We start from the raw sequence: 272,401 nt of genomic DNA on the forward strand, positions 1-272,401 counted from the left end.
AGTCAGATAGTTTTACACTGAAATACTACATATCAATGGAAATGAATGAATTGGAGCTACACAGGACACAATGAACTGCACAAAATAAAGTTTGGATTTGCTACAAAATACCTTTGTTTGAAAGTGTATAATAACTCTAGACATAGATAAAACCATGTGTGCGTGTGTGCGTGTATGTGTGTGTGTGTGTGTGTGTGTGTGTGTGTGTGTGTGTGTGTGTGTTGCCAGCATGCATGTCTATGCAGGACATGTGTGCCTGATGCCCACAAAGGCCAGAAAGGGTGTCAGATATTCTGCTATCAGAATTAGAGACAGTTGTGAGCCATTATATAGTTACTGGGAATCAAACACGGATCCTCTGGAAGAGCAGTCGTGATCTTAACTGCTGAGCCATCTCTTCAGCTCCCATGTACAAAACAAGTACTTACAATTAAAATAATTACAGCTGGGGCTGGAGAGATGGCTCAGCAATCAAAGGTGATTATTGCTCTTACAGAGGACCCAGGTTTGATTTCCAGTGTCTACATGAGGCAGCTTACAACTGTCTGTCACTCTAGCTCCAAGGGATCCAATGCCCTCTTCTGCACAAATGTGATGCACAAAGATTCATGCAGGCATACACATATACACATCAATAAAATAAACAAATCTTTTTAAAATGAAAACCTGGTTCCTTTTAGGGGAAAAGAAAGAGATTAACAAGGGAACGTGTATGTTGTGTTGTAGCTGAGGTCTTCCTGTGTCCCAGCCTGCCGGCACTCAGGACAAATCTCTCCCACTCATGTCCCCCAAGTAAACACACAAAGACTTATATTACTTATAAACTGTATGGCCATGGCAGGCTGCTTGCTATCTGTTCTTATATATTACATTAACCCATTTCTATCAATTTATACCTTGCCACGTGGCTTGTGGCTTATCAGTATCTTACATCATGCTTCTCCTCATGGTGGCTGGCAGTGTCTCCCTGCCTCAGCCTTCCACCTTCCAGAATTCTCCTCCTCCTTGTCCCACCTACATTATTATTCCTGCCTGGCTACTGGCCAATCAGCATTTTATTTCTCAATCAATCATAGCAATATATATTTAGCATACAGGACATCCCACAGCACTGTGTTTTCCTTCTAAACTTGATGTCTCAGTAGGTGTTCACATAGTTCACATAATACTTCCTGATTATATTTTCTGTAGGTTTTATATAAGTCATCCCACAGTTTCGAGGAGGAGGAAAAGCACTACTGCAATAGTAAGATGCGCTCAGCACATAAGAGAGACTGAAGGGAAAGGAAAAGGAAATGGCTCTTTAATGTACAGCAACATGGGCTGTCAAGATAGCTCAGTGGGTAAACACTCTTGTTGTACCAGTCAGATGACCTGAGTTTGAGCCTCAGATCCCATGTAAGAGAGCTGGATATGGTGGCCTGTAATCCCAGAATTCCTCTGGCAAGATAAGAGACAGAGAGAACAGGAGAATTGCCCACAAGCTTGTGGGCCAGCTAGCCTGAAGTACATAGCATGGCAGAAACAAGAAAGACCCTGCCTCAAAACAAGAAAATTGAAAACCAACTCCTAAAAATTGTTCTCTGTTCTCTATAGGAGTACCTTGTTGTAAGTGCACCTGCACCCACCCACATGCACATATGCACACTGTAGCAAAAGAGCATGGCAGAGAGATGACATGGGTAATGTGTCTAGCATAAGAAATAACCATTCCTCAGTCCCTAATCCAGAGGAATGGTAGATTGATCCTACCCATGTTCACAGGCTTCAGGATCAGGTAATATAATAGTAAGTTAAAGGAAAGGGATGTTGGCTAGCTGGTAACTATGACTCTATGAGTTTCAGGACTGTTTATAACTGAGAAATATCAAAAGAATGTACCAAGGAAATATAACTGATAGCATGCTCAGGACTTGGGGACCTCCTTCTCAATGAAAATTGAGTCAAAACATATAGTGGTCTCTGTGACCACCATGGCCAGCAGAGTAGTGGTCTGTGGGAGGCAAGAAGGTAGTTTAATTCACCATGACTCAGTAGCCAATGTTGGTTCAAACTTCAAGAGTCTGACCTCCAACTAATTTATTTTGGGCATATGTAAGCATAGCACAATTTGATGAAAAGTTTCCTGGTGATAAATAACTTAATTCCACGTGTGCAACATGACTATATCAAAACTCTTTGTAAAGTACATGTACCATCTTCCATAAACTTAGATTCTATAGATTTACTGAGAAAAACATGCTCATCGTAAGGGTCTGTTGGAGATCCAGTGTGACCTCAGCCTCATGGATAGTACAAAGGTCACCAGGCTGCTCCCATCCTTCTGGGTGGAAAACAGGTTATATATCTCCTCCCTTGAAAAGACATTCCTGTGTGTTTAACATTCTTGCTTCCTCTAGTGTTTATCTGTGAGCACATGAACCTCCATGCCTCCTACACAGACAAAAGTTAAGAAAGCAATAAAGTACTTTATAATTGGATGAACATGAAAACACCACATACTATAACCTATGAGACACATGAAGGCAGTTCTAAGAGGGAAATTAACAGTACTAAGTAAGTGCCTTTATAAAAAAAAATTATTAACTTAGCAATACACCTGAAAAGTCTAGAAAAATGAGAAGAAATAATACCCAAAAAGAGTAGACAGAAATAAATAATCAAACTTTGGGCTGAAATCAATGAAATAGAAACAAATAAAAATAAAAAATACAATAAAATAATCAATGAAAGGAGTTGGTTCTTTAAGAAAAATCAAAATTAACTAAAAGACACAGAGAAAATGCAAATTAATAAAATTAGACATGAAAAGGGAGACATTAAAACCGACACTGAAGAAATACAGAGAATCATAAGGACATACTTTAAAACTCTGTACTCTGCCAAACTGGGAAACCTAAAAGAAATGTGTAGCTGGAGTTTTTCTGGTCCTGCCTGGCTCACAGTCAGGACAAATCTCTCTCACCCACCAGTCCCACAGCTGCTCAGACCCAACCAAGTAAACACACAGAGACTTATGTTGCTTACAAACTGTATGGCCTAATGGCTCAGGCTTCTAGCTATCTAGTTCTTACATCTTAAATTAATCCATTTCTATAAATCTATACCTTGCCACGTGGCTCGTGGCTTACTGGCATCTTCACATGCTGCTTGTCATGACGGCGGCTGGCAGTGTCTCCCCTACTCAGCCTTCCACTTCCCAGAATTCTCCTCTCTCCTTGTCCTGCCTACTTCCTGCCTGGCCACTGGCCAATCAGTGTTTTATTTATACAGAACGATATCCACAGCAGAAATGCATAGATTTCTTCATAGATATGACCTATCAAAGTTAACCCAAGATCCAATAAGCAACCCAAATAGACCAATATAACGCCTAGTGAAATAAAGGAGTCAATAAAAGTCTTCCAAATAAAAAAAAAGTCCAGGATCAGATGGATTCAGTACAGAATTCTACCAGGCCTTCAAAGAAGAATTAACATTGATACTCCTCAAATTATTCTGCTAAATAGAAACTGAAGATATATGTCCTAATTCTTTTTATGAATGAACCTTAGCACCAAAACTATACAAAGACCCAACAACAACATAAAAAGAAAATTATAGATTATCCCTAATAAACATAGATGCAAGAATTCTCAATAAAAATACTTGCAAACCAAATTCAAGAACACATTAAAAAGATGATCTACCAAGATCAAGTTAGCTTCCTTCCAGAGAAGCAGAGATGGTTCAATATACATAAATCAATAAATGTAAACTACCACATAAACAAACTGAAAGACAAAAACCACATGTTCATTTCATTAGTTGCAGAAAAGAATTTAGACAAAATCTAACATCTTGTCATGATAAAAGTCCTGGAGAAACTGAAGACTCAAGAGACAAACCTCAATATAATAAAGGTGATTTACAGCAAGCTGACAGCCAACACCAACCGAAATGGAGAGAAACTCAAAGCATTTCCACTAAACTCAAGAACAAGACAAGACTGTCCACTCTCACCATACCTATTCAATATAGTACTTGAAGTTCTAGCTAGAGCAGTAAGACAACTGAAGGGGATCAAGGGGATACAAATTGGAAAGGAAGAAGTCAAAGTATCTTTATTTGCAGATGATATGATTGTATATATATATAAAAGACCCTAAAAACTCTACCAGAGAACTTCTACAGATGATTAAACACTGTCAGCAAAGTATCAGAATGCAAAATTAACAAGCAGAAATGAGTAGCTTTCCTATATAAAAAATGATAGACTGAGAAAGAAATCAGAGAAACAACACCTTTCACAATAGCCTAAAAAATTAAATATCTTGGGGTAACTATAACCAATCAAATCAAAGACATGTATAATAAAAACTTTTTTCTTTTTTTATTAATTTTTTTCATTTATTTTATATCCTGACTGCAGTTTCCCCTCCCTCCTCTATTCCCATTCCCTCCTCTGCCTCCCCTCTGCCCCCCATCCACTCCTCCTCTGTTTCTGTTCAGAAAAAAGAAAGAAATTAAAGAAGACATGAAAATATAGAAAGATCTCCCATGCTCATGAATCAATAGGATTAATACAGTGAAAATGGTCATCCTACCCAAAGCAAGCTACAGATTAAATGCAATCCCCATTGTGGGGGTCCATATTACTCAGGGTCAGAGAATATGAACTTGCTTTACCCAGTAGGGCTGCATAAGGAGATGATTTGGCCATAGGTGTGTTTACTAGTTATTTGGAAGGGTCTACACTTGGCTGTATGGTGTGCTTTGATCTTCCAAGGGTGAGGTCGTTTGCCTCTCTCCTTGGTATATTATAAAAAGCTCTTTTGAATAAACTTCAAGGCAGCTGGGTATGGACACAGGCCCTCCTGAAGCTACTGTGTTTCTGTCTTTCTCCTTGCTGTCTAGGTCTATCTTTCTATCTAATATTTCCTAATCCCTCTCTCCTCCAACCAAGAACCCTTCAAAAGGTGGAAGCAGGTCTCCCACAAACTCCCACAACCCAGCAAACATAAAAACAAAAAAAACTGTATTATCTAAAATAATACTACATAATAAAAAAAACTGCAGGAGGTTTCACTATTCCATATTTCAAGTTGTACTACAGTGCTGCAGAGCTATAGTAATAAAAGCAGCATGGTGTTGACATAAAAATAAACACATTGATTAATGGAATTGAACTGAAGATACAGATATAAGTCCATATGACTACAGAAAGTTGATCTTTGTTTTTACAAAGAAACCAAAGGACTCTACATCCTACTACAGAGAAGCTTGCTCATCCATGTTCATTTATGCTCTGTTTAAAATAGACAGAAAGTGGGAACAGCATAGATGTCCATCAATCAATGAATGAATAATGAAAATGTAGTAATTTACACAGAGAAATATTATTCAGCAGTTAAAAAATAAAATTTGCAGGTAAATGGATGGAGCTAGAAAACATCATCCTGAGTGAGGAAACACAGACCCCAAAACAAATATTGTATATTTTCTCTTATGTATGTGTTAGTTTTAAGCTTTTGTATGTGGTCTACAATCTCAATAACCACAGGTGTTTGTTACCTAGTAAGGGCCCAGTGGGGAGGAGTGGCTCTCCCAAAGAAGGAGAAATAGAAAACAGTAATATGAAGAGACAAACAGGAAACTAGAATAGGAGGATTAAATAGGGAAGGGGATAAGGAGAAAGGTAGAGGGGGAGTGTGTGGAGAAATTACTAACACAAAAGGCTATTTGAAAATCATTTGGAAACCTAGTACTCTAGAAGCTTCATAAATTTTATATATAGATTAAAGTAAACTAAATGGAGTCCCTAAATAATAGGGAAGACAATGTCCCAACTAGAAATGCCACCAAGTAAAACCTCCAGTACTGGAAATGGGTTACATCTTTTTAAACATTGGCTAAAAGAGCCCCATGGAAACCCCTAAACATCAAAATGTATCCCCAAGGCTATTGGCTGTTCCCCACAACCTGATGGTAAAGCCCTATTGCTGAAGACAACACATACTTATGCCATCGAACACAGAAAAGTCAAGCTAGTACCTAACTAGAAGCTTCACACCTGCTGACTAGCATGCGTGAAACTGGAAGACACCCTGCATGCTGTGGGAGAAGAAAATTAATCATTAATACCACCCAGCTACAAACCCCATGACCTACAACAGTGACCTGCCTGCAAGATATACTGGTACAATAATGGCATAAAAGTTATGGGAGTAACCAGCAGCTTTTTAAAACTGGATTTATGGCACACTCCATGAGATGGATCCCGTATCTGACACTGCTAAAGTGGCCAAGAACCTGAGACTAGATAGATCATGACCTTATGGGAAAATCTACTACTATTATTCTGTTAAAAAGAACATATCAATAAAAAGAATCCTAATGACATACTGTTATGCCCATAGATTGGTGCCTCTCCCAGTTCTTATCAGAGAAGCTTCTTCTTACAGTAGATGTGAATTAACACAGAGACTCACAATTGGACAATGTGCAAAGAGTGAGATACTTTAGAGCACTCAGACCTAAATGGGAAGACTTTATCAAATCTCTCCCCTCAAGACTCAGTGATCTATATGGAAGAGGAAGCAGAATAGTTGTAAGAGCCAGAGGTGATGGATGACTCCAAGAAAACAGTTTCATCCAGACACAACAGGAGTGGTGTACATATAAACTCACAGTGACTGTGGCTGAAAACATAAGACCTGTACAGGTTCAAACCAGACAGGGTCCTATCACTAAGAAAGGAAAGTGGACACACACCTCCATCCCTAACCCAGAAGCTATCTCCAGTTGATACTCACTGACAAAATGAAAATCCGCTTTCTCCAATGGAGTCTCACTGGGTATATGAACCACACATCAAATATCCCATGCTCAGGTGTAGTTGGCTGACACAAACAAACTCAATGATGTTTTTGTGGACTTTTTTATTTTACTTTATTTTGGCTTTTTTGACTTATTGGTCTTTTATTTAGTTGTTTTGATTTTCATTTTTGTGGTTTTGGAGGGAGTTGTGTTTCTTTTTTTCCTGGGGGTGTTAAGAGAGAGAAAGAAAATAATGTTGGGTGGGAAGGGGGGTGGGGAGGATCTGGAAGAAATTGGGGGCAGGGAAAAACAGGATCAAAATATATTATATTAATTTTTTTCAAAAAATGTGTACACTGTGGTAGTCTGAATGAAAATGGCCCACATAGACTCATAGGGGTGGCATTATTGAATTGGTGTAGCCTTGTTGGAGGAAATGTGCCACTGGGAGTGGGCTTTGAGGTTTCAGAAGCTCAAGCCAGACCCAGTGTCATTCTCTCTTCCTGCTGTCTGCTAATCCAGATGTGGAACTCTCAACAACTTCTCTAGCACTGTCTGCCTGAATACTACCATGCTTCCCACCATGACTAAACTTCTGAAACTGTAAGCAAGCCCCAATAAAATATTTTCCTTATTAAGGGTTGCCATTGTCATGGTGTCTCTTCACAGTAAAAGAAACCCTAAATAAGACATATACCTTCATATAACCTGACTATAGTAATTTCACCAATAAAGATTTCTATTTCTCACATTAGCGGAATGGAGAAGTTGGCAGCCAGCCCAACCTGCAAGCAGCATCTCATGCTCCTTTTCCTTTCATCTCCAGCATTCTTTGAGCATGTTTTCACAGCCTGTGTTTGGTACCCAATGGACACACAATAGTTTCTCCACCAGCAGTCCATGTCAGAAAGTCAAGCACATTCCCAGAACTCCCTTGCTGACATCTGTTCATATCTTCTGATCTTAGTTGTAGGGGAATCTGTTCTGGTATTTTTTAGCTAGGCATGTTACCTTCTAGAACAAAAATTTATGTTGCCAGGCATGGTGGTGCACACCTTTAATCCCAGCACTTCAGAGGCAGAGGCAGTTGGATCTCTGTGAGTTCAAGGCCAGCCTCTGGTCTACAAAGCAAGTTCCAAGATAACTAGGGCTGTAACACAGAGAAACTCTGTCTTGAAAAAAACCAAAAAAAATCTATTTCAATTTCATATCTGACAGAACAATCTTTAGGTAGTCGTCTAAGAGTGTTTGGCCTATCACTCAGAGGTTAAGATAAGCCAGGATCTATTTCCTACCATGAGCTGAATGAATCAAGACTTTCCAGGTATGGGAAGCTAAAGAGGAAAATGAAGACAAGTAGAATATATTTGTGTAATAATGTATTTTATCCAAAGTGCTAGCTGGTTTTATACATAAAATTAGCTTCTGTGTTCTTAGCATGCAGAATACTTCCATGATCCTGGACCACATGTGGTTATTCAGGATCCCAGGGAACTATATCACTCTACCTGGGTACTATTACTATTAATCACATTATCTTTCATACCAACCACTAAAGTGGATGGCAAGACAGACGGATCTGGCGGTTCACTACCCTGCAAGAACATTCCCATAATGGTATCAAGTAGAGCTAATTGTCTCTGAAAAAACACAATTATCTCTGGAAAAAGAATCTTAGCAAGTGATAACCTTCATGGAGTCTACCTTGTCAGAGTGTCAAGGACCACAGGATGGATCTTTTGGTCCTACATATAAAGGTCACAGACTTTACCATGGTGGGATTAGATCAACTCAGTTCAGTGTTCTGGTTTTCTGAATGTCACCATACAAGAAAATGATTTTATATCTGACTTACAAACATTAGACCAAGATGGCAGACTGACTCTAAGTGCCAGTGTTCCCCTTTCAGACTCAAAGCTTTTGAAATAACAAAATAACTGTGTATATATATGTATGTGTGTGTGTATATATATATATATATATATATATATATATATATATACAGTTTCAAAACTAGCATGTTAGTGCTAGAAAGTAGTTCCTGTTAGGGGAAAGTAGAGGCTGGAAAAAATTTGTAAAGAACAGAGATTTTTAAAATGAACTTTTAAAGTTTTAATGTGTATATATAGTGTATACATGGGTGTGCATATGTGTGTGAAGGTAAACCCAAGTATGGAGGCCAGAAGTCAATGTCAAGTGTCTTTTTCTATTGACCTCCACCTTATTTTTGAAGACAGGGTCTCTTGCTGAACCTGGAGCTAACCAGTTCAAATAAGCAAGCTGACCAATGAGCCCTAAGCGTCCACCTGTTTCCACCACCCAGGGCTGGGATTACAAATGTGCACTGCCACATCTTGCCATTGTGTAGGTGCATGGGGATCTGAACTCAAGTATGCACACTTGTATAGCAAGTGCTTTACCCACTGAGCCATCTTCCCAACCCTAGAAATGAATATTTTGATTGTTTACCTTTTTTGCCTAATGACTCCTAGCTACTCGCAAGAAATTTTGGTAGAAGAAAAAAATCTATCTTAATAATCCCTATGTTCTAAGCACAAAGCACTTTCCAACTTCATAGGTTTTTTTTTTTTAATCACAGAAAACACTAGAAAGGGCTCAGTGGTTAAGAGCGCTTGATACTCTTTCAAAGGACCCACGTTCAATTCCTGGCATCCACATGAGGTGCTTCATAACCATCTGTAACTTCAGTTCCAGGGGATCCAACACCCCCTTCTGGCCTCCATGGGTACCTACACACATATGACATACACAGACATATACATAAATAAAAATGAAATAAAATTCAATAAACATATACATAAATAAATCACAGAAAACGGTGCTTTAAAGAAGAAGATACATCATTTTGCATTTAGAAAAGGGCCTTGAGTGATTTTGAAAGGCCAAGGCAAATCTGACCAACTTACAAGCCCAGAGGAAAGACAATGCTGCCTATGGAGTGCCAGCAAGTCACTCTCCCTCCTAGCAGCGAAGAAATGCGTAAGACTCCATGGGTCCAAACAAGGCTGAAGTTGTGACAAATGCCAAGACTGTACTGGAAGCTTTGACAGAACCACCTGACTCTCTTCATATGGTTTCCAACCCTTAGGCTTTCCAAGTCTCAGCTGGTAATACTAGAAACAATTTCTCTCATAGTTTTGAAGTTTATCTGCTAAAATCACCTTGTGACTTTTGTGCTAAATGAAAGGTTTGAATTGACCCTATGAAGTAAATTAGTGTGTAATAAAATTATTTTAAATAATCTAGTATATTCATTACCTGCCCATAATATTTGGCACAATTACAATAAAACTCCATTAACATGTGGGATTCTTTAGAGAAATCTGAAATGGTCAGGATTTAGAATTATCTGATTTCTTAATGAAGAACAAGAGAGCATTTAGTGGTTGAGAAACAATAGTTCCTTTGAATTACATATTCACTTAGTATTACTATAAGGTAATTTTAGTGTATCTAATATTTTTATTTCCTTTCTGTTTTGTTTTTGAGATAGTCTTATATATCCCAGGCCAACCTTGAACTTGCTGTGTAGTCAAGGATGATCACCCTGCCTCCACCTCCCAAGTGCCAAGATTACAGGTGCACACTATCATGCCCAGTGTATGTGGTCCTGGAATGGAACCCAGAGCTTCATACATGCTAGACAAGCCCTCTACCACCTGAGATAGATCCCTGTCACTCATACCTAATATTTTATCACAATGGGAAACTTGTTAACCTTAAAACAGGACATTTTAATTTTAATTCCAGTTCCACTTACAAACATAGTGACTTTCAATGAGCCATTAACTCCTTTGAACTTCAGTGTTGGGGAATATTGTTTTAAGGTGTGTTACTTTTGTTTATGTTGTATTTGTTTAACTATGTCAACCTGTGTTACTGTGCCTGTCTAAAGCACCTGATGGGCTAATAAAGAACTGAGCAGCCAATAGCAAGGCAGGAAAAAGGATAGGTGGGGCTGGCAGGCAGAGAGGATAATAGAATGAGAAATCTGGGAGGAGGAAGAAGTAGCCAGAGAAAGAGGAGGACTCCGGGGCCAGCCACCTAGCTATACAGCAAGCCAAGGAGTAAGAGTAAGATTTACAGAAGAGAACAGAAGAAAGCCCAGAGGCAAAAGGTAGATGGGATAATTTAAAGTTAAGGAAAGCTGGAAAGAAACAAGCCAAGCTAAGGCCAGGCATTCATAATTAAGAAAAGCCTCTGTGCATTTATTTGGAAGCTGAGTGGTGGGTCCCCCAAAAGAGAAAAAACAAGAACAACACCAGTTTCTTTGTGAATATTACAAAAAGATTAGACTGAAATATTCACGATGGTTTTCTTTTTTGCTACCTCCAAAATATTGTGGCTTCATTTTTGACCAGGGCTCTTATTTTTTTCTTTAATTCAAGTGTGTGTGTGTGTGTGTGTGTGTGTGTGTGTGTGGCCTGCACTCTTGTCTGTACATCATTTGTACACCTGGTACCATAGAGGCCAGAAGAGGGCATCAGATACTCAACTGAAGTTACAAACTGTAGTGAGTCACTATATGGGTGCTAGGGATTGAACCTGGGTCCTCTGGAAGAACAGCCAGTGCTCTTAACCTGTGAGCTAGCTCTCTAGCTCCACCCCAGTTTTTTTTTTAATCCCCATACCTCTTCCATCAATTCTAAATTCTCAGATACTCCTGCATTTACTTCTCCTACTATCCAGTGTTACCCCCTGAGACATCTGCCCATGGAAGCAGGCACCAGTGTCTGTCCCAGGAACATAGATGGAAACCTACTGTCATGTTTCCTCAGAACCAGTCTGCTTATGGAAAGCACTCGTCTAAAGTGAAAAAATGATGCTAAGTTTGAGCTACTGTGGCCAGACTAGGTAGGACGGGAGACAGATCAAATTCTGCTCTTTTTCCTTTAATTTTTTTATTTAAAATTTTTCCATGCAGTAGATGATATTTGTTCTCTTTTCCCAACTCCTCCCAGATATACCACCCCAAAAATCATAACTGAAAAAAATCTGTTTCTTATATGCTACCAGAGCCTTCTCTGCATGGTACCATACAAATCTATCCTACACACACTTAGGCACAATGCCACAAAGCCCACGTATAATACTCACAAGCTATTTTTAAGCCAAAATCTCTCCACAAAGTTACTTTGAGCATTTCTCCTGGCTAGACCAGCTCAGCTGTAGCTATTTAAACCCCCAAACCCAGTATGCATTCATGCAAGTGTGTGTTTATGCTACAGGTGAAATGCTCTGGTTTCTTTGAGCATGTTTAACATGTTTTAACATGTTTCTTTTAACATATTTAAGTGAGAAATGTCTCCAGCATATAGTCTAAACCTGTGTGTTTCATCTCCATTAAAACATTATCTCCTACCTGTCAATATCTTGGCGCATGTATTGTCAATACCATAGTAGAAATCCTAAGTCTGAGAAAAATCAGGCAAGGAAATTCTGTATCATCTCCCTTGGTGTTCCACCTCCCCAACCCCCTCCCTTGTGTCTAGACATTGCGGCAGGCTTCACAGTTACCACCCTTTTTTCCACATTTCATTAATAATCGTACAAGTCAAACAATAGCTAATCTGGCAATTATGTGCAAGTTAAAACACTGGAACATGTTACCCTGCATTGCCTGCCAAATCACACTGAAATTTGGATCAATGGAGGCAATGCAAGATTTAAAAAAAAAATTCACTTGTCCTCCCTTTCTTCCTGCATTTTGGGAGCAAAATTTTAAAAGTGACCAGATTTGTTTCAAAAGTAAATTAACAACAGCATGAATCCTGCCTCCTTGTGTCACTGTTTTTCACAGTTAACTGAAATCCAGAGTTTCGGGGTGGGAGAGAAAAGTGGGGAGTGAGGCAGAGTGCACCCACACCCTGAGTTCATTGCATCAGGCTGGAAAAATGAGCACCACACCCCAGGCAGTTAGATTTCTGGGGTCACTTAATCATGTGCTCTACACCTGTGCTCTGAGTGCAGCACAGCTGCAAGGAAACCCAAGTTCTTGCTCACCCCCTCCCCAGGTGGAGCCACTTCCAAATGTCCTAGATTAACCAAAAAACCTGTTTGAAAAGAGAAGTAAAGCCAGAGCAAGAACAGATCCACAGTATGCCACTCCAGACTCAGCTCCACAAACACAGCTCTTCTGTGCTTCTTCAACCTAGGCTCCAGCTGCCCATGGCCCACAGAACCTCAGTTTCCCATGACCACAGGGTTTTACCCATGCCCTGAGCTGTATCTATGAGGGTCCCTTGCTGTCACCAAGAATGCCTTCGGAATTCAGGGAGTACCTAAAAATAGTACTGGTTACCCAGACTATCTCATCCTGGGTTTCTTTGCTTCTTGTATTCCCAGGAGATGTTACTAAGAGGTGAGAACATGAATACTCACAGGAAGCAGAACATCAGTCATCCCCAAATCACAGGTTCCCATGGAAATCCAGAGAAGCAGCAGGTAGGAATTTGATGGAAGGACTGATTTAGGCTCATATCCAATCTTGGAAAGTTCTGTAAGGGATCTGTGCTAGGTGAACATAAAGGCCAATTTAGTCCTGAAATACTTCAATTCCTTGTCAACATACTTGATTGAGATTTGGATCTGGATTTGGACCAAGAATCTAACATCAAGCTGGTCTCCAATTATAGTAGATTACCTTCCTTGCATCAAAGAATATTATGGTTCATTGTAGGTTCCTTGAGAGTTGGTCTACCTCACATCTAGAAACAAGGACTCAGTGTCTGGAAAGAAATCCTGGGATGGTTTAGCATTGCCATTTTATAAGCCTAAATCTACCTTGAAAGTTTCCAAAAAGATCTGCCTATCCATTCTCTATAGAACACGTGCATAGAGAATGATGTGGGGTCGGCCTTGAGTCTCTGAAGCAATTACCAACAGAGGAATCTACCATAGTGTCTATTTATACTCACTGAGAGCTAGCATAGACAATAAAGTAGGTTTGTCTTGATTATCCACTACCCACATCTTGTTCTCTCTCTTTCTTCCAGCTGATGTGTACACTCATAGATCACCTGGGTGGCCTGGCTAGGTAAACTCTGGTGCTTCGCCACCACTATCACCTCTCACTTGGATGCCGCAGTCACCTCTGGTCTTAAACCTTCTATAATCCATTTTCTACTTTAAAGTACAAATCAGGTCATAGTCTTGCTTACAACCCTCCACTGGCTTTCCATTAACATTGGGTTAGAGCTGGCTGTGGTGGCACACTCCTTTAATCCCAGCACATGCAAGGCTGAGGCAGGTGGATCTCTCTGAGTTCCAGGACAGCCTGGTCTCCAAAGCGGGTTCCAGGAGAGTCAGGGCTGTTACACAGAGGAATTCTGTCTCAAAATCAACACAGAAACATTGGGTTAGACTTTGTTTCTTTCTGTACTGTGCATGTCACTTTAGATCCAGCCTATGCTTAATCTCTCTAGCTCCATTTCTTACTACTTCTCCATTTACCTGCTGACACCATCTACAGAACTGTCTTCAGTGCTTGGACTGAATCATGCTAGCCTTCATACCTGCTACGCCTGTTCCTGGACTGTTCTTTCCCTCCTTTGCCCAGGCTACCTTTGCCATAGGACCACCCCCTCCCTAATCCCCGGTGGGCAGGTTATATTCTTTTATATTCTTTTACAGCATCCCCAGTCCCACTTCTTGTCACTGCTTGGTTGTCTACCATCCCCACTGGACAGAAAGCCCCACGAATGTAGGAAATGTATCTGTTTCATCACTCCAGACACCCAAACACACTCTCCCTGGCATGTTTAGAGATTTTAGCTTAAAACCTCTCATCTCTGTAGCCTGAAGTATCTTAAAAGATAACAATACTACCTAATAATTCCACTTTAGGGCCTACAAAAATTTCCAACGTTGAGACATTTCCTGGAGAGGTAATAATAAATCTTAGCAGAGCCCTCCGTTTGTTCTCTCGGTGGCCCTTACTACAGTAGAGAAGGCCTCATGACAGCAGCTAAGGATACATGATAAACCTTTGAGCTTGAAGGTCTCGGAGTCTAGACAGAAGCAACATCTCCAAAGTCTGTAGTAGAAACTTAAGCGGAAACAGAGAAGAAAGGTTATTGCAACAGTTCTTGGCCTATGGGTTGCATATCAGATTTTTACATTATGATTCATAACAGTAGCAAAATTGTAGATTTGAAGTAGCAAGGAAAATAAGTTTATGTTGGAGGTCACCACAACATGAGGAACTGTATTAAAGAGTCGCAGCCTTAGGAAGGTTGAGAAGCACTGGGCTTTTGATGGTGCAGTGGGATGGCTCAGCAGGTAACTGCCTTTGCAGAGCAAGTCAGACAACCTGAGTTCAATGGCCAGAACTAGCAATAGAAGGAGAGAACTAACTCCCAAAAGTTGTCCTGGACCTACACACACACACACACACACACACACACACACACACACACACACACACACTGTGACATGTGTGCACTTAGACACATGCACAATACTAAAATTTAAAAGTTAAATGTCAGTGTGTATATTTGTTATATGTGGTAATATGTTATATAAAGACATAAGAATACTTTCATACAAACAAATAATATATGTTGAACATATTCTTCCCCATGCCCCACTACCCTTCCTTTTCTCACCCCTCTCCTGTTAGTACCCCTTGTTCCCCATGCTTTTACTTCATTTTCATGTCATATGCATGCACTATTTTGTGCATCTATATAAAATCCAAGAGCAACAAATGAGAGAAAAACGTGTAATTGTTTTTCTGAGACTGGCTTGCTTCAGCTAATATAACTATGTCCAGTTACATTCATTTTCTTGCAAATGATACAATTGCATTCTTTATAACTGAAAAATATATTCCTTTGTGTATACATTTGGTATAATAGTGGCTACCTTATTTTCAAATTCATAAGGAATCCCAGGAATAACCAAGAAGGATTTACAAGGGATGCATTATCCATTATGGTAGCTATTAGTGTGTATGTGTATCTTTAAATTAATGAAAATTAACTAACTGTAACCAGAAGGTTTCTCCAGTACTGCACAGCCATGTGGTCCCTCAGCCACTTATAAAATAATCATTCAGAGGCTTAATATTAATTACCAATTGCATGGCCTATGGCAGGCTTCTTGCTAGCTAGCTTTTATATCTTAAGTTAACCCATTTCTATTAATCTCTATTTTGCCACGTGTTCCATGGCTTACTGGTCTGCTGGTATGTTGCTCCTTGGGCGGCAAGCTGGCATCTCTCCAGACTCTACCTTTTTCTTTCTTTTCTCTCTCCTTGAATTTCCCACCTGACTCTAAGCTGCCTTGCCATAGGCCAAAACAGCTTATTTATTAACCAATGGAAACAACATATATTCACAGCATACAGAAAGACATCCTCCAGCAACTAACAGTAAAAATTCCATTCTTGACAGTTACCAGCCACATTTTACAAATGCTCAGACAAGGCATGTGGCTGGCGTTTTCTGCATTAAATAGTGTAGACACCCATTTTCAACATCTTGGAAAGATCTGTCCAACAACACTAGGTTAGAAGTTCCACCTCAGCAAGAGGGACACAAGGTAGTGTAATACATATGCTTACTGTTTTTTCTTGACCTTTACCTATACCCACATAGAAATGATACCTGGGAAACCTTAAGAAATGATATATTATTTCCCAATACCTATTCCCAGCCTATACAACTAGATTCTTGAAGATGGACGCTGCTTCTGACTCTTTGACTACAAGAAGAAGAGAAAGTTCAAGGACACATGAAGCAGAGAAAAGAGTTCAACTTTGGTATAAGTTAAAAGATTGCAAAAGAAACCCCAAGACAGATGCCTTTAAGCTATTTGTCTTTAACTCCAGTTGTATGTTAAGAATCACATATGGAGTTTTAACAATATACAGATATCTGGATCTTCCCAAGGATGGTTGGTGCCTTAGCACTTACTGCATATTTAAAAATTCTATATGTGATTATGAAATTTGATCAAAGTTGATTTTATTGCCGGGTAGTAGTGGTACACACCTTTAGTCCCAGCATTCAGGAGGCAGAGGCATTCAGATCTCTGAGTTTGAGGCCAGCCTGGACATGCAGGGATACACAGAGAAACCCTGTCTAGAAAACAAAAAGGTCAGTTTTGTTAGCTCTAAATGTGTGTGTGTGTGTGTGTGTGTGTGTGTGTGTGTGTGTGTGTGTCTGTGTGTGTGTCTGTGTGTGTGTGTGTGTGCGAGAGAGAGAGAGAGAGAGAGAGAGAGACAGATAGACAGACAGACAGACAGAGAGAGAGAGACACAGAATATATGCTTGAGAAAAAGGCAAAGATGGAATCTAGATCTACAAGTCCACTCAACATGTAAACTTTAATTGAAGCAAGAATGAATAAGTTCATTCACAGTGACTGAAGCCTAAGAAAAGATAACCAAGGACAAAACCTAAAATTGGAAAAAAGCAAATCAATAAAGGGCCCTGAGAAGCAAGGCTCAGAGAACTACAGTGAAGTGTGCTTTTAAATTGAAGCAATAGTAACTTAGCCCACACAAGCTTAAGCAATCAGGAAACTATGTCACACAGTGGGGAGTTTGGTAGCATAGGTTTCAGGCATGGTGCATCAGGAGTCCAACTTCACTTTGCTGAAGCTTGTCTAGAATATCACTGGCTTTTTCCTTAGTCTAGAGCAGTGTTTCTCAACCTAATGTTGTGACCCTTTAATGCGGTTCCTCATGTTGTGGTGACCCCCAACCATAAAATTATTTCATTGCTACTTCATAACTATAATTTTCCTACTGTTGTGAGTTGTAATTTAAATATCTGATATGCAGGATATCTGATATATGACCCCCTGTTGGGGATGTGACTCACAGATTGAGAACCACTGATCTAGAGGAAAACTGGCCTTGGAGAATATTAAAGCAATCATTCATTGTCAAGAGGAATAGCATCATCACTACTGATTTAGACTAATTATTCTTGCCTTTGACTGAGGGTTCAAGTGTTAATCATAATAACAATGACAAAAAAAAAAGGAGACAGAAGCCAGGGATGTTAGAGAAGCTGAAAAAGAAGTGAACATGTATCCTTTGCACGTAGTATAACTGAACTATTTTTAATTAAACATGTTTGATGATTGCTCAATGATTGATTAGCCTTATCCAGTGAGCCATGGTATATATAGCTCAAAATTCTATCTGGCCATTCAATGGAAATAAAGAAACAGGCTCATAGTAAAAAGGGAAGAGGAAAAGAATATGGAAAGACGAACAGTGAGGAGAAACAAAACATTTTTAGGATGGTATTAACAGCACACCAGACATGTCACTACCCTACCGGGCAAAGAAAACAGTAGAACATTAAAACAGATTATCCAGAGAACACAAATGCCAAAGATCCAGAGTTAGGAGCAACTGTAACCCGTGACTTAATGGTAAATCTAAAGAACTCTGGTGTCTTGTGTTACTTGGTGTTGCCAAGGTAGCCCCATAGCTTTGAAAATTTTGGCAAAGCAATCCTTGGCCAACAGAGAAGCCATCTCTCCGAGGCCTCACTTGGCCATCACCCACGATGTTGATCAGTTCCTTGATGCTATTCTCAGAACAAATTTTCCAACAGATGCTAAGTTAATGAAAACACACTGAGGACTGTAAGAGAATTTCTTTTCCATCTGCTTACACCTGTACTTAATTGAGAATACCAGATCATAGCCTAGGCAATATATGACAGAGGCCAAGGGCTACTCCACCCATATTTTATAAAGTGCTCATGGTGCCAGTTTTAACATTACAGCTGTAAATAACAAGACTCCAGAGTCCTAAGGAGTGATCTCACTCACCAACATACATCTGAAGCTTAAAGAAGACCAATGTCTTGTAATGAATGTGGCTGAGCTCACCAGCACTCAGATGGTCCAGCTGCATTTCCTTAGGGTTCCTCTGTACATTCTCCCCTCCCTTCTCCATCTGGGAATTTCATAAACTGTTTCCCAGGGATTCAAATGTAAGTGCTGGATATTAGGAAGTTTGGTAAGAAGTATGACAGTCACATCATCACTATAAACATAGTGAGTTACTTCCCTTTTTGTGCTAGTGAGTGAAAAGTTTCCTAATGAAGTGCTATAGTTTAGATCGTAAGTATTCCCCAAAGGCCCCTGTGTTGAAGACTGTCCACAAGCCTGTGGCACTATGAGAGGTGGTAGAACTTTTAGGAGATGTGGCCTAGTGGAAGAATGTGAGGTTGCTGAGGATATACCACTGAAAGACACACTGGGACACTGACTCCTTCTTGGCTTTTTTGTTGTTGTTTTGCTTCTTGGCTGCCATGAGGGGACCAGTTTTGCCCTATGGTATAGTCCTTTCCTTCAAAGACAAAAGGTCCAAGCGACAATGGACTGAAATCTTCAAAAATGTGAACCCAGATAAATAATTTCTCCTATGTTTATGTCAGGTATTTGTGATAGGGAAGGATGGCTAGCTGAAACACAAAACATACCTGGAGATGACAACTGAGAACTTCTTGTTAGAAGAGGTCAGCAGCTTCCCCTGGCCTTTAAAACACTGACCAAAGTCCTACCATGGCTAATGAGGACTTCAGAGTCCTCTCGCCCCTCCAGCATCACCCCCACCCTTCCCCACTGCTCACATAGCACACTTCTCACTGTCCCCTGACTCCTTGGCCAAGGAGGTCCAGGTCTCTCTGTCTAGAATCCACTCAACTTCACACCTCCTCTTCACCTGGGTTGTTTTTTCTTACATCTACTTATTTGGAGGGGGGTCAAGTGTGTGCCATAAGGCAAATTTGGAGGTCAGAGAGCAGCCGGTGGGGTTGGATCTCTCTTCTACCATGTGGGTCCCAGGGAGCAAGAGCAGTCATTAGGCTTATAGCAAGCTCCTTTACCCTTTGAACCATCTCACTGGCCTTCACCTAGTTTATTAAACCTCAAGCACTCAATTCAAGTATCACTTCGCTGCTGAAGCCTTCCCTTCCTTTCTAGATTAGATTAGGACCCCTCATTACAGATTTTCCTACTGTCTGCATTTTTCTTCTACAGAAACCCCCAGTTATGTAATTCTTTATGTTATTCTGGAACACTCTAAGACTTAGAATCTGAGTATTCTGAGGACAGCGAAATGCTTGTTTGGTCCACTATCCTCAACGCTCATCTCAGTGCCTGGCATGTGGTAACTCAGTGAGTCTTCTAGTAAGATTACTGCCTGATGAATTGCTGTTCCTTATCCCCACTTGAGCTGAAGTGGGGTAATTGTAAATCCTAACCTAACTCAATATGTTTTGCTTTTGCTAGTTAAATTCTGTGCTCTTTCTTCCCCTTTCAGTCAAGCAACTTTCAAAACTTGTTTGTTTGTTTGTTTGTTTGTTTTGTTTTTGTTTTTTGAGACAGGATTTCTCTGTGCAACCCTGGCTGTCCTGGAACTCCCTCTGTAGACCAGGCTGGCCTCAACTCAGAGATCTACCTTCCTCTGCCTCCCATGTTCTGGGATCAAAGGCATTCGCTCAGTTTAAAACTTTTTAATTAAGATGTAATACACATACCACACAACTGGCCATTTTAAGCATGCAATTCAATGTTTTTTTAGTGTATTCACAGTTATTCATTCACCACCACAATTGATTTTAGAATATGTCCATCACCCCCAAAAGAACTTCCATGTCCATTAACAGTCATTCCTCAATATGCCCATCTTAAGCAGCCATCTGTACTGTCCAGTATTATGTCAACTTGACACCAAGCTAGATCATCAGAGAGGAGGAAACCTCAATTGAGAAAATATCTCCATAACCAGGCTGTAGGAAAGCCTGTAGGACATTTTCTTAATTAGTGATTGATGAGACGGGGCCAAGCCCATTGTGGGTGGTGCTATCCCTAGGCTGTGGTCCTGGGTTCTATGAGAAAACAGGCTGAGCAAGCCATGGGGAGCAAGCCAGTAAGCAGCAGCACCCCTCCATGGCCTCTGCATCCAGGTTCCTGCCCTGTTTGAGTTCCTGTCCTGACTTCCTTTGGTAATGAACAGCAATGTGGAAATTTAAGCTGAATAAACCCTTCCCTCTCCAACTTGCTTCTGGTCATGGTGTTTCATTGCAGCAATAGAAACCCAGATTGTTTCAGTTATTCGGAGTCCCTTGAATTTCCATGTAAACTTAAGGGTCAGGTTATCTATTTCTACAAACAAGCTGGCTGTTCTTTTGGTAGAGATTACTGAATCTGCAGCAATTTGGGAATCATTCCCATCTTAAAAATATTAATTCTTCTTGCCCATGAACATGGCATGGCTTTCTCTTTATTTAGGCCTTTTGAAGTTTCTTTCAATACTATTTGGTAATTTTCAGACCATATATGTTTTATACTTCTTACATTAAATTCATTTCTTGTAAATATGTTATTATTTTCAATGTTATTATAAATGAAATTCTTTACTTAACTTCATTATTTTATTGTTCATTCCAGTGTAAAGGAATAAAACTGGCTTTTGTGCATTGATCTTGTGCCATATAATCATGCTGTTCAAACATCTTAAAGTTATCACAACTTGGAACCTGAAGTGTTGGTTCTATTTCATCCAATTAATCATTCAATGTTCCTCTTCGTATAAGGCCTTACTTTATTTGTTTGTCTACTTACTTATTTTGACAGTGTTATCAATGGAACATGTGACCTCAGCCCAGCTAGGTAAGTGCTGTACTACTAAACTACGTGACTAGCCACATGAACTGATGTATTTAAAGAGTGATTAGACTGCATATAAAATACAAGACCATCCTTTAGTAAAAATGCGGAAACATTGCTCTCTTCTCTTTGGGCTAGATATGGGTGTAGAGATGATTTAAAGCAGTCATTTGACTGTTTCCCCCTTTTATGGTTGCTTTGTATTTTCCTGTCAAGATTCTTGATGGAAGCTCAATTTCTTACTAGTTTTGTAGCTTTTTCCAAGATTGGAGGAGTGTTCCTTAGATCCACAGCACTTATAAATCTCAGAAAATGTAAGGTTAACTATACTTTAAATCTTGTGTGCACATTGCAATTTTGCCAGTTGACCCAATAACGTTCTTTAAAGCATTTCCCTGTAACACATGGTCTTCTAGATGCTCATGTTTGGCATTAAGTTGTCATGTTCTTTAATCCCTTTTAATATAGATCATTTCCTCCATATTTGTCCCTTATGACAATGAAATTTTAAAAGAATGCTTCCTGTTGCTTTTGAATTGAATGTTCCTTAGCTTCCACTTATATATTCCCAACCAGAATATTGTATGTTGTGTCCTTCTCCGGGTTCCATAAACATCACACTCTCATTTAAGGTGATTCTGATCCCCTAGTTGAGATGTTACCCAATTGCATTTAGTTATTAATATTCTAAAATGTTTTGTATTTATCTTTTTCTTGTGTTTTAACAATAGAACCTCAATTTTTTGCGCTGTCATTAATTTGATATGCACTTTGGTCCATTCCATTTCAGGTGACTTTATCCAACCTCTAACAGTGTTATGCTGGCTCTCAGTTTGTTTTCTTGACTCTGATATGTCACCTTTTAGGCACATGTATTATTTCAGCAATCTTTTTTCTTGTCTTTTATTTCGTTTTTATTTTTTTAAATTTTCATATATATATTTTGATCATCTTCCTTTCCCCCAAAGCTCCTCCCAGAATCCCCCCTCCCTACCCATCAAACTGCATATTCTTTCTCTCCTGAAAAAGAAAAGCACACATTAAAAACTAAAAAAAAAAGGAAAGAAAAGAAGCAGGGAGTCCATTTCATGTTGGACACCATCCCTGTGCATAAGGCCTGCTCTGGGGTGTGGTTGATATACCCAGTGACACTCCATTGAAGAAAACTGATATCCCTCTCCCAGCAGTTAGCTTCCTCTGCTGTTTTAACTATATAATGTCAATCTTTTTCTGCCATTAATTTGATATCACTCTTTTTATTTTGTTGTTTGTTTGTTTGTTTGTTTTGTACATTTTGTGGATAGATTCTTGATCCTCTTCTAAGTTACCAGCTTTCTCTTAGAGCTGAGATTTGTGGTTTGAATCAGGTGTTCTATATACTTTCCTTTACCCTGATGGTGTATAGTCATAGGAGTAGAATTAGACTTTGAATTATGTGCCCCCCTTTCTAGGGGCATGGACTCTCTTTACAAATCTACTATGGTTTACAGTAGGAGTCCAGTTCCTGTACTTAGGGACATATTCTGGTGCAAAGGTATTGGAATCTAGACTACCAATTTTGTATGAATCCATAAGTGACACATACTCAGAATTTTATTTATTTTATATCTGTAGTGAAGTACTTGGAGGCATTTCACTGGTGCTTCCTAAGGGTGTTTTAATTTCTCATCAGGTCACTTCTCTCTCAATTTGGAGTTACTGACAAGCATTTTCCCTTTGTTGTCTACCGTTTTCTCACCCACTTGAGAAATGACTTCAGGTGATCACGGATGAAGGAGAGGGGGGAAGAGTAAGATGTGAGCAGTAATGTGGTGGAAAATGGATACAACTGCCTCCCAAAATTGTAAGTCCCTGCGGCTCGAGTAATGGTTCAGATGGTGGTTAAGAATGTGTGTAGTTCTTGCAGGCAACACAGGTTCAATTCCCAGCACCCACATGGTGGCTCACAACTGTCCATAACTCCAGTTCTAGGGGATCCAGTGCCCTATTCTGACCTCCACAGACACTAAGGACCCATGTAGTGCACAGACACATGCAAATGAAGCAGAATTATACACATAAAATAAAACAAATAAATCATATACATATTTGACATGTATATGTCACTAATGTATAAAGTATGCTACAAGTACTCCCACTACATCCAAGTTCCAGCTGCCAATGTGATGCACTACTAAATGTGGAATTGGCACATCTCTCATCATGTAGTGTCATTATGTGCCATTTCCAAATGCTTACAGTGGGTGTAAAGAACTTCAAGAGTACAGATAACATCAAAATGAGGTTAAAAAAATCGAAAGTAGTGTTTCTGAGAATTCACTACCTTTGTTTTAGATGTAACTTAGTTCTAATAATTGCTGTGTCCATGTGTACATGTAGAGTTCAGAGCATGACTTAAAATAGTTCTATCCTTCTACTTGTTGGGTTCCAAGGGTCAAACTCTGGTCATCAGACTTAGGAACAAATGCATTTATCCACTGAGCCATCTCATCAACCCTCATTTTGTATTTTTTAGCAAAAGGTCATACTTCTTCACTTCTATGATTTTTCTATTGATAATATTTAGCCATTCTTTTAAAATTCCCTTTTGTTTATATTAATGGAAAAGAAACTCTATATTTAACTTCACTCTTCCATTTCTTTTTTTTTAACTAAATTATTTTGAGAATTTCACATATGACTATTCATTTTCATCCCTCCTTCCCTTACCTCCTCCCATGTCTCCCCAATTTCCTCCCAAATTATTGGCCTCTTTTTTTAAATGTTATTGTTACACACACACACACACACACACACATACACACACACACACACACACACACACACACACATCTGCTGAGCCCATTCAGCACTGTTGGTATGTACATGTGTTTAGGGCTGGCCCCTTGGGAGCGGATAACACATCTGGGGCCTCGTCTCCTCAACAGCCACACAGCCCTTCTTCTAGAGCTGGAGCCTTGTGACATTTCCCCCTTCTGCACTGGCATGTCAACTGTTGTCATTATGCAAGCTTTGTTTATACTGCTACCGTATTTTTGAGATTTTTGTGGGTACACCTCCCATGTCAGACAGAGAAGCCAGTGTCACAGCAAATTCTTGATCCTCTGGATCTCACAATCTTTCGGCCCGTCTTCCTCAAAGTCCCCTGAGCCTTAGGTATAGGGGTCGTGCTGTAGATGTATCACTTGAGGCTGGGCACAACATGGTCGGTTGTTGACTGCTGTTTGACCAGTTGTGGCTCTTGAGAATGATCTCTGTCTGCTTCTTTGGATAGGAGTGAGAGCTATGCTTATTTGTAGCTCTAGGGATAAGTATTAAGAATATGGTGAGAAATTCTACTGATTTGGGAAAGTAGTAGTGTAATAGTAAGTTCTCTTCTCGTTTCCCTGATCTAGCCAGCCATGGGTAATTAACTAGGCTTGCAGTACTAGGCATAAGTTTCCTCCTAAATGAGTGGGCTTAAGTCCAATTAGACATGGGTCTAATTTGTTGTCCCCAAGATAGAAAGCATAAAAATGAAAAGGGACCATATGGGGTGAAGGATCTCTAGGGAAGACAGTGGGATAGACACCCGTGCTATGAAGGGAGAATTGGAAAAACAGGGTGGGAGATTTTAACTGCAGAGGGGAGAGGGTAATACAGAGGGAGAGGAAGGGAAAGAGATTAAAATACAAAAGATAATTGGAAAAGTCATAGGAAAACTCATCATTTTATATTTACTTGAAATACAGATATAGGGCATAGAGAGAGAGCTCAGTGCTTAAGAGCACTTACTGTTCTTCCAGAGGATCTGGGTTTGGTTCCCAGCCCCAACACGGCAGCTCACAACCATGTGTAACTCCATCCAGTTCCAGGGGATCTGACATGTTATTCTGGCCTCCACTATCATGAGACACACATGTAGTGCACAGATATACATGAAAGCAAAATACCCATACACTTAAAATAAAATAATAAAGTTTTAAAGAAATGGTGAAATTAAAAGCCATTTAATATATATAAATCTCTCTGTGTGTCTGTGTGTCTGCGTGTGTAGTTTAAAAGAAACGGCACTAATCAGGGAGTGGTGGCACACACACCTTGAATCCCAGCACTAGGAAAGCAGAGGTGAGGCAGGTGGATCTTTGAGTTTGAGGCCAGCCTGATCTACATGAGTTCTGGGACATCCAGTGCTATGTATAGAGACCCTGTCTCAAAAAAAAAAGAGAGAAATAACATCACTTGGGATCATAATGCTTCCTTTAAGATCCATAGCCGATCTAATAAAAGCCCATGATTAGCCTCCCTTTGAGTTGTTGGGCAGGGGAGTCCAAAAGACTCCCAAAACAATATAGGCTATTGCTGTTGCCCTAGTTCCCTCCCGGAACCTGAAGGCTAAGTCTCTGTTGCTGAAGATATCACACACTTACAATACATTCTTTCATTTCTATCTCAAGATCTTACTCTTTTTTTTTCTCATAAAAGTTGCTTTGGGTCTTAGATTGTATGTGCATCTATCCAGGACAATAACACTGCGTTCCTCTAAGGACAACACTAACCCAAGTTGGAAAAAGCAGAGGCTAAGCACTCTAGCTGAGGAAGGTGAGCACAGAACCAGCTGCAGAATTACATAAAGACTTCTGATGGGGGTAGTCAAGAGTAGTGATGGAGCTAAATCACCGTGAAGATAAAAAGGGATGTTCCAACACATGCCACAGAGTCAGCCTCTTGCGGATTATTTTGAAAGAAGTTTGGGGAGGGCTTAGGAGTAGAGTGCTTGCCTAAGATCAGGCCCTCAGTTCGATCTCCAGCACCAGTAAATAAATGCTTGGGGGCTGGGAAGAAGGCTGAGTTGGTAAAGTACTTGTCACATAAGCATAAGTAACTAAGTTCAGATCCCCTACATAAAAGCCAGGCAGGTCAGCATGTGTCTGGAATTCCAGTGCTGGAGAGATAGAGGACAGATAGATCCATAGAGCTCCTTAGCCAGCCAGGCTGGCTGAATTAGGAAGTTCCAATTTCAGTGCAAGACTCTATTTCAAGAAATGTAATGAAGAGCAATTGAGAAAAATACCTAACGACCTCTCACCTCCATATGCGTGTGCACACATAAACAAACAGGCCTATATGTACATATACACACACACACACACACACACACACACACACACATGCATACACGCAAATAGCACACAGACACACACATGCATGTGCACACACACATATGCATGCACGAATGAATGAATGAATGAATGAATGAATGAATGAAAACTTGGAAAGGTGAAGTTTGGTGAAATTTACCTCAGTGTGCCCAAGAGCTTGTGAGCTGCTCAGATTGCAGCATTTATTTCATACATACCTATATGTATGGTTTTATGGGAAACATTCTATTTGGGGAAGTTGTTTTTAAAAGATTACTTACTTACTAAATGATTCATGGCTGAAGCAAATCATACATTCTAGTCAATATTTCCAATAATGTAATTGTTCAAAGCCCTGTCTGGACTTTAAAAGTTACCTGGGGAGCTTTTAAAACCTCCAATGCCAGGACCCCACTCCAAAAACGTCTGATGGAATCGCCCGGGGTGGGATTGGACCATTAGGAACTTTGAAAGACTCCCAGGTGATTCTAATTGGCAGGCAAGGTTGCGAATCCCTGTCATAATGTAACAGTTGGACATTTGATTGATACGCTGGAGAACTGGCTAAAGTAATATATTAGCCCCCAAGATAGAGGAAATAGGAAAGTCTGCAAAGTTCCTGAGGATGTTTGAAGAAAAACAAGATCATAATCATCACGTCACTAAGAACGTCTTTTTGCTTGCTGAGCCTCTGAATGTTTTTCAATTAACAACAACAAGAAAAACCTGTGTAATGACTTATGGCGCAGCAGAAGGTTATTAAATGTAATCATAGCTTGAAGCTGAGTACCGAAGCAGGGTATGTGGATGTCAGCACGTCCAGATACTCATCAAGAAGAGTAAGTCTTCTGTGATAGGATCCCTCGGGTGTGCTTCAGTTAACACTGCAGTTCAGATAGATTCTTTCTGAGCTATTTCTCAGGAACACAAATGAAAATCACAAGTAAGATTGTGAGGGGGAGGTCTCAAAATATTTAAACAAATAAACTTTCCTCAAGGGCTCCATCACAGAAGAGCTCACAGACTCCTTAGAGGCTCTGATCAGCTACTCAAGCAGGATCCCTGAAGATCTCTTCTACTTTTTAAATTAGATTTAATTATTAACCATTTAAAATAAGATAATCATATTAATCTAGACTCCTTGATTTGTAAACAAATCCAATTAAAGTTAAGGGGGAAAGGAATTTATTTGGTCAAATTAATTGAAAAGTTCAGGGACACACACAGGGCAAGGCTGAATCTAGAAGGAGACTTGGTTGGAGATGTAGGTTAGTAGAAGTGCTCCCATCTAGCAAGCGCAAGGCCCTGGGTTCAGTACCCAGTATTATACACAAAAAAGACCTTGTATTTTCCACCTGACTGTTTTCCCTGTAAGTAAACTCTATTTTTAGACCAATTATCTCCCCTGTGCTAGCAAGATGGCTGAAAGGAGTATTGGGTTTTCACACAACTGTTCAGTTACCTTAGTCAAATATTATGCCATCTCCAGATCTCCAATAAAACTCATAGACTTGAGTTTTATTGGCCGAGATTGGCAGGGCCTTGGACAAGTGTTTATCCCAAAGCAACCCCAAGCCACTGAAATGCAATACTCTTTATGGTCACACTTACGTCACGTGCCCAACCCTGGAACAAGATTGATGTGAACTGTACCTCCATGACTGAGGCCAGTCAAGATGACAGGTACCCCCCAAAAGAGGCAACCATCACAATATTTGTGAGCAGATGGCAAGCAAAGAAAAACAGAGTTTCACTACAATTTAGAAAGAAATATTTCAAACTTCCCTGTGGTTCTTCTAACTGTAAGAGATGGCAATTCATAATATTTTAGGAAGTATTCTTCCAAACATCCTATTTCCCATTAGTATTGTGAATAAACATCTTCTGATGTTCAAATAGTAAATGCTGAATGATATGTCCATTAGTAAAATTGGCACTTTATGTTTTTTATATGTTATTTTATATGTTTATTATATGTTTTTTGCCTAAACTAGAGCTATAATGTAGTTTGTATGAGAAGTGGAAGCTTTTAAGAATAGAATAAGGATATAGCTTGGTGACAGAGCCCCCACTTAGCATGCATGAGGCCCTGGGTTCAAATTCCAGTGCTATGGAAGAAGAAAGGAAAGGAAGACAAAAGAGCTAATCAAAGAATAGAATAGGATCTAGAGAGATGGCTCAGTGGTTAAGAACACTGACTGCTCTTCCAGAGGGTGGAATTCCCAGCACCCACATGGTGGCTCTAAGGCCATCTGTAACTCCAGTGCCAGGGGATCTTGTACCCTCTCCTGGTCTATATGGGCACCAGGCAGGCACGCAGGCAAAATACCCACACCCATAAAATAATAATTTTTAAAAATTGAATAGAAAAATATGACCAAAGACACTGCTTTCTAAATACTCTTTAGCAGAAGTCAAGTTTTTCTTGAACACAACGCTGATGTCTTGAGAAGATTTTCAAACTGTCAGCAGTGGATAAAGATAAAAATATATACAATCTCAGAAACACCATCAGCTTCCATGGTTCTGAGGTGAGCAGTTAGAAGCAAATTAGTGACCGATGTTGAAAGAGTTCATGGTTTGTATTTTGTTAGTCTCAGTTGTCATGACAACCCACAGGCTCTGCATAAAACGCCTGAAGCCAGCAGACATGTAATGGAATACATTCCTCTGAGTGAGTCAAAGCCTTGTTGAAAAGGAAGCAATCACACTGTTGTGGAAATAAATTATGAACTCCTATGAACGGCTCCGGATTGAAATAAGCAACTTTTTTGGAATCCACTTTCTCCCTCCTCCCACATATTTTTGGTGATAAGTAACTTGGCAATGCTTTATTTCTGATGGGACTACCCACCACATCTTTAAGAAGGGCCGTGGTCATGCATGCCCTGCCTGCCCACCTCACAAGGTTTGAGTGTCGATCCAATGAGAACGTGTGGGAAGGAACCGTGAAAAAGACAATGGGTTGCACTAACATTACTAATGCTGTTCATTAAGTTTCCTTAATAAGCAGAAACGGAAGTTCCTGATCAAAGTTTTAACTTATTCCTGAGCCGTTGGAGATGACTTCCTATGACACACACACTAATATTTTGCTTCATCTAAAACCCCCCACTGATGAAAGTGCAGCTGCTCCCCAGGAATATCCTGGGTCCAAACCAGAAAGTTTATGCTAACAGAATATTGTGTGAGACAGACACCTGTTCAAATCTCAGCTCTACTGCTTCGGAGGTATGGGAACCTGATCATGTTACTTGAGTCTGCATTTCAGACCCTCATATATAAGGCTGGTAAAGGAGGTAATGTGTAGCTGAAGGTTTTCCTGTATCCTGCTCTGTCCACAGCCACTCAGACCCAAGTAAACACACACAGGCTTATATTAATTAAAACACTCAGCCATTAGCTCAAGCTTACTACTGACTAGCTTTTACACTTAAACTCAGCCCATTTCTGTCAATATGTTGCCATGTGTTCCGTGGCTTTACCTGTGTACCATTACATGCTGCTCCCTGGATAGTGGGCTGGTATCTCCTCCTCAGCCTTTCTCTTCCAGAATTCTCTTTTATTTATGTCTGTTTGTCCCACCTATACTTCCTCCCTGGCTACTGGTCAATCGGCTTTTTATTTATCAACCAATCAGAGCAACACATTCACAGCATACAGATCATCCCACAACAGTAATGGTACCTACCTACCCCACAGAGCTGTAAGGAGAATCTATGCAGAGAAGTACCTTGCAGCTTCTTGCTCATAGTTAAGAGTTAAGTAACTGTTAATTACCGTATTCTTTGGGGAGAACTAATGTTGGAATTATTTCTACCACAATTCATTCTTTTTCTCCTTTTGATTTCCTCCCTGGCTTTCAAATACCAATTTAATACTTTTGCTGTCTTGATCCCCACCTTTTGTCACCATCACACTGGTTAGGATAAATCATTTATTGCATGATCCTCAGATAACATGATCCACAATGAAGGCTAATGAATTTTTAGTTCCATATTATCTAACATTGTTATTAGCATAGCTGGAATATGATGAGGCCAGCTCACCTCATATTCTTATGGAGCCCGACTAGCTTGGCAATGAGGAAGGTCTTTAAGTGTCCATGGGAGAGCCCCTTTTGGAAAGCCAGATGGCTGCAGTCAGCCATGATGACCATCCACTGCCCAGTACCTTCACCTGGCAGACAGCTGAACTTGGATGGTCCACAAAAGCCAAATTGCACAACTTTGGCAGCAAATTTTGTTCACTATTTATCCATCACTTGGACAACCTGGGTAGATTCCTGCAACTTGAGCCTATCTGGACTCTTCATTTTAGCACTGTCAGCCCAAGCAGACCAATTCCGGCTTCTGGGAACGTTCCTTTGGAGAGCAGCAGAAATGTCATCAGATTCTCTATTGCTCTTTCCAACTCCTAGATTGGTGTGGCCCATGAACCAGTTCTCCTAATAGACTCAGAAAGCCAGTATTTGAAGCTGCAAATTTGCATAGGATCAGTTTTTCCAAGCAATGCAGTCTCCCCTTGGGATACTTAATTTGGAAATGTTGGCATTTCTTTCTACCTGGCCACATGTGTTTTCTCCATCTTCTCAGACATTGACCTTAAGTAGTTTTTCTATATCTGTCTTTCCAGAGATTCCATGTACTCTTTTCCAGCATTTTCATTAGTTTTAATACCAGGCTGATTTTCCTTTTCCAGAAAGGGATTTCAGAGTCTTTCATTGTTCTGTGATTCCTCCTGAACCTACCTCTCCCACACAGAGTAAACTTAACAAAGGGGAGTTTTACAATCACATCTCATGCCTTATGACAGACATGATAAGTAATACAATCTCTTGGCCTCCTCCTTCACCAGTAAACCTTAATGGTTGGGGGTGGGGTATGGTAGTCAATTCCCAGAACAGATTTTTTCCTTCTTACTCAAAGACACCTTGGGAACCTCATGTTCAAGCCAGAACTATTTTGGGTAGAAAAGAGACAGGACATTTGATACCTTTGTGTCTGGTAAAATTCTTCCCAAATAGCACCAGATCTCAAGGCTTCTTTGCAGTTGCTAATGGTTCAGATACTAATTCCAACTACTCTTGTCTCACTCAAACTTTGAACTGAAGACCACTTCCTTTTAGGCTGGGCATCCCTTTAGTTGAAGCCCTAGTCTGAAGAGAAAATGCTTTTGATTAGAGAGGCATTAAAAAACAGAAGCCATGTGTCCAAAATTTTATTCCATCAGACCAAGTGGCCTGGTTTCTATTTTGGAAAACATCAATTATGCACTGCAATAAACTTGCCATTTTCAAAATGCAACAACCTCCAAGACAGTGATGTGTACTGAGTGATTTCCAGTGGTATCAAGGAACCAGAGATACCTAACTTAATTGGAGTGTGGTTTTCAAATTGCAAAGTTACGGACGGTATTTCACACCAATTTCCTCACTAATGGAGCCATAATTGCATGCAGAGAAGGGTTCCTCAATTTCAGCACTACTAGCATTTGAGCCAGATAATTCTTTGTTTAGGGCTGAAAGAAGAGCTCTCCTATATATTATTTTAGCAGCACCCCTGATACCTACACACTAAATGCCAATAGAAATTTCATTCCACTAGTGACAGCCAAGAACGTCTCTAGACATTGCCAAATGTCCCCAGAGGGACACAACCACCCCTAGTTGAGACTCACTGGTGTCTTTCCCTTGCTTGCTTTTCTAAACTATAAAAATCTTCAAGGCCAATGAAAACTAAGCACATTGGACCATGGACTGTACTATTTGGACACTAGTATCATAAAACCCTTCATTTTTCTTACTTGAGATTTTTAGAAAGACAATTAGGTTTCCAAATATAGTTGCAGTATATAAACACTGATACATAGCAGCTCCTAGCTCTCTGTTCTCTGCCAAATTTTACAGGAGGTTTCCCAAGAGTTTATAGGGCCCCTCTTTGGCCTAATTCATTGAGGGCCAGAATAAAACTACTCATTAGCAATATGACTAATCCACCAGCCTATTAGCTGAAATAGTCTGGGAGGGGAAAGGGAGTGTCGTGTTTCCTGTTCACTGCCTTTCCTCCTAAAGCATAATATGCAGTAGTCTGGCCACATTCAGTTTGGTTTCACACATTGGCAACTTGGTCTTTGCTAGCCAGTACCTCAATGAGATCAACCAACCATTCTGACTGAACAATCAGCATCAGTGTGCCAGGCAGAGACAAATGTTACACTCAATGAGCATGATTTGAGGAAAGTTGAATAAAGGAGTGATTTGTACAGTCTTATAATTTAGAGTAAAAAGAATATGATCCCAGAAAATTATTTAGACCAGGAACCTAGTATAACCCTAAACCAAACCAAAACAAAAAAAATCCAGAAGGGAAGCTGTGGTGGTGACCATCTCCAAGGGGCTGTTTCTTGCACCATGATCCAGCAAGCCACACTGACCAATAAGCAGGGGGGTTGCTGAAGAATAAATACTACAAATTCACTCTCTTATGCCTTCAAACCTCCTCCTTATATGGTATACTCACCAAACCCAACCAGAAGAGACAGGACAAGGGAATCTACTGATACGATGTATACAGGACAGCTTCCCCACACATAGAGCTGAGTGCAAGGGGATGGAGAATGGATACGTAGAGAAAATGGAAGCTATCCAGCCCATACTACAAGCCCAAGGAATACCAGCTGCCCTTTGGGGTAAGGAGGAAAATTCTCTCCTGATAATTTCCCTATGTCCCTTGGAGTTGTGAGACTGGTTGGTTGCCTTCAAGCACAGTGAAATTGCTCAAAGTCCCATGGGATTTTATTGAGAACCACTCAGTAGACATGGCTTCTGTGATCACCGTTTGATTTTCTTCCATGTCCACTACCCACAAATTCTGATTTGCGCATGTGTCTACAGGAAAGTCATTTGCCAAGCTGCTTCCACCTCACTTTGCTTTCTGTGGCCACTGCACTCTCTGTGATAATTTTGTATGAGCAAACATAATTTTCAGGTTTGTTGAGGATATATTGACAAAGAGCAAGCACTTCATTCTGCAGGGACGGTCACATCTATTACCAGGTTGCTACCAGGACAAGCTGTGTGGAGTTAGCCATTGAGAGTGAGAACGCGGAGGGACAGACACTCAAAAGAGGCTTGAGTGGAAGCCAAAGCTTTGTGTTGGCTTCTGGGGGCTTTGCTGGTTGATTTGTTGGAGTGGGAGTGGATTCGTTATTTTTATCCTTGCTATAACAAAATACCTGATGAAAGTAACTTAAGGAAGAGAGGATTTCTTTCATCTCACAGTTTGAAGATACTATAGGGCAAGTGTGTCAGCATGAGGGGGAGGCAGCTGGTCACATTGCATCTGCAGTCAGAAAGCAGAGTGATGAATGCTGCTGCTCAGGTCACTTTTTTTGTATTTTGTATTCAGTTCAGTACCCCAGTCCATGGAATGGTGACCCACATTTAGAGTGGGTCATCTTTTCTCAGTTGGTCCAGTCTGGAAACTCCCTCATAAACATAACCAAAGGTTTCTCTCCTAGTTTAGTCTTGATCCTCTCGAATTCACAGTATTATCAATTGCATGAGGCATTAGTTGGCTTTGTTCTCATAATAGAAGAGTCATTGCTTCACATTAGTAGCATTGCAAACATGGGAAAGCCATAGAACAGGACTCCAACTCTGTACACACACCTAAACTTGGAAGGCATCTACCAAAGCATCCCACCGTTTGGAAATATCAGTTACAGAATGGGAGCTGATTGGTGGGAGAAAAGCCTCACCAAAGAAGTAACGGTTGTACAAATATCATCGGGTTGAGAAACAAATGTGAGAATGTGCAAAGAATGTTCTTGGTGGAGAAGATAACATGTGCAACAGACCTGAGGTGAGAATAACCTCGATGTACTCCAAAAATAGAAAAGAAAAAAAAAAAACCCACCAGCATGGTCATGTAGTCTCAGAATTTGGGAGGTAGAGGCCAGAGCACACGAGTCCCAAGTCCAGCCTAGGCTACATAGTGAGTTTGTAGCCAGCCTAGACTACATGAGAGACTGTCTTAAGACAAAAAACCAGCAAGAAGGCCAATCTGGCCAGCCTGGAAGGAGAAAACCGTGCAATCAGAGGTAGAGTCTAGTTCATGCTGGGCTTTACATGCCTGAGAAGACATTGGGATTTCACCCCAAGTCGGAGGAAAAACTGGGAGAGGAGTTTAAGTAGAAGAATGATATGATTTCATTTAATGGGCTCATTCTGGTGGCTGATAGCTTTGTACAAGAGAAATAGGGAGCATATTGAGAAAGCTTTCTTCTCGTAAAGTATCTTCCCTTTTGACTATGGTCACCAAGCTGCTGGTTAGAATGCCATTACTGCAAAACTGGCCTAAGCACTTTCCAGTTCCCTTCCCCTCCAGTACCTGGCGCCACCATTTTCTTTGTTTTATTTTCAGACTCCACGTATCAATGAGATCATGAAGCGTTTGTCTTTTTCTGCCTGGCTTATTTCACTTACCATAATTCCTTCTCTTTCTTTGTCTTTCTTCTTTTATTATAGAAAATAGGTTTTTTTTCATACAATACAGTCTGATCACAGTTTCCCTTCCCCCATCTCTCCCCAGATGCTCCCTCCCCACCTCTCCACCCGTCCAACTCCCGACTCTCACTCTCTTGCTCTCTTGCTTTAGAAAACTAACAGGAAAAAAAGAAAAAAGTGAAAAAGCACTAGAAACAGACACACACACCAAACCCATGAAAACACAAAATCAGAAGCCATAACATACAAGCAAAGGACCAGTAAGGTAATATATGCCCAAACAAAGCACTATGAGACAAAAAAAATCTACAAAAGCACCATTGAGTTTGTTTTATGTTGGCCATCTACTGCTAGGCACAGGGCCTACCCTTATGTGTGGTTAATATACCCAGTGAGACTCTATTGGAGACAATAATTTTTCTTTGCAAGCAATTGTCAATTACGTCCCTCACTTTCATCCACATTTTTTTTTTTTTTTGGTTTTTCGAGACAGGGTTTCTCTGTGTAGCTTTGCGCCTTTCCTGGGACTCACTTGGTAGCCCAGGCTGGCCTCGAACTCACAGAGATCCGCCTGGCTCTGCCTCCCGAGTGCTGGGATTAAAGGCGTGCGCCACCACCGCCCGGCTCATCCACATTTTTACAAATAGCAGGAGTTTCTTCTTTTTAAGTCTGAATAATACTCTGTTTTGTGCGTGTGCTTGTGTGTGTGTGTGTGTGTGTGTGTGTGTGTGTGTGTGTGTGTGTGTTCACCCACTGATAAACATTCAAATAGTTCCATATCTTCTAGGCTATTGTGACTAAAGCTGCTGTGAGCATCGCAGTACAGATGTCTCTTTGGGATTCTGATTTCATTTCCTTCAGCTAGGACCCAGAAATGGGATTGCAGTATAATGGTGCTGTTTTTAGTTATTTTAGAATTTTTTGTACTGTTTTCCAGAATGGCTGGACCAGTTTGCCTGCAGTGTATGGAGTTCCTTTTCACCACTTCCCCCAAAAAACTTACCTTTTTCTTTTCTTTTTGAGATTATTATATAATTAAACATTCCCTCTTTCCCTTTCTTCCCTCTAAACCCTCCCATATACCCCTCCTTGATCTCCTTCAAATCCATGGCCTCTTTTACACTGAGAGAAGACCAGTGAAGACACACCTTGATCAAGACAAAGCTTATAAAGGAAAGCATTTCATTGTGGGCTTGATTACAGTTTCAGGGGATTTAGTCCATTATCATCGTGTTTTGAAATCAGGTGATGTGATGTTGCCACATTTCTTATTAAAGATTACTTTGCTTATTTGTAGCCTTTTTTAGTTCCACTGAATTTTCAATTTCTATGACAAATGCCATTGGACTCTTGGTAGGGATTACACTGAACGTGTTGATTACTTTAAATAAAATGGACATCTTAATAACATTTTTTTCCAATCCATGAACACAAGGTTTATTTCAAATTATTTATTTTTCAATTTATTTAATTACTATCTTACAATTTGAGTATACTGGTCTTTCACCTCCTTGTTTATATCTATTCCTACATATTTTATTCATTTTGATATGGCTATACATAAGACTGTTCCCTTAATTTCTTTTTCAAATAGTTTTCAGTTAGTGTATAAGAGTACAACTGATTTGTCCATATTATTTTTTGTGTCCTATAACTTTATGGAGTTTATTTACAACTACAGTTTTGGTAGACATTTTAGGGTGTGGATGGGCGGTATTCATGTGTATGCAGATTCATGTACACAAGTGTGTGGAGGCCAGAGGAAAGACAACCTTGGGTGGCATTTCTCATGTGCTGTCACCCTTTTATTTTAAGACATGGTCACTCACTGACCTGGATCTCACCAAGTAGTCTAGATTGGCTGTCCATTGAGTCCCAGAGAGCCATTGTCTCTAATCTCCCCAGCACTGGCAAGAGTTGGCCTTCTTATCTGCTTCATTCCTGTTCTTACAAGAAATTATTTCAAATTTTTACCTTTTTCTCCTTTTTTGTTTTGTTTTGTTTTGTTTTTGTTTTGTTTTGTTATGATTTTGTTTTTCAAGACAGGGTTTTTTTGAATAACAGTCTTGACTGTCCTGAAACTCAATCTGTAGACCAGGCTGACCCCAAACTTACAGAGATCTGCCTGCCTCTGCCTCCAGAGTGCTGGGATTAAAGGCATGCACCACCACCACCTGGCAGTTTTATTTATTTATTTTTGTGGTTTTTTGAGATAGGGTTTCTCTGTGTAGCCCTAGCTGTCCTAGGCCTCCCTCTATAGAACAGTCTGGCCTTGAACTCACAGAGATCCACCTGCCTCTGCCTCCTGAGTGTTGGGATTAAAAACATGTGCCACCACCACCTGGCATCAGATTTTTACCTTTGAGTATGATATTAGCTGTAAATTTGTCATATATGGCTTATAATAGGAATATATATATATATATATATATATATATATATTCCTTTTCTATCTAATTTGTTGAATGTTTTTGATCATAAAAGAAAATGCACAACTTTGTCAAATGCTTTTTCCTATATCAATGGACATGACTGTGTGATTTTTATCCCTGTCATGGTGCTACATTTATTTATTACATATATTGAAATACTATTGCCTCACAGGAATAAATCTCAATTTATCATGATGCACAATCTTTTCACTGTGTTGTTTAATCTGGCTTCTAATATTTTATTGAGGACTTTTATATTTGTGTCTATCAGGAATATTGGCCTTTAATTTTCTATTCTCACAGCAGAGTCCTTGTCTAGCTTTGGTATTGATGTAACATTGGCCTCATAAAATAAGTTTAGAAGAGTTCCTTCTTCATCACTTTTTGAGAAGTCTGAACAGATTTGTGTTAATTCTCCTTTAAATATTTGGTAGAATTTGCTAGTGAGGCCATCTGTTCTTGGGCTTTTCTTCGTTGGGGAGTTCTTGACCATTATTAATTCAATCCCCAATACTTGTTATTAGGCTATTCAGATTTTCCATTCCTTCATGATTCAGTCTAGATATGTTACATGTTTCTAGGAATTTATCCATTCCTTTCAGGCTATCTCATGTGTTGGTACATAATCATATCAGTTGTGTTGTCTCTCTTTTACTTGGAATTTTAGCATCTTTTTTTCCTTTTTTCTCTTAGTGAAGTTTAAAGTTTGTCATTTTATCTTTTCAAAAAAACATTCCCGGGGCTGGAGGGATGACTCAGTGGTTAAGAATATTAGCTGCTCTTGCAGAACCGTAGACCAGTTCCAAGAACCCACACTAGGCAGCTCACAACCATCTGTAACTTCAATTCCAGGGAATCTGATGGCTTCTTCTGGCCTCTGTGGTTACTGCACCAATGTGTATAAACACACACACACACACACACACACACACACACACACACACACACTTCAAAAAAATTAAATCTTTTAAAAACACTCTTTAGTTTTGTTGATCATTTCTATTTCCTCCCTTAATTTACTTTGGGCTTAGTTTGTTATTCTTTTTCTAGTTGTTTGAGGTACAAAATGAAGCTGTTTAATGGATATTTCCCTTTTTTCTTAATACAGCCATTTATTGCCAGAAAGTTTCCTCTTAAAACTACTTTTACTAAACCCCATGATATTTCTTATATTTTTATTTACTCTTTGAGAATTTCAAACACGTGTGCAATGTTTTTGGATCATATCCACCACCACCCGTTTTACCCCTCCAATTCCTCTAGACTCTCCCTACGTGTCCTCCTCCAAATTTTATCTCCTCATGAACACACCGCAGCTGCGGTTGCCTGAAGATTTACACAAGATATAACCCAGCAGTTCCCAACCTGTGGGTTGACACTCCTTTGGGGGCACTGAACAACCCTTTCACAAGGATCACCTATTAGACCTGCATATCAGATATTTAAATTACAATTCATAACAGCAACAAAATTACAGTTATGAAGTAGCAATGTATATAGTTTATGGTTGGGGGTCCCCACAACATGAGGAACTATATTAAAGGGTCTCAGCATTGGGAAGGGTGAGAACACTGATCTAAACAGTCATAATTCCAATAATGATGGCGGAGGAGTTAATAAGGCCCCACCCCTGAGAAGCTACTAGTAGATAATGGTGCTAGGGAAGGGGGAGTCCGTTTTCTTCTGGGGTGTGATCCCCTGGTAGGTTGTCCATGCTCCAGTGCATAACCCCAATGCTCATATGGGCAGCACTAATTGAACTCATTGGGTTATTAAAAAAATTAAGTTGCTGGGTAATGGTGGCATATACCTTTAATCCCAGCACTTGGGAGGCAGAGGCAGGTGGATTTCTGTGAGTTCAAGGCCAGCCTGGCCTAAAGAGCGAGTTCCAGGACATCCAGGGCTAAAGAGAGAGACTCTATCTCAAAAACAAAGACTTGTTTTGTGGTTCATGGCTCAGTATACCTTATCCATTCTAGAGAAGTTCCATGTGCCCATGAGAAAAATATGCATTCTGCTTCTATTGGGTGGTGTATTCTGTATGTCTATTAAGTCCTTGGTCTGTAGTGTTAATGAAGTCTACTGTTTCCTCCTTGTTTTCTAGTCTGAGTGATTTATCCATTATTGAAAGTGAAGTACTGAAGTCACATACTATTATTGTATGACTATCAATTTTAATCTTTGTTTCTGTTATATATATATATATATGTTTTTTTTGAGACAGGGTTTCTCTGTGTAGCTTTGCACCTTTCCTGGAACTCACTCTGTAGCCCAGGCTGGCCTCGAACTCACAGAGATCCGCCTGACTCTGCCTCCCAATGCTTTATATATTTTGATGATCCAAGGTTGGCTACATGTATATTTGTGTTATATCCTTTTTTTTGCACATTTACCCTTTTATCATTGTATAATAATCTTGATCTCTTGTGATGTTTTAACTTGATATTTATTTTGTCCACTGGAACTGTCGCCACTCCTAATCTCCTTTGGCTACATTTGCATTGGAGATTTTTTCTGTCCCTTCTCTTTTAGGTTATGTGTGTCCTTAAAGTTAAAAAGAGTCTTTTCATGGGCTTCCACTAGTGTGAAAAGACTCTTTTTATGTGGAGCCCCCATGGGACTGGACTAGTCCCTCTGGATACGGAAGGTGGTTGTTTGGCTTGAACTGTTTGGGGGGCACCCAGGCAGGGGGATCCGGATCTGTCCCTGGTGCATGGGCAGGCTTCTGGAATCCGGTGCCTGTGGTGTGACACCTTGCACAGCCTTAGTGCAGTGGGAAGGGGCTTGAGCCTGCCTAGGCTCAGTGTGCTAGGCTCTGCTGACTCCCCATGGGAGACCTTGATTTGGGTGATGTGGGGATGCGGGGTGGCTTGGGAAAGAGGGCTGGGGGGTGGGAGGAGGGAGGAGGGTGGGTCTGTGGATAGCATGTGGAGTGAGTAGAAAATTTCTTAGTAAAGAAAAGAATAGCTGGGCGGTGGTGGCGCACGCCTTTAATCCCAGCACTCGGGAGGCAGAGGCAGGCGGATCTCTGTGAGTTCAAGGCCAGCCTGGTCTCCAAAGCGAGTTCCAGGAAAGGCGCAAAGCTACACAGAGAAACCCTGTCTTGAAAAAAAAAAAAGAAAAAAAGAAAAGAATAAAAAGAGTCTTTTATAGCCAGGACATTATTGGGGGGGGGGGGTTTCCAGGTTTTTTTGGATTTGTTTTTATTTGTTTATTTGAGGTGGAATTTTTGTTTGTTTTTATTATACCTGGAAGTATTGTGATGCTGTCTTAATATTTGAAGAGGCAATCATGCAGGGATGCTGGATTCTGTCAGAGCTCTCCCATAGATGTGCCTGATTTACTCTTTGGAGGTAAAAGGGCTATATGCCTCTGCTTTATTTCCTCTGAGACAGTACCCTGAAGTATTCAAGTTTAAGACTCCCACAGAGTCAAGATCACTCTGTGTGTGTGTGTGTGTGTGTGTGTGTGTGTGCACATGTAAAAATCACTCTGTGTGTGTGTGCACATACATGCCAAATGTATTGTCCTTGGGGGCTTGAAGAGAATGTTGGGCTCCCTAGAGCTAGAGGCACGGGCTGTTGTGAACTACCCAATGCAACTTTGTATGCATACTTGTGTGTAATATGCGAGCTAGGGCCAGGGAGCTATATAGTGCTAGAAGAGCATGTGGTTGTTCCCTCATGGCATTGAATTGTGTACAATGAAGCTTTCTCCTTCTCCCTTTCAGTGTGCTTATTTTTGTGGCTTGTTCCTGTGGGGCACTGGACTTCTCTACTAAACTCCTAATCTCCCACAACAGCACTTGTGTCTATAGGTGGTTGACAAAGTCAGTGTATATGGTGGAGGAGGGGGAGGCTGGGATGAGGGCTGATAAATGCACCATCTTGCTGATTTTATGCTTGCAAAATCTGAATTAATTTTAGTTTCTACCCTTAATGTGTAGTAGTATCCTTTTTGTATTTTAATGGTTTCTTAGTTTAATTTTTTTAGGTTAACATAAAAAACTACTGGATTTTATTAGTGTGTGTGTGTGTGTGTGTGCGTGTGTGCGTGTGTGTGTGTGTGTGTGTGTGTGTGTGTGTGTGTGTGTGTGTAGACAACCTTTGAGTGTCATTCCTCATCTTCCCACCTTATTTGAGAAAGTCTCTTCAATGATACATAAGCCAGACTAGTTAGCCCAAGACCTTCTAGAGAGTCTCCATCTCTGCCTCCCATCTCCCAGTAGGGGCATGCTGGGATAACTGCCTTTTACATGGGTTCTGGAGCTCTGATATCAGGTCATCAGGCTTGAGCAGCAAGTGCTTTTACCTAGTGAGCCATTTCCCCAGGCTTCATTGTGGTGTTTTCATACACATGTACCATTACACTTTGTTCTCATCCATTCTTCTCCTCTACTGCCTTCCCCCACACCTATTGACACCTTCTGGCTCTTCCCCTTCTTTCCCCTAGATAGACACACCACTTTCATGTCATATTCCAAAACCCTCTTTTCTTCCTCCCTTAAAACCTCTTCATTCCCTCCCTTTCTAGTTTAATTACCTACCTACCTACTGACACACATGCATGCACACACATACACAGACACATGTGTGTATCATGTTAAAAGCTAGATTCTGCACATTTAAAAAACCGTGGGTCCCTTAATAGCATTTTGGAATCTTGGTTGTAAAAATCTGTAACTAGCCGGGCGGTAGTAGCACACACCTTTAATCCCAGCACTTGGGAGGCAGAGGCAGGCAGATCTCTGTGAGTTTGAGGCCAGCCTGGGCTACAGAGTGAGTTCCAGGACAGCCAGGACTGTTTCACAGAGAAACCCTGTCTTGAAAAAAATCTGTAACTATATACTCTTGTAATTTGCATCTTAATAAAACCAGCACCATATGAATAATCAAAAAAAAAACTGTGATTCCCAGGATAAAGTTCATGTCATCAAGCTTGGCAACAAGTGCCTTTACCCACTGAGCCAGCTTGCTAGCCCATCATTAGCATCTTCTTTAAATTAAATGAAAGTTCTCCTGTTTCATGTTCCCTCATGACTAGATCAGGATCATGCATTCTCAGTGAATGCAGTACATGAGAGATGCATCCTTAGGGCATTATGTTTGGAGGTCCATAAATCATTTACTTCTCACTGTAAACATTGGGTTTGATCACCCAGGCAAGGTGCTGTGCTGCTAGTTTTATGTCCACTTGATATAAGATAGAGACATTTTGGAAAAGGGCCCCTCAATTGAAAAAATTCTCCCACTTGATTGGCCTGTGGACAAGCCTGTGGTGCATATTCTGGACTGATGGTTGATGTCTGGGGGCCCAGCTCACTGTGGGCAATGCCACTCCTGGGCTAGTGGTCCTGGGTGCTCTAGGAAAGAAGGCTGACAAATAACCTTGAAAACACACATGCAAGTAATATCATATGTACTGAACAGATTATATTTAGGAATATATATGTATGTGTGTGCATGCAATAACAATGGAAGGAAAGGAGGCTATGAATTTGCAGGAGAATGGGGAGGGGAGTATATGGTAGGGTTTGGAGAGAGGAAAGGGAGGGATAAATAGGGCGGTCATATTATAATCCCCAAAACAAAATTAAAAAAAAGATAGAGGAAACTTAATTGTGAAGTGAAATAAATGAATCTGAAAAGGAGAAAGAGAGAGAGAGAGAGAGAGAGAGAGAGAGAGAGAGAGAGAGAGAGAGAGAGAGAGGAAGGAAGGAAGGAAGGAAGGAAGGAAGAAAGAAAGAAAGAAAGAAAGAAAGAAAGAAAGAAAGAAAGAAAGAAAGAAAGAAAGGAAAAGAAAAAGCTGAACAAGCCACGAGGAGCAAGCCAGTAAGCAGCACCCCTCCATGTCCTCTACATTAGCTCCTGCCTCCAGGTTCCTGTCCTGTCCTGTCTTGATTTCCCTCGATATACTGTGAACCATGATATATAAGCCAAATAATCCCACACACACAAGCTGTTTTTGCTCATGGTGTTTTGTCACAGCAATAGGAACCCAAACTAAGACAGGTGTTATCATGTTTCTCCACTTTTAACAAATTAACAGATTTTATGAATACCATATACATATCTTGCTCCTAAAATGATTCCAGATGAAAAGAGACTAAGAATCATGACAACTGAATGCAGTTCCTGACCTTACATGGAATATTGTACTAGAAGCAAAATATATTGCAAAGGACATGATTAGATCACCTGATAAAAAACGGAACACAAGTGGTAGTTAGATAAAAATATATCAACATTAAATTTCCCGACATTGAAAACATAACTATTAAGTTGAAGTCTATCTTTTTTCTTAGGAAGTGAACTTACCTGTTAGTATAAAATATGTTCGATAAAGAATTCATTTTTACAAAAACAAAAAAAGCTCTCAAAACCTACTCCAGGACAGACCCAACAGATCTCACAGAAGACAATGGGGCCCAGGTGCTTGGAACTCAGCCATTATTTCCTGTGAAGAAGGAAGTGCTTCTTCCATCCTCATAGTACCTGCTCCCATTATTCCTGACCATCCACATGCTTAGTGGGAAGCAGCTGCTGCAGTTACTGTGGAAAAAAAAAACCATAGGATTCCAATGTATTAAAAAGTCAATATCTATACAGCAAATTCTCCAAACATAAGAAGGCTATCCAAAAGATACCAGATGGCCACAGGTGAAAAAAGCAGCCACAGTCACACACACACACACACACACAGAGAGAGAGAGAGAGAGAGAGAGAGAGAGAGAGAGAGAGAGAGAGAGAGAGAGAGAGAGCCTGATACGATGCTTTTTATGGTATCACTCTAGCCTGTCTCTCAGGAGTCTCTTGTTCTCTTCCACTTCTTCATAGAAGCAGCTACCAGAGGCTGGCAGTGGACCAGCAGGCATGACCTGTTCATTGATCACTACAACCTTCTGCAAAAATGTCAATAGAACCCAGTGTGGTGTCGTTACACACCGAGTACTGGTAATCTGAGGAAAGCTAGGGCTCACTTGTGCGTGGAAGTCCAAATGGGGTGAGCACTGTGGAAAGGCTGTGTTTAGACGTATTCTATGATGAGGCAATTCCATTCCTGATGTATAACTAATGACAATGACTTTTTATGTCTATCAGAATATATACATATAGAAGTATTGATGGTATTATTATTCATAATAACCCAAAGCTAGAAATGACACCATGTTTATCTATAGTAAAAATGATAAACACTATGATATGTGCAAATAAAATACTATATAGCAATTAAAAAATCATTGAACTAACCGTATATACAAACAAGGATGAATCTAACCAATAATACTGAAAAAAGGAAGTCAGATACAAAAAAAAATACATACTGTATGATACAATTGATGAGAAGTTCAGGAACAGAAAACAATACTATAATACCATACACCATTATAACAACACTAGAACAGTTGTCTTACAGTGAGTATGGGGTGATGGGAACAGTCATTTGTGGTGATATATTTGTACCCTAATAAAATTGACCTGAAGATCAGACAGACAAAGGAACAAGCCACTGAAACGTCTCACCTCACGAACTCCACAAATTCTCTGACTGAATTCCTGAGTCCTCACCCGAAAGGCTCCAGCTGAAAAAGCCTCAGCCAAATGAGCTTCCTCAGCCGAGAAGGCTTCCAGTTCCTCATGGCTTATATACCTTTCTCCACCCAGCCATTAAAGGTGTGTGTGCTTCCCAAGTATCTGGCTTTGTTTCTCTCCTAGACTGAGTCAATCTCATGTAAAAAGGGGAAATGTGGTGATATATTGTGTGTCCTAATAAAATTTACCTGAGGATCAGAGGACAGAACAAGCTACTAAATTAAACATGGAGGCTAGGCAGTGATGGCACACACCTTTAATCCTAGCACTTGGGACACAGAGATCTGTCTGGATCTCTGTGAGTTCAAGGCCACCCTGGACTACATGAGATTGATTCAGTCTAGGAGAGAAACAGAGCCAGGCAGTGGTGGCACACATCTTTAATCCCAACATTTGAGATCTCATGCCTTTGCTTAGGAAGCACACACACCTCTAATCCCAGGAAGTGATGGCTGGGCAGAGAAAGGTATATAAGGTGTGAAGAGACAGGAACTAGAGGTTTTTTCAGGCTGAGGAGTCCTAGAGGTAAGAGTTGGCTTGTTCCATTGTCTCTATGATCTTTCAGCATTTACCTTACCAATAGCAGGTACTGAGTTTTTTATATTAAAAGACCTTTTAACATTCGTGTTAGTCATTAAGATCTGTGCATTTTGCTCTAAGAAAATTATGCCTCAACCAGGGGTCAGGCAAAGTCTAGAAGTAGAATCATAGCTCCTCAACAGTTAAGTGATCTTTTCTGCCAGGAGGTGGTGGTGCATGTCTTTAATCCCAGCACTCAGGAGGTAGAGGCTGTCGGATCTTTGTGAGTTCAAGGCCAGTCTGGTTTACAGAACAAGTTCCAGCACAGCCAGGAATACATAGAGAAACCTTGTCTCAAAAAACAAAATGGCGGTTTCTCAGAAAATTGGGAATCGATCTACCTCAAGACCCAGCCATACCACTCTTGGGCATATACCCAAGGAATGCTGATTCATACCACAAAGATACATGCTCAGCTATGTTCATAGCAGCACTATTTGTAATAGCCAGAACCTGGAAACAACCTAGATGCCCGTCAACTGAAGAATGGATTAAGAAAATGTGGTATATATACACAATGGAGTACTACTCAGCAGAGAAAAACAATGAAAGCATGAAATTTGCAAGCAAATGGATGGAACTGAAAAAAATCATCCTGAGTGAGGTAACCCAAACCCAGAAGGACAAACATGGCATGTACTCACTCATTAGTGGATTCTAGATATAAAATAAAGAACAATCAGACTACAACCCACAGAACCATGGAGACTATATATATGTATGTATATGTATATGTATATGTATATGTATATGTATATGTATATGTATATGTATATATATCATGGGGGACCCTAGGACGACTGTGGCTTATAATAAGTTTTGGTTTTACTCAATTACTGAGCAAGCCTCAATGAAACATTTCACAATTAAAATGGGAATACATACTGTATTAAGCTGATAATAGAAAGGTGGATAAATTGATTAATTTGAAAAAGTGAAAAATAGAAAAAAAGAAAAACTTGAACTGTTTAAAAAGGAGCCAAACAAACATATTTTGCTGGAGTAAAAAAAAGGGGGGGGGGGGACTGAGGACGCATCATTCCTCTCCACATTCTATTCTTTCCCTTGTTTTATATATTTTACATTTTTTATCGGTGGATTCTGCTGGAGTATCCACTGCAGATAAGTACTGGAGGTCTCCTGTTGCAAATCACCCTCTGGAACGATGGAAGGATCTTTCTTTTTTTTTTTTTTTTTTTTTTTTTTTTTTTTTTTTTTAAAGATTTATTTATTTATTTATTTATTTATTTATTATGTATACAATGTTCTGCCTGCACACATCCCTGCAGGCCAGAAGAGGGCACCAGATCTCATTACAGATGGTTGTGAGCCACCATGTGGTTGCTGGGAATTGAACTCAGAACCTTTGGAAGAGCAGCCAGTGCTCTTAACCTCTGAGCCATCTTTCCAGCCCCGGAAGGATCTTTCTACTAGCACTTGAAGGAGACCCGATCTGATGTTGGTGTAGGCCCCGGGGTTCTGTTTATGTCTTTCCTCAGGACGATGAGGTTCCTCTTTGGATTCCTGAGCACTGTGTTCACCCTGTGACTGCTGCTGAAACCCAACATGACAGAGACCTATTGGGCCTTAATGAAAAACTCTCCACTTCTGATGCCAATGGGGATTGAGAGCCCAATATGGCCAGCTTTGGCAAGCATTAACATAAGCCTAGGAACTATAGCCATGCTTTTGGATTCTCCAGAAGAGCTGTCAGCCTAAGGTGTGCTGGGATCAAGAAAAATGGGCCTTGGCAGTTCGTGTTCCTAGAGTTGTATCCATGCCAGTGGATGTCCACACGCTCCAGAAGAGAATTTGACATTGCTGCTGCTGTTGTTGCTGTTATAGCAGTGGCGGCCACCGCTGCTACTGTTTCTGGGATTACCATTTCATAATTGCTTACTACAGCTAGCACAGTGGAGACCCTGGCAGCAAAAGTAGCTACAACAGTTAATTAATCTTTCATTCTATTGGGCATGATAAATTTAATTCTTCAATAGTTATATACATTTCGATTGGCTTTGAAAATTATAAATTTATAAACTCAAGTTCCATTTGCTTTGGGGATACCATCTTACAAAGACTCCAATTTGCAGTAAGGCTCGTTAAGGAAGGGAATGGCTCAGTTGCCTTTAGCCTACTGGCTATGGGTGGGATAGGACCTCTGTTGGTCTTTTGTGTGTTGAACACACAGATTGCAAGCCCAGTGCCACTTTGAGATCTTTGGCAGCAGTTAACTCTGCAACTCACACACGATTGAGCCTGTATGATGAATATTCAGAGACGGGTAATGTCTGGGGAGCGCTCACCAACCTAAGACAGAGCGCCTGTGTGGCCTGGGCAGGCATCTCCATGACAGGTAAGGTGACCTGCTGACTTCACACGCAACCTAAGTCAGAAGCTCATTTTTTAGTAAAAGGGGGACCTGTAGGGCCCTGGCCCCCGTTTTGGGTAACTGTTGCCTTGGTTGCTGACCTTGACCTTGATATCCTCCCTATGCTAATTCCCTGCTGGGTTCCACCCTCCTGAATGCTTAAGGGAAGTTCCTTGTCTGTGTATCCTGCATAATGGGCATTAACAGCTTAAATGAAAGATTGTAAAACATCGGTAGCGAACTTCTGCCCTCCAGGGTTCTCCCATTGTGCTGTAAGCCTGTATTTAAGACCTCTTCCTTCCTTCAATAAATGGCATTCGACATTAAAAAAATTTTAAAAAATAAAATAAAAATAAAAAATAAAAAATAAATAAAATAAGTAAACGGAAAAAAAACCAGGGAGGGGGGGAGCGCTTTTCAATTAAACAAAAGCGTAACATGAATTGCTAAACAGTCTTATTAATAAAAAAAACCTGAAGCCAGATATTGGGGTAAAAACCTTAGAGATCAGAGGAATAGGAAAAGCCACAGACAACCTCGCCTCACTGACACCTCAGTCTCCAAAGAGACCTACTTCCGGTATACCCATGCCTATATGCCTTTCTGTTCTGCCATCTCATTTCCTCTCTCTGACCAGCTACATCACTTCCTGTCTGTCTGTCTGTACAGACCTCTACGGTTATTGCTGGGATTAAAGGCATGTACCACTATGCCTGGCTCTGTTCCCCAGTGTGGCCTTGAACTCACAGAGATCCAGAGAGATCTCTGCCTCCCAAATGCTAGGATTAAAGGCATGTGCTACCATTGCCTGACTTCTATGTTTAATATAGTGGCTGACTTTTTCCTCTGATCCTCAGATAAACTTTATTAGGGTGCACAATATTGGGGGACACAATGCATCACCACACAAAAGAAAAGGTGCTATCTGAGGAAAATGGAGCCTCCTAACTTTCTAAAGGAGTTTGAGCTATTGACACCACTTTTAGCTGTTGTCTCCTGCCTTCCTATCCCGTCAGGATTTTGCAGTTAAGTCCCAGGAATCTAACTAGAAATGCATGTGTGTAAAGTTCTGTCCTGTCTGCTTACATAGTGTTTTGCTGTTCAAAAAGAAGAAAGACCTCTTTTGATCCTTGCAACAGCCTCATGGGCAAGCGTGTGCAGTTTATATTTGTTACCAAAAAGAGTCTGGAGCTCTTTGAGGATAAAATGTCATTTAAACTCAATACCTCAGGGCAGGAAAGATTATAGGAACCAGAAGGGCCAAGGACACCATGAGTACATGGCCCATATAATCAACTAAGCAGGGCCCATAGGGACTCACAAAGACTAAGCAGATGAACAAGGAGCCTGTATGGGTCTGAGCTAGGCTCTCTGCATATATGTTATGGTTGTGTGGCTTGGTGTTCTTGTGTGCCTCCCAACAATGAGAATGGGGGCTGTCTCTGACACTTCTGCCTGCTTGTGGGACTCTTTCCCCCCTACTGGGCTGCCACATCCAGCTGTAATATGAGGGTTTGTGCATAGTCTTATTGTATCTTGTTAGGCCATGTTTGGTGGATATCCCTGGGAGGCCTGCTCTTTTTTTTTTTTTTCAAAGGGAAACAAGAGGAGAAGTAGATCTGGAGGAGAGGGGAAGTGAGTGAAGGGACTGGGAAGAGTGGAAGGAGAGGAAACTGCAGTCAAGATGTAATGTATGAGAGAAGAATAAAAGTTATAAAAAAAAAATAAACTTAACATATCTGACTTATAACCAGGGTATTCATAAGCACTGACTTCAAAACAAGTAAATACAGCAAGTGATCTTGGATTACATACTGGAAAGGGCAAATGCTATGAAGGATATGATTGGGACAGTGGATAAGATTTGATTACAGATTATATGTAGAGAATAAGATCATATTTACCACTGTTGACTTTTTTATGGTGCTGGGAATAGAGCCTGGGACATGGTGCATAGTAGGCAAGCACTCTACCACTGTGCTATGTCTCAGGCCAACAACCGTTCATTTCTTGACCTTGATAATTATACTGCTGTTGCACAAGAGAGTGTCCTTTTTTGTAAGAAGCACTGAAGTATTCAATGTAAGGTCATCATGTCTACAATTTAGCCTAGAGTAGCTCATTGAAAACTCTATGTATACAGATAGAGCGGGAGAAAGCAAATGTGCAAACGTTAACAAAATGTGAATCCAAAATGAATGGTGCGCAAATAGTTGTTGGATTGGTCTTGTAACTTTCCCCATAAATATTTTTTTTCTTTTAAGAAAATATTGGGGAGAGGGCTAGAGAAATGGCTTGCCAGCTAAGAGCACATATTGATTTTGCAGAGCACTGGAGTTTGGCCAGGCAGCTCACAACTGCCTGTAACTCCATCTTCAGGGGATCTGATGCCATCTTCTGGCCTCTGTGGGCACTGCACTCACATGCACAAACCACACAGTCACTCACATATACATAAAATTAAAACAAAAGGTTTTCGAAGTGTTTTACTAGCACATATTATATTAGTTATACACAATAACTGGTTTCATTATGAGATTTGCATAGCATATACAATGCATTTTGATCATATTACCCCCATTATCCTCTCTTGTCACCCTCCTAGCCCACTCCTACTGGTCTCTTTCCTCTTCCCAACCAGTTCTCCTCTGTTTTCATGTCTTTATTTTTGGTGACACGTTGAATTAATGAAGATATCTTACAGGAACATTCATGCAGGGTCAGGGGTTATTTACAGTAGCATACGCAAGTTACCAGTGGCCACACGGCTGAAGAAAATGTCTCTCCATCCCCCAGCAACCATTAACTGCCTGTAGATCCCCAGAGAGGAGTAGAACCTCATTGGCCTTTCCTCCTTAGCAACATAAGCATTACATTTTTCTAAATAAGAAGTTTTAAAAACTAACGAAAACACAACTTTTCAGACAAAATCATGCTGTGCTTATGTTGGGCTCAAAACCATAATTATCTCAGGCAGTATGTAAGAAATGACAGAATTCTAATTCCTAGCAGATTTATTAGTCGTCTCATTTCATCAAAATACTGGCAAAATATCTCTTATATTTTTCGGTTAGCATGGTCTAGTGAATTTAATAGGAAGCTTGCTCTTCCGGGGCCAGTTGGAGTTTTCACTAATTTCAAATACCAGTGTTTGATTTTGAGGCCTTTAGGGAGGGAAAAAGTCAGCACCCTTGTGATCCCTGATGCTTTACCAATGTCCTAGGGAGGTGGCAAGACCTTGGAGGACTTAGCCACATGGTACACAAGGAACCTTGGATCCCAGAGACAAGGGCTCCATCTTTACCAGAACTCTGTGATCCAAATAGGTCTTAGAAGCAATAGAACTGCTGACCTTGAGAGGAAGGTAGGACCCTATCCTATCCAGTGTGGAAACATGGTCAACAACCATTAAACAGCTCTAGGATGGAGAAGACTAGACAACTGAGTTTGAACTTCCCCCACTGTATCAACATTGAATTTAAGCTAAAGTAAATAAAACTTGTTTGAATGTTTGGATTGAGTCATTCCTATCACACAGAGCAACACACACTGAAATACATACTAAGTACCTTCTGTTGATTATCTCATCTTGTACTCACAATACCCCATGACATAGCAATAACAATCCCCACACCATTATAGGGCCTTATAACTACCTATGTGATGTCACCATGTAAGTCACTGGTGGAGCCAGCATCTGAACCAGGCAACATGACTACAGGATCAAAGCTCCTAGCCCATCTGCCATGTTTGTGGGTGGATACCCACTTCACTTCAGGGCCATTTCTCCCATGGGAATTCTTACCTCTAGCTTCCAGTCTGTAGAAGATGGGTCTGTTAAAGTTGCTGCCCTGTGGCATAATAGCAATGGAAAGAGCCTATCCAAGTTCAGCAGAGCCCAAAAAAAATCACTCCTTCCATCCCTTTCAATAAGCAGCCAGACTTTCCATAGTGCAGATGACTAAAAGATGAGCTGATTGTGCCCAGGAGGGAGTGACTCTTCTGCCAAATGTCCTGGCTGGTGGTGTGCTCATCTCCTGCAAAGAATGAGGTCCTTCCAAACGACTGGTATTCTCCATTCCCCCCATGGATGCATAACTGAGTCAGGTTAGTCTGCCAAATCCAAACACTGTTCCATATCCAGCGCCTGAAAAGAGCTGGTCCTGCATTAACAGCAGTCTGTGAGGCATAATTAGTTGCAGATTCCTCCTGGAGCTGCTTAAGCTCCTTGATGTCTCAGAGATGTGGCTAGCGTGTAGCTCTTTGGCAGTGAGGGGCTGGAGAGGAGGTCCAGATGTCAGAAACCAAGTGCATCATTCTGATCCAGCCTGGCTTTCCCAAGGCATGATGGGGCAGGCTCACATGCATGAATGGGGCTTTGGGGAGCACGTACCCTTTCAGCAGATCCAAACCACACAGATCACAGAAATCTAAGGGAAGTAATGTCTTCCTCATGAGCTGGCCAAATGTTAGCAATAGTCTCCATTTGGCTCAGTGGTACCTGGAGTGGGAAAAGGGTGTAAGAAGCCTTTTCTCTTAGAAAAGGGAGCAATATAGTCAACAAAAGACAAGCCCAGTAACTAGAAAGGATTTACAGTCACACAGAAGACAAGCCTTTGGGCATGTCTGTGGTGGGGTTTCTAGATTAGGTTAATTGAGGTGGTAAGGCTCATCATAAATATGAGCAGCATCATTCCATGGAGTGGGGCCTTGGACTGCTGTGGGATGGTCTGTATGTCAAGTGTGTTGCTGATTGGTCAGTAAATAAATCACTGATTGGCCATTGGCTAGGCAGGAAGTATAGGCGGGACAAGGAGGAGAATAAAGCTGGGAAGTGGAAGGCTGAGTCAGAGAGACACTGCCAGCCACCACGATGACAAACAGCATGTGAAGATGCTGGTAAGCCACGAGCCACGTGGAAAGGTATAGATTAATAGAAATGGATTAATTTAAGCTGTAAGAACAGTTAGCAAGAAGCCTGCCACGGCCATACAGTTTGTAACCAATATAAGTCTCTGTGTTTACTTGGTCGGGTCTGAGGGGCTGTGGGACTGGCAGGTGAGAGAGATTTGTCCTGACTGTGAGCCAGGCAGGAAAACTTTAGCTACATTGGACTAAATAAAGGGAATGCAGGCTGATCACCAGTGTTCATCTCTCTCTGCTTTCTCACTATGGACTTGATATGATCAGCTGTTTATGCTCATTCTGCCATGACTTCCCTACCATGAGGGACTGTATTCCCCCAACTGTAAGCCAAAACCCCTTCCTCTTAAGTTGGCTCTTGTCAAATATTTGGTCACAGCAATAAGTAACTAATACGTCTAAATAGCATTTCATTTGTGTCCAGACAAGTATCATAGACTTTGGTTCTGATACTGTACTGTTTCCAACCATATTTGCTATTGTTATCAAATCACAAAATTCATATGAATATAGCTACCTTTGGTTTGGACTTTTCCTCTGGCTTTAAGAAGGAACTATCTGATATTTCCTTTTCAAATAAATAACCAAGTCAATATTCACCTAAATCATCATCTTTTAAAAAACAATTCATACAATTTAAATTATAAACCATTCCAAGTACCATTGTGAAATTTCTCATTGTTTGCTCCACGCTGTCCAAAATGTGAACCATCTCTCTGGGCAATGTATCCACATTGTGTATATTACCCACCCGTTAGTCACTTGGTACCATCTCTGTTGTCAGACCAACTTTTTCAGTCAGTATCTCTGTGCTTGTGTTTTAGTAACCTTTTCTAACATAACAGACCCAAGTGCAAAAATAGTGATGCTGACAATCCAAATATGCAAACAAGTTGCTAAGTGTTTCTTCGAGTGTGAAAGCACAGGAAGATATATGATGAAATGGAGACCACTATAACTGCTGTTGCAGAATAATATTATGACTGCTCTATTTTACTGCATCTCACTGATTTTTTTAGAAAAATAGCTTACAAAGTAACAGGATTCTATATGAAGTTTTTATACATACTTCATTATAAGCAATCTTCCTCTCCCTCATCTCCCTGCCCCTCTTTGCCCATTGTATCCTTTCATTTCCAGTATCCCCCCCTTTGTTCTGTTGTCTTCCCTGCCCCTCCCTTAAAGCCTCCTTTTTTTCCAGTCATATGGCCTCCTGTCTAGTTTCCTAGTCTTTATCCATATTTACTCCTTCCTGGACTTCCTACTTGACAGAGTCTAGGATCCACATATGAAAGCGAATATACAGTATTTGTTTTTCGGAGCCTGGGTTACCTCTCTTAATACAATGTTTTCCACTTCCATTCGTTTTCCCACAAATTTTATGGTTCCATTATTCTTCCTGGCTAAATAAAATTCTCTTGTTTGTATGTATCACATTTTCACCATTCATTTGTCCACTGATGGACATCTAGACTGATTGCATTTCCTTGCTGGCAAGATGTCTCAGCAGGTGGATGCGCTTGCTATGTGAGCCGTATGTCCTGAGTTCGATTCCCCAGAACCTGCAGAAATGTGGAAGAAGAGAACCAACTCCGTAGAGTTGTCCTCTGAATTCCACAAATGTGCTGGAGCTCATGCACCCACACACATATGGTCACGTATAGAACATTGTATTAAATTCTCCATTATTATTGTGTCTGAACCTATGTGGCCTTTTATACCTTTTAGTCTTGATTTTATTAAGTTGGGGGTTGCAAAATTTGTTGCATAATATTTTACAATAGGTCTTCTTGATAACTTCCTTTATCAATATGCAGTAGCATATTTCTCGCCTGATTAGCTTTAGTCTGAAATCTACTTTATCAGCTACAAGAAGTGCTATGCCAGCTTGCTTACAGCTTCCATTTGCTTGGTAGTTTGATTTCCAACATTTGACTCTTGGTTTTAGATGTCTTCCTAGCTATGTGTGTTTCTTAGAGACAGAAGAGGTGTAGGTCATTTTTTGTTAAATCCAGTCCATGTCTTTTAACTCATGAATTAAGGCTGTTTGCCTTCAAGGTTATAGTTAGAAGTGTTTGATATTGTTCACTATTTTTCAATTGGTTAATTGTTATTTCTTTTCCTCCTTACCTAATAGTGCTGGATTTGTGCTTGTCTGCCGTGTTGAACATGATTGATTCCTTCTCAGTTCTATTCTTCATCCATTGCCCTCATAGACTGTATTCTGCCCTGCATTCTTATGTGAGAAGCTACTTTCTTATTCTTCTGTAGCTTGAGTTTTCCTGCCTGGCCCATGGTCAGGGCAAATCTCTCTCACCTGCCAGTCCCACAGCCGCTCAGACCCAACCAAGTAAACACAGAGACTTATATTGCTTACAAACTGTATGGCCGTGGCAGGCTTCTTGCTAACTGTTCTTACAGCTTAAATTAATCCATTTCTACTAATCTATACCTTGCCACATGGCTCGTGGCTTACCGGGATCTTCACATGCTGTTTGTCATGGTGGCGGCTGGCAGTGTCTCTCTCTCAGCCTTCCACTTCCCAGAATTCTTCTCCTTGTCCCGCCTATACTTCCTGCCTAGCCAATGGCCAATCAGTGATTTATTTACTGACCAATCAGCAACACACCTGACATACAGACCATCCCACAGCATTCTTCCATGTATAGGATGCTTTTAAGAATTTTCTGTAGTACTGGCTTAGTTATCATGAATTACCTTAGCATTTTTTGTCTTGAAAATTTCATAGTTTTCCATCGATTTTAATAATTTTGTTGTGTATAACAATTTTGATTGACAATTATGTACTCTCAAGGTTTGAAGTATATCATTCCATGCTTTCTTAACTTTTAGGGTTGCTGATGACAGATTTGCTATTATTCTGATGTTTCTGCCTCTGCATGTGATTCAACATTTTTCTATTTACAACTTTTAGTATTTTTTCTTTGCTTCAGATTTTTGAGATCTTGACTATGATATATGTCTTTGCTAGGGTTTCTCTTGCTGTGAAGAGACACCATGACCATGGCAACTCTTATAAAGGAAAACATTTCATTGGGTTGGCTCTCTTACAGTTCAGAGGTTTAATCCACTATCATCATGGCAGGAAGCAAAGCAGCATGCAGGCAGACATGGTGATGGAGAAGCAGCTGAGAGTTCACATCCTGATATGGAAGTGACAGGAAGTGAACTGTGTCACTGAGCCTGGCTTGAGCATATATGAGACCTCAAAGTGACATACTCCCTCCAACAAAGCCACAACTCCTAATAGTGCCACCCGCTTTGAGGGCTATTTTCTTTCAAACCACCACAATACAACAATACACACACACACACACACACACACACACACACACACACAAATGGTTCAGTATATCTACAAAGAATTCTCAGATCTTCAAATGAGAGAAAACATGCAATATTTGTCTTCCTCATTAGACATTTCATTTAGCGTGATAATCTTCAATTATATGTTTTCCAAAAAACATAATTTTATTTTTTATAGCTGAATAAAACTCATTGCGTAGAAATACCATGTTTCCTTTCTGTTGATAGACACCTGGACTCATGCTAAAACTTGCCTATTGTGAAGAGCAGTGCAACCAATACGTATGTGCACTTCCTTGTGCATGTTGCCACTAAGTCCTTTGAGTATATACCTAGAAGTAGTATGGCTGGGTTATATGGTAAACTTTCTTTTCTTTATAAGGAAACCCCTTAGTGGCTAGACCGATTTATAGTCTGACCAGCAGTGTAGAAATATTTCCCTACATCCTTGCCAACGTTTGTTCCTATCTTCTTAATGATAGCCATTCTGACTAGCATGAGATAGACCCTTAAACTACACTCTGTGTATGTGAGTGTGTGTGTGAGAGTGTCTGTGTGTGTTTATACATGTTCATATTATGTGTAGTCAAGCTTGGCACACTCGTGTGTGTACACTGAAGTCAGAGGTCCATGTCAGGTGTCATCCTCCCTTGCTCTCCATTTATTTTTTAGATAAAGTCTCCCTCTCTCTCTCTCTCTCTCTCTCTCTCTCTCTCTCTCTCTCTCTCTCTCTCTCTCTCTCCCACCCTCCCTCCCTCTCTTTCTCTCTTCTTTCATTCATTCTTTTTTTTTTTTTTTGAGACAAGGTCATGTTATGTAGTCCTAACTGGCCTGGAACTTGGAACTTGGTATGTAGACCAAGCTGGTCTCACAAAATACTCACGTTTTTTTCAGGCAGGGTTTCTCTGTGTAACAGTCCTGGCTGTCCTGGAATTCACTCTGTAGACCAGGCTGGCCTCGAACTCAGAGATCCATCTGCCTCTGCCTCCCAAGTGCTGGGATTAAAGGCAGGCGCCACCACATCCAGCTGAGATAAGGTCTCTCACTGAATTTGGAGATCATCAGTTCAGTAAGACTTGCTGGTCATCATGCTCCAGGGATCCTCCTGTCTCCCCCTCTCCATCACAAGGATTAGAGGCCTGTGCTTCTACATCTGGCTTTTTACATGGGATGCAAATTCCTCATGGTTGTGCAAAAAGCACCTTACCAACTGAGCCATCTCGTCAAACCCTGAAGCTCCATTCTCAAGACTGCATGGACTCCACTATATTTAAATTATCTCTCCCACAAAGATGTCATCACTTTAACAGAATTGGAGGGCGGGTTCTAGGAATAGAACCCAGGGCCTCATGCATATTAAAGACTTGTTCTACCATGGAGCTACATCGCTACCATGGAAATCTTAGAGAAAATCTCAGAGGCTTGGAAAATAGCTCAGCTGACAGAGTGTTTGCCTGACATAAACAAAGCCCTGGGGCCAATCCCCAGCACCACATAAATTTGGCATGGTGATGCACACCTATAGTCCCACCACTCAGGAAGTAGGGGCAGGAGGATCAGAAATTCAAGATTATCCTCAGATACATAAATTTGCAGTCAGTCTGGCATGGATGGGACCCTGTCTGTAAATACAAAACAAAAGCCATTTCAGAAGATTTTTTTAAATATACAAAGCCTAAAATCATATTTTTTTTTTTACTTAGCTAGATGTGAGCAAATCTTGTGGCTTCTCTGATTTTTCCAAATCCCATTTTGTACTTAAAATGGATCTATTCATATATATAAAAAAAAACTCTGCTTCTGAGTAATAAAGTTAAAGAAGAAAAACAGAAAGAGGCCCCAACTTCTCACCTGGAAGCTTAAAAATACTTTTCTGAATAAGCAAAATGGTGCACGCTTTTCTTCTAGCATTCAAGTGACAGAGGCAGGTGGATCCCTGTGAGTTTGAGGCTAGCCTGATCTACATAGTGAGACTCTATCTCAGGGAAAAAGACAAGAAAGGGGCTGAAGAAATGGCTCAATGATTAAGAGGATGGGCTGCTCTCCTGGAAGACCCAGGTTTGATTGCCGGCACCCACATAGTGGCTCACATCTGTCTATAGCTCCCGTCCCAGGAGACTTGACACACCCTTCTGGCTTCCAAGGGCATCAAGCATGCACATGGTGCCCAGACATATATGCAGACAAAATATGCATACACATAAATTAATTCAAATTTTTTAATTAAAACTTTCTCTTGTGAATTCTTGACTTGTTCCTAAGTATGTGGCCAGGAGCTTTGCAGAATGAAACCAGTAGAATAGGGCCAAATCAATAATCAGACCATGGTACATTATAACTGAGATAAACAGAGCCATGTGGTAGGCAGAGCAGCAGAGTGCTTGTTTGGAATGCATGAGGCCTGGTCCTATTCCCAGCATCAAATATAAACACATTTGAAATGTATGCCTCATTTTGACTCCAGAAGCAAGGAAATGAAAATCAGGCTAAAGAAAGAAAGGGGCATGTTGGCTATAATTTTAAAAAAGAAATGAACTAAAAATCAGGGGGAAAAAACAAATACAAGGTCCTTGGAAGTCCAGATACATATCTGACAAACATGTCCTAGACCCACAGCAGCCTCATACTGCAGTAGTGGGATGGTACAGGAATTCCAGTCTTTCAGGCTAGCATGCTTTTGATTGCAAATAAGAAAATCCATCTGCCTGGGTTTTTTTTTTTTTAATATAAAAAGTAGGGCTGGAGGTGTGGCTAACTGGTAGAGTACTAGCCTGATATTTATGCAACCCCAGAGTTCCTTACAAGATACAAAGACATGGGAACATATTTTTGCTTTATGAATTAATGCTGTGTGTGTGTGTGTGTGTGTGTGTGTGTGTGTGTGTGTGTGTGTGTGGCTGAGAATGAAACCTAGGGCATTACGCAAACTAGGCAAGCACTTACCAGGGAAATGCACTTGTAACCCTGAATTAGGGTACTTCGGAGAAATGGAATGTGCAGTTTACTTGAAGATTTCTTGGCAGCCATCCTATGGACAATTGCAATCTCACCGGTCCTTTGCCCAAAAGAACCGCTAGATGATTCTTATGATCCTGTAACACAGAAAGTATGATGTTGACTTGGTAGTGATTATTCATTGTGATATAAAATCAAGGTATCTTATATAATATGAGGAGGGGAATAAAATAAAGACAATGTATGCACAAACTCTTTTGAATAAACTTCTTTGAGACTTTTGTCCCTTCTGTATTTACATGCTAGCTACTGTCTCACACACAGAGCACTGTCAAGAATCCACCTCCATGGGTCCCTTCAGGGCGACCACACCATTAGGAATAAAATTTGGAGTGCAGCTTCCATGATAACTTAAGAGGTTTTAGTGTTTATGGTTCCCAGAGCTAGATCAGGCAGCCAGAGAAAGGGCCAACAATGCCCATTCCGGTGACTACAGTCTTCTGGGTGGGAGCTCATCAAGTTTTCTTGGAACATAGCCATGTCAACTACTGACATAGAGCCTACCACAGAGGTTCCACAGTGGTTGTGTTGCAGAATTGTGACACTGTATGTCCCCAAAGCCCAGGCTATAGACTACCCTAAACTTTACAAGAAAATTTCCTGACCACTACTCTAAAATTTTTTAGTCTAAATTTTTAAGTAGAAAATTCATTCACACTTTTGTAATTTATTTATTTGTTTGGGTTTTGAGATTTATATTTATTTTTAGTTTATGTGTATAGATGTTTCGCCTGCCTCTTTTATCGTTGCACAAGTTGCATGCAGTACTCACCAAGGCCAGAAGAGGGCAGCAGATCCTCTGGAACTGGAGTTAAAGCTGTAAGCTGCCATGTGGGTGATGGGAACTGAACCTAGGTCTTCTACAGGAGCAACAATTGCCCTTAACCTCTGAGCCATCTGTCCTGCCCCTGTTTGCTTGTTTTTGAGGCAGGATCCCTAGCCCAAATAACTTCAAAATCCCTGTGTAACCAAGACCTTGAACAGACAGCTCCCGCTGCTTCCACCTCCCAATTCTGGCACATTTGTATAATTTATATAGTTTATACTTATTTATTTATGGAGAGCATGTGTACCAATGGCTAGCATGTGGAGGTTGAGGACAACTTCCAGGAGTCGGTTCTCTCCTTATACTATGTGGGTCCCAGGGATCAAACTCAGGGCCCTATGTTTGGTAGCAAGTGCCCTTACCCGATGAGCCATCTTACTGGACCTCATATTTGAGTCAGTTTTAAATACTTAAATATGTATAATAAAACAGTAGATATTCAAAATGAGGAAAGGAAAAGAGAAAGGCATGAAAGGATGTACTGTATTACATCTGAACAATGCTTATGTTTGCAATAGTTTTGTCATTTTGTGCATTTTTGTTTGTTTATTTTTTGAGACAGGATTTCTCTGTGTAGCTTTGCGCCTTTCCTGGAACTCACTTGGTAGCCCAGGCTGGCCTCGAACTCACAGAGATCCGCCTGCCTCTGCCTCCCAAGTGCTGGGATTAAAGGCGTGTGCCACCACCGCCTGGCCATTTTGTGCATTTTATCTATCAGTCTAATACATACACATATTTTTAATGAAAAAAAATTTTCTTAAGATGTATTTGGATCATGTTTTCCCATCTCTCAACTTCTTCCAGATCCTTCCCACCTCCCCATCCACCCAACTCTGTGCTTTTTTTGTTCTCTCTCTCTCTCTTTAGGAAAACAATCAGGCAAATAAAATAAACAAACCATTATGGTTTTTAAAAAAACACACAATGTCAGGTATGGTGACCTACACCTGTAATCTCGGCAGTCTGGAGGCAGAGGCAGGTGGATCTCTGAGTTGGAGGCCAACCTGGTCTACAGAGTGAGTTCTAGGACAGTCAGGACTATACAGAGAAAACCTACCTGAAAATAACCAAAAGGAAAAAACAAACAAAGAAAAAAACACGAGAAACACACACACACAAACAAAACCATAAAAATACAAAATCAGAGACCATAATATACAAACAAAAGACGAGTAAGACAAAAGTGCCTAAACAAAGCAATGTGAGACAAAATGTCTACAAAAATACCAGTGAGGTTGTTTTGTTAGCCATCTACAGCTGGGCAAGGGCCTGCCCTTAAGTGTGGTTAATATATTCAGTGAGACTCCACTGGAGAAAAACTAAATTTCCTTTGCAAATAGATGTCAATTGCAGATAGCTTCTTGGTTCTTAGTGGGCTCCTGTGTCCACTTCCCCCTCTCAGAGCTGGGATCCCATCTGTCTTGAACCTGTGCAGGCCCCATGTACGCTGCCACGACTCACAGAGGTGAGTTCTTATGTACATCAGTTCTGAGTGTCTGGATGACACCTCTGACGTGTGTGTGTGTGTGTGTGTGTGTATGTGTGTAATTCTTTATTGATTCTTTGGGAATTTCACATCATGCACCCCAATCCCACTTACCTCCCAGTCCCTTCATATTCACCCCTCACCTCTGCAGCATCCCCCCAAACCCCCCCAAATTAATTAAAAACAAAACAACCCCCCACCTCTCTCCTCCATCTTTCCAGCACCTCTTCATTCATCCTGTGCCACTGGGAGCAGAGATGTGTCACATAGCGTAACCTTCTGTCCAGTCAGCCCCACCTGAAATGTTCTCTGCAATGAGTCATTGGTCTGTTCAAGACCTCTGACACATTATCATGACTGGACCTTCCGGACTCATGGAGATCCTGCGGCTGTCATTCTCTGCCTCTTACACTCCCCTCCGGCTTACAGTCTTTCTGCCCCCTCTTCCTCATTGAGCCTGAGCCCCGAGGGGAGGGGTTTAGTGAAGACATCCTATTTAGGGCTGAGTGCTCAAAATCTCTCACTCTCCACACATTGTCCAGGGTGGGTCTCTTATTTCCCATCTACCACAAGAGGAAGCTTCTCTGATGATGGCTGAGCATGATCTGTGAGTACAGCAGAATGTCCTTAGGAGTCAGTTTATTGCTACATTCCTTTAGCAGAGCAGTAGTGTTGGTTTTCCCCAGGACACACACACACACACACACACACACACACACACACACACTAACCAAGTCATCTGGGTCTGTTTTGGTGAGGAGGTTGTCCTACAGGAACTTGAGCTACAATTTATCTTTTTTTAAAGATTTATTTTTTATGTGCATTGGTGTTTTTGCCTGCACGTATGTCTCTGTGAGGGTGTGTGTCGGATCCCTTGGAAATGGAGTTACAGACAGTTGTATGCTGTCACGTGTATGCTGGGAATTGAACCCGGGTCCTCTTGATGAGACCAAGTGTGTTCAGAGTGGTATGGCCATAGACTAATCAGGGTCCTCTGGAAGAGCAGTCAGTGATCTTAACCACTGAACCATCTCTCCGGCCCCCAACTACAATTTATCTTAAGCCACACTCTCCTAGCCCTCCTTTCCCCAGCCTCTACTTCCTAGGTCCTCTCCCCTCTGCTTTCTTGGACAGTCTCCTTCCACCCAGTGGAGTGAGACTCACAAGGAACTGCCTCCAAGCCCTGTTCCCTTGCAGCACACCCTCCCTCCGTGATGTCACCAGAAGAGTCCTGCTAAGAGGGAAGTCCCAACAATGTTATCTCTAGCTTTAAAAAACCACCACCAACTGGTTCTGCAGTGTTAAGTCCAAATTCCACAGTGCCGGAAAAGGCGCAGCACTCACCTTAAAGGGAATAAGAGAGAGTTTATTCTGATTGTGGTCCAAGAATAAAGGGGTAAGGTTACCCTAATCCCATGTTCCAACGTGGAAGCAGTTTGGTGAAGTTTTTGTAGTTTTACAGAACAAAGAAAGCCAGAAATTGAGGCAAGTTTAAATACGTTGATGGGTACATGGAGACGAGGAAGCTTCCTTTGTAGGCCTAGTATGTTACCTGATGACATTCTAGCTCTTGCGTTGCTGGGAAGCTTATGCTCTATGTTAACGGCTTCTAAGAGGTTTTATTTATTATCACGAGGTGTCACTTCAGTGGGGCAGGGTACAGCTGTTCCAGAAGGCCAAAACTAGCCCAAGATAAAGTAATTAGCCTCTGAACCATCAAAATTCCAATCTGTCTGCAGTACTGAAATTCCAATGGGTCAATTAGTCTCTCCAGACACAGACTCCTTCCCGGAGTTTAGTGTTCACAGCCAGACACAGCTTCTCTTCAGGAATTTTAGTTCACAGTAGACTCAGGATCTGCCCCCCCACCCCACCCTGCCGCGGCGCCTGTTTTCCTAGGCGCTTCTCTTGGGTTATTCCTATGCCACCCTGCTCCTTCTCAAATCCCCCCAATCTGCAGCTACAGAGTGCTGTTATTCTTTGAACTCTTCTGCTTGGTCAGTTTTCAGTGTGCCTTTGTACATGCTGGCCCTTTACCCCCCCCCCTTCCCCTTCCCAGTGAATGTCTGTGGCTTTTTAGGAAATTGTCACTTCCTCAATGAACCTTCCCCAGCTCCTCGGGCAGAACAGGCTCCCGCTGCTGGGTTCCTCATACCTTTGGTAAATTATTTATTGATGCTTAACTCTTCTGAACTGTGAGCGGCTGTCAGAGACTATGCCTATATCATGGCCACTGTTCTCTCTCCAGGGTACAGCTTATTATAAGTGATCAGTAAATGTTGTTGGGTAAATAGAATAATTTCTTGAGCCTCAATCAGATCAAGAGCACATAATCGGGAGCTGGAGAGATGACTCAGCAGTTACAAGTGCATACTACTCTTGCAAAGGAATTGCGTTCCCAGAGCCCATGACAGACAGCTCATAACTGCCTGCAACTCTGGTCCTAGGGGATCTGACGCCCTCTCCTGGCATCCCCAGGCACTGCATACACATGCAATTACCCATGCACAGACACACACACATGCGCACAATTTAAAATAATAATAAAAATAAAATCTGTAAGGGCACATAACCTTAAATATGTCCACAGAGAAGAGGCAATGAGGGACCAGCAGAGGGCCCACTCCTAACCAACTAACTCTAACCTTAACCCTGTGAGGATAGGTACGATAGTTATCTTGATTGCCAACTTGACACAACCTCAAATCACTTGGGAAAAGAGTCTCATTGAGAGACTGTCTACATTGGGCTGGCCTGTAGACATGTCTATAGATGACTGTCTTAAGTCAATTGATGTAGGAAGACCCAGCCCACCTGGGTAGCACCATTCCAAGGCAGGAGGTCTGAACTGTGAAAGAGTGGAGAAACTGAGTTCAGTCCAAACAAGCCAGTGGGCATGTCTGAATTCATGTCTCTCTTCTCTTGGCTGTGGATGTGATGTGACTAGCTATCTGAAGTTCCTGCCGTGACTTATCTACAACGATGGGCTAAAACCTCGTATTGCAAATGAAAATAATGTCATTACCCTCCCAGTTACCTTTTTTCAGGGTATTTTCTCACAGTAACAGAAACGAAATTAGGACAACAGGTCATGGGAGGAAAGTATTAGTATTTCTTAGAGTAGCATTGTGGTTTGAGTGAGAATGGCCCTCGTAGGCTCAGATATTTGAATGCTTGGCCCCCAGTTAGTGGAACTGTTTGGAAAGGATTAGGAGGTGTGGCCTTATTAGAGTAGGTGTGGTCTTGTTGGAGGAAGTGTGTCATTGGATGTGGGCTTTAAAGTATCAAAAACCCAAGCCAGGCCCAGTGTCTCTCTCTGCCTGCAACTTGAGGGTCAGATGTGAGCTGCCAGCTACTTCTCCAGCACCATGCCTGCCTGCCTATCTGTCACCGAGCTCCCCGCCATGATGATAATGGACTAACCATCTGAAACTAACTCTAAGCAAGTTCCTGATTAAATGCTTTATGTTATAGGAGTTCCCTTTTTACAGCAACAGAACCCTGACTAAAACAAGCATCCCCTGTTATTTTTGTAATGCTTTATCCCCTAGCTCACTTTGTTTGAATTGTGTGACATCATGACTCATCAAATACTGCTGTTCTTGGGAATGGAAGAAATAAATGAATAAGACAGAAGGGCTGAGGGAAAAAACACCTCATCGTCCCTAGAGAAGTCATTCCTCATTCCTCCTACCTAATATCCTTGAAAAGTAATAAGCTCTAACCTAAAGATCATCATCAAGGTCTCACAAGAAAGGGCCATTGACATTTTATAAGAGACATTTCTTGAAAGATGAACAGTGTCCTCTGGTCGCCCTCCTGGCATTTGGAAAGCTGGAGTGAGTGATTCTCATTCTCGGCGGCTCTGACACAGAGGGCACAAATGGGTTCTAGTAGAACGAGAGATGGGAGCTGCATCCTGCTAATGCACCTCGATAGCGTTTTGTTTAAAGTTCACAAGGATGTAAAGGGGGTGGAGAAAACATGGCCTTGATGACAGGAAAAGGCGAACCACACACGAGTCCTTACACGGCATCATTTCAAAGAGCTGTGCTGAAGGCCTCTGAAGTAAAGCATTGCTGAGCAGTAAACACTCACAGAACTGCATCAGTCAAGGTTCCCTCGGGAAACAGGTGGGACACACAAGCTGGGCAGGTAGATGCATGTGGACTCAGGAATTGGTAAAGGACTGTGCAAACGTTTCCATATTTCCCACGATAATGGACCCACCCTCTGAAACTGTAGTCAAGCTCCCAATTAAATGCTTTCTTTTCTAAACTGCCTTGGTCATGCATGGTATCTCCTCACAGCAATAGAACAGTGACTAAGACAAGGACCCGCTATTATTTTTGTAATACTCTCTCCTCTGGCAAACTTCGCTTGAATTGTGATATCATGAGTCATCAAATACTGCCGTTTGGGGGAATGGAAGACAGCTGGAATGGACTGGCAGTAACACTGACCTGCTCAAAGCCTGCCCCTTGCTGTTGTGGAGCGCCAGTTAAACCCACAGGTACAGCGTACAGCTCGGCAGACGGTGGCCTATGTCACTGGCTGTCCTGCGTCCTGTACGCTGCCTAGCAACACCCTGGACCTCAGTCCACTTTCCTCCCTCAAGTAGTGATGATGACAACCAAAAACGTCTCCAGACATTTCAACATGTTTAATGGGAACAGAATCTCTCGAAGTTGAGAACCATAGATCTAAGAGAAACTAAATATTTAAAACACATTCAATAATGAAAGTGTAACACGTGACGCTCCACAACTCCTGTTCCAAATGGTTGCTCCAATTGTATAGAGGTTCACCTAGATGTATAGATTTAGGGTATAGTTAATTTGGGTGTGCAATTTTCTTTTTTTTTTTTTTTGTATTTTCAAGGGCATTTTTATAATAAATTTTTATTTTATTTTAATTTTTTAATTATAAAACATACCATTGAAGAGCCAGGAAGGGAATTAACATCATTCTACTATTTGGATAATCTTGTTCTTCAATTCAAAGAGGCCAATGTTATGTGAACCTCTAACCTAAAGTAATTTTTATTCATTTTTTATATTTATTTATAAAAAAAATATTTTTGCCAAGTCCACAGAACAGCAAAAAAAAAAAAAGCTGGGCAGTGGTGGCTTATGCCTTTAGTCCCAGCACTCAGGAGGCAGAGGCAGGCAGATCTCTGTGAGTTCTAGGCCCGCCTGGTCTACAGAGTGAGTTCCAGGAAAGGTGCAAAGCCACACAGAGAAACCCTGTCTCGAAGAAAGAGAGAGAGAGAGAGAGACAGAGACAGAGACAGAGACAGAGACAGAGAGACAGAGAGAGAGACTCTGATGAGCGGATTTCCTCTGTGCAGTGGCTCCTAAGGAGGCTAGATTTTCAAAGCTGGAGTAAGTCACCACAGCTTGGTGGACATCCATCTCTCCTGTGTTCTCAAAGAATATTAGATGAGTGGAATGCCCAAAATGCTCTGTGTCTGAATCTTCCTAAGTGCCACAATTTGCAATGATTAATTTTGCTTTTGTGTCCAGAGAGTATACAGATGCTTAAGGTCCCCCAAGTATTTTGTGATGAGTGATTAGTACTTGTTAAGTATCTCCTTTGTGACTTGCATCGTTTTAGCATCTGAGGTGGCCACCATGGTCAAGATGTTAACACTCACAGGGTTCCACACACTCTAGTGAGGGGAGCCCATGATAAACACTGAAACACACATGAAATCCAGATGATTCAGCAGGGAAAGGAGTCTGCCACCAAGCTGGACAACCTGAGTTCCATCCTCTGGATCTACATGGTGGAAGGAGAGAACCAGATCCCACAAGTAGTACCATGATCTCCATAGTACACCTAGCAGGTGCACACCCACCCACAAATCCATGCACGAACATGCATAGACACAATAAATAAATAAATAGAGTGTTTTCAAAAGAAGCTCAAAATCACCTGATTTTCATTTGTGTTTTCTAGTTCATATCTTGTTCTCATATTAATTCTATCTTCAGTAGCCCCTTGTAGTTTGATATTACACATACATCCTTATTTAGTAAATATTTACTGAATACATGCTATGTATCAGCTTCCATAGTAGAGGCTGGAAAGACAGAAAAATATTTTTTTTTTCTTCCCAAGAGGATTTGCTGGCAGTGGCCAAACTGTAGAAGCAAGTCACTAAAATGTGAATAAAAAACATTATAATCAAGATGCACTCCAAACACTGAGCGCTAAATTTTAGTTTACTTTTTATTAAGAAACCATGTATCCATCACTTACATGTGAGTTGAGATCGGTAATATTGTCTTTACAGATTTCAAGAAAGTTCCACGCACATTGGCAAGTGTGTTCATGTTTTAGGGTGTTAATGCCAAACTCTTCCTATTGCTTATGTTGGGTTGCCACCTGGTGGGAAGATTGTGTAAGCTCCTCACCGCCTTTATTGTTTCTCTTGTTGGAATTCCATTCGGGGGATTATTAATACTATTGTAGATGAGGGTTCACCCATATGTCTTATGTTAGATTACAGCCTTACGGAATTTGCGTGGTGTTATAAGACAGTCATCCCTTTTTACATGTCAAGACGCCTCCTGAGGAATTTGTCATAACAAAGCAGGTCTTTTCAGTATTAAACAGGCCCAACACAGATTGCATGTAATTGCACATACATGTTTCCTTCGTACTACTGTTGCAATGCCCCCAGAGTGGAGTCTGTCTTCAATTGCACACTGGAGAAGATTTGGCCCGATTTTTCTGGGTGGAGTGCCAGCTAGCCATCTGCTCACAAATCAGTGAGGGCTTCGCTGTGATTCAGGTTAGAGTGCTAGCCCAGTGGAATTCATCTGGGTGGCATTACCATGTCATCACAGAACAGATATTTTTTTTTCCTTCTACCAGTATACACATTGTAAGTTGAACATGTGATAGATAGAAAATGCATTTAAGAGCACTGGGGACATGATTCAGTAGGAAAGAATGCTTACTGTGTAAACATGGGGACCTAAGTTCAAATCCCAGCACCCATGTGAAAATCTGGGTGTGGTCACGCACATTCCTGCACCTCCGGCTATGTGGGGGAGCAGAGACAGGAGGATCTCTGGGGCTTGCTGGCTGCCCCCCTAGCCCCAGTTTCAGTGAGAGACCCTGTCTGGAGGGAATAAAATGGAGAGGAATCAAACAGGACGTACAACACCCTCTTCTGGTCTCTGAGTGAACACAAGGCATACCCCCAACACCACACACACACACACACACACACACACACACACACACACACACACACGAAAATACACTTAGTAACCTAACTACTGACCAACCTAGCTAAGCCACACACTAAAAAGTACTGGCTGCTTTCTTTTATGATCTCATGGCTGGGCTGGAAACTATGGCTGCTAATCCCGACTGGAAACACAGAGGAGGTGTTTCCGGTTGGGGATTTCTTTCTCCCTGGTGTAACCTGGTGGGATTATCCAGATGTTGCAGAACAAATCCTTCTTCTCTACTACAATACTGATGAGAGAGCCACTTAGTTGGATTGCTGAAGATTCTAAAGTACATGACTGGTCCTCAGGCTTGTACCCAAGCTCCCTGGAGAACTTTGGAAAACAAAGACGCAGGCCTCTGCTTGCTGTCCTCTATGGAGGGAAGCTGGGAATTTTCATTTTAACTTGTATCCCCATGTGTGATGATGCTGTCTATTGGGGGGCGGGGTCTGTACTTTGAGAACAACTGAGAATCCACTTCCTAAATTTTAGCTTCCCACATAGCCCAGGTTTCCCCTGTATAATTCAATCGTTGTTCCAGGTGGGAAGAGCTGTGGAGATTTGAAACAGTTGCTTTCTGGGGTCGTCCCAAAGCTCTCGAGGTGCCTGTTGATCAACTGTTAGCAGTGGGTTTTTGGTTTGTTTGTTTCATGGGTTCTTGTTGACGTTGTCTCATGGTATGGGATCTTATCTGTTTGTGGATCTCCAAATCCTAGAGTAGGTACTCCCCTAAAATCAGTTGTCCTTCAACAGTGACAGATTTGTTTGTTGAATAAATGGAGTAGATGGGAGCTTTTTGTCTCCTTCCTTCTCTCAAACTTCTCTACACCTTACAGTAAAAGAAATCATAGGCAAGATTCTGTCAAAATCTTTCACTTAGGCAGACACAAACTCTGCCATACATCCTGTTCCCATGAGCTTGGTAATACCTTCTTCTGTCCTTGTGGGTGCCTGCCTAGCCGGAAGTGTTGACCCAAGGCCCACTCAGTCATGTGACAGTCCTCCATAAGGGCAGACTTAAGGTCATAGCTCTAAAGGTACTTGGCCTTGGGCTCCTGGATTGCCCCATTCTGTTCATGCAGGGGCAAAGATCCCTCAGAATCCCTCTTGCCCACCTCATCTCCAGAACACCACTTACCCACTAAAACTTATTCCTAGCACTTCTTAGATGCATCACTAAGTTCCTCTGGTACAAGATTATTTTTATTTTAATTTTTGAGACAGTGTGTCATCAGGCATGGTGACGCACACCTTTAATTCCAACTCAGGAGGCAGAAGCAGGTGGATCTCTGTGAGTTTGAGGCCAGCCTGGTCTACAGAGCAAGTTCCAAGACAGCCAGGGTTACACAGATAAACCCTGTCTCCAAAAAAAGAGGGGGTTGGGGGATATAAGGTGTCTTATATATGGCAGGCTGGCCTCAGATTTGCTATGCAGCTGAGGATGACCAGAAACTTCTACCTCCTGACTAGTGGGATTATAGGCATGCACCACCACACCTGTTTTTTGCATATGGCATTGGGACTTGAGTTAAGGGCTCTGTGCATGATCAGTAAGCACTCTACCAACTGAACTACACTTCCAGACCTCTGGTAAAAATTTAAATAGGGTACTCACAGGCTTTCTAATATACAGACTACTTACTAGGATTCTTCAACCATCATTGGCACAGCCCTTCAGTGCAGCTCCCTGATTAGGGTACATCCCACGGTAAATGGGTGGGGAAGAGTCCAGTTAATTAGTAGGCATGTTGACGACACTCTGCTGGCTGAATTCTGTTCAGTGCAGATGTTATAAACCCAAGGAGCATGAAATTATTGTTCATGCATTTATTCACTCACTATTAAAAGTCTTACATATGGAGTTTTAGGCTAAGTCTCAAGAATTGTAAGTCCTACTCTTACCAACTTCCTTTAGGCAACTTATGTGATAGCCTTGGACTCTTGGAGTTTAGTCTATTCGTGAACAAAAAGCCTAAACCGGCCATTGCTGAAACTAACCCCAGTTCCTAATGTGTCACAGAGATACTATGTTCCGGGCAGGTAAGCCCTATCTCAACAAAAAAAATAAGAAAAAAGTAAATGCAAAGGTCCTGCAGGTGGCGCTAACATACCAAGGTAGAATACCAACTTGCTCCAAGGGAAGCATGGGCACAAAGTCCACCTCGGAGTCTGTTAGGACTGGCTGGCTGGCAGTAAGCAGTAATAAGATAGAGAACGGAGTGAGACACAATCTACCCCTCTTTGCATTTTCCAAGCATGAATAGACGTATAGGTCTGGCATTTTTACTGTAGCCCCAGCCAAAGCCAGCCTATCCCAGGAATAACCATGATACACTTTAGGGAATCATAGCTGCGGGGGCAGGGAGTGGTAGGGGACTTGAGTGGAATCTGAAGGGATCTGACAACAGATGGGACAGATGACCGAAGGCAACTCAAGCAGTGTCTTAGTCACTGTTCTACTGCTGTGATGAAACACCGTGACCAAGGCAACTTATAAAATAAAGCATTTAATTGGGGGCTGGCTTACACTTTCAGAGGGTTAGTCCATGACCATCACGGCAGGAAGCTTGGCGGCATACAGGCAGGTAGGCAAGTGGGCAGGGAGGGAGGCATGATGCTGAGAAGTAGCTGAGAGCTCATATCTAATCTACACGTTGCAGGAAAAGAGAGAGCAAGACTGGGCCTGGTGTTGGCTTTTGAAACCTCAAAGCCCAGTACCAGTGGCATACCTCCTCCAACAAGGCCACACCCACTCTAACAAGGCCACACCTATGAATCCTTCCTGAACAGTTCTGCTAACTGGGGACCAAACCTTCAAATATGAGCCTATGGGAGCCATTCTCAGCCAAACCTCCACAAGCAGTTTCATACTATGGAGCTAGGAAAACTTGTGGGTGGGAGGAATAACAGAGATTAGTTGAGGCTGGGGGTATGGCTCGGGGTGAAAACACCGGTCTAGCATGCACAAGGCTTTGGATTCCATCCCCAGAGCTGCCAAAAAAAATGTCAAATTTGGGGGCCAACCAAGCAAACCAAGAACCCCTAACTTGGTAAGGTGTGCCAGCTACAGGCCGCAGCACCCTGGAAGAAAACTCACAATCCTACCATATCCCGTGTTACCCCTGACACTACTGCCCTTTGTTTTTAAAGACAGGTAGTCCATAGTACAGGCTAGCCTGGAAAACATGGTATAAAACAGGCTGGCTGGAAATTCACAGTCATCTTCAGGCCTTTGATTATCAAGTAGTGAGATCACAAAGTTAGGCACCAGGCCTGTTTCCCATGGCCGCTTGGAAGCATAACTAGAAGACATCTGCTTACATTCATTTTATGGGAGGGTGGTGAGACAGGGTTTCTCTGTGTAGCTCTGGATGGCCTGGAGCTCACTCTGTAGACCAGGCTAGCCTCGAACTCACAGGGATCCACCTGCCTCTCTTCCCAAGTGTTGAGATTAAAGGCATGGGCCACCACCACCTGGCTAACCTCCTTATAAATTTCTAAAATGAAAGCCATAGATAATATAACCTATGTGTACACATCAGGCATAAACTTTTCAATGACTGTAATATTAAGAAGTGAAAGAAAAAAAAAAGCCAGGCTATGGTAGCACACACCTTTAATCCCAGCACTCTGGAGGCAGAGGCAGGGGGATCTCTGAGTTTGAGGCCAGTCTGGACTACAGAGTGAGGTACTGGACAGCCAAGGCTACATAGAGAAACCCTGTCTTGAAAGCAAACAAACAAACAAAAAAGAAGTGAAAGCCATTTGTTATAGACAAATGTGTGGGCTTGGACAGTGACTATAAACAGAATCAATGTGGCTATAACAGCTGTGAGTGTAGACTGACCTGGGATGTTAGCTTGGTGACTCAAATATCACTGGAAGCCTTGCTGTTGGTTATAGGATTTTTCTGCAGTGGTAGATAATGCCAGGAAAATCCCAGAACAAAGCACATTATTGACACAATTGTCTCTCCATTCGCTTAGCAAGCATTTTTGTATTCCTAGCAAATCCCCAGACTCCTCACACAGGTTTTTCACCCCTATGAATGTCCAAAGGAAAATATTGTTGAGTTGTATGAGAAGTATGAATGGCGATGGGGTGAAGACTCCGTAGGTAATGTGCTTCTTGCCATGCAAACATGAGGACCATCGCTCTGATCCACAGCTCCCATGTGAAAGTCTAACGTGGCTGCATATGCTTATGATACCAGTGCTGGGGGTGGGGAGTGGGGGGCGGGGACAGGAAGACTTTTAGAGCTATCTGGCCAGACAGTCTGGCCAATCAGTGTGCTCCAGGTGGAGAGCAATTGAGGAAGATACTCCCACATCAACCTTTGGCCTACATGTACATAACGCACAGATACACACACACACACACACACACACACACACACACACACACACACACACACACAAGGGGCAGGGGTGGGGATGGCTTTCACTGTCCAGGCTGGCTGGTCCTAGCCAATGAAGCCAAATGTTCACCACTATGCCAGCCAGCCTCCCCTCAGCGCTGCTTTCACAGGAACAGAGTTAATTCTTAAATCTGTCAAACATCCAACTAACTCATTCCCAAGGCACATCTGAAAGGCAGAGGTTCTCACCAAAAGCACCCAGGACACCAAAGATCTGCATATTTATATACGGTAACAAAATTCTAGTATAGGGCACGTTAAGGGCCAAGCATGAGACTTGACGAACATTAACCCATGCAAGCTTCATGAAAGTTCTAGGAGATGAACATTGTCATTTAATTGTTTAAAGATGAGGCTATGGAAGCCCAGAAAGGTTAAGTAACTTGCCCAAGGTCATGGCGCTACTAAGTGGTTGGGCCAGGATTGGAGACCAGGTGGACTAGCTCCAGAGTCCAGCTACTATGCTGCCTCTCCACGGGCCTGTTGCTAGGTTTCCAAAGATTAGTTCTGCTTGGGAGTAAGTCCAGGAAATTGTTGAGAAAGTAACTTCAGGCCAGACTAATCAGCCATGGTTTGCATGATAGGAAAACAAGACCAGATTGAGAAGGGCATGCAAAATTATGTAATCCATGTGTGATGGGAGTAGCCCTTAGTTTCTTGACCTTAGATGTCCTAAACTCCAGAGCTGTGAGAAATAGATGCCTCTTGTTTCCAAGTTCCCCAGCATGGACTAGGTCCACTAGCCCATTACCCTCCATAACACAACTTAAATGGCTTATGTATATAATTGTATATATAACGCATATACTTAATAAGTGCCACCCACTCCCCTTCCCTGCCAGATCACAAGTTCCCCAGGAGCACAGAGACACTGTCCACTAGCCACTGTCTCAGGTTCCTTCAGAGACTAGATTATAAGGAGGGGTTCAACATGCATTGTTTAGTGAATGAAGATGTCTTAGTTGGTGTTTCTGTTGCTGTGATACGCATCATGACCAAAAGCAACTTGAGGAGGAAATGGTTGATTTCATATCACAGTTTATAGTCCATTGTATGTGGTTAATAAGTCCCTTTATTTATTGATTTTTTTTGAGACAGGCTTTTTCTGTGTGGCCTTGGCTGTCTTAGAACTAGCTCTGTAGACCAGGCTGGCCTTGAACTCACAGAGATCTGACTGTCTCTGCCTCTTGATTGCTGGGATTAAAGGTGTGTGCCACCACCGCCTAGCAGCAAATCCCCTTTTAACATGTGACACTTCACTGTTTGTTTTAATATTGTCCATTGTTTAGTCAAACACTAGGTCATCTGTCCTTAGCATTTCTTGCATCATTTTTATTCAAAAGCTGTTCTTTATTCTTTTTATTTTTTTATTTTCAATTAAAATGTAATTATATCAGTTTCCCCTTTCATCCCCTCCCCACAACCCCTCTCATGGCCCCCACTCCTCAAATTCATGGCTTCTTTTTCTTTATTATATTTATATATACATATATGAATAAATACACAAATACAACTTGCTGAGTCCTTTTTGTGGTGTGCAAATATATATGTTTTTGAGGCTGACCACTTGGGATTGGATAATGAATTAGGGTGCCCATTAGTCCCTGGGGAAGATTAATTCTCCCTCTGTCAGCAGTTACCAATTGCCTGTAGCTCTTCATCTAGGGGTGGGGTCCCAAACCTAGGTGGGTTGTTAACTGGGGTTAGCATCATGTAGGTCTTGTTTAGGTGGCCACATTGTTGAGACTTCATAGGTGGAGCTTCCCTGTCCTATCTAGAAGACACACACAACCGACTTCCTGGCTTCTGGCTTTTAGAATCTTTCCACCCCCTCTTCCACAATGTTCCCAGAACCTTGAGTGTAGGGATGGTGTTACAGATGTATTGATTGGGACTGGGCTCTGGATAGTCAGTTCTCTGCATTTTGATCAGTGATGCCTTTCTGTTATGGACTCTGTCTGCTGCAAAAAAGAATCTTCTTTGATGAGGGTTAAGAGCCACATGCATTTCCTGTACTTTTTTTTTAATCAGGAAGATTGCTGCATCCTTCAGCTGGTAGAAGTTTGAGTGGGTTCCCTTCTTGGTTTGGAGGCTAGAACAATTCACAAGCATCGAGGCCACTTCATCTCCTGTTAGGACATGCCATGGGTTGAGTTCCCAGTTCTCAATATGACCCCGTGTTCCAAAGTCTTTCTTTTCTTTTTTTCTTTTTGGTTTTTCGAGACAGGGTTTCTTTGTGTAGCATTGCGCCTTTCCTGGAACTCACTTGGTAGCCCAGGCTGGCCTCGAACTCACAGAGATCCACCTGGCTCTGCCTCCCGAGTGCTGGGACTAAAGGCGTGCGCCACCACCGCCCGGCCTTCCAAAGTCTTTCTACAATGGGATCTATAGTCTCTTTAGGGGTTATGAGACGCGGGGGGGGGGGGGGCATTAAAACCCTATAATTTTTTTATGGTAACAGAAACAAACTATTTCTTATCAACCATTTCTTTGCCTTTTGTCCAGTATGTATACAAAGGCAGAGAAAAGGCATGATTCTTTTTCTTTACCAGTTGCCAGAAGAATTATTATTGATCAGATCTTTGCTTCTAGGACTCTGAGGATATAGTTAAGACCACTCAACTTTGACTTCTTGGTGTTTGTGTTTGTGACTCTTCCTTTATGCCGAAAATCATGGTTCCTAATGACATTTTTTTGAGATAGGATCTCATTGTCATTAGCTGAAGTCTTTAGCTGAAGATGACCTTGAACTTCTCACCTTCCTGTCTCCAACATCCAAGGGCTGGGATTACAGGCTTGACCATCGTGACAGTTTTATGCATTCTTGGGAATTGAACCCAGGGCTTCTTGTATGCTAGGCAATAACTCTATTACCAATTAGCTATATTCCGAGCCCCAATGACAATAACATAATTATATCCACTTTGTGTATGCACACGCACACACATGCAAGAATACATTTGAGTGTCTGCCTGTATTTAGCTTCAGATAATAACTGATGGGGTAGGGGTGGTCTTGGATTTAATCACCAGCACCAATAATAAAATCTAATGGGATCCCACCCCTAGACAAAGAACCAATGACACCTACTGACTTCTGAGAGAGAGAAAATTAACCTTTCCCAGGGATGAGTTCTCTAATACAAAGTGGTCATCTCTGAAATCATACACAAGCCACACTAAATGGACTTATCAGATTGTATTTAAATTTTTTGCATATGTGTAACAATAATAACAATAATAAAGAGACCATCAATTAGAGGGAGGAGACATGAGAAGAATTGGAGGGAGAACAGGGAAGGTGGAGAGAAGGGATCTAATTATAGTTTAACTTACAATTTTTCAATAAAAAATGTAATTATTGAAGCCAGCCTGTTCTACATAAGAGTTCCAGGCTAGCCAGGGCTACATAGTTAGACCCTGTCTCAATAACAACAACGACAACAATAATTAATGGTAAATGATAATAGTTTATATTTATATTTATTATGTATTTACTATTATATATTATATAAATACAAAATAGTGTATATAATATTTTCCCACTGAGGAGGAGGTATAGCCACTTTCCCTGGTATTAAGTAACTCGTGGTCTCTCTTGTAGGTTATGCCAGCAACTTGATATATGATTACATTGGTTTGTTGCATTTTATTGCCCTTTTATTTTATTGCATGCTATGGTTATGTAAAGCCTTCATATAGCAGTTCTGCTATCATAAAGGCCTCTAGACGTAATCCCTCTAGCAGCATGGTGCCAGCACATTAAAGACAGTTCTGAATGCTGACTTTTCTAGTTCGGATTGTTCTGTTTTCTGGTGGGGCTAGGCGGGGAGACAACCAAGAGCACATGAAGGACTGTGGAGCACAGGATAAGTCCTGAGTGAGTGTTGATTGTTGACACAAACGCAGCCATGTTCAGGATCCCATGCCTTGGACCCATGGGTGTGGCAAAGCCTTCCCCAGATGAGGCTCAGAGGGACGACAAAGCTTTTCTCTGGCAGAAGTGCAAGCGTTGCCAGATGTATACAGAAGCTGTCAACCACAGCTTCCTCCTCCTGGATGACTGTAGCCTAAGACAGCTCCCCTAAGAGACCTCCTATTCATCTCTGTACCATAAGCTCTATTCCTTATTCATCTGTGTACCATATCCCCACTGCTTTGATTCAGATGTATAAAGTAAACACACTGAGGTTCCAGGTTGCTGTTACAGCTGCTGACCTCCATCAAAATGAGAAACCCTACCAGATCCCAGCTTTTCTGTATGTGTATCTGTCTTTCCCCCATTCCCTCATCACCCCAGTTAGGTCAATTCCCAGAGCTGTACAAGGCGCGGCAAAGGATCATGTGTTGCCTAAAATTCAGCTTGATTAAGAACTTCAAGAAAATTTGCAAAGAAGAAGTCAACAACAGAAACATACAGGATCTCTAAATGGCCATAGAAACCCACCATAAACTGGAGCGGGCTGGGAGATGGATTAGAAAGCAAAGTCCCTTGTTTCCAATTTCATCCAAGACGAAGGAGCCCTCCTTCCTCAAGACTTTCTCTTCCTTGGGTCCTGCCTTGGGCAATTCTTTCTTCCTCTCCCTGACCTCCCTTACATAGGCCAGTTCTCTTTGTGAATGTTTTAGCACATATAGTATTACTGTAGCCCACAGTTAACCACAATTACAATCTGTTTCCACTTGCTACAGTGTCACAAAGCACCTCTCCCTTTCAGTTTCTGCGCATGTGTGCGCGTGCCTGTGTATGGGTGTGTGTACATCAAAGGACAAATAACCGGAATCAGTGCTCTCCTTCCACATGTACCTAGGGATTGAATTTATGTCCTCAGACTTGGTGGCAAGTGTCTTTACCTGTTGAGCCATCTCCATGGCCTTGGCTTTGTAATTTTTGCAAAGAAAAGAGTAACAAACATACTACAGTTATTAAAACACTAGTTCCCTTGTTTCTCCAGGGTAGTTTCTCTAAGGCATTAACCTTGGTAATGATACATTTCTTATTGGAAGATATTTTGTGATAATACAAAGGTCTTGTTTCTCATTTTTTCAGCCATTAGTTTTAGCATCTATTGATAATTCTTACCTGCAATGGCGACTACATCTTTACCATGTGATGATTCCCACCATCTCAGTCTGTGTATATTTGTGTGTGTACACACGTGGAGGTTAGAGGTTGATGTCGTGTCTTCCTCAATTACTCTTCATTGTTTTTGAGGCAGGGTCTCTTACTTATCCCAGAGATTACCAATCAGATAGACTGACTGACCAGCGAATGCCAGGGAGCCTCCGATCTCTGCTTCTCCAGCTGGAGGATTCCCAGCCCCAGAGGCTCTGCCCCACTATTCCCAGCATTTCTTTTACAATGATGAATTGGAATTCCATTGCAAGGAAATGTTGCTCCCTTATCTTACTCAGTTATGTATTTGTGAAAGATTCATGGCTCTTTCTTTCCCATGGGTTATAATGTACCACTATCAGCACACATCTCATCCTTTATCCTCTGCGGATGACAGAACAGGACAGAGCAGATGACCAAGATGTCAGTTCAAGGAAGAGGGGAGAAATCAGTCAAAGCACGAGGGACCTTGTAAGAACTTTAGGCACTTTCTCCTTCCATGCTTCATTGACCAGGGGGATCATAAATTCAAATATTACAGTACCTTTTATCCTGGGTTCCCGAGGGACCTCATGGAAATGGTACCTGGTATTTGAGTGGAAAAGTCAACCTCTGTTTCTCTGATCCAATGATAATTTGAAGTTAACTTGTCAGTCAGCATAAAGTCCTACACTGTGGCTAATACAGTCCAAACTTTGAGAAATCATCTGCACATTTCCCGTGTTCTCTTAAAGTCGTGTGTCCTAATCTTTCTAGTGTTTGGGTAACAATGACAAACGGGAGATACGGGAATCTGCCTTTTCCCAAGCATAACAGACAGAACAACTGCTTGTCTAAAACTGAGTCCCCCATGAAAAGAAGCAAGCTAACAGAAAGTCAAAGAACAAACAAGTGCTAAGGCTGCACTCTTATACTTCTATGGTCAATTATTAATATTTGCTTTCATTTACTTATTTTTATTTTTGAGACAGTCTCGTTAAGTAGCTCAAACTTGCCTTGAACTAAGTAGCCAGCCTGACCTCTAACTGTAGGTATCATCTTACCCCAGCCTCGCTAGAGAAGGAATGACAGGCATGTGCCACCACACCCAGCAACATCCAACATTTAACTGTTAAATCTGTTTTTGTTATTCTCACCCAAGTCAACAAGGGCAACATTTTGCAAGGCTGTGCGATCTTTTAAAAGACAAATTAGTGGCAGAACCGTTTCTAGAAACCAGATGGTCAGTCTTTCAGGCTCTGACACCGCGGCTTTTCTGTGTACTGGGACAAGGCTGCAAAGGGGCTGGGCAAACAACAGGACCCGCCTTCGCCCCCTTTTCGCTGGCTTGTGATGCAGAGTGCAAGAGAAAGGCCAGGCCTCCCTGAACCCCCACTTTCCCACGCAGGCGCCCTGGGGTTCCCTCCTCCTCCTCACCCGCTAGCCGCATGGTGACGGAAGGCGCCCACACCCCACCCCTTTTTTGGTTAATTCTTTAATGGGCGGTCACAGGTTCCTTAGATGGGCGGAGTCTTCGCCGGCAGCCATTCTAATTGGCCCGCAGACTGGCGCGGCGTGTGATGTCGTTGCGACTCCGTCACTGCGTTTAGGGCGTGGTCTCGGCTCCGGGCGCCTCAAGGAGACTTGGGGACGCCCGAACCACTCCTTTTGAGTGCCCGGGTGCCGCGGCCACCGCGTGGGTCTGCTGCGCTCCATGAGGAAGATGCTCGCCGCTGTGTCCCGCGTGTTGGCAGGCGCTGCGCAGAAGCCGGTGAGGCCGCCTGATCCCGTGAGGCTGGGGTGGGGCTGGAGCCGGCCCGAGGCGGGGCGGGAGGAGGGCGGGCCGGACCCTCGGAGCGCGCGGCCGGGTGCCGGGGACGAGCTTCGGAGCTCGCGTGGGCCCCCTGAGCGGTGCATGTCGCCACGGCCCGGGGAGGAGCGGCTTGAGAACGGGCCCGCTCCGCCGCGCCTCCCCCAATCCCCGCTGGCAGAGCTTCTCGCCGGTTCCCCAGCAGCGCCCCAGAACCGCCGGTTGCTTAAGGGACACCGGGAGGCGGAGCTTGGGTTTTCTCCAGCCTCCGTCGACTCCGCTGACTTGTACTCTCCTTGTAATAGCTCTTGGCTAAGCAGCCACGTAAGATGAAATAAAGAGCTCGTAGTCCCGGGAGTCGGAGGTTCCGTGCACACCCCGACTAAATCATTTACTAGTCTTGAGTCCTTACCAAGTACCAACAAGAAGCAAAGAGTTTCTGTTTTTTGTTTTTTTTTTTTTAATCGTCCCAGGGCCGTTTCCTCATCTCTATAATGGAGATACTAAGAACGCTACCTCATGGGATTATCTTGAGTCGGGGAGTTGGCACGTGTGCCAACCTTTTCTGCGTGGCACCTGGCATGTACGGGTGCCCAGCTGGGTGAGCGTTTGTGGATCACCAGTGCTTGGTTCTAAGTAGGGTTCAGACGGGGTCAGGCTCACGGAAAACGAATTTCCTCCACTCCCTGCTCATCTGAGCTTGTTTTTGGCAGTCAATTTTAGAGCAATCGGGCATAACCCAGAGGAAGCCGCCTTTACCCTTAAACACACAGAGGCTTAGAGTTCAAAGTAGCGAAGGAAAATAGCAATGGTTTTCGGAGGGTAGGGATTAGAGGTTAAGACTTAACTTATGGCCCCGGCTTTAAAAGGTGTCTAACACCTAAGTTTTTAGCATTTTGACCTCTAGCCACACAGAGGTTGCGTTTTCTTGGTGTAACTGCCACCAGGCTTTGACTTGTAATTCTGGTTCTATTGATTTCTTCAGGTTTTGATGCAATTTTACCTAGTTTAGGGAGGTTGTGGAAAGGTTGAAAGTGTACTTCTCTAGGAATTCCATTAAGTAATGGAAAAACACCGTTTGATTGAGTAAAGGCTGTATTCATGTTTGAATCGGTAGTAAAGCATATTTCTTAATGTGTCTTTGCATATGTGTATGGCATTTATTGAGTTCTTAGTATATATCCTGAATTCGGCCAGAATCTTCACAGGTGTTAAAACTTCATTATTAATTTTTAATTGGTTTGAGAACGAGTTTCCTGTGTGTGTGTAGAAATCGTTAGTTGAAATTTGTTTGTAGCATGGACCCTGGACATGAAAAAAAGTTGAAAACTAAAAGAAGCTTTGTTCCCCATAGCTCTTACTAAATCAAAGTTTCAAGAAATTGAATTAGAATCTGAAATCAGTACAAAAATCCTACCTTCCATTTTTAAGACACGTGCTCCTATTTTGGAGTATAGAGGGCAATAAGAGGCTGAGAACACCCTTAAATCATTGTTAGAAGCTATACACTAACCTTAGGTGTATTGCTTTGTCTGAAAGTCAAGTTTACCATTTCCTTTATTAACCTTACAGGAGGAAAAAATTGAATTCTAGAGTTGAATTCACCATAGAAAGAACCTAGTTATTTTCTCACTTGGTGGTGGTATGGTGTAAACTCTCCAGTAGCTGGCTTTTTGATTTTTTTTTTTTTTTTTGAGACAAGGTCTTTCACTATGTGTCCCAGGCTGGCCTGAAACTCAGATCTGCTTACCTTCTCTACCTCCTGACTGCTTGCATTAAAATCTTATGTCACCACATCCGGCATGCTAAGGGGGGGGGGGGACAAGCTTGACCTGTCTTTGTCTCTGTGTCTCTGTCTCTTTCTGTAAGGGCTCACTGTAGCTCTGGCTGGCCTCCAGTCACAGAGATCTGTCTGTCTTTGCCTTCTGCTTGCTAGGATCAAAGGTGTCCACCACCATGCCTGGCTGTTAGTTTTCTTTGTGACTAAACTTGTTACATGCTAATTAGCAACCATTCCTGAAGCCTTTCAGAATGTTGAACAAAGTTTCACCTCAGAGTAGACCACTAAACTCTAATGTATCTTTTTTTATGGTTTTCAATTCTAAGTAATTGCAGATTTCTTTTTTATTTCAGCCTATGTAACACAAAGTAGCTCGATTTTTGGTTTCTCATATTATACATGTGAGAAGACTTAAGCCTTGCAAAAAGATCCTTCCTTGCAAAGAGTAAGCAGTGGCTAGTTAAACTTGAATAACTAGAGCTGCAGTGGCCAAAGGATACTCAGGGGAGGGAAGAAGGATTAGGCATTTGCTTTTTGATAGCTGAGATAATATGCCTAAAGTTAATCCCCTATCCTCCTCTGAGGTCTCTGCCTGTTGTACCTTTCCACTCTTTTTAAATTATTTCTGCCCTTAAAATTAGGAAAGTGTGGGTTTTTCTTTTCTTGAATAAGTTGTTGAAGGTCTCCGAGGAGTTTCATGAGGGGCTGAAGTGTAGCTCAGAGATGGAACATGCTCACACACAGCATATGCGAGGTCCTGCATTCAATCTCCAGCACCCCATACTCCTCCCCCCCCACCCCCGCCCCAAGAAAACCCAACAGGAATCCCATTTAAAGAGAATTCTTTTTGGTTGGTTTTTTTGTATTTCTTCCTCACAGGATTTCTCTGTGTAGCCTGGCTGTCCTAGAACTCAAACCAGGCTGGCCTCGAACTCAGAGAGATCCGCCCGTCTCTGCTTCCTGAGTGCTGGGATTAAAGGCATGTGTCACCATGCCTGGCTCTATAAACTTTATCTTTGAGAAAGAACTTATCTTTGCTACCAATGCCTGGCTGTTTTGTGAATGAAAAAAATAAAAAGGAAAGGCCATGACTGCTCCTAGGTATGGTGGAGGAGTTTATTGTAGACATGTGGGAGAGCACAGTCAGAGGCAGGGACATCTGGGAGAGTCCAGAATGGACATGACCAGACTGAGCAGGGCCATGTGGGGAGAGGGAGAGGGGGAAGGAAAGGGAGAGAGGGGAACCAGGTGCAGCAGCCAGGAGGCAAAGGTCCAAAAAGGGTGAGTAATCACAATGTCTGGATCATGTAGTGAAGAGCCCTGGGCTGGAGAGAGAGTTCTGGGTAGAGGGCTGAGGACTGAGTGGTGCTGGGAGAACCTGGCAGGCAGGTCCCGCTTTGATATGTTAATCGACACCTCAGCGGTTGGGGGCAGGGTGCTGAAACTTAAGCTTAGTCTCTGCCTTAGATCCTTCCCCAAACTAGTTTCTGTAGTTGTATCTAGAAACGTATTTTGCAAGAGAATAGCTATTTCTGGCTCTACAAAATAATTTTAACTGCCAGAAAAAGAGCACAACCATTTGTTTGCTGCTTGGCTGGTCTCAGGATTAGTTTTTTCTATGTTTTTCTTCATTTTAAGATAGCTATGTTTACACGTCCTCTGGACCTCCGATTTAACTGGTATTTAGTTAGAGTTCCCATTACCTTTTTGGCTTTATCAGATAACAAATTAACAAAATAACAAAGCATATTGTGCCCCTCTCCACCTTGGGTCCATGGCTTTACAAATTTCCCTGGTTTCAGTTACCTGTTGTTAGATGTGGTCTGAATATACTCCCAGAAAAGTCTCAGAAAGAAAGAACTGATGAGTTTTAATCTGTGTGTTGTTCTGACTGGAATGACACAATCTTATACTGTCCAGATTAGGATGTAAATCATCCTTTTGGCCAGGTGTCCACACTGTCTACTCCACCCATCCAGTTGTTCCTCACCAGGAGTCATCCTTGATTATCATCAGATCAGCCACCTTGGTGTCACAGTCCTTGCACATGGAATGAAGTGTTAGCAGTGGTTTGAGGCCTCTACTGAGGGTCTAAGACTATACCCCGTGCATAGATAATAGAGGCTACAGCATGCCTGTAATTCCAGCATTGGGAGGTGGGAGCAATGGAAAAGAGCACGAGAGAAAGATAAGTCGATCTTAACTCTCCCTGTTGGCTCATACACTTGGAGGTATAGCTCTCCTGCTGACCTTAATTCCTCACCAAGGTCAAGTCCAGTGCTGCAAAGTATATTGGGTTACAGATTAAACACGCCTTTTTATGAGATCTGATAAATAGGCTTCACGCCTCCAGGAAAAGAAATGATGCTAGTTTACAAAGTATGTGGAAATGTGGCAGAACGTGGCTAGAACAGAATAATTGTGTTTTTGTGGAATAGCACATAGAATGTTTTTGTTGTACTCGGGTTTGTTCAGTTGTGAGGGTAGAAAGGAATCAGTAACTCTAAGTAGTAATAGCCACTCAAACCAGTAAGGGGAATACTGTTTTAAGAGAACATTCTTCGGTTATGGGGCTTCAAGAGGAGCCTTCTCAAGATTTAGACTGCTCCTGTTATAGAATGGCTGGCCCAAGTCCATTGCTTTTAACAAGCATCAACATGACTAAGTTTTTTTCCTTCATGGGTATATATGTCATAGAAAAGTGGCTTGCCTTAAATAGGGATTAACAGATAGTTTTATTTGAAGTATTTTCAAATAAACCTTAAAAAGCCCACACATAGTCGAGTTTCTTCAATTTGACTCTTAATTGTTGGTCTCGCTGCTTTGAAAACAGTGGAAAGTGGATAGGTTTGGCGCTTGGCCACCTTCCTTTCTGCTTTCAGATAGTGAAACGGCTGTGTTTAAAATCCATGGTTTAAGCATGGACTCATGCTAGTAATGACTCTGGACAGTAAAAAACAAAAGTAATGACTTTATTTGCATATTTTTTTTTCTAGGCAAGCAGAGTGCTAGTAGCTTCCCGTAATTTTGCAAATGATGCTACATTTGAGATTAAGGTAAGAGGTGTTTCACTTTGTTTCTAGTTTCTTCACAGGTACAGTCCGATACAGTTTCACCTTCAAGGGGTATTCTGATACTGGTGCTTTGAAGGTGGGGTCACTTTCTTTAGAATATTCTAGAATCAAGGGTTCAGAGAAGTTTAGCAAGAATAACTTGCTGGTAGTTTAAGGGAGACAGGCTTTAAAAATCTCTGGCAGGGTTGTCCGAGCTCTTGACTTTGTGACATGGCATCTACATATATGTTGGGTTGAGCCGATAGCTACTCTGGCACATGGTCCTTCTTGAGCCAAAAGTTGGCTGTACCTGTGGTATGGGGTGGGATTCAGTGAAACGGTTGAGGACGACAAATTTAAGGAATCAGAAGCATTTTGAAGCAGCACTGTTTTTGTTTTGTTTTAAAGGCAGAGTTTCTTGGAGTCTGGGTTAGTCTCAAACTCTGTCTAGCAAAGGACAGCCTTGAACTCTTGCTCTTCCTGCCCTCAAGTGATGGGATCAAGGCACTTTATCACACATTATTCTTGAAGCACTGCTGAGGCATGCGTTTCTTCGCTGTTGTTCAAGTTGTGTTTTATTAGTGTGCAGTTGGATCTTAGAATGAGTCGGCAGTATTTGTGGAATAGTAACTGGAGGATGACCACCTTCCCGTTTCAGAAATGTGACCTTCATCGGCTGGAAGAGGGCCCTCCAGTCACCACAGTGCTCACCAGAGAGGACGGGCTCAAGTACTACAGGATGATGCAGACTGTTCGGCGAATGGAGCTAAAGGCAGATCAGCTGTATAAACAGAAGATTATTCGTGGTTTCTGTCACTTGTGTGACGGTCAGGTAAGTGGCAGGTTTGTTAAAGCCATGCATGTCATTAGGAATCTTACAGAGGGTTTCTTTCTGTATGCCTTCTTTCCCCTGCCATCTCTTTTACTTCCCCTTAAACCTAGACTTTTAAATTTTAAAAACCACCATTTATTGACTTGTTGTGTGCGGGTATGTATGTGCCACCCTGTGTGTATGTGTGGGGGTAAGAGGATTTGGGGTAAGAGCCTGCAGGATTTGGTTCTTCCCTTCTACCGTAGGGGTTCTGGGGATTGAACTCAGGCTGTCCGTCCAGCTTAGCAGACCCATTCACTCCCTGAGTTCCCTCTGTGTGTCTGCCCTCCCACTGTCCAAGCTTGAAGCTCCTGGAACTTGACAATGCTGTTTCATCCCCCAGAGTGCTGGGCTTGTAGGCATGAGCTACCACACTTAGCTTTAAATATGGTTTCTGTTTATTGGTTTCCACCCTGCTTCTTGGGTCAGAAGGATTTGTAGTAGGGATTTCAGAATAAAAACTAGAATGCTAGGACCCACTATGAATTGTAGGCATAAGAATTCATTCACACCTAGTATTTCTGAATCTTCTATCTGGTCTTAGAATTTTACAGTTTTAAAATTTGCTGGAACCCCACTCATCTATACTGTGTGCATTTGTGGGGAAAAGGGCTATTTTGTTGTTTTACGGGTGTGTGTTTTAGTTACTTCCTTTTGTGATAAAACAGCCAACAGAAGCAACATAAGGAAGTGTTTATTTTAGCTCACAGCTTGAAGTCCACCTTGCAGTCCACAGTGGTGAGGGAAGTCGTGGCAGTAGGAACTGAGGTAGCTGGTCACATTGACTCTGCAGTCAGGAAGCAGGGATGGGAAAGCTGCTGCTCCCCTTGCTTTCTCCTTTTTTATTCAGTCTGGAATCCTAGGCTATGGGAATAGTGCCATCCTCATGGAGGGTGGGTCTTCCCACTCCTGCTCAAGAAACTTCTTCATAGACATGCCCAGAGGTCTCCTAGGTCACAGTGGGTTACAGCCACTGGGTCCAAATTCAGAAACCTACAGGAGCTAGCTAGGTGGTAACGAATTCTCCCCAGGTGCCTGCTCTGAGATTTCTCCCAGGGTCCAGAACAGATGCTACAAGTGGCTAGGATTCTAATCTGAGGGATATTCATTGAATCTAAGCACACTGAGTTTTTTAGTCCATCCACTTTATTCTTCTAAATCAATTCTATCTATACAGCTTCTTTTCTGTTCTCATACTTAGTGCCTCTAAGTATGTTCTCTCATATCTATCTAGTTCTTTCCATCTTTGTCCTCATCTTGGTTCTTCTAAATCCATTCCTCTAGTGCTGTGGAGGAACCAGTATATATATACAAGCAGTAATTCTTTGGCAAAGCAATATGAGGCTTGAAGTTTCAGGGTCACAAGGAGAAGTGATAAGGATCCACACATAAATCAATAATTGTCAGCTTCCAATTACAGCCCAAAAGGGGGATGAATTTGCACAAGAAACAAAGCCTGGCACCTATCCTCTGCCTGGCCTTGTCAGAAATCTCCTTTGGTCAGTGGGAAATAATTACCTTAACTTAGTAACTAGCAAGTGGCTAAAACATCATCCCAGAAATGTGAGTAGTAAATCTCTTAAATTAGGGTCTTGTGTAAATAACCCGAGATGAAAGTAAAGAGTTGAGGATTTAATTGTTAGTGGTTATTTTCTCTTATCTGTAAGTGAGATGAGTTAATTCTTACCTATGTGCATCTTGTCCTTGGATAAAAAGGGTATCTTTGTTGAAATACTTTTGTCGGGACAATGGCCCTGGTCAGATGTAAGCGAATGAAGAATAAACCCAGCTGGGGAAATGTATCCAAATACCCCAAATATATAAGGAGAGTTGTGCCCAGTTAATGATCAATCACACTGTTATAAGTCCTTGAAGGAAAAGCCGAATGGGGGAAACTCCAATAGGACACAAGAAATTCCTTGCAGGATACAGCTAATTCCATTCAAAAGCAAACATCACCAAGACTCCTTAAGTCTTGGTTTTGCTCTGGAAAAGTCCATAACTTTTTCCAGGTAATAGTTTTGCCAATATCAGCTGAATTCCTACTTCATAATTCTGTGGCTGGCAGCAAGGTAGAATAAATGAGTGAAGTAAGCTATGTATAACAGAATATGTACAATGGTAAGATGGGTCAGTGGAGAGTTGGGATGGTTCTGCCCCACCCAGAGATGCCATGACTTGTTCCAGTATTGAAACACAGAACTACGGCTTGTTTTTCATGCATTCTATCAATTTTTTAATGTTGACATGTGACTGGTAGATTATATTTTAAAATTCTGTCCAGGCTAAAGGAAACAGCACATTTGTGGATTGGCTATGGCTTCTGGTTTGGACCTTACCCTCTACTTTGTTTTTTTGATGAAAAATAGTCATTTTTTTGAGTTACTAATGACAGGTTTACTGACCCATGGATTTTGTTTGTTTTTGGTCTGTTTGGGTTTTTTGAGACAGGGTTTCTTTGTATATCTCTGGTTGTCCTGGAACTCACTCTGTAGACCAGGCTGGCCTCGAACTCACAGAGATCCGCCTGCCTCTGCCTCCCGAGTCCTGGGATTAAAGGTGTGCGCCACCACTGCCCAGCTTGATCTGTGGCTTTTTAAAATGTTGACTCTAATAGAAACTTTTTATTCAGAAAATGATAATGACATTGCTTCAAGGTTCTTCTTTTCCTACAGGAAGCCTGCTGTGTGGGCCTGGAGGCTGGCATAAACCCCACCGACCATCTCATCACAGCCTATCGAGCGCATGGCTTCACCTTCACTCGGGGCCTGTCCGTCCGAGCAATTCTTGCAGAGCTAACAGGTTTGCTGTGGATACACCTAGAGGGGTAGTGAGTGGAGGAAGTTTTCAAATATCTCCCATTAAGTTGCTAAGCATTTAGAGTTAGTAGTAAAAAAACAAAAAAACAAAACAAAAAAAACCTTAGCAGTTTTTTTATTTTTTGGTTTTTTGAGTCAGGGTTTCTCCGTGTAGTTTTGGTGCCTGTCCTAGATCTCACTCTGTAGACCACCAGGCTGGCCTTGAACTCACAGAGATCCATCTGCTCTGCCTCCTGAGTGCTGGGATTAAAGGTGTGTACCACTGCCGCCCAGTTTAGGAGTTTTGTTTTTGAAATATAAGCCTTCTGGTGTGTATCCTAGTTAGTACCTTTATTGTGCCTTTGAGTAAATCATTTATGAGGTCATCAGGCCCCTTAGGTGAAATTGGAGAAGCATAGCCCTGTACAGTGGGAATAAGGTTTGCTCTCACCAAACCATGAGAAATCTAGCAGAGAAAGTAAATTGGGTTGAAGTACTTTGTGAAACGTAGGCAGATTCTAGATAATCTGTTCAATATTCCTCTTTTCTGCTACCTTTTTGAACCTTATATTTAGTGTGCCAGTACAGAAGTCAGGTGTGTGCTCCCTCTAAACCCAGTGTCAGAAATACTGTGCTAACCTCTGAAGGTAAGTAAGTGATTAGAGAGTAGGGACCATTGGGTTAGTCCAACCTTCTTCTCACAGACAGGGAGACGAGGAGGAGTGTTTTCCCGAGGGACAGGTGCTTAGACAATTGTGTGGTGGCTACTGCTTTGTGTGGTTGGTTTTTCATGCGTGGGTGTGTGTGCTGCCCTTTCTAGGAAGAAGAGGAGGCTGTGCTAAAGGGAAAGGCGGATCGATGCACATGTACGCCAAGAACTTCTATGGGGGCAATGGCATCGTTGGAGCTCAGGTAGTTGAGGAAGAATGCATGCATTAGTGTATTTGGTCCTGGCCTGTATCTTCAGGACCTTCTTCACCCTAGAGAACTCCTCTGAAGGATTTCAATAATTTGGGAGTTTGGTTTGTCTTTACTTACCGCTTCTTAGCTTACCATTTGAATGATTAGGAAGTAGATGTGGGCAGTGATTTAAAGTTGGTTGGTTTTGGTGTGTTTTATGAGTAACAGCCTACAGCAGTGGGGCTAGTTATCCCTTCACCTTTCTTTTTATATTTCAGTCAAACTAATGGCTCATCACCTCTCTTCACTCTGACCTTCTCATAGGCAGAGCTAGCACTGGGGCCCAATTACAAGAGAGGGGCTTGTTAAATTGGCAGCCTAATAAAACATCAGAAGCCTTACTTTCAACAATAGGAAGTCCTCATTCTCCTCAATTAATGAGAAGTGAAACATAACAGCATGCACCAATATCCACTACAGTAGGTTTTCATTATATATAGTATATCTCTAGGTTTCATTTTTTACCTTGTTGGGTGGAGAAATGTGAAATAATATAGGATTTACTCATGTTTTGTTGCAAATAACAGGGTAGGTGGATGGTGACAGGATGGGAATGAAGACTCGAAACACTGGTTTAGCTTCCCAGATTCTCGCCAGGAATTGGAATTGAAATGCATTTTCACCCTGATTAATTTCTACAGTTCCTTTCTTGGTTGTTCTTCATGTCAGGTGCCCCTGGGAGCAGGGATTGCTCTGGCCTGCAAGTATAATGGAAAAGATGAGGTCTGTTTGACTTTATATGGTGATGGTGCTGCTAATCAGGTAAGCGCATCTCTTAATTTCTAATAACAATGACTTTTTACTTCCAAGTTGTGACTGGTCATACTTGGATTTACAAAGAAATGGCATATTGTTTATTAACTGAAATAGCATGATGTGGCTGACTCATGGGAGATTTACCTTTTGGCATGGGTTACCAGAGCCTTCTAGGGGTACATTTCTGTGAGGAAGCGCCTCTTTGCTTTATATTAGTGCTTTGCAAATATGCTCTGTGGTGGAAGGTTTGGGTTTTTTGTTTGTTTGGTTTTGGTTTTTCGAGACAGGGTTTCTCTGTGTAGCTTTGCGCCTTTCCTGGAACTCATTTTGTAGACCAGGCTGGCCTCGAACTCACAGAGATCTGCCTGCCTCTGCCTCCTGAATGGGAAGATTTTTAAAAAATATTTATTTCTAGTTTCGCTTGCATGTATGTTTATGTACTGCAGATGTGCCTGGTGCCAATGGCGGTCAGAAGGTCCCCTGGAACTGGGGTTAAGGATATTTGTGAGCTGCCATGTGGGTGCGGGGAACTGAACTTGGGTCCTCTGCAAGAGCAGATGTGCTCTCAACAGCTGAGCCGTAGGTCCAGCCAGCGTCACTTGTTAAATGTGTAGCCCATTACAAATCAATAGTGTGATACAGAGACTTTTACTTTCTTGGACTCCAAGGCAATGTCAGATTCCCATCATGTCTGAACCTGGGCTCTTGGTTTCTTTGCTCATCCTGTCTTGGTCTCAGTAATCACCAGTCTCTGGAAGGCACTTAGTGAGACCCTCTGGTAGATGCTGAATCTCAGATGCTGCTGGTTCACTCTGATTATCTGGTCAAGTGAGTGTAACAGATTAATAGCAGAGTGTAAAACCAATTGGTAGCTGAGTGCTTTTCCATGTTCCTCTTGGCAGTGTGTTCTGTATTAGTAGAAGCCCCCAAATGTATACTAGTTGTACAATACCCGCCACATTTCCTTACCACAGCCAGCACATGCTCCTTTCCCTCACCACCAGAAACATGTTATAAAGATGAGGCTGTTTGGCCCTTGTGCAAGCTTTTTGTGTTAGGAAGAGCAACAACTGTTAGGAATGGTGAAAAAGTCTAGAGAGATGAGCAAATTAAACCACTCCAACATTTCATATAATACTTTCAGGGTCAAATATTTGAAGCTTACAATATGGCAGCATTGTGGAAATTACCTTGCATTTTCATCTGTGAAAATAACCGCTATGGCATGGGGACATCTGTCGAGAGAGCAGCAGCCAGCACAGATTACTACAAAAGAGGAGACTTTATTCCTGGACTGAGGGTAAGGTTCCTTATTGTAGAGACAGAACCGTACCCTGTCAGCTAGATGCTCTACAGTTTCATCACACTATGCCTGAATAGGTCATTAAAAGTTGAATGGGAGGGCAGGAGGTGTGGCTCAGTGGCTGAGCACTTACTTGCCTACCTTGTGGGAGGCCCTGGATTCCATTCATGAGCACCACAATAAAAGTGAAATGGGTTTGGACAGTTTATTTACATTCTGCCCCTCCCACCTTTATTAACAGGTAGATGGAATGGATATCTTGTGTGTCCGAGAGGCAACGAAGTTTGCAGCTGCCTATTGTAGGTCTGGTAAGGTAAGATGAGATTGTTTTTTCATAGGCTTTTAGGTTAGAGGTTTATAATGACATTTATTTCAAAGTTAAAGCCTTTTGGAGATATCCTGGGGTAATGACTAAATGAGCTCTCTATGACAGCAGAGTCCAGTGAGGTAGCATGACCTTGGCTCATCTGGTAAACATTCCCCATTTCTCTCTTCTTGTGTTTCCTTGGTATTTTTGCCTGTCTTCACTTTGACATCAATTTGACAAGCTGTTTTGTCTTTTGGCTAGTTTAATTATATGTTCCCATCCCTCTGTTAATCATAAGCCCCTTGAATGATCAAACTGGAATCCCCACAATGCCTGATTTTGCTTATATAATAGGCGTTCAAGGGCAGTCTGTCTTGCTGCTTTACCTGGCAGTGTATGGCAGTGAGGGAGAGGGAAACAGTGAGGCTGGCTTAAAAGGAGGTTCAAGGAGCTAAGTTTAACTAGTCGTTCTAAGCCCAGAAAACATGCCCCTGCAGTTTACTTTTGGTAAAATTGAGAAGGATGAAACATGATATAAGTAGGTATTAAGAATCAGTCTGGGTGGTGGTGGCACATGCCTTTAATCCCAGCACTGGAGGTGGCAGAGGCAGGGGATCTCTGTGAGTTCAAGGCCAGCCTGGTCTATAGAGTGAGTTCCAGGACAGCCAGAGCTGATACCCGGAGAATCCCTGTCTTGAAAAACAAAACAAACAAAAAAACCCACTTCAACCAGTAAACTCTTGACAACTCAGCTGAATATATGGAAGATGGATAAGAATGTATTGGAGCCAGGCGGTGGTGGTGCATGCCTTTAATCCCAGCACTCGGGAGGCAGAGCCAGGCAGATCTCTGTGAGTTTGAGGCCAGCCTGGGCTACAGAGTGAGATCCAGGACAGGTACCAAAACTACACAGAGAAACTCTGTGTATTGGATGTTGTGGGGATCTCCATTTGAGGCAACAGTTCTTGGCACACATCCCCATAGTCTTAACGATTTATGGGTCTGTTTTAGGGGCCCATCCTGATGGAACTACAGACTTATCGTTACCATGGACATAGTATGAGTGACCCTGGAGTCAGGTAAAATCATGGGGTATGAGAGTGTGGTTCCCATGGTGGGTGGGCAGGCTTTGGGATACTTAAAGAAAATGGTAGAGTACATTATCATTGGCTGTTACAACCAGATACAATTGTTTCATCGGTATCAAGGTGGTTGTTTTGATTCTTAGTCTGAAAGCCCCTGAAGATCCTTACAATGTATGTATCCTTATGTGTTAGCATGAGCAGTAATTTTAAAAAGAGCATTATGTAACTAAGTTGCAGTGTAGAACCACCAATGTAAGGCAGGTCTGATAAGAGATTTTGGGGGGTGATTTCGTTTATGTGAGCATTACCCCAAATTCAGGCATGGCATATTCTACCTGAAGAGGACTAGATTTGAAAATCTCACTGGTAGGGAACAAGGCTAACTGCTACATGGAGAGTTTAAGATGTCCCTTTTCCACTTAGCTCTAGCATGTAATTATGAATTAGCAGGCTTGAACAGTTAAAAGTAGTGAGTTTAGTCAAAGTTCAGCCCTTGTAGAATGGAGTAAGGCAGCGGTTCTCAACTTGTTGGACGCAACAACTCTTTCACAGGGGTTACATACCAGATAGTTAATTATGATTCATAACAGTAGCAAAATGACAGTTAATGGTTGGAGGTCACCACAGCATGAGGAACTGTACTAAAGGGTCGCAGCATTAGGAAGGTTGAAAACCACTGGACTACGGGAAACAGAAAAAATTATGTGGGAAGTGGATTTTGTATAGTAACTGTCCCATCATATAGAACCCTTAAGTTTTTTCAAGTACAGTATAGGGAACAGTAATCAGAAACCTGGTGTGTTTAGGGATTTGCTGGCCATGCTGCTTTGGGGTCTTAGTAAGAAAGGCAAGGTGTAGATTTCCTGCTTGGTCTGATGCTTCAAAGCCTATAATTATCACCACTGCCAGCTCTCCCTTGCCCCATCCATGCAACAATTTGAGGTTAAAGGGGTAGAACCTGTGACCCTTTCTTCCCGATCAAAGAAGCAAATAAAAACTTGGCCCTTGTCAGAATACCAGTGAATCCCCAAGTTACAGTGAATAACTTTCTATAAAAGATGGCCAATAGCCCGCCACCCCTACTAACTATTCCCACAACGACATCAGTATTAGCTTGTTCCTCTCTTTCAAAAATATACTACTATACTTCACTGAGCTGTCGGCTCACAGGCACTGTTCTTATGGGTCTGTCACTGTACCTCCCTTCTCTACAGTTACCGCACTCGAGAAGAAATCCAGGAAGTAAGAAGTAAGAGCGACCCTATTATGCTTCTTAAGGATAGGATGGTGAACAGCAACCTTGCGAGTGTTGAAGAATTAAAGGTACAGTTGCTCTTGGAGGTTTAAGTCTGGTATTAGAGGTAGGTTCTCTGACCAGTTTCCCACACCTCACAAAGTGCCACTCCCAGGTGGCCAGAGAGGTGAGTTTTTCCAAACTCAGAAAGCATTCTGATGAGGGCCTATTGTTGAATCTGAAGTCTCACCGGGCTGTTGTTTTTTTAGGAGATTGATGTGGAAGTGAGGAAAGAAATCGAGGATGCTGCCCAGTTTGCTACAGCTGATCCAGAGCCACCCTTGGAGGAACTAGGCTATCACATCTACAGCAGTGATCCTCCCTTTGAAGTGCGTGGTGCCAACCAGTGGATCAAGTTTAAGTCAGTCAGTTAATGGGAGACTGTGAAATGGATGGCCGCTCATCATCCACTGTAAGAACTCTGTGCTTTCAACTTTAAGGACATGAAATACATGAAATACACAGACAAAAAGTCTTGAAAACATGTAAATTAAGGAAGAATAAGTTGCATGCAGTTTATACGTTGTTGTGTGCAGTGTATCCATGTGAATTAGAGTGTATTGGATTTGTATAGGATTTGAAATGGGTAATGCAGAGTTTATAACTTCCCTCATCATATCCTACACCAGTTACTCAAAGGAACAACTCTGCCATTTTCTGTGGTGTGAGGCATGCTGGGATTAATGCAATGCACAGGTAGAGTAGCAGCCACCCTGCATTGTGGAGGCTGACGTCTGTTGGCAAAGGCTCTATATAATCATGTATTTTAAAATAAAGCTACTTCAAAGGTAAAATAATTTAATTTTCTCCATTTAGACATTTAACAAACATGAACTTGTACTCCCATTGCAAGGCACACTTTTTTCCTTTCACATTTAAGTATTATGCTTTATCTTTCCAGCAGTTGCTATAAGGTATGCTGACTTTTTAAATGACATATAATCCTAAGAATTTAATATACTAGATCATGGTTGATGTTACATACAATTCTGTTTATAAATAAGGATGGTCTAAATTTATACGTGCTTGGATTAAATGGACAAGGGTCCTTCTGTGTAAAGGCAGGATTTGTGTGTACACGAACAGAAGCTTGGACCATAAGTAGGCAGGATATTTGCTTATTCCTTCAGCTTGGTTCAGTGTGAGGACTCCTGCGTTTGTCTTCTGTGCTGGGAGACTGCATGCCAGAGCCTACAGAGGACACCACCGCTGCAAAACAGGAGTTTCCATAAGAAAAGCAAACTTAAAACAGCAACCTCCCAAGCAGGAGAAGCAAGCATTTGATCTACAGGATTACATTTGCCAGCTACTCTTTCTAATATAATCTCTAACTTATTCAAATGTGTTGTCTTTGTCTGGACCTGGTGCCATAGGAGTGTTGGTGGCTCTGTGTAGAGGTGTGGGCATTTTAAACAAGAGTGAAAAGATAATTTCATTAAGATCGGAGGAAGCTACCAGCATTTTGTTTTTGTACTTCATTTAAAAATATTCACTAAGACCTATTATTCAAACCATTTGGAAGCTCTTACCGTAGTCTGAGGCACCTTAGGTCTTCCTTAGTAATGTTGTTGAGAATATCAGAAAGTGTATAATCCTCTTCAACAATCTGAAACAATGATTCAGTGTATGAGATAAGCAGCTTTTCAACAGTAGCATAGGAATACTTTGATTTAGAAATTTACCTTTTCTATTGTATTTGCATCCACTCCTTGTAGTTGCAACCAGTCTATAAGTTCTCTGTCTGTCCCCAGTTCATCCGGGGGTGCCGGATTCTCCGTACCACCTAGAATGATTTCCAGTTTTGTTTTATTGTATAGTAATGTATAACCATAAACTGCTTCAAAAGTAACAAAGTGGATGTAATGACATATCCAAATAGAATGTAAATGTGATGTGAAAAGGAAATGAATTAAACTTTTTTGATTCAGCTACTTTTGTAATTCTTGGGTTCCCTTTCCAGAGAGTTATCTCTGTCTAGAGTAAGTTTGGAATTGGAGATATTGTCAGCCTCATTTATAATGCTTGTTCTCATCTTGAAAGTGTCTTAGCTTAGGCTGGATATCCCTGATTACACTGAAACTCAAAGGAAAAGCTTGTGTTAGGATTGGTAGCAGAGCTTATGTCCATTTCTTTATCCCAAGAGCTACTTTTATGCTCCAAGGGGCAGTATTCTAATTTAGGTATCCTTTTTGACACACAATTGTGGGATGACTACCACAGTCAAGATACTGTTTTGTTCCCCTGTCCTTTCTTAATCTTCTGTGTTCTCCCCTACCCATTGTGGTTTCTGTCCCGTTTTGCCTCTTCTGGAGTACTGACTAGAATCAGTATACTATATGGTAACCTCAACCATTTCTTCAAGGTATACATGAGATTTTTAGTAGTTTGCCCTCTTTGACACCTACATCAGAGCAAAGGGAAAATGACTCACCATTGGATTTGTATTGTAACTGAAGGTGATGTAATTCTTGAGTTTTCTGTTCTAGAGTTAGCCGCAGAAGATTCTGGTACTCTCTCTCTTTTTGAACTAGGTGTTCCCAAAGTCTGTTTTTTAAAAAAAAAACAACCCCCCATCATTCATCAGGCATTGGAAAAACAAAGAAAAGGGCACAGTCCAAGTCCAAACTGTGGGGTCCCAAAGAGAAGCAAGTGGGGTGTTACTAAAGATTTTTCTCCAGTAGGTTTCAGCCTGTACACAACTGTGTTTTTCCTCTCAACACCAAAGACCCAATACTGAAAGTGTGGGTATATTTTTGCAATGAAGTCAGTGATTGCATCCCTCTTGAAATTCCTGTTAAAATGGTAGTAAGAGGCCTTGGGAAATTAGTGCCTTGTCACCATTTGAGGACATGGGAGTGTACAGCTATCTATGCACCCTCAGTAGACACTGAATCTGCCACTACCTTGATCTTTGAAGTCTGCAGAGCTGTGAGAAACAATTTTGATTTATTAGAGCAGCCTCCTGTGGACTAAGACAGTTTTGTTTCAAAGTTTATCAAGAACCAAAAGTGAATTTCCTTTTGATCATTATAACGAGAAGGACCATCTGATTATTAAAACCAAGCTGGATAAAGTAGCAGCCTTTCTGCACTTATTAGCAGCCAAAGCAAGAGTACTATTTCGGCAAGAACAGCCAGGGACCAAGGATGGACAGTACAAACTAACACCTAGGACTGCCCATAGTGCACTGAAACCTTAGAACAAACAATTCTTAGGAAGTAAACATTCTTTTCCAGGCACACTTTCTTTAAGCAATTTATTCTGTCTCGGGGGTGGGGCCTTCCTCATCTTGTGACATATAGTCTTACTCATGATCTCTCTGAGACATGAAAGGCAGGTCTGGGTACAGTTAAGCCCTAGGCTTCTGGATTTCCCCATGCTAGCTCATTAACAGGGATGGAACAGGGTTGAAAGTCAGAATCATGGCTGGCCTTTTTTGTTTGCTCATGTATCTAATAAATAAGATTATTTTAACCATATGGCATGCCCTTTTAATTAGTTTATCTGTACTGGTAAACAAAGGACTGCAGGACTAAGCTTTAAATTACTGGAATTCATTATTGATGTTGTCTGAGAGGGCATAGCCATAATATATATATATAAATGGATGAAAACAGTTTTGGGGTCATTTGGTAGCAAAATGGAGTGGAAGAGGTGAATAATTCTACCCCAGCAAGACTGCAAGGAGAAAATACTATTACTCAACAAGTAAAAAAGTCCTTTCTCACCTCTACCCTGCCTGCCTTCAGCTTGAGCCTCTGTGGTTAACAAGAATGATTCCTATTTTTGTTTATGCCACACCATGAGGATGGGCAGGCTGTGTATTTATTAACTAGTCATGTTAACACTGAGTTGGATGATTACAAATCTTTCTACAAAGACATTTGAAAGAAATGTTCAGTTTTGCTGCCAACTTTTTTATACTTGTCATCATTTTAAGACTGGAGTTTTTGCCATCATGATCATTTAAATTCAGGCCTTAAAAATATCTACATATACATCTTTTCCTCCAAAAACATGTGCCCACTACCTAATCTCCCCATTCAGACAGCACTGCCACAGGTAACAATGTGGCGTTTGGAACAAATACCAGCTAGTTTACTACAGCTGTGGATGATGTTTTTCAAAAGCTTATTGATTCTTCTTCAGAGCAAAGGGGAATTATGTTATTCACTTACAAGGTTGGAAAGGCAATCTGCTAATGCCTGCCTAGGGATTCTAACAAGTGACCCGAAAGGCTTAAGGACAAGGCTACAGGATATGCCGCTGTCTACAAATTGCTCTGCTGCCCCCACTGCTTCTGTGGGGCAGGCTACAGCTGTCCAGTGCTGGGTCACATGGCATTCCAGAGGCTCCATCGTGAAGACAAAACTCAGATGGTGTTGCTGCTTTTGGTATGTAAGATTTATGTGTGACATGTGATGAGGCACTGTACTGATTCCTGACATTGAAAGAAAGGAAGCTTTTGTCTACTTCCTCTGCTGATGCTGTAAATGTACCCTTGCCCCAGTTAACTGACAGACAGTGAATATACATCCCCACTCCCCTGACCTGGATAAAGTTCTCAACAGTGACCAGAAGATCTTTACAGGGTATGCGAGATCCTGACCTGTTGGTCTCTTGCCTGAGCTTGCTCAGTTGGAGACTTGGGTCCTGCTGGTGGGCCTGGCCCTCCTGAATAGCCACTGAGCCAGGTCTGGTACCTCTGGGTGTCACGTGTACTTCTTGGCCAAGCAGGTCGACTAAAGGATAGCCCCCTTCCACTTCTGTGTCTTTGTCTACCCCTTCAGTCTCAGAGGCAGGCTCAAAGTGGGCTTGGAGCTCTGTGAAAACACAGACCAAGGTACAGAATAGCACTCAACAAGGCAATTCAGTGCACTGCTTGCTGTATGAGGGGACTACTGACTGAAGAGATGATTTGATTGGAGTCTGCAGTGTAAATATAGTCTTTCTCAGTTTACACAAGAAGAAATGGACAATGAAAGTTATAAAGGCCAGTTAGCCACGAATGTCTACAAACAGGCCTGTGCTCTGCTTCGTGCCTAGTCTAAGGAGCATTTGGGAGAGCAGGCAGAAGTGACTAGCAAGGGCCCAGTGTGAAGAAAGGAAGGGAGAGTAGCAACAATTCTAAGGCTTGCCTTCCTCAGCCAAAGTACCACAGGAGAAGCAACCCGGGAATTAAGCTTGTGCTAACATTTCAAAAAGGAAGCCTCTTAAGATTGGGCTGGGGGCACACAGCTCAGAGGTACAGCATGTACTTCAGAACACATAAGACCCTGAGTTTGTTCCCCAGAATGAACATGCATGGACATGTATATACATGAAGCAATATCTATAGCCATTGAAGGATGGTTCTAAGAAGAAACAGCCATGTAATTATCAACTATCTGATAAGCATGAGTGAGTATGCACGCCAAGGAGGCTGTATGAGCACTGGAAGATCCCTGCCTTCAAACACTAACTCCTTGTTCTCCCTGTTAAGATCAAAAGTATAATCTGTACACAGTCACCTTCACTATGCCCAGGAGGTAGGTAAACAGGGCACCATGAGATGTTATCAGGGACTTTTAGTCCCAGAAAGATCTATGACAGCATTTACTTAACTGCGGGGAAGTATAAAGCCGAAATGAAAACAGAAAAAGCAACAGCTGTTGGATGCTGAGGATATTCCTGGTCTTTGGGGCAGCCTGCATCTGACCTTGAGTACAAGAGGGCACTTACCTGGGATGAGAATGGCAACTGCAGCCTGCACAGCTCTGCGAATGATGTTGTCCATTGCAAACATCCAGTGAGGCCTAATTAAGTGGTTTCTCAAAATTCTATTGACCTAAAAAATATCACAACAGTTCATATGTCTATTCTGTTGAACTTTTAGGAAACAGACTTACTAATTTAATGTTTCTATTCCCTCTGAGATGAAATGTTGCTGTGCTGCCTTGGATTTTGTCTGGTTCATTCTTCTGAATGAATCTTCCTCTAGGTAGACCCGAAGTCACAATGGGTTCTAAATGATGAATTATCACAATGGGATCAATGCCACTGGGCCTCTTGGCTGTTTGAATAAAGAGCGTTATTGAGCATCTATGACATGACAGACTATTGGCAGCATGTGACAAGATAAACCAGACCCGGCTTTGGTATTAGAGGAACATACATCTGGGCAGGCAGAAAAGCATACCCACTGTGCTGGCAAATGCCTCTCCCTACAGCCTATATATACATGTTCTCTGTGGTCAAATGCGATTGGTCCACTTCACAAAGTGACATTTATTATGTGCTTACAAAGAGCTGCTGAGATTTGGGATTCAGGTTGTGAACAAATGAGAAGGAATGGGTGCTACCGAAGAAGAGGGTGAATTAATTGGCTCAGTTATCATGTTCTTAAGGGCCCAATAGAGCACTCACAGCATCCTGGAATCCAAACAGGATTAGGTGAATCTGGTTGATGGATGAGCTGTCAAAGTCCAGGTCCACTTTTAGTTTTGATATTGTGGCTGCCATCACTCTGTGCTCTGGGGAGCGGATGAAGTCCCTGAGGATTCCAATTATCTGTTTGATGTGGCCAACTGAGAGAAGCAACTCTTCTGAACTCTGACAACCACACACATACATACACAAAATCATTTTCATTTGAGTGAGTCAGAGAGGAGGTAGAATTTCCAAATGCATCATGGGAAAGTAGACTCCATTTGCTAATGGAATTGTGGGAGCTCCTGAGTAAGGGTCTCTTCCTCAATCCCCTCCATATCCTTTCTGTCAGTCTTGGGGGATCCTCTCTGACAGGTGGGTACACATAAAGCCTCAGCACTACTAAGGTAGCTGGGAATGGTTCTGTCTTCCTGTTTGACCACTCTACAGGGCCCTCAATGGGCCTTAGAAGGTACAGTTCACAGCAGGGCAATGGCCTCTCTTAAAGTAACCTCCCATCCATAATAAGAGAGACATCACTTTGTTACTACTGCGACCTAGTTAGAACTTTTTTTTCTTCCATAACCATTCTCCATACAGTGGCTGTTCTCCTGACTTCTGAGTGTAGTCCTAGGATTGGTGCTTCTCATCCTTCCTAATGCTGTGACCCTTTAAATACAGTTCCTTCATGGTGTGACCCCCAACCATAACATTTAGTTGCTTCTTCATAACTGTATTTTTACTACTGTTATGAATTTGAATGTAAATGTCTGATATGCAGGATATCTGATATGTGACCTTGAAGGGGTCATGATCCACAGGTTGAGAAACATTGCTCTAGAGGCTGGTTAGAGGCCTAGGAAGCTCTAAGCCTTCTGGTGGCTAACAAGTCTTCAGCGGCCATCTGGCTTGTTTTCCACCAGAGGGCAGCACCACGCAGCCAATGCCAGGAAGCACTGCAGTAGGCTGAAAATCCACCTTTCAGGGGAGCTTTTCTTTGTGTTTCCCTTTGTTAGGAAAAGGAAGGGTATCGGGGAAGTAAGCCCAGTGATCAGAACAACTCTGTGAATGTGCCAGAGTACAGGACACCCTGCTGTCCCTGTTAGCACACGTCTTCCCTCAGTCTGTACCTGGACCACACACTCCTGCAAGTTGGAAGCCACTTGGTTCTGTTCCTCCCAAAGGATTCTGTACAGGATGGCTCTGCGCTCACTGTCTTTGCGTAGAAGAAAAAGACCAGGGTCCCTCTCCTCTGGGGATAAGGCCGTGCTGCGGTCTTCTAAGGCCGAGCTTTCATCGGGGACACTGTGGACAAACGCATTCAACAATGTAGCATGTGGTGCCCTGGGGGAGACTCCAGAAGAGGAACTTGTGGGTTAGATGTATAGTATCTCCCTCTCTCCCCTTCGACTCCCTCCATGGTATCCTTGGGGGAGGGAAACAAGGAGATCCAGGGCCAAGAGGGAGGGCCAAGGACATGGAAGGGAATAGGGGAGAACAGGGAGGCAGAGCGGGGGAGGAGAAGAGGAGACAAGAAAGGGGAAGTGTGGAGGGGGAAGGGGAAGGGAGGGACCGGAGAAGAGAAGGGACACTGGGTAAAACAAAGGGACACTGGCTGAAGGAAGTGGTTCCTTGGCCATCCAGCTGCCCACTGGCAAAAGCCCTTTCTGTGACCTAGCAGATGTTCTGCTACTGAGGAACAACCAGTACCCTGCAGAGGGACAAGGGACACTGACAGTACCTGAGAAGGTGGCTGAGCTGGTGCTTGGGCACCTGGGCCTTCTCAAAGAATGCCTCAGGCTGGGCATCCGAGTCTGGGGAGATGGAGCCATGCTCACTGCTGCTGCTGCCCAGAAGCTCACCTGATGAGGGCAGGGCCAGGGTACCAGCGCCACTTCGGACACCTTCTGTGGAGAAACAGCCAGAGAGTGGCCAGGTGGCCAGGGGAGGGCTTGCTAATCATGGACTGCTCTAATCTGCTGGGACAATCTCTAGGGGAAGGATCCTAGTGGAAATGGAGGTTTGGGGTGGACCTCATCTGGAATCCAGCTCTCTGCAGCCAGTTGGTGAGGCACACTGCCATAGCCTCAGACCCATCCACCCAGTGAAGAGAAGACAAAGTGTTTTCTTTTTAGAGGCCAACCTTAGTTCCCGGACAGAACTTACTACATGAGAAAGTTTTATGTAGGAGTTTCTGGACTGCAGGACAGCAAGCACAGGCAGATTCCCCAATGTGCCCTTTTATCAGGTCACTCTCAACAAAGGATGGAAAACGAAGCAGCACAGGGCTCTCTCTACATGTGGGAAGCTGCGAAACCCCAGGCAGGGGACCTCTTGCCTTCCTCCTCTTCACATCCCTCAAAGAAGTACTTTAAGTACAGGAAGGGGCATCCTAGGGATCCACAAGGCGCCCTGTGCCTGTCAGAAAATAGATGCACATTGGCTGGGCCTGCATACTCTTCAAACCTCTGGGACCACTCCTGCCGTTCTTCACATCAGTGGGCCTAGCATGGGAGGCTTGCTATTGCAGGGACCCAATTTCTTCCTCTGATCATGAGAGTAGCTCAAGCCCAGGTGTTTTCCAGCTGTTCAGGTAGGCCTTACCGGAAGGCTTGAAAGCAATTCGGTTCTTCTTGCCCTTGTTCACCTGCCGTAGGAAGCCTTCTTGGAGTAGGTCAGCAGCAGTGGCCCGTTTGTGAGGGTCAGGCTCAAAACAAGATAAGATGAAGGCTCTGGCTTCGGCCGAGAGAGCTTCTGGAATTTCAGGGTGGATCTTAAACATCCCTACCTGCATTGAAGGGACAGTTAACAATGTCAGCCTTGGGTGAATTCAGGTGCATGCCCTTTGAATAGAAGCTGCCATTTTGTGAGGATAAAAGCTTGGTGACACTTACGTGGAGGTCACTTACGTGACCCTTTGCTACATGATGTTTCTGCTCCTCCCATCTACAGATGGAATCTACTTCCCCTTCCCTGAAATCTTGGCTAGTTTCTCACAACTTTTACCAAGAAAGTGTTGGAGAAGCAGTATCGTGAGGCTTTTAGGACATAGGCTCTGAATGGCCTGGTAGCCCTTGCTCTTGGAGTCTGGAGACCACCATAGTGTGAGAAGGGAGCTAGGACAGACAAGCGTGTGGAAAGAGTGGCTCGGCCGCCATCCCTGCTGTGCCGAGAGCCTGTCGGATGATCCTGCCCCAGCAAGACCACCAGCTGGATGCACCCGTGAGTAAAGCCAGGGAAGAACACTGGAGGACCAATAGTCAACTCAGAACTGTGAGTGCTTTAAGTCAATAGAGCAGAGGTTCTCAACCCGTGGGTCGTGACTCCTTTGGCAATCATCTCCAGAAATATTTACATTACAATTCATAACAGAAAAATTAGTTATGAAGTAGCAACAAAATCATTTTATGGTTGGGGGGGTCACCACGACATGAGGAACTGTATTAAAAGGATTGAGAAACACTGCTCTAAAGGATGGTGGTTTCTGGATAGGAAAGCCTCCAACTGAGAAAAATCAAAGGTTTCAGAGATTGATACTATCTTTCCAGATAAAGACTAAGGGACACCACTCCCCCTCACATTTCTCTATTTTACTCTACAGCCCAGATTCTTAGGCTCCAGCTCTAAGCCGCAAGCAAACACAGCCTGAGTGAGGCTGCCACCTTACACAGAAGATGGTCCCCTGCCCCAGTGGGCTAAGGTAGTGGCTGAGGGAGGGATAAATGCTTTCTTGTTAGGACTTGCAAGACCAAGGTAGCTTCAGTTCCTCTTCTGCCTTGCTAAAGGAGGTCCCATGTGAACCACAGTGGAGCAAGAGTCAGTCCCCAGATGTCCCCTCCCATCATGGCCTAGGAATCTTCCGTGAAAACGCCTACCGCAGCTCTTCCTACATAACCGTTCTCATCAGAGGCTGCTCTCTCACCTTTCTAGGAGCGGTCATCCTAACTCTCATCACCTTCCTGTGCCTTTCCCAACTCCACTGTGCAACCCAGAGGCAGAAGCCGCTCTGGCTTTCATAGCCGAGTACTCACTGCCCACTCCTTGGCTGTCCTGGGGGCTGGTTTTGACTCCCTTGCTTCACTCTGTGAGCTCTGAAACTGCAGAGCCTTCTGATTTTGTCTCCACAAAGCCCTTGACCAAGTGACATGTCCCATTCTCAGGACACCACTCCTAATAACTTGAATGGCCTAAGAGTTATGAGAATATTAGGTGCTGGATAGATTCCAATTGCCAGGAATTACTTGTAGCACCCTTCACCTGAGCAAATGGGGAAGAGAGATTGGCAGTGCCCACCAGCACCAGAATACACAAAGATTAAAAAATCAGGACCTGATCTAAAGTGGGAAGAGGTAGTTCGTCTCTGGCTCTTAGAATGAAAATGGCAAAGTGGGTAGCACCTGGCATCTTGCAAGTGCATGGCTGGGCTTAGGGGTAAGAAAGGGTCTCTTGTGTCCCAGGCTGGCATCAAACTTAGTATGTAGCTGAGGATGGCCTTGAACTCCTGATTATTGTGCCTCTATCTCCCAAGTGCTCCCAAGAATGTGCCACCATGTCCGGCCTAAGTACATCACTAAGAGTGCTTTGATTATGTTTTGTTGGCAATAAAAAACTGACTTCATGTACAACCCCCAAAAAGTCAATACATTTCCAAAGAGTTTGTACAGCTTATTAGTTAAGCAAAAGCAGGAGACAGGAAGAGGACCAGGAAAGTTATTTTCACCCTATGGATGAATTCAGTTCATGACTGTCAGCTGTGCTTCCTGAGCACAAGAGTTCAACAGACCAGAAAGTGTTCTCCTTAACACCAGCTGCTCTAGATTCCAAGACCTGTGATGGAAGCTGCAGGTATTGTCTTCAATGGCCCCAAATGGATCAATTATAGTTACTGATGTGCTGAGGGGACGTTGTTTCTGTTTTGCAGCCCTTACATTCTATTGGGATTGAAAGGTCAGAAGACTCTTGACTTTTTATCTTGGCCTTGGAACTGTCTGGGCTGCTGATGTGAGCAGACAAGCTGTGAGAACCTTCTGCTGAGGCTCAACTTCAGTGACAGAATCCTGAGCTTCACATCTGGGGAGTTCTGCCCCAACATCCACCCAAACCATCTAAATGAACAAATATATTTTACCTTGAACATGGCTGCTTGTGGCTCACCAAGTTCATGGAATGGAGGCCTGCTGGTTGCCATCTCAATGATGGTGCAGCCCAAGGACCAGATATCAGCTGGCGCACCATACCCTCGAGGTCCTTGATCAATAATCTCAGGTGCCATGTACTGCAGAGTCCCTATGTGAAAAACAAATGAACAAAGACTTGGGGGCACCATATTGTTTAAAAGTGGACCATATTTATATCAGTGTATGGTTTAACTGCTTCAGCAATGGCAGATGGGGACTTCTCTTGTGAGGAAACCATTTGGTTGCACCATTTTTTGATCAGTGACATGCAATATGCTTTCCTTTAACATGATTCATATTGAAAGAGAATTATTTAGTCCCCCCAAAGGATAACTGAACCCAACTCAATATTCATGTTTTGTGTGGTTTTGTGGGGAGTTGTTGTTGTTGTTTCGAGACAGGCTTTCTCAGTGTAGCTCTGGATGTTCTGGAACTCGGTCTGTAGATTAGGCTGGCCTCGAACTCACAGAGATCTACCTGCCACTGCCTCCCGAGTGCTGGGATTAAATGTGTGCACCACCACCACCTGGCTTCAGTATGCAAATTTTAATCCATGCCAGATACAGGGAAACTGGAATGGGAGAGAAGTTGGCACAATGGTAGTGGTGGGAACAGTGATAGTAAAATGTAGTGTTACAGAGATGGATCAGCCACTTAAAGGCTAGGTTCACAACAAAAATGCAGTGCTCTAATAGAGGTACCTACAAGGAGGCACATGTGGATGAATAAATGCTTGATTAGGCTTTGACTAAATCAGGGAAATTATCAATGTGTTGATTTTGTTCTCTAACAAGCAAATGCCAAGAAGCAGATGTTAAGTGAGTTGTTGGGGAGAAGGGGTATGAAGGATAAAAAGGGAGAGGGCAAGGGTGCCAACCTGCAATGCAAGTTAATCCCCAGAAATGGGGGGGGGGATGGGCAAGAATCAGGTAGGAGGCATCTCAAAAGCCACTGCTGTGAGCCACTGGGGAGCTCCTGGCCAAAATTTGTATACTGGATGAGTTCTACCTTTGCTCGATCAGTCATTAGTAGGGAACTGCCTGTGTAAAGCACAACCAACATGCCCCCAGAGGGTAATAGCTGATGCTGTCAGTGAAGTAAGTTTCTGCTCTAAAGATCAAAGAGGTAGACAAAAGTCTAGGAGGACATCAAAGCAAAGGTAAGTGCCTTGAGCAAAGCTCAAGTATACTGAGTCCAGGGTACAGCAGCCAAGTGATGGTTGAACTGGGGCAAGGTGACAAAAGGTGGCAAAGGAACAACTCTCACCAAAAAAGGTGGCAAGGGAACCACCCTTCTGAAGGCTGACTTTGGACTTTGTCCTGTGGGTCAGGAGCCACCAGAAGTTGCTAAAGGAGAGGGGGTGACTGGCTATGGTAACAGGAATGTGAATGGACTAATGAAGGGAAAGACATGGTTTGAGCAGGAGGTTGGAGAGGCCAACAAAGAGCTTGGAGAGTAAAATCTTTAGTTTTCCTTAAATCTGGCATGAGAAAAGAAAGTGGAAGTGTGGACTGACAAAGAGGTTAGATGAGCTTAGCCAAGGCCTAACGTCCAGAGCAAAGAAAAAGGTCTGTCTCAAGACCATACAACCAAAGGTGATTTCCTGAGTTCTTAATCAGTGAAGGTACTACATTCTTTTCTTGAAAGGCCAATGTCTTACACTGTAGCTCAGGCTAGTCTGGATTTCACTATGTAGCCCAGGTTAATATGGAACTCTCCTTGATTTTCCTGCCTCAACCTCCAGAGTATTGGGTTCACAGGCACAAACCATTATGCCTGGCATCGTCATTCATCCGGTGTCTCACTATATGCCCTGGACTAGCCTGGAGATCACTATATAGTCCAGGCTGATGTCAAACTCATGGTGGCCTCCCTTCCTCAACTTTCCAAGCCTCTATAAGTGTGAACCACCATACTCAGCTTCCTATGAACATTTTAAAGACTCTACCCTAAAGACAGCTGCGACCAATAGAATGTTCTGCAATGATGGGCGTGTAGTCTGTACAGTCTGACATGGTAGCCATCAGCTACATATGACTATTATGTTGTTGAAACGTGGTTAGTGAGCCCAAAAAGAAATGAATTTTAAATTATCTTAAGTTAGTTTCAACCACTTTGAAGTTATATATTATTTTTGGTGAAGACAAACAGATTGGTGGGGTACAAATAAATGTTTTTGCTTCCAGAACTGAAATGAAGGGGGAACTATTTAGTCAGTTGCAAAGTTAGGCAAGATGAAGGTGCATCTCATGAGCACTTGCACTGTGAGGAAATCCCAGTGCCTCAGGAAGGAAACTTCTGGTGTTACAATATCCCCTAGAGGCTGTTGTTACTGGGCCTAACTCAGGGAGGGGTGCCGGCAGGAGACGCTCCTTCTGATAATCTGTAATTAAGTACAGAAAGATTTAACACTGACAGTGTATTAGCACTCATCTTACTCTGCTCCGTGATGCGGGGCTGGTATCCCCATTCCTCATTGCCTGCAGCTCCCTGTTAGGTTCCACAACTAAAGGCACCAGAGCAACTCTGGAAAGGTAGAGGGGGACTTACTCTTCCCTGTATGTTTGTTGTTCCTGTAAGCACGCTTTCATGTGGACCCTCAGTTGGCTCTAATATCCAGGGTTTTTTATTTTTTTTGTCACTCTACACTCCCAGACCCAGTTTTTTGCCCCTTAGGGGTATTTACACCAGCTTAGGCACATTCCCTCCTCGAAGTTCTGATCCTACCTCACCATCTGTGCACTCCCACCCTTACGAAGCCTTCTGATGTCTCAGTCTCCTTTCTACCTTTCCAGTTTCAGTACTCAGAAAATGCTCTGTGAAAACAATTGGGGTGATTGATATTTTCCTGCCTGGATCAGAGCTAACATACTTAAAAGGCAGCAGTATATGTATGTGTGTGTGTGTATGTGTGTGTGTGTGTGTGAGAGAGAGAGAGAGAGAGAGAGAGAGAGAGAGAGAGAGAGAGAGAGAGATCCATTGTACATAGTTACTGGTTTCATTAAGATATATTTATATAATTATTTCATATATTTTAACCATATTTCCACTCCTGGTCTCCCTCCTTTCCACATTTCCATTCAATCCCCAGACAGTCTGTCTCCTACTTTTGTGTTATATTTAGATGTGATTTATGAATCTATATAGGATAAGGATCCACAAATGTAAGAAAACATACACTTCTTCTCAATCTGACTTATTTTGCTTATATGGTGATCTCTAGTTGCATATATATTTACTGCAAAGATATAATTTCATTCTTTATGTATAAAGGTGTTCTTAAGAGAGGAAACCATACATACAAGTGACATTATACAACTGAAAGGTTATATTTAGGAATATATATATATATATATATATATATACACACACACACACACACACATATATACATGTAACAACAATTAATGAAAAAAGAAACCATGGATTTGAAATAAAACAAGAGGGGTATATGGGGGAATTTAGAGGGAAGTAAAGGAAGAGGGAATGGTGTTATTATTATCATCTCAAAAATAAAATAATTTGTAAAAAGAACATGAAAATTTACATTATGCAGAACTCAAAAATAGTACTAAATCAGTGATGGCTAACTGACCTTGATCAAGTAACTGTCTACCTTAGTATAATTTTTTAATAATTAAAACCATAATTAATTTCCTTAAGCTAAATGTAGATTTTCTCTGTATGAGACCATAGTGACTATCAACTGTTGTCATAGGAATCAGTAAAGACATCCATATTATTTATTCTTGTGTAATAAATTACTCCCAAATTTAGCAGGTTAAAACAATGTATTGGTACACAGGGTATAGCTCAGTAGTAGCATGTGTGCCTAGCATTCACAAGGCTCTGGGCTCCATCCTTGACATAACCAAAAAAGTCATTATGATCTCACACAACATCTAAGGGTGGGGACCTAGCAGCAGTCAGCTGAGCAGGCAGGGGTCTCCTATGAGGCTGCAATCCAGATGTGGTTTGGGCTGCCTGATTTAAACATTAGACTAAAGTGGCTAGGTCCACTTTCAAGCTCCCTCTTTCAGACTGGGATGAGAAGGAAGCTTCTTAACTGCAGTTTTTCATGGCATAGACTCTTCCAGACGACTGCTCAAGACATGGTTTCTATCAGTGAGAATCATCTGAGAGAAGGAAGTGGCCATTTTGCTGCCACCATCACTTCTATCTTTTTCCACTCCCTGGAAGTGAGTCACTTTATCCAGTCCACATTCAACTATACTGCAGACTGGTTCCCACATCTGACTTTGGGTGAGGATTTGACGGCCTACAAATAATTTCCATGTAGTACTATGCGTCCGACTTTCATAATTCTGTAAGATCGGGTAAAGGAGGTGCCATCTACTGTTGTTATACAGTTTACACAGGAGGAAACTGAAGTCCAGAGAAAGTAGTCATTGAAGCTGGAACCCAGGTCTTCTGTTCCTGAGTTCAGAACTTGACATCACTGAATTATATAACAAATCAAGAAGTACTGCTGAAGAAAAAGATGCCTGAAAAAGAATGGTTCCCACAGGGCTTCAAAGACACACCATTACCTCTTTCCCACATTCCTGGAAGATGGAGAGCAATGGTGGAAATCTGGGCACTCCATTTCATTCACTACTGTATTCACAGGGTAGGCATCTGCTCACATGGCACAGCCAACAGAGAGATGTGGAACCACACAAGTACTTCACATAAAGGAACATCCCCAGTGGTATGTGTGCAAGGCATGTGTCAATTCTACCAAAGGATGGAGTCTGGAGAAAACCCGTGAACATGGCACTGTGGTGCACTTGAACCATTCACAAATCTTGGAAAATTGTCTTGCCCTGCACCTGGCTCTCTTTGGGGGCCCCACAGCCTCACTAGCTTCCCTCCAAGAGGCACTCTATCCTATTTGTTCCAGTCCTTAGACACCTGCCCCAGGTGGTGGTATAAAATTCACAACATAATGTCCAAAAGACTCACAGGTGCTGACTCAGCCCTCTTGGGATATACTCCATTGGAAACTTCTGGGTAGTTTCCAAAGCAGGATTTCCACATCTTCAGAAAAGAAAACAATGCCATAAGGCGATTGTTTAACAGAGGAACCAAGCTATGATCTGGATGCTAGAGCAAGACATGAGACAGGGACCACAGGAGCAAATTTTCTAAGATTGTTTAACAGAGGAACCAAGCTATGATCTGGATGCTAGAGCAAGACATGAGACAGGGACCACAGGAGCAAATTTTCTAAGGGAGCTTTAAACTCCTCAGTACACAGGTTTGGACCCCTTACTCAGGGTCTCCTCATCCAAATCAAAGGGCTCAAAGAATTTCAAGAGGAAAAAATAGATGTGGGGTGGGTATTGAAAGCAGCTTCTATTGAGAATGGTGTTAGACTGGCTACCTAGTGTCAAATAAAAATGAGAGTGGGGGAATCCCCAGAAGGGTGTGGCCCATGGCAACTCAAGCAGTTCAGTGGGCATTCCAGATACGTGCACTTGAAAGGAGATCACACATGTTAGCATCTCCCATAGACCCCTTGAGATGTTGTTAGTGACCCAAATTTCAAATTTTTATATTAAAAAAGTAGTGAAAAGAGAAGTACAGTGCAACCTCCCATGGTGGCGGAGACTGTCCTAATCATGCTGTCCAAGTGACAGCCTTGTGGGAAGCACCACTTCTTCCCAACCCAAAACTTTATAGCTAATAAGAGCTTGATATTTACATATTCCCCTCAGATAACCTGCATGGAGTATAAGCTGCTGAGGAAGCAAATCTAACAGCAGTAAATAGGGGTCCTGTAAAGTCTGGGGATACTATCACACCCTTGCAATGGTGAGTTGAAGGTAACACAAACCTCAGATTCAAGAAGTGGGACCAGTTATAGTCATGTTGGACTTCGATGTATCCATATTTTGGTCTATTATGGACTATCTATCTGGGGAGAACTGACATGTCTTTTCAGGGGAGAGGGAGAGGGAGAGGGAGAGGGAGAGGGAGAGGGAGAGGGAGGGAGAGGGAGGAGAGAGAGAGAGAGAGAGAGAGAGAGAGAGAGAGAGAGAGAGAGAGAGAGAGGGAGGGAGGGAGGGAGGAGAGAGAGAGAGAGAGAGAGGGAGTGAGGAGAGAGAGAGAGAGAGAGAGAGAGAGAGAGAGAGAGAGAGAGAGAGAGAGAGAGAGAAATTTATATGTCTAAGGTCACACAGGTAGCAAGTGGTTGAGCCAGAAACTGGGACTGCTCATTCTTGATTGGAGGATATTTATAGATATAGACCAAACAAAGTTCCTGTTGTGGTTCTAATCTTAAATATGTAAGAGGGATATAAATATACATCCACACAAAGGTTCCTGTGTGAGTGATCACAGAATAACCTATATCATTCATAATTTGGGACTATTCAGATGGAAAGGAATGAAGACCTGGTACATGCCATAATATAGATGAGCCTTGAAAACATATCAGTAAGTGAGGAAGGTAAACGTTTTTAGAATGTGTATTGCCACATTTCATGTGCAGGAATATCCCAAACATGTGAATCTGCACACATACCAAGTCAATCCAATGATTGTCCAGGATTGAAACCAGGACTGACTGGAGAGGGGCACAGGGATACTACAAGGGCAGTTGACATGTTCAAAAATGGAATTGGGGCAATGGCTGCAGGATGTAGTAAATTTGCCAGACACCATTGAATCATGCAACACAAATGGGGGCTCTAATGATTTTATCTCCATGAAGCGTTAAACCTACCACAACAAGGACAAAAAGGCTCGGTGTATGGTTCAGTAATAGAGCACTAGCATGACATGCACAAGGTCCTGGTTCCAGCCCTAACACTGTTCAAAACTGAGTTTTGTTACTGTAATTAGTTCATCATACCCAAGGCGAAAGCCCTTCATAGAAACATAGGAAGAAAGAGGTTCAGGGCATGCAACTGCCTGACATTATTGTTTCTTCTAACAAGGTTCAGACAGTCTCAGAGCATGTATGAGGAAAAGTTCCACCAGTATCCACAATAGCCAGAGTTCTGTACCAGCCAGCTGAGACTTCTTTATAGAACTCTTCTGTTTTGTAAAGAGTAATTACATACAGGAGAATTTCCTCACCAAAATGAGATCCCTTCTTTATTATCCCATAAACACACCTGCATTATTTCGTAGTACAAAATTCATGCCTCCTTAAGCCAATTACTTGGGAAATGTGATATGCAAAAATAAATTATACATGTGTTTTCCATGTGATTTTTTTCCTCCTCAGGGATGCTAATTATGAAATAAATTCTTGGGGCTCTATGATTTTGAAATAATTCCTTGTCGTATCAGAGCCCCTTTTGCTACATATAGCCAAACTAATTGATGGCTTCCAAAGAGGAAGATATGAGTTATTTTCAATTAGAGTTGTAAAATGATAAGATAAAAGGGGGACCAGTCTTATATACATATTCATATATAAATAGGGGCATATTTATATTTACATCAGAAACCATAAGTGAAGATTCAACATATTATTTATGATGTGGGAAATGCTAATGGAGTCCTGGTGTTGTCTTGTCCCATTTTAAGACATATGTATTGCCTCTGGCCTTCTAACTAAAAAGCCATTTTTGATAGATTAATATTCCCTGAAGACATGGGAGGCATGTCCACTTTGGGTGCCCAGGGACTAATACACAACAGTTCTTTTATTGAAGAAAAGTCCTTTAAAACTAGGACATTATCTACCACAAATAAGGCAAAATTTGTCCATTCTACAACACTGGCAATTTCAAAGATAGAATAATCAATTACCTGCCAACTATACCTTATTCCAGAACTATAAGGGTATGAGAGCTGCTTCACAGTTCTATCAGGCATGCTCTTTGTGATTGTCATGTTCCTCCTTAGGGGACCACAACCTTATTAAAAATTAACACTTCTTTCCAAGGATCAAAATTTTAGCTATAGTTGCTTTTAAGCAAGAATTCCAAAAAGCCACAGGTAGCTTGTGAGAGGCCTTATACCTACTGGTCTGGTAAATGGAAAACCAGCTGGTAATTTATATCACCTTTGAATTCAGTCCCTGTCAACATTCAGAGTGTTTTATCACCAACAGGTAGAGAAGAAAATGCAGTTCTTCAAATTCACATAAAATACCCTGTTTCCCCAGGAAAATTAGCCTCCCTTGGAATCATAATCATATCAAAATTCAAAGTGCTAGAACTCACTATAGTAAAGAGCTATTTTTATGATAGGCCAATAAAATGTCCTAATAAGTTACACAAAATTATGCTGGTATGCTACCAACTGTGAAGACATACTGCTATTTTACTGACTGAGAACCCTTAGGAAATCTCAGCAGAGTTCTCTGTCTACCCAACTTGTGAGAGGCCAAGAAGAAAGTAGGGCAATATTAGTATAACAAATAGCTTGCCCCAAAAAGCATTTTAAAGTCAAGGACAATACTTCATCTGCATTAAGAATAAAAATGCATGGAGCTTGAAACAATCATCTCAAGTAAGGTAAGTCAAACCCTCAAAGACAAATATTGTGTGTTTTCTCTTATATCTGGATGTTAGGTTTTAAGTTTTAGATATGTTTCAATCTGAAAAACCACAGAGGTTAGGTCCCTGAGTAAGGGACCAGGAGGGAAGAGACGATCTTCCAAAGAAGGGGAAATAGAGTATAGTGTTATAAAGAGATAAAGGGAAACTAAAATAAGGAGGATTAAATGAGGAGGGGGCTGGGAAGAGAGAGTAAGGGAGGGAATATGGAGATGGACAATTAATACTAAAAGCAATTTGAAAAGTTATGGAAACTTGCTATTGTAGAAGCTTCCTAAAATATATTCATATAGGAAAGGAAGTTAAGAAAGTCAATATATAATGGGAAAGATAATTCACCAACTAGACATTTTATGCTACCAAGCAAATCCTCTACTGCTAGGAATGGGTTACATCTTGTTGAGGCATTGGCCAAAGGGGTCCCATAGAACCCCCAAACACCACTGGTATCATCAAGGTTATTGGTTACTCTCCATAACCTGATAGAATGCCCTATTGCTGAAGACACAACTTACTTACATCATCAAACATGGAGATATCAACTTGGTGCCAACTGGAAGTTTTTTAAAATTAATTTATTTAATGTACACTGGTGTAGCTGTGTGAGGGTGTTGGATCACCTGTAACTGGAATTGCAGACAGTTGTGAGCTGCCAGGTGGGTGCTAAAAATTGAACCTGGGTCCTCTAGAAGAGCAGCCAGTGCTCTTAACCACTGAGCCATCTCTCTAGCCATGCAACTAGAAGTTTTACCCCTACTGATTGGTGTAAAGTACTTTGCACAGTAGCAGAGGAGAAAAGCAAACATCATTATTACCCAGCTATAAACCCTGCCATCTATGACAGTGAGCTGCCCTGCAAGATAAACTGGTATAATAGTGGTACAAATGTCATGGGAGTAACCAATATCTTTTTCAATTGGATTTAAGACTCATTCCATGAAATGGAACCCATACTTGACACTGTCAAGAACATAAGAAAATAGATGGGTCATGGGCCTAGGTGAAAACCTACTATTAATTCTGCTAAAGGAACCCAGTAATAAAATGACTAATGTGGTGGTATTTTATTTGTGCTGAAATGTGGTGGTGATATTTTATTTGTATGTTAATAAATGAAGTTTGCCTGGAGATCAGAGGAAATAGCAAGCCATTAACACAAAAGTCAGGCAGTGGTAGCACATGCCCTTAATCCGATCACTTGGCAGGCAGGGTCTCTGTGTGTTCAAGGCCACACTGGGAACAGAGCCAAGCATAGTGACACATGCCTTTAATCCCAGTACCAACCATAGAGACATGGAGGTCTGTACAGACAGGCAGTGACAAGGAAGTGAGGTAGCTGGGCTAAGAGCCAATGAGAGGGTGTAACAGCAAGGCAATAAAGGTGCAGGTATACAGGAAGTAACTCACTTTTTCGGGAGCTACAGAGCTGGTGAGGTAAGGTGGTTGGTGGCTCTCACTATTTCCATGATCTCTAAGGCTTTCACCCCTATATTTGGCTCCGTGTTCTTTATTTAATAAGATTGCTTAGAAATTTGTCTACATTTGGCACCCAACATGGGGCAGGAATTCATAATAAGGCCACTTGGCTGTGGCCTTGCAGGCCCCAGCTCAGCCAGACCACATAGCCAGAGCTGCAAGTGGCCAGAATGCTTGTGGGGATACAGAGTCCCTGGCTCAGGCCCAGTATGGCTCAGGCCAGAGCATGTAGCTGGACTTTCTTTAGCTTTTACCTTTTTTTTCCTCCTGGTAGTGTTCTCTCTCTCTCTCTTTCTCTCTCTCTCTCTCCTCTCCAGACTCCCAATGACATATTGCTATAGCTATAGGTCAATGTTTCAATCAACCCTCATCAGAGAAGATTAGTCTTGTAGTAGGTAGGAATTAACACAAAGACCCACAAATGGACAATGTGCAGAAAGTGAGAGACTTTGGAGCACTCAGCCCTAAATGGAATGTCTTTATCAAACCCCTCCCCTCAAGGTTCAGGGATCTATGCAGAAGAGGAGGCAGAAAGATTGTAAGAGCCAGAAGTGGTAGGTGACTCCAAGAACATCTTCCAGACACAACAGGATTGATACATATATGAACTCACAGAGACTATGACAATATAACTAAGACCTGCACAGGTTCTAAACAAACAAAAGACTCAACACTGAGAAGAAGTAGACACAAAGTCTCACCCCTAACCAAGAAGCTATTTGTAATTGATACCTGCTGGGAAAGGGAAAAATCTTAGATTGTCATTTGGTGTATCAACCACAGTCTAGGGCAGGTAGGGCCCATGCCCAGGAGTAACTGGTCAACATGAAACAGACTCCATGTTTTTCACACACTTTTTGTTTTGTTTTAGTATTTTTTAATCTTACTGTTTTTTCAAGATTGTTTCGATTTTCATTTTGTAACATACACAGAGAAAATGAGAGAGAGAGAGAGAGAGAGAGAGAACGAAGAAGCGCATGAGTTGGGTAGGTAGGAAGAATGGATCTTGGAGGAGTTGGAGAAAGGAAAATGTATGATCAAACTATATTCTATGGAAAAATCTTAAGTAAATTTAGAAAAATCAAAATGACACTCTGTGTTGAAAAGGTGACCAATAGATAGTTTGCAGATGACCACAGATTCAGAAGAAAGTTTAGATCCAAGATGGCACTGCTCTGCTTACCCGCAAAGGTCTCGGTGCATGGGTTAATTCTTGCAAGGCGTTTAGATGTTCCAAAATCAGAGATTTTTACCACTCCACTATAGGTGTTCACCAGAACATTATCACCCTTTGGAAAAAGAACAGCATTGAGTGTATAAAGGCAGATTTAAACAAATCAGCACCCTATAGTGCGGGACCTTGATAAACTCTCTCTACAAAGACTGGGTCTGACATAGGATAGGGTGGGGGCTATCCTGCTAAGCTGTCTCCCTCTGTGAGTAGACTATTCCATCATACTATAGTGAAGGCTTAGAAAAACGCCATTTTGATGGCTTAGAGAAGCCCATACCTTTATGTCCCTGTGAACTATCTGGTTTTCATGGAGATACTTCAGGCCTTCCAGGATCTGTTTGGTATAAAACTTGATAGTGGGTTCCTTCATTGGTCCCCATTTGGATCGCAAGAGAGCAGAAAGGCTTCCTAGAAAGTGACATAGCAAAACCAAACCGAACCAAACAAACAAAAGGAACCAAACCAAAAAAATAAAACAAAAACCAACAGGATGATAAAGATTCATTTGTAAGGGGCCAGGGAAGTAAACTAAAGTGATATTTTTAACCTTACACTAGTATTCAAATACTGATGATTGCTTTTCAATTAAAATGTTATGAGATTTTTTATTATTTCAATGTACACTCATTTACCCAGCTCTTGCTCATTGCCAGGTACCTTTCGAGAAGCTGTTACATGTATCATCTCATTTAACCTACCTAATGTTTAGCTGAGATAGGGCTATTTAATATCCCAATGATGTTTACTTCAAGTATTATAGTATATATGTTATTACTCCAATTTTTACAGTTTATTTACTTAACCAGAAAACTGAATCTTAATGGATAGACCCATTCAAACTACCAGTTATAGATCCAAAAAATTACTTCTAATACTCTATTGTCTACATATAGGGATTTCACACATAAAGCACTAGTATTTGGTTTTATTATCCATTTGCTATTTTGCAATATCTCTTTAAAAATAACCATGCCCAATGTGATATGAAAGTGTGTATTAGGGATACTAGGTATAAAAATGTTTAAAGGGGGTGGGCATAGGGAAATGGAGGAAAGATAGGGATTGTGGGAAGGTTTATCAAAACTAAGGATGCATTTAAAAAAGCCATATAAGAAGCCCATTATTTTGCAAACTAATTAAAAATATAAAAACATCTGAAGGTAGGTATCCTGCATGGGTGGGTATTGCTGCTCCCAGAATCCACAAATCTTTCAAAATTAATTTTATGTGTATGTGCATGCATGAGCTTGCAGTTGTCAGAAGAGGGTTTCAGATCCCTTGAAACTGGAGTTACAGATAGTTGTGAGCCACTATGTGGGTGCTGGGAGCAGCAAGTACTCTTAAAAACTAAGCATCTCTCCAGCCCAAGCCAATGGTCTTGGTTGCCCGCCAGAACTAGTTACTAAGACTACTGCTGAAGACACAACATATTTTGTTTACAGGACATAGAGAAGTCAAGCTGGAACTGACCATGGAACTACCTCTCTGCTGGCTAATTTTCATAGGACTATAAAGTGTTATGCAGGCTGGTAGAGAAGAAAGATAATCAATGGTATACACAGTGGTTAAACCCTACATACTCTAATACTGATCAGGCTAGCAAGATGTGCTCACTGAGGCAATAGTGGCATAATGGTTACAGGGGGGTGGGCAACCAATCATTTTCTGTTGGATTTTAGTTCTATTCCCCAAGAAGGAATAAATGCCTCGTACTGTAAATCTGACTAAAAGCCCATGACTGGATAGATCATAGGCCCTAGAGGAGAATCTATTACTGTTACTTAGCTAATAGACATGTCAAATTGCCGTGTGTGTGTGTGTGTGTGTGTGTGTGTGTGTGTGTGTGTGTGTGTGTGTTTTCCAAAGACTAGTGCTACTCTCAGACTTGGTCAGAGAAGTCTTGCTGGTAGGCAGTGGTTAATGCAGGCTCATAACTGACCAAAGTACTGAGAATAAATGATCGTTGAGTACTGAGTCATAAATCTATCACTCTTCTCCAAGAATCAGAGAGCATTACAGAAGAGGAAATGGAAAGAATCTAAGAGCTAGAAAATAAGGAGGAATGCTAAGAAACAATGTCATTTGGATATGACATGTCCATTACAATTATAAACACACAGCAACTCAAGTTACCTTGCATATGAGCTGCATAAGACTAGGCTATTCAATATTCCATCACTGATAGGGGAAGGCTAGTAAGGCTATTAGCAGTTAATAGTTGTGGAAGTTACTTTCTTTAGCGGTCTAGACACTGATATGTTACCCATGCTCTAGTAAAAAACAAAACAAACACACACACAAAACCTAAACATGCTCATATAAGCAACCTTAATTAAACCCAGTGGGTCACAAAAAGATATGAAAAAAAGAGACTAGTTGGGAAGAAGAAAGTGTCAGCAGGAGTGGAAAAGAGACAACAGGGGATAATGTAGGATAAATAAGATAATGCATTATATGCATGTATAAAATTATAAAAAAGTTCCAGTGTCCCTTTTCCATCATTTTCCAAACCACCTCTAGACTCCTAGACTGAGAAGAGCAGAGCTCAAGGCCAGAGATTTTGTTCCAATGTATAGCACTCAGTAGATAGTGAGTATTTTAGGCTGAATAAACAAGCCTGAAATAAACTGTTTATGTGACCTTTGCAAAGTTGTATAGAAGTCTTCTGAGAAACCACTGTTTTCCAATCTCCAAAAGGTCTGTCATTTGTTAAGTGGTAAGACAATCAATGACATCCAGAGTGTATTCTCATAAGCGAATTCTAGAATGTGAAATCAAAAAAAGAGTAACTACTTACCTCCAGGCACCTGTTCCATAAATATCTTAATGTAGCCATTCTCCGAAATGGAGCCCAGGTACTGGACAATGTTGCGATGCTTGAGATATTTGTGCAGGGCTATTTCTTCATGCAGAGGCTGAGAGTACCTATTGCAGAGAAAACCAAAGCCTGCATCACCTGCCAAATCCCAGGGCTCTAGGCTCTAGTAGTTCTTTAACAGTATCTACCCTGCTGCTAACCATCCCTTCTGGGATCCCTTCCTCAGCTTCCATGAGAATAACCAACTTCCTACCTGTAAAACATAGGATACAGGCTGAGTATCTCTAATCCAAAGCTATATGATCAAAATCATTTCAAGTAGCAACACGACACCACTGGAAAACACCACACTCGACATTGTCAAAATGCAGACACAATGAAGTATTATCTAAAATTACCTTCAGGCTATGTGTACAAGAAACACAAAGGAATTTTGTGTTTAGATTTGGGTCCCATACTCTATACATACCTTATTATATATACACAAACATTCCAAAATCTGGAAAAAAATCTTATCTGAAACTCTTCTTGTTTCTTGTTATAAGAATTTCAGATAAGGAATATTCAATCTGTAACAACACAGCCAAGTAGGGCTTCCAGGAGACCAGAGTACCTCAAGTCTCTCAGACATCGACAGAGGGCCTGTTATATGGTAAACACTCAACTAATGGCTACTATTTCTACCATCACTATTGCTTGGGCACAGATTCTCCAACAAAATTTCACCTCTTTCAACAAGTCCCTTCTTCCTCCCATGGAAGTTGGTGGTCTGGAAATTTCTGTCCCAAACTGACTTATTCTACAGACTCAACCTAGAACTAATGAGTTGCCAGCTCCAGTCTCTGGACTTTCAAGCTCTTTATGAAACTCTACCACGTTTCTTCATAGACTCCACATAAAGACCATATTGTTTAAGGTGGCACACAAAGACCTTCCAAATCAGGTCAGACGATACCATTAACATTTTTGCCTCATGAGTCCTTCACTAGCCCATACCTTACACTCAAGCTTTGCAGAAACTGCTTTCTCAGTGTATGTTTCTTAACAGCTCTGTTTTTCCCTCATAGGCCCCATTTTCTACAAAGCTATGTGTTTGTTACTTATTCCTCAATAAAACCAGCTTGAAGATGATTTGTTCTCTCAAACTTGCCACAGCTCATCCAGAAAAAGTCAGTCCCTCTCTCTTTTCTAAAAACACTTTGTGTACCCTTCTGTTACAGCACCTCTCATTTTAACTCATGGACACAGTGTCTGCATTCTCCACCAAAGTAGCACCCTAGGATCAAGACGGAATCCTGGTCACCTTTTACTCCCTATCGCCAACCCAGGTTCATGAATGGAAAACATGCCCAGTCACCCTAAATTTAGCCTAAAAACTTTACAAGTTAGACAAAATGGTCTCCTAGGCCCTTTCCAGCTCAAATATCCCAGGAACTTCTGTGGGCAAGGAAAAGTTGGAACAGCACTACCAATGGAGATACATGCTAGGAATGTCCCCAAATCTACATGACTCCGACAGCTTATCTATCACATGAATAAGGGAGAATATTGCATGAGGGACTCAAGTGACTGGAATGCTCATCTTGTTTCTGTTATGCCCTTTTGGGAGTCCTTTAATCTCCTTCAAGCTTGGTTTCCATATTGGTAATCTGAAGAGATCAGATTAGTTTGTTTCAGGTCTTCATTATAATTCATATACTATACTATGGCACTGAAAACAAATAAATTGTGAATGAATGGATGGTCATACAGTTGCTAGAAATTCTGTAGAACACAGACAGTGATCACCTAGATGGAGAGATGTATGCACATATCCATTAGCACCCAGAGCTGGAGGCAATACTGCCAATTATGATGGATGTGTCTGTGGCCCATGATTATTTCTGTTGGGGTCATGATTACATGTGTAGCTTCTCTACAGAATCACTCAACAGTAAGTACTGCTGTGCTTTTGTTTAGATTTAGATGAGGTTTAAATTTAAAATGAAATGAATTAGGAACATGGAGTTGGGTGGGTAAGGAAGCAGGGAGGAACTAGGAGGACTTGGGAGAGGGGAAAGAATATGATTAAAATCTAATGTATGAAAAATTAAAAAAAATGTAATAATAAAATTGCTAAGCTGTAGTACTGATGGTAGGAAAACAGCCCCAAATCTATGGGTAAGGTTAAAGACCACAGTTATTAACAAAATTTCTATTGTCAAACTCTGATTTTTAACTGCATTTAAGTTCTGTAATGACATTTCCAGACAAATCATAGCCATTTTCAATTGTTAGAGTGTAAATTTAAAAGCACTCAGTCAAGGCTGGAGATGTAGCTCAGTGGTAGAGTGCTTGCCTAGCATGCTCGAGGACCTGGGTTCTATCCCCAGCACTGAAAAACAAAGAGAAAAAAAAGTTCTCAGTCACATTTTAAAATATTTTCAAATAGCTGCATAAAATGTAAAATTTCAGACATAGTTGTGGGTAGAAATAGTTTTCTTTTGAAATATGACATTCTTTAATCCACAAACTTCTAAGTAGTTTGATTTTTCTCAATGTATTTCTAATATAAGAGAATAAAAGCAGATCACCCTTATAATAAGAGCATTACAAGTTCTGACAACATAAGGTAGCCACACCATGCTGTTGACACAGATTAAATCCTTACACCATCAGTGATAGGCTTGGGATACAGATTGTTGAGATAGAAAATGTATAATACTAAAGGCGGTCCCAACTTGCCTGATATCTCTCTCTGGGATTTCCTTGATGGCTATTCGTACTTGATTACTGAGATCTCGGCCGGCATACACAATCCCATAGGAGCCTTTCCCCAAGACAACTCTCTCCCCATTTGAATCATGGTCATACTCATACTAAACAAGGTAAAACAACAGGACAAAAAAAAAAAAAAGCAAAACACAACTTATTGAAGAGAAGCCCAAAATTTATCTAACAAGTTTTCAAAACTATAAAGCATTATTTGAGTGCCAAGCAAAATATGATTCTTAGGCTACACACTTTTCATTTAACAATTATTCTCATTTGTTCATGTATTTATAGAATGACTTAATGAAATGTAATTTCAGGAAAGTAAAAAAATAAGACTCACCTGTAAATTACCTGGCTTACCTTTTGGAGATTTTTCACCATTTTAATGCTGCAATTTAAAACTTTCTAAGCATGTTAAGTACCAGAAATCAGTATCTTCCTGCATGATCGCTTATCAACTTGTCAGGAAACAAAACTCTTTCAATAGCCCGGGAAAGAATTAAAAGTCAGTAAAAGTTAACATCTTAATAACGTATACACATGTTGGGATGACCCCCTCTCAGTCATATAGTTCTAGCACATGTTGCAGATACATTTTACAATTAGGATTGCTAGTCTGTTTCACCTGCCCTATCATCAAAACTTGTTGTGGCCCTGCTGGATGTGGTAGCACATGCCTATAATTCCAGCACTCAGGAGGCTAAGACAAGTTCATGAGAGCTCAGGGTCAGCCTGGACTACAGAGAAAATGCTGTCTTAAAAAGCAAAAACAAGGCCAGTGAGATGGCTCAGTGGGTATTGGTGTTTACCGTGCAAGCCTGGTGACTGGAGTTCAACTCCCCCAACGCCAAAGAAAGAAGGAAGGAGAGAATCAACTCCAGAGTTATCCTTTGACCTCCACACATAGCATGCACATACATAGTAAAGTGAAAACAACAACATGCAGCTGAATTCAAATTTATTCGTGGTAATGATTAAAACAAAGGTGACAATGTCTAAGTAACTCTCATGTAGAACAGAGAGAAAGCAATGAATATTTCTGGGGTTTGGCATGTCTCTACTATTTCTACTTACCCCAGAGCAATTTATACAATGAATGACGTGTATGTTCCTTCCTATATCCCTCTTAAGATGCTCATGACAATGAATACACAATGAAGATGACTAAAGGGTCTCCAATGTCAGACTTATTTCACAGCTTTCTCTCTTTCCCACATCTGTTGCCTTTAAAGGGAATCACTGACTTCACTTTTGCAATACACTTTGATTGTAAGCTAAGAATTCTTGTACCTGACCCAATTACTAAAATGAACCCTTTTGATACTTTTTGAAGAGAATCTTAAGAAATTAATGTCAGTATAACTTCAAAAATATAATAAAATCTCAAGAAATTGTAATTACTGGGAGAACTTGAATTAGTGGCAAATTTGAATGACTGCAAGATTAAAACACAAATAAGTGATATAGTCACTGTAGACAACTGTGCTGTCCAAATGAGTTTATGATAATGTCACTTTCCTTAAAGTGATTTAAACTTTGATATATTTAATATACCATGTGCAAATGGATATAACTAAAGTCTATTTAGGCAAAAATCTGTTTTCAACTTGTCAGCTATTTCTCTTAGAGTCTCATAAGTACTATTAACTTAGAAAAAGAAAACTTTAATGTAACCCATGGCCATTTTTCTTAAATATTCTGACAGGATCCCATGATCATAAGATTCTTCTACAAAGACACTTTAAACTTAATTTCTGAGACCCATGGACAATGATGTCTGGCTGGTTCAAAGGTATCTTTAACTATATTCAATAGAGGATTCACATGAAAATTGGGACTTTTTCTTCAAGCACCAAAGGTATATTAAAGGATGGTTTCCTAGTTCTGGATTTTCTGTGACTTACCTCTAAGGTGTCTGCATCTGCCTCTCCCTCCAGCTCCACTGTATTGCCCACTCCATTGCTTAGCATCTCTTTTACCAAAGAACAAAATCTAGAAGAGCAAATGCCACAGAATACCACTCATCAGGATCACTCTTTCCCCTTATGTTTAACTTAACCTTATTGTATTATATTGTACCTAAACATAAAATAAACTTCTACAAGTTGTAAAACAATCATTCTACTCTTGATTTGACATGGTACTTTGGTGATTCCCTAATCTAGTTCAAAACATACGTGATGCCTAAGTCCTCTACTTAGAAATACTAAGTCTGAAGTATTTCTATCAACTAGTTGGTTACCTGATTCCAAAGTACCTCTCTTAAATGCAGCACATATGTAAAACAGAAGAACAGTTTCTCTTCTAGTAAACTGAAGATTTTTTTGTAGGTTCTATACATAGACTAGCGTCAACCACATTTTGTGTATAGGTACCACATTTCTTTATCCATATATCAGCTGATGGACACTTAGACTGTTTCCATTTTTTGGCCATTAAGTGCTGAGATAAACTTAGGAGTACAGATGTTTTTTTTGACAGACTGATTTCAGGTCAGAATAGAGTGATAATTACCAAAGGCAGAGGACAACAGAGGACAGGGAGGGATAGAAAAAGATTATCAGGGGCTGGCAAGATGGCTCAGTGGCTAAGATCACTGGCTGCTCTTCCAGGGGACCTGGTTTCAATTCCCAGCACCCACATGGCAGCTCACAACTGTCTGGAATTCCAGTTCATACAGACATACAAGCAGATAAAACACAGATGCACATAAAATAAGAATAGGCTATATCCAGTTAGGATGGATATGTAGATCAATGGAATAGAAGTCCAGAAGCAAGTTCTATAAATTTAGAGGGCCAACTCATTTTCTAAGAGTACCAAGACTATTTGATGGAGAAAAGAACATTCTTTTCAACAAATGGTATTGGGACAATCAAATACCTCATACAAAAGTTCAGATATATTCCTATCTTATAGTATATTAAAAATTAATTAAAGGGATGGTGACATACTCAGTGGGGAAAGTCACTTGCTGCCAGACCTGAAGACCTAAGTTTAATCTCTGGGATCCATATGGTGGAAGGAGAAAGCCTATTGGAGCAAGTTGTCCTCTCTCCTTCACATGAGCCCCCTGTACCCCTGAACAATAAGTATATAAGTCAAAGGAATGAAAATGAACCAGAGATCTAAATATGACAGCCAAGCCTGTTAAATTTATACAAGAAAAAGAACTATACAGTACCTTGAATTAGGCAAATAATATTATTTTATTTATGTGTGTTTGTGTCCCTGCTAATCAGTACATATACCATGTGTGCGCAGTGATCATGGAGGCCAGAAGAGGGCAATGGATCCCCAAGATCTGGAGTTACAGGTGACTGTGAGCTGCTTGTTGTGGGTTCTCTGCAAGTACTCTTAAGTGCTGAGCCATCTCCAGTCCCTAAAACTTTTAAGTATAAACAAAACTCAAATAACAAGAAAAATGGATAAAGCTAATAATTAAAAATGTTTGTGCTACCAAGCCAAACTAGTGGGAACTCATGAACTTTAGACCAACAGCTGTGGAGCCTCCACAGGACTGGACTAGGCCCTCTGCATAGGCGAAACAGTTGTGTAGCTTTGTCTACTTAAGAGACCCCCTGGCAGTAGGATCAGGATCCATTCCTGGTGCATGAGCTGACTTTTTGGAGCCCATTACCTATGGTGGGACACCTTGCACAGCCTTGATGCAGGGGGTAGGGGCTTGAACCTGCCTCTACTGAATGTGCCAAGCTCTGTGGACTCCCTATGGGAGACCTTGCCTTGTTGGAAGAGGGAATGGGGGAGTGGGTTGGGGGGAGGTAGGAGGGGTGGGAGGAGGGAGGAGAAGGGGATCTGTGATTGGTATGTAAAATGAATAAAAAATTCTTTAATAAAAAATGTTTGTGTTATATGTGATACTATCAGTGACATTAAAAGACAACCGAAGAATGGAAGAAAGTCTTAGCAAAGTGCATCTGGGTATGTATGGAGAATATATAAGTAAATATAAGTAAACCATAATAAAAAGGCAAATAGCCCAACTAAAATTGGACAAACATCACTTTCACTAGCTGATTCAAGTTAACATCATCAGGAATAACACAAAACTATTAAGTGTGATGGCTTGAAAGAAAATGACCCCCAAAGGGAGTAGCACTATTAGAAGAGGTAGCCTTATTGGAGTAGGCATGATCTTGTTGGAGGAAGTGTGTCACCGTGGAGGCGGGCTTTGAGGTATCATATATACTCAAGCCACGCCCAGTGAGCCAGACCATTTCCTATTGCCTGCAAGATGTAGAACTCTCAGCTACCTCTCCAGCACCATTTCTGCCTTCACACTGTCATGTTCTACTACAATGATAATGGACTGAACCTCTGAAACTGTAAGCCACCACCTCAATTAAATGTTTTTCTTTGTAAGAGTTGCTGTGGTCATGGTGTCTCTTCATAGAAATAGAAACACAAAGACACTGAGTATCCTCTAATATGAGGCACTAAGTAATATACAGTATCTTTTTTGTGCTATTCCTACCCCAAATACATAATACACATATAATTATGAGGAAACAGCAAACAAAACCTAAATTAAAGCACTACACAACATATAATGCCTGTGCTCTTTGAAAGTATTAAATCTTCAAAATGAGAGAAGGCTATAATGCAAAGATGGAAACTAAATGAAGCATATGATTCTAGATTGGACTGCAAACCAAAGGTAAAATACCTTGTTTTGCTATAAAAAGCATTAGGAGGAAAATAAATACAATTTTGTACTAGATTATAATCCCATGGCCATCTTAATTCCTAATTATGTAACTATAGTAAGTATGTAAGTGAAGAAGATTCCTTGTTTTTAGAAAATATACTGGAATATTTAGAGGCAGTGCAGCATTATTTCTATGGCTTACTCTTCATTATTTTAGAGAAAACAAGCATATGCATATAGAAACAAGATGACATGACTGTACCAAAGGGTAGCATTGAGGAATTCTAGGTAAAGCATATTTGGAAATTCTTACTACTTTATTGAGACCTTCCTACAGCTTTCAACATTTTTTTAGTTGGGCAAAGGAGTTGAATGCATGTTTCTTTAAAGAGAATACAAAAGTGTCCAATCCACACATGAAAAGATGCCTAGAATCATTTGTCATTAGGGAAATGCAATCCAAATACACAATGCAATTCAAATGAACATCGATCAAAATAGCTAGAACTAAAAGAACAAACAATGAAGGGACAGGGAGGTGAAGAAATTGGAACCTTCACATATTGCTAATGGGAATGTAAAGTGGGAAAAAAGTTACCTTAAAATTCAGTATTTTGATGCCATAAATCTACAAGTTTGTGTACTCACAAAACTTGCATATGGATGTACACAGAAGCAAAATTCACAATAACTCAAAAGATAGAAGCATCACACATGACCAGCAACTGATAAGCAGACAAATAAAATGCACCATTAGATATACAAGGGAGTACTGTTACTCAGCCCCTCAAGGCATCAAAGTATTGATACTGGTATGCCATGGAAAACTCGATGCTACTGAGAGGCCAGGCATGAAAGGCCACACATTATGCCACAACATGAACACAAATGTCCAAAATTGACAAATTCATAGAAAGTAGGTTGGTATAGTATAGGGCTGAAGTTATAGAGGGTGAAGATAGGAGAAAATGGTAAGTGAATATTAACTGCTACTGGGTTTCCTTTAGGAATAATGAAAATATTATCAAATTACATTGTGATGGTTGTAAAAGCCTGGAACTTCATTAAAATCATTAGCTTATATACTTTGCATGGTTACAATATATGTGGATTCTATCTCAATGCTGTAAAAACAACTGTTTATGAATTAAAATTTCAAGAAAGATAGTACAGTTAATAAACATTTTATAATAAAGATCCTTTAAGATCATCTGTCATAAATTTGTTGCACATATGTAAATTAGCTATAACTCACCTATTACACTGTTCTTCGGTGGAAAAGTAGATTTGAAAGTCATCAGAATTATCATGGACATAAAGAAAACAGCACCGCTCATCAAATTTGGATAGGCTGTAAAATTTCAAAACATAAGAATGCTTATACAAAGCTGGCTGTGGTGGCACATGCTTTTAATCCCAGTACTGGGAAGCAGAGACAGGTGGATCCTTGAATTTGAGGCCAGCCTGGTCTTCAGAGCAAGTTCCAGGACAGCCAGTGCTACACAGAGAGACCATGTCTCAAAAAAAAAAAAAACAATAACAACAACAAAGAGAATGCCTATACACACACATTTTGATGCTTTTTTAATTTGTAAAGAAAATCTAAAAAAAAATCTACCTTAGATTTTCTTTCATTTTCTAAGTTCCTGATTTTATTAATCATTACTTTAATTTTATTTTTAAATCATGCATAATTTGAGCCGGGCGTTGGTGGCACACGCCTTTAATCCCAGCACTCGGGAGGCAGAGCCAGGCGGATCTCTGTGAGTTCGAGGCCAGCCTGAGCTACCAAGTGAGTTCCAGGAAAAGGCGCAAAGCTACACAGAGAAACCATGTCTCGAAAAACTAAAAAAAAAAAAAAAAATGCATAATTGTATGTGCCTCTCTGTGCAGGTTCTGCAGAGACCAGAAAAGGCTGTGGGATCCTTCAGAGCTAGAGTTACAGAGCTGGTGATTGTGATCCATCTAACATGGGTGCTGGGACCTGAATTCAGCAGTGAGTGCTCTTGACCACTGAGCCATCTCTCTAGGCCCAATGATTCATTAATCTTTTAGAAAATACACCCACAATTTGCCTTTACTTACTCCATGAAATTTAAAATTAGAGGCATTTATATTGCAAATATATTTATCAATTGACTTTAACATGTATCAAGAGATTCCTCTACATTCGGGGCAAAGAATACATGGGCAACAGAAAAGGTTAGAAAATATTATCTCTGTCTTCTAGGAATTTATAATCTTACAGAAACAGAAAGGTAAGAGTATTTATGAAATAATTATAGTCTCAAAGGAATCTTTACACTTGGAAAGTATCAGGACACAATATTCATGGTCACGCAACATAAACTTGAGAAAGACTTTTAAATGTTTTCTAGTCTATTTCCACCCAATGTCTGGACCTGACTTACAGGGCTTCAAACAAGCAATATTCAGTTTGCTTAAATGCATCCAGTAAATGAAAGTCATCACACTCTATCTACTTATAGATTTTGCTGTTAGAAAGTTCATTCATATGGGGTCAATGTGAAATGATTCTCATTCTGCCAGGTGGTACTACAGAGAAATCAGGCCAGTTTACCATCTATCCAATTAGCTCTTTAAACAAATGAAGCCACAAATCTGGCCCCTTGTTTGCCATTTCTTTTGACCAAGAACCTGTTTGTTGTCTCTTTCTTTTCAGACAAGGTATTGCTGTACAGCTCAGGGTGGTGCTGAGCTTGTTATGTAGCTTCAGCTGGACTTCCAACTCATGATTCTCCTGCTTTCGCCTCCCAATAAAACAAACATTTCTTAAACTATTCTTAATGCTATAGATGACACAAAAAGATGTATTAAAACAGCAACAGCTCAAGGTGATTTAAAACAAATTAAATCTAGGTTATAAATGAGCCAGTTCTGAAAAACTAATCTATAAAAAAATAACTACCATAGGATCCAAAGCATGCCTGTCACGTTATGCTAGTCCTGAAGTCTGAGTCACAGCCCTCTGTAAATCCCTGCTGAATTGGCAGCTAGAAGTATCTCCTTGAAGATATATAAAACAGAAGGTCATGACTACAACTTCTTGTACAACATTGTTTCACATAAGACAGTCTTGAAAATGTCTTTTGCACTATTTTGTAGTTTCTAGGCAATATTATCCAAGTACACCATTATTTTATTTAATCACTGATGTGTTCAGGACAGGATCATGCTGGGTGTGAAGGTAATTAGGGATTCATTTAGTGGTTTCTGAGTTAAGTCTTATATTTAGAATAAGGACAGAAAACTCTAGTCTAAGCTCCTGATTTGATTAAAACAGAAAAAACAGAAACCTACAGAGGCCAAGTGACTTTACAATGTCACATATCCAAGAGAGAACTCCTATCTACTTCATAGCAACTCCCACTTTTGGACATCCTGGCATGTTGAGTAGGGCAGCTGAGGTATGTTAGTCTGGCTTGGGGTAAGCCACGAAAGCAAGTTGCATACTTCTTGGAATATATCATCTGTGTCCCTGTTAATAGTACCCTTGCCTCTAGAGCTCTGTCCAGGAGGCTCTACTCAAATACTAGACTCAAGTAACTTCTAACTTCAGCCCTTAGGGGATGATGGTGGTGAGCACTTGAACATTTGGCTCTAAAAAGATATTCTTTGTTCAGCCAAGAGACAGAACTTCTCTTTAAAGTTTGATAGCCAATCATTTCTTCTACCGGATGAGAAAAGTTACCATATTACAAGTCAGGAGGCCCTTACTAGCATCACACTATGAACTTCAAATAGGGCAACAATAAAGAAAATAAATAGCCTGTTAGTTCTGTTAAAAATAAAGACTCACATCTTACAAATATGTGGAAACATCAAAGTACATTAAACACCAATAGTATTTGTATTTAAACAGATAGCAGTTATATTTTCTCTTGTGCTCTTACCTTATTCCCTTAATAGAAGGGGGTGTAAAATTCCACTCATGGATTTGTTTCTGCAAGTATCAAAGACAAGTCAATAGCTTATTTTTTCTCAATAAAGTATCATTTTTTGGTTTCATCCTATAGTCAATTTTTTTTTCTAGTTTTTTTTCAACAGTGATTAAGGGTTAGAGCCATATACTTTGCATAACTTGGATCACATAACATATTCTGAGATATGAAAATTTGTGTCTCTGATCCAGTTTAGAGTAAACAATATAAATTTGAAATACATAGCTTGAGATAGATACACTACCCACACAAAAACACACATTGAGTAGTCTTTCATCTTCTGTCAACACAGTAAGCAAACTCTGAAATCGCCTTAAGACAGCCCATATCAGTTGAATGGCTTATAAAAATATTTGGAGAAGTAAGACTGACAAAACTCATTTATCTTCATTTCACTTTCTCCCTGGACACAGAGCTAACCCAAATTTCAGTCTCTCTTGTAGTTAGATGAGGCCATATAACAGAGTCCTTACCAGTGGGGTATGAGAAGCCCATAAAAACCTCTATGAAAGCTGAACAGAGGGGCACAAGCCTGTAATCCCAGCACTAAGGAGGCAAAAGATTGCCACAAATTCAAGACTAGCCTGGTCTACATTGTAAATTGCAGGCCACCCAAGGCTACAGGGTGAGAGCCTATATCCAAAAAGTAAATGAAAAATAATTTCCCCAATAACAAGCACATTTCCTTCTTATAAAAACAAACAGAGTATCCCCCAAACCCCTACTGCAATCTTCTATCTTCTTTTTATCCAGCTATTCCAAGATGGTATGAGGTCTTCTGTTAACCTGGATATGGCATGAGGCATACACAAAATTTTATCATGTTAAAATATTAAAATTGGGGGCTGTTTTAACAGCATGGCAAGAAAACTAATGGGTTTCACTATATACCAAGATTCAACTTTCAAAACAACTGTCCCTTCCCTCCACCACCGTTTCTTGCTCTTAAAAGTTGCATAAAGTTAAGCCTTAGAAGGAACGTCTAAAACACAGTTTCAGAAAAGCCAAAGACGGCACCACCAACATATAATTGCAGAAAATAATTTTAAATAGGAAAATTCACTTGGATTTCCTAAGGTTGTTGGAAATTGGTCTTTGGGATTAAATATACCACAGAAATAATCAAACTCCACAACTCAGCCTGAACTCCAAGGCAGTTGGTTGTTAGTATTTCCCAGCACACTACTGCCTCATACTTCCAATGAGTTTGAATTCTTAATAAACCAGGAATTTAGTCTCATTTTGCAGTGACATTACATGAAGTTGTATGCATGCATATGAGTGTTCTCTTCCCATCACCCATACATATGCCACCAGGAAAAATACAACTGTGAAAAAAAGTGTCATCTCATTCTAGGCAATTCATTCTTGCTTTTCACAATCTGCAGATTTTCAAAATTGCAATGAACGCACATAAAATTTCTATCTCTCTGACATTTCCTCTGACAAGTATAAGAACTTAACAAAACATTTTATTGTCAAGAAAAACTTTCTTTGTGAGATTAGTTCTTTTCCATTTCTTACTAAGAAAAATTTAAGATATTAACAATTAGTGAGATACATGCACCAAAGGAAATTTCACTTAAGAGCCAGCAACCATTCCAGGATTCAAACGAAGGAGGCCACATTGGTAGAATTCCATAACATCAAAACTATTTTGCTTTAATAGCATTAGGTTTTTCTACAACCATCTGTCAAAATATGAGGTTATTTCACATTTCTATCAATGAAATTACGAGACTAGAGATCTGAACTTTGAAGTTCCTACCACACTGATAGTAACATCCACGGTACAAAGAAAGTAAGGAGATTTAGTGATTGGAACAGGAACTTCTATCTTGAAGACATGGAAATGGCTTTCAGAAGTCTGCCTAAAGGGAACTGGGGCAGGGTTTACTAATGTTCTACTCCTTGATTTATGCTGACTTCTGAAGTGCATTCACCTTTAAATTCACCACATCATACATTTATGATTTGAACATGTTTTCATGTATATATAATACAGATAGACTTTCCCCAGTCTGTAATATTGGGGTTCAGAAATGTTTCAGATTCTGCAATATATCCATAGACTTTAATAGTTGAGCATCTCTGATCTAAATATCTGAATTCTGAAATGCTCCAAAATCTAAAGCTCTGTGACTAGCAGCAGTTGAAGAACTTCAGATTTTGGACTATTTCAGATTAGGGAGTGCCACCTGTACTTCAATGACAAAATTTTAGAAGAACAAAGAGGAGGCAAATTAAATAAAACGTGTGTACTTTTCAAATGAGAAATATCTATATATGTATGTGCTTGTACATACATAAATCATACACACACACACACACACACACACACACACACACAATTTCTCTCTTTTGCATTCACATTATTTAATATACATAGTGCAGGAAAAATACAAGCACATCATGGCAGCTCATCCTCATTAATGATTGTTTCTTTAACTGTATTTTCAACAAGAAGATTACTCCAGAGTTAAACATTAGACAAGATTACTGGCCTTCACTTGAGATTTGACTATATTTGCTAAGGCATTTCTAATTTGAACTTGAGCCTCTGTTTACTTTACAATGCTGTGTTTTATTTGTGAAGATAATGCGTATTTTTACCTGACATCATAATCATTCTCATTTTTGCTAACAGGGAGAAAAATAATCTTCCTTTGCTCAGCTAATGGTAGAAGTCTCCCCATACTCCATGGAAACACACGCATAGCAAATAAACCTATCTAATGTGCTTGTCACAGGTACTGTGCTTCATTAATGCAGAATTTATGAAAGAAAAAACCCAATGAAATACTTTACATAAACAGATGAAGATACTTCTATTACCACAAACCTGAAGTCCCAGCTCAGCATTCTGTAATCTTTATAATGGGCAATTATAATTGTTAGTATGAATATAAGTTTGATAGTAGCTATCAAAGTTATAAACATACTTGAGTCAAGGGCACCCATCTCTAAGATCACTGGCAAGGGTGAAAAATGGAAGAATCTTACTAGGTATCAATAAGAATGGTGAAATAAAGTAGGTTAATTTAGACCAAGAAACACACCATACAATATGAAAACATAGGAATATGGCATTTTAAAAATCAGGTAGTTGAGTGTGTGTTTTGTGAAAAACTGCCCATGATGTATAGAAATCTTTAAAAACAAGTTTCAAAAGTAAAAAAATATGTTAGGCCAATGTAAAAGCACTTGATGCACAAACCTGATGACTTAAATTTGATCCTCAAATCTCAAAGTAGGAGAGAACCACATCTTGAAAGTTCTTTTGACCATCAATTGCCAGTTATGACATATGCACATATGTGTACACACACAAATAAATACAAATTTTTTAATTTAAATATATGTTGTATGTTCACACCATAATGTAAAATGTCTGTGTGTGTAAAATAGGGAATATGTGTGTGTATATTATGCATATACAAGTGAATTTGGGGCAAGGATAGAAGGATATTCACCAAATCACTAGAGATGGAGATGGAAATTGGGGCAAGGTTTGAGAAATATGAAGGAACTTTACATATTCTGTATCTACTTCCTTAAAGTCTATTTTTTTTTGTTTTAGGACAGGGTTTCTCTGTGTAACAGCCATGGCTGCCCTACAACTAGCTCTGTAGACCAGGCTGGCCTTGAACTCACAGAGATCTGCCTGCTTCTGCTTCCTGAGTGCTGGGATTAAAGAAGTGCCACCACCACCTGGCCCTTATGATCTAACTTTTGAAAAAAAACCCAAAATTGTACTTGTTTTATATTTATTATACATAAACACACACACACACACACACACACACACACACACACACACACACACACACACACATGCTCTCCATGCCCACATACACAAAATAGATTTCTTTCATCTGTGATTATAGTTTCATACACAATCTCATAATTTACAAGTTAAGCATGGGTGCCTATTATTTCTAACACTACCACATATACTGTCCTATTTGAAGATCAAATTATTGATTCAATCATATGGAAGCAAGGGCTATTCGTGATTTTTCCCCTTACCATTTCTGTGGGTGAGACATGCCATAAAGAAACAGTCCTTTCCTCAGCTTCATTGTTGATAGAGACATAAGAAGGCTGGTAGACTTTGGTTGGCTCTATTACCAGAACCTAAAATAAGAGCAGAGTTTTACAAAACACAGCAATCTACAACAGGTGACTCTGCCAGTGAGGAAGTGGAAGAATTTGTACTCAACAAATACAAAGGAGCAACTATGCCAAGCATGGCTCTAGGAGCCAGGCCTATAGCATAGCACATAATCCTCATGCATCCCTGGCTGCATGAGGATTCTGTTTCAATGAGGGCACCCAGAACAGTGAACCACAAGGCTATCCAATCCAATGGCACACAACACTTCAAAAAGAGTATGTCGGAAACAGGGAGGTTATGCCTCATCCTACAGGGAGGACAAGAGAGGCCCGCTTGAGAAGGTGACAGAAGAAGGAAGGAAGTTACTGTTTTTGAGAGAAATAAGGAAGTAGACAGACAGGGCAGCCAGCAAGTACCAAGTATGTACATATGCAGGCAAATGAAAAGTGAGTGCTGTTTCCAAGTAACACTAGTTAATTGGTTAAGAACATGTGAGGGCAACAAGGAAGAAAGGGAAGGGAGAGAAAGAGCACGTAGAAGTAGGTGGAGAGGATGAGAAAGCAAATTCCCAAACAGAGCAACAACACATTTAGTATGATAAACTTAAGTACAGCTTACACAGGTGTGTGCTTTCTTACTGATTCGTACCTATCCAATTTGAAACATTTAAAATTAAAACAACATTTTAAAATGTATTACCCAGAAACAAAATAATTACAATCACTTCCGATAACTGCATTTTTTGAGTAGTCAATGAAATTCTTTTTAAAATCACCCATATTCACAAAGTATCATGGCATAAATATGAAATACAATTATTGAATTTCAATTTCTAGAATACTTAGATATCTTAATTATAAAAATTTATGAGATACCCATAAAACTGAAACAAAACTAAATGAAAAGCTAAAAGCAATTCTGCTTTTTCAACAAGGTTTTAAATATTAATTAGTAGCACCGGAGGCAAACCAAAGTTTTGGAAAAGACAGTTTGAAATTCCATGTACAACATGTTTTAGAACAAGATCTCTTCATTTTTGTCTTACTATTTTTGAATCAAATTATTCTCTCTCTCTCTCTCTCTCTCTCTCTCTCTCTCTCTCTCTCTCTCTCTCTCTCTCTCTCTCTGTGTGTGTGTGTGTAAGGGTGCTGTTCTAATTATTGGGGGACATGTAGCAGACCCCCTAGTCCTTACACCTTATTGTCAGTAGCATCACATCTGGTTCTAACAACCAAAAGTGTCTCCAAATTCTGCCAAATGTCCTTGAGTGAAACAAAATTACATTCAGTTGAGAGCCACTATTTGAGACACATGGGCAATTTTTTCCCAGAGACTAACTTATCGTTTGCTGATTCCACAGAGGACTATTATCCAAATATTATAACTTGCAGTTTTCTTCCTTTTTAGAGTTTTTAATAATTATATAGTATGAATCCCCAGTCTCTTTGGTCTATCTTAAAAGATTGGGACTAGTGGTATTGCTCAGTGGTAGAATATTTGGCTAGCATGTGCCAGTTCTTAGGTTTGATTCCAGCAAAGGAACAAACACCTCAAAACAAAAACAAGATTTAGCATATCTTACTGGAAATCTGAGTCCATTAGTAACTTCATTTGTTGCTTCAAAAATTATATCTAGCCAGAAGTTAAGCCGTTCCTGCCTGGGTGAATGTTCTGTAATGGGTTTCTTGAAGCGCTGAATTAACAGCAAGTTCTGAACTAATGACCGCAGGTACCTGGGGAAAAAAATCACAAACCTCATAAATTAGATTCCTAAAGAAACTGAAATCAATTCTAATCCCTTTCAAAGAAGTTTCCCAAAACAAAGCCTTATGTACTTCAATTTGCATTTGTCATGAGCTCTTCATAAAGTCACTGAGCAACCACATAACTATTCATAAGAAATAAAAACAGGCAAAATCAGTCCAACACAATTCTAAAAGACAGCTTTTTCTAACACCTCAATTTTAGTACATACTATCCAACATTTTTGGCCTATTGGCTAAGACCAAGCATCAGTATGACATCTAATTGTAGTGGAAAGCACGGGATAACTGTTTTAGAAAACAAAAGCAATTAGTTTAACAGAAAAAGCAACTACAAAATTCTAATATGTCATATCCCTTTTTTAAAAAATTTAGGTAACCTATCTGTTTTAAGGTATTTTTAGAAATAGTATACCAAAACCTTGATTAAGTATGCTCTACTGACAATATCTTGCAAATCCATAGCATAATATCACAATCAAATCATAGTATAGTATCAAAATCAAATTCTGCCATTGGTACAGTCAAAGTGGAGCTCATGCCTATCACTATGAGCCACCACCTCAAGTTGCTGTCCTATAGTAACAATTCCTTCCTTCCTGTCCCCATCCTCTCCCTCAATTCCAGCAACTGCTTACCTAAAACTTGTCTTTTACTTAAACAAAATCATCTGGCCAGGTAGACTTTCATGTCAGGAAGCCTTGATTCTGCCTCTACTTTGCTATCTTCAGCAAACTGAATATTTGGAAATGTAGTTGTCAGGCAGTGGTGGTTACAAGCTCTCTGGTACTAAATAGGGATGGTTAATATGAAAGCATCATTGTATTATTTGGTTCTTTGAGGATAAAGTATGGAGTAATCTAGAAAAGTAGACCCGTTAAAACTCTGGCTGACTTGTTTGGGCACTTACCAGGCCTTAGCCATCCAAAAGTAACACATTCCACATATAGGTCTGGCCCTTGTCTAGATACCACTGCTCTAAGCTCTGGAATATCCTGTCTGCTGAGGATGTGTTTTACAGGGCCTTTGGCCATGCTAGACAGTCTGCATTAACAATATGACTCATGGTGGAAGCCTTTGTCCATGCACCATATCAGTTTGACCTCTGGAGAAGCTGAAGACTGATAATTAAGAGCAGCCATATGAACACTTTGTGCTGATATAATTCACCTTAATTTAAAAAAGCTGCTCATCAAGGCTTACTGAGCTTTCCTGGCTGGCAATACTTCATACCTGCTGTCACATACTGGTGATGGGAGAATTATGCACCATGCATACTATTCCATTGAGAAATGGGAATTGGAAGTGTGTACATAATCTCCTCTAGACACATGATCCAAGAATTTTGCCATCACTGATTTAATTTGTATTATTTTGTTGTAACAAGCCATTAACAGTGAGTATAATAACAATTATGAGTTCTCTAAGTCCTTCAAGTACATCCTAATCATCAAACTGGTATAGTCAGAAGTTTTCCTGTGTTCCAAGACTGGCTTTTGGGTACTGGGCACTCTTGACAGTAGGCACAACATTATCAGTCAACTCAGATACTGATGTAAAGGCACTAGATTCAACCCTGGGGCTTCCTCTCTCTGGAGTCTACTTTATCTGGTCCAGTTATAGCAATGTACTTTAAGATTAGGATGTTGTACACAGAAGCCATTCTAAGAGTGTTAGATACCCAATGTGGACGTACTCTTTCAGTCTAAGAGAACTTCCAAAATGTTGATATGGTCTGAAACCAAATGTTAGTTTGTTCAGACTGGGATAATAGAGTCAAAGTGGGTATGATTAAAGAAATTCCTACCCCCAGAATCCAACTGGTCTACTAAACTGAAAAGTAAGAACTAGCAGGTAAACATGGGCCATTTGAAGTAATTAAAAAAAAAAGCATGCAAATGTAAGGTGAGCCCTAGTCAAGAGAATCCAAAATCTGAAATGTTCCAAAACCCCCAAATTTTGAGTGTTGTAGCTGTACTTCTGTGTTTATTACAGCATGATTCACAGTAGTAGAATCATGCAATCAGCCTAGGAGTCCATCAACAGGGAAAAATGATATAAACAATTGAGTGTTATTTGGCTATGAAGAATGAAATTATAACATTTGACGGAAAATGGATGGAACTAAAGACCATCAGGTTAAACAAAATAATTCAGGCCATTGAAGAAAAATATGTGGAAATGTAGTTTTAATTAAAAAAAAAAGACTTGAAAGTTGAAGGGGTACTGTTTTGGAAAAGGAAGGAGACCAGAGAGAAGGAGGGGATATGGGAGAAGGTAAAGGGGGTGAGTACAATCAATAATTACATGATCATTCATACAGAAGACTTTAACAATGAAACCCATCATTTGGCATAGTCAACATACACAATTTTAACATTTGGGTTTTGAAACAGTTTGGATTTGAGTTAGGGATGCTCAAGTAATAAAGACTATAGAAATATTTTTTTTTTAAAAAGAAAAACAACCCAAACTCCCAAATCTCAAATGCTTAGAGTTCTAAGTATTTCAGATAAGGAATATTCAACCTGAAATAGAGCTGTATTTTAGAAAACTCAGATAACATGGATAAGAGAAAACATAAAATTAAAACCTTTATCAAGTCATCTCTCTAAGGTAAGTCCTATTAATATCTAAGATAACATCCCTCTTTATCATTTACTCATTATGCAAGTATCTACTGAGCATTTATTGTGAGACTATAGCTATCAATAAGGTAACCATAATTCTAATGGAGCTTCGGATATCTATGTGGAAATCTGATATTGTCCATGTTTTTTTCTATGAGTAGCATACCAAGCACACATTTTTTAATTAAAATAAGAGTCTATAGAAAAGTGGTTCTCAAAGTGTGGTCCCCAGATTATCAGTAGTAGCAGCTTATAATTTGAAAATGCAAATTCTCAGGCTCTACTGTAGGTCTACTTAATGAGATACTAGAGTTTGGGCATCAAAATTTAAGCTTTCATCAATACCAATGATTCTAATGAACAGTAAAGATTGGGAACTATTAATGCAGGAAACTATAACCTGAACCTGGCCTTTCTCATTCTCTAATAAACCCTGAACGCACTCCCTGTCTTTTTAGTAGTCTTCTCTGCACAGTTAAAGGGTTGACTCAGGGGTGTTGTTGTGTCACCATTTTATTAACCAGTCTTTATTATTAGTCTTTTAGTTCCAGTTTTCATTGGAGACAAACATCATCCCCCCCCCAATGGCTTTAAATACTCATCAGGGTGCCACAGGAAGGAGCTGGGGTGAGAGTTTGTTCCATGTATGCTGAGAAACAAAAAAGGGGGGGTGACCTGTGTGACAAGGCCACTGGGGTATCCCATCCCTACCACAGAACAAGGGAGCAGAGTAAGAGATCCTTTCTGGAGAGTCTCAGGGCCATGTAGGAGTCAGTCCTTCCTTGGAGGTAAGATCATCTGGGAGGAAACTGATGAGCAGCTCCCACAATGGCAGTGGCAGGCAATATCTTCCTCAGTGGTATTGCTGGTAGCTGGGATAACCTAGGGCCAGAGGTCCTTTTAAAGGATTGGGGTTCTATAGAAATGGGGGTACATTGTGGAATAGCCAGGCAGTATAGCAACTGAGGACGATGCCAACACCCTTGATGAAGGCCAACAAAATACCCTACATCACCACAGAGCCCACCATGGCTAGCGGACTACTAAGTGCTGCCAGCTCAAGAGTATCATTTTCTTGATGTTCTTTTTCAGTTTTACTATATGCTTTATCACAAACACATACACATACTAATATCAAATAGCATTTTGCTCTTGAAGACACAAACTAAACGAAGTCATGAAGACTGACAGTCTAGTGCTGTGGGATAATGCCCTTGTACACTGGTTTAATAAAATGCTGATTGGCCAGTAGCCAGGCAGGAAGTATAGGCAGGGTGAGAAGACGAGGAGAATTCTGGGAAGAGGAAGTGTTAGGATTCTGCCACTACTCCAGCTGCATGACCACACATGCGCAGTTCAGCAGCTAAGTAAGGGGTCTTACGTCTTACATCATCAGTGTGCGCTGGTGATTCTATGTGCACGGTATGGTCATGCAATCAGCGCATGCATGGCATAGCTCTGTAAGCCCACCTGTGCATGTTCACGGGAATCCTTAAAAAGCTAAACACAGACTCCTCCTCCTCCCTCTCTGCTCTCTCTTCCCCTACTCTCTCTCTCTCTCTCTCTCTCTCTCTGCTCTCTGCACATGCTTCTTCCCCAGGCCTGATTCTTTTGTCCCCCCCCCCCAAATAAAGCTCTGATACTGGGTTTTGTCATGGCTCATGCCTCATGATCTTTCCGCTTATCATTTTTAAAAACAACAGGAAGGGCTGAGTCAGGAGTCACCAGCCAGACACAGAGGAAGCAAGATAAGGCAGAACTGAGAAAAGGTACCAAGCCACGTGGCTAAACATAGATAAGAATTATGGGTTAATTTAAGTGTAAGAGCTAGTTAGTAATAAGCCTGAGCTAATGGCCAAGCAGTTATAATTAATATAAACCTCTGTGTGTTTACTTGGGGGACATGAGTGGGAGAGATGTGTCCCGACTGCTGGCCGGCTGAGACACAGGAAAACTTCCAGCTACAAGTCTAGTCTCAGGGATAGAGCATGCAAAGATAAATTCTAGGTGAACACGTACCTGTCTCTTCTACCCTGCACATAAAAGCAATGAGCCCTCAAAGCTGTTACGTTTGTCTTAGCTTCTTTAATAAAGATGCATTAAAGAAGGCAAAACAGCATTTGTTGCTCAGCTATATCTAACATTTTCTCCTTGAATGAGACATTTCAGAACAGGTTCAGATATGAAGACATGAGATTACTAGGCACAGATGGGACTTACCAGACTGGGGGTTTCAGTTTGAACAACCTCTCTGCTGCCTGGACAGCCTTCCCAATATCACTTGCCAACATGCTGACGGTGAAGAACTGACCTACATCCCAGTAATTGTTCATTTTCTCCAGGCTCCCTTTTCTTCCCAATAAACTGTTCAGCCGGACACCTTAAGAATTTGAATTTTGATATCATGAAAAAAATCTTTCTAGTTCTTCCATATTATACAAGACTTTAGGAAAAGAACAAGTAGGCATTTTATTTAGCTGCTGTCTCAGGTATGCTCCTGGAAAAGCAACTCTAGTTATTTGAACCAACACACACACACACACACACACACACACACACACACACACACGTCTTTCTATGTAGGCCTGGCTCTCTGGAAGTCACTATTAGAATAGGTGAGAATCCACCTGCCTGTGCCTCCTGAGTCCTGTCACTATACCCAGCAAGTTGAACATAATTTTTTAATGCTCAACTTATATAACTAAATCCTAAACATCTGCAATAATAAACAGCTTTACCTATTTTCCTTAGTTCCATCGAAGTTTCAAACTGTTGTCCAGCAACTATCAGCAAAACTGCAAGGTTAATTCCTGAATAAAGAGATGACTGGAGTTCAAACCCTTTGCGATACCTACAATTATAGAACCAACAAATTCTTATTACATCATCTTACTGATTTAGAATGAAATGGGTAGATAATAATACAAACTACCTTTTCATGAAGATATTTATTGCTCTAATGTTTTATAGTCCCTCCCTTAACCCTGATGAACAGGTACACACATCGATGTTTTGAAAATGTAATAGAAACATGGTAACTTACACTAAGAAGTTTTTAGTTTTCCTCCTAAGATTGTTTGACTATATTGACTACATAAATAAGTAAATCATATGAAAACATACAAAAGAAATTTAAAATCCATTATAATCCTCCAAATGACCATAATTTGACATCTAAGTCTCATTTTAAGTTAAACTCTCAGTGTACGTTGGGTATTATTATTTATAGTAATGGCATCGATCATGGGTTATTTCTCTACATGCCATTTGCTTGCTTACATTATCATAACACTGAATCACTTCTTCATGTATGAGGATACTGCTTGAATCTCAGATCCTAAATGCCTATCAATGCAAATGTGCAGGGGAGGCAAGAGGTAGGGAATTACCATATTAGGATAGGGAATGAGATTAAAAACTAGGTGTGCCATTTTATAGGAAAAAGTTTACAGTTTCATCTTAACTCTCCTCTTTATTCTTTACTAGACATAAAATTTTTATGACTACTATGATAAGGAAAAATGATTTATTCAATGGAGTAGTAACACAAACACAGTAAACTACCAAGAGAATTTAGTGACACACTAGTTTTTAAAGTGAGAAGCTATCATTTAGTCAGTTACAATGTAGTTTTATGAGCTTTGGAGGATAATACAAGTACTACCACACAGACCAGAAGACACCAAGAAAATCATGGCTATTCCACTCAACAGAAGTCCAACCTTTCTCTCACTCTTCAATAGTCTAAGACTTAAAATTATTTTCTTATTGTATCTTCCCATTTTTTCTGTCACAATGAAAAGTTATACCAAAGAAAAGCATAGTGGAAGTTCATGCCTCTATTCTCAACACTTTCAAGGCTGAGGCAAGAGATTTGCGATGAACTCAATATCAATGTCACCTTAAAGTAGAATAGGTGGGCAAAGAGAGGGTGATGTGGAATCACAGTCTAAGAGGGAAGTTGAGCTGGAGATCTCTAAGGGTCCTAAGATATGAGGGTGCCTGGGAATCCCAGAAAAATTTATGCGCATAGAAATAAGGTGGCAGAGATGTAGCATATTTCTCTACGCTTTTGTTTTTGGTAGGCCACATGACTTCTTTTAATAAAATGTGGTAGAAGTGAGTTCAAGTGAGTTCCTGAACATTAGCCCCAATAGGCCTTGTAGCTCCCACCTTCACTTTCAACATCAGCTGCCAAATATGCATGAAGCCATCTTAGGTTTTTCTAGTCCTGCCTAACCCTCAAGCTGATAGCAACTTTAGGAGTGAGGCCTAGGAGAGGAAATGCCTCAAAATCCCACAGAATCACAAGCTTCCAAAAAAACGTAGCTACTAACTAACATTCAGGGATTTTATAGAGCAAGGACACTCCCTAAAATATATCCATTGCCTAGAAGTGAGAATACTCCTCTTAGAAATGAATGTCAGTCTTGGATGAAAACTCTCTCATGATGTCCTGTCCCGTTTAAGAGTAAAATAATCATCTTATGTTTCATTTCATTGCTCTTCTTTTGCCTGTTTCTCACCATCACTAAGTGTATCCAGCATGCTTCTGCCCCAGCACCTTTGCCCTTGCTCTCCTCTTACATGGAACACCTTCTTCACAGTTATCTGTGAAGCTGCACTACCTTCATCTCTGTACTGGCCTTCGCTATTCTATTTCAAAACACAAACTAGGGACTGGAACTACAGCTCAGTAACTGAGCACTTGTGTAGTATGCACAAGATCCTGGGTTTGATCCCTAGCACTCCAAAAATAAATTAAAATTTTAGACCACTCTCTCAACCTTCTTTTTACCCTCCCTCCCTGCTTAACTCCCCACCTAAGTCTTCACCATCAGCTAATAGCCTATAGATTTTATTTGCTTGCTGACTTCCCTTACCAGCAAGGCAAGGTCCCCAAAGATAAGGATTCATGTCTGCTATGTCTGCATCTCCCATGCAGAAAAGTGTCTACTACAAAGTAAGCCTTGAATAAACATCTGTTGAATAAAGACAGGCAGACATGAACAGCTCACTGGGAAGATGATGCCCAATGGTGGTGGACACATCTGGAAAGGGCAATTGGCAGGAGTGTGTGAAGCCTCATTCTTTTCTCATGGATAAGCATAAGTAGCAGGACTCTCTATTTATCACGTCTTTCTCTCAGAACCAGGAATCTGAATATTCCTAGACCACATACACTACAATCATTTTCGCTGTCAGTTGACAGGCATTTATGTACTAAGGAAAAGACCTGGCTACTCAGCCTACATGATTCCGCTCTATGCAGCACTATGTGTGCTATTTACCACTCAATGGCACTGTCTCTGCTTGCATCCTCTTCACAGCCTGAATCCAGGAAGATGTCCTTATAGATCCTCCCACACAGGCAAAACATGTCAGGAGCTGGGTGATCACAGCTTTGCAGAACTTGGAGCATGACCTGAAGAGCCTTCTCACGGTCACCTGTGCTGTTTCTCCTGAAAAATATGTTATGAGATCATAAACATCTAATTTAAGATGTTTATGTATATATGCATTTGTTCTATTCAAAGAATACTCTTCCCTTTTCAAATGTAGCAACTACTTAAGAACTATGCCAGAAATCTCATTAAAAAGTATAGCCAATTCCTTTCTTGATTTTATTCTTAATATATCAGAAGAAGAAAATAGAGGAGAAAACAGTATTAGAAAGAGACTTAAGAGTCATGTCAATCAAATGCAATATATAAACTATGTCTAGATTCCTAATCAGATAAATCCACTGTAAAAATGTAAGTAAGGGACTGGAGAGATGGCTCAGTGTTAAGGGTACTTTCTGCTCCTGCAGAGGATCCAGATTGTGTTCTCAGCACCCATGTCAGTTAGCTCACAACTGCCTATTACCCCAGTTCAGGGAATGTAACTGCCTCTTCTGGCCTGTGCATGTACCATGGTGCACACACATACATGCAGGGAAAACACTCATAGACATAAAATAAATCTTTTAAAAAGTAAATCTGAGAAAATTTGAACACTGATATTAAGGAATTGTTATTAATTGTTATAATATGTATAGATACCATATCTATAGTTATTTCATAAAAGCACCCTTAACCTTGAAACATCTATGGGTGAAGTGGAATGTTTTGATTCTTAATAAAATCTGGTCTTTGAGTAGAAGAAAGTGAGGGTTAAGGTAAAATAAAATTGCTTTTGCAAAGATAACTATTCAAGTGAATAAAGGGTACATGGAGATCAATTATGATGGTTAGTTTTACATATCAACTTGACTTTGCTAATGGATGCCCAGAGACTTGGTAAAATTATCATTTCTGGGTGTGTGGGTGAGACTGGCATTTGAGTCAATAGACTAAAGACTCACCTTCACCAGTGCTAGCTAGCACCACTAACACATTGAAGCCCAAGTAGACCAAAAAGGCCAATCTCAATCTATCTTCCTCCTTCCCTCCCTTTGAGCTGTGAAATTATCTTCTCCAGCCCTTAGACACTAAAGTTCCTGGTTCTAGGTTTTTAGACTTCAGGGATCACATACAGTGGCACTCCTAATTCTCAGGCCTTTGGACTCAATGAATTCTACCAATGGCTTTCCTGGGTCTCTGGCTTGCAGGCAGCCTATGATGGGGCTTCTCAGGCCCCATAACCACATGAGATAATTTTAATAATAAATATTTTTGCATTTCTATTCCATCCATCTATTTTAGACATGATCTCACTTTGTAGGCCTGGCTATTCCCAGAACCCACTGTGTAGACCAGGCTGGTCACTCAAACTCACAATAATTCTGCCTTTGCCTCTCTAGTTCTTATATAAACATGTGCCACTATGCCAGGCTCTTCTTAGATTTCTGTATTTCCTATTGGTCTGTGTCTATGAAGATCCTTGCCTACAATCACAATACTCTCCAATTTTGAATACTTTTGAAATTTTACATAAATTAAAAGATAGGCAAGCATCCTGACTTTAAAATTCCACTTCTAGAATTTATAATATACAATTTTCCCAACGAGTTTTGAAAAATACTTTTGTTATGGCATTGCTTATAATAGTGAACAATTGGAGATAGCTGCAAATATCTGTTAACAGAATGGACAGATAAATGTATAACAACCAAGCTATGTAATACTATGCAGCCCTTAGAAAGGAATACATAACAATGTAGAACAATAGCCATAATGTTGTACAGAAAAATGCTAGTTAAAAGCATGATCTTGTTCTCTGAAATAAACACTACTAACACATATGCTCATGCATATAGACAGAAGCCTGGAAGGATACACCTTAAACTCTTTAGAAAACTTCTGCGAGGATTTGTATAAAATGGTTGTTTTTATGCTTTGTTAATAACTAGTCTAGTGAATCTTTTAAATATTTTGTTGGGACATGCCACTCAGCCCAAGCTGGACTAAAACTTAGTATGTAGCCCAGGCTGGCCTCAACCTCATGGCAATCCTCCTGTCTCAGCCTCCCAAATTCTGAGAATACATGAGCCAGCTACTACACTCAGCTTTATAAAGAAATTATTCTTCTTAATTTCTTGGCACTTTTATAGCAGGATTTTGTTTTCTTTCCTAAAGACACACCTCAAAAACTTACTTCATCATCTAAGAAGACAGAATAGTACCTAAATAGCCTTTCTTAACTGGGGATCCACAATAAAATTAAACTCTAGAGAACATTATTGTATCATTTGTATGACTATTTTCTAAGTTCTCTCAAATATGGTACATGACTAGTCCCATTGCACACTCAGGAAAGAAATTTATTCATGTCATTCAGTGGATACCATAGGGCATTAGGGTTTAATTCTCTTAAACAAAGCATAAAAACAACCATTTTATACAAATCCTCGCAGAAGTTTTCTAAAGAGCTTAAGGTGTATCCTTCCAGGCTTCTGTCTAAATGCATGAGCATATGTGTTAGTAGTGTTTATTTCAGAGAAAACTTTGTATTTGAGTTCCTGCTCTCTTTGTCATATAGTATCTAATTAAACCAGATTGCTTTTTACATAGCCTACCATGATATTCTTTAATTATTAGAGCTAACAGATACCAAACCAACTCAAATTTACTAAAGCATTTAGATAACTCCTAATGTATATGGTAAGAATACAAAAAAAATTAAAACTTTAATGAGGTACAAAATTTCTACACCTGCCGGGTGGTGGTGGCGGTGGCGGTGGCGGTGGTGGCGGTGGTGGCGGTGGTGGCGGCGGCGGCGGTGGCGGCGGCGGCGGCGGCGGCGGCGGCGGCGGCGCACGCCTTTAATCCCAGCACTTGGGAGGCAGAGGCAGGCGGATCTCTGTGAGTTCGAGGCCAGCCTGGTCTACAAAGCGAGTTCCAGGAAAGGCACAAAGCTACACAGAGAAACCCTGTCTCGAAAAACCAAAAAAAAAAAAAAAAAAAAAAATTTCTACACCTGTTACTAGCCAACTTTTGAGGGATGAAATATTTAGGATTTTGCAAAGAATGTACTTAACTCACCTAAATGCTTAATTGTTGCTGAGAATTCAGGTTGGGACACTTTTTTCTGGACTAGTTATACTAAAATTTCCTTTTGAGATTTTTTTTCAATTATTATTAACTTGAACTTACCCTTGTTAAAACAAAATGCTTTTGAATATACCCAAAACAAAAATCAAGCACCTGAAAAATGAAAAGCCAAGAGATTTTTCAGCTTAAAAGTCACTTTAGGACAGGTGCTAAACAGCTAATCCCTTTACTGGTTACTAACCAGCTTTGAGATCTGCTTATCATTTCCAGGTCCCAAGTATCCAGAAACAAGCCCTACAGATAAAAACTCCTGTGTTTAATCAGTCAGCAACATCACTTCTGACACTAAGGACATCTCACAATGATGAGAAAGTAAAGATGATAGTGGGTCTTAACCTTATTAGACACACCTAGGGGTCTTTAAAAGTCCAGGGACCCAGTGTGCACCCCAGAACAATTAAATGTGACTCTCTGGAGATGAGAGTTCGACATCCATGCCTTTTATCCTGCATATTCTGACTCAGCATGTCTGCTTTATTGCTAAATCTATGGAACAATTCCCAGTCCTTGAGCTGTCTGATCATTTGATCTACACATGCATTTGACCTGTGTGTGCACTGAACAACTGTGGCTCCTTTTTCATTCATTTGATTAGCAGGACACTGCATTCACCTGTTTATCTTCTTACTAGAGCTTGATAACTACTTATCTTCTTACTGGAGCTTGATAACTACTTATATATATCATCTTGTAACAATGGAGTATCTCCAAACACAAACATTTGGCCCTTCTCCTCTGTACCAAACACATTAGGTCTCCTCATGATGCAATCTAATTATAACCTGAGTTTTCAAACCATCTATATTCTGACAATCATCAAATTTCTATTTCTGGCTCAGATTTTCCCTCAAATTCTAGATTTATATCTCCATCTGAGCACATCCTTTGCATGTCTAACCCCTCAAATTCAATATATCTAAAATCATTTGATCATACTATCATAATGTCCTTCTTGCAGCCTTCCCCATCTTGTTTAATGATTAGTCCATTATTCTTGTTATTTAGGCAAAAAATAATGTTAGTCATGATTTATGTTCCCTAATACTGTTTATTCATCAAGCAGATGCCACTGGTTTTTTATTTCAAACCGTATCTGAAAAGTCCACTCCTCATGAATTCCACAGTTACCACCATGGGCCAAACCACTGTAATCCCCCCATCTTCTCCCTTACTTCTCTACAATCTATTCTTTTAAACATAACTTTATTTTGTTGGCTTTTTTTTCTTTTTCTTTTTTTAAATGTGTAGTGGAGCTGGGTCCCCTGGAACTTAAAGCCATCATGTGGGTGCTGAATTGAACCTGGGTCCTCTGCAAGAGCAGTCAGTGCTCTTAACCGTGGAGCCATCACTCCAGCCCCTTACAATGTATTCTTAACACAAAAGTCATTGATCCTCAAACAATTTTATATCAGGTAACAGCTCTAAATCTAACCTCTCCTGGAGCAAGATGACTGTGGTGGTGTATGCCTACAATCTCAGCACTCTAGAGGCTAAGGCAGGAGGAGTATTGTAAATTTGAGGCCTGGGCTACACAGTGAGACTTTGTTTCACACAACAACAACAACTCTTCAGGGATGCTTAGCTTAGGAAAAGTATCATTTTCTAAAAATGGTCTTTTCAATATTTTCCAAGCTCTTGTAGCTAGTTATTTCTCCAATCTCATCTCTTACCATCTATACTCCTCATCGACTATTTATTCTGCTCCAGCTGTGCAAGCCTTGTTCAATGTGCTGGTCTCTGCCTATGGCTTTCCTCCCCGTGTATTTAAACTACATGACCCCTGATTACTTTCTAATGAGTGAGGTCTTCTCTGATGAGACCACCATCCTTTCTAGAACATTGTTTTGCAGGTACCGAAAACATAACAAAAGACTTTAGGACATAAAAGCATGTGAACAGTCCTTCCTGTGGTGGGAAGTCATGATGAAGTCAATTCCAGAACTATGACAATTTCCACACTTGCTTGCCTGGTCTAAGTAGATGACTGAAAGAAAGAGCCTTTGATTGCTGTGGGATGTCTTTCTGTACACTGTGAATGTGTTGCTCTCATAGGTTGACAAATAAAGCTGTTTTGGCCAATAGCTAGGCAGAATAAGGGTAGGCTGTACAATCAAACTGGAGATGAAGAAGGGTGGAGTCAGAGCAGATGCCAGTAGCCACTGAGGAAGCAAGACATATAGAAAAAGAGGTAACAAGCCATGAACCACGTGGTGATGCATAGATTAATAGAAATGGGTTAATTTATATGTAAGAGCTAGTTAGTAATAAGTTTGAGCTAATAGGCCAAACATTTTGTAATTTATATTAAGCCTCTGAGTGATTATTTATAAGTGGCTGCAGGAAGGGGTGGGACAGAGAAACCTCTGTTTACATTTGATAGTAAAGACAAGGAGTAAGTCAGCTTTTTTTCCCCTTGGAAAACAGTATTAAGATGATAGGAGAGAATCCAATTTAGAATCACCCTTAAGCAAAAGAAAAATCACTCACTCTAACAATTCTGTTACTCTAACTCCACCCCCTGAATTCAGTCTAGAAAGCCACAAATGAAAGAGAAGCTCAGAAACCAAGAGCTGTCTCATGCATTAATCACAGCATTTGGATTCCAGGCCCTGCAATAACTGAATCCAAAGATATCAGAAATGGCAGTTCCTAGCTCTTCTTGCATAAATATTGACAAGACAGAAAAGGTAGCAGAGGGACAGGAGGTTGGGGGTTGGGCTAATCACAGGTGAAGTGAATCAAATTAAAAAGGCAATCCACTGTCAACCCAGCTATTCTCTAGAACTATTAAAAAAAGCCATAAATGCTAATCACCAGGCCTAGGCAAGGCTTCCAATATTCATAGTAACAAACAAAATAAAGCCATACTTCTGACTCAGGTCTTTTAGATATCATGTGTGGAGTACAGTACAATTCTAAGAGTGCAGAGAAGCAGAAAAATGTGATCCAATTATTGAGATACAACATAACCACCTGGACTGACCCAGAGATGACTTCACTCAAAGTAAAAGAACTTGGGAGAGGTGTGGGTACCTGTGTGCATGATCTAAGCATTTGGGAGGCTGAGGGAAGAGGAACTCCATGAGGTCCAGGCTAGTCTGAGCAACAATGTGAGAGACTGCCACAAAAAAAATATACCCCACACTTGGGAGGCAGAGGCAGGCAGATTTCTGTGAGTTCAAGACCAGCCTGGTCTACAAAGGGAGTTCCAGGACAGCCACAACTGTTATACAGAGAAACCCTGTCTTGAAAAATAAACAAACAAAAATCTACTCCGAACAAGAATTTGAAATCAATTATTAACAATACATTGCTTCTATAAATATTGTGTGTGGTAGGGGTGGAGAAAGGGAGGAAAAGAGGGAAGAGGGGAGTAAGGAATAAGGTAGAGAGAGGAGAGAAATGAAAACTCTAGAACCCTAGTCTAAGAACCATAGGAGAAAAATTAAAAATCATTGAATAGGCATATACAAATTCTGACACTACCAAAAAGAAGAGGAGCCGGGGAACTAGAGCAATCAAAAACACACAGATAGGGCTGGATGGTGGGCAAAGTGGCTAGGAAGGGGACAAAAAAGATAACTTTGGGGGATTAAGTCATTGTAGCTCACAGCACTGGTAATCTGCTGAGTATATTTTGTTGGCCGCACTCACCGAGTTATATCCTTACAACTTTACATTTTATTGTCTATAAAATATGACACGATGAAGTTGTATTAAGAGCAATCAGAAGACAATGGTATATCTGAAAGTGTTTTATTGGGCCACTGATGGGTCTGTTTTCTTTCAGATAATCTCCCAGTCTTCGCTATTCTGCTTTGCTCAGGGAGCTAAGTCTTCAGGCTTCTGATGACCATCTATCTGGCTGTAGCCATTGAAAGGCTGTCTAGGCAGGTAATTGGAGGATGGGGAGGAGGAAAGACCAGACAACTTTGTCTATTCTTTCTTGGTTTGGGGTAGCTCTAGCCACAGCTGGTTCTCTTCCATAGACAGCTCCCAGGAGGCTGCCTCAGGATCACTACTCCAGGTAATTCCTGTATCCGGTAATATCATCTCTATTCTAGACAGCTCCAGGAAAAGAGTGACAGCAGCTTCCTACAGCTGCTAATTTCTAGGCTGACTCCTGGTTTTCTGATTCCCTCCTCAACTCTTTCATTGCCTGTGTAACCAATTTCCTGTGTTCAGTTTCCTCTATTTTAAATACAGAAGGTAGTTTCTGTTTCCTGACCGGGCTCTGACAGATACACACCTGCCATAGGAAAGCAGGTGCCCTCCACTGGCCAGATGCCTCATATTTACAGAAAAGAAGGGAACAACTAGAGACAACCTGTGTTCTCAGATGAACAATGCCCATAGCCAAAGAAACACAAACCAAAATAGTTATTTCCTACTCTACAAGTGGGTCCAAGTTATATCACAGGGCAGCAGCACTCCTGCTGTGCTCCCATCATGCCAAGTTCCCCCAGCCTTCAGGGGGATTACAAAGAAATACGTGATGGCTCTTCAGTGACTAGAAGACTGTGCAACAGAACTGGACATTTTGCAGACTGTCTCTCCCACTTGCACAAAGGCAGCAGGATCTGAAGCATATTCCTGCTTGATCCTGTCCTGTGACATGTTACCAGAAATCTTCACAATAGGTCTAGTTAAGTTTTCACTTCTTATCTACAAGTTGTTGCAGGCTCACTACAGCCTATTTCCTTTCCTTCCTGATCACCCAGACTCCATTTCCAAATTTCCCTTGCAGTTAGTTGGGGTTTAGTTTGGGTGAATGAGCATATGAAGGAAGGAGTAGCAATCCCTCACCAGGCACATAGAAGCCTCCATACAATGACTGAAGAATAGAAACAACCCTAATACCCACCAACAGATGAAATGATAATTAAAATGTGGTCTATGGAATGCCTGGCAACAAAAGTAAGTACTGACAAAATCTACAACATAAACAAGTGTTTAAAATATTATGCCACATGACAAAAGCCACACTCAAAACAACACATATTTTATCATTCTATTCATAGGAAGTGGCCAGGGAAGGCAAAGCCATAAACAAGGAGGAATTGGTTAGCTAGTGAGGTAAGGGAATTGGAAGTAACTACTAATGGGTTGCCAGAATAGATTAATAGTGACTAGGGAGGGAACCTGGAGGAAACAAGAAAGGGAACTGACTGGTAATGGATAGATTTGTTCAGGGGGGGAATGCTGCAAATGCTCTAAAATTAACTGTGGTTATATGTCTAGTTTTATTATAACTTGATATGCTGTTTGGTTGATATACCTGGGAAGCCTGCCTTTTTCTGAAGGGAAAGGAGGAGGAGGGCCTGGGAGGAGAGGAGGGAGGGAAAACTGTAGTCAGAATATAATATGTGAGAGAAGAATAAATAAAAAAGAAAAATTAACTGTGGTTGTGATTGTACAACTCTGTGAATATGCTAAAATACACTGATTTGGCTACCTAAAATTGGTGAATTGCATGTATGTATGAATTACCTTAATAAAGAAGAAACAAAACACACAGCTCTCCCCCTTCTAATTCACTATGGTCTTCAGTTTTTATCACCTGACCAACAGGAGCTCCAACAATCTATAAAAGGACAGAGCTTTGAATGGATAGAGAATAGATTGTCAAGGAATAATATGAAGAAGGGACTATCTAATCAGGATACATCTACACTGGGATGTTGCATGAGGGAAGAGAAATTTTCATCATCATAAGGTACTAACTTTGTGGGCTGTTTCTTACAACACGTACCTTACCCTGGCGAATACATAAGTCAACAATGCTAAGGAGGCAGATGTTCCCATGGTCAGGAGGATAAACTCTCCTGAGTCTCTATCAGATTTCCCCTTTGGAAAATACCTGGGGTCCGTGACTAGGAAGACTTCCATCACCACTGATCCTGATCTAACCTATGTAAACCTTCACTCTTCCACATCCTTTGCTTTGGGTCCTAATTCAATGGATACTGTATGTGGAGGTTTGGATGAAAAATGTCCCCCCATAGGCTCTGAATATCTGATCCCCTTTTGGTGCTACTATTTGGGGAGTTTATGGAACCTACGGGAGGTGAAGCCTTGCTGTTATGAAGTATGTCATCACTAGGGTCTGGCTTTGAGAGTTTATAGTCTCATCCCATTTGAAGTTCACTCTCTCTCTACCTCCTTGATGTGGATGGAAATGGGATCTTTTAGCTTCCTGCTGTCATACCTGCCACTTACTTCCATGCTTCCCTCACCATTATGGACTTTTTCCCTCTCCTGTAAGTCAAAATAAACTATTTCTTTTACAAGTCATTTTTGGTTATGGTGTTTTACCACAGCCATAAAAGTAAATAATATACTATGGATGGTGTTATCACCAGTAATTAGTTTTTGATATTTTTCTATATATAATGAATATAACTGAAATATTTTATGCAAACACTCACATGTAAATGAAGACATGAAAAGATTTGCTTTTTATTGCCAAACCCTGAAAATAACTATAGCATCCATACATTCATTACATATGGATCTCTTCCAACTCTATACTGTAATCAAGCACTTAGCCATTAGTTAATTTACTCTATTCAACAAATATTTATTGAACACTTGCATAGAGGTCACACAGTGATCTTAGGCATTGGGCATACAATAGCCTAGTATTTACCATGACACAGTTCCCTACTCCTCAGAGTCTACTGTGGGAGAGAGGATACATATTAGACAAACAAATACAGAGATGTATTCCTTTCAGATTTAGTACCAGCCTCTCTCAGAAAGGGATGCTTGAACTAGATTCTAAAGGATGACCCCAGTCAGTCAAGTAAGTGATGACACAAAAACCACTCCCAGCAGAGGAACAGCACATGCAATCTTCCACAGGTATCAACAACCTGCTGCTCCTCACACTGAAGACCAGGCTAAAGAGAAGTGAACTAGAGAAGGAACCAGACTACTGGAGCTATGACTAGCACTCTTCTGAAAAGTCTCCCAAAAGCTCAGCCTAACCAAGAGACACCTATCCAGAGGAACTCAGAAGTTTTTGTTCAAACTTCACACTTTATTCCATACGGCTTTTCAAAGTTTAGCTCCAAGATGTGTTTGCCTAAATACCTAAGGAGCAGCTTGTTCTGTGTAGGCATGAACCACCCCTTTGGCCTTCCTCACATCCTCACCAATACAAGAAAGTTGACACATGGGCATAACTTCCATGTTCTCAAATTCATTTTCTGTGCATTCTGGCTATCCAGTTAATAATCCCATGAGAGGTAGACTTCTAGGAACTCAATTTCTTTTCATTTGATTTGCTAGACAACTTTTTTTTGTTGTTTTTTGAGACAGGGTTTCTTCGTGTAGTTTTTAGATCTTGCTCTGCAGAACAGGCTGGCCTCGAACTCACAGAGATCTGCCTGGCTCTGCCTCCCAAGTGCTGGGATTAAAGGTGTGCACCACCACCACCACCACCACCACCACCACCACCACCACCACCACCACCACCCGGCTTAAGCAACTCTTCTTAAAAGCACAGAATGGTATTGTTACTAAAGTAATATATGGTATCCACTGTACTGGGGTGCTACATGAGACCTAATTTAATTCTTTGGTAAGAATGGGTGACAAGTAACTTTTAAAATTTTAAATTTGGGGCTGGAGAAATAGCTCAGTGGTTAAAAGCACTTGCTGTTTTTCCAGAGGATCTGGATTTGATTCTTAGCACTCACATGTTGGCTCACAACTACCCATAACTCCAGTTCCAGGGGATCCAATGCCATCTTCTGGCCTACATAGGCATCAGGCATACATATAGTACATATACTCCATCCAGGCAAAACACCCATACACATAACATTAATTTTAAAAGACTCATTAAAATATAAAATTTAACAGTTTCATATATGTGTATGTGCCTACATAATACAATTAATTGATTATATTCATTCCCATGTCACTATCATTACCCTTCTTTCCCTCTAAATTCTTAGTGTTCAGCTGACGTTTTGCTAAATACAATGTCTAACTACTTTCAAATATTTCTGTTTAACATACATAAATTGGTGATTCTTTCAATCTTGATCAGACAAGCTTATTTCAGAGGACAATGGTTAATGCAGAAAATTATAACTGTCCAAAGTGTTTGAGAATAAGTGATTGTGATTACTCAGCCATAGATGGGATGGCTCTAAGAATCCTCCACCAATGCTGAGGAAACATCTCGGAAGAGGGGGTGGAAACAATTTAAGAGCTAGAAGATAGGAAGGAGCACTGTGAAATGTTGTCCTCTGGACATGACATGGCTATTAACACACATGAACTCACAGCATCTGTGGTTACCAGCATAAGACCTGCACAAGATCAAGCCAGGTAAAAATTTCAACATGGTATATGTTGGGGGCAGTAGACTCCAGATGCTTTAGCCCTAACTGAGGGGCTATTGGCAGATGACAGCTGCTGGGGGAAGAAGAATCATTTTTCTTTGGGGTGGGTGGTCACTGGTAGGTAGCCCACACCTCATTGTATGACCACACATCCATGCACATATGGATAACACAAATTGGACTCAGTGTGCTATTTAAAATAGAGGATATAAATTTGGGAGGGAGATGTATTTAGGGGTAGCCTGGGGGCAGTTTCAGGGAGGAGTAGGGGATGGATATGACCAAGATATATTTTATACATGTATGAAATTCCAAAGAATAAAAAAAATTAAAATTTTTTTCATTCTAGAAGGTCCTTTGATGATTATCAATGTTTCAGTTGGATCCATGACAAAGCCAACAATCTCCATCTGTTCATAAAGGAGGGGTCATGGGGTAGTTTTCTCATAGTAATTCTCCCAAGCTGCTCTCAGAAGAAGCTCCATGTATGTATGCATAATCCAGAGATGTACTGCTAAAAGCTTTCTGGGTACTCATTTATCAGACACTCAAACAAAACTTGTTTTTGAGATGGGGCTTTTCTATGTTGCTCAGGCACTCTCAAGCTCCTAGGCTCAAAAGATCTGCTTGCCTCAGCTTTTTAGTAGCTGGGATAACAGGTGTGTGACAATTCACTCAGGTTAAAACCACTTTTGAATAGAGAAATATTACATCCTAGCAAATAAAAAAATCTTCACTTGAGAGAGAGAGTGGGGGCAGATGGGAAGAATTGGAAGGGGAAGAGGGAGATGGAGGTGTGGAAATGATGTAAATACAATACTCATGTAAGAAATTCTCGAAAATAAAAAATATATTAGATAAAGGAGAATACAGACACATAATAGTTTTTAGTTTTAATGTTATAACTGTTAAAATTTATCTTAGAAATGTAAGATACCAGCTATCATCTTAACATTTAATAATTTAGCCATTATTATATACAGAACAAGATAACTTAGATATTGAATGTTACTGTTCATTGATACTATATCTCTTTAATTCCCACCATGCAAATCTATCAGTTATTTGACCAACATTAATTTATCATTTCACATGTATCACAGCCTTAATAATATTTGACATTTCCATACTAAGAATAATTCTTGAAAACTAAATTCATAGCAATTAGTCTGACAAGGATTTACAATATACGTTACCCAGAGGCATCCTAAACAATCAAGTTTTTTATGTCCTGTTATTTCAGTCACACTAAGTATTACAAAAATAATTGTTTAAGAAAAAAAGTATTCACTAGAGTATAACATCTACATCTCTCATAATAGTTCTCATTCATGTAAACATTTCAGATGTATCTGGTTTCTTCTGCAAAGCAGAATAAGTCACTAAGAGAAACTAAAATGAAACAACTCCCATAATTCTGGGCAGTTATGGGCAAAATATAATGTAGGAAGGACTTAATAGAAAAAACTGATGAAAAGAGGAGAAATTAAAGATGTAAAGTCAACTCCAATAACAGTATGGGTAGCAGACACTCAGATCCCTGCCCTTACCCTACCAGCACTCATCTCCACACAGACTTGGTAGAGCCTACTACCCCTGCCACTGCTAACTCCCAGAATAGTCCCAAATGATGGGTGGGGTTTGGTAGGTAAGTTGCCAGCTTCCTCTCCCTTAGGTAAGACAACAATGAGGTTCATCCTAATTAGAATAGAGCCCTAGTTTTCTGCTTCTTCACATGTCTTCTATGCCTATAGCATTTCTTTTCCCATCACATAATCTCATTCTTTTGAAGCATCACATGATTACCTCCCAAATAAATTGTGTGCACCCCATTTTTTCAGAGGCTGTTTCTAGGGGAGAGTGTAGACTGTGACTTTATAGTACATAGAAAGTTTTTACTCTCTCCTACTCCTTTACCCCTCTATCAACAGGGTTTCATATATTCCAGACTGCCCTTGAGCTTACTATATGGCCAAGGAAGACCTTGAATTTCTGAGCATCTTGCTTCTACATCCCAGGTGTTGGGATTAATTACGTCGTTCATCACTATACCTGGTTTTACATGGTACTGGGGAATAAAATCCAAGGGTATTGTGCACAGTAAGAAAATACCAACTGAGCTACATCCTTAGCCTTAGAATGTTCTTACTAAGGAAAATTCCTGTTAAAATTATCAACCTGAAATTGCTTCTAAATCCACAAGCAGCAAAAACAACAAAACCAGATGGGGACTAATCAAGGAAGAGGACAGATGATTTGAGGTAAGTTTGGCATTTAGTAGTGAAATAAATTTTAAATATGGCTTTCAGCTAGCCCATGTTTGGACAAAATCTTGTTTAAACATTCATGAATACAACATGATTATCTAAAAGCATATATAGCCTGCAGCACTACTCCCAAAGTAGTGACAGAATTGAGTTTCTATCTATGAGTAGGACTGAGATTGCTGGCAGGATAAAGGGTCCTTTAAAGGCAAGGTCTCAAAAAAGCTATGATTATTTAATAAAATTTGCCGCTTCATGTTACAAACTCATGGAAATTTTTAAAATAAAGCAATATTTAAGATCATCTGATCCAACTCTTTTTGTTGTTGCTTTGTTTTAAAGAGGACTAATGAGTTCAGAAAAGGTTGGTGACCTGCTTAAAGATAAAACTATACAGATAGTGGCTCATATGGGTGCCCTGCTTAATTATCAGAAACACTCTAGTATCTACAGAACAAAATCCAAATCCCTCATAAGTATGTAGTCCTCAATCTCTAGTACCAACCTTCCTCAGCAGCCACCTATTTCTATCATAAATGAGTCCTTTCATTCAGGTTTAACTAAACTGATCATTATAGTTGGAGCCTTCCTTTCATCTGGTCAACACCAATTACTGAAATATTTGGGGTAGTGCCAGGTGATCTTGCAACTGTGCACTGAGTACAACCAAAAGGCTTGTATGCAACATATAACCCATTCTCCTTTTACATTTTTACTACACTCATTGTGCATTCATGCAGGTATGTGCATGCATGTATGTATGTAAATATGCCACAGCATCCATGTGGAGGTCAATTTGGGGGAATTAGTTTCCTTTTTCTACCATATGGGTCCTGGACATTGAATTTCAGTGGTAAGGTTTGGCAGTAAGTACCTTTACCTGCTGAGCCATTTTACTGTCACTCTTCTCTAATTCCTGAGAAGTCACATGACTTGCTTACAGGTGCCTGGGTAGACATCAACAAAGTGGAGGTAGAATATAGTTACCTAACTTCCAAATAAAATCATTCCCTACCACACAAATATGTCTTTTTTGACAGCTCCCATAACACATATTGCTTTAGAGACAGCTGTGTTAAACTAGAAATGCTTTATTCACACATACCCAAGCACTGGAGTCTTCTGTAAAGCACTACCTGAAACTATGATACTGACAATATTTAGCCTAAATATTGAACTCAGAAAGGAGATGCACAGGATTGATTTGATGGTTCTTATGTCCCTTCAGAAATGTGTCCTGGTAAATCTGCAAACCTGCTTCCCTGATTCTTTCATGTCCTATTTCAAGAGCAATATCAAAAGAAATGAATGCATGTGAAATTTCTTAATATACACTCTGAGACATAAGAAAGGCTGTTCTACAGGAAAATCTCAGTAGTTCCTATAAATGAGGCTTTTTCTTTTTAAATGTGCATGGAATCATTGGGCAGAAGATGAGAATGTGACTTCCCCAGGTATAAATGCAGACTTACAATTTGCTCTTCCAGATTCAATATAGGAACTTGGACTTAAATATCTATAGAGAATGTCCACATGCTGCCCATTTAATGCCAAGTGGAGGACTTGCTAGCAACCTACAGATTAGACTTCCTCAAGGAATGGTATGGTGGTTTGAATAAGAATGCCCCCCCCATATATTTGAATGCTTAGTCACCAGGGAGTTGCACTATTTAAGAAGGATTACAAGGATTAGGAGGTATGGCCTTGTTAAAATAGGTATGGCTTTGTTGAAGGAAGGGCATCACTGGGGGTGGCCTTTGAGGTTTCAAAAACCCATGCCAAATCCAGCCAGCCAGTCAGTCAGTCTCTGCCTCTCTCTCTCTACCTATAGCTCAGGATGTAGCTTTCAGCTACTGCTCCAGCACCTGCCTGCATGCTGCCATGCTTCCCACCATGATGATAATGGACTAAACCTCTGAAACTGTAAGCAACCTCCCAATTAAATACTTTCTCTTATAATAGTTGCCTTGGTCATAGTGTTTCTTCACAGTAATAGATCATGATTAAGACAAATGGTTAATAATTAATGGTTTATTTTATATATTAAAATGTATTACAAATAATGTCTTGGCATCAGGGATATGCAAATCAAAACAACTCTGAGATACCATCTTACAACTGTCAGAATGGCTAAGATCAAAAACACTGAAGACAGCTTATGTTGGAGAGGATGTGGAACAAGGGGAATACTCCTCCACTGTAGGTGGGAATGCAAACTTGTACAGCCACTTTGGAAATCAGTATGGTGGTTTCTCAGAAAATTGGGAATCAATCTTCCTCAAGACCCAGCTATCCCACTCTTGGGCATATATCTAAGGAATGCTCAATCATACCACAAGGACACATGCTCAACTATGTTCATAGCAGCATTATTTGTAATAGCCAGAACCTGGAAACAACCCAGATGCCCCTCAACTGAAGAATGGATAAAGAAAATGTGGTACATATACACAATGCAGTACTACTCAGCAGAGAAAAACAATGACATCATGAAATTTGCAGGCAAATGGATGGAACTAGAAAATATCATCCTGAGTGAGGTAACCCAGACTCAGAAGGACAAACATAGTATGTACTCATTCATAAGTGGATACTAGATGTAAAGCAAAGGATAACAAGACTGCAACTCACAGCTCCAGGGAGGCTAGCTAGTAAGGAGGACCCTAGGAAGGATGCATGGATCGCCCAGCAAAGGAGAAATAGATGAGATCACATGAGCAATCTGGGGGCCAGGGAGGCTAATGGAGGACAAGGGATGGGGGATGAGAACATAGGGGAATGGGAGGTTCAAGCTGGGACATGAACAGAGTGGGAGAGCAAGGAAAGAGATACCATGATAAATGAAGACATCGTGGAACTATGAAACAGAGTGCTAGGGAAGTTCCCAGGAATCCACAAGGATGACCCCACCATAGACTACTGGCAATACTTGAGAGGGTGCCCGAACTGCCCTACTCTGGTAATCAGATGGCTGAATACCCTAACTGTCATCATAGAGCCCTCATCCAGTGACTGATCGAAGCAGATGCAGATATTCATGGCCGGGTGCCAGGCTGAGCTCCAGGAGTTCAATTGATGAGAGAGAGGGGGAATTCTATGAGCAAGGGACATCAAGACCATGATGGGAAAAAGTACAGAGACAACTAGCCAAACTAGTGGAAACACATGAACTGTAGACCAATAGCTGAGGAGCCACCCTGGTACTGGACTAGGCCCTTTGGATAGGTGAGAGAGTTGCTTAGCTTGAACTGTTTAGGGGGCCTCCAGGCAGTGGGATTGGGACCTGTCCCTAGTGCATAAACTGGCTTTTTGGAGCCTAGTGCCCACGGTAAGACACCTTGTGCAGCCTTGGTGCAGGGAGGAGGAGCTTGGGCCTGCCTCAACTGAATGTACCAGGCTCTGCTGACTCCCCATGGGAGAACTTGCCTTGGAGGAGGTGGGAATAGGGGGATGGGTTGGGGGGAAGGCTGGGGGGTGGAAGGAGGGAGGACAGGGGAACTTGTGGTTGGTATGTAAAATGAATAGAAAATCTCTTAATAAATAAATTAAAGAATGACAAAAAACAAACAAACAAAAAAACCCAAAAAACAAATAATGTCTTGGCTCTTAAACAATATCTGAATCTTAGGTAGCTGCCAATACTTACTACCATGAAACTTAAAGCACCAAGGAAGTGATTGACTAGTAATGCTGTATCACTGGAATTTTATGGATATTGAGGTTCAAAGATGAAAGATTTGTTAAATCAAAGGTAAATATCATGTTTTCTTTCCTATGCAGAGTCTAAGATTTAATATATATATATATATATGTATTTGTAACATGAAAGCAGAAGGGAGTATCAGGGGGAAGAAAGAACAGCAGGGGGAAGGACAAGGAAAAATAGTGGAGAGATAAGCAAAATAGAATGTTATATTATAATCTTAAAAAAATTGAAAATACTGTAATTAAATCTATTACTCTGTGTGCTAATTTTTAATCATTATTAAAAAAAAACAACAGTAAGCCGGGCGGTGGTGGTGCATGCCTTTAATCCCAGCACTTGGGAGGCAGAGCCAGGTGGATCTCTGTGAGTTTGAGGCCAGCCTGGGCTACCAAGTGAGTTCCAGGAAAGGCGCAAAGCTACACAGAGAAACCCTGTCTCGAAAAACCAAAAAAAAAAAAAAAAAACCAAAAAAAAAAAACAACAGTAAAAAAGTTAAAGTAACCTAAAATTAATTAAAAAAAAAACAAGAAGAAAGATGTGTTAACACAAAGTCTCTTATATCTGACTCTAATGTTATAAGTTAAAAAAAAAACACCTTAAGCCACTGGAGAAGGTGAGAAGTTATTTTTCTCCAAAATGTACAAGATAAAAAAAAATAAACACAAAAAAACATATTCTAAATCTTATTAGAAAGACTGGTGTTAAGTAGTAAAGATAACTACTCTTTAAAACTCCTTTACTGGCCTCTGGGACCCAGGCCCTGGGACACAGCCGGTCCCTTGGAACCCCCACCCAACTCTGCCCCAGTTGCTGGCCAGCAGGGAAAACTCCCAAGACCAGGCTCCCTCACCAAAACCCCCCATTAGACCCTGCAATCTACAAGACCCATGCCCTACCTCAATACCTATCTGCCTGTGACCCCAGTAACTTCCTGAGACAAGGAATCTACCAGCTCCCATTGGACCAAGAGTCCACTAGCTCTTGTTGGACCAAGAGTGGCTTCCTGAGACACAGAATCTGCCAGCTCTCACTGGACCAAGAAAGGCTTCCTGAGACACAGAATCTACCAGCTCTGACTGGACCAAGAGCCCTGATAAGACCAAGAGCGACTCCCTGAGTCACAGAATCAGCTATCTTGAATTGGGTCAAGAGCAGCTCCCTGAGATACAGAATCTGCCAGCTCCAATTAGGCCAAGAGCTAAGGCTGGACCCAGAGGGGCCCCCTGAGACACAGATGCAACAAGCACAAAGTGGACCAATAACAACTCGCTCAGACACAGGCACCTCTTGCACCTATTAGAGGAAGAGATGGGCAGATGTTAATGCAAAAATACAACAACATAAAGAGCAATATGGCATCATCAGAACCTAGCCCTCCTCCAACAGCAAGACCTGAACATCAAAATGTAGAAGCAGAAGAAAGCGACCTTAAAAATAAGAAAAAAATGAAAAATTTCCTTAAAGAAATTGAGGAAAAGACAAACAAAAAATGGAAGAATCAATAAATCCCTTAAAGAAAGCCAAGAAAACCATGAAAAAGCAATTACACATGTGAAGGAAACAGTTCAAGATCTGAAAATTGAAATAGAAACAATGAAGAAGACACAAATAGAAGGAATGCTGGAGCCGGGCGGTGGTGGCGCACGCCTTTAATCCCAGCACTTGGGAGGCAGAGCCAGGCGGATCTCTGTGAGTTCGAGGCCAGCCTGGGCTACCAAGTGAGTCCCAGGAAAGGCGCAAAGCTACACAGAGAAACTCTGTCTCGAAAACCCCCCAAAAAAAAAAAAAAAAAAAAGAAGGAATGCTGGAAATACAAAACCTGAGTAAATGAACAGGAAACACAGATGCAAGCATAACCAACAGAATACAAGAGATGGAAGAGAGGATCTCTGGTGTAGAGGATACAATAGAGGAGATAGATTCGTCAGTCAAAGAAAACACCAAAGCCAAAAAAGTCATAACACAAAATGTCCAGGAAATCTGGGACACCATGAAAAGGCCAAACCTAAGAATAATAGGGATAGAAGGAGGAGAAGAATACCAACTCAAAGGCACAGAAAATATATTCAACAAAAGCATGGAAGAAAACTTCTCCAACTTAAAGAAGGAAATATCTATGAAGATACAAGAAGCTTATAGAACACCAGATAGGCTAGACCACCAAAAGAAGTCCCCTTGCTACATAATAATTAAACCACTAAACATACAGAATAAAGAAAGAATATTAAGAGCAGCAAAGGAAAAAGGTCAAGTGACCTATAAAGGCAGATCCATCAGAATAACACCTGAATTCTCAATAGAGACTTTGAAAGCCAGAAGGTCCTGGACAGATGTAATGCAGACACTAAGACACCATGGATGCCAGCCTAGACTAATATACCCAGCAAAACTTTCAATCACCATAAACGGAGTAAACAAGACATTCCAAGACAAAACCAGATTTAAACAATCCCTATCCACAAATCCAACCCTACAGAAAGCACTAGAAGAAAAATTCCAACCTAAGGAAGTCAGATATACCCACAAAAACACAGGAAATAGATAACCCCACATCAGTGAATCCCAAAGAAGAGAAATACACACACATTACCACCAAAAGATAAAAGTAATTAACAATCACTGGTCATTAATATCCCTTAATATCAATGGACTTAATTCACCTATAAAAAGGCACAGGCTAACAGAATGGATACAAAAGCAGGACTTATCTTTCTGCTGTATACAAGAAACACACCTCAACTTCAAAGACAGACACTACCTCAGAGTAAAAGGCTGGGAAAAGTCTTTCCAATCAAATGGACTTAAGAAGCAAGCTGGTGTAGCTATCCTAATATCTAACAAAATAGACTTCAAACTAAAATCAATCAAAAGAGATGGAGAAGCACATTACATACTTATCATAGGAAAGATCCACCAAGATGAAATTTCAATTCTGAACATTTATGCCCTAAATACAAGGGCACCCACATATGTAAAGGAAACATTACTAAAGCTTAAATCACACATCAAACTTCTCAGAACCTCATAGAACTTTCTCTAAAATAGACCACATACTCGGTCACAAAGCAAATCTCAACAGATACAAAAAAATTGGAATAACCTCCTATATTCCATCAGACCACCATTGCTTAAAGTTAGATTTCAACAACAACAAAAATTACAGAAAGCATACAATCTCATGGAAACTGAATAATGCTCAACTGAAACATCAATGTGTCAAGGAAGAAATAAAGAAATTAAAGACTTCCTGGAGTTCAATGAAAATGAATGTACTACATACCCCAACTTATGGGACACCATGAAAGCAGTGCTAAGAGGAAAATTCATAGCACTAAATGTCCACATAAAGAAGTTGGAGAAATCTCACACTAGTGACTTAACAGCACACCTGAAAGTTCTAGAACAAGAAGAAGTAAAGTCACCTACTCATAAGTGGATACTAGATATAAAACAAAGGGTAATCAGGCAACAACCCACAACTCCACAGAAGCTAACTAACAGGGAAGACCCAAAGAGGGATGCATGGACTGCCCTGGGAAGGGGAAATAGATGACATCTCCATGAGTGAACTGGGGAGGAGGGGTGGGCAATGGAGGTTAGGGGGTAGGGGATGAGAACATAAAGGAATGGGATGGTTGAGCTGGAACAGGGATGGAGGGGGAAAGCAATGAAAGAGATACCATGATAGAGAGAGCTATCATAGGGATAGAGAGAACCCCGGTACTAGGTTAGTTGCCAGGAATTCCCAAGAATGACCCCAGCCTGGACTACTAGCAATAGTGGAGAGGGTGCCTGAACTGAACTGCCTTTTCCCAGAGATCTACAAATAGTTTACAAATAGTTCTTGTCTACTTTGAACAACCCTTAATTCCTACATGCTAATCCACTAAATCATGTGGCACTTACTGTGTTGATACTACAGTAATTTTGTATGCCACTAAGTTAACGCTCAATTTTACCTAAGAAGTATAAATGTGGGATAAATGAAGGCAGGACTGAACTTTAATGAACTGTTTTCCAGATGCTATGGCTGTACAGGATACCTACATATGGCTATCTCATTTAATGCTCACTACAGGCATCATCAATCCAGTTTACAGATGAGCAAACTGAATTTACGTTGTCAAGGTATTGCAATTCAAATGTCAAAGTAGGTGCTCTTTGCACATCCTGAAAAGCCTCCCTATAGAACAGTGCACTCAACTAGCAAAGTTCTTGTTTCCCGTGGGCCATTTGTCAATGTCTGGAGACATTTTAAATTGCTTCATCTAGAGGCAGTAAGTTCTTGATACCTAGTAGGTAAAGATTATGGATAGCTCCAATTACAGAGAATTATTGAGCCCAAATGTCAATCATACCAAGGCTGAAACACATATTGTAATTAACTATGAAATCACCAAACATATTACTACTCCTTTTTTCTTCCAACACTGGCATTTAAATAAACCTTGTCCTATTCAAAATAGTCATCTTCCTTGAAAGCAGAGGAGGGACTACTGTGGGAAGATGACAAAAACAAAGTATGAAAATTCTATAATCCACTACTTTGTATGCTAACTAACAACAGTTATCTTAGAGAGCACATGCTTGCTCCAACAATATTCTGTGGTAACAACATAGCTATAAGCTTCTCCTTATGAATTTCCTCCAAAGCTGAAGGTAAGTATCTTCTTTGGTGTTAATCTCTGCATTTTGTCAATTGTTTTGACACTTGGAAGTGATCAGAAGTTATCACTGAAGTCTGGTAAACTGAAAGATCAAATTACACAGTGATATTAATAGCCATAGATAAGCACCTGCTTCATGCCATTACTATTCCAAGTAATTCAGGTTGAGTATCTAAAAATCCAAAAATTTTGAGAGTATCATATTTGGACATTCAGATTTCTAAAAAAAAATTAATTTTTATGTGTATGGATGTTTTGCTTGAATTTGTCTTTGCACCTTGTGCATATAGTGTTCAAGGATGGAAGAAAAGGGCATCAGATCCTCTGGGACTAGAGTTATAGACTGTTCTGAGTCATGTGGGTGCTGGGATTCACACCAAGGTTCTCTGGAAAAACAGCTCAGTCAGAGCTTTTGACTGCTGGGTCATCTCTCCGCCCCAAATTTCATATTTTTGATGAGAGTATTCAACTGGTAAGGTCTGTAACTATTCTAAAATCTGGGGGGGGGGGCCTAAAAACAAGAAAAATACTCTAGCCCCAAACATTTCAAGTAAGAGATACCTTCTAAATTCATCTTTTAAAACTGTATGTATGTATGCATTATCTATCTATCTATCTATCTATCTATCTATCTTTGAGATAGGTTCTCATATAAATCAAGCTGACCTACTAACTATGTAGCCAAAGAAACTTAACTTGACAAGGAAAAAAATGCTTTGTCACTGATCATAAGACTTAAGTATTGGTGCTGTAATTCAAACTCAGATTTGTCTGTCTGAAAAATACACTAAAATTATATTAATTTTCTGTGTTTCTTCTAAGTTGGCTTTTAGACAATTCCGGAGGCAAAACAAAAACAAAACTTCCTCTCTGGTAAACTAATATAATATAAAATAAAAAGTTGGAATTATATAATTCTAAGTTGGCAGTGATTATGGTTCTCATCATTTGTAGGAAAGCAATAACAAATATCTTTGCTTCTAGGTACCTGAAGACAATGTACTATGACAATTGGAAGACAGCATTTTTCTACTTATGACAAGCATGTAACACAGAATGGCTATTTATAGAACCATAGAAAGGAGATGGTTACACTGAATAGTGAATATGAACAGAAGAGAGAAAAGGAGGCTGATGGCTACTCCAGAGATGACAAGCCCACACAACTCTCCCGGACAAAATGTCCTTTCACTTAAACAATGACCTGGCTGGGGAGCCCAGAAGCTGAGATGGCTTCTACAGGTTCTGAGTAAGATTAGTGTCCCTCTGATGTATGCCAGATTAAGTTAATGTAATCAATTATCCCATCCCTCCATTTCCAGGGACAGTAACCAAAGATCTGGCCTGAATGTGGACCCAGATAGAAAAGAGGGGAAAAGAGTCACCACATGCAAGCTCCACTTTTTCCCAAACAAGTCTACTGCTGCTGCCTCAATTGCCTGTGTGGTCATTAGACCCCAGGTTCTTCAGCCTTTCAATGTAGACTCACATCAGCAACGCTACAAGAGCTTCCATACCTGTAACCTTGGACTGGGAATGAATCATTAGTTTCTCTTATTCTGCTGAGACTTCTAGCTTCTTGGACTGAGAAACTGCCAGGTTCTCGGACTTTCCATTATAGTACAGATGGCCGTTGTTAGACTATATAGCTTTCAAATGTATAAGTCAATGTATTAAATTATCCTTTACAATTATATACAATGTATAATGTACTTAAACACATATATACATACATACACACATAGAGAACCTATTGGCTCTTCTCCTGTAGAGAACATTGACAAATACAGATTTATGGTGCCAAGGAGTAGGGAGGAACTATAGGTTTACCTAATAATGTAGTTCAGAAGCCTTTGGAATTGGTTTCCTTAGGAGTTTGAAAACATCTGGAGATATAAGCTAGAAAGCTGTAAGCAAAGTTTGATTTGGTTACAATCAGAATAACAGAATCATGGAAGGGTGATTCTAGAGCTCAGAAGACCAGAAGGCTAATAAACTGCAGACAGTAAAGATTATGCTTATGCAAGTGCATCAGGATCATGATAGGGAAATATGCAGGGACGACCAAACCAATCTAGAGGGAACTCATTAAAGTTGGATCAATAATGGCTGTGGAGCCTACATGGGACTGGACTAGGCCCTTTGCATGGTGAGACAGTTGTATAGCTTGATCTGCTTGGGAGGCCTCCTGGTGGTAGGATCAGAATCCATCTCTGGTGCATGAGCAGGCTTTGTGTGGAGCCCACTACCTATGATGGGACACCTTGTGCAGCCTTGAGGCAGGGGGAGGGGCTTGGACTTGCCTCTACTGAATGTGCCTCCACATGGGAGGCCTTACTTTCTTGTGGGAGGGAGTGGGGGATGGGTTGGGAGGGGAGGTTGGGGGGGCAGGAGGAGGGAAGAGGGGGATCTTTGGTGTGTAACATGAATGAAAAAATTTTCTTAATAAAAATGTGAAAAAAAAGATTGTGCTTATGATATTTCAGATGGGAACAAGAACTCTATTGGAAATTAGAGTAGAGGATATTCATGCTATAGTATCATGAAATAGAACCTGTCTACAGTGTCTTGAGATTTTATAGTAGGATCAATTTAAAGGTGATAGATTGGGCTGGAGAGATGAGATGGCTCAGTGGTTAAGAGTATCTGCTGTTCTTTCAAAAGACGGGTTCAATTTACCAGCACCCACATGGTGGCTCACAACCTCTGTGACTCCAATTCCAGGGTATCTGTGCTTCTTCTGGCCTCCACAGGTACAAGGCATGCAAGTGGTACACAGACATACATGCAGGAAAAACACTCATATACAAAAAATAGAATAAAAAAGGTGGTAAACTACTAAACTTGGCAGGAAAGTTCAAGGGAAGCAGTCATTTGGATTGTGGCATCTATCTCATTGCCTGCTTCTAGCCAAGTTTACAATGAGAATTGGAAGCAGAAAGATTTGGATATTTGCAAGTTGAGCAGAAAAGCAACAGCTAATGTTGGGGCCAGGGAAGAAATCTGGACCTTTAAAAGAAGCCAACTATTTTGCATCAGGACATAGGAAAGATACCTTAAATATCTTCAGGAATGACCAAGACCTGGTCGTTGCAGGCTCAAGGGTATAAAGATTAACTAACTTGAAAGATTTTTCTTTGAAAAAAGAGCTCTAGGGCTCTCTGCTGGCATAAGGCCATTTGGAAAGTGTTTCTCCATGTTCACTCATCCAAGCACTTATAGGCCACTGAAGCTATAGTCCAAGGGGGCACAGATACTGCTTAAGCTGGAAACAGACCTGGATGTTGCTTATAAGATACTGTTTTTACAAGGATACAGAAAACAAGAGTTATGAGGTCATGAGGCTTTACCCAGAATTCAAAAGAAAGCCTGGGTAGGGGGGATAGGCAATGTGTGGCAGGATCAAGATCCCTGCAGGCAACACCTAAAGGGCAATGTATAAAGCTGTGCAGATACAACTTCTATGGATACCAGAAAATTGAACATTTAAAGAAAGCTGCAGGGGGTGAGCAGGGCCAGCCCAAAAGTCCACATATAGGTTGCAAACAGCAAGGTCATAGCAACAGGACAACCCTAACCCACCTAGAGCTCACATAATGGCACCACATGTCATGGATGCTAGACATGGATCTACAGGATTTAAGGTTTGTCCTACTGGGTTCTAGTCTTTCTTTTGTTCCATTCCTCTTTTCTTTGGCCCCATTTCTCCTTTTGGGACTGGAATTTTTTCTGTGCCTTTGAATGTGGAATGTAAACAGCATGCTTACTACATTTTACAGAGGTTCACAACTAATAGTTTACCTTTAGTCTTCAAAGAGACTTTGGGCTTGGACTTTTTAACACTGCCAGAACTGTCAAGATTATAGGGACTCTTGGAAATAAATTGAATGCATTTTGTATTATGAGACAGACATGAGCTTTTAGGGGGGTAGAGGTAGAATGTTATAGTTTAGATATGAAATATCCCCATTGGGGCCATATATTAGGGGCTTAGTTGCCAGCTGATGAATCTTTGGGAAATGACTAGATCCTGAGGGCGCTGATCTAGTCATTCTGTTCACAGATTCATAATATGATGTCATCATTAGGAGGGAGTGAAAACTTGGAGTAAGTGAGTCACTGGAGGCATGTTCTGGAAAGATATTTCTTGTCTCCCTCTTTCCCTTTTCCTCCTGTCAGCCATGAAGTGAGTTTCCCTGCTCTTTTATGTGATCCCCACCATACACTGCCTCACCACTGACCCAGAAGTGATGGAGCTGAGTACTATGGTCTAAAACTTCTGAAGCCGAGAGCTAAACAATGTATTTTCTTCTTTAAGTTGTTTCTCTCAGTTAATATAATAGTGATAGAAAACGAAAATGAAACACTGTCTAGCATAGTCATCTTTCAGCCCACTGGCTAGATCCTTGGTTAGAAAATTATGCCTGCAATAGTGTACATAGTAAAGTCTTGTCTATAAAAGCAATAGCAAATACAAAATTGCTCATAAAGGATTCTACACCATGAGAGGCCAGCAGTTTAACTGCTCAGTGGAAACTTCAAGTAGCTTTGAATGGGCTTCTGAATGCAGTGAAGTGGAAGATACCAGGAAATGCTGACTGGCTCAAGCTAGCTTTCCCACTGACAGGGAGCCCTTGCCATCTGAGGGTCAAACATCATTCATGCCTGCCAACCTTTAGTAACTAATTTATGGTCATGTTTTGGTTCACTTCATAAAAGTTAAAGGTCAACTGAAATGCAGGAATACTCCTTCCCCACCACCACCACTATTTTCCCTTATACATATAAGGTAGTACTGCTAACTTCCTTAAAACTGTATACAAAGCCAGATCCTACAAAGATGTTGACAGCTGGACAAGTTAAAATAGAAACATGAACTTCAAGACTACGCATACAGCTGAAGCAATTGGAAACTCTTACTGTGTGAAAAATAAGGTTCTCAGTACCAAGGACCCTTGCTGGGGCTCAACAGAGTCAGTATCTGACAGGAGATTTGAGACCAGAAAGCAAAAGGGATGTTGGTGTTTCGTGTGCAATATTCTCCCTCCAGATTGGAAATACATTTGTCTCTGAATCATATCACACTGTTATATCTACTTTTAGATTCAATTTTCCATCTCAAACACTGTTTTATTCTTTCAGTCCTTTGAGAGGACAGTAATCATTATTTTATCCACTATTTGACAATGGGTACACTCTATTCTGTCTAGTTAAAAAATAGCAACAAGCAACTTACATGGCTCCCAGTTCTTACTTAACAAGCTAATTTTTATAGTACTTATAGTGCACCAGGAATTTCCTCAAGAATTTCACAAGTGATGACATATTTAATTCTTTTAAGTCAACAATCAATCACATGGAGGCAAGTGTTACTAAAATTGGAGCTCACTACATTGAGGGAACAGAATTATTAGATTTTGTTTTCTCAGGTTTAATGAAGGCTGGCATTCATTCCTAAGATGCTCCCCCTACTTTGGAGTGTTGAATTTAAAAGCCACTGGGGTTTGGGGTGAAGAACATGAAGAAGAACACACATTTTCAGAGAGATTATGATGCCTCTTCCCCTTGATGAATCAAAATTCCATCATTATTTGCTGGTATCTACTACACACATATAATATATGTCCAACATAAGTGTATGTATATTTCTATATAAAAACATGCACAATAAATGATTACAAAGGCATTTATTTTAGCATTCCAAACCTGGAGCATCCTAAATGCCTATCATCAGTAAAATGAATAAATCATGGAATATCTATACAATGGAATATTCTACACAACAAAAAACTAGCTAGTGATACACACAACAGCATATATGAATATCATCAACATGCTGTTGAAATCCTGAAGCCAAACACAGAAGAGAGTGTGTTGTATGATTCTATTTATGCGGAGTTTAAGGACAAGGAAAACTAATATATGGACATAGCAGTTGCAACATTGGTTGCCTATGGAGAGGTAGAGGTTGTAGACAACGCTGAACAAGAAACTTCTAGAGTGATAGTTCTTTATTTTGGCAGGGGTGCTGTTTAGATGGGTATATTCATTTCTCAAGTTCATCAAATTATATATTTAAAATCTACACATTTTTACTGCTTGTAATATTTTATCTTGATTTAAGAGACATGACTTTACATGGGTTACAAGATTCTGGGAAAACATGGGCTCCTGTTTTGTTGTTATCTTATAGATGCTGCCAGTGGTCTGTCAGCAATTTGAAGCTTAATACAGCTGCTGAAAAGTATAGCCTCTGAAACTGGGAAACCAGATGATCTGAGTAATTCTCAGCTCATTTGGAACACTTACTTTATGTATTCCTTACTTGAAGATGTCATTCATTGGAAGACTTATGAGGCCATGCTACAGGCCCCTAGCTATCAAACCAAGTTGCATACATTTCCAGAATACTCTTCTGTATTGATCTGACATAATTATGTAAGTAACAGCTTACTTACTGGAGGCAGAAAAGAATGTATCTCAGTGTGATTCTTAAAATATTTACTTTTTTCTATATATTATCAATGGAAGAAGAGAGATATTAGAATTAAGACATTTAGACATCTGATATTTTGAGAGGTTGAATTTGAAACTATTTATCCTGCAAATTCACAGTAGTCATGTTTGTATGGCCACTTAGCTAGAAACTACATGTCTTAGTTAGGGTTTCTATTGCTGCAATGAAACACCATGGTCAAAAAGCAGGTTGGTGAGGAAAGGGTATTTGGCTTACACTTTCTCATTGCTGTTCATCACTGAAGGAAATCAGGACAGGAACTCAAACAGGGCAGGATCCTGGATGCAGGACCTGATGGCCATGCAGAGGCCATGGAGGGATGCTGCTTGCTTTCATGGCTTGCTCAGCCTGCTTTCTTATAGAACCCAGGACCACCAGCACAGAGATGATATCACCCACCATGGGCTGGGCCCTCCCTCATCAATCACTAATTAAGAAAATGCCTTACAGCTGGATCTCATGGAAGGATTTTCTTAATTGAGTTTCCCCCATCTCAGATGATTCTAGCTTCTGTCAAATTGACATACAAACCCAGCCAGTACACTACATTTTCCAACTTCACTTGCAGCAATATGGAGTCAACTAAGTTCACATCAACAGAATATAAGAAGTAGCAACTCACTTGTACTGACTAATTTTATGTCAACTTGACACAAGCTAGAGTCATCTGAGAAGACAGAACCTCAACTGAGAAAATGCCTCCAGAAGGTCAGGCTGTAAGCAGGACCATAGGACATTTCTTAATTAGTGATTGATGGGGGAGGGCCCAGCCCATTATGGGTGATATTCTCCCTGGATTGGTTGGTGGTCCTGTGTTTTATAAGAAAGCAGGTTGAGCCGGGCGGTGGTGGTGCACGCCTTTAATCCCAGCACTCGGGAGGCAGAGCCAGGCGGATCTCTGTGAGTTCGAGGCCAGCCTGGGCTACCAAGTGAGTTCCAGGAAAGGCGCAAAGCTACACAGAGAAACCTTGTCTCGAAAAACAAAACAAAACAAAACAAAACAAAAAAAAAAAGAAAGCAGGTTGAGCAAACCATGAGGAGCAAGTCAGTAAGCAGCACTCCTCCATAGCCTCTGCATTAGCTCCCGCCTCCAGGTACTTGCCCTGTTTGAGTTCCTGTCCTGACTTCCATCAATGATAAACAGTAATTCAAATAAACCCTTTCCTCCCAAAGTTGATTTTAGTCATGGTGTTTCAGCACAGCAATAGCAACCCTAACTAAGATACCACTTTAAAGAAAATCCCTCATTTACTTTTCTCCTCTGGTAGCATGCACAGCACCTTTCCACACTAGGAAAGCTATCCTGCAAGGATGGGGCTTCCAAATGAATAACAGCTTGATTTCTTCATGTTCTATGAATCAAGTATGTGGTATCATCAGAACAGGGTCTTACCATCAAGATCTGTAGGGTAACCAATAGCACTGGCAATCACATGTAATGTTGGGGGTCTATGGAACCTTACTGGCCAACAACTCCAAAAGAAGCAAATCATTCCTAGCAAGGCACTTTTTATTTGTTAGCCTATGGTATCTAGTAGAGTGACTCCATTTAAACTCCTTCTTTATTGAGTACACATACATGCACACATAATATGTGTATGTACACACATATATACATGTATATATGTATCTATACACACACACACACACACCCCTGATCCAGAAAGACATCCCCAGTGGTGCAATAGTGTCATGAATATCATGGCAGTAACAACTACTTTCTGACTGGATTTAAGCCCTAGTCCAGAAGATGAAAGTCATACTTGGGACCATTATCAGGCCCAAAACCTGTAGCCCTAGAGTGTAATCTACTATTATGCTACTAGATGAATATAATATTAAACAGATTCCTAGCAACATAACCACAGATTACTACATCTCTCAACCATCATCAGAGAAACTTCTGTTTCTAGTGGATGGTGATTAACAAACACCCACAACTGATCAAGGTACAAAGAATAAGAGACTGTGGAATACTCAGCCCTAAATGGAACATGTATACTGGACCATCCCCCTCCAGAGGTCCCAGGATCACTGCAGAAGAGGGACAGAAAGAATGACTGCAGGAAAGAGTGTTTTCTAGACATGTCAGTGTAATTCCACATATGAACTCACAATGGCTGTGACAACATACACAAGACCTGTGCCAGTGCAAGTCAGACAAAATCTCAGCATGAAGAGGTGAGATGAGCACGAAGTCTCACCCCTACTCAAGGAGCTATTAGCAACTGTTAATGTAGGGAGAGCGAGAGTCAGTTGTCTTTAAAAGTGTAGCCCCCAGTAGGTTGACTGCACAACCAAGAATACACAGGCATCACAAATTGGACTTGATGGGTTTTAAAAAGTGGGGATACAAATTTGAGTGGGGAGGTAAGAGGGGTGTATCTGGGGGTAGTTGGGAAAGGGGGATAAATATGATCAAAATACAATGTACAAACTCCTGAAAGAATAAGAGGGAGGGAGGAAATCACTTGCCTCACACTTCCATCTGGTCTCTAACCCTGTACCATCGGTTGCAGTGTAAGAGTGGCAGTGAACGAGCTTCAACTATGCAGATGATGCCAACATGCTAGGGCAGTGGTTCTCAGCCTTTCTAATGCTGTGACCTAATACAGTTCCTCATGTCATGCTGACTCCCAAGTTATTTCTGTTGCTACTTCATAACTGTAACTTTGCTACTGTTATGAATCATAATGTAAATATCTGATATGCAGGATAGCTGATATACAACCCCTATGAAAGTCATTCAACCCCTCAAAGGGTTGCGACCCACAGGTTGAGAACCACTGGTCTAGGAGATAACAAAATCTATAAAATAGTTGGGTGCTAAGTCTAAAAGCAATTTCTAGAGCAGTGCTACTGTGCTAACAGCCTAGTTCACTCGAATCTATCCTGCTATCTATCAAGAGGAAAATTCAAATCTTATTTAAATCATTGGATTTGCAGGCTCTTTGCTACATCATTTTAGCTAATTTACCTACTTTTGAGGCTTGTAGTCTCTAAGCAATACTTTCTAAGTTACACACACACATGCATGCATGCACACACATGCACACACATGCACACGTGCACATACACACTCACAGGAAAAAAACCAACACTATCTATACTGGCTAGTTTTTAGTCAACTTGATACAAGCTAGTCATTAAAGAGGAGGAATCCTCAATTGAGAAAATGCCTACAGAAGATCAGGCTGTATGCAAGCCTATAGGGCATTTTTTTCACATTAATTGGTATTTATTCAACCTCCATATGCTAAGTCATCCTCTAGGTACTAGGGTGAGGCATTGCGCGTAACAAATACTGAATGTACATTAAATTTACAACATATAATTATAAGAGATTAAATTAGAACATATCTTATATAGCAGATATACAACACACACACACATGGACATAGAGAACAAGATACAGGGTTCATTACATATGGATAAAGTGGGTTGCTATCTATTCAAACTTATATAGAAAAAGACAATCAGAATATTTTCTTAAAATTCTCAAAGACTTCTAAAATTTGATGGCAGTGTAACAGGTGGCAGATTTTGGCATAGGAGAACTGCTAATAAGGTCTTTCATTAAAACCAAATCAGCTGGCATCTTCTTGTGGGAACTCACAAATTCTAGACCGACAGCTGTGGAGCCTACATAGGACTGAACTAGGCCCTCTGCATGTGAGAGACAGTTGTGTAGCTTGGTCTGTTTGAGGAGCCCCTGGCAGTGGGACTAAGATCTGTCCCTGGCGTATGAGCTGGCTTTTTGGAGCCCATTCCCTATGGTGGGATGCTTTGCTCAGCCTTGATGCAGTGGTGAGGGGCTTGGACCTGCCTCAACTGAATGTACCAGGCTCTGTTGACTCCCCATGGGAGGCCTAACCCTTTTGGAGGAGTGGATGGCGAATAAAGGGTCATGAGGGGGGTGGTAGGAGGGAGGACTGCGGTTGGTATGTAAAAATGAATAATTTTTTTTAAAAAAAATCTGATACCATGAGGGATTTGAGAAGGAAATTTTACCACTGACCACATAACTCATCTTCCTCTTCATTGTATGGTATTGAACCCAGGGCATTTTCCTAATGAGTGATTTATGGGAGTGAGCCAGCCCATTGTGGAAGGTGCCATCCCTGGGCTGGTAGTCCTAGGTTCTATAAGAAAGCAGGCTGAGTAAGCCATGAGGAGCAAGTTAAGCAGCACCCCTCCATGGCCTCTGCATCAGCTTCTGCCTCCAGGTTCCTGCCCTGTTTGAGTTCTTGCCCTGACTTCCTTCCATGATTAACAGTGACATGGAAGTGTAAGCCAAACAAATGCTTTCCTCCCCAACCTGCTTTTTGGTCATGGCGTTTCATTGCAGCAATAAAAACCTTAGCTAAGACACCATCTTTATCTATTGTGCAACATCAATCCTACTGCTTCAGCTAGTCCTCCATAACATAAAAGATACCATCAATACCTTTTTCTTTCTTCCTTTTTTTTGAGACATGGTTTCTTTGTGTATCCCTGGCTGACCTGGAACAAGCTCTATAGACCAGGCTGGCCTAGAACTCAGAGAGATTCACCTACCTCTGCCTAGAATGAAAGTGTGCCTGTGACACAGTGCTGGGATTAAAGGCATGTACCACCACCACCATGCAATACCTTTTTCATGTATATAATCCCATCCTCTATGCTTAACCTTATATCCTGTACTTGCCTTCACTTGCATCTTGTGTTCTGGTTGCACTGGCTATTACTTGGATGCACCTTGTGCAAAAAGAATTCTATGCTCACACTCCAGTCTCAATGGAATGGTCTTTTACTCTCCTCCACATCCTACCATCTCCCATCCATGATCTAATTCTTTAAAACTCAGACCAGAAAATACAAAGAAGTTTTTCTACCCCTAAATAGAACAACTCTCTCCTTCTGCTATACTTCTATATCACTTTGGACAAACCATTCATTAAACTGCATTATCTCCCCAAGTTATTAGAATTTCTTTGTTTTTTGAAACAGAGTTTCACTATATAGACCTGACTGGCCTGGAATTGTTATTTAGAACAGGCTAGCCTGAACTCAGATATCTGCCTGCCTCTGCCTCCTAAGTGTAGGGAATAAAAATGTGTACCACCCCACCTGGCCCTATTAGGATTTTTTTACATGTCTGATCTCATAGAATATATGTTCCAAAGGCAAAGTACCTTGTTTTTTCATACCTTTGGCAGTTAGCATATGACTTGGATCATATCTGATGAATACCGAAAAGACAACAGAAGACTATAACAGGTCACATGTTCACAAACCCTACACATAATCATTCTTACCTATTCAGTGCAAATGCATAGTGGAATTTAATGTTGTGCTGATCAGCCAAATCACACGTAGGCAGCATCTTCAGAGTTTCTACCAGCTTGACCATTGCATCATAGTCCTGTTGGCAAAAATGTCTCAGAGTGTGAGAAAGAGGAAACAGTTCTTCATAGATTTTTCTCAATAGTTATAAACATAAGACAGACTCCAAATTTAAAGATAAATCTTTCCTTGCAGATAGTAGTTAGTGAAATTAATTGTAGCCTTGACAAATACAGAGAAAAATATCAAAAAAGAAGATAAATGAGACAGAAGAGGAATTCCTGCTACCAGAGGGCACAAAAGGATCAATAAAAGTTTTGTTAAATCCAAAAACAAAAGCACAAGTGAGCCTAGCAACAAGGAAAAAGATGTTATGTGTTGAGTGTGGGAGGGTTAATACCAGCAGCAGAACTGTGTTAAAATGTGTTGGATAAATACACACAAGAAAACTTAGTCACTTTCCAATACAAATGGAGAAAACATCTTACTACTTCCTATTTTGCCCAAATCAATCAAATTAGTCTAAGAATTTCTCAGCTGCAGCACTGTTGATATTCTAGACTTACATCTCTACTCTGGGATGCTGTCCCTGTATTGTTGGATGGATAGCTGCATCCCTACTAGAAGCCACTAGTACCCCTGCCTTACACAGTCAGTTTTGACAGTTAGAATGTCTTTCCAGACAATGCCAAATACCAACAAGCTGAGAACTACTGTTCCAAATGCTGCATATATTACCCCAGGTGTTAAATTGCTACCATGTATGTCTCCACTAGGTTCCATTTTAGCAGTGCCACCAACAATTACCCATTTAGCCAGGCTCAGAATTACTGGTATTGGCCAACTCACTGCCAGCCAGGCAACAGAGATCTTCCCACAGAATCTGACACTTGGCTTTAGACTTTGATGCTACTGCCTCAGAAAAGAGAAGACAATATATCCCAGGAAACTTCCAGCTCTTCTTTGGCTTAAGAGTTCTACCAATGAAAAATTAAGAACTGAAGGCATTCAGGAAGGGAAGGGTAGAAGTAAGCCAGCAACTCAAAGAAACATTTCAAGAGCAGAGGTGTGGTGGCACACACCTATAATCACTGCATTGGGAAAGCAAAAGCAGGAGCATTGGGAGTTGAAAGTCATCTTCAGCTACATGGCAAGTTCAAGACTTAATGGGCTACATAAGACCCTGTCTCCAAATAACAGCAACAACAAAACCAAAATCAAAAAGAAATACTTCAAGAAAAGTCAATCACATTTTCTTGTTGCATAATACCACCTGTTATTAAAAGCAGGTAGCTGTATTTGTTTGTCACTCAAGCCATGGGTTCCTTAGTAGCTGACTCTGTTCTTGGTCCAGACCATAAATGGATGTCTCTCTCCATCATTCAGATTTACAGAATTGTGATCAACAACCTCTAGTGCAGCTTTGTAGTATTCTACAAGTGAAGCATATTATCCTTTGTGCCTCCAGAAGGAAGAGATGCAAGATACCCTTAAAATTAGTTCAATATTGAAGAGAAATACTCGGTTTCCCCCCAGGGTTTCACACCTCGTAACCTGGGTCTCAAAATTTTCCAGTAACTTCAGATGCCTATATTAGAATAAGCATCTGCTTCCCTAGTTCCTTAACATAGGCCAGCTACTCCTACTCTCACTGAAGAGGGGTGGTAAAGAGAGAAAGACGTGACGAAGGCATAAAGAAATGCTGAAGAAATGAAAACAAGGGCAATGGAGCTAGTCAGCCTCTGAATCTTAACTTTACCACGCTCTGTGAATCTGAGCAGGTTACTTCATTTCTCTGTGCCTCAAATCTCTTCATTTGTAAAATAAAAATAAGAGCAAACCTAAACCATGGGGGTCAGAGGACTAATCAATCAGGATTTACAAAAGGCTTGGAGCATTACCTAGAATAAAATATATGTAAAACATTAAATTCTTAGTTTCCTATTTTAAGCAAATGGGGGCTCTTGTTGGAGTGCTTACTCCAGCTCAGATATGACAAAACTACCTCTAAATAATCTACAATAGCCCATCACCAGGTCACATTCCTATTTAGACAGAACAGCTTCTTCATCACACTCTTGATGTAAGTAAGCATACTTTGTATGAGAAATTCCTTATGACAAAGAAAAGCCAAGCATATGCTAGCCTCACCTAAGTATATCTGGATATACTTCATACCTGGATATCACGGTAGGACAGAAGTAAGTTAATGATAATGTCCGATGTCAGAACCTCAATATTATCCATGCGGAATTTGATCCGAGTCAACTCTTTTGCCAGTTCATCACCCTGGTACTTCTCTCTGGCTTTCCGGATGTCATTTAACAAGGTTTCTTTGTAATAAGCACTGGAGAAGAAAACAAAACCCCCTGATTATATACATGCATCGAAGACTCTCTTGAGTGCTCAAATGAGCATGGTTCTCAATAACATATGGAGACCTTGGCCATCCCTGAGTCTTCCTAAGTCAGTAAACACGATAATATCTACCTTTTTTTGCATACTGCAGCAATAAACTAGTAGGTGATAATAAAATTCAGATTACAATCTTAAAAGTTATCTTCAAAGCTTAACTTTCTGATAGTCTAGATAATTTTCAATGCAACTCCCTGAGAATTATAGATATGTACACACACATGTGTACACATACACCCCCCCCCCACATGCACACGCATGCACACACGCACACACACACACACACACACACACACACACGGCATAAAGCAAGTTTACATTATTTAATTTCCCCCCACTATCAACAAATTATCAAAAGCCAAACAATACTCCAAAAGACATAACACCTAGGCAAATTCATTTTAAAAAAACATTTTCATCTACTAAGTGTTCCCAGTTAGTAGTCATGAAGCAGTTTCCAGGTGAAGGAGAACAGAAACAACTGGTGTGTCCAAGAGCAATCCAACAAGGGGTACAAAAAGGCCATACCAGGAAGATTACAGACAACTGTACCTTCCACTCTTAGCTTTCCTTGTTATATTTTTCTGCAAAAATATTTTCCAATATAAAATAACAAATTTCTCTCTTGTGAGCATCTAAACAAAAAGAGAGTATGTGAAAACATTTAAAACAGTGTAAATCTACCCTGAAATGTCCTCATAGCCTCTCATACAGCCAATATTAGTATGTGGTACTTCACTTAAAACTTGAAAAACATCCTCATTTAGTGGTATAGAACCCAACTTACAATGATGACCATAGACTGATTAAGTATCTTGTCCATTTTCCAAGTAATTTTAAATAGAGCCTGAGCATTACCAAGCGGTAATGCTATCAACCCATTGAAATTATATAATTGTAAAGAATAAATTTAAGCTTCTCACTTAGTAAAGAGTAAATCAACTTTAGAGAAAGAAAAGGAACACAGATAAAATAAGAACAAATAATACTTAGCCTGAATAATTATAAAGTGATGGCACATAAATGTGCACACAGTACATAGCCTGGTCCAATGCTCCTAATAAGACCTGAATTAACATTTAAAGAATAGAGTGATAGCCTACAGAAATGGTTCTGATATAAAAATACCAGTGCACTTCTTCCATTCTTTATTTCCTTATTTATCAACTTCCATTACACTAATGATGAGCAAATTAGTAGATTCTGCCAGTGTTTAAAACTGTTAACTGAATGAGTCATTAAGTTGGGTGGCATCCATTGCCCATTCAGCAGGTTATAAAGGCATCAAAGCTATTAAGGTGTTATTAGTTTGGCCTGACAAGTAAAGAGTTATACCTTAGTCTTGTTTTCAAGTGTAACTGAAAAATCACTTTAAAAAAAAACATAATATGAACAGTAACTTTTATGCAAATGAAATTATGCCTGGCATGTTGGGGATATCAGATATGTAGTAAGTATGTGGCCATTTCTGCATCTGGTAACGAAGAAGGATGTTGCTAATCACTATAGACTTGAAAATGATTTCTAAGTGCTTTCTAGCTTAAGACTCAAGATAGAGATAATAAACCTGCCAGAGTTGGTACTTGGGCTAAAAACTTACCTGCCATCCACGTTATAGAGGTTTTCAAACATAAGCACCATTAACCCTCGCATTAACAATCAGCAGACACCAGTCATAGGACTGAGTTTTTTGAGCCTTTGGAAATTAAAACAAATCCGCTCAAAGCTTGTTTTCCTCCTAGTACATGGATTTATTGATGAGGAAACAAGCTTGAATCTATTTCTTACAAAGACATCTGATCCCTCTGTCAGATTCAAGCTATATACCTCGTTGTTAGACCTAAAAATATGCTACTAGGAGAGGTTTCTCTCTAAACTTCACTAAAATTTTCCCTTTGAAGTAAGACAATAGCTATGAAGGTGTCAGAGAAACCCTTACTTGTTTTCTGTTGCTGCCATGTGGGTTTCTAGACTTCTTTCCCACCAAAGTGTGCATCCCAAGAAAAGGCAATGGGACAGAAAAGGTGAGAAGGCTGGTAACAAGTATCACTTTCATGCCAGTACTTTAACAGTAACCCTCCATGGTTCAGGGTGCCATGATCTGAGCCAAAGTATGACATGAGGTCCTTGACATTTCATTACAAGTCAGTTCTGCCAGTCCTTTGGATTTTCATTTGTTTTGGAAGAACAAATCCTTCTTATGACACAACTTACAGGAATAAATCCTTTAAATTGGCTGTGAGCAAAACAACAGGGATCCTCTAGTTAAGAATCATTTCCTGCCCTTAACTTTTCAACTAACAACACTGAAGGTACAGTTTATTTAGCACCAAGGTTCAAAGAGGGGAAGTGACTTTTCCAAGGCTACCCAGCCGAGCAATCACCTAAGCCAGAATTCATACTCAAACCTGTCTGCCTCTGAGTGGACACCATACCCCATGACGTAAATCTACAGATAACATGTCACAGGACATCCTGAGGTCAGGTTGGCTGAAGCTTGACTCAATGCATGCTTATGACAAGAACTTAAGGTCAGAATGACCTTGCTCTGGCATTTTGAGAACCTGAATAACTGAGAGTATAAAATTATGTTCAGAAACTATCTGAAAACACAGAATCTTAGAGTTGAAAGAGATCATTAAAAACAGTCACAGAGTTAACTTCCTTGTTTTATAAAGGAGAAAGAGCATAGAGAAGAAGAGTTACATATCAGTGTCACATAGGGATCCATGGCTAGCCCCAGGCCCAGTTATGACCATGCTCTCTTCTCTTCTGGCTTCATCTCAGGAACTCAGCTTTGTGAGACACTAAGGGGGTAATGATGGATTCCAAGATGATTAAGTGGGTGGCCAGTGATCCCTATTCTCTGGACATCCTGGTCACTTCAAAGTATACCACCTCCCTGAAAGTGAAGGGAAAATTTCTGCAAGACTACCAGGATTTTTAGTGGCTGATGGAAATTACCATGAGGTCACACGGATGTCCTTAAGGAGGCTAATGAACCTGTCCACCAGGGGCATACACAGTGGGCCCAGGATGGTGTCCCAGTTGGGCTGCATATACTCTGAGGCTCGCCTTTGGGCATCACTCTCGCAGCAAAAATAATCAGCACACGGTGTCACAGTGTAAGGGATGAAATAATAATTTCCACTAGATGCCTGGAAAAAAGAAACAAAAAGTATTTCAGAAAGCAAGTGATATAGAAGCACATCTCTGGCCCTGAACAGGCAGACCTGATAGGACAGGGAAGGAGAAGATGCACAATATGAACAACACTTTGTGTGATTATCATTTCAAACCTATTAGGCTCAAAACAGAAAACCACTCAATTTCAAAATCACTACCATCTGTGTATGCCTCTGAATTTCACTGGCAAAATGCTAAAGAGTTTTAAGTTTTAGAAACTATGTAAGTCCATTGCCTGTCCTCCAAACCACAAGGAACTTGGACCCCTTGATAACCAAGGATTATCAAGTGGCATATTAGTTTATAGTGTAAATAAAAATCCACATTATTTGATGATTTAATACAGGTGCTATTAACTTTTGTGAATAAAAATGGTTTTGCAAGAAGCACACGTTAATAAATATGACTACTTTCAAAGATTTTATGAAAAAAATCTGTTGAAATTTTTCACAACAGTAAGCAACACTCATGTAAAGCAACTTCTTTTGTTCTATAGAATAATTACAGTTGACTAAATCCTGATCCTTTGAAAAGCATAAGCATTACCTCTAAAGGGCATAAACTCTGTATTCAATTTTTAGCACACTGAAGGCTAAAAATACATTCTTTATATGACATTCTTATAGTCAACCTTCTTTATAACTATAAATATACATAAATATATAAGCATGCAAATAAACTTGGCATACATATATAATTAAATAGGATGGAGACCAGTGGCCTGACTCTGGAGAACAGTCTTTTGAAAATACTGGAGGTTGTGCCAGGAAGAGTTTACTGAATTGTTGGACAAAGGGCTCCCATGGACCACCCCAAACATCACAGATTACCAAAGATATTGGTTGCTTTCCACAACCTGATAGTAAGGCCATGTTGCCGAAGACAACACTTACTTATGTCATCAAACATGGAGAAGTCAAGCTGATAACCAACTAGAAACTTCATACTTTCTGACAAGCATTTATGCTGCTTGAAGTTACTCTGCAGACAAGCATTTATGATGCTGGAAGTTACTCTGCATGGTAGCAGAGGAGTAAAGTAACCACCAGTGTCACCAAGCTATAAACAATTGTAACCTACAATGTGACCAGCCTGCAAGATACACTGGTGCAATGGTGCCATAAATGTTATTGGAGTAACCAATCACTTTTTGATTGGATTTAAGTCTCACTCCATGATAGGGAGCCCACACCTGACACTGTTAAAGTGGCCAACAACTTGAGATTAGATTGGTCGTGGACCTAGGGAAAAACCTACTAATGTTATTCTGCTAAACAAACATAGCAATAAAATGACTCCTAATGACATACTGCAATGCCCATAGATAAATGTATCACCCAACCCTCATCAGAGAAGACACTTTTTATAGCAGATGGGGACTATCACAGAGACCCACAACTGGACAATGTACAGAATGTGAGAGACTTTGGAGTACTCAGTCCTAAATGGATGTCTCTATCAAACTCCTCCCCTTAAGGCTTAGGGATACAGAAGAGAAGGCAGAAAGATTACAAGAGCCAGAGGTGGTAGATGACTCCAAGAAACAGTGACTTCCAGATACAACAGAACTGATACACATATGAACTCACAGAAACTGTGGCATCATACATAGGACCCGCAGAGATTCAAGACAGACAGGGTACCCAAGCACTGAGAGGGTTCTGGATACAAAGTAATACCCCTAACCAACTAGCTAATTTTCTTTAATAGTGCATCACTGGGTATATCAACCACACTCCATGGCAGGCCAATGCCCAGGAGTAATTGGCCACAACAAAATGAACTCCATGTGCTGTTTTGTGGTTTTCTTGCTTCGTTTTGTTTTAGCTTTTTTTAAATATGTAATTTATTTTTATTTTGTATTCATTGGTATTTGCCTGCATGTATGTCTGTGTAAGGGTGTCAGAAGCCCTGGAACTGGAGTTACACACAGTTGTGAGCTGCCATGTGAGTGCTGAGAATTGAACCTGGGTCCTCCGCAAGAGCAGCCAGTACTTTCAGCTGCCGAGCTAGCTCTCCAGCCCCTCTTCTTTTGACATTTTGTCTTATTGATTTTTGTTTGGATTTTTGTTAGAAAGAGAGAAAGAAAGAACATGAAGTTGAGTGAGGACGAAGGAGGGGAGATCTGGGGGGAGAAACATGATTTTTAAATACACGTGCGCGTGCGCGCGCGCGCGCGCACACACACACACACACACACACACACACACACACACACACACCCCTATGTGACATTAAGCAGGGGAGAAAAGAAAATGTTGGAGGTTTAGTTGAATGCAAATACAATAGGAACTAAGACTAAGTAGGGCTGCTCAATAAGCTAATGCTATTCCAGGTTCTGCTAGAAATATCTAGAAAGGAAACAGTCTCAGTGTTTTATAGGTTAGTCTGATTACATTTAGACCATTGTCCCAGCTGCAAATCAGACTGACTGTCACCAAGGTGAACATAATTAATTTGAGACTAAATTTCATGGGCTCATTCTGGTCTCAAACCTACTGTGTAGCTCAAGATAACCTTGAAATCCTGATCCTCATTTTCCTGCTTCCACTTCCCAACTCCTGAGATTACAAGCATGTTCCATAGGCCCTTCATGTACTCAATCTTTTGTTTAAACTTTCAGAAAAAAACTAGCTTAAAAATTTAGACCTTCATTGCAAACAGCCCATAAATTAGGTTTGGTGGCCTATGCCTGTAATCTTAGCATTTTGGAGTTAGAGGCAGGGGGATCAGAAGTTCAAGGTCATCCCCAGCTCTACAGGCAGTTTAAGGCTAACCTAAGACACATGGATACCCAGTCCCTGAAAAAAATTAAAACTTAAATTCCCATAGCTCAACTTGAATTTTGAAAGAACGTATATGGCATGAGGAACCATTCATCTGACTTTTCCAATTTTTAAACTAAAGTAATAGAGGTATCCAGGAAGTTGGACATGGTAAAGATGAAACATCAGAAGGTACTTTTGTGGGGTTGGGGAGATGGTTCATTCAGTACACTGCCTGCTGCACAAGCATGAGAACTTCAGTTGGGATCCACAACACCCAAAGCCAGACCTGGGGCTTGTCTATAATCTCAGTCCTGAGAGGCACGGATAGGGAGATCCCGAAAGCTGACTGGACAGCTAGCCTAGGTAAATAGATGGTCTCCAGGTTCAATGAGAAGCTGTCTCAAAAATGAAAAGAGTAATTGAGGAAAAGAACTGACATCAACATCTGGTATTCATCTGCATGCACATATGCATATACCTACATAAACATGCATACATCACACAAAATAACTTTTAAAGTATACTATGTCCCAGTAGGGCATCAAATAAGGGACAAGACTCCTTTTAAATTAAAACTAAATATATTAATTATAGAGAAAATTGTCACAATATCATGATCTAAGATCAAGCAGAAAATGTAGGAAATTTTACAGGTTAGAAGTTTTCCTTCTGAATAAAATCTGCTTGATGGAAGTATAGGTCATATTCTTTTTTCTATTTTAATTTAAAATATAATTGCTCTGAAATTCTCTTTTTGCACCTTGTTGGGCCCTGACATGTCACATTTTGAATCTTAAAATAGTCTGTTAAAAACAATTACTAATACTATCTCACTAAAATACATTTTAAACTAGGTGAGCTTTATCTTGGGGACTAGAGGATCAGTATTTTTGGCTTTGCAGAATTCGAGTATCTGTTCCAACTACTATACTCAGCTACGGGAATGTGGAAGCTGACAGGATACCATCCACAAACAGGAGCAGGGGCCATGAGCCAGCACAATTTTATGTATAAACACAAATTCAAATTTCATATTTGTTCATGCCATGAATTAATTATTTCCAAATATTAAAAAATTTGTTTTAAATCATCCTTTGGTCTGGAGAGATAAATCAGTGATTAGGAGCACTGACTGTTCTTGAAGAGGACCTAGGCTCAGTTCCCAGCACCCATGGCAGTTCATAACCGTCTGTAACTCCACTTCCAGGAGATCTAACACCCTCTTCTGGCCTCTGTGGGCATCAGACATTCAACATACATACAGGCAAATACTCTTATACATGAAATAAAATATTTTTAAGAATCCTTAGCTCAGAGTCCATACAAAAACAAGTAACAAGTCTAGCTTGTCTCAGACTAAGTCTTCAGATGCTCCATTAACCATGAAAATAAGTTTCTCTGAAAATAATTACCCTGCTGTGAAACAGCAACTGGAAACCATCCCTGAGGGTACCAGCTGCTGGCTGACACTGAACCCCTCAAAACTAAAGTGCCAATATTACAAATAAAAGGGGCAAAAGTTCATGTGTGTGGATAATGACTGCAGAAGGGTGGCACATAGCAACTTCACTATCATCAGGAATTGTCTGCACCCACAGAATGAAAGACCCTTCCCTCTCTTGAATACTTCGAAGTTCTCAGAGATTAAATTGCTAAGCAAACTAAAGTTTTGGTGTGTCAAAGACAGTTTTTCCTTATCCATGCCAGAAAAGCCATGTTGCTAAAGTAAATTAAATTAAAGCCATTTGCATATTCAAAGTTGCAATGTTTTTTGAACTGAAACTGGTGGTTATGGTAAAGGCCTTCTAATTTCAGGCTGAAGGAGAAAAACTCCAAGTGTATTGGTGCGGTATAGAAGGTAAAATGTTTGAAGAATTATAGTGTATTTTAAGGGTATTTGTGCCAAACTAGAGGTGCTCAAGCACCTTAGAGCCTACCTCCAGAAAAATTACCGTAACTGATTAAATTCCTGGTTGAAACCATTTAAAACTTCTGTAACAAATGGAAAAACACCATTCAAGAAGCCTCACTAAATAGTGATAAGAAAAGCAAAATTCTGGAGCATCTAAGCCATAATCTGTTCAAGTGATAGAAATTTTACTCATGGTGTCGCCAAGAAGATGAGATTCTCTCCAGCTCTGAGTCTAGGATGACACTACGTCCTGGTGTTGTAGGTGCTCTATTCCTATCAAGTATGATCAAAAGGAACAGAGCTTCCCTTTTTCCTTCAAGCACCTTCCCGCCTTTTTTAGGGCAGAAGCTCTATCCTAAGCAAAGAAAAAAAAAGCAAAGAAAAAAAAAGACAAATACTATGTTCTGATTGTTTTTATCCCTGCTTATTCAGAAGGTGAAGATTCCAAGCCAGGAGATACAAACTACTACCTTACCTCATGCATCACTCATAGGAACAGTATTAGCCCCCCAAAAGTAACTGCCTCCATTGCCTGCTCCAGAACATCAGTATAGTATAGTGCCTGAGGAAGAAGAGGGGGTAAGGACAGCTTCTCAATAAGGAGCTGACTTTATGTGTAATGCAACATGTGAAACTTCAAGTCTATGGACACTGTTAAGAAAGACAGAAATTGGTGGCAGGCAGCTAAGAGGAGCCTTGTAGTGCTCCAACAGCAATGAATGAAAGGTAGATCTGCTTTAAGTTTTTCAGAGAGCAAGTCAGAACAGACTTCAAGAGCTGCACTTGTGACTGAGGGCAGAGGAAGATGGTAGTAAATGCATGATAAATAATTCTAGATTGATGTTTAAATTTTAAAAGAACAGAAGGAACCTGTGGGCCTAGATTGTTCCAAATACTAGAGTTTGCAAACAGTAACAACGATGATGATTAAGTTTTAAATTGCCTTTTGGCAGCAAAGGTGCTGTCCCCAGAAGGTGGAAAAGCCAACTATCGTGAGAGTTGCCCAGGACTTTTACCAATTAGTAGCAGTTAGTATCCCAGCAGCCGAGGAGATCTGCAGATTTGGATGTAGATCTGCTAGACAGCTTACTTAGTTCACATGGTTTCCCTGATCCTGATTTAGTGTTGAACTTTATTCCTGTGAACGGCATATTAGGCTTTCTTCCCTGGCAAGTCAGATTGACTGAGATTGTATCATTGCCTTCTTATCTAAACATCAGTTATGAGGACTTTTTCTCTGCCCTTGATCAGTGTACAGCTTGTGAACAGCGTCTGGGAAAGTAGTGGTCCCTGGTTGTATAATTTGATTTCAGGATTTTGGACAAAAGGACCCAAGTGATTCTGATGTTTACAAAGTACCTATAAAACCCTGTACATACCTAGTTTAAATACCTCATAGTTTATCAACAAACATAAAATAGTGACTTACTAGAGAGTGAATGTGTGTGTGTGTGTGTGTGTGTGTGTGTGTGTGTGTGTGTGTGCATGTACATGTGCATGAAAATAAATTTATAAATGGGGGCACTTTGAAGAATGGAGAACATAGACCAGTTCAAACAGGTAGTAGCAGTGTCTTAGGAGCTAAGATTTTAGATGTAAAGGCTTCAGCTCCTGCTACTTTTCTTTCTGTGGGGAGTAGAAAGAGTGAGTAGAGCTGTTTTAGTTGTTTGTGGTAGGCAGAGAGAGTTTTTGTTCAGTCTTTCTTAGTGACCAAACTTCAATTTTAAGAATAATATGTTGACTTACTGAGTGCAAGTATTCTCATTTTGAGACAGAGTCCGAGACTCTGGATTGTTGATATGTTGAAAGTTTGCTCACCTGCAGCGCAAAGGGAACCGCCTCAGTTTTCTGTCAATTTCATTTATTCATTATAGTAAACAGTGTGACTTAAGAGTAACGGTCTGGCATCTGGTCTGTGTTGTTAAGATCATTTGAGAAATAAATCTTATAATATTGAAGTACAGAATATAAAAATTTAAATATTGAATTAGGCAGTCAAAAACCAAAAAAAAAATGGTCATCTTAAAGATGGAAAATGTCCTTAGAGACAGCTTTTATTTCCTTATTTGTGTGATGATTAGTAAGCTGTATAGTACCCAAAGCATTTAAGAAATGTATCCTTTAGCTTTTTATTAAAAATAAACATTTGAGAGAAGTTACCAAGACACCCCTTTCCCTCAATAGTAACCTGCTCCAGTTACTGTGCACCTGGGGTTTTCTTTGCCCAGTAAATCTCAATGACAACCTTGCATAATGATTAAGTAGGATGGAGGCCAAAGTCTGCGAGCATAATTTAACTTGATCTATGTTCTCTTGTATTCTAGAGAACAACACTGGTTCTGACAGAACTGAATTCGTCATAGATGTTTTTCCCACACTGCTAATCTTTGGGTGGAAGCCATTCTTTATATTTGATGGACAGTTTTCAGAAAACTTTATCAACAAGTGTACAAGAGTCATGTACATTTAGAATAGTGCCATTTTAAAACTAAACCTCAGAAATCTGAAAAACAGCAAAGAAAATGGGTTTGAAAGTATGGTGTGGAATTGCTTGTCAGACTCCGAAGAATACATGTTTCAGCTTTGGATTATAAGCCACATTTATGATTTTAAAATATATTTGAAATAAATTTATTAAAATAAAAAAGAACTGGACTTGAAGACCACTAGTATAAAAAGGGCCCACATGTAATTATTTCAGACTGTGAAACATGTTATGCTTCAAGGAATCATCAAAACACAAGCAAGGGCCAGTGAGACTTCCACAAAGTTGCCCTCATACTTTCACAAAGGACAATAACACAGTTACTCCACACATATCATATTCTCATTCTCATTCTCATTCTCATTCTCATTCTCTCTCTCTCTCTCTCTCTCTCTCTCTCTCTCTCTCTCTCTCTCTCTCTCTCTCTCTCCCTCTCTCCCTCCCTCCCTCCCTCCCTCCCTCCCTCCCTCCCTTTCTTTAAAAAAAGCAAGCAAGCAAACAAAAAAGTACAGATCCTACATGTAAAGCTTAGGGACATCAAGGAAGGGGAGTAAATGATTGTAAGAGCCAGAGTGTCAGGAAGTGTGCTGTGAAACATTCTCTCCTAGGAATGGCTGCATAAAAATGACTGGAACAATAGCATTCTCAATGGACATGTTAATGTGGAAGGGGGAAACTTTCCTGGAGTCCCACCCTTAGATAAAGAACTACAGGCAACTATTGACAAATCGGAGAATTAGCTTCCCCCAGGATGAGCTCCCTTATTGGTAGTCTAATGTAAAGTGGTCAGCCTTGAAATGGTACATACACAAACAGAGACTCAGCAGGTTGTATTCATATATATTTGTCCATATACATATATATAACAAATATAATCAAAGGAAAAGAAGCTATCAATTTGATAGTGGGGGGCATTGGAGGGGTTTGAGGGATAACAGTTTGCTAGAGGAGGGAAGTAATGTAATTCTATTTCAACTAAAAACATAAAAATATTCTAGACTAACTAGGGAGACTAACAACTGGATGCAACACCCACACAGCAAGATTCATCAGAAACATGACAGCGACAGCAAAGGACAAAATAGTTCAAGAGCTCAGCTGCAACAGTCATTCATGGAGAGATTAAAAATAAGTGCCCCTGCCCAAGGCTATACCCTTCAAGGAGCCACACTAAGAGTGGCCCAGTGCAGGGCCATAGACTTCACTGTAGTCCAACGAAGCCACAAAACTAATATGCAAGTTACAAAAACAGCAGGTTCAGAGGTGTGTGGGGGAATCAATAGACACTATTGCAACAATAACCTACCTTAAAACGTCCATTTTTTTTAGCAAAACACAAAAAATACACAAAGAAATATGACAGGGTAAATCATAATACAGGAAAAAGAAAAGGCAGCATTATCTGCCTTGGAAAGGACCTAAATACTGAACTTAGAAGACAATGACTTTTAAACAGCTATTATAAATGTTAAAAGAACTAAGGGAAACCGTGAAAGGGTAGAAAGCAGGAAGCAGAGAGGGGAAAATGGGAGCAGGAGGATTGACAAAGACAAATCACGTCTAAAAATACCATAATGAAACATATTTTGTATGTTAATTAAAAATAAACAACCAGGGCCAGCCAGATGGTGCAGTGGGTAAAGCTGCCTCCTGAAAGCACTGACTACCTGAATTCAATCCTGGGACCTTCAGGGTGGAAGGAGAGAACCCACTCTTGCAAGCTGTCCTCTGACCTCACCACAGGTGCTACAACATGCACACCCATACATACAAAACAAACAAACGAACAAACAAACAAACAAATAAATAAATAAATGTTAAAGAGTGTAAAGCAGAATTAAGCAAAGCCCAAAAGGGAAGGCATAATAATATCTCAAATAGAGAGTATCTATAAACAGAAGTTATTGTAAAACAATAAAAAGAACCAAATGAGAATTCTGAAGTGGGAAAATTCAATCACCAAAATGAAAACTTCACTGGAGGAGGTCCAGGTAAGCAGACCTCAAGATAGAGTGATATCTCATTAGTGCAACCTGAAGAACAGAGTAAAAAGGATGAAGAACTATGTACAGAGTGTTAATCAAATGTGAGATAACATTAAATGAACCAGCAAATACAATATATAATAGAGTCCCCAAGGGATAAAGAAACAGAAAAAAGTTCAAAGAAATAATTGTTGAAAATTTCCTAAATTTGATGAATAACATTAACTCTACATAACTAAGAAACTCAATGAATTTCAAGCAGTCTGAAGACAGAGGTCTAAACTGAGGCACACTATACCCTGAATCTTGAAAGATCAAGTTGGAGAGATGGCTCAGTGGATAAGAGCCCTTGCTATTCGAACATGAGGAGCTGAGTTTAGATCCAGCACCCACATAAAAAGTCAGGCATGGTTGCATACCTGTAAACCCAGTGCTGTTAGGGGCAGAGACAGGAAGATTGCTGGCTGCTAGCCCAGCTCCAAGCTTGGTGATAAAGCCAGTTTCAAAGACATAAGGCAGGGAGTAATATTAAGGCATCCTTGAATCCTCCTCTAGCCTCCATATGCACTTACACCTGCACACATATTTGCATATATACATACAAATCCATACAAAGACAAGGGAGAAAAATCTTGAAAGCAACAAGAAAAAAATGACATGGATAAAGGAATTCTATTAAGATAATATCTGACTTTTTATGAGAAACAATGAAGGTGTTGGGATGACATTCAATGTGCTAGGAAGGGCTAGAAAATGCATTTATAGGTATTGACACACACACACCTATAACCCTGGCACTTAAGAGGCAGAAGTACGAGGACTGTACATTCAAGGCTATTCTGGGATATCTAACAAGTTTAAGGCCAGGTTGAGCTCCTTAGCTCTACCGAGTCTCAAAGAACCAAGGACTAAGGAAATTGCTCTGTGGTAGACTGTTTGCCTACCGTGTGATCTTTAGCACTGTAAAAATAAAATGTGTGATAGCTTAATTTCTTCTCTTAACTGATTTAAAAATCAAATGCAGAAATATAATGTATTTGACAACAAGAACAAAATACATACAGGTGGGAATAAAACTGTACTGGAATAAAGACAAGACACCAAATGGTAACCTGAATCCACAGATAAATGGAAAGAATCAAAAATGTCACAGAAAAATGAATATAATTCCTCCCTACATAAACATATGTACATACACATCTACATTTTCTTGTCATTTTCATTTAAAAGACATAATTAAGCCAGATATGGTGGTTCACTTCCATAATCCCAGCACCCAGGAGGCTGAAGCAGGAAGGCTCCTGTGAATTGGGGCCACATGAATAAATTTCAGGTTAGTCTGAGCAATGGTGTGAGACACTACAGAAAAACAAAAGACATCAAAAATATTTATAAATATCACAATTAAATAATCCCAGGCCTCTGTAACATTGAGGCAGATTAAAGGCACAAGAACAGAATCTATTTATCTAGACTTCTGAAACAAACACTTCTGCTGAAATCTTGCTTCCCTTATTCCTTTAGCAAACCTATTTTCGAAAATAGCATAGGAGTAAACTTTGCTCTAGTCCTGCTGAAACCCTAATAAGGTGTGAAAACAGCATTTTGACAAGCAGGATGTGTGCTAAGACAGGTTCTTGCTCGAGAAGGCAGAGCCAATAGCGGCAGCGACCAATGAAGGCTTCCCTGCAGCTAGGAGAGGAGCTGAGTTGGGAACAAATGTTTAGCTACTGTTAGAGAAAAATAAGAGGAAAGAGAGGAAATGCATGAACTCCGAAATCAGTTCAGTGAGTTTAATAAACAGGACTGAAGAGAAAGCAGGAATCTTAACACTTGGGAAGGTAAAAATACTTCCTTTGAGAAAATCTTTCAGAAACCATCCCAAAGTTTAAGAAATTTGTCAGAAAGAAATTGGGAGTAATGACTACATTTTTAAAAGTAATTCATGAACTCCAAATGAAAGTAGCCTTTTGAGTGTGCTGTTTTACTTCTTACAATGAGGAAGAGTGGGCCCCACTCAAATGACAGAACACATTCAGGCTTTTGTGGGTGGACAGACAAGAAATTAAAGAGAAAAACAATGATTAGCATAGTATATGTTCAACAGTGAACCAGAATCAGTTATTTCAAACTTACAGTTATAAATGAAAGAATCTCAAGAATCCAGCTCAATTAAAATAAATTTAACAAAAGCAGCTTAGTTTACTCCATGAAGAGGTATCACAACTAGTATTCTGGCCACATTGATATGTAAATCTTATCCTAAATACTCTAAATATTCCTAAAAGGATGATTATGGTAGAGTGAGTGAGGTCAGGAGGCCAAGGAACAACCACTGGTTTTTGACATTGAGGGCTTAGGTCTGTCCTCTTAAGAGTCTAGTTCCTAGACTAGAAAATGAATTTTTCAAAATTTTTTTCCATAAGTAAATATCAAACTGTGATCAGTGTCCTATACTACCACTAGGTTAAATACCAGGTTTTCAGAAGCACTCATTACAAAACTTTACATAGTCTTAAATATCATAACTTTTAATGCCTACCTAATACATTATCTTACTGTGTTACTTTCAGTTTGATTTGAAGATTTTTAAGTATTACTTCAAGATGAACATATTTCCATATTACATCTTTGTACTGTGGTCTTTTCCTAAAGATAGTTGCTGAGGGGCAAAATTTATAAAAGAAACTTAAGGTTTGTATTTGTTTGTTTTGTGTTGTGTGTGTAGTCAAGGTACCAATAAAAATTTATCTCTGTATCAGCAGGGGAGGAAGATGTGCCAATTTCATCACCCTCTCAGATGAAGCAGGCCATATTTTGTTTTTCATTTTTGTGAAGTTAGGTGAAAAAGGAACACATTAATATTGAAAAAAGCAATCTCATTTCAACTCAAAAACAGCAATCTGAAAAATTCAAAGGGCCAAGGATAGAGTAGCAGCTCTGATTCAATCTAGATGGATGACCCTGGAAAGTGAACTTACATATTTGAAATTTAGTTTGCTTTTCTTTAAAATGGGGACAATAGCATCAACTTCAACAGGTAGTAGCTTAAATATGGGCATTTTTGTGACATGCTTTGCATACAGTGGGCATCCAACAAGCAATAGCTAAGCACAGTAGCTCTAAAGCAGACTAGGACTTTTGTACCAAGGGATCCATTAATTCTTGAAGTTTTTGAACCCAAATGAGACAGATTTAATCTTTGTCATCATGTGCCTTCAAGTGAAATGTAACACATCACTAGGAATGTAGGTAAAATTGCTCTAATAGTATTAGCAAGACCAAAAGCTTTGTCACTAATAGAAATAATGGACTTTTTCCTATCAGTGCCTATAGACACCTCAAAATAACTTTTAATACACATCATTACTACAAAATTATGATTGTTCTAGACCAGCTGTTTAATCTTATTTAATACATTTTTACAGTAGCATGGAAGTTATTATGTATTCCTTTTTAAATTACCTTGACTGTAATTCAATATAATTTTCTTTATAAACCGTTGTGTTTAAGCATATAAAACATATTCTCAAAATCCAAAGGTCACAGATTCCTGCAGCTTAAAACAGGAGGGTATATTATTCCCTGTAGGCTAAGAACTACCACTCATGATTATTTGCAAATGCATCACACAGAATGTCTTAGCTGTGGACCTGGGATTCACAGATAAAGCTTTCAATGATTGTAGGGTACAGCTCATTCTGAAGCAGTTGCCTGGATTCTTCAGGACAGCCTCAGAAAGCAGAGCATTCTGGAGCTTCCACTCAGTTATCCTTTGTTTAAAGTTTCATTTCTCTTGCTATGATAAAATACTCTGAGACAAAAGCAATTTAGAGAAGGTTTTTTGTTTTTGTTTTTCAGTTTACAATTTCGGTTTCCGGTCCACTATTGCAGGGAAGTCAAGGCAGGAACTTGAAGCAGCTAGTCATAGCCACAGTAAAGAGCAGAGAGGAATATATATGTACATGCTTAGTATTTAGCTCCCTTAAAATGCAGGACCTTGTCCATGAAATGGGGGTGCCACATACATTCAGGGTGGACCTTCCCATCTCAATTAGCCAAACTAAGAAAACCTCTCACAAGAATGTCTGTAAGCTAACTCAAGCCGGAGAACTGTTCACTGAGACTCTTCCCTGGTTGATTCTTAGGTTGGATCAAATGCAGAATTAACTATATTGGAGTGTGTGTGTGTGTGTGTGTGTGTGTGTGTGTGTGTGTGTGTGTAACAGGGCTTCCCTGAGCCATAGCATGTGTATCAATAAGGAGACAACATGCTAGAGTTGGTTTTCTCCTTCTATCATGTGGGTTCTAGGGATTGAACTCAGGTCATCAAGCTTAACAGCAAATGCCTTTACTTGCTGAGACGTCTTGCTGGCCCAAGTTCACAATTAGAGCTAGCTATCACATCCACTACATTCAATCATGACTATTAACTAAGGACAGCTAGGATTGTTCCTCAGCTGTTTCTGCTACAAATGCTTTAGGCAAGGTGGCTGATAATCCAATTCTAGAATGAAAACACAAACCAAGGCCCCCATTATACTAGCACCTACTTTTATTTATGGCTAGAAGCAGGTAGCAAAATTAGTTGTCAGCAACACAGGGTTTATGAATGAATTCTTTGGAGCAACTACAGTATGTCCAAGTTAACTTTAAAATGAGTAACTTCTACACTTGACCTTCCAGAAAAAAAAATTATATTGACACAAATATTTATTCAGGTCAGAAGAGGAAAAAACTTATTAAGGGCAAAGAGTGATTTAGGAAATCCAAAATAAACTGAGTTCTGAATACTTGCAGATGAATGCTAGCAGAATATGAGACTTCAGAATCTCATATCTTATAATTCAAGTGTTTTATAAGTCCTTAGTGAAAATTAAAATTAAAAAAAAAAGTCCAGAAGACTGACTGAGAAAAGTTAGCAAACTAATGAACATATTGGAATACTTTTAAAAAATTATTTTGCTGGGCAGTGGTGGCGTATGCCTTTAATCCCAGCACTTGGGAGGCAGAGCCAGGCGGATCTCTGTGAGTTCGAGGCCAGCCTGGTCTACAAAGCGAGATCCAGGAAAGGCACAAAGCTACACAGAGAAACCCTGTCTTGAAAAACCAAAAAAAAAAAATTATTTAATGTGACCATATATGACAAGGTCAACTTATTGAGAAAGAAAGTCCAAGTTGATAGCAATCCAAAAATAATATTTACAATGTTTGTTTAAGCTTCATAAATATTTTTCTAAAAATATCCATTTAGAAAAATTTGAAGTCAATGCAAGTGTTTATCTAGGAAAATATAGTCTGGTTTTGTTTTTTCAAGATCAATTCAAAGAACATTCTATAATGTTACTCTTCTTGTACGTATATGGTCAAAAGAGGAACAAATGCACATAAGTTATAAAGAATTTCAATAGGATAAGTGTGCCACTTCAAGGGAAATTAAAATATCTTGTATTTCAGAGCTGGCACAAAGCTCAGAAGCCACCCAATTAATTGTTCTTAATACATGAGGAAACCTAAACCCAGCAAAGTTAACTAAGCGACTGACTCCCAGATGACTACAGAGCTAAACAAATCTCAGGCCTTTTCTCTTCTTTAAGGATTCAGCATAATTCTGAAAATCTCTAAATAAATCTAAATAAGATGCCTTAAACAAATAGGTGGGTACTGTAAATTCTATGCCTGTGAATTATGCCTTAAAGAAATTGTATTGCTGTCTTGCATTACAAAGACTTCTTCAGTTAGTAGGTACAATTTAATACCAATCATGTGGTTCTGACATTGGTCTTGTGATAGTAAAGAGACAAGTTTTATGGTTTGTACATCCAAAGCACTCTTAACTATAAGAAAAAATAAGATCACAGGAATAAGAAAAAAGAGACAAAAAAACCTCTAACAGATATTTGAGGCGAGGTAGAAATGACAGAAGACATAGAAATCAAATACGCAAAAGGCAGAGTTTGTGTGTGATTGATAGTCTAGGAATGTCCTAGCAAGCCTAATACTCAACTGTATCTCTTCTTACACAACTCAGGCTCCAAACCCAGGGAATGGTGCCCCCTCCACATTTAGACTGAGTTGTCCCATACTAATTAACACAATATGACAACCCCTCCTCCACAGGCCAATTTGCTCAAGATGATCTGTGAGATTAGAATCACTCTTCCCAGGTGATTCTAGATTATGTCATGTTAACAATTAAAACTGACCATCACTATGTAAAAAGTAAATTATTCATTCTCCATCTACTGTGGGTTGTGGCCTTGCTTGAAATTGAGTCTTTGCTAAAACTGGTAGAAATTTTTATTTGAACTCAGAAAACCCAAAGGACATGGAAGAGAAAAGAGCAATTTAATTGTTCTTTTACCAGAGTCCATCAAACCCCTTATATTAAGCATGCTAGTGTTGTCATTTAGTAAAATCTAAAATCTCCTGGGAGATGGGCCTCTGGGGAATTATCTTGATTATGCTGAGGTGAGAATACCTGCCCACTGTGGGTGACAACATTTTTTGGATGGGCCCCTGGACTGCATAAATGGGGAAAGGGAGCTGAATGGTAGCATTAATTTCTCTCTCTCTCTCTCTCTCTCTCTCTCTCTCTCTCTCTCTCTCTCTCTCTCTCTCTCTCTCTCTCTTCTCCCCTCTCCTCCTTCCTGTGGATGTGATATGACCAGCTGCTTTCCTACAATGATACAAAAACTGTACTCTCAAACTGTGAGCCCAAATAGAACCTTTCTCCCTGAAGTTGTTTTTGTTAGAGTATTTTATTACAGCAACAGGAAAAGAAACTAAGATATCACATTGGATAATTTTGGCTCTGAAGCCATGGCAAACTTTAAAAGTAAGGGGGAAGAGAAAAGGACTAGGAAAAATTCTGTTATCCTTGAACTTAGGTTTAACTATACCCATATGTTGGAGAAGCTGTCCAGAATTTAAAACAATGCTCCCAATATTGCCAGCATCTGTTTCTCAAAGAATTTTCAATTCATTGGGATTATAAAGATAACCACTTGAACAGGAACAATGAGTTTCTCTAAAATCTTACTTTCCAGAAAAAAATAATTACCTAGTCCAAAGGTCAAGAACCAGATTAGTTTTTAATAAAATAGTACTTTTTAATAATGTGATTCTAGCTTGGAAATTTAACTCTTATGTACAAAACAACTGAACTCTGGCATTAGGGCATGACAAGTGAAAATGAGGTCTAGCATTCTTTCAACAATTTCTTTTATAAACATAAAATGGAACATACCACCCAATAATTCTCCTGAGATATAGTGACAATGTCTCCTCTCTGTTAAAGTTATGTAGTTTTTGGGTAATAAACCTTCAATTCAACTGAAAAAAATTATTTCTGTGCTTATCAGCCTGAGAAATGCATTCCTTGCTCTTGATGTACATATGACTTCCATACTTATATTGTTTCTTCAATGAAATGTTTATAATGCAGTGCATATCCAGGTGCATTATTCAGATCCCCATCAGTTGGGAGCTCTTCAGCAGACCAGCTCTGCTGTCAAACCCTTCTGGAACTTTATCAGTGGCAAAATGTACCTCACCCAAAGTTATACTCCTTGCATGGGTATATGAACACAAGAGTGTGAAAACCTGGGCATCTCATGATAACCCAAGACAGCACAGAAAAACCCTTCCAAGCTCAGACCTCCCAGGGAACATGACCACAGCTATCACTATCAATGGGCCAGCATCATAGTTCCACTCATCTCTCTGCTCAATCTGGCTTCATTCCCTTCCCTTGCCCAGTGTGGACCCCAAGGGCACTTCTTAACAAGCTGCTTGGACCCTAAATCAAGTCTCAGACTCTGCTTCCAGTGATTCATATAAATCAACCCATGAAAAGGAATATTAGAACAAAATGAGTTGCAGAATACCTTTAGATTATGCACACTACTGACAAAGTACCAGGAAGTTCCAAGGTTGACTAGACTAAACAGCCTCAGGGCTGGCTATATTTTCAATCTTGTTTCTTCCATAAAGACCGCAATTTTGATCTACCATAATATAAACATGCTATAGATAAAAAATACAGCAAAAGTGAGAAGTTGTTTTCTTAGAACTCTGACCAAAAAACCTTGTAGTTTTCAAATACCTGAATTATGAACTAAATGTGGTATTAAAATATCTTTGTGAAAAGTGCTCTTTTATAATCAGTTCAGAAAAATAAACAGTTCCATTTATAAGAACAATCAAAATAATAAAGTTTAATTGAATTTAAATCAAGGAGGTGAAAAATGCATATTCTGAAAACTATGAAACACTTGCTGTCAGAAATGAGACAACCAAAGTAAATAGAAAGATAGCCCATGTTCATGGATTAGAAAACTTAATAGTGTTAAGAGATTATGATGTTTGTTACTTTTGTTACTTTTTATATTGCAGTTGCAAAACATCTCACAAAAGCAACTTAATGAGGTTTTATTTTTGACTCATGGTTTGAGGATATGCTGTCATGATGGAGAATGCATGAATATTGAGTGGAGCTCCAGCTATGATAATTTCCAGCACTGGAAAGGGAGGAGCAGAAAGATCAAGAGTTCAAGGTCATCCCTTACTACATAGCAAGTTTAAGGTCAGCCCTGGCTACATGAAACCCTGTGTCAAATCAGTAACAAAAAAAAAATCTATAAAGCCTCTGATGAGGCACTTGGTTACAGAATATATGGAGATCTTTAACAACTCATAGTAAGTATACAATCCAATTAAAAAAGGGGAAATGACTAGAAAAGACATTTTACCAGCTGGGCGGTGGTGGCTCACACCTTTAATCCCAGCACTCGGGAGGCAGAGGCAGGCAGATCTCTGTGAGTTTGAGGCCAGCCTGGTCTACAGAGTGAGTTCCAGGATAGGCACCAAAGCTACACAGAGAAGCCCTGTCTAAAGAAAAAAGAAAACAGAAAAATAATTTTTACCATTAAAAACTGTAGGGGCTGGAGAGATGGCTCAGCGGTTAATAGAACTGACTGTTCTTCCAAAGGACCCAGGTTCAATTCCAGGTACCCACTTGGCAGCTTACAATTGTCTGTTAACTCCAAGATCTGACACCCTCACACAGACATACATGCTAGCAAAAACACTAATCCACATAAAATAAAAATAAGTCTAAAAAACTGTAACTAGCTAATATTAATAAGAAAATGAAGATGGTCAATATCACTAGTCAGTATAGAAATGTAAATTAAAATCACAGAACTATCACATCATATTCACTAAAATAGCTATAATGAAAAGACACACATACAAGGCAGGCACCAGGAATTGGTGAGGCTATGAGGAAACTGGACCTCTCAGTTCATGTAGAAATGTAAAACAGTACAGCCAGTTTAGAATCATTGTGATAAGTTATATATCACATATATATTAAATATATATATTACACACACACACACATACACCACAACTCAGAAATTTCACTCCTAGTATCTATCCAAGAGGATGAACACATGTCTACATAAAGACCTGTACTTGAATGTTCATAGTGTCATTGTGCAAAGCCAAAAAGTGGGAACCTAAGTCTATTATTGAGGAATACAGAGAATAAATGTGGAATATCTACACAGCAGAATGCCATTCATCAACACAAAGATAAAACTATGAGTGTACGTTATGTCATGGATGAATTTTTAAATTATCATGCTAAGTGAAAGGCACAAAAGAATGTATTATGCATGACCCATTTATATGAAAAGACAAATCTATAAAAATTGCAGAGATTAGCAGTTTCTTGAGGCTGAGAGTGAGAATAGGGATTGTCTGCAAGTAGACAGCTTGGGGATTGATGTAAATATTCCAAAACTGGATTGTTGCAATGGCTTAACAACTCGGTAATTTAACAAAAATCACTAAGACAGATGGTCTTAAAACAGGTAGAATTTATGGTGTGTGCATTATATCTAAGTAAAACATAAAAAAACCTGGGACATGAGAATATGAGCATTATCTGAAAAAGCGGTAAGCAAAGGTGCCCAGAAGAGCTAAGGATGTTCCAGTCTGAAACCTAGGGATGGGTTTATAACCCTTCAAATCCCTATAAAGCATTGTTCCTAAAAAGGAAGATAAGTATGCCTATCCCTCTTTCATATCAACTTGAAGTCAATGCACTTTAAGGAAAAACTCTAGAACCAACAAGCCACTCCCTGAAGACCTCAAAACAACTTGATTTCCACTTGTATATACAAATTATTTTAAACATATGACAGTATGTTTGCATGCTCAGAGTATGGCATTTAGTCTATACCCAACTCACAAGCTTTACACTTCACTATCTATGACTATGGTGGTTGTGGTGGTAGTGTGTGTGTGTGTGTGTGTGTGTGTGTGTGTGTGTATGTGTGTGTGTGTGTGTGTGTGTCAGGGGTGCCTGTGTGTTTAATCTTTCCTAAGTGATCACAAACCAAAATTTCTATCAGTTTCTCTCTCGTAACCTCTGATGTCATATGATTGCAGGACTCAATCCACAGACAAGGGATAACTGAGCAAACTCTTCTTAAAATTCAACCAATTTACTTTGACATTCTGTATTAATGTTTAATCACCCACCATTAGCTGCAAACTGCCCATTCTGCTGATGCAAACCATTTTTGCTTGCCTTATTTACATTCCATCTGCAATGGAAAAATTAACTCTCTTTTATTGCCAGAAAGAGGATAATATTGAAAGATGAGCATGAATGCAAGTACTCCCCAGTTTATTTCCCTTTAGTCTTTCCTAGTTGATGCTATTTTATTTCCTCCAAGTTATCTCCAGTCATTCTCTTTAATTCTTCTGAATGCTGTGGTACTTTATACCTTCTCAAGCATTTGAATACTAGGCACTGAATTTTAATTGAATGCCAACTGTAGCAGAGGTGGCTGTTGCCAAATCCTCTAGAGTAAGTTATTCCTAAACAAACCACACTGGAAGAATGAGGCTGTTATACTTAGAATTACTACAAACATTAATAGAATTCCTGGGTAATTAGGAGGGTATGCCAGAAAGGCATACATATCCCCATTTCTGTTTTGAAGAGAAACTCCAAACCACTCTTATTTTCTAAAAATACCTGTTTATAAATCTATGTTCCAATGGTAATCACTTTGTTTCTAAAATGTCATCCCTGGGTGGCAAAGGAAGGTTGATCTCATGTGGGAAATTCTGTTGGCGTCCTGAGTCCCTCGGCTGCTCAGTAGGACCTTCTGAAGAAGTAGTCACATAAAGCTCCTACTCTCCTAAAGAGACTACCCTGCTAAGAACCTCATTTCCTGGGCCCTTTTCATCATGTCCCTAGAGGAACTCCAAGTGGAATAGGAAAAGTGGCAAGAAAGCCTTTCCTTCTAGAAGGGCTGGTGGGAAAGAAGCTATACTCCAAGGGCTTATTCCTGAGTCTAAGTTATAGTTTCTTAAAACACAATACCATATACCATATATCAGAAGGTGGGTGGGAAGCAGCTTGGGGCACATTCAACAGGTAGGGCTAGAGGGATGACTCAGTAGTTAAGAGCAGTGGCTGCTTTTCAAAGGACCTCGGTTTGATTCCCAGCACCTTCATGGCAGCTCACATTCATCTATAATTCCAGTTCCTAGGGATCTGATGCTCTCTTCTGGACTCCATGGACAATGTATGCACATGGTGCACAAACAGACATGCAGATAAAACGACCATACACATAAAATAAATTATTTTGTTTTGTTTTTTGAGACAGGGTATAGCTCTGGCTGTCCTGGAACTCGCTCTGTAGACCAGGCTGGGGGGGCAAGCTGTTGAAATGTTTTTTAGGGTGACAGTTTCATAAGCCTGCTCAAAGCAACATGGTGATGAAACTATGCAAGCACAGGAACTTGGTTGATGCAAATCTGGAAACTTCAGTACTTAAGGAAGAAACAGGTAGAAACAGAAGGAAATGGAATTCCACCCCATTTCTTTTTTACTATATCAGAGAATGTTAGGCATGGCCCCCATATGAACTGGGGTACAAGCTCATATTCCTCCATTACCAGGAAAATTTTGGTGGGCAAGTATGGAATGTCGGCCTCCAGCAAAACAAAACAAAACAAAAATGAGCAAACAAACAAAAGTCTTTGTTGACTGCAGGAAGAATGGCCCAACTCAGAAAGAAATGCCCAGATTGTACCAAGTTCAAAGCCCTAGTGAGTAATGAATACATACTTGCCTAACCTGATCTTTTGCCCCACCCTTTGAATGGCTGAGTGGGTCCTGAACTATCAACTGAGTTGTAGGACAAGTAATTTCTAGTTGTTTTCTTATAATCAAAATCAATAGGTATGATTAAAAAGAAATCACCTGTGTAGGCTGGTAAGCTAGTTCAGCCAGTAAATTTACTTGCCACTAAGCTTGATGATCTAAGTTCAATCTCTGGTACTCACATGGTGGAAAGAGAGCACTGACTCCAACATGCATGCCATGGTGCAGGTCCCTATCACCCTGTCATACATATGCAAAATAAATAAGAATACTTTTTAAAAATCTCCTTGCAACCTGAAAGATCATCAGTCAAGCATTTTACTAATTTATATAAATATGGCTAAAAAAATCTTAAAATACTTACTATGTTTTTCTGAGTAACCATATCCTGAAAAGAAAAAGAAAATATGAATATAAATTTTAAAGTCAATTCTTACAAGCCAATAGTATCCTCATATTAATGGGTTAATCATTTGGTTTACCTTCTGAAATTTTCAAATAGAATGAAACTCAACCTGCAAAATTAAGATGCGAAGGAAAACTGATCATAATTGGTTAGTTCTGCAAATACCAGGGTGGGGGTATACTTATAAAATGCTCTCATATTTATTAGAGGCATATTTATTCATATATAGTTTAAGATCTCACTTTGAGGTGCTTGGTGCCCTGGTTACTTGCCAGAGAAGACAGTACATAAAGCACTGGGCCATGCTTCAGTTTGAACTATTTCTTGAATGGACTAATACAAAGGCTTCAGGCCATGCTATACTCAGCCTTCTCACAGAAGAGTGTTGTCCAAAGTAGTCCTGACACCACACTAGCGCTGTCTGGGCATGTTCAAAGTATAAAGACAACAGTATTTGTTAACTTAGCATGATGACTATGCAGCACTTGATTGTAACATTTTTACAATGAAACCTGACATTTGTTTAAAAAGAATACACAATTAAATGCCTTCCATATAAAATATTTATTATAAATTGTGACATTTCTGTTTTCAGGTAACATTTCAGTCTCCTGCTTTTTGTCTATAAATGGCTAGTCACTTTCATTTTAGGAAATAGTTGTACTGTTAAAAAATTCACAACCTCCACAACTGTAAAAAAACACAAAACTTATCTAGGTCATAGGGTTTTATTGAAGGCTTTGCTAAGACACAGTCGAGAAAAGATGTACACAATTAAGAAAATATGTTCTAACTTCATATTTCTCAAAATATAAACAATCAAAATTTTTATATTTATAATTTCTAAAGATTTCTAAACACAATTTATTTAGTGAATAGAAGTCCATATATACAGACCTATAATAATTAGATTGGTTTAAAGTCTTTGGAAACTTCTACAATGTAAATTATGCTGACAAAAGTTTCTTTTCTTGGTCATATGAATGATTTCTGCACAATACAATCCTGAGCTCTATTTACATAGTACATATTTAGGTAAAGGGTGTGTAAAATTTACTATATACAGGTTATATATACATCTGAAACAGATAGCATTTCTTGCAGGAAATATTCTCTAATCACTGTAGAAGCCAGAAAAATCAGGTTTAATATTAAATCTCAAGAAATACAAACATTCAACTTAGGCATCAAATTGTATTGCTATATGCTTATGATTTTTAGTACTGTGGGAGCTGAACAATTAGGAATAATGTCTGTGAAGTCCAACTCTCTTAACTACTGGTTCTCATCCCTGGTTGTATATGTGGGAGGTTTAAAAGAAAAAAAAACATTTCTGGGCTCCACCCTCAGAGACTGTGATATAACTGATCTGGGTGTGACCTGGGCCTTGGGGCATTTACTTTGGGTGATTTTAAAGGGCCAGTCAAGGTTGAGAGGTGCTGCTGTAAACAAACTAATATATTACTCTTAAAATGATTAGACCAGGATATCCCAGCTACTGCTAAGATATTCAACACTATTAATAAAAGATAAAGTTCAGAATAATTCTGAATAGAAATTTACATTTTATTAATATAAACATTTTAAAAGTATTATACTATCCAAGAAAGCTAGCATGAAGCTTTCAAAAACCACATTTTTGAAATTCTCAGTAATTACTGAGTTGTGCAGGAACATACAGGTTTCCACAGTTTAGCTTTGCTTTCAGATTAGAGGAAAATAAATGAAATACTGATTATGTTTATGCTAATTTTTTGCTCATTTTGGTAACCATCTTCATATGGTTACTTATGCAAGTTGAGAACTAATTTTTATAATGTGTAGATTTGGTTCAAGTGGCCCATGAAGGGACTCAGAGCCTTGTGTTTACATCAATGGAAACTAACAGATTTTGCTTCTACTTCCTTAAGACTGAGTGCCTGCAAAAGTTCAATATAGCAAGGATGCTCACACAGCCACCAAGGAGTCTTCTGTGGAAGCTAGAAGGTGTGGTGTGAAGGAAAAAACTCTACAAGCAATTTTCTAGTACATTTTTGAACCTCCAGTGCTAGAGGTTCTACTTCAACTGGACATAAATTAAGTATCCAAAGGAAAGTAAACAGTGCTCCTTACCTTCAATGACAGAGCAGTGTCGGCATCAGTATCATAGTACAGAATTACGTTATTAGCCATGTCAAAACTCTCTCGGACTCCAAGATGGTAGAAAAGGGAAGGCTGTCTGGAGATATCACTCATGTCCACGATGGCAACATCTGGGATGAACAAGGAGACAAGAGTTGTGAGGGGGCTGAGGTGATCTGTGTACTTAATGTTTCTACTTGTTGCTGATCATCAATGAAGACTACAGTAATTTGTATTTCTACAATCATCTTTTTACATAAGGTAGAAGTGGGGAATGATTTAATTAGGATGACCTCCATAAACTGTAAAAGAAAAACTGTAAAAATTTTTAACAATGAAGACTTTTATTATATATATATATATATATGCATGAGTATATGTGTGTGTAAATATGTGCATGTACACACATTATATATACATACACACACCCAGATACACACACACACACACACACACACACATACACACACACACACACACACACACTTTTGAGACAGGGTCTCACTATGTAGCCCTGGATGGATGGCCTGGAACTCACAGAAGTAAGCTTGAATCTGTCTGCCAAGTGCTAGGATTAAAGGTATGTGACACTATACCTGTCTTGTTTTCCTTTTTTAAGTGCTGCGAATATGTTCTCACTTAGAACTGGCTGTCAGATTTGCTTTCAGTGGTGGTTCTTCTTATGAAATAGATATACAAAACCACATGTTGTGGAACATTTGTACACTGTGTGAAGATGTGCTGCTGTGATTGATATAATAAAAAGCTGAATGACCAATAGCTGAGCAGGAGAGTATAGGTGGGACTTCTGGCAGAGAGAGAAGAAGTCAGAGGGATGAATCTAGGTGCATAGGAGTTGCCAATGGGACACTGAACAAGTCAGACATACATGCTGTGGGATGTTCTGTATGGCAAATGTGTTGCTGATTGGTCAATAAATAAAACACTGATTGGCCATTGGCTAGGCAGGAAGTGTAGGCGGGACAAGGAGGAGAATAAAGCTGGGAAGTGGAAGGCTGAGTCAGAGAGACACTGCCAGCCACCATGATGAGAAACAGCATGTGAAGATGCCGGTAAGCCATGAACCACATGGCAAGGTATAGATTTATGGAAATGGATTAATTTAAGCTGTAAGAACAGTTAGCAAGAAGCCTGCCACGGCCATACAGTTTGTAACCAATATAAGTCTCTGTGTTTACTTGGTCGGGTTTGAGCGGCTGTGGGACTGGCAGGTGAGAGAGATTTGTCCTGACTGTGGGCCAGGCAGGAAAACTCTAGCTACACATACAGGATAGAGGACATGTAACTGAGCCATGTGACAGAATGTAGATTAATAGGAAAAGGTTAATTAAGTTATAAGAGCTAGTTAGAAAAAAAGCCTAAGCGAAGGCCAAGCTTTCATAATTAATGACAAGTCCCTGGGTCATTATTTAAGAAAGTCCAACAAGAAAGCTTGCTATAACATGTACCTATTAATGAAAGATAATGCAGTAAAACCCATGTGCTCAGCATTCAAGCACAAGTCAGACCCCAATATATCCCTCTGTTCTACCAGAGCAAACTGCCTTTTATATGTGCATACTATAAGCTAAATGTCTGTATGCCCACAAAATTCATGTATTGAAATCGAACCCCTAATGTGACAGCATTTGGAGATGGTACCTTTGGCAGGTGATGACGTCATCAGGGTTGAATACCTAATGAATGAAATTAGTGTCCTCTTTTATGAGGCTCCAGAGAGTTAAGCTGTTCTTTCTACCCCATGAGGATACTTGGACAAATGCCAACTGTCATCAGACATGGAATTTGCTGGTACCTAGCCTCCAGAATGGAGAGAGAAATCTGTTATTTGTGGGCTACCTAGGCTCTGATATTTGGTTCCAGCAGCCTGAACAGACTATAATACAGTATATTGTTTTGTTTTGTACATCTTTATATCTATTAATACTATCATAGTTGACACATTTTTTGATTTTCTGGTGTTTGATGTGATTCAACCAATTTGTCTCAGTCTAGTTCTTACATTTTTACTTCTGTATAAAATTCCAATTGCATGATGATTAAATCACAATTTCTTTACCCAGTCTACAAATGGAGATTTTAGTCAGTTTTTCTCTTTCCTATTTCAAGGTGTCACAATTAGCATTCCTATATCATGGCTACTGGTCCACCTTGGGCATAAAAATGCTCCCTGAAGTTATGTCCTGTAGTAGAAATCTATTCATAGTAGAGGAGCAACTGGTTGCATCAACTGCCAGCATATTTAAAAGTGCCTCCTAGTACTGGTTGCCTTTTCAGAGCTTGTGATTTTCAAGGCAGGGCTGGGGGTGGGAGTGGGGTGATGCAAAAGCTCCATGTCTGGTGGGAGTTTCCTTGTCATATGAGTAGAAAGACAAAAAAATGTGTTCAAACCTATGCTTGCAATGCTGTGGGTCACAGAAAGGCCATGAAAGTCCTGATGAAACATAACTAGAGCTCAAGACAGGAGAAAACAAGGTGGCAGGTAAAGTCCTATTAGCTCCAAGCACCACTGGTTCTATCCTGAGACACTGAGAGCCCCAAGGTCAAGTGTCCCTAAGCCTTGAGTGGGCCTTTGATTCTCTTAAAAGTGTATTACCGCCTGCATGCCAGGCACTATACTCAACACCAGGAATACAGGTGTGAACAGGGCATAATCATTTTCCTCCAAAAGCTCTTAGAGTTCAGGGACTGCGGAGGTAGCTCAGCTGGTAAAGTGCTTGTTGTGACAACATGAGGACCTGAGATTGAACCCTAGAACTCACATAAAATGTTAGGCATGGTAGTGCATACTCCTCTAGGTAGAGATAAGTTGATATTTGGTTCACAGGCCAGCTAGCCTAGCCTAATCAGTAAACTCAAGGTCCTAGTGAAGACTCTGTCTCAAGAAACAAGGTCCATAGTTCCTGTGGAATGTCACCCAAGGTTGACCTCTGTCTTCCACATTCACACACATGCACAGGCACCTCCTCCCACAAATACACACACACACACACACACACACACACACACACACACACACACACAGAGAGAGAGAGAGAGAGAGAGAGAGAGAGAGAGAGAGAGAGAGAGAGAGAGAGAGAGAGAGAGAGAGAGAACACTAGGCAGGTGACCGAAAGGAAGAGTTTCTGTGCTAAATGCTAAATAAGTTGGGAGAAGCCCAGTGTTAGATGTACCCCTTAGTAAGGTCCTCAGCCATACTTGGGCAGGGGTCAGTTAACAGAAGCCTGGAGTAAGAAGTAGTGTTATCTGCTACCTGGGAATTTGTAAGGTTTATGAAACTAAACTGGAGTGTCAATGGAGGGTAAAATGGGAGGGAAGAGTGTTTTTTAAGAAGAAAAGAAAGTGCAAAAGGCCAGAGGCAGGACTGGATGCAATGTTAATATGGGAGCCAGAACATCTTTGGAGACGAATCTGGAAGGGTTACTAGGTAACAGGTGGTAAAGGCATCCCATGGGGACTGGATTCTACCTTGAGGCAATGAGGAGCCTCTGGTAAGGTTTTTGAAAACCTTTTTACTATGGACACACGCAGGGTATAAGGAAATTCCAATGATCCTCATCTCACAAATTATAACCAGCTTCCTTTTATCTCTATTGCCACCCATCCCATCCCCTTTTATATTCTTTTGAGCAAATACTAGATGCTATATTATTTTCTCCCTAAAGATTTCAGGATGTATGGCTGAAAGATGAGAACTTGAAGAAAAATAATACTATTAATGTCTCTTATGACTATTTTAAAATTACTTATTTTAAAATAGTCATAAAAGGTTTTAACACAGGAGTCTGTCATATTAAAATTTACCTAAGAGTTTATCGCTAATAAAAGGGCAAACGTCTATGCTGAGAAAATACTTTACAACTCAGTTGGGTCACTTTATCTCAAATGGATAATTCTGCTCCCTGCAGACATATGCACAAAGTAAAAGATTACAGCAGAGTATATTAGATATTCTGCCTACCTGATTTTCCCTGGACTCTATTACTTATCAAAATTAAACTTAAATGCTTCATAGTGAGCTATTGTAAGTGGCAACAATGATGCTAATTCCAAGGCCACAATGACTACTAACATTAGAGGATAGGAAGTAAAGGGAAGAAAAAGAAAAGAGTGTGGTGGGAAGAGGCAGAGCATAGAGCTGAAAGATAGCAATCCTTAAGTTACACAGTTCATTTCTATAGGCAATCTTGAACTTGATAGAGTGGCCTTTTGCTAAGTGGGATAAGTTTTCATTTGATAACACAAATTCTTTCCTTTCTGTCCCCTTTCAATATTCTGCGCTGGAATCTGGATACTGGCCTCACCACCTCTAGAAAGGTGGCCTTCTGTGCCTTTACCCAGGTCTTGGACAAAGACTCTCCAGTACCAATTAAAACTATATAGGTGACTACTACTATTCAAGAAGGAATTCAGACATAGGAGACAGTGGCTGGAGGATTGCAAATTCTAGGTCAGCCTGAGATACACAGTAAAACTGTCTCAATAATCACCTCTTCTCCAAATTCTAAGCAATTCTGTGTTCAATAATAAAAGCATTTCAAATTTGAAAAAAAGAAATTGAAACAGGGTCTCACTATGTACACCAAACTAGCCTTGAACTCACAGAGATCTGCCTGCCTCTACCTGCCAAGTGCTGGGATGTGTCACTATGCTGGGCTTATCAAACTTCAATCTTTACCTGAGTGGCATTTGTAGTGGGTAGCTGTTCTAGCTATGACCTTGAAGCACTGCCCCTAGTGAGGTATCAGGTAACTGTTACATCTGCCTATGACCTTGAAGTACTTGCCTCTGGGGCGTGGCCACAGGGTCCCTTAAGACCTGGGATGCGGGGGTTGGGGATTGAGCTCAGTGGTAGAGCGCTTGCCTAGCAAGCGCAAGGCCCTGGGTTCGGTCCTCAGCTGGGGGGGGGGGGGGAAGAAAGTTGAAAACCACTGCTCTAAACTTGTGGTGGCGCACGCCTTTAATCCCAGCACTTGAGAGGCAGAGCCAGTCAGATCTCTGTGAATTCGAGGCCAGCCTGGGCTACCAGGTGAGTTCCAGGAAAGGCGCAAAGCTACACAGAGAAACCCTGTCTCGAAAAACAAAAACAAACAAACAAACAAAAAACCTGGGATGCACATATGCACCTCCCTCTTTGCTCCCCTGTGTTTTTGGATGCTGGAGACAGACCAGGCGAAAGAACAGTGTGGGACTGTGCCTCAGCCTTCCAGGACCCTGCAATAATTCCTCTGTTCTGTATAGTGAGTTTTCCTTCTCTAATAAATTCTTTTGCCCTTTAATCAGACTCTGTGGATTGCTAGCAATATCTTGACATTTGTCACTCAAGTGAATAGACTGAATTCACCTTGAGGATATGTACCTAGATAAGATTCAACTGGTTTGTTTTTGGAGCAACTATGACACTAATCTAGCATTAGATTTCTAAATGCCAATTCTGATATGACACTAAACTGCACTTTTTTAAGAGTCCACCAATTCAAGTAATCTCAGCACTCAAGAGTCAAGAGGCAGGAGGATTGCTGTGAGTTCCAGATCAGCCTAGGTTACAATGTGAGACTGCGTTTCAAAACAAAAATGAACAAACAACAAAACCACAAACAACTAAGAAGAGGAGAAAAATGGAGAGAGAAAAAGAGACAATCCCTTCAGAGCATTACTTATCACAACATTCATATGCTTTGCCACATGGAAAATCCCTCTAGACATCTCAGCTGAGTGTCCCTGCAGAAGACAGGTAGGGAAAGGGCTGGCTTCACTTTGCAGGTGGGGGAAATGAAGCACAGAGCTATGAACAGACTCCCTAAGGTCACTTAACTAGGGCACAACAAACCCACCTTTTCTGGGCCCTAGTCTTAGGCTGGCCAGTGCCTAGGTGAGGCTACTTTCCTGACTCACTTTCTAAAACTGAGCTACCTGGGATCAAGACAATTTATGTACCAGATTAAATCTTAGGTAAACAGATCACAGATTTAAAAGGAAGAGAGAAAACGCAGGTTTTTCATTACCAAATGCATTCTGTGCACTTAGCAACCATTACCTTCCAGTTCCTTCCAGTTAGTTTCTAGTGATGGAGGCAAGCCTTGGGTGGGGGGACTATAGAGCATATCCCATCTTCCCTAGTCATGAGGCAGGCACGCACGCACACACTCCTACCTAGTGCAGTTTAACTCTCTTTAGAAAGTGATTCCCCATCAGAGAATGAAAAAAGCCAAGGCTCCTGTTCAAACCTAAACTAACAGGATATTGTCTGAATTCACCATTGAAGTAAGTACCCCTCAAGAATGTATCGATTATAATCATTCCAAAATGTGTTAATGTGAAGTAAGATGAAGTATATAGGATTTTAATTCATTAAAACCCTTTAAATTCTTAAAATTTTTTGATAAAACTTGCTGAAGATCAAGGCAGCCAAAATTCCAGCATGGACAGGGGAGGGGCTCACTGTCCTTTGTCTACTAGTTAAGACACTTCTGGCAGTTGATGGCTGCTTGGGAAGGGAGAGTTAATTTTCTCCAGGGAATGCCTGCCCCTGAGAGGCTACCCATGCTCTAGTAGATGGCCCTACACCCATGCACATACAGGCAAGTACTAAACAGACTCAGTGGGGTGTTTTTTAAAGACAAAAAAAGCAGATGAAGTGGGAAGAGAAAAGTAGTTGGGGGGGATAGCAGAGGAATTGTAGGGGAGGAAATAAGGGATAGATTTGATCCAAACACATTATATGCATGTGTAACATTGTCAGTTTAAAAAGACCATTTGATCAGTCTTAAACATATTTTGTTTTAGTTTTAAGAGACAGGGTCTCAAGTAGCACAGGCTAGTCCTGAACATGCTGTGTAGCAACAAATGATGTTGAACTCCCCACCCCCTTTCTCCACTCCCATAGGTGCTAAGATTATAGGAGTAAGTACATCACCATGCCTGACCTTTAAACATTTTTGTTAAATATTTTATAGGTAACAAACAAAACCATACTTTTTAGTGCGGTTTAAAAGCACTGAATTTACGCATCATGGCATTAGTTAATGGTATGATAGCAAATGATTTACCACAAAGTAATTGTGTGCTCATGCTGGCTCATGCCAGTCTTTAAATACACTCCACGTTGTCTGTAAGCCTATCTTCTTCCCAGTAGAAAAATAAAATAAAAAACAATTGTAAATAAGAGGGTTTTTTTCCCCTCTAAACAAAAAGCTAAAGTTCAGAATAAGTTTCCTGCCACAGACATTTAAAAATCTAATTGGACATATGGTAATGCTAGTCCCCCTTAAAACTGCCTAAAAACAAAAAGCTCACCTTTACTGAACAGAAGTCATGTCTACTGACTTCTACTATAATAAGATTTGTCTTTATCATTGTTCCTCATTTCCAACAAACTTCAGGTCAGGCCAGTACTAAGAATACTGTGAAGTGTCATTTAAACTATTTCTCCAATATTGTAAGAAGCAGAAAGTGCTAACCCACCAATTCAGTGTCGAGAGGTCAGTACATCTTTACTGAATGCTATCATCAGATGGGTTAACCTTGCTTAGGGCTATTGAGATTTAATTAGGAGGAAGAAAGGTGAAGAGTAGGAACACATCAAGAAACTCCATCTTTTGCCTCCTAGTATTTATTTTGAAGACCAAAATAAATCATATATAAATGAACTATGTGTGCCCAGCAAGGTGAATAGACTCATGGTGTCTAATTTCCTTTTACTCAGTGAATTATTTATAAGCACAGCATGGCATGATTTAAGGCATTTTGTCTTTTGCACATGCATGTGCTTTTCCAACTAACAATGCAGAACAACAATGTGCCAAATTATACTTGAAGCTAGTCTGAAGTTTAAGTAGTGTCCATACCATCATTATCACTCATGCTATCACATTTCTACAGTTCCTACTCTGGCTTCCCTTGTACATACTGCATCAATGTTTTCCCTCTTCATCACATGGTAGTGTCTTCTCAGACTCTCTGCTGTTTTATTAAGAGGAAATTTGGGGGGCCTTATTTCTTAGAAGGGTTTTCTTTGCACAATCTCTTCATTCAAGAAGTGTGTTGCATCACTTTGAGATACATGATATTTTAGAGCAGAGCTGGGTTTGATGTACTATTGCCGTATGCCACCAACATGAAAAGGTACAGGAAGCTCTTTTTTTACAATGACAAAATCATAGGAAACAGGTCCTAGATTGATGTTCTTCTCTATTTGTCTCACTGAAGTGTCAGTCAATAGGAAAGGACTCGAAGATTTTACATCTACCTCCTCAACAATCATGCTGCTATCTTCTACTTAAGAAAATCAATTGTTCCTTCAAGATCACTAAACAGCGGGACTTTTGCATGACTGCTGATTTCACCTATTCTGTGCTTTATGTTTCCTTATTGGCATCTGTCTCCACAGCCTTTAAAGGCAACTGAATTCATTCAGTGCTGGCGACTCACTGCTGGATATGAAACTATCATTCTTTGGCCTTACCTCTTCTAGATTCATTGTATTTTCTCATCTCTGATTTCCACTGTACAATGAATGTACAGTGCTTATTATTTGCCTTGGCCATACGTCTATAAGTCATAGGCTTTACAAAGACTTAGCTGTATCTTAGTAACAAGCAGCATTCTAGACACAGAATTCTCATTCTCAGGAGACAGAACACATTTTTTAAAAACCCCATCTAACATGGTTTGAAATTTGGATCTTACAAAATCTAATGAAAATCCAACAGCCATTCTAAACTTAAAAATGGTAATTGCTCACAGTTCATATAGTGAATATTTGGAAGCCATGGTTTTATAAATGATTTGACTGCATCCCTAAAGGTTCATGTGTTGGAATATTTTATATCCAGTGTGGTGGTATAAAGATAGTAGGACCTTTAAGAGCTGGGTCCTAATATAAAGTGGCTAGGTTGCTGGGGACACTGGCCTTAGAAAGGATTAATGTAATTCTCACTAGATTCCAGGTGGTTTTACAAGGTTAGTTGTTATTTGAGGGCTAACAGAAATAGCCAGAAATTAGACAATGGTGATGGTTACATAACTGTGAATATACTAAAACCTATTGAACTTTATACTTGAAATAAGTGCATTATATCCCAATAAAGTTGTCTAAAAACCTAGAATATTCATAATGGCAACACTATTCATGATTATCTCAGATAGAACCAACTCAAATGCTTCTTTATAACAGAAAATAAACTATGGCATCTTCTTGCACTGAAATACTATAGCAGTGGTTCTCAACCTGTGGGTCAAAACCCCTTGGTGGCCTATTGGCCCTTTCACAGGGCTCACCTAAGACCATCAGAAAACACATATTTACATTACGATTCATAACAGTAGCAGTTATGAATTATAGTTGTAAGGTAGCAACAAAAATAATTTTATGGTGGAGGGTCACCACAACATGAGGAACTGTATTAAAGGGACATAGTATTAGGAAGGATGAGAACCACTGTACTATAGAGAAATCGCAAGGAATAGTTATGGCCACAGTGATGTCATACAGGTAGCCTACAAACGAACAGTAAACAAAAGGAGCCAGACATGTAAAGGTACAAACTAAAATTATATTTATAAAAAAGGACAAAATCAGGCAAAACTTATCTACCTTTTCTATATATGCTGTATCTCAATTAAAAAGGAACAGAAAGAGCACCCTCAAGCTGGATTTTGTGTCTCTTTTTTTACGCACAGAACAAACAATGGAGCGAAGGTGCAGCCTTTAATCATCAAAACTCTCTTTTCATAAAAACTGCAGGATACCATACTTCATGACAATTGTTTAAGAGATTTAGATCCAAATCTTGACTGCACCAAGCAATACACTATCCACCAAAGCAGTGGAGGAGTTGGAGAGGAATGGTACCAAGATAACTGATAGGACGCAGTTGCTCAATTGAAGGCACTGAATTTATTTGAGACATTTGTTTTAACAAGACTCAGATACATTCAGCCAACAGATAATAGACTTTCAAATTCTGATGCATAAACCTAGGCATTCAAAGGGTCAGTGGGCTGCTATGATAGGATGGATGAATGTTGGTCTGTTTGGGCAGATTTTTCTTCAGAAGGCAGACAGGCCCTTAGCCTAAAGAACCTGGACTTGTGAGTCTTTGAAGGATGAGAAGAAAGGAAACACAAGAGTTCTGTTGCCAGCCTCCAAATGTTAGATTCATCTTAGGCCAAGACTAGCCTCTCTAAAGTTTTTAAGCCAAGGTGTCATGCTCAGAATGTCAATTTCATTTGAGATAACTCTGAGATGTAAAAGTGAAAGCTGCAAGCTTTCAGAAGAATACATGGACTACTATCTGCACAACTAAAACCTGAAAGGTGTTTTAGGCATGCAGGCATAAAAAGACATGAAAAGATATTCTAAATCAGACTGCATCATCAAAAGCACCAACAAATGGATGAATTAGCAAGCCAAAACATGGGAGATGCTCACGGCTCTGACAAAGCACTTAAACACACAATATATAAAAAGAGCTGACAATTCAACAAGGGAACAACCATTGGACAGGTAAATGACTTCAGTGGATACCTCACAGAGAAAGGTGGCCATGTCACAAACATCACCTAGAAAAGTGGACGGCACCATTAATTATTAGGTAAGGCATACTAAATCCATCAACGAGAAACTGCTACATTCCTCACTAAAAAAGCCAAACTTTAAAAGAGCAACACTTCAAAGTATTGGTGCAGATATGAAAATGTCATGCATTCTTTCTGGGAATATAAAATAGTATAACCACTTTAGATAAAGAGTTCTAAGTCAAAAAAAAAAAAGAGTTCTAAGTCCCTTAACTAGCTGAAAATAAAGCTAATTTTTGAACTTAGCCATTTCACTCCTAGGTATTTCAAGAAGAATGTGAAAACACTAGTCTACAAAAGACACAGAGATGTTTCTAGCAGCTTTCTTTGTAATAGCCTCAAACTGAAAGCAACCCAAATGTTCATTAACAGGAGAATGGTCTGAATATATTTGTTTGTGTGTGTTTATGCCTGCCCTTGTGCATATGGGAGCACGTGCAGAGATCAGAGGTTGATGTATCTTCCTTAACTGTTCTCAATTTTGAGACAGGGTCTTTCATTGAACTTGGGAGTTTGAGCTCACTAATTGGCCAGACTTGCTGCCACCACACCTGGCAACTGTAGCATATTCTTTTTTGTGGGGGTAGGGGTGGTGGGGGCAGGTTTCCAGACACGGTTTCAAGACTGTGTAGCTTTGGAGCCTGTCTTGGAATGCATTCTGTAGACCAAACTGACCTCAAACTCAGAGAGATCCACCTGCCTCTGCCTCCCGAGTGCTGGGATTAAAGACATGTGCTACCACTGCCTGGCCACTGTAGCATATTCTCATGATGGAATAGTACTTAGCATTAAGAAAGAAAAATTGCCATGTAATAATATGGGTGAACCTCAGAAACATCATGCTGAGTGAATGAAGCCACAAAAGATATATTATATGAATCTATTTATAGAAAACCCCATGTGCTGGAAATCAGTCATTCCTTGGCATCTAGAATGGAGTGAAGGGAAAGGGAAGTGGAGGAGACATGGGTGGGAAGACAGAATCTTCTATATGGTGATAGAGTTGGAGTTACACAAAGGCTAGTCACTTTTCGTCTAGCACATGTAGCAAATATAGTAACAGTTTGGGTAGGGTATGGGTAAGGATGAGATAATACCAGAATGAGGGGTGGGGGTTATAGCTCAGTGATATAACAGTTGCCTTGAAGGTGTAAGGCCCTAGGTTCAATCCTTGTTAGCAAAGGAAAGTCAGGATGTTAATAATTACTGCAGCTTGGTTCCGTACATGCTTGAAATTTTCCATGATAAAAATAATTTAAGAATGAGAAAGGGTATCAGCTATCAAATGCACCTTCTCTTTTCTTCCCCTCTCTGAGTCCAATTCTGACTGCCCTCTAGGCTACCCTCTCACAGATTGTCCTCAAAGCCAGAATGAAATCTACTTTCAAGTCCTGCAACCCCCTCCCCCACCAACCACAAAATCAAGCCCCACCACCCACCAGGCATTTATGCCAAGTCTTGTCACACCCAATAGCTCAAACCCTGCCCAAAGTACCGGGAAACATGATTTTTTTCCAGCATACCCTGTATCAGTTTAGCTAGCCCTACTCCAACTGTACTATTTAACTAGGATTTCAATAGCACCTATCTCAAAGCCTGATACACAGAGGGCTTTAAATTTTATGGCATATATACAAAATTGTTTGGAAGTTGACTGCTGGGAATCAAAAATAATACATATTCCCTGGTAACAAATACTATATAGCCAGTAAAGCAATGGACCAGCTCACAAATCTATTTAGAAAGCACTCAAGGTGAGCAGCCATGGTTCAGTTAAATTCTGCGGCTGCAATATTTCTTTCCCCATGGCTAAGGGTTGAGGAGCATCCAGGCTTAATGCTGCGTGAGTAACAGTAACAGCAACATAGAAAGGAGGCAGCTCGGGAAAGGACCACCAGAGGCCTGGTCCATCAAAAACAGCTGATGTCTGGGCAGGGGCTCATGCAGTCGGGATCCTGGAGTGAATAAAAATATGGTGGCACATCAGGCCACTCTCTCCAACAGGGACAGAGTGAGCCAGGCAGCTTCAGGGTTACAAGCTCACCTTTAATCTCCTGCTATATTTATTTTTTTTAAAAAAAATCATATTTAAATAGTTGTGAATAACCAAAAATTAGTATTGCTAGCATTCTATTTCCATTCTATTGTCAAGGTTTCCAGTCTAGTGTATCCAGCATTAAGTTCTTTTGTTTTCCAGTATTCTGCCTTATGTAGGCTAGGCAGGTGCTGTGCCACTAAGGCACATTCCCAGCCCCAGTGTGAGTTCTTTTAGATTTTTCCATCAGCCTGTAGCTTTCCTGCAGCTCCTCCAATCAACCTTTTACTAATGACACAAAAATCTAAGATACACGCACACACCCACATGGGACGACATAAAACAGTATAAGAACACAATCAAACCCAGCGTTGAGTTGCTATGAGAACAGAAGACAGGAAGTGCCTAATGTCACACCTCTATGGTTCCCCCACAAGACACTTGGGGCAGTTCAATAGTTGCCCTCCCTCACTACTCTTGTTCTAGAATGGCATTGCTAAGGAGACCTTCCACATGAGGAAAACATTCTATATCTTTGCCATCCCATGAATAGCAGCTAGCTGCCCATACTCAGCACTTGAAATGGGGCTATTCTGACTCTGCAGGTCATATTTTACTACAATTAAACCAATTTAAATGTTAATGGCTACATGTAGCCAGAGGCGACTCAATTGAACATCGTGGTTTTAGAGATGTTTACAAAACATTTGGTGGAAAATGCCAAAAAGCTTGTGAGGGTGGTGATCAGGAAGCTAGGAGAGGGCAGGGACGTGGAGATCATCTGTTTAATAAGAACTCCACTTACTGCAGGGGCACTGACAGAAATTATTTATTCACAACAAGGGCAAGGATAACCGAAGGAGATTCATAGTTTAGGCAAAAGTCAACAGTGTGAACCCAGAATGAGCAAAGGTGATGCTCTGGGTGCTCAGGTTTCATGTCTGAGCTGTCACGGCCAGTCTGTTCAAAGGAACCTGGACAGCCAGTGACAGTGTGCCACACAGGCATGTGAACATACCCATCAGGCCAAGAAAAACAGACACTGAACACAAATGTTTCAAGTTGCTATCAGCAGGCAGGAGAGGAGAATTGTGCACAACAGCCCAAAGAACATTTTACTTTTTTTTAAATTATGATTTTCTTTCTTTTTTTATTATTAAGAAATTTTCTATTCACTTTACATACCAACCACAGATCCCCCCTTCCCCGCCCCCCCCCCCCAGCCTTCAAAGAGTATGTTCAAACTCCATTTGGGAGCAGAGTGAATAAAAGTCGAGAAAATGAAGTAATTCTAGGTGAAGTGGGCTCCTGAACAACTTCTCTGAAAAGATGTGGTGCTCAAGAGTATACTCAGCATGGCCAGAAATGTCAAAAGAGTGTGCTCAATGAGTCCAGCTGCCACTTGTTTGAACAAGCCTGAAGCCCCACCTCTTTCCAGATGGGAGAGGGTTTGGCCATTTGCTGTGGGGGAAAAAAAAAGCTACATCCGGGCTGCCTCCAGTAAACAAGGAGTTGAACTGACTGGCGTTTAGGGGGTAGGGGGTGCAAGGGTGGCTCAGTGGTAGAACTTGCCAACCATGCAAAAGTGCTGAGTTTTATATACACAACTAAGACATCTATCCTGCTATAACAACACGCCGTGAACACTGTTTGAAAACAACTCCCAAAGTCTCTGCTCAAATGTGTTTAGGTGTAAGGTAGACACTGTTACTTCCATTTGACCAGTGGAGAAACTAAGGCACAAGCATCCCCTAGCAATTACTGTGTCACACCCGAGGCTTATGAATGCCATCCAGGTTCCACCAATTTGTCCCAAAGGTTAAGGAAGGAAAACAGGCAGATAAGAATCCATTCTACACAGGAAGACACTGTTGTCAACTCAAAGCGGTGACTCGAAAGCTGGATGGTTATGTCACACTCAATACAGTGAGCCTGGAACAGTGTCTTAGTCTAGCAAGAGACTACATTATGAGATTAAAAAGTCACATAGTGGTAGGTTACACCCCGCTATAGGTATGTGAGTGTTTAAAAGAACATTAAGAAGAGTCACCACACATGCATGTCAGGCAGTAATTGCCACTTTCTGGTTTTGGAATGGAATCACTTGGAAGAATTAAACACTCCCAAGGCCTCACAGTGGATGTCACTGGTCTGAGATGGACAAGGAGATTTTGTTTTGCTTGATTCAGGCAAGGTCTCACTTTGTAGCCTAGACTAGCCCCAAACTCCTTATGTAGCAGAGTCTGGCCTTGAACTTGCAATCCTCCTGTCTGTCTCCTAAATTACCTAATTTAACGAGTTTTAACAACAGCTCTCCCAGATGATTCTAATAAGTAGCTTGCATTGGGCACATGCCAGGAGAAAACAAAGTGGGGAACAGGTCCAACATCATCTTAGCTCGGTGGTCCTCAATCTTCCTAATGCTGCAGACCCTTTAATACAGTTCCTCATGGTGTGGTGACCCCCAACCGTAAAATTATTTTCATTACTACATCATAGCTGTAATTTTGATACTGTTATGAGTCGGAATGTGAACATCTGTTATGTGACCCAATGGGGTCATGACCCACAGGTTGAGAACCAGTGTTTTAGGCACTAGTGTGGATTGTTGGCTATTATAAAAAAACAAGATGAAATGGGTCTAAGTGCCTGTCCTCTCTAGTTATCTCTCCAAGGGCTCCTTACTTGTTCTACCCTGTCCAGGAGGTAGAGATCTGTCCTAAGCATCCACGGTGAGAGCATGGAAGGGGGGACTGCAGGAGAGGGCCAAGGAAGAGAGTGGAGGGGTGGCAGGGCTTGCGAGAGGGCGAGGACAGTCGGAGGAAGGTGGGAACCAAGGGGGCGCCCGCCCTCACCTGCGTCGTAGAAGGCATCGAGCACGGCTGTCTCCCCGAAGTCGAGCTCCCCGAAGGGTACGGAGGTGAGGTGGGCGCCCTCGGCTTCGCAGGCTCGAAGCAGGCACTTGAGCGCCCCGGCCTCGGGGCCCCCGGCCGCCGCCCCCTGGGAACTCTCGCTGCGCACGTATACAGCCCGCAGAGCCCGGCGCGGCCCGCCACGCCCGCCCTCAGCCTCGCAGCCCGCGGCGGCGTCCACGCCCTCGGGCCCCGCCAGCTCCGCCGCGCCCTCGGGCCCCAGCGGCGGGCTGCCCTGGGGCAAGTCCCCTGCCTCCTCCAGCAGCACCTCCGCTGGGGCCGGCCGGCCACCGCCACCGCCACCGCCGCCGCCCTCCATGTGACTGGCCCGCGGGGCTGCTGGCTTCGAAGCTGAAGCGCTGTCCCCCGCGGCACCTGCCGCCGAGGAGACGGACGGACGGACGGACGGACGGACGGCAGCTGGAGGGACCCGGAGCGTGTCGAGAGCCCGAGGCGGCGGGCGGGCGGCCAGGTGACGACGACGGCTTCCTCGGCGGCCGGCAGAGCGGAGCTCAGGGCCGGCTTGCCCCGAGCGCCCTTTGAAAGCCCGCGAGAAAGAGGCGGGGGCTCGGACGTCAGGACGGGTAGAGGGGGCGGCTGCCAGAGGCACGGGGCAGGAACGGGAAGGGCGCCCCCTGCTGGCTCCCCCGCGCAGCGCCCCCAGCCCGGACGCTGGCTGAGCCAGGGATTGCAGGGGTTAGGTTGACTGGGTTTCTTGAGTACCCCCTCTTCCTTCCCCCTAACTACTGTTGGAAGGTGCTTTCCTAGCTTTCTCCATGCCTTCTTCCTTACTTTCTTCCTCTCTTCCTTCCCTCTTTCTTTCCTTTCATCCTTTTTTTCCCTTTTTTCCCCTCCAAACAAGTTGAAGCTTTCATCCACAGTAGACATCCAAGGCACTAATTGAATATCGATATTCAATTCCCAACTGAATACAGATGTAGCTTTAACTCCACATCGGCATAAGCAGTGCTTCATTTGGCACTCTTCATTGCCAAGAACATAGCCTCCCTGGGCCCCATCTTGCAGCCCTATTTGTCTTGACTTTCGTAGTGACCTTGACAAGGTATGGAGAAGATGCCAGCAACAAACCTTGTTTGCCTGGAAAATAGCCTCCCGTAGATGTGCACTGCCTGCCTGACCTCTGAAATACTAAGGCTCCAAAAGAGGTCTCCACTATATCTTCGTCGCCTCACCATTTTAGCCTCCAGTATTAAATTATATTTAAACAATAGAATGCGCTACAAGTTGTCACGGGGAGCTCAGGATGGCATTTTTCTTAACAACGGATCAGAGATATAATTTACAAACCATCCAGGACAAAAATGACAAAATGACTCGATAGATTTTTAGTATAGTCCCAGTCCTGTATCCATCACCACAATTTTAGAATACCTGAATCCTCCCCCAAGCCCCAGTGCCTATTAGAAATCACGTCATCCAATCCCCTGAAATATCTAGTCCCTAGCAAACTGCCAGCCCTGGCTCTGTATTTGCCTGCCGGACATTTCATATACTAGATGGACTCACACAAAGTGTGAAAATGGGGTTTCGTTTGCCTTGAGTCTACTGCTAGGAGGAGGATTTCTGGGTTGCACGCTAAGTGTATGTTTAACCTTCAAAGAAATTCACTGCTTTCCAAAGTGAAATTTCCATGTAGTGTATGAAGGTTCCATTTCCTCCATCCCCTCAGTAGCACTTCTTATTACCTATCTTGCTTCATCACAGCTCCTAGTGGGTATGAAATAGTAACTCATTCTGACTTGGCTCTGCAATTCTGTTGGTCAGCATCTTGTTCTATACTTCTGTGTCGTTTGTGTAACTTCTTTTGGTGCATTATCTGTCTAGGTCATTTGCCCACTTTTGAATTATTTTGTTTTGTGTGTGCATGTATGTGGAGACTAGAAGACCTCGGGTGCTATTTCTCAGGCACCATCTACACCATCCAATTTAGTTTTGAGACAGGGTCTCTATCTGGCCTAGAACTCACTAAAATAGGCTGGACTAACTGCCCAAATAGCCTGCCTGGCTCCACCTCACCCATGCTAGGCCCCAATTCCTCCAAAAGACAGTAAAAAATGTCTGTAGAAATCCTTCCCCAGTCCTAGCACTGGTAGAAATCAGGAGCATTCTGAGTAGCTACATGGTGGGCTCTGAGGAAATCTGTGACAACACTCAGACAGGACTCCGGAAAACTTTCAACACCTCTGTCCTAAGACTTTAAAAAAATATGGTGCTGTACAAGGACACGCGTGTGCTTTGCAACCTTGCAATGCATAATAGTAGTAATTTTCCTAATGTGCTTGTTCATCTGAAATTACTCCAGTGACAGGCACAGCCTTTCAAAGGGCAAAGTCACCCATTTGAAACCTCTCGGCCAGTGTCTTGCTGTTGTCTTCACTACAATCTTCTCGAATTCCTCTCAGATCTCTCTGGGGCCTGGCTGATGGAGCAAAAAGCCCAGGAGTTGGGAATTATGACTCAAATAACATCTTTCTCTAAATACAAACCCTGCTGAGTAAAGAGCCTACCATTTACCCAGCTAACAAGCGACTTCCCTGAAGTTGGCACACACAACACACTATAGCATTGTTTTCAGCAATTTGCACACGTGAGTCTGGCCTCAATGTCCAAGGTTCTTCCAACTCCCTATAGCCCCTCAGAGGAGAAAATTGCAAAATGTTGTGTTGGTCTTGCCTGTTTAGTTGGACAGGTGGGTTTTTTTTTTTCTTACTTGTGCCTTTCCCTTCACTAAAATCCATGTCCTGGAAACCTCTTTGTCCTATTGCAGAAGCGTCATCAAATGTTCTTCCGGATATGGAGAAAAACTCTCCTCTTTGTACTTTCTCCCTGTGGATTTTAATGTAATCCTCTTCCCCTGGGCAGCTTTCTGAGTACGGCCCCCAGGAGGTCTCCTTTTTCAGATGATACCAGTCCCTTCCATTTCTCTAGGACATAATTTCCGGACCATTTTCCACCTTGATGATTTTCTTCTAGAAGTTTCCCTACTTGTCATTATTGCTATTTTTGTATGTATAAAAGATTTTTTAAAAATTAAGCTTGATTTTGAGATAATTGCATATTCATACGTAGATATAGGAAAGCATATAGAGCTAGCTTAGCTAGTATACCTTTGACCCAGTTTTGCCCAATAACAACTTGTTACACTAGTAGTGCATTATAACAACCAGGATATTGACATTGCTGTAACGGAGATGAAAAATAGCTCCATCACAAGGATGCATCCTGTTCTCTTTTGGCAGCTACACCCATCTCAGGCTTCTGCACCCCCAACTACTAACCACTGGGAACCACTAATCAGGTCTCCATTTCTATAATTTTGTCATTTCAGGAGCGTTATATAAGCTAATTATGATGACACATACTTTCCAGCCCTTGGGAGGTAGAGAACAGTAGATAAAGAGTTTAAGATCATCCTCAATAAATAGTGAGTCTGCAGCCAACCTGGGCTACATGAGACCCTCTTTTTTTTTAATGTGATTTAAAGGGCATCATACAGTGTGTAACCTTATGGATTATTTTCCACTCAGCATGATTACCTTGGGATTCAACTAAGTTGTTGCATAAATCAGTAGTCCTTTTATATTGTATACATGTACCACTCATTCTTCAAACCAGATTCCATTTGAAGGATATATGAATTGTTTCCAGTTTGGAGCTATTATAAAGAAAGCTACTAGGAACATCCACTCACAAGTTTTTCTGAGTGTGTGTGTGTGTGTGTGTGTGTGTGTGTGTGCGTGCGCGCATGCGTGCATGTTGTTGTTGTTTTCAGAACTCCAAAGTTGTCTTCTGAGGGGCTATTTGACTTTACAGTTTCACTTACAATATGTTCATGATCTAGTTTTTCACAGCCTCAACAGCATTTCGTATTCTTATGCTTTTACAGCCATTCTGATAAGTCTATGATGATACATCAATGTAGGTTTTTCCTTTATTTTGTTATTTTACAGTTTTTCAAATTGTGATTAAAATCTAATTACATTCCCCATTCCATTTATTCCTTTCAGCCCCTCACATGCTCCCAACTCCCTCTCAAGTTGATAATCCCTTTTTATTTTATTGTTATATACACATATATGTATACAAATGAATAAATATATAAATACAACCTGCTGAGTCTGTATGATATTGCTTGAGAGTGTATGATTTCAGGGCTGATCATTTTGTATTGGATAATCAATTAGGAGTCCGTCCCTGGGAAAGACCAATTCTCCATCTCTCAGTAGTCAGTATTTGATTGTAGTTCTTTGTCTAGGGGTAAGACCCTCATGAGATTTCACCCTTCAATGTTAGTACGTCTGTTGGTATTATAGTTGTTTATGTCCTGTTTAGGCAACCATATTGTTGAGGTATTATGGGTGTAGCTTCCCTGTCATTTTGAGAAGACACAAGCTCACAGCTGACTTCCTGGTCCTCTGGCTCTTAACAGTATTTTGCCTCCTCTTCCACAATGTTCACAAGAGTTGTGTTGTAGATGTATGTGTTGGGCCAGGCAACCCATGATCAGTTGACCTCTGCATCTTTCTGTAATGGTCTCTGCTGCAAAGAGAAGCTTTTTTTGATGCTAGCTGAGAGATATCTTGTTGCAGTTTTGATTTGCATTTTCCTAATGGCTAAGGGTGCTGAGTATCTTTTGGTGTGCTTATTTGCCACCAGTATACCTTCTTTGGGAAATATTGGATTGCATTTTACTCTTTGAGTTTTGAATGTTCTTTATACATTCAAGATCCTAGTCCTTGGATGAATGTGACATTGGCAAATATTTTCTCCAGATTTATAGTTTGTCTTTGCATCCTATAATAGGGTCTATCATAGAGCAAGAGTTTTTATTTTTGTTTTTTATTTAAAATTGTTTCATTTTACATACCAACCACAGTTTCCCCTCTCTCCCCTTCACCCATTTCCCCTTACCTCCCTCCCACCCCAACCTCAACCACTCCTCAGAGAGGGTAAGGCCTCCCTTGGGGAGTCAACACAGGCTGGCATAAAAAGTTGAGGCAGGCTGGGCGGTGGTGGCACACGCCTTTAATCCCAGCACTTGGGGGCAGAGGCAGGTGGATCTTTGTGAGTTTGAGGCCAGGCTGGTTTACAGAGAGAGATCCAGGAAAGGCGCAAAGCTACACAGAGAAACCCTGTCTCGAAAAACAAACAAAAAAGCAAAAAAAAAGTTGAGGCAGGACTAAGTCCCTCCCCCACTGCATCAAGGCTGAGCAAGGTATCCCTCCATAGGGAATGGGCTCCAGGAAGCCAGTTCATGCACCTGGGATAAGTCCTGGTCCCACTGCCAGGGGCTCCACAAACAAATCAAGCCACACAACTGTCATCCACATTTAGAGCTGCCTAGTTTGGTCCCACACAGGTTCCCCAGCCGTCAGTCCAGAGTCCGTGAGCTACCACGATCTCTGGTCAGCTGTCTCTGTGGTTTTCCCCATCATGATCTTGATCCCTCTTGCTCATATAATCCCTCCTCCCTTTCTTCAACTGAACTCCAGGAGCTCAGCCCAGTCAGAGCAAAAGTTTTTAGTCTTGATGAGGGACTGCTGTGTAGCAGTCTCCTCTGAGACTGAAACATTCATCTCCCAGGGAAGCTTCTTAAGACAGAAGGCAAACAACTCAAAATAGCTTCAGGAACACCCTGAAGCTAACCAGATTTACTAGGACCCTTCCAAGAGTAAACAATAAAGGCTGCTCGGAGTCTCTCTCAAAGGAGAAAAGTTGTAAGCAAGACTCTGAGACCAGATCAGCAGTCTGGAAGAAGCAGAAACCAGCTAAGCTAACTGGAAGAGGTTTAGACCAACTGAGTCACTTGGAAAGGACACTCTCCATCTGTTGAGCTGCCTGTAGGCTGTGCAGTATGTTCCAGGTCCCCAGATTTTATGAGCTGTCATCCATGCTGGAGTAGGCTTTGGCGATGCAGCTGTCTTTGAGTCATTTCTGCTCCTGTAACCCCTCCCCCATGTTTCTGTGAGTATAAAACTCATTGGTTCACCAAGTTGGACTGTGATGGTATTGGTACTTTGATCTGTTGTGGATTCCCTATCTGAGTAGTAGTAGTAGTAGTAGTAGTAGTAGTAGTAGTAGTAGTAGTAGTAGTGTGTATTGTGTTCCCCAGGAAAAGTTTTGCCATACAACATAATTGGCACCCAAACAGGTACCTGACAGAACCAAAGATGAGTTTGGGAGGAATGAGTTCATGGGCCTGCTGAGAAACTGGGGGGAGAATATCCATGGAAGAAACTCCGATACAGTTGTTGATTCCTGTGTCATGGGTGTAATTCTGATACAGTTGTCCATTCCTGTTTCTGAAAGCAGTGGCACCGTTCTTGCTGTGGGTAGTGAGACATGCAACTAAGGTTGAGTCCTCAGGATTAGGAGTGCCTGTGGGAGGAATCCCAGGATGATATTCTTGCTTGTGTGGTATGGGGTGGCATGCCTAATTAAAGAGTGGGGTCCACCATGTGAATATGGAGATGCCCTGAACACAGTTCAAAATTTAGAGGAAACTGCAGTCTTTGAAATGAATACACAAGGGTCGAGATTGAAAGGCATCTGAGGCTGCTGACATGGCAGTCAAGCAGGAACTGGTTTGTGTAAATTGCAATGAGAAAGAGAAATGAGGCTAGCATTCTCCATGTTAGGTTCTGCTTCGGCAAATACATTAGATGAACAAACAGATAAGAGAGGGGGGGGGAGTGACAGAAGATATCCTTCAGGTCCAACCTTTAATAGAAAAAAAGAGAAAAATCTGTACTCCAACATGCAGATGCAGGGGGCTTAATGTTTCTGTACTAGAAACTAGGGTAATAAGGAAATACTCAGCACTTGAACAGCTACAATTATGGAGGACTTTTCAACAATTGATGAAAGAGCCTGTTATAGCCTGGCTTGTGAGGCTGTGTGACATGAGAACAGTTGGGATCAGACTGTTCTGTGGTGCAGGCAGAAAAACTGAGTACTATAACTAACTAGCCATCCCTCCTCAAGGCAAAGGCTGCATAACCTGATATGGTGTGAGGGAAATCAGTCCCAGATGGACTGGCTTATCAGAGCCATTAGGAACACTTAGTTATCTCTAGCTGAGGTCCCAATAAATGTCCAGGACAGAGGATCATAGAAGAGGGAGCTAGGAAAAAGAGAGGCTGTGTTTGAACCCCAGTTCACTGGGCCAGATAGAATTATATTCACAGATGAGTAAAAAGTTGATCTAGCAAGGTCCTCTGTTGTTTTTTTTTTCTACTCTTTTGGGGGGCTCTGTCACCCAACTCCCACATAAATACACAGAGGCTTTTTCTTACTTATGAATGGCTGGCCTTAGCTTGGCTAATTTTTAGCCAGCTTTTCTTAACTAATCCTGTCTACCTTTTGCCTCTGGGCTTTTTCTTTTTCTTACTTCTGTATATCTTACTTTCACTCTTACTCCATGGCTGGCTGTGTAGCCGGGCGGCTGGCCCCTGATGTCCTCCTCTCCTCTTCTTTCTTCTCCTCCCAGATTTCTCCTTCTATATATTCTCTCTGCCTGCCAGCTCCGCCTACCCTTTCTCCTGTCTTGCTATTGGCTGTTCAGCTCTTTGTTAGACCATCAGGTGTTTTAGATAGGCAAAATAACACAGCTTCACAGAGTTAAACAAATATAACATAAAAGACTGCAACACATCTTTGCATCATTAAGACAAACGCTCCAGAGCATAAACAAATGTAACATATCTTAAAATAATCTACAACAGACCTCAAGACTGGTATGGAGCCTTAGTGGCTTTGCTGAACCCTTTGGTGGAGCAAGGTCTTTATAAAGTAGGAAAGGCATTAGTAGATCTCAGTAAGTTAGACCAGCACGTAAAGAGAGTTTGTAAAGTGAGAGAGCAACCTAGAGGAGATGAGAAAAAGGTCTAGGAGAGAAAGAGGTTGGTCTGGATTACTCAAAGACAAATGTGGCACGATTTGTGTTGACTAATTCCTAAAGAAAATTTGTGTTGAGCATTCCTAAAGAAAAAAAATGATAGAAAGCCAAATTGTGTGCTAAGAAGCTTCTGGAAGGCTTTAAAACCTGAGGATCAATCTATGATGGAACAATACAAGTGAAGACAATCCAGCCTATTCCAGAGTTGAGTAATTATCCTGAGACTAAGGAGAGTACATTTCCCACCAGCAAATGGTGATGCTAGGGGTGGAGGTGGTTTGCCCAGACAGGAACTCCCCCAACAACCAGGTATAGTGAATGGAGAGGCAACCCAGAGCTTTTTGGACCCAAGGATTCAGGAGATGCAGCAGAGAAGAGCAGGGCTACATTCCCCCTTGGCCCTGGATAGGGCTGAGCAAATTAAGTCAGGCCCACTGAGTTCATCAGGCATGGAGAAATGTAAGGAGGCTCCATGGAAGAACTCCAGGATATGGAAACGAAGGGGCTCTGAGAGAATGACCATAGATTGCAGGGAGTTAATTCAGTTAATGCCTTCCAGCCATGCTTTGTACCAAACCTTGATCTGCAGAGGAAGCAACTGATAGAAATGCATGGAACCCTTCCATGTTGAATTAGACCTTGCTAATTTTTGACTTTAAATTCTTCTCAGTTGTGAAGTTCTGGGGTCACCTGACACTTGATGAGAACAGGTGACAACAGACTTTCAGAGTGCTTTACCAAGGTTATCTTTGTTACAGGATGGTGGTTCAGGCTGTTGCCTTGTCCCGGCGATCATCTGGGAAAGGTTTTCTCATATAGATGATAAGATGCTGACCTCTGAGTGTTTTGCAGATTTGGAAATTCATTGGAGAGAAATACAGGTACATCTAAATGAACGAGGATGATGGGAGATCCACACAAGGTGCAGGGCCCAGACACAGCTATAAAATTATTGGAGGTATCATGGTCTGGTAAGATGCGTATGATACATGACAATGTTATTGGCAAAATCCTACAACAGCCTATGCCTAAAAATGTAAAAGAGCTACAAGAATCTTGGGGGCTCTTGGGATATTGGCAGATTTTCACACCCCATCTTGCCCAAGATTCCCATCATCTGTATAACTTGATAAAGAGTGTTATATGGGGTTAGGACAGAAGGACTCACACTAAACAGCTGTGTGCTCTATTACCCCAGTGTCCCTTCCTGTTAGGAGTCACCAGGAGTTCAGAAGACTATAGCAGGGAGCTATGGCAGAAGCAACCTGAGCAAATGGTTCCAATAGGGCTCAGTCATTGAAAGGAGCAGAAACTTGGTACACAGCACTAGAACAGCAACTGTTAGAGGTGTATAAAGCATTGCAATAGTTGGAATCCATAACTGATTCCGCCTAAGTGACTGCAAAAATGACTTACACAATAAAGGGCTCTGAGTTCACATCTGGTGCTGTAAGCCAGGACAAAAAAGATGTGGCTGGGAGGCCATAGGTCCCAACATGGAAGCCATTTCTATCATTTTATTAAATCAATGTGATGCAACTGTCAAACTGCCTTTTAAACACTTTTGTTCATGTCCATAGATCATTGTTGCTGTCAGCCTCAACTCATAATCTTGAGAACAAGTCTCACTTGCTGAGGCACAATGGCCTAATTCTTAGCCATATATGACATCTACAGTCACCTGCTCCAAGGGTTGGGGATCATTGCCAAAGAGGTGCAGAAAGAATGTTAGGAGCACTGGGGGTTAGGGATCAAATGCTATGTCCTAGTTTCCTTAGAGATGGAAACATTCCGTCTCCCCGGGAAGCTCAAGGAACTCCCTGACACTGACTAGATTCACTAGGTCCCTCCCTTCCAAGAGTAAACAAAAAAGGTTGCTCAGAGGAGAAAAGCTGCAAAGAAGACTGAGACCAGCCCAGCTGCCTGGGAGAAGAGGAAACCAGCTGAGCTGCCTGGGAGAGGGTTAGACCAACGGAATCACTTGGAAAGGATGTTCTCCAATCTGTTGAGATGTCTGCAGGCTGTGCAGTACGCTCCGGGTTCCCAGCTTTTTGTGAGCTGTCGCCCATGCTGGGCTGGGCTTTGGTGATGCAGCAGTCTTGGAGTCCTTTCTGCTCCTGTAAGTGACCTCTCACCCGTATTTGTGTGAGTATAAAACTCATTGGTTCACCAAGTTGGACCGTGGTAGTATCTGCATGTTAGTCTGTTGTGGGCTCACTGTCTGAGAGGAGTAGTGTGTCTGTGTTGTATCTGCCCAAGAAAACTCTTGTCACACAAGGGACAACTGGGACATTTTTTTTTTATTTTTCTATTAATGGATAGCATATTTATTCAAATGAAATAAATTTTTACCTAGCCCTAGGACCTGATAATTTTCTTTTTTAAAAAATTTTATAGTCTTTAGTTTTACATTTAAGCCTATGATTCATTGGAGATAATTTTTGTGTAAGATATGAGGTTTAGGCTGAAGTTCATTTATTTCTATTCTTTCTAAAATTAAAAATAGATTATTCTCTTATACAATCCATCCCAAGCACAGTTTCCCCTCCTTCCACTCCTCCCGGCCTACCTCCCACCTCTCCCCCAGATCTACTCCCCAGCCATCTCTCTTCAGAAAAGAGCAGGCCTCCAAGAGACAACAACCAACACTTCCAAACAAAATACAGTAAGACAAGACAAAAGCCCTCACATCAAAGTTGGATAAGGCAACCCAGCAGGAGGGAAACAGGGCTCCCATAGTTGGGAGTCCCACAAGAACACCAAGCTAACAGCCACAACATATAAGGAGAGGACCTGGTGCAGACCCCTGCAGGCCCAGTGCGTGCTGCTCTGTGAGCCCATATGAGCCCTGCTTAGTTGATTCAGTGGGCCATGTTCTCCTGGGGCCCTCCATCTCCCCTAACTCCTACCTACACACTTAATGCTCAGTGCAGGATTCCCCCAAGTTCCAGGAGGAGAGACCCAATGGATCCAATTTAGATTCTCTCTGTACATAATGTCCCACTGTGGGTCTCTGCACCTGCTTGCATCTGCTGCTGAAGGAAGCCTCTCTGATAATGACTAGACAAGGCTCCGATCTATGAGTATAGCAGAATATCATTAGGAATTGTTTTATTGTTTCTTTCTTTCTTTGTTTGTTTGTTTTAGACCAATCTTGTTTGGTTTTATCCTAGGTCTCTGGGCTATCCAGCCTCTGGTTCCTGGCCATCCAGGCAGTGTCATGGGCTCTTCATGTGGAGTGGGCCTCAAGTTAAGTCAGACATTGGTTGGCCACTCCCACAAGATCTGCGCCACCATGGCCACAGCACATCTTGCTGGCAGGACAGATTGTAGTTGAGGATTTTGTGGCTGGGTTGGTGTTTACTTCTCTTTTGGTAGCCTGAAGTATACCTTCCCACCCCAAAGAGACTAGAACATAAGAGTGAAGGCTCCATGCAGGCACCAGCTTGATCTTTCCATGTTCAATGAGCTGTGTGGGTGTTGTCCTCGGCATTGAGGTACTGCTGTCAGTTTGCAGAGAGCATCCCTCTGCCCTAGCATCAGCCTGGGTTGTTGGGGGATCTCCATGGTGCCCCCTCGGGCAACAACTCAACCAAATGCAACCCAGTCCTGCCACTGGGAGCCTGAAGTTCATTTTTATTCCTACGTATGTTCAGTTGCTACAGCACCACTTGATGAATAAGCTATCCTTCCTTGATTGTGTTGCTTTCATTCTTTGGCAAAACAGTTGTATGTGTGCACAGATCTGCTTTTGTTTTCTCTGCTCTATTCTATTGACCTGTGTATGTGTCTATTACTCCCTAAAACATACAGTCTCCATTATGTGTTTTTGTCCATCCTTGTACCCAACCTATAGCTTTTAAAACCTTGTTGAGTGGTAACTCCTGTATTTGCCTTTTCTGAGATTCTTTTAGCTCTATTAGGACTTGTGTTTTTCCATATCAAATTTTGATTATATCTGTCTATAATTTTGAAAGGAATTTTAGTAAACCTATAGGTCAGTTTGGAGAGAGATGGCATATTCGTTGTGTTGGTTGAATCTTCCAGAGTGGGAGCATAGTATGTCTCTTTATTTCCTCAGATCTTATTTGAGTTCTTTCATTAGAACTTCCTGATTTTCAGCATGCAGATCCTCTCTACAATCGTTAAAATAATTGTAGATGGTATAATCATTGGTGTTTAACTTCAGCCTCCCATGTTCATTGCTAATATATAGGAATGCAGCTTTTGTATTGCACAACCTTGCTGAGTTCAGTTATAGCATAGGTGGATTTTGTTTTGTTGAAATGTTTTATGTAGACATCCATGTAATCTGCAAATAGGGACAGTTTTATTTCCTCTTTCCAATCTGTATTACTTTTAGTTTTTATTGCCTTATTACACATCTAAAGCTTGCAGTAGTATGCTGGAAAGGAGTAATGACAGCAGGCATCCTTGCCTCATTCCAGATACTAGGTAAAGAATTCAGGTCTTTAACTCAGAGTGTGATTTGAGCCATTTGTTCATTTGTTTGGATTTTTGTTTGTGTAGATGGTACTTACTGAGTTGAGGAAGTTATCGTCTCCTAGTCTCCTTTTTATTTATCATGCTGGACCATGGATTTGTTCAAGTGTTTTATGCATGAATTGATATAATCATATGAATTTTCCTCTTTAGGCTGTCTATATTTTTTTCATTTTGATTTATTCCGCTAGAGATTTAATCAGTGTATATTATACAAAATAATGGGTTTCATTGTGGCATTTTCATGCATGTACATAATGTGCTCTGATCATATTCATTCCCCATTACCCTCTTTTGCACTCCCTCCAGTGCTTTTTAATGCTATTTTTGAAATTTAAATATAATTACATCATTTTCCCTTTCCCTTTCTCTCCAACAACCATGTACCTCTCCTATTGCTCTTGAATTCAGTCTCTCCGCCGTGTGTGTGTGTGTGTGTGTGTGTGTGTGTGTGTGTGTGTGTGTATTCCTAAATATAGTTATAATCTGCTCAGTCTGTATAATGTTATACACACACACACACACATATATATATGAGATTTCAGGGCTGACCATTTGGTACTGAATAGCTAATTAAAGGGTTCATCCCTGGGGAAGGAGTACTTCTGCTCTCAGCATTCCTTAGTTGTCAGTAATTTTTTTCCTCAGGTTGGGGCCCCGGGAGATTTCCCTTTCCACAATACCATGTCTGCTGGTGTCATCCTTGTTGAGGCCTTGTTGAGGCAGTCAACTGTTGAGTCCTCATGGCTGCAGCTTCCCTGGCATTTCTAGGAAACACAATCTCACAGCAGACATTCTGTTCCTCTGGCTCTTACATTGTTTCTGCCCTCTCTCTGAAAAGTTAGGTTCAGGAGTTGTGTCACAGATGGATCAATTGGGGATGAGAAATACACGGTCACCTATTACCTGCATTTTGATCAGTTGTAGTTTTCTATAATGGTCCCTGTCGCAAAGTAGAGTTTCATTGTTGAAGGATGAGAAATATACTTTTTGGCTAAACCCTGGCACAAGATGTGCCTTAAATGTTTTTCTTTAAAGATTTATATATTTTAAAGGCTTTTATTCTTATGTTTATATTTTGCCTGCATATATGTCTGTACACCATGTGCATGCACCATACACATGGAGGCCACAGGAAGGTGTTGGATCCCCAGGACTGGAGTTATAGATGGTTGTGAGCTGCCATGTGGGTGCTGGGAATCAAGCCCCATCCCCTGGAGGTGCAGCAAGTGCTCTTAACCTCTGAGCAATCTCTTCAGACTCAGATTTATTTATTTGTATATTTAATATATATGAATATTTTGCCTTCATATATATATATATATATATATATATATATATATATATATATATATATATATATGCATCATGTATGTGCCTGGTTCCAACAGAGGCCACTAAGGGACATGAGATGCCCTGCAGCTGGAGTTACAGATGATTGTTAGCTGTCATGTGGGCACTGGGAATCAAACTTAAGTCCTCTAACAGATCAGCAAGTGCTCTTAACCTCTGAGCCTTTTCTCCAGCCCTGCTTTTCAAATACTGATCTAGTCTTACATAGTTGGAATAATCTCCTACTTATTATTTTTTATATATGGTGGTTTACTTGCTAATACTTTTATCAAGAGGTTTTGTATCTAGGTTCATGAGAAATACTGATCTGTAGTTTTAATTTTTTGTACTGTCTTTGCCTTGTTTGGGTATCAGGTAATACTCATTTCATGAAGTGGCTTAGAAAGTATTCAAATTTTATGTAAAATTGGTGTTACTTTTAGATTTGGTGGAATTCTCCAGTGAGACCATTTCAACCCAGATATTTTTTTAGGGTCTTTTAATTACAAGTTCAATTTTTTTCTAATAAGACTTATTTACGTTAATTTATGCTGAGTGAATTTACTAGTTTGTGGTTTTCAAAGGTTAGGTTCAGTTTCTCTAAGATGTTGAATTTAAAATAAGGAAAGTTCTTATTTTTCATCCTTTTAATGGCTCTGTAGTGATGCTGTTTCATTCTTGATTTATTGCTTTATGCTTTCTCTACTACTTTATCCCATATAAATATTCAAGTCTACTGATGAAAACACTAAAGGTATTTTCATTTGTTTAGCTGTTTTTATTTCTAGCCATTTGGTTCTCATAGTCTCCACCTCTGCTGAAATGACCTATCTTGTCTTGCATGATGTGTTCTTATTCCAAGAGAGCTTTTTGGGTTTTGTTTAATGACCTATCTTATCTTACATGATGTCTACTTATTCTACAAAAGTTTTTTGTTGTTGTTAAATTTCATTTTGCTTGAGACAGGATCTTATAAAGCCCAGGCTGGACTCACATTCACCAAGTAGCTGAGGTTGGTCTTCACCTCCCAATTTATTAGATTACAGATGTGCTTAGCTTTAAATACTTAACTTTTCATTTTTTGGAGGTGCTGAGGATTGAATCCCCAAGGCCTTTACATGACAGGCAAGGGCTCCACCACTGAACTACACCCTCAGCCTTCCACCAAGAGTTTTCAATGGAGGAGCCACAGTCATTTCAAATTCTGATACTTCCAATAATTGTGCTATTTCTAAGTCTGCAACTGATCAATGCTTTGTCTCCTCTGCTTTTACTTACCTATTAGCATGCCATGGAAGTTTCTACTGAAAGCTGGACAAGTTACATACAACAAAAAAGAATGACAATAATAAATACATCTTCAGTGTGGGACTTGGTGTTAATCCTGCCAGAAGATGGGCTGTGTGGGTAGCCAATATTTGTTTTCCTATGGACATCAGAAATCACAATTCCTGTAGGCCTCCTCCCCGCTTCTATCCTTTGTGTGGATTGGCTCTGTATCCTATTTGTCCCTTACTGGCTGGTGTGGGCCTCACCAACTGGCAAGACTCACTGGCCAGCAAGTCCTCGGGATTATCCTCTCTGTCTTCCCAGCACTGGGATTACAGCACATACCATTATGCCCAGCTTTGTAGTGGCTGCTAAGGATCTGAAATCATGTCTTGTGCTTCAGCAGTAAGCCCTTTACCCTATGAACCATCTCCTCTGCTCCTCCTTCGGTGACCTTTTTATTTCTGTCCCTTCTCTCAGTTTTGAATGCACCCTTTCTGCTGTTTTCCAGGCAGTCTCTTAACTTCTGCTGCTTTCCTGGAGCCCAGTTACCATGCTGGTAGAGCGTAGGGGCTGGGTTTGCTAATATTTTTAGAGTGCACAGTGGGCTTGTGTCTCAGGAGTGAAGCTTTCCCAAGTGTTTTTGCCCTTTCTGCAAGAATAGATTTCCCTCCTTCTGTCCCCCTAGCTTCAGTGAGTACTAACCAGTGTTTCACTCTTTAAACTTGAAGCCTCCCTTATCCTTGCAGATTATAATATACTCTCATGGGAAACGGATGGGGGTGGCTGAGTGAGTTCTCTTCAGTTCGGCCGCAGTGGTATTTCTTCAAAGTCCTCACCCCATGCCCTTCCTCTGCCTCTTGCTCCTTAAGGGAACAGGGTCTGAGTGGATTTCTCTGTGATTCCTGATCCAGCACAGTGAGCTTTCTGTGACTTTCCCCAGTAGTCCTGACTCTAGGCGAGGCTCCTGCAGGAGAGTCTGTGAAGGGGTAGAACCCCTCCCTCGGCTGCTGCCTTCAGAAGTGGCACTCAGTCAAGCCACACTCAGCCACCGGCAATTGGTCATATCTTCTAGCTTAGTTTTCCTACATACTTCTAGGGCAGTGGTTCTCAACCTTCCTAAAGCTGTGGCCCTTTAAAACAGTTCCTCATGTTGCAATGATCCCCAATCATAAAATTATTTTTGTTGCTACTTCATAACTGTAATTTTGCTATTATTATGAATCATAATGTAAATGTCTGATATGCAGGGTATCTGATATGCCACTCCTGTGAAAAAGTTAACTCCAAAGGAGTTGTGATCCACAGCTTGAGAAACACTATTCTAGGGCATCAGGCGGCTTGTGCCCCTACAGCAAATGCTTGGGTCCTGTTCTGTGGACTTAGGTGTCATGTTTTCATCCCTACCATGATTTTCTTATTTACTGGAATGCCTCCAACCCCCACTTGACTCTGAACTTCTTGATAGCAGGGGCTAACTACCTCATCATATTGTACTCAGCACCCATCACGGTGCCTGGCACATGATAACCACCCTAAACATGTTAGATGAAAGAGTGTTTCATCTTCTGGTCTATCTACAGAGAGAATCTTACACAGCCTTTACAAATAGTTTCAGAAAAAAATCATGGCAGAGATATATAAAATAAAGCTATATAGAGAGAACCTCAATTTTGAGAGACCAAAATAATTAACGGAAATTTCTAAATGAGGTTGCATTCAATTTTTCTTTCTCTTCATATCTTTATCTACTACTTTGGGTATAACATTAGCTTCCAAGCTAGAAAAAAAAAAGCTATTTAAAAACCTCAGTGTTTGTGTTCTACATTTGAGCCTAATGTAACAGTCATTGCTCTGGGTCTCTAAACCTTTTTAAAAGATGGCGATTCATTTGAAAGGCTCTTGCCAACAGCAAGTGAAGCATCCTCCATCACCATGAAACTTACCACTCTCAGTTGTAACCTGTTTGGTCTTCCCCAGAATCTCATCGCACATCCTCAGCACTAGATGCATTAAGAAAGTAGGTTGCTTTTACCCCCAGACCTGAAGCTCCCATTGAGACTTCTCCCTCTCTACCTACATGCTTTCCTCATTCCAGATTCACTTTCTCTAAGGAAATCACCCTGAGAACACAAGAGCAGTTTCAAAGCTTTCTCTGTGTTCATGGCATAGGGAGAGGGTGGGCATTTCTCATACAAGTTGTTGTCCTTGAACATTCAATGGTAGAGCTAGCTTCAGCTTCAGGCAGCCCTTGCTTTTCCCTGACTGAACAGAACTGTGAAGCTTGGAAAGAATCCTTTTCCTTTTTTTTCTAAGACATCTCTAGTTTTTCTTTGGGGAATAACCTAAGAACAATGTCATTTCCTTGTGCCTTTTGTTTGGTTTCAAGATGGTTCATCAGCTAAATTGGCTCAAAAATTGGTAGATGCCTTAAGAGTTATTTTTTAATAGAAATAATGAAAATTTGCATTTCTGAGGTTATCTTCCCATCAAATCCCAAAGCTTGCCAACCAACGTCTTTTCTGATGAACTGGGTACAGTCTTTCGGGGCACGTAATCTGCAGATGCATTCAGGACTTCATATGTGCATTATTTAAAGTTGTTTCCATTTCAACAGAATGGCCCTGTTGAGGTCAACATGTGCTAAGCTACTCCGTATTGCACAGAACCGGTTTTTCAGGCTTTGCTTTGCCCCGTCAGTCTCCACTCTGAGGGTAGATGACTGCACCTGGGGGGGGGGTATTTGAACAGCACCATCTGTGTAGCACCACCCACAGGGCAGACTGGTAAACGACTTACTCCTGGGAGTATAAAGGGTGCCACCCTCTGGATTTACTGGGATGAACTGAGAATGCAGGGGCACATGAACATATTAGAATCCCATCAGGGGAACCATGCTCGAGAACTTGAGAGACACTGGACCAAGGAAAAGGTGTCGTCCTATATAAAGAGGTAGACACCTAGCACTCTAAAGGTGATGGTCTCCACAACCTTGTCATTTGCCCGTCACATAGTGTATGCATCAAGGACCCCCAAAGAGAACCCTCAACTGTCACAGGGGCTTCAGCTGGGCTCAGCCCTTGCTGTTGACACAGCCTAATTCACTTGCTATTTTCCCATCCTGTTTGCCCATCTGGACATGCTGTCCATCCACCTGCCGAGTCCTTTGTTTGAACTTGTTCCTACACTTCCACCTCTGTATCTGGACTCAACTGTGGAATTTCACTCTCAAACCTGTGACTAACAACAGTCTCTCAACAGAGACTTTACATCTCCATGAGCTTTCCTGCCTCTCAGGCCTCTGAACCTCCTGAGTTCTCTGGAATCTTCACCCTTTACAACCATTCTGTTACCTATGCACATAAATGTTTATATATGTAATGTGTGATCAGAGAGTTAATAACTAAGACTAGAATATAAGAACTTGTGTTCACCTTGGCCAGGGTTATCAAGGAAAGCTAAAGTATCTGGTAAATTGCTACCATTAAAACCACTATACATTGTGAATTTGTTATTTGGTGAATTCTAGCATCATGGGAAAACAGTGCCAGAAAAAACTCTTATCAAAATTTAGATACAACCAAATTACATTGTTCTATAGTCTGGTTGAAATACTACTCACTGGGCATGGTGGCTTCCAACTGTGATCCCAGAGCACTTGGTAGGGAGAAGTCAAGTTTGAGGGTTCTTGTCTAAAAGTAAATAATCAATACCCAATGCTCTGAATACCAAATTCACAAGTTGAGCATAAACTGCTACGGTTGTTACTAAGAATGATCTGTCTTATTAAAAGTAAAAGACAAATAAAAACCGTTCAGGGAGCTGCACCTTCAGAAGCTGACATCTACTTCTGGATGAGAAAGAGGTTTCTTTACCTAGGCCCTGCCAAGCTAGGTTTAGGAACAGCATCTCTGTCACTCAGCCAAGTCCTGAGCACCTAGCCTTCCCGCTGTCAGATGCTACCATTGGCCATGCTGAACACCGTCACTCATAAATGTGTTGTTTTGTTCCAGTTCTCATTTGCACAGTACCAAAGGGAAATGCTTTTCATCAAGCCCTCTTAGTGCAGAAACATCTTGACATTAGTTTGTACAAAAATAACTAAAGGACTAAAACCTAATCTGATGCAAAAAAAATTACTGTGATGACCTCAGGTTAGAATACAAAAGTCTTTATGGAACCTATGGATTATTTTTATACAAACCATGGCAACTATGAGCAATAAATGATACACCCCGCAGTCGTACCATAAAAGAACGGCTTGTGAAAGGAAATAAAACCACACCATTACTAACCACAGACAAATGTGATGATAGATACAGGATGTTCTTATTGGAGAAAAATGGATCATGTACTTGAATGTGCTGCCTGGAGGGTTGTGTACAAATAAAAATGGCTTTACACAATTATTCCAATAATGATAATTTAATGGTTTTTACACTAAAAAAGAATCTATACCTAACTAGCATTTTATGCTTCGATAGGAATGTAAAAATCTAACAATTTAAAAAATGGAATTCACAGGCACAGATTTTAATGGATTACTTCATGTCTTCTAAGGACATTTCTGTCAGAGTAATCAAATTGTGTAAAATAGGGAAAAGGGGTTTGTTTTCCAAGACATCATTCCTCTTGGACCATGACAACTTTGAACAAAAATATTTTCACAAAGTTTCATTTTAATCATCTTCTTTTACAAAGCACAATACGTAAGACTTTTCTAAATACAACTTTAGAAAATGAAGCAAAAAAATAATCTCCATAGATGCCTGGCTGAGTCCATGCTGAATGCAAAGGAATTTTAATTTTCAAAACAGTGATCATTCCAAGCTTTTCAATATTCTTGATGGGTCCATTTGGTCAAGAGTAAAGATGGTGGCTGTTTGGGCAGTGTCTCATCCAGTTCTGTGATGCAAATCTTCTTGCTGGTTAGCCCAAGGGACAGTAACGAAGCTAGATATACCAGCTCATTTCGCTATAAATCACTTTCTTTCTCTCTCTCTCTCTCTCTCTCTCTCTCTCTCTCTCTCTCTCTCTCTCTCTCTCTCTCTCTCTCTCTATCCTCCCAAAGCAATCCAATGACTCTCTTAGGGGAAGACAGCCTTCTACAGTCCATGTCACCAGCACCCATTAAGGATGCTCCAATCTCTCAATTTCATTGTTAATGATCTTACTCTGCATAAACATCCTATATCATCAATTAGGGATTTTCTAACAAATGAGGAATTCGGACATCAAGAATCTAGTCCTCACTATTGTGATAGGTGGCAGGAAATCTCTGAAGGCTTCAAGTGTAATGCAGAAAGGCTTAGCACAGTGAAGGGGGACAGGAATGCTCTACACTGCTTAGAGAAACCTTTTGCTCCTGGCCCCAAGCATACTGAGACCATGGCTGCTGAAAAGGCAAATATATTCACACATGGGAATGAAGAATGATTTCTTTATACATTCCCTTCCCTTAACTGTGTCCCCACCCATGAAGGCTAGGGCATTAGGACTCTGTAAATACATGGAGGGGAGTGATAGCCTCAAGCAGAGAGGACAAGTATGCAAGTGAGAAAAGGCATGGGGAGGGAGACAGGAAGCAAAAGGAAGAGACATTTATTTGTTCTAGTTTCAATGATGACTAATGTGAGGTTTTCCCATCATTCCTTCGGTGTCGTCAATGCTCATTCTTTGTGGTAGTGAAAACCTATTCATGTTTAGTAGTTTCACTATAAAATGCAGGAAATAGACAAAGCAGCAGTTTAGAAACACATCAAACATATTTGGGGACCATTAAGGGACCACCCCCTTCACCTCTATCCCATCAACAATCTTGCAGTACAGGATGCCCCCCATTTTCAGCTAAGGATGAGAAAACAGTTACATAGTCTAAGGCTGAACTGTTCATGTACTATAAAGATAAAGCAGACAAGCAAACATCAGTTTCATTGAGAAAGAAAAAGCAATTCCATAAGTGCAGGAAAGATCCAATAGCTACATTTCCACAAGACCCTCCTCCCGTTCTCCTGGATCTCGGGAGGGGGTTACAAGTGCGCAAGGCAAATGACACTGTGAATACAGTTTAAACAATAACACACACACACACACACATAACCCAGTGCAGGAAATAATCCAACTCCCCCCCTGTTTTCATTTGCATTTTATTTTTATTTATTTTTGCTTTAATAATGCATATTCTGTTCACGCAATAGGTGTAAAAGGCAGGAAGCAGGGGTTTAACTTGGCTGATGATAAAACAATCAAGCTGGAATGACATTTCTAGTTTCATGAACAACCTCAAAGTAGGAGAAACTGAAAAGTCACAGCTGGTACCAAAGAGCAGGCCAGACTTCCCAGCTGTCTCCTCTTAGGACCTTTGGCTATGGTGAGAGAAGCTTTGAAGACAGCGGCCTCTAGTGGACAAGGATAAGTGGCTTTTTTTTTTTTTTTTTTTTTTTTTAATTTGGAATCATGGTAGCTGCATCACAAAAGCTCCAATCAAGAGGGTGGTAGAAAGAAGGCACAGATCATTGCAAATACCAGATTTTCTCTTTCTATTTTTGTAAATATACCATCATATATAAGCTAAAATTTCTCTCAGAGTGGTGGGGGTCGGCTGGCAGGGGAAGGGAAGGGCTGGACCTCAAATTGCATATGTAATAGAATCCTAAAGGGGACTACAAAGCTAGGCGGTGTTCGTCCCACCTGCAGCAAGTGAGCAAGACACTTGCTTTTGACTAGGTTAGCACAAACACTAGGGGCGTCTGTGACAAAACACGATTTAAAAAAAAATCATAAAATTATAAAGCCTGTAAACGAATAATCTGAAATTACATCTTATTAATGGAAAATATCATCAAAATAGTACTACTATGGACTAAACTGCCTGAGTTTTCATTTTGCAGGAGATCTCAAAGGTAGAAAAGCCTTTAGCACAATTGGCTATAAATCACAAGCACTGCCAGACCCAGGACGACACCATGGGAAAGAGTCTCCTCTTGGATGGAATTTGTGTTGTGCTATCAAGACTTTTGTGCTAATCATTCAAACAGGGACGTGTTGAGGCAAACCTTTAATCTTTTGGCACAAGATGATTTTGGCTGGGGCAGGAGATTTGAGTCTTGGACTCAGGGTGAATAATGTGACATCTCAATCATCAGGTATTCATTTTGATTGAAGAGCTTTCTTTATGTCATTCACTTCCATCTGCAAAGAGGAGGGGAAGCAGCAACCAGGGCACTGTGAGACGGCTGCATTCAGAGAGGCTGAAAATCATCATCCTCATCAACGCACAGAAAAGACTCAAGCTGACAAGTTTAGGGATGAAACCGGTAAAATGACATCTGAATGGAGAACTGATAACAATGCCAGAAACAATATAAACCTGAAAACAGGCACTCGTGTCCAGTACCCTGACAAACAGTATGCCTGGTTATTCCTAGCTTCCTAGGCTCCAAAGTTTATCAAAAGCAGCAATGACTCTAGACTCCTGGCCAGAGGGCAGAACAGGCAATCAAGACCATCTGAGAGTGACCCCAAAGGGTAGCTGTAAGCACTCCCAACGGGATGGTGAGCAATTCCTGTCATTTTCGAAGCATCATGTGCCCAAACAGAGTGAACAGTAAAAGTCAGTCTTTGGTCATTTGGAATGATTCCCCCACAAGATCTCCAGCACTTGTCAGGACAGAGTTGGATCAGTGGCTAGAGGGCAACACAGCTCAGATGCCATGGAAGGACTAACAAGGCCACTGGGGAGAAGTATAGAGTTGAAATGAAACACCAGTGTGGAGATCTGTGGTTCCTGGAGGGACCACATGATGGAAGCCGGCTAACAACACAGCCTCCTGTATGCCATGTCCTCTGGTACTTAATATGACGAGGCATCCTATATCATCATCCTATATACTGGAGGGAATATCTTACAGAGGATATGTTAAAAATAAACTCCAAACTAGAAGCCCAACTAGGAGTATTTTGATTCATCTCTTCCCTCCCCCAAGAGCTCAGGTAAGGACAGAATATAAGACTATGCAATTCTGAGACACTCTCATGGCAGCAATCATATTTCCCTTTTCTTTGTTCCCCACTCTTTTCAGACAGGATCGCACTTGGTAGCTCAGCCTGCCCATGGTCACGCTATAGCCCAGGCTTGTCTGGGACCTGTGATCCTCCTCCTTCTTCAACTTCTCCAGCGCTGGAATTAAAACGCATGAGCCACCACGCCCAGCAGCAATCACTTCCTTTCAACCAGAAGCCCTGAGTTTGCCTCCATTCCCAACTGAGCCCAGGCCTCATGGACAGCAGAGCACTGGGGGACTTACCTGCAACCGAAGTCGGATTTTCTTTTCTTCATCCAGCTCGGACAGTAATTGCTTAATCTCACGTCTGAAAAGCAAATGCCAATGGAATGAAATCAAAGCCCAGAGTTTCCCAATGAGAGATAAGAAAATCTATTATCACTATGAAATCCATCTGACCTTTTTATGAAGAAAGTATGGACCAAACATAACTTTTTTTTTTTTTTTTTTTTTTTTTTGAGACAGGGTTTCTCTGTGTAGCTTTGCGCCTTTCCTGGAACTCACTCTGTAGCCCAGGCTGGCCTTGAACCCACAGAGATCTGCCTGCCTCTGCCTCCCGAGTGCTGGGATTAAAAGTGTGCACCACCATTGCCTGGCTAACTTCTTCTTTTAATCCCCACCCCGCAGTGTGTGTAGGTATGTGTGTGTGTGTGTGTGTGTGTGTGTGTGTGTGTGTGTGTGTGTGTTCGCATGCATGCACACGATGGGGCAGGAACGTGCATTCTACATTGTGTGGATGTTGGAGAACAACTTTTGTGGAGTTGGGTCTCTCTTTCCACCTTTATGTGGGTTCTCGAGATTGAAGTCAGGTCATCCCTGACTTGCAATGTTGGGTGGTGTGCTGGTTAAGTTTTTGTAAGCTTGACCCAAGCCAGGGTCATCTACAAAGAAAGAACTTCAACTGAGAAAATGCCTCCACTAGATTGGCCTCTAGGCAAGTCTGTGGAGTGGTTTTGATTAATGATTGATATGGGAAAGCCCAGCCCAACTGTACATGGTGCTACCCCTGGTCAGGTGGCTCCTGGGTTGTATAAGAAAGCACAATGAGCAAGTCATGGGAGCAAGCCCTTAAGCAACATTCCACTGTGCTTTCTGCCTTAGTTCCTGACTCCAAGTTCCTGCCTTGACTTCCTGCGATGATAGCTCATAACCTGTAAGCCAAACAAACCTTTCCTCCTAAGTTAGATCTTGCCATGGTCATTATCACAGCAACTAAGACACGCGGCAAGCCCCTCTACCTGCTGAGCCATCTCACCACCCCCAAACATACGTTCTTTGTGCTGTCACCTCTTAAGATTTCTTTTAGACAGAAAGGTTTGTCGTTATTTAGGAGGGGGCCACCAAATGTCATGTCTGGAGATGACCTTAGTGATCTCTTAGGCTAAATTTCTCCCAATAGGAGAAGATGGGGAAACTAAGGCACAGAGTGGTGGCCTGATTTTCCCAATAACTAGACTCCAGTACCCAGGCTCATAGTCTGTCATCTTTCCTCTAACTTCTCTTTTATAACTACTGGGTACTTACAGAATAATTTTCATTGTAGACATTTTTTGTTCATTTTTTGTTTGTTTGTTTTTTTGAGACAGGGTTTCTCTGTGTAGTTCTGGAGCCTTTCCTGGAACTTACTCTTTAGCCCAGGCTGGCCTCGAATTCACAGAAATTCGCCTGCCTCTGCCTCCCGAGTGCTGGGATTAAAGGTGTGCACTACTGCCACCTGGCTTTGTTCATGTTTTTTCATGTCCATGTGTATGTGCAAGTCCTTTGTACATGGATGCTGAAGATCTGAACTCAGGTCTTCAAGCTTGTGTGGTATGCACTTTCTTACTGAGCCATCTCCCCAGGCCCATTGCAGATATTTTTACCCCTCCATATATACTTCAATTTTCTATATAATTTATCTTAATAATAGGTCACTGGGATGTTAGTGGTATAGTGGTATTTCCTCCGCCCATGACCTTGGGCTATGTATGACCCAAAGGAGGCGGTGCTTCTTACCATAGTAAGTGACCTCTTAAAAGGAAAGGGAGAAGGGTCACATGTTTTCTTCTTTTTTTTAATTTTACCCTGGCATGATCAGACACCTGACAGCCTGGGAATTGAACCCAGGTCCTCTGGAACATCAGTCAGTGCTCTTAACTGCTGACGGACCTGGCAGTCTGATCATCCCAGGAAGCAGGAAGCAGGACTCGTGACCCCTCTCCCTTTTCTTTTAAGAGGTCACATGCAAGAAGCACCACCTCCGTTGGGCTGTATAGCCTAAGGTCATGGGCGGAGCAAATACCACTACAGGTATGTTTTTACTAATTCTCACAAAAGCCTACAGCTTGACTTTACCTTAAGATATACTAATTGGATGCCGGGCGGTGGTGGCGCACTCCTTTAATCCCAGCACTCGGGAGGCAGAGCCAGGCGGATCTCTGAGAGTTCGAGGCCAGCCTGATCTCCAAAGTGAGTTCCAGGAAAGGCACAAAGCTACACAGAGAAACCCTGTCTCGAAAAACAAAACAAAACAAAAAAAAGATATACTAATTGGACCTTAAGTATATGAATTAACAATATAGAAATGAAGTCTGAAAGAGGGCAAACATAGGACCTACACCTAATGCCTTTTCCAACTTGAAATAATCAAGTTGAATGAAGCTATTCATTCTGCAAACGTGGGACTCTGCTTTTTGGACTGGGCTAAGATCTACATTCCCTTTGTTTTGAGGTAGTAAACATGTATATTTGTGAAATGAAAAAAAGACTTCAGAAACATCACAGCAAACATAGTGATAGTCCATTTGTTCAACTCCAGATGAACACTGTGATGGTCCCCCATACTTGAGACTACATCCTAGCACTGCAGTCAACACTCTAATTAGTTATGATTCATTAGTATAGTTATTTAAACACCCATTACACATCAATATCTGTATGGATACCACTTAGGGCTTAGGAAAGCAGATGACAAGCCCTAAACCAGCAGTCCAACCCCAGGAAAACTTGACAGGCATGGCCTTAAGTGGGCCATGATCTAGGAAGAGGAAGTCATTTGGAGAAGATGGTGTTAAGAAAGCCACCGAGTCTTGAACTAGTGAAAATGGGCGTCTGTCTACAAGGAGAAAGGGAAATGGGGCAGTTGGGGGAAATTCAAGACAGAGTAGGGAGGTGAGCCTGCCTCCAAAAGCCGAGCACATTTGAGGATAGTTGAGACAGACATGAATTGAATGCTACAGGTTAAGTGATACTAGGGGAGAAGGCAGAAGATTGGTGGGGACTCACTGACCTTGGACGGGAGGGCCAAGCTAAGGAAGGCTATGAGAGACAGGTCTTTGAAGGAGGAATTGACATCCTGAGTTACTGGTTAAATAAGATCTTGTCTGGGGAAGGAGTATGTGGCCAATTACTTTAAAGCACAGCTACCTGTGGACTCAGAGATAAGGTCAGGGCTATCAGAGCTGTGGGTAGCTTCCAGGCACGGCCTCCCCCCAGCCCTCCCCCCTCCCCCCTCCCCCATTGAATATAAAGTTCCAAAGCCCTGGATCCAGGTAAGTCAGGTCCTAATATGGCCCTATTCAGAAGGCTGAATCTCCTGGAACCATGGATTCATTGTCTTGGCAAAGGACAAGTGTTCCCTGGATATAGATGTCCTTTGGGTACCCAAACCTACGGTCTCTAGAGCCATACAGGAACCAGGAACCTAAGGAATTTGGGGGAGCCTGGATGGCCCAAGGAAACTCTTTCCAATGTCATCTAACCAGTTCTGTATATTTATCCGATGAATCTCTTTCAGTCAGAAAGTGATTTGAAGAGGCCCAATTTTATTCATTGTCTAGCCTGAGTGGAACAGAACCTGCTTAGACCCACATTGCTCAAAGTCAGTTCCTTGGAACCCTTAATGGCACAGCCACATCTGAATGGAATGGCAGAAGTCATAAAGCCAGCAGAGCTGCTTGACAAAGATCCAGCAAAGCCGAGTCGCATGATGGCTGCCATGTCACCTTTGGTTTTCACCTCCACCTGTTACATACTTGGGGCACTTTTAATATTTGTACAATTTGAGGATACTGGATTGGTGGAAAATTTCTTATGAATCATTTACGCCTTCTCCCAGGAATGCTGCCCCAGAACCTCCTCCCACAGGTTGCAGGATTTGAGCCATACCTCTCCTCACTCCCAAGCACCTTCTGCACCAAGGTGCCCAGGTGCCCAGGGAGTCGAGGACCCACCAGGCTATTCAGTTGCCTATGAAGCTCCATACTGTTCCCTCTGCCAGAGTTCTCTGCTCCTGGTAATTCTAGGTCATTTTCCAAAATGCTTATGAACTGCTTCCCTGAGAAGTATCTCAAGGAAGAGCCCTTCCAGAAAACACTAATTGGGCTCTAAACAGTCTGTGAGCCTCAGGTTCTTCAAGTGCTGCCTACTGCTAATCCTTCACCAGCTGTCTCCCAGTAAACCCAGCATCCCATACAATCCTGGTGTAGGATATTTTAGTGTCGTCCACAGGTTTTTCTCCCCATTCAAGTGCTCCCTGAGGATAAGAGATGAGAAAGTAGGTATGTGAGCATGGATGAGGAAAGGCTCCTGAGTCTCATGATGAGGACAACTTCCTGACAGAAAAATCTTGGGTTTAAAGAGTCCCTTCATTTTCTTCCTATATTATAGCCCCGTGATGCAAGCCAGTTGTGTTATCTGTCATCTAAGTTAAGAAGGTACATTTTCCCCCAAACACTAGAGGAAAGGATAGTGGTATAGACGGTGATGGAGAGCGGGTTCACAGGTTAAGAGTATATATTGCTCTTCCAGAGGATGTGAGTTCAGATTCCAGTACCCATGGTGGATGGCTTAAAGCCACCTGTGCCTCCAGTTGTAGGGAATCAGATACCTCTGGTGCCTCTGTGGGCCCTGTACACAAGTGCACAATGCCAGCTCCCCCAACACACACAAAATACAATCAAAAGAATCTGGATATGTGCTGCTATTGTTTGGCTCTTGAATGTCCCCCCAAAGATCCACAGGTTAAAGGCCTGACCTCTAGCCTGTGGTACTACTAGGAGGTTGTGGACTTTTAGGAGTCTAGTAGAAGACATTTAGCTTATTGGGAATATATATGGAATATTGGGGCTCCTGTCCTTGCTGTCTCTTTTTGCTTCACGGCTGCTATGAAGTGAGGAGGTTTCTCCCATCACATGCTCCCTGCCATGATATGCTTCCTCAGCACAAAAGCTCAATTTCTACGAACTGAAACCATGAATCAAAATAACCCCCCCCCTTTAATTTGCTTTCATTTTGTGTGTAGGAGTGTTTGTACGCATGCGTTTATGTGTACTACATACATGCTTGATGCCCACAGAGGCCAGAAGAGGGCATTAGATCCCTTGATATTGGAGTTACAGACAGTCGTGAGATGCTCTGTGGAGGCTGGGAACTGAATCCCTGGTCCTCTGTAAGAGCAGCAGGTGATCATAACCTCTGAGCTACCTTTCTAGGCCTGAACCTTCCCTTCCTAAAATTCTCAAATACTGATGAAAAACTGGTGAGACGGCTAAGAAGGGAAAGGTGCTTGTTGCAATCTCTGGAACCCAACTTTGTGGAAGGAGAGGACCAACTCCTGAAAGCTACTGTGCACTGTATACACACACACACACACACACACACACACACACACACACACACACACACTCTAAATGTAATTTGAAAGGTTTTTAAAAAGCTGATTAACATTGAAATAATATATTTTCTAGTGAATTTCATTTTCTTTTTAGCAGTCTACTGAGACTGTTCGTCCTTGCAACTGACTCATCCCTATAAAGCATAGAGCCAACCTGTGCTCTTTGTCACCCAGTAGGCTGGATTAAAAAAATAGCATAATTTAAGTATAAGTTAGGCCTCTTGCAGTCCATACCCACTTCCAGCTCTGCTGCCACTATCAATGTGAAGGCCTAGGCCACCCTCTGGGCAGAGTGAGATCCAAGCCTTCAGAACTAGGCCCTGGCTAGCCAGTAGAGAGCCACCTGGGAGCAGCTGGGAAGGGTCCATGGCACTCACTTCTGCTGCTCCTTCATGCTTTCAATGATGCTCCTCAGCTCGCGGACTTGGGTCCGAAGCTCCTCCACAGCAGCCTGGCTGCTGACCGCAGGCTCCATCTTTGCTTTTCCTTCTGTGCTGAACAAAGATGGAGAATTGGCTCTGTGTCCAGCTGCTCCCAAAGACGATGACATGGGGGAGGATGCCACTGAGGACAGAGAGGCTGACCCACTGCTGCCAGCTGCCATGGTCCCTGGCTTGGGTGGCAGGGATGCCTTGTTGTCCGACACCTGTGAAAAGGGAAGGGGGAGAGGCTTCAGAGCCCGGGATCTGTGCAGGGGTTGCCTCCCTGTCCTGACGAGTCAAACCAACCTTCAGTACCCAACCCCGCACCTGTCTCCAAACACTACTCATTCATTCCTTCACCCACAAGCCATCCACGGCCAGCTCGGTACAGACAGACCAATGCCTAAGGGTTACCTGTATGTATTTTACATTTCATCTTCTTTCTAGACAAGATGGTCCTAGATTGGTTTCACACACAACGAGAGGTACAAACGGCATGTCAGGCTCCACAAATCCTGAAGTAAGCAAGGCATTTTCCTGACCCCTAGGAGCTGAGAACTTACCGGGGCACTGGCAGACAGACAAAGCAATACACTGCAGCACAAGAGGGAGGAAGCACAGAAAGCCCCCAGCAACACATCAAAGCAGGCACATTCCAGGAAGGAAGGAGCAAGCGGCTACCAGTTCATCTTGTCAGAGACTGTTGGAGAAAGAAGTTGTAGGAAGAGGGAAGGTCCTAGAGACCAGGAAGCAAAACACAGTAGTGGGAATCATGGCTCCGATAAAGGGAACAGGACAAAGGAATGCTAGCGGCACGGAGAGAAGGGGATGGTTCAAATGGCTGCATACCCTGCTCGTGAGTGCTGTGGGGGATAGAAAGGTCTGAGTGTTTGCAAGCCTGGAACTAGACAGAACTGTTGAGACTCTGACACACCATGCAAGCTAGAAACAGTAAGGGTCTGACTTAGGTGGTGACCTAGAATGAAGACTATTTTGAGATTTGGATAAGGCAGGCACAGCTAAGAACGGCCATCAGGCATCACTCCTGATACCGGAGTGGGGACGAGGTAAGGTCAATAGAGACTCTGCCCTCATAGGTCAGGCTACCATTGTCAGGGAGATGAGGACCTAGATAGACTGCAGAGGGTAAAGAAAGAAACGGGGTCATAGGGAGGGAGGGAAGGATCAGGCAGAGGTGGTACCTTTCATGAAGGAAGGCCCAGATAATCATTTTAGGTTTTGAGTTTTAGGAACCTGCGGGATAACTGACAGGGTATGCCTAGTGGTCAGAGCAATCAACTAAACTAATAAGCTGGGCCAAAGGAAGTGGAAGTCATGAGTATGCAGATAAGAGAGATGAGAAGATGCCCAGTGGCGGAAGCTGGGGACTTCTAAATCAATGAGGCAAGTAGAGAAGGAAGAGAGAGCTCTTGATAATTGGGACGAAGTGGTGAGAGAAGTGGCAGGGCTTGGCTTAGGGAAGCCCCTAGAGGGAAACAAAGGTTGGATAAGTGTATCAAGGGGGTTGAGAGGAAAATGGAACCCACTTGGTAGTACAAGTATGGAGACAGAGACCAAATGATGAGAGACTAGTTTATGAATGGGCACGGAGCGATATGGCTGACTAAACGAGATCCTTTCCACAAACTTGGCTGAGGAAGGAAGATGGAGGAGAGGGGGTGTGAACTCAGGCAGAAGCTTCATGGGGAGATAGAATAAAAGGAAAGTTTTATTTGCTTTTACAGAAGAGTGAGACCCTGAGCTGCATGAGATGTCAGAGGAGAAGCCTATGGATGGATAGGCGGAGGATGGAGAGGTGGGAAAGGCCTGTGGAGAGGTGGCCTGAGGCAGATAGGAACATACAGGCTGTGCGTCAGTCTTGGGTGAGAGGGAGTACAAGTGGCTGGCAGGCCCAGAGGGGAAACACTAGCAAGGGCAAGTGAGCAGGTAGGCAGGTGTGCAGGGGGCGAAGTAGTGGGATAGGACTTTGGGAGCAGAGAGAGTGAGTGACAGGGTGGAAGCCTAGGCTGGTGGTGAAGCTTGGCGCGGCAACCATGGGATTTCCTCCAGCAGCAGGCGCTCAGCCGGCCATCCCAGGGAAAGCGCCAAGGAGGGGTTCAGCTGGTAGAGTCTGGATTCAGGCTGTGCTTGAGGCAGAGACTGGGCAGAGCGTGCCAAAAGCAGATGGGCCATCGTTCCCAGTCTCTCTGTTCGCCTTTTCTCTGCCAAGTTACCATTGAGGAAAAGCACTCTCTGCTGCCAGGGAGAGTGCTCCGCCAGCCCGGGCTTTGTTGTTAGGAGGAGTCATAGTACGAGGCGAGAGGAACTGATATTTACAAAACTCTGGTTACACCCTGGACATCAGCTCTACAATGTAAACAGTGATCAGCTTGCACACACATTGTACCAAGCAAGAAACTGAGGCCTATAGGGAAAATTCCCCTTTGGATCTAGTCATCAGCAGAACTGGAATTCAACTCTCCCTTTACCAGTTGGATCCTGAGCCCAGCACTGTGTCTATGGCTGATGGAGTCTGAAGATCTGTGCTCTTCTCTTGTTTTATTTGCTGATTATATTATCTACCCCAGGCCTCATGCCTTCTTCCATTTCCCATCCTCTCTTACCTCTTTCTCAAGACCCACCAGTGCCCATAACACTGGCTTCTAGATACTTCTCAGATCAATAGTTCTTTTGCTGTTTTCTGTCTGATGGGCTCTCAGACCAGACCACTGCAGCTAACAAGTATGTTTTTAGTCCCTCACATAGTCTAGGTCACCACACTCCTTGATCAAATTAGTTCAAGTGGAATTTCCTAAAGGAGTGAAAAAATACAACCCAAGAACTCCCGGAACTGAAATAGGCTAGTGGGATAGAGCTGTGCAGAGCAGAAACATGAAAAGCCACTGTTCACCAGTAGGTGTCACTGTAGAGACATCCCTGGGATGCCAGAGACCAGGAAACTGAAGTTATGCCTATGGACAGCAGAAAACTAAACAACAACAACAAAAAACTGGTTTAAGTCCTATTTCAGTAAATAGAATCTTCTGAAAAGGAAGAATGCCTTGGCTTTGTGGATAATTAAAATTGATCAGTTTTATAGGCTCATGTTTTGCTTACTCTATCAGATTTTCAAGGAAATCTGTAACGCAAACTCTTGAATCTGAGGAGGAAAATCCATTCCAACCCTCGATTTCTTTGTGCTAATGCCTGCTTCAAATGACTGCTGTTTTGTGCTTCTAGACATTAAAATGCTGCTAATGTTCCAAGAAAACAATCCCACTTGATGGTTTTCTTAGTACAAGAAGATGGAATTTTAAAGTCTTCATTTATTTCTAGGAAGATCTGAGTGTGTATCGGATGTTTACTCTTCAAAGCTGCATTCAGTAGTTAGAGGATGTCCTTTTCATGGTGAGAATCTCACCCAGGGCCTTGCACACGCTAGGTAAGTGTTCTTCCACTGAGTCGCAGTTCTGCTCCCCACTCCCTTCGCTCCCTAGGTCTCTCTGTCTCTGCCTCTCCAATCCCTGTATGCGTATGTCTCTCTCTTTCTCGAGATGGGGAGTGTTCACTCTGTTATCCAGGCTGTCTCAAACTCCTGATATCAAGTAATTCCTCCTACTTCACCTCCCCAGCAGGTGGGAGTATGGGTGTTCACCACCACAACAATATTTTCTTTGTTTCTCATAAACAAGTAACTTAAATCAGCTTTACCATTCTCTGGGATTGGAGTGAAATTAAAATACTTCAGACTATAAACTGACTGTAGAGCATGATTCCAAGTCAACGTTTCTTCAAGAGACCATATCATAAGTATAAAACTAAAAAAAAAATCTTGCAATAATTTTTTTTGCCAGTTTTGAATATAAAAAACAAGATCTGAGAGCAGAGAGCGCAGCATTTAATGTAGTCTGTCTAGATAGTCCACGACTTTAAAGCTGATCAGGTGGCAGAGCCGTCTGAGGGTTTCTTTGCAAATGTACCCATGACAGTATGAAGAGCGCACACTACACGAGAAACTGTAAAACCAACCCTCAGAGACTCTACAACACGTCTAAGGGATATAGTAATCACTGTCACTACAGCATGACAAACATCCATCCCCAATGTCTGTCTTGCTTGGTTTCTAACCCATTGTCAGTACATGCATGGAAGGGCAGGGGCACTTCACCCTGGCCGCTCAACTCACTTGGGATATGGTAACAGTCTTGGAAGTCTTCCTTGACACGTCTAGTCCTCTGTGCGCAAGCGAAATGTGTTCCTCTTTATCTTCTTCGGGACTTGGGGAGTCAAAGATATCGGGGCTTGAAAGGGAGGACTGGATAAAGCCAAAAGAAAATGCCTTCGTCAGAATCATACCTTAGCTGACACAGCTGTTAATGTGATGCTGTTTGCTTCTCAAAGCACTCAGCACTTCTACTTGATCTGTCTCTATAACCCTGTGAAGCAGAAAGTATGCTGTTATCTTCTTACAACAGATAACCATATGACTCCCTAGCAGCAGGACATAGACCAAGCCCCAAGAAGCTAAACTGGGAGCTGCCCCTGATGCCCATCAATCACTTCAACCATGTAAGCATCTGTTGTACAGCCTTTCCGAGTCTCTCTTTTCTCCAAACTTTTGTCACTGTGTGCCTTACACCGAGCTGGTACTGCAGGCTCAATGACGACAAGCAGTATGTGGTCCCAGCCCTTTTGGGGCTAGCAGTAAGGGAGGAAATGACCCACAGTCAACAGGAAACTGCCTTGTACCCTCCTCTCCTTCATCCCCCTCTGAACCTTATTCCTTGACTCTAGAATTACTACATCTGCTGTACACTCAAGTGCCTTAAACGATACATCTGAGAAGAAGCCCAAGGAAGCAAGGGATCAAGAGTAATGAGCATTTACACAGCCCCAGAGCATAGCCCTGCCCACTAGCATAAGCTTGCCTCTTCTTGGTTATCTGCTACTAACCACTGCCCTCATTACTACGGACAGTGAACACCCATTCTGGATGTATTTGCTGAGGCATATTTACAGAAAGACAGCATCAATGGGTAAAATATGATTCGACACCCCTGCCCTTTCTGCCTCACTGTGAAATCACTGTAAACATCCCAAAGCTGGATGAATGGGGAGCAAGTCACCAGAACTCTCCTGATCACAAGGAATTCCTTAGCTAGAATGTCTCAAGTTCAGAAACAAACAAATGAAATCAAGAGTCCCTGCTGCAAGGATTTTTTTAAATGAAGAGTCTTCTAGAAATATGTTGGAGCAAGCTCAAATTCAACTTCATTTTCACTCCTTTGCTATCTTCTGGGGTAGATAAATGGTTCTTTTTAGAATTACCATTTGAAAAATGGAAAAATTATGCTCACAAATACTTTTTTCTTCCTTTTATCCTGTTTACCAAAGCAGAAACTTAAAATACTTGGGGGTATTTTTAAGCCAAGGTTTTGCTTCAAGAGGTCTTATTTGTTAATCTTCACTTAATCTGAAAATCCAATTACCTAAAATATGCTCCCCCTACACCAAGCTTTCTTATTAATCTAGGCTTACCTACTCAACCACCATGCAATACACGGGTCTTTCCAAGATTTCTTTTAAAAAGTCTCCTTCTACACAACTCATATTGCATGAGCTTGTTCTTTGGGGTTTATAAACACAAGGAGCTCCAATTAGAAAGAAACTGCCCCAGGCCAGGGAACCATAACTAGTGTTTCTTCAATTATGCCTCCACTGGCCTTTGAGGAATATGTTCTTATCCACTAATCCCATTTGTTATGAAAACCTCACAGGTGCTAATTTTAAGAGTGAACAAGAATTGTGTGTACATCCAAATGGGGGACGGATAAGAATGAAGGACACGAATCTGCTCACTATACACCACTAAAGCACCAAGGTATTCTGTTTTAAGACCAAATAAAATCATTTTCTATAAGATGTCAGATGTTGAGTCGCCAAAGTAAGCTTCTTAAAGGCAGTGACTGTGTACTTCTCATTACCATCTGTCTCCTTGGCACCTGACCCAGGGTCCTGTCCACAGGAAATAGATGTCTCTGAATATATGCTGACCAAGGAAATAAACAACAGTGTAGCCTAAAAGCCGGGTGAAGATGAGCTACCATTACTTGGTCTCCAAAACTTCTCAACATGGGATGTTTGAACTAAGGGGGAATAATTTGAACCACTTAATATTTTATTCTGGAAAGACACAAGGCTCTTTATACCTTAAAGGGTTATGAAAACTTAGAAGGAAAACAAAAATGATGAAGGATTTAAAGAGAAGACAGAAGTGGTAGGCTTGAAAGATAGTTATGCCCAGAAGCAATCAGATAGGCTGGGTGTATTTGTGCGTGTTGGGGTGGATAAAGTGTGGACAGGAGAAAGGAAAGAAAGCAGGTTGCCACAGACAGAATTCTGACAGAGTGTAAAGGAAGCCACTTCTTCAAGTCTTTATCTCAAAAAATGTATCAATACCAAGTTAGGTGTGGTTCACATAAGGAAGAAAAATAGGACAATTCAAGCCACACTTCCAGACTCAGTAGTTATGAGAAAAGGCTCAAAGGAAGTGGCATTCTTTTCTTTTCTCTAAATGGTGAGAACACAGGCGACATTAGTAATGAGGTGAGAAGAGAAGTGTCCCGAGAAACCTGCAAATGCTTAAATTCCTTGTGTATCTGGAAGGAGGTTGTAAGGCCTTCGAACTGCAGAGGACACGGTAATGTGAGAGATTGATAATCAGTAGGCAGAACGAATGAACACATACACACTGCACGTGGAGGGGAAATGACCTCGTGGGTGGGGGTGGGGGAAGTCTGCAACTACTAGCAACAGCAAGGCAACACACTTCCCAGTGCCCCACATTCAGGAAACTCAAACCTGACAACATTCATGTCAGTATGACTTACAACAAAGACTTGGCATCACCATCAAAATCCAATAATAAATAGTACACTCACTAGATAAATTCTCATATACTCACACTGTAGAATAGTAGGCAGTCAGTAAATATGTCATTCTGGAAGAATTGGTAATGATTGGAGAGAAGGGCGTGCAGTTTAAGTTTGGGGGTGGAAGCAAAATAAAAAACAATGTATATTACATGATCCCAGTTTTGAACAAAAAAGTTTTGAAAAATCTAAGGCTATATACAGCAAGAGGTTATAGCAGTTCTTTGCTCTTGTGGCAGGACCACAGAAAACTTTCTTCCTCACGCGTCATGTTGCTCACATTTGGCACAACAATGAATATATCAGCTTTGTAATAAAAAGTTGTTTAAAACCACCCAAACAAAACCAAACACCATGAGTTATCACTGAGTGTTCTCTTCTATAGACGGTGCACTTCATAAGGTTAAATACAACCTCTTGGAGGTCTATATGGGTTTCTTTGGAGGCTGCTGATGACAGGGTTTGGGAAGATACTGGCCACTGGCTCCAAATGCATCATGGTAGATCTTTATTGAGTAAGCTTTTTCTTCTTAATAGACTGAACTAGGCTCAGTTTCTTTTTCTCTGTTTTGCTTACCAATTTCATTCAGGTTCAAACAAGAACTGGTCTAGAAAGAGACAGAAGGAAAGTGGGAAACAGGGAGTGCCATCTTGCTGGCAGAGACAAAAAGCGCAAACAGAAAGAAATACTGCTCAGTTCAAAAAGATTCTCCCAAGTATTTTCAGTTGGCAGTATATTTGGTGGCCTCCTTCTCCCTTTCCCTCTTATGGGGTGTCTCCCATCATCTGCTTGAAGAAGAGCCCTTAGCCAGAATCTCCAGTCCTTTTTGCTTTTCAGCTGTAGAGAATAAAGAGACAACTTACAGATGTGAGCGACTGAGATGGAGGCCGCCTCCCCGTAGCTTTTGGTCTGCTTGTGGTTGGGTGACTGAGTTTTTCAGTAGATGATACCACCGAGTCAAAACCTTCTAGGTCTAAAACAAAATGAAACAGGTTTTTTAAGAACAAAAATAAGGAGGAGAAAGGGCCCTTATAGTATGTGATAAGCACCTCTTTCCCTTAATAAGCACCCTGTCAATCTAGATTATGGTTTATCTTTTACAAAGGCCATTGATACCCTTGGGTCATTCAATAAAGGACTCAAACGGAACGCAATAACCATTTCTTCTCAGCTCAGCAAGCTTAGCATGCTAGCAAGCGAGAGAGAAGCAGCTCTTGCCTTTTTCCCTTTGGCAGTTACATTCATAAATATTTCAAAAGCTACAGAACAAGGATTAAAGGAGGACTTTTCTCTCTTTCACAAATCTAACCATTTTAGTAGACAGAACATTCTTCAAGTTGCAGCACAAAAGACAGTTATCACAAGGTAGAACAGCAATGGATATGTGAATGCTGCTTCCTGTTGATTCTAAAAGACAAGACGTCAGAGCAGCCTCATCTACTTGTTCCACAGTCAGGCCACCAGGTGTCAACCTGTTAGACTAAACTCCTAGGCAAAGGGACCAGGCTCAGATAACGCACTGAGCCTGGCTCTATTCTGTTTCCAGAATCATCGTTCAGTGGTGACATTATCTTCAGCAGTTGTCTATCTGTCCACCCATTCATTCATTCCATATTTAAACATCTTAAATATACCATTAAAAAAATAAGTTCTGACCTCAAACTCACAATATTCCTGCCTAAGCTTCTGCAGAACTGGGATTCCTGACATGCACCGTCACCTTGAACATGACTGTTACTGGATAACTACTCTGTACACAGGATAAAAGCTACTAAGATGACATCAGCAAATGTACAGGGATGAGTCCCACCTTCAAAGAGCTTATATCCTAGTGATTGACAATTAGATGAACAGAAAGTCACGTATGTCATGTATCAAGAGAAAGGCCTCTGCCTTTACTGTGCCGCTGTCCAAGGGGTTACCCTGTTCTATAGACTTCTGGGATTTACAAAGTGTGATGGAAATGAGAGGCTCAGAGGAATGAGCAGTGGGAAGGAACTGGGTACCATTATTGCTGTGATGGGGGCAACACCTTCAAGTATCACACAAAGAGAATTTATCAGTGGAGCTCGGAGGCCAGTCAGGAGCCAATCAGCATCAAGAACTTGAAAGTGGCTCATAAAGGGTCTTACTTCTCCAGATGATTCATCAGGGAACCAGAAAGATCCTGGGCTGGGATCCTGGGCTGGGGAGGGCACAGATCCACACTGCTAGGATGTACTTGTCCAGAGCGGGCTAGCTGGGCTGGCCCCTCTCAGGAACCTTCCCTTTAAATAATCTGATTTTCGCAACAGGTTCCTCTCTGGGTTCTACCCCATGACTTAACTCTACCAAGCATGTATTGTCTGAAATAGAAATTCCCTATTACACAGTTGGATTGATGTGAAAAAGGCCATTATGTGACGTTAACATTATCATTTCATTGTTTTAAAATCAGTTTTTCTCCAGATACAAAAGTAATACACGTTTCATGAATATTTTTATGCGAAATTGTAACCAAGAAAGAAAAAAAAAGAAAGTCAGTGATAATCTCACCACATCAAGACAACCACTGTTAGCATTTCAGTATATTTTCCTCCACGCTTTTTGAAAATAAGACATTATAACTCATGTTATATATCATATTGTACTCTGCTTATTTTACTTAACCTTGAATGTCATGTCTCTCAAAATTCCTCATACTTTATATAATCTTTGGTGGCACTGCAATTCATCATATATTCTATTCCCTATTGTTGGATAATTCCTCTTCAAATCACCCCCTCCTATGTGCTGCTATCATAGAAAAGTGCCACATAAAACACTCCCGGCATGCACTCTACACACAGTGCTGTTCAGCAGGTTAGCCAAGCAGATGCTTGGCCAGTGGGGGTGGGGTGGGGAATGGGGCCTCAGCTAGGGTGGTTTGCTGCTGGGGGTGGGTGCTGGCTGGGGAGGGCACAGGAAGCCTCAGGGAGAGGAGCAAGGAGACAAAGCAGAGGAGCTGAAGCTGGGCAGACAGCAAGGGGAGGGAGTGGAAGAGAAGGCTGCTTTAAGTTCCAAGGAACAAGCCATTGGCAAGGGCCTTGGCAGGGAGCTTCCAGGACCCAGCCGCCGGATGTATATCATCACCCTGTCCAGGAAACTGAAACAAGCTCTAGAGGCAAAACATGAGCAGGGTGAAGTGATCAAAGAATAACTAAAGGCCAATTGACTCTAGTTCTCTGCTGGATAGCCAGAGCTGACTCCTGTAGACAATTATTTTATGGGGTGGGTGGGGGGGGGAGGAGAGAGAGACAAGAGAAGTGGGCAGAGAGAGAGAGGGAAAGAGAGTTGGTGGGGGGGGGGCACATATACACGTAGAGGCCAGAGGTTGATGTTGGTTGACTTAATCACTCTCCACAGTATCTCTTGAGACAGGATCTCTCCCTAAACCTGGAGATCACAAACTCGGATAGGTTGGCCAGCCAACTGAGCCTCCTGTTTCTACCTCCAGTGCTAGGCTGTTCCAGGGGGTTCCCTGGGAGTACATAGCCTGCCAAGGCAAGCTGTTGGAAGTAAATCTCATCAGTAAAGTGGTCCTCTAGCACCCGGTGAAGGAGTGCTAGCCTGACAGCAAAGCTGGAGGTGGTGGAGAGGGTCAATAGACCCTCGCCTAAGATTCCAACTATTCCCTCATGTACCTCCCAGGCCACTGTATGTAATTGGGCCTAATAGCATGTGCTTTCACGGTCCTTGGGAGGTGCTAGCGCAGCACTTCTCAACCTGTGGGTTTTGACATTTTGGGGGTAGAATGACCCCTTCCCAGGGGTTGCCTAAGGCCATCGGAAATTTCAGGTGTTTATGATTCATAAAAGTAGCAAAATTATAGTTATAAAGTAGCAACAAAAATAATGTTATGGTTGGGGGGGTCACCACATGAGGAACTGTATTAAAGGGTTGCAGCATTAGGAAGGGTGAGGACCACTGCTCTAGAGTATGTCGAGGGCAGAAGGTTAACTGAGGAGGGGCTCCATTTATACAGCTATGGAGGGTGAGATATTTTGGTGGTATGGCCGCCATGGGGTTGCTTATGTTCCTATAAGTAACCTCTCACCCATCCTGTGTAAGCCCAGTAAACTCATTGGTCCCAAGTTGGACTCTGGCAGAATCATATCTTGGTCTGTCTTTGGGGACCTATCTGGGGAAGGACACATTTGTTCATGTCTTCCCCAGGGAAAAGTTCATGTAATGGGCTCTAATGAGTTATATTCTTTGGAGGGCTTGCAAGCATGGTGCCTATTGACTATATCCAGGCTGTGAGACCCAGGAAGGCAAGGCCTTATCCTCAAAGTCCACCTCATTCCTAGGAAAAACATGCTTGACAGTCTGTAGAGGTAAGAGGGAGCAAATGAACTATCTGACGGAAAACTCCTACTCTAGCAGTATAGCTTCTAAAGGTGGCTCTTAGTGGGACCCAACCTGGCAGCTGCAGGACAGAAGGCGGGGTTCTGTGCCATGGCAACAGAGAAAGTGCTTGGCTGGCTCACTTAGCTCTTTGGCTGAGGTTTGTACTAAAAAGACCTAGGCATGTTGGAGCCTGGCCACACTCAGCAAGCATCTCCACGACAGATGGCCAAGAAGTCTGCCTCATTTCTGTCACTCATCAGTAAGAGGAGGGTCAGAGTCCCTCATGGCAGCCACTTTTAGCCTTTTAATGCACATTGCAGCCAAGTTTAATTTTCAACAGTTTTAGCTTATAAAGAACATTCTTTTAAACACTAACCACACTGAACTATCACGAAGAAAGCTACTCCAAGGATGAGGTGACTTGCTGCAAGAAGAACCTCAGGTTATCTTGGTATGTTTCCACAGAATGAGAACTGCCACACACTTCTGCTTTCTGACAGGGAAGGAGACACACTCTTCAGTATTGTCACGTAAAATTTCAGTGGCCCAGGGCATGCTCCTCATGACTGTGGCCATGGTAGCTGTGATTAAGGAAGAATTTCCATGACTAACTCATTGTGGTGTGAAGAAAATGTCCCAATTTTCATGGCGGTTTTGAAGTGAATCAAGCTGAAACTTGATATGTGCTTTCTCAGCCTGGCTGGGAAAATTTTCTTCCTAATGAAAAAGGTTTTAATGCCCATAAGCTAGTCCAAAACGATTAAGCTGGCTATGACTGAGTTCTTTTTCTTTCTTTCTTTTTTTTTTTTTTTTTTTTTAGCTTCATGAGGATGAGAGGCTCTTGGCTTTTGTGACAACTGGAAGAGGAACCCTCTGCGGACATATGGGGGTGATTCATGTTGGACACGATGGAGTCAGCTTGGAAAGGGCTAAGCCTCTTCATGGCACCAGGAACTGCCCATTTTCCATAAACTTCAGTCATGCCCTATTTAGCTCAATTAGAACATGTAGCCTCGTTTTTCCATGGATAAGAGGAATGGTCCCAGTGACCACAGGTGACCTAAAGCATATCCACTGGAAAATACAGAGGAAAAATAGTCAAAAGTTGGAGACAGGCCAGCTGTCACTAACAGAGCTGTGCAGGAGCTCATAAATCGGCTCTGTTTATTCATTATTGCTGGTTGCTCTGCACTTGGGAAGGGAAGTCTGCTAAGGTTTAAATCTGGACACATCATCATCTCCCAGTATCTCCAGAAGCCATCCTGTCTGCATGTCCCCTACTTATCATTAAAGCTGCTAGAACATGTAGCCTGGAATCCAAGTCCTCTGCCATTCCACATACTGCCATTAGGGAGAAATGTACAAAGGTCCTGAGATTATCTGCTTAGCTAATTCCTGTGTTGTGGGGGCTCAACACCATGACTTGTACCCCAAGGCCTGGGTTGTCTGCTCTTCTACTTACACGTAACTCCCATCTCAGCATTTACTACCATGTGTTGACATTCCATGTTGACTTATCTGCCTCATCCATCATCCCAGGAAGAAGCAGTGGCTTTGATCTGTTTTCCCAGGCCTACCATCATTCCTGGCTTGTGATTGAGTGTTCAGCAAATGGTTGTTTAACAGATTACCAAACAACCTTGCTAGCCTTGTTTTCCAGAGAGAGAAAAGCGGGGAGGGGATGAATTATTTGAGTCATCAGCTTCATAGGGTTATTCTCCCACGATGAGAGGCTGCATAATTTAAGTCACACAGGTGGAATTTTATTTTCATGTGCCATTAATGAAGTTGCAAAATTTGAGAACAGGAATCTAGGAGCCAGTTAGCAGTCCGAACTCCCCTCTTTCATTCTATATGGCTTAAATGGGAAAACTCCAAGTCTGCAGGGCTGCAAACATTTTCTCTGCAATGATGCAACCTCATAAGACATGGTGGCAAGAAGGAAATCTCACCCCATACATCATTTGATGGTTGTAGAAAATCTGTGCAAATTACAAATAGGGGCCCATTTGTAGAGCTCAAATAAACACCTGTGGCAGCTGACTCACCAGTGGAAAAATTAGCAGTGATTAGCGTCTGTATCTCCAGAATCCATAAGGATAGAACAGATTAGCTGCTTTGTTTACATTTATAATCCAGGTGTGAGGTTCACATGGCACAGCTGCCAGGAGGATACCTGTTTTAAGATCATTTGCCACTACTCCACCAATGCCATGTTTCATGCACAAGCCCATTTTATCCTCAGGCCATGCATCCCTTCAGATATGTATATGCAAAATGAAAGCCAGAACCCACAACCAGTAGGTAGAAGGCAGGAGTTCCTCAAGCCAAATAAGGAATGACACATACAGTCTGAGAGCTGAGTGACACTTCTTCCCTGCTTGCTTCTACATACATCTATAGCTTAATGGCTTCCGTGGATGTAGCAAAAGTTATGATAAAAGTCTGTTTGCTGTGTTAGACTACTTTGAATCTATGAGGTGTGCCCCTAGACTTGTACTGTGGAGGATGAAGAGGGTCTCTATAGGCGGCAAAGACAGAGACATTTAATGCATCAGGCTGGATATACCTGTCTATAGGAGAGCTGGGGATGCTGTGAATGTGTTGCTCTGATTGATTGATAAATAAAAATGCTGATGGGCCAGTAGCCAGGCAGGAAGTATAGTGTAGGTGGGATAAGGAGACAGGAGAATTCTGGGAAGTGGAAGGCTGAGTCAGGAGATGCTGCCAGTCGCCGCCATGACAAGCAACATGTAAAGATACCGGTAAGCCATGAGCCAAGTGGCAAGGTATAGATGAATAGAAATGGGTTAATTTAAGATATAAAAACTAGATAACAAGAAGCCTGCCACGACTATACAGTTTATAAGTAATATAAGTCTCTGTGTGTTTACTTGGCTGCAGGACTAGCAGGTGAGAGAGATTTGTCCTGACTGTGGGCCAGGCAGGACCAGGAAAACTTCAGCTACATAGGAGAGAAGTGATCAAAATACCTGGAGAAGAATTCTGAGTCTATCTGCAAATCCAACACGGCAAGTAGGCACTGTGACCCTTTTCCACGCTCAGGGGTGGAAATGATTGAGTACAGTAGTCATGCATGAAATCCAAGCCCCTCCCCAAATAAAGTAAAACCAGTCAGCCTCAAAACAAAATAAAGCAACACAACAACAACAAACTAATCACAAAGCCAGGACTGCCCTGTCAGGGCTGCACAGATGGAGTGAGTACCTGGCTTCTAATGTGACCCATTAACAGTAAGATCTGTAAGTGGAAACAGTTAGAAGCTCTTTAAAAGACAAAGCTGAGCCAGGTGGTGATGGCGCACACCTTTGATCCCAGCACTCAGGAGGCAGAGACAGGCGGATCTCTGTGAGTTCGAGGCCAGCCTTGTCTACAGAGTGAGTTCTAGGACAGTCAGGGATACACAGAGAAACCCTGTCTTGGAAAAAAAAAATGGGTCAAGCTGAGCCCCATCACTGGTCCCTCTCCTGCAGGACTCAAAGATGGCTTTTGAAAGGAGTGCTGGTGTTCAGGCTGATCTGGTTCACCTCATGACACCCCTATGCTGTGAGCTGAAAGGGCTCAGGGTGCTGCAAGGAGAGGACCAGGCCTAGATTCTCTTCCGAATTAAACAAATCTTCAGAAGCACCAGGCAGCAATCAAAATGCTTAAGAGGACTGTGTGGGTTAAGGGGCAATCTAGCAGAAGTATGTGGTGTAGCCTTGTTTGCTCTGTGGAATAAAATATCTGACCCTCAGACCAACCTCTTTTCTTTTTGGCACACATTTGAGAAATGCAGACTGCTCCTAAATTACCCATGATAGCAATTTACGTTTGATCTTGACTTGTGTCCCTGAATGGGAGCCAGAGTGGCATATGTGTACATATGTGCACCCCATACTGTCCCACATAATATTTACCTGAGTGAGAACCACAACTGTACCTGCCATCTTTTGGTTTGGGTTATACCAAGCACAGCCCTGGTCCCAAAGGCTGTCTGAAGGTCATTGTCAAGGTGTCAGTATGAGCAAGCTGTACCTCTTATGTCTGAGCATCTAACCCCACAGAGCTGAGAGGTGCGGTTCAATGTTTATACACAATGCTCTGCCAGGAGACTACCTAGAAGTCTCCATGGAGTGAACTCCAAGTCAATCATGGAGTTCTCTATGGCAGGACACTATATCCCATGAACTGGAGAAATTACTTGATGATCTGAAATACTGCAAGGACTAAACTGGTTCTCTAGTTCTGAAAGAATCTTAATGTAAACTTTTATTATAGAAAGTTTTTAATAGCAAGAGGACTGAAAAGCCAGTAGTCCAAAGCCAGATGATCTAAGTCTTTTCTCAGAATTTGCCTATGAAAGCCTTAAAAATGATTTCTTACAGAAAAAGTTAGAAGATTCAAAATTAAGAAATTTAATCACTTGTTAACCACAGAAACAAAAAAGAAGTATGCTAATGATCACTATTAATTACTTAATTTTTGTCTTGCATAGTTTTACTATACAGAGATTTAGAATCTAGTACTGATCAAATTTCATCTGTTTTATTGAAATAATTTAGACATTAGCGAGTAATACTGACAATAATATCTAATCTCAAAAATAGTATTTTCTTTCTATACAAAAACCAGGCTTAACTTGTATCACTTTTTCTAGGGTAAATAACTTGCCACAAGCCTGAGAAAGAGCGCACATGGGATCTCTCTCTCTCTCTCTCTCTCTCTCTCTCTCTCTCTCTCTCTCTCTCTCTCTCTCTCTTCCTCCCTCCCTCCCTCCCTCCCTCCCTTCCTCCTTCCCATCTTCTTTGCTCTTTCCCTTCCCTCATAACCACATTACTGGTTGATGTTTACATTCATTATTTATTTTAATGAATGTAGCAACAGGTTATTCCATACAAATACACATATACCTATATTCTTCTAGAGGCAACCATCTGCAACTGTACCTCAGAGGGGAATCAGGGACAGTAAGGACATGCTTTATTTCACATGACAAAAAAATCACATATTTCACAGCCTAAGAGGATGACTTACATTCCCCCCCAAATCCCTCTACTTTTAGGGAGACTTCAAGAAAGTTCAAAACCATAGTTCTCTGTGTAAAGGATTGGTTAACACATAAATCAGAAGAACCAGGACAGTAGTATTGTTGGTATTGTTCTACATAGTAACAATTATTTTAAAAGTATGGGAGAGACATTTCTAACAGCACACTTACACATGAATGGTACTTACACTTTTTTGTGTGTTTGTCTGTGTTCATGTGTGTGCAGGTGCACATGTGTGAGGAGGCCAAAGGACAATCTTGAAACCTTGGGTGCTGTTCCTTGGGATTAGCCTAGCTTTTGACGTTTTGGATAAATGGACTCTTATTGGCCTGGAACTCACTAAAAAGACAAGGTTGGCTGGCCCAGAACCATGGAGATCCAGCTACCTGTCTTCATCTCCTCCATGTGGAGATTACAAACACATGGCACCACAACTAACATTTTAAAAACATGGGTCTTGCAGATTAAACTCGGGTCCTATCACTGATCTATCTTTCAAACCTCATGTTTATACCCCCCCCCTTTTTGTAAACACTGGGATTTTAATATGAATGTTTGGAAAATTTTCAATTCACTATTCTTTTTAGCAGCTTTACTGAGGTATAAATTGTAAACCATAAAGCCACTCATTTTAAGTATTATGACAATTTTTAGTAAACTTAAGAGCTATACACCGCCATGATTAAGTTTTGGAATCTTCCCAACTGATCACCAGATTGACTGGCTCGTAAAAGAATTCCTAACACGCCAGGCGCTGGTGGCGCATGCCTTTAATCCCAGCACTTGGGAGGCAGAGCCAGGTGGATCTCTGTGAGTTCGAGGCCAGCCTGGACTACCAAGTGAGTTCCAGGAAAGGCGCAAAGCTACACAGAGAAACCCTGTCTCGAAAAAACAAAACAAAAAAAAAAAAAAAAGAATTCCTAACACATGGCGAAGTACTTTTCCATTCTTTGGTCCCCAGGCATCCCTGAGTGATGAGTCCATGAGCAATCTGAGGATAAGCTTAAGTTAGCCTTCACATCCTTTTAATCAAGTCTACTGACTTTAAAGTCAGCAACTCTCGGCCCCCAAATTGAATACAGCGAGGTCAAATTGAAGACTGAGAGGAAAATTTCACCTGTGAAGAGGGTGGTGGTCGCATAAAGAGTCGGCAACAGGAAGCTGGAGTGGATTTGAACAGAATGGAACAAAAACAAAGATGCCAAGCAACTGGGAAGGAATGAACAAGCCTTTCTCTAAGTCAATTAGTTGAAGCTAGGTGGCTTAGTTCAAAGGCTGCTTCCCATCTGGAGGCCTGTTGCTATGTGCTTCTGAAGGAAAAGAACTGAAAATCTCTTGATTGTATTAAAGTGTAACAATAAATCTCACCATGTGGTGAGAGCTACAATATAAGGAATAATACAAGTAAATGTTATGGCACTTAACTTCATGGCCTATAATCTCCCATTCAATCAGAACAGAGATTCTTCCATCACCAAGAGAGAACTGGACAATTTAATTTTTGTTTCTATTCATGCACAGGCCTGTGTTGGAGCTCTTCCATATCTTCTATTATGCTACTTAAAAAATGGCTGCAAAGTTTGATACAAACAATATCTCAATCTGACATCAACAGCTTAGTTTTGGACCAATTGATTTCATTCTAAATTATCGTTGGCTGACAGATGCTAAAAGCTGCCCACACAAGATCTGAAAAAGCCATGTTCTCTAATTTAATATTATAATAATTTTAAATTACAGCTCTATTAAGAGGAAACACAGATTTATTTATAGAGAACACTGATGGTTTCTAATGATGTTCAGGGCTGCATTATGCTATTCACTGCAGCCCACATTCGGACAGCTTCAATTGTCTGAATCACTAACAAAAACATTCTGGTACAAATACTGTCCTCCTTGATACAAAGCAATGGAATCCTACAAAAGCAGCCCTGGAAAAAAGCCACTGCCTCTGAAATATCCTTTTCTCCTTGACTCTTCCATCTGAAAATCGCATTTCTGCTTTTGGGGTTAAAGACATTCTGCTTAAAAATCTGCTTTTCCCTTGGCTTCTGTGAAGTTGCAAGATCCTTTTTTTCTCCTTGAATGTGGATTTTGTGAGGATTTGGTCTTCACCCCTAGGTGCACCTTATCTTCTTAAATCTTTGTGTTGTGTCGGGGTGGTATTTGTGTGTACTGTGTGTGTACATGCACACATATGCAAGTATTCAGGTGGGTGCTCAAATTGCATGACTGGGTGCACATGTGAAGGTCAGAGGAGAGCCTTGGGTGCTGGTCCTTGCCTTTCACCTTGTTTGAGTCAGGCTCTCCTGTAGATCCCCGCTGTATCTACAAGAGCAGCTTCAGCTTCAGGGGAGCCTCCTTTCCTCACTTCCCATCTTGCTGGAGGAGCACTAGGCTTACAGATGCTTGCTCCTCTGTCCATTAGATGGGTTTACTCAGGTCTTTACCGAGAGACATTTCTCCAGGACCCCCTTTAAATCTTCTGTACCCCTCTCTTTTCTTTATGGTAAATTTAGACTCTATCTTCCTAACCCGGAAGACACCTCTAAGCA

The 272,401-nt window shown here is 41.1% G+C and overlaps 3 protein-coding genes across 6 annotated transcripts in view; 1 reads left to right on the forward strand and 2 right to left on the reverse strand.

Annotated features, from left to right (window-relative positions):
- Positions 1–80,015: 80,015 nt before the first annotated feature.
- On the forward strand, positions 80,016–96,335 carry Pdha1 (pyruvate dehydrogenase E1 subunit alpha 1). Of its 2 annotated transcripts, XM_059250050.1 has the most exons (12): positions 80,016–80,171; positions 84,987–85,046; positions 85,702–85,875; positions 88,590–88,716; positions 89,533–89,624; positions 90,342–90,434; positions 91,573–91,728; positions 91,973–92,044; positions 93,050–93,117; positions 94,338–94,446; positions 94,627–94,829; positions 95,548–96,335. In XM_059250050.1, the coding sequence occupies exons 1-11, from the start codon at positions 80,115–80,117 to the stop codon at positions 94,789–94,791; spliced, it is 1,173 nt and encodes a 390-aa protein (XP_059106033.1). In that variant the 5' UTR covers positions 80,016–80,114; the 3' UTR covers positions 94,792–94,829; positions 95,548–96,335. The 2 variants fall into 2 exon arrangements, with proteins under 2 accessions (XP_059106033.1, XP_059106032.1); XM_059250049.1 differs by lacking the exon at positions 95,548–96,335 and having other exon boundaries at positions 94,627–94,936.
- Positions 95,199–224,653, reverse strand: Map3k15 (mitogen-activated protein kinase kinase kinase 15). Its single transcript, XM_059250048.1, has 29 exons — positions 224,278–224,653; positions 208,780–208,919; positions 206,626–206,649; positions 184,694–184,887; positions 181,493–181,661; positions 179,287–179,393; positions 145,236–145,406; positions 142,683–142,795; positions 142,165–142,324; positions 137,134–137,284; positions 135,464–135,571; positions 131,387–131,436; positions 128,728–128,823; positions 124,708–124,795; positions 122,774–122,907; positions 120,029–120,156; positions 117,509–117,639; positions 117,181–117,286; positions 105,954–106,111; positions 103,430–103,613; positions 102,567–102,732; positions 101,956–102,130; positions 100,823–101,008; positions 100,139–100,244; positions 99,027–99,240; positions 96,849–96,961; positions 96,100–96,200; positions 95,947–96,023; positions 95,199–95,626 (listed from the first exon to the last, which is right to left on the reverse strand). The coding sequence occupies exons 1-29, from the start codon at positions 224,651–224,653 to the stop codon at positions 95,554–95,556; spliced, it is 3,999 nt and encodes a 1,332-aa protein (XP_059106031.1). The 3' UTR covers positions 95,199–95,553.
- A 21,742-nt stretch (positions 224,654–246,395) lies between these two features.
- Positions 246,396–272,401, reverse strand: part of Sh3kbp1 (SH3 domain containing kinase binding protein 1) — a 338,436-nt gene continuing 312,430 nt past the window's right edge. For 2 of the 3 annotated variants that reach the window (XM_059250547.1, XM_059250549.1), the window contains 5 exons: positions 261,291–261,400; positions 257,681–257,809; positions 253,450–253,718; positions 247,663–247,726; positions 246,396–246,547 (listed from right to left, as the gene is read on the reverse strand). In XM_059250547.1, coding sequence (XP_059106530.1) covers positions 246,506–246,547; positions 247,663–247,726; positions 253,450–253,718; positions 257,681–257,809; positions 261,291–261,400 — 614 coding nt within the window. In that variant the 3' untranslated portion in view covers positions 246,396–246,505. The remainder of the gene's footprint in view (positions 246,548–247,662; positions 247,727–253,449; positions 253,719–257,680; positions 257,810–261,290; positions 261,401–272,401) is intronic. The other variant, XM_059250548.1, reaches the window with a different exon arrangement.

This window comes from Peromyscus eremicus, chromosome X (assembly GCF_949786415.1).
Source record: "Peromyscus eremicus chromosome X, PerEre_H2_v1, whole genome shotgun sequence".
In the NCBI taxonomy this organism is placed as follows: Eukaryota; Metazoa; Chordata; class Mammalia; order Rodentia; family Cricetidae; genus Peromyscus; species Peromyscus eremicus.

Excerpts from the sequence above, each read along its gene's own strand:
- Map3k15 (XM_059250048.1), bottom strand. The coding sequence starts at position 224,653 with ATGGAGGGCGGCGGCGGTGGCGGTGGCGGTGGCCGGCCGGCCCCAGCG. Across the intron at positions 142,325-142,682 it reads GATGGAACTAAGGAAAATAG|GTGTCCGGCTGAACAGTTTA; the intron begins GTAAAGCTGTTT and ends CAAATTCTTAAG. Across the intron at positions 117,640-120,028 it reads TATGGAACAGGTGCCTGGAG|GAAGCCTTTCTGCTCTCTTG; the intron begins GTAAGTAGTTAC and ends GTCACTTTCTAG.
- Pdha1 (XM_059250050.1), top strand. The coding sequence starts at position 80,115 with ATGAGGAAGATGCTCGCCGCTGTGTCCCGCGTGTTGGCAGGCGCTGCG. Across the intron at positions 85,876-88,589 it reads GTCACTTGTGTGACGGTCAG|GAAGCCTGCTGTGTGGGCCT; the intron begins GTAAGTGGCAGG and ends CTTTTCCTACAG. Across the intron at positions 94,447-94,626 it reads CGAGTGTTGAAGAATTAAAG|GAGATTGATGTGGAAGTGAG; the intron begins GTACAGTTGCTC and ends TTGTTTTTTTAG.